At 42.4% G+C, this 288358-nt stretch overlaps 3 protein-coding genes, 2 long non-coding RNA genes and 1 pseudogene across 13 annotated transcripts in view; 3 read left to right on the top strand and 3 right to left on the bottom strand.

The window, feature by feature from the left end:
- ZSCAN30 (zinc finger and SCAN domain containing 30) overlaps positions 1-4675 on the top strand; it is a 32878-nt gene extending 28203 nt beyond the window's left edge. For 4 of the 7 annotated variants that reach the window (XM_070452844.1, XM_070452847.1, XM_070452846.1 and 1 more), the window contains exon 4: positions 1-1045. This exon is cut by the window's left edge and continues 2173 nt beyond it. The gene's annotated coding sequence lies outside the window, so the exon portion shown is untranslated. Of the gene's footprint in view, positions 1046-1562; positions 1680-3414 lie in introns of those variants that run through there. The other 3 variants (XR_011482762.1, XR_011482761.1, XR_011482760.1) reach the window with 3 other exon arrangements.
- ZNF397 (zinc finger protein 397) overlaps positions 1-11039 on the bottom strand; it is a 50580-nt gene extending 39541 nt beyond the window's left edge. The window contains exons 1-4 of the mRNA XM_070452842.1: positions 10969-11039; positions 9157-9651; positions 8747-8888; positions 5214-6244 (exon numbers count right to left, since the gene is read on the bottom strand). Of these exons, the coding sequence (XP_070308943.1) occupies positions 5214-6244; positions 8747-8888; positions 9157-9570 (1587 nt within the window). The 5' untranslated portion in view covers positions 9571-9651; positions 10969-11039. The remainder of the gene's footprint in view (positions 1-5213; positions 6245-8746; positions 8889-9156; positions 9652-10968) is intronic.
- A 3116-nt stretch (positions 11040-14155) lies between these two features.
- Positions 14156-81868, top strand: LOC139030394 (uncharacterized). The gene is made up of 2 exons (XR_011482764.1): positions 14156-14235; positions 80178-81868. It is a non-coding gene; the product is annotated as an uncharacterized lncRNA (long non-coding RNA).
- Positions 42198-52905, bottom strand: LOC110133244 (high mobility group protein B3 pseudogene; annotated as a pseudogene).
- Positions 81869-98338: 16470 nt separating the features above from the next.
- On the bottom strand, positions 98339-277908 carry MAPRE2 (microtubule associated protein RP/EB family member 2). 3 transcript variants are annotated; one of them, XM_020887039.2, is made up of 8 exons: positions 277806-277908; positions 247850-247911; positions 175623-175750; positions 143351-143496; positions 140425-140638; positions 114982-115121; positions 109401-109559; positions 98339-101339 (listed from the first exon to the last, which is right to left on the bottom strand). In XM_020887039.2, the coding sequence occupies exons 3-8, from the start codon at positions 175741-175743 to the stop codon at positions 101265-101267; spliced, it is 855 nt and encodes a 284-aa protein (XP_020742698.1). In that variant the 5' UTR covers positions 175744-175750; positions 247850-247911; positions 277806-277908; the 3' UTR covers positions 98339-101264. The 3 variants fall into 3 exon arrangements, with proteins under 3 accessions (XP_020742698.1, XP_020742696.1, XP_020742695.1); XM_020887037.2 differs by lacking the exon at positions 277806-277908 and adding an exon at positions 276283-276402; XM_020887036.2 differs by lacking the exons at positions 247850-247911; positions 277806-277908 and adding an exon at positions 210364-210642.
- Positions 275221-276597, top strand: LOC139030392 (uncharacterized). The gene is made up of 2 exons (XR_011482758.1): positions 275221-275528; positions 276314-276597. It is a non-coding gene; the product is annotated as an uncharacterized lncRNA (long non-coding RNA).
- Positions 277909-288358: the final 10450 nt, after the last annotated feature.

Genomic DNA, 288358 nt, shown 5'->3' with positions numbered 1-288358 from the left:
TACATCAAGGAAGGAGTACACATTGGATGCTAGAGGGACAGTGTGGACTGGAGTGTTTGTGTCCCACGGCCCTGGGGCTCAGAGACGATAAGCTGAGAGGAACACGGGAGTAGGAGGTCTTCCCAGGCTCCACTCTGTCTCATTCGCTGCTTGCCCTCCTCTTCATCAGACTCACCGATGTAAGATACTGGAGGGCAATGACTGTTTGTTGAATTACCCTCTCAGATTCCTCAAAACTCTACTTCGCTAATTTTTGTCAGTTTTAGTTAACTCACCAGTAATTGTTGAGGGCAGTTAATCCCTAAGAGAAAGTCTGAGTCCTCTTCTAGGATACCCCAATTTCCCTTCCTGATGCTGTCACTTCTGAAGACATGGTGATCAAAGCTGTTGTGGGTAACAGGGGAGGTGGGACTGGGGGGACAGCCTTTGTGTCCAGAGGCCATAGGATCACTAGTGAGGTCAGTCAGATATTGAAAAAGATTTTTCAGATGGACAGAGCTGCCTTTTCCTGTAGATGACAATCAAATGATTTCATGTTTTTAATACCATTGCATATTTTTTCCTGATTGTGAAGTGTAAATCTTGATGGTACAGAAAATGAGAGAGTATAAATCACCCAGGATCCCATCATCCATAGAAACATTGTTAACATTTTAGAGTACTTTCTTTTTTTTTAACCCACCAACCCTAATATATATAATATACACACATATATGTTTTTTCTTGGTAATAATCTTGTCTGGTGAATCATTCTTAGTAACTGATTTTTAACATTTATACTTTTGAATATACACTTCAACTGTTCATTAAAAATTTTTGGTAGTTGATTTACAATATTGTTAATTTCTGCTCTATGGCAGTGATTCAGTTATATATCTACATATTCTTTAAAATACTCATTTCCATTATGATTTATCTCAGGATATTGAATATAGTTCCCTGTACTATACAGTAGGACCTTGTTGTTATACTTCAACTATTTAGTATAAGAATGTAATGCAAGATGTCTTGTAATAAAATTTGAGTTTTAAGTTTTGCTTTGAAATTGATCACTCAGTAATAAGCACAATAAGACAAGTGGAAACATGTTGGGGGAACAGGGGAAGGAGCTGTGGAAGGCTGGGAGCTGGTGATACTCAGCTTTGACTCCATGGCCAAAACGTGTCTGAGACGCTAGCTACTCCCTGGGGATGCAGTTCACCAGGTGAAGCCACAAAATTGAGGGGACATCTGGGGCTGCACTGTGGTTGAAAGAACATGGGAATCAGAGCAAGTCCCGTCTGTGAATACACATGCCCTGCATCCACCAGAATCAGGACACTTCCCCACCCCTCTTAGGAGCAAGAGTCTGGGAGAATGCCACAGCTTTCCCCCCTCCTCTCAGCAGGTCCTTAATAGAATCACGTGAAGGAAAACCCCATGACCCTCTAGATCTGCCATCGTTTGCGCCTGCCAAGGAGACAGCTGTGAATGATAAAGTTACTGAGCAGCAGCGTCTGGTTCTGGCCGGTCAGAAAGCAGGGGGTGGGTCTGTCTACTCACCCTGCCTCTTGACTTTGCAGAAATGCTCTCCAGATGAGTTCCTTCTGCACGGAAATGACTGGCAAGTCTCCCTGCTCTGAGGATTCACTTCAAGGGGCAAAAGAAGCAAAGCTGTTCACAGGGGAGCTAAGACCAAGGTCAGACGTGTTTAAATTTCTAATTCTCTCATCTAGACAGTGTTAACTAGCCAGTGGACGTGAGGGAGACGTAGAAAACTGGTATTAAGCACTGTGCCTACATTCCACATCTTTTAAAATCCAAGAATTTGTGCAGGATCTGTTTAGGGTAAACAGTGGACTGCCTCTCCACCCCAAGAAATGAGGGTTCTGAGCAGAAAATAAACAGATGGGTTACTTTTCCTCCAGCAACTCTGGTGAAGGGAAAAACAATTACCTTTGACATCTACCTTATTTGGTGCCCATCCCCCCACCCCCCATTTCATAAACATAAGACTGTTGAAGCTTTAACTATTAAAGAGATCTCCTACTTCAGCTCCTTTGGACTGAGGGTCCAGAGTTATGAGGTGACTTGCTTGTGGTGCAGAATTCATGGAAAAGCACCAATGACAACAGACGTCTTCATGTCAAGGCTACTGTTCTTCACAGAAATTTGTAATTTGCAGACTTTTGTGTACACTAGTGAGGTGAATACATCTGCCATTGCCATTTAGCAGTGAGGAAGTCACAGTTAAGGAGTTAACTAACCTCCTGGGACTCAGAAGGCACAAAGATGCTATAGAAAGCACGTGCTTTTCTCGGCATTTTTCAACTATCCTGGGCTTCCGTTCCCTTTTAAACCTTTTTTTTCCTCTAACTTTAGAAGTTTGAAATATTTATTGTAGGCAACGTTGGAAGGCACAAGCACAAGAAAAAAATTAAATCACCTACAATCTTATTACTCAGATATAACCAGTATGGCAAACCAATTTATATATATTTCCACTGTTTTTAATGCATAAATATATTTTTTAACTGAATCATATTGTACACAGTCTTGTGCTTTTACTTAAGATATGCTTTGTCGTTTATTAATCAGCATCACTTTTTTAAACAACTTTGTGTACATTCATGATGGTTTCTGAAGCATACATTTCCAGGTAGAATTTTAACAAAAGGCAGTGTTTAAGGCTTCTGGTGTTGATTGCCAGACAGCGTCTATTCACACCTCACCAGCAGCATCAGAGTCCCAATTTCCCTGAATCTTTGTTGAGTTTTACGAGGGGGAAAAACGTGCCACCTCAACTCTTGCTTTAATATACATTTTTAATTCTAGCAAGGCTAACATTTATTGTCCGTTGGCATTTATACTTCTGTGACTCGCCTATTTAAGTACTATTTTTTCTATTGGGACCTTTTCATGTGGAGATGGTATGGAGAAGTGGCTCCATGGACACGTTCTGTATTCCTACTGCCTAAGTTTCCAGTCTGACCTCACCACTCTGTAGCTACATGATCGTGAGTAAGCCATGACCCTAAGCCTTCATTCATCTCCACACCTGTAAAATACAGGGCTGTCTGAGAAATAACACAACTATACAAAGCCTATGCATGTACCTATTATGTTTCTTACTAGTATACGTTAAGAACTCTATGAAGAGTATCTGCCTTTCCTAATATATGCTGTAGCAATTCCTACTTAGCATTTGTTCTGCCCGTTTCAGTTTGATTGGGTCTGCCTCTGTGGAAGAGGAACAGGAGTTGAATCACTTTACCATGCTATTCTGTTACATGTAACTGATCCTTTACATTCTCTTTCCAAGCCTGGGCTGTAGCCCTCCCACCATTCTTATTGGTTAGTACAAGCTCATGCCCCAGCAGGAGCATTGCTTCTCTATTTATCCTCATGAAAAACCCTTCTTTTTCCTACGTACAGGACACGAGACTCCAAAAGGTTTGTATTTTTCGTTAAGGTGTGTGATGTGGTGTCACATCAGTTGTGCCCCACTCTGTGGCCCTATGGACTGTGGCCCACCAGGCTCCTCTGTCCATGGGATGCTCCAGGCAAGAATACTGGAGTGGGTTGTCATGCTGTCTTCCAGAGTCTTCCCTGACCCAGGGACTGAATCTGCATCTCCTGTCTCCTGCCCCAGCAGGCAGGTTCTCTGCCACCAGTGCCACCTGGGAAGGCGTGTTACACCTCCAACCTGTTAGAAGTTTTAGACATGTCTTCCTGCTGCTGACTGAACTGTATACCCTTCTGCATTGCACTGAGAAGCACCTGTCTGAGGAGACATCTCCTGCTGGGTCCCTCAAACGAGGGCAGTCTCAGGATGGACCATGACTGGCACTGCTACTTCCCTTTAGAGGTCTCTGACAAACTTCCCGACTCTGAGATACTTCAGATAAAAAGACAGAACTGAACACATGTGAGGTGCTTGGAGAAGACAGAGACCCAGCAACAAATATTTTTTAGCACCTGAATCGGGTGCGTGCACCGTTGTGGGGGCACAGCCCGGGACAGATAACAGGGCAGCGTAGCGGTTCTGACCCAGAGCCTTGGGAGTTAGAAGCTGAGGTCTGATCAAAGAAGCAAAGGAGTCCTTAGGCCTGCAAGGGAGAGATCTGAAACTCCAGGACTCTTCCAGACTGGGCTCTTTCTGGCCCCGCTGCCCTCCCCCACATGGAAGGTCTAGCCTCCAGGATGGACAAGGAAACTATCTATTTACCCTTACCCTGAGATCACACAAACCAAGACAAAGCTCCTTACCACCCTGTGTTCCAAAGACTCCAGGTTTTTTATTGACAAACTTTTCCACTGGTTCATGTTTTAACTACAGGCACTGTAGTAAACAAGATTCTGGCTACATCCACGTTTCTTTTATAGTCAGGAATCTACTTCAGAAGGAACTCAACAGCCATGCTCTACGTAACACAGCCTTTTCCTTTTCTCAGATGTGCCAGACTTTCTTCCTGTTGGCCTACCTCCCTGGCTAACTCCCACTTATCCTTCAGGTAATTTTTCTCAGAGGCCTTCCCTGATCCAAGGTTGGGTCAGGTACTCAATGTCACATAAGCACTGATGGAACCAGGATCACTGTCTGTCTGCCTTGTCCATGAAACTGCAGAGATGGGCTTACTGTCCACTGTACCCCTTATGCCTGATAGCAGCCACTCAAAAACTAACTGCTGGGTAACTTAATTTGTATTTTCTCTTCACTGTCTCACTTCTGGCCTGCCCTGGGCTCAATAAGTCACTGATGAAACTGTTTCCCATGTCTTGCTGCCCTGCCACTGGTCAGTAAAACCTTTTGCATTCCTGAGAAAATGTCCCTCATACTCTCCATGCCACCCCCCAAATCTGGCCCATGGATCATCAGATGCATTGACAAGAGTCTGGGTTGCTGTGCCCTCTTTGTGACATTCTCATGGAAAATGAGATTTCAATGTTATAATCCCATCTTCAGCATCTCCTGAGGATTCCTAATGGTAAGAGAAAAGCTGGAAGCAACAATTCTTCCGCCTGCTCTTCTGGTTAGTCACAGGAAAAGCTTTCAGGAGACAATATGCATGAGCACTGGGGAGTGCTGTATAGATGACTTGAGACCTGGTACTTTATAACCACCTCTATGGAGTTTTACTCCAAAGCAAATGAAACCCTTCTGACAAAGATAGAAGCCTGACTGAAATATTTACAGTATTCAATGTATTCACAAGTCACTTTACAGTGTGGACTCTCTGATGGCGCATGAGGACTGATCTATGCCTGAAGGCCTTGCCGCACTCACTACATATGTAAGCCTCTTCCCCGGAATGGATTCTCTGATGCTGCACAAGGGCTGAGCTCCTTTTGAAGGTTTTGCCGCATTCGTTACACTGATAAGGTTCCTCTCCACTGTGAATTCTTTGATGTCTGATGAGGTTTGAGCTCAGGCTGAAGGCTTTTCCACACTCATTACACTCATAGGGTTTCTCTCCACTATGTATTCTCTGATGGGTTATCAGCTCTGAGCTCTGCCTGAAAGCTTTTCCACACTCGTTACATTCATAAGGTCTTTCTCCTGTATGAATTCGCTGGTGTCTGATAAGCTTTGAGCTTTGGCTAAAGGTTTTCCCACACTCATTACACTCATAGGGTTTCTCACCAGTGTGAATTCTTTGATGGATAATGAGGTAGGAACTCTGACTGAATGCTTTGCCACACTCATTACATTTACAAGCTTTCTCACCGGTGTGGATTTTCCGATGTCTAATGAGGGCTGAGCTCTGGTTGAAGGCCTTCCCGCATTCACTACATTCATAGGCTTTCTCGCCGCTATGGATTCTCTGATGAATAATAAGATAGGACCTCAAACTAAAGGCCTTCCCACACTGGTTACATTTGTAGGGCTTTTCTCCAGTATGGATTCTCTGGTGTTGTGTTAGAGAAGAATGCTGTTTGAAGCTGTGCCCGCAGATGTCACACCTGTAAGGTCTTTCTTCTGTAGGAACTTTCTGATACGTTACAGAGTTTGTGCTTAGAATCACGTTTCTCTGGGGCTCGGGATGGTCTCTGTTTCCTAGCGATTTGTGTGTGAAGATTACTGGACTAAAACTGCCCCCCTGGGAAGGGGATCTTCTCAGTGTCTCCCCTGGAGCACTCCCTTGCTGCCACTCTAAACTGCTTTTGTGTTCACTGAATTCTCCAAATGAAGGCTCCCGGGAAAGTGTCTGTGATTTCTCTCCTGAAATGTCCTTCTTTGTTGCCGATTCATTATTCTCACAACCTGAAATGGTAATAACAAAAAATAATGTTTTATCTCTCCAGTCCCTTTCAATACTCCCTTTCTAGGTTAGAGAAAATAGATGCTCCTGCCCACAAAGATATAGCTGTCTGCATGTACCTTTTCTTTAACTGGCCAAAATAGGGTCCCTCCTCTGTTCTAACACTAAGGCCTACATCCACAGTTTGAAATTTATCCTTTCCTGCATCCTCTGAGACTTCAGTAGGCCAATTATCCACCATTCTGCTCCTACTGTTTTGGTCTCTTTCTCCGCTGACTCCTGTTCATCAGCACTTAAATAAATTCAAGTCTCTCTCATCTTTTAAAATCAAGCTCCTTGCCTATACATCTCCCTCATGCAACCTCACTCCCACTCAGAGTAAAGCTTCTTCAAACAGCAGTCTGTACTGGTCCCCATTCTCTAATCTGGTGTCTGCCTTACCTGTGCACCCTCCACCCTGCCCTCATCAACATCACCAACTTCATAGCTGCTAAATCCAATGGTTACTTTCTGGATCTTTCTTAGCTGGCCTCTCTGTAGCACTGACACTGCGGACCACACCTTCCTTCCAGAGACACTCTCTTCCAAACACATCAGCCTGAGTCCTATGGCTGTTCCTTCTCAGATTCAAGGTCAGTCATGAGGAACACAGGTTCCTCAGAGTTCTGTTCTGAGCTCTCACATGTCCTGAGTCCACCAACTACCTCCTCAGCATCAGTCACTACTTAGGTTATATATTAATGTCTCCCCAGATCCCCAATTCTAACCCAGTTCTCTTAAGCTCCAGACACTCATATCCAATGTTAGTTGGCCATGTTACTTATAAATATTTGACAAACACCAAAATGTCCCGAACTAAACTAAATCATCAGATGTATTTTTTCAGCTGTGATCCTCCCCATCTCTCACCTCATCCTGATTTATTCCCTGTGGCCACTTGGATACAACTGTCTCTAACCAGACTCTGCATTGCCTTCCTCAAATCCATTCTCCCCTCTGGAACTGAGTCCTAAAACCTAAAACCTGCAACTGAGTCCCTCATCTAAAACCCTTCAGCTGTACCCCACTGCACTGTACAAACCCGTTAGGATGACAGACACATTTTCACAACCTGTGTGCCAACTGCCCCTCTAGTTTCTCTCTCTTCCCTAGGAATTCTCTCTTCAAGTTAAATCGAATTACCTGCAATTCCCAGAATGGGTTGTCTTCTCTCATCTTTAGGACTTTGTGGTCCTTGCTTGTGTGACACTGTAATGTGGGAAATATATATTTGGCCTCACCCTCAGTTCCTGGCACAGAGCTTTTAAAACCCTGCAGTTTCATCTGTGGTGGAAAGGAGAGGATACTGGAGTTTATGCTAATGAGTTGACTCTTGGCAGGCAAGGAGGGCTGGTTCCCAAAGGTTCTCTAGTTTGACTGGAGGGTTAGAACTTTCAGCCCCACCCTGAATGTTAGAGACAGGGACTGGAGATTGAGTTAATTAATCACCAATGGCCAATGATGTAATTAATCATGCCTAAAAAAACCTCCATAACATATTAAATAAAGGGGTTCAGAGAGCTTCAGGGAAAAGTGGCACATCCTGAACCCCAGAAAGAGAAGCTCCTGTGCTCAGGCCCCTTTTGGACCTTGCCCTGTGGGCCTCTTCATCTGGCTGGTCACCAGTATCCTTACAATGAACAGGAAATGGTGAAGAAGGTGTTTCCTGAGTTCTGGGAGCCCTTACAGCAAATTATGAAACCTCAGGATGCCGCTGTGGAACCTCCAATCTGCAACCAAACTGGACAGAAGTGTGGGTAATCTGGGGACTCGCTACACGTGAGACTAGTATCTGATGGAGGGCAGGGGACGGGGCAGTTTCTTGGGACTGAAACCTTAACCTGTGGGGTCTGCACTGGCTCCGGGTAGTTAGTGTCAGAAGAGCTTAACAGGGGGTAAGACCCCACATGTCCAGTGTCAGAAGTGTTGTGAGCAAAGAAACAGTTTTTCCCTTTAGCGTGGAAGCTTCTCTTCCCACTTACTTACTTAGCTTACCTCTACTCACAGTTCATGTCTTAGCTGAGATGTCTCTCCTTCCAGGAAGTACTCCTTGAGCCTCTAAAGCTGACTTGGGTGCCTTTATATGTAGTAGGACCCATTATCTACTTCTAGTCTATAATTTACTCCCTGGCACTGTACTATAGTTGCCTTTGTGCTTGCCAACCACCCCATCTAGGCCCAAAAATTCCTTGAAGATAGAGCACCACTGCCCACCACAGAACATGTATTAGCACCTTATTAAGTTATGTAAAGAAGGAGGAAGTGAATAAAGGACAGGCAAACTGACACAAGGAGGGCTAACTGCAATTCACCAGGACCACTGAATACAAAGCTGCAAAAGTGAGCATCTCCTTTCTAGAATAATAAAGGTGAGGTTCACCTGGAGTGGGCTGTAAAATGTAGCTAATTCCCTATCCTCAAGACCAGAGGCCTGATAAGTTTCCAGATGAGTTTCTATTTCTTACCACTCCTGGGGGAAAGGCAAGGTTCCCACGGTTTCAGCTGTTTCTTTAAAGGCTGGCGTTGAATATGTGTAAACTCCTGGGCTGCTCCAAGACAGGTCAAATCCTTCCAAGGCATTGCTGTTCCCTGTGGACCAGCTGGGACCTGAAATCAGTAAAATATGGTTAGCTCTGTGAGAAAACCCCTAGGGAAAATGCTTAGTAAAAATCTCTTAGAGGTTAACAAAGACATCTCCCGGGATGAGGGACAGGGACACAAGAACTATGAAGGACAGAGATGGGTATAGCCCTAGTAGTCACTTCAGGGTTATGGTTCAGTGGAGATAAATTCTCATCCCATTCTTATGATGATGCCACATGCTCCAGTCTGTACATTCCTTTCCCCACAACGTATCACATCTCCCTGTTCCCACCTGCTGCCCGGGATCATCGAATTCCCTCTCCAGATCCTCCAACAGAGTCACGGCTTCCTCGCCACTCTTTGGACTATGCTGCTGAACCCAGATCTGCAGCTCCTCCGGCAGGATACTCAGGAACTGCTCCAGCACCAGCAGCTCCAGGATCTGCTCCTTCGTGTGCAACTCTGGCCTGAGCCACTGATAGCACAGTTCCTGGAGTCGGCCCAGCGCCTCCCGCGGCCCCGGTGTCTCCTGGTAGCAGAACTTTCTGAACTGCAGACGAAACAATTCTTGGCAGGATCGGGTGCTCCCATTCTGCTTCAGTTTCTGACCCCAAGAACGGCTTTCTTCTACTTTCACCAGTATCAGCTCTTGTTCCTGAGAATTCTGAGGTCCTGGGGTTGAAACTGCTCTGGATTCCACAGCCATTCTGGGCTGAAAGAGCTCAGCGTGAAGCTCACTAAAACTGGGTCCTGTACTTCAGAGCTTCTCTGGGTAATCTCTTCTTTCCTGAAGGATATAAAAGCACTGTTAACTTACAGCGATGAAAAGAAACCTCTAAGAACTTGTAATAACAAAGATCAGTCACTGGAGTAACATATGGAATGGGATCAGGGTGGAGACCGTAACTAACAAACAAGCGACAAAACTAAAAATCACTCACCTCATTCAATGTCTCTCATTCTGTAGAATTCCTACCACATTTATACTAAGAGGAATTATTTTAGAGGCAAAAGAAAGCATTAACTTGAATCACATATTGGGAAATTTCCTCTTCAATTCTCTTTCAATCCTGATTGCATCAGGGAGAACAGCCTGTCTTTAACATCATCTGTAAAACTTGCGAAATTCTCTTTAAAATATAGGCCTCAGATTTCCATGGGTAACCGTATCTAGCTAGGATTTGATATGTTTTATAAAAGTTTATTTTTAGTTACCTTTTACTTAAGGCAAATTATGGTGCTTTTCATCTAAGGTAGGAATAAAAATTCATATTAAATTTTAAAAATTTTTTCATATTTAAAAAAAAATTTTTAAATTCATATTAAACATGAGTTGATTTTAATGAAAACATCGTTGGACATTTGCCATTTGATCAAATTTAGTATCTGATGCACTTCCTCAACAAACACTGAGGCACTTATTATGGTCTCTTGTCCTGAGCCAGGTATTGGGTACTGGGTATTGGGTACTCGCCTGAATAAGAGTCTACCCAGGAATTAACCAAAAGTATTTGTTAAATGCTTACCATATGCCCCCAAACACGTCAGATATTATGAGACATAAAAGCAAAAACGTTAATCTAAACTCTCAAAATGCTTAGAACTCACAGGGAAGTAAACATTTTAAAAAGTGAAATATGGCAACTAATAATTTATGTTTTAAATTTCATAATGTAGATCGACCATGATCTGATTTTTGAATGGGAGAATTTCGATGGAAGGGTATGCCCTTCAATTAGGACAGATCAGTACAATTTAACCCTAACCTAACCTACTAAAGTTAACTTTAGAGAACAGACTATTTAGCCTACAAATCTGTAGTTTATTTACCAGCCCCGTCGTACTAGCCTTTCTATTTTTATACCTCGCTTAAATCGCAGCATCTTAAAAGTCACAGTGGAGGGAGAATAATTGCCCTTTCTGCCGGAAAGCAGGGGCTTAGATTGCTGGCCTCCCCTACGTCCCCAGGACACTCGGAGATGCCGCCCCGACAAGGCGCACAGGGATGCGCAGGCGGAGCAGCGGGGACCCTCCACACCGCGCCCGCCGCCCGGGCCAAGCGCCCTCCCCGCCCTCTCTCTGCCTCGGGTCCCACGTCCCTCACCGCGAAGCCCAAGAGCGACCAGAGCGCGAGCCGCAGACATGCAGTAGAGAGCCACAAAGACCGGAAGTACCCGCCCGCCGCCTTCCGCTCGCGCGTCCTCCCGAACCTCCGTCCGCCCCGCCCCGTGTTCACAGACAGCCAATCAGTGCGTGGATCTGGTCCTCTCTTCGCCTTCTTGGTGGCCTCGGGACCCGAGGATCGTCGACGCTGGGTCAAGGATGCTCTAGGGGTGGGGGTCTCCGTCTGAAGTAGCCGCTGCCCCAGGGCACCGCTCACGGCCTCAGTCACCTCCGTCCTTGATGTCTTGTCACTCCCGAATCATCTCACCTCCAGTTTTTCAGAAAATGATTCGAATTTTCCTGTAATTCCTGTGCATTTCCAGTACTACCGACAGAAGTGAACGTGTGAATGAACTGGGCTGGACAAAAAATAATAACTATTTATAGTACTCTTATCGTCTGAGCCTCACAACTGCTTAGTGCAGTAGCTGTTTATGCCCACATTACAGTCGTAGACTCTGCCCTAAGTCAGGTAACTGGTGGCCAGAGACGCCGAAGTCGCCATATTTCAAGGACAGGGGTCCCAGACTTGGAGTCTCTAGTAAGGATTTTTTTTCCATTTTTCACTGGCTTTAGGTCTTAGTGTTTAAGTTTTCCTTTGGCCATTCAGGAGATTAAAAAATGAAGCCTCCTTGTTGATTTTGGTAGAAACCAGCACAACACAGTAGTGCAATTACCCTTCAATTAAAAATAAATTTTAAAAAAGATACCTCATGTTGTTTTCATTTGCATTTCTTTTAAATTAGTGAGCTTGAGTTAATGTATTTTCCTCATATGTGTACTGACCATTTATGGTTCTTCAAAGAAACGGCTTTTCCATTTTTAAAACTGAGGTGTTACTATTTTTCTTTTGTATTTGTGAGAGGAGGATATCAACTCATTTGTCACAAATATTTCCCCTTTTATTTGTATTTAATTGTTTTGTAAATGTTAGTACAAGGTGATACATGGAGAGAAACAACTCTTGTGAGCTAAGACGAAACACATATTTGAAGAAAAAATACTCATTAGCTTTCAGAGTGGCTCGCTAAAGAATTCCTAATCATAGTGCACAGACTAGAACAATTTTACAAAGCAAGAGAACAAATAATACAACGTTATGCTTCAGCTGTTGCTGCCTAACAAACCACTCCAATACTTAGTGACTGAAATAGGTGTTTTATTGCTCATAATTCTGTGGTCGGGACTTCAGACAGGGCTTAGCGGAGTTGCTTTATGAGGTGTCAGCCCATGTAGCTTAATAGGGACTGAAAGGCCCAGGATGATGTCACTCGCCTTGTCGTGGTCTTGGTGTTGTCTTTTGGCTGGAGTCCATTGATTCTCCTCCATAAAGTTTCCTCGCAGTGGCCGGTCATCTGGGAGTTAGCCTAGACTTTCTTACCTGGTTGTAGGGAAAGAGCAAATTAGCCAAGATGGCAGTGATCAGGCTCTCTCGCCCCACGTTTTGTGATTAATAACTTTGCATGTTTATGTAACAGCTGAAATTGTTTGTAGCACTGCACACACGCATCATGCCTATATAAGCACCACCTGAAAAGCCCTTGGCGTGCGTTACGGCTGTGTCCGCTGGGTCAACCATGAGCGAATGCAACATGTCTGCTGCTGCCTTGCTGCTGCCATGCCCGTCAGGACAGAATAAACCTGTCTGCAGTTCCTACGACTCCTCGAATCTTCTTCCAGTTTCCCCGCTCATGCCTTGCCTACTGTGTGTTCAGCAAACAGCAAGACAGGGGTCCTGGTTTCCAACAGTGAGAAGGAAGAAGGTAAGATGCTTGCTCTCTTAAGACCTAGGTCTGGAACTGACATTATATTACTTATGTATTCTGTTGGCAGACTAGACTCATGGGAAGGCTCTTGAAATAGACTCTGCATTTTAAGAGGAAGAGTACCTTGAACCTAGGAGGAAATATAGGCAGTTATCATTGCATTGTTATGCATATCTGAGAAGCCTACTATTTAGGAGGACAACTATTGAGAGAGAAGAAATACTCTTAGTTGCAGTGATAGAAAACTGTACTAAATGTCCTTAATGTTTAAGCCTTTTTATTACCTAACATAGCTAGGTAAGTGGAGGTCAGGTCATCCACAGGGTTGGTTAATTCAATGGCTTGACAGTATTGTCAGGGACCCAGGTCCCTTTCTTCTTTTTGCTGCTCCATGTTTAAGTGTGTTGGCATGCTCTCCAGGCTGGCTTCCCTTATGGTCCTAAAGTGGTCTCTGTTCCAGACTACAGATGACATCCAGGGGCAGGAAAAGGGGTCACCTTTATATTTTCTATTTTTAAGACTAAGGAGAACCTTCCCCCCACCAGCAGATTTTCACTCATGTTACATTAGTTAAAATTGCTTCACCTGTCTATGCCTGTCCCTAACAAGGGAGGCTTCCAACGTGAGTGTATACATGCTAAGTTGCGAAGTCGTATGTCCAACTCTTTGTGACCTGATGGACTGTGGCCCGCCAGGCTCCTCTGTCCATGGGATTCTCCAGGCTAGAATAGTGGGGTGGGTTGCTCTGCCCTCCTCCAGGGGATCTTCCTGACCCAGGGATCAAACCCATGTCCTTTATGTCTCCTGCATTGGCAGGTGGGTTCTTAACCACCAGCAACACCTGAAGCTTGAGTCCTCCAAAATAGGCTTGGCCGATTGAGATTCATGTCCTAGAGCTGAGGAGAGGCCAGCCTGTATCTCCTGTATCTCCTGAGAGATACAGTCTGGGGAAGGTGAGTGAGATTAGATTTATGTTAAAAAACAGAAAAAGGGGACAGATAGATGAGTGATGAGTGCAAGAACAAGAACATCTACTTCAGTAGATAATCTTTTGATAAGTAATGAACCTTTATTGGTAAGAAAGTGAGACCCTAGGAAAAAAATTCAAATCCCTATCATTCCTTACAAGATGGCACAGACATTTAAAATAAAAACCAATGCCTTAGTTGCAAGAGATGTAGGCTAAAGGTTTATAAAATATTCCCAGGACTTGTTTTAAATGCTCAGTGGGATGGCAGCTGATCATTTTAAGAGCTTTGGTCGACAGTCTCCATTTACATGGTGTCTTAGTCCATCTTGCTGTAACAAAAATACCATCGACTCAGTGGCTTATAAGCAACAAAAATGTACTTCTTACAGTTCTGGACGTTGAAAAGTTATGGCCGCAGCATCAGCAGATTCAGTGTCCTGTGAAGACCCACTTGTTCATAAACTGGTGGTTGGTGAGTAAAGCTATTCATTCAGTAGAGTCCAACTGCTTGAATTATGTGTCACTTAACAGTGCTATACTTTGTGGTCTTCATCAAGTGAGATTAAACTTAACTGTAAACCACTCTTCAGTCATAAAGATGGAGAAAATGGTTTCTGATGCTTAAAGGAAAACAGATAATTCTTTCATTTAGCAAATAGTTATTGAATATTATTATATGTGAAACACTGGTAAGAAAAGCGAGATATTCAAATGAAATAAAAGACAAGCTTCCTCACTTCACTTATAACTGTAACTATTAGAGTATAAACTCAGTGAGGGCAGGGATTTTGTTTTTCCATTGTTGTCTCATCAGTAATGACTAGTATAGAAATATGCAAGCGAGAATATTGGTGCTGGTTAAAGTAATTAAACAGGGATTTTAAAACTTGATCAGGTGGTGTTTGGTTCAGGTGGCTCTGATGCCTTGGCAGCCTATATAAGCAAACCAAAACCTAAGCCAGAGTTTATTTTTGTAAATGCCTCAAGATTAAGAACCTAACTTAACAACTAATCACAGCCAGCCAACTAGGCTTTCTCAAATGAGGCCATCACTTAAGCTTAAGCATCAGTTTCCACGAGTTGCTTCCACATCTGCTCTGAAGCTCCCAGCCATTTTCAGTTTGGTGCTGCCTGATTTGCTTCGATGTTTGCACAAAGAAGGGCTCCGCTGATAGCTCAGTTGGTAAAGAATCCGCTTGCAATGCAGGAGACCCTGATTCGATTCCTGGGTCAGGAAGATCCCCTGGAGAAAGGATGGGCTCCCCACTCCAGTATTCTTGGGCTTCTCTCGTGGCTCAGCTGGTAAAGAATCTGCCTGAAATGCGGGAGAACTGGGTTCAATTGCTGGGTTGGGAAGATCCCTTAGGGAAGGGAAAGGCTACCCTACTCCAGTATTCTGGCCTGGAGAAGTCTACGGACTATATAGTCCATGGGGTCGCAAAGCGTCAGACATGACTGAGCGACTTTCACTTCACTTGCTCAATGAAACTCTTCAAAATTTTCATGAACCTCACTCAGTTTACCTTTTAACAATACCACAACTAGTGATAGTAATGGAAGGATTCAAAGACATAAACTATTCAGAGAGGGACATTTTGAATAATGTACTTGGGCGATTTTAATCCAAGATTTATTTTAATCAAGTTTTGACAGACACACAGACAGCAACCATTGAAAGAAGAGTTTACTGCTCAGATTCCCAGAGAATGGGAGGCATTGTATCCCACAGAGGCCCCATGGGGTCACTTATAGGGAGAAGTAGAGAGAGCTGGGACTAATCCTTGTTATAGTGCTGAGAAGCAGCCAGCTAGGTGGGGATGTCTCCTATTGAAAGTGGGAGTGGGAAACAAAACACACAGTTGATGCTTGTGATTGCAAGATTTGTGATAGATTGCCAAGTGCCTAATGGTGGAGGTGTTTGTTAAAACTTTGGGTTATTAGCGTGGCTCCATGACTCCAAGACGCCAAATCATTAATACAGAATATCCAGAATAATTGTTACACTATTAAATTCTATTACTGTCACTATTATATCATCAACTTAGCATTGCATTCAGTGTTTTTTAGAGACAGATGGATTAACAGAACAAGACAGTGCTTATTTGTAGCACCCAAGACAGTAAACAAAAGCCTTATTTACTGAGTTGTTTCTCTTTGCCTCGATGTCAAAGGTTGCACATTCTTGCATTTACCATGCCCAGAACAGAGTTAAAGCCGTAGACAGGCTCTTACTATTGTTTTACGTTTGCTTCCCTTTATGAATTATCCACAAAGACAAATCTCATCCTAGCTCTTAATCCTGCCAGCCACTTCAAAAGGATCTTCCACCAGAATTCTGTTCTGCCTTAGGGGTGACTCAGCAAAGCAAGATACATTCTAAGATTAGGAAAGAAAAAGCGCAATGACTTTATAAATGAATGGATTCAGTTCAGTTCAGTCGCTCAGTTGTGTCTGACTCTTTGTGACTGACATGGACTGCAGCAGGCCAGGCCTCCCTGTTTGTCACCAACTCCCAGAGTTTACTCAAACTCCTGTCCACTGAGTCAGTGATGCCATCCAACCAGCTCATCCTCTGTCGTCCCCTTCTCCCACCTTCAGTCTTTCCCAGCATCAGGGTCTTTTCAAATGAGTCAGTTCTTCACATCAGGTGTCCAAAGTATTGGAATTTCAGCTTCAGCATCAGTCCTTCCAATCAGTATTCAAAACTGATTTCCTTTAGGATGGACTGGCTGGATCTCCTTGCTGTCCAAAGGACTCTCAAGAGTCTTCAACACCACAGTTCAAAAGCATCAATTCTTCAGTGCTCAGCTTTCTTTGTAGTCCACCTCTCGCATCCATACATGACTACTGGGAAAATCATAGCTATGACTAGATGGACCTTTGTTGACAAAATAATGTCTGGTATTCCCATCTCTTTAAGAATTTTCCACAGTTTGCTGTGATTTTGGAGTCAAAGGCTTTGGCATAGTCAATAAAGCAGAAGTAGATGTTTTTCTGGAACTCTCTTGCTTTTTCAGTGATCCAGCGGATGTTGGCAGTTTGATCTCTGGTTCCTCTACCTCTTCTAAATCCAGCTTGACCATCTGGAAGTTTAGGGAGTAATTGAAAGGACAGTTCTGCTAAAGAAGCTGAATGTAATATTTTCTAATGGTTTTGTGGATAGGAAACTTTAGAGTGAAGGGGAAGCTTTTCTTTTTTAAAGCTGTGGGACTTGGGTGTTAAAAGGCATTCATGTCATTTCGTTATAACCATTATCTGTGTTAAAATGGATGTGTTTAAAAATCTAATTTGGTTGTCTTGAACTTGTATTATTTGCCTAAATTCTCTTGTTGTTGTAATAATCATTATTAGAAATAAATTGAGGGTTTAATTGAATTTGTTTTACAGAACAGTGAACTTATTGAATATTCATTTTTGTGGCAACATATAATGATAACTTCATTTCTTTTAATCTTGTTAGGCAGCATGATGGGAAATGACTGATTTATATACTACCTCTGTGGATGCTTCCCAAGTGGTTCAGTGATAAAGAATATATCTCTAATGCAGGAGACGCAGAGGTGAGGGTTCAATCCCTGGGTCAGGAAGTTCTCCTGGAGCAGGAAATGGCAACAATACTCCAATATTCTTGCCTGTAAAATCCCATGGACAGAGGAGCCTGGCAGCTCATGGGGTCACAAAGAGTTGAACACAACTGAGAGCATGCGTGCGCGCACACACACATTACCTCCAGGCTTTCTGAATGCTAAAATACACTTTTATGTTTAAAACATTTTCAGGATGTGCAATTCAATTTGCTTATTTCTGGATTTGTCATGGTTTTACAAATTCATTATTTTATATTGTGTTTTTGTGGCTGGGATTGTACCACTTAAGATAACAACACTTTCCTTATAAATGGCTGTTTCTTTTGATTATACTAAAAAAGCCAGTTGAGTGCCTTTTGGTGGAATTATCTTTATTTTTATAATCTATCAGTTTGAGGTTTGTGGTGCAATGATAAAGAACCTGCCTGCCAAGGCAGGAGATGCAGGAGACCTGGGTTTTATCCCTGGGTTGGAAAGATCCCCTGGAGGAGAGCTTGGCAACTCACTCCAATATTTTTGCCTGGAGAATCCCATGGGTGGAGGAGCCTGGCAGGTTGCAGTCCACGAGACTGCAAAGAGTAGGACATGACTGAAGTGATTGAGCCCACGCATGTACAGAGGCTACAAGATGACTTTCATCTCCAGATGTGGAAGTGTTACCCAAAGGAAACCAGCATTTTGGCGAGGCTGGGACAAGCGGGTATGTGCAGAATAATGCAATGGTTGTGAATTCAGCTTCCAGAGTAAGACTGGGTTCAAATCCCTGCTCTCTCAGTGATTGACTCTGTGACCTTGTACAAGCTTCTTAAATTTTCTATGCCTCCATTTCCTTTTCTGAAAAATAGGTGTAGTTAAATTACCTACCTCATAAGGCTGTTGGAATACATTTAGAACAGTGCTCAATGAATGTGTATTGTTGGTATTTGGGGAAGGAGAGATTGACTTGATAAGCAGTGTGGAAGTTGGCAGAAGAAACATTTCTGGGGGTCTGGATTTGCCTGTTTTATGTTTTGGTTTTTTTGACCATGAGGCATGATGGATCTTAGCTCCCCGACCAGGGATCAAGCCTGAACCCCCTGCTTTGAAGGCAAAGTCTTAATCATTGGATTGCCAGGGCAGTCCCTAGATATGCCCACTGGCAGAAACATTATTTTGCCAACAAAGGCCCGTCTGGTCAAGGCTATGGTTTTTCCAGTGGTCATGTATGGATGTGAGAGTTGGACTGTGAAGAAAGCTGAGTGCTGAAAAATTGATGCTTTTGAACTATGGTGTTGGAGAAGACTCTTGAGAGTCCCTTGGACTGCAAGGAGGTCCAACCAGTCCATCCTAAAGGAGATCAGTCCTGGGTGTTCACTGGAAGGACTGATGCTGAAGCTGAAACTCTAGTACTTTGGCCACCTCATGTGAAGAGTTGACTCGTTGGAAAAGACCCTGATGCTGGGAGGGATTGGGGACAGGAGGAGAAGGGGATGACAGAGGATGAGATGGTTGGATGGCATCACTGACTTGATGGACATGGGTTTGAGTAAACTCTGGGAGTTGGTGATGGACAGGGAGGCCTGGTATGCTGTGATTCATGGGGTCGCAAAGAGTCGGACATGACTGAGCAACTGAACTGAACTGAATAATTATTTAGGGTCTTTGTTAAAAATATATATTACTAGGCCTTCGATTAGAATACCTCGGGATGATTCAGGGTGTTAAAACTTGTTTGGATTCCCAGGTAGCTCAGTGGTAAAGAATATGCCTGCTAATGCAGGAGATGCAGGAGACATAGGTTCGATCCCAGGGGCAAGATCTCCTGGAGGAGGAGATGGCAACCCACTCCAGTGGGTTGGAAAATCCCATGGACAGGGGAACCTGGTGAGCTGCAGTCCATGGGGTCACAAAAGAGTTGGACATGACTTAGCGACTCAGCACACATGCATAGGGATGATTCAATGAATTTATATTTTTGACAAATATGCCAAATGATTCTAATTATCAAATTAGGTTGGGAAATTGTGACGTGGCAGATAAGAGTGTAGACTTCAGAGTCAGACAGATGTGGATTCTGATCTGTTAAGTAAACTGTGTCCAGATTTCCACCAGGAGCTATTTTAGTTTCTGCGTGTATAGCAGAGGCTAAAACCAATGAAAATCTCTCTGATTTTTGTTGTCTTAGATCCTAGAGTCTATTGGGATTCCTACTGTAAAATGTCAACTGGAGGCCTGGCTGAGTAACTTGAATGAACAATTTAAACAATAAAAGCTTTTCTATCCCTTGTCGCAAAAGCATTATCAGTTCATTAAGGGAAAAATAAATCGGAAATTATAAACTGTAGTCCAGTGAACTCATGTTGGAGAGGGATTCCTTAGCTGTGCAGGGGCCTGATGTTCATATTAAGTAAAAGAATTTACAATAGAAAAAAACAAAAGTGGTGGTGGTGGTGGTTTGGTGGTGGTGAAGATGTCTGAGTGGTCTTACCTTTAAATGGGAAATTGAGCCACTTAACCACAGAAAAGCAATTATGACCAGATTGAGTTTCCTTTGGTTTGGGGCTTCTGTATGGATTGTCTGGTTGGTTAGATGCCAAGCCTAATAGGTTGACAGAAGTGAAGTAAAGTGAAGTTGCTCAGTCGTGTCTGACTCTTTGAGACCCCATGGACTGTAGCCTACCAGGATCCTCAGTCCATGGGATTTTCCAGGCAAGAATATAGGAGTGGGCTGCCAGTCCGTTCAAAATTGCCCTTTGAAAGGGAAATTATGGCAGCTGAATCTGAGTTTTCTCTTTCTCTGGGAATGTATGGTCAAGGCCAGGAATATATTCTCTTTGTTGATGGCTTTCTTGTAAGAGGACATATTTATCCTTGAAAATAGTTCTGTTCTCATGTCAGGGGATACCAAAAAGTACTTGTCAGTGGTTTGAGCTGGAGCTCGATTTAACACAGCTGGTGGCCTGTCTCCCTTTAGGGTCAGGGAAGAGGCAGGGACTGTATTTTGTTTAGTTTGTTTTTCAGTAATATTAAAGAAAACTAGGGTTATAACTCATGTAAAAATGCTATTTACTTCTCTTAAAAAAAGCCATATTAAAGGTGAAGTATTGCTTTCTTTGAATCTCTTGAGTATCTCTGCTTTTATCCCTTGGTTTTCAGGTTCTGCATTTATCCTACACTGGACTAAGTGACTTACTACTCTTTCTACTTTTTGTATTTATGCTTTATGTACAGTACAAAAAACAAAGACTGAAAGCAAAACTATGTTTTCGACATTACTGTTGGGGCAATGGGGGCATTCTTTCCAGTGACATTTAAGACAGCTAATGCTTACCTCTTCAAGAGCCGAAGTTATCACATTTTTACACATCCTAAATATGTTGCACGTTACCATAACCATGAAAAGAGGGCATACTGAAGAATTTTAAAGCTGTGATTTACTTTTATATTTAAAATATTGATATTTAAATACAATTTGGAGGAATTGTGGGAGCATGGAGATAAGGATACATACTTCTTATTTATCGATCCAGTTTTCTCTTACCATTCCCATGAAGTTGAATCTTAGAAGATAGTGATCTTATAATCACTGAATTCAATGACTTCTCAATCCTTATCCTTCCTGAACTCTAGTATTTTTGTCACTGCCAGCCTATCGTTTTTAATTTCATTTTATTTTGTTTGTTTCTAAGACACTATTTTTTCTCTCCTGCTCCAGCCACACTGTGCCTGGGTGGTTCCTCTTCACTGCCTGCTCCCTGCCTCAGGCTTCTGCTGAGCTCATCTTCATCACTTTCCTTGTATATCCCCTCTGTTGGGGGGCTGATTTCATTCTTCTCGTACATAAATGATTCCCCAGTTTGTATCTTCATTCCTGTCTTGTTTACTAAAGAAAAACTGTTTCTCCATTCATGACACTTTCAACAGCAAATGTGTGGGTTTCCCACACCAAGCAGTTCTCCAGTTTTCTGCAAAAGTAAGTTATTAACAGCCAAAGAATGCTCAAACTACCGCACAATTGCACCCATCTCACACGCTAGTAAAGTAATGCTTGAAATTCTCCAAGCCAGGTGTCACTTATACGTGAACCGTGAATTTCCAGATGTTCAAGCTGGTTTTAGAAAAGGCAGAGGAACCAGAGATCAAATTGCCAACATCTGCTGGATCACCGAAAAAGCAAGAGAGTTCCAGAAAAACATCTGCTTCATAGACTATGCCAAAGCCTTTGACTGTGTGGATCACAACAAACTGTGGAAAATTCTTAAAGAGATGGGAATACCAGACCACCTGACCTGCCTCCTGAGAAACCTGTATGCAGGTCAGGAAGCAACAGTTAGAACTGGGCATGGAACAACAGACTGGTTCCAGATAGGAAAAGGAGTACATCAAGGCTGTATATTGTCACCCTACTTATTTAACTTGTATGCAGAGTATGTCTTGAGAAACACTGGGCTAGAGGAAGCACAAGCTGGAATCAAGATGGCCAGGAGAAATATCAATAACCTGAGAAATGCAGATGACACCACCCTTATGGCAGAAAGTGAGGAAGAACTAAAGAGCCTCTTGATGAAAGTGAAAGAGGAAAGTGAAAAAGTTGGCCTAAAGCTCAACGTTCAGAAAACTAAGATCATGGCATCTGGTCCCATCACTTCATGGCAAATAGGTGGGGAAACAGTGTCTGACTTTATTTGGGGGGGCTCCAAAATCACTGCAGATGGTGATTGCAGCCATGAAGTTAAAAGCCACTTACTCCTTGGAAGGAAAGTTATGACCAACCTAGACAGCATATTAAAAAGCAGAGACATTACTTTGTCAACAAAGGTCTGTCTAGTCAAGGCTATGGTTTTTCCAGTGATCATGTATGGATGTGAGAGTAGGACTATACAGAAAGCTGAGTGCAGAAGAATTGGTGATTTTGAACTGTGGTGTTGGAGAAGACTCTTGAGGGTCCCTTGGACTGCCAGGAGATCCAACCAGTCCATCCTAAAGGAGATCAGTCCTGGGTGTTCATTGGAAGGACTGATGCTGAAGCTGAAACTCCAATACTTTGGCCACCTGATGTGAAGAGCTGATTCATTGGAAAAGATCCTGATGCTGGGAGGGATTGGGGGCAGAAGGAGAAGGGGTCAACAGAGGATGAGATGGTTGGATGGCATCACTGAATCGATGGACATGGGTTTGGGTGGACTCTGGGAGCTGGTGATGGACAGGGAGGCCTGGTGTGCTGCGATTCATGGGGTCGCAAAGAGTCGAACACGACTGAGTGACTGAACTGAACTGAATAAAATCTAATTCAGTTCTGACCCTGACTATCCAGTTGGCACAGACCCCACAGGTTAAAGGTTGAGTCCCACAAGACTGCCCCCAACTTGAGACAACAATGTTAAGTAGTGGGTTCCAGCTTATCCACATTTCTGTCTGACTTGGCTATAAAATTGAGGTTTGCACAGCTGCCCCTCAGGTTTAATAATTTGCTCTAAAGGCTCACAGAACTCGGGGAAATACTGGTTTATTATAAAGAATACAAGTGAACAACCAGATGAAGAGGTATTTAAAACGAAGTCAGGAAGGGTCTTGAGTGTGAGAGCTTCTGTCCCCATAGAGTTTGGGTTGTGTCACCTTGCCAGTAGCTCTCTGAACCCATCATTTAGGGTGTTTATGGAGCTTCTGTTACATCAGTCAGTTCAGTCTCTCAGTCATGTCTGACTCTCTGCGACCCCACAGACTGCAGCACGCCAGGCTTCCCTGTCCATCACCAGTTCCTGGAACTTGCTCAAACTTGTGTCCATCGAGTTGGTGATGCCATCCAATCCTCTCATCCTCTGTGCCCCCTTCTCCTCCTGCCTTCACTCTTTCCCAGCATCAGAGTCTTTTCCAATGAGTCAGTTCTTCGCATCAGGTGGCCAAAGTATTGGAGCTTCTGTTAATAGGCACAACTGATTAAGTTATTGACCACTGACAGTTATTAATAACTTAATCCCTAGTTTCTCTCCTCTCCCTGGAGGTCACTGGGTGAAGCTAAAAATTCCAATCCTCTGATCATGTGGTTGGAATTAGCATAAACTGAGGTATAGTTGAAAGGGCTTATTATGTAACAAAAGGCACTCCTCTCCCCCCACCACTTGGGAAATTCCAGGGGATTTAGGCATTCTGTGTCAGAAACTGGGGATGAAGACCAAACATGTATTTCTTATTATATCGCAAAATTATATCTGTGCTGTGCTTAGTCACTCAATCATGTCCGACTCTTTAAAACCCCATGGACTGTAGCCCGCCAGGCTCCTTTGTCCATGGGATTCTCAAGGCCAGAATACTGGAGTGGGTTGCCATGTCTTCCTCCAGGGGATCTTCCCAACCCAGTGATCAAACCCAGGTCTCATGAATTGCAGGCAGATTCTTTAACGATCTGAGCCATCAGGGTAGCCCCAATATTGTATCTACCAAGCCCCAAATCTTTTTTTTTTTTTAATATTTATTTACTTGGCTACATCGGGTCTTACTGGTGGCACACAGGATCTCTCTTACCTGCATAGTGTGAACTCTTAGTTGTTTCATGTGGGATCTAGTTCTTTGACCAGGAATTAAACCTGTGCTCCCCTGCATGGGGAGCACAGAGTCTTAACCACTGGACTACCAGGAAAGTCCCAAGCCCCAAATCTTAATTTCCAACCTGTGAGGTGTAAGGACATCTGTCGTGGACAGTTCACCAATGCTTCTACATTCATACAGCCAAATCAAATTGGACTACCTTCCTCCATTTTTACTCTTATTAAAATTAATTATTATGTCATTTTTATAGTAGGATAATTACTTCTTGCATTTTTTACCCTCACATGTCATGAGTAAGTAGAAATTTTAGGGTCAGTGGAAGGGACTGGGAAAAGTCGGTCATTTAAAAACTTTGGCCATATCGACTCATCATTTGAAATAGCTCAGATTTGTCATCTTTTCCTTTTTACTGTTTTAATTTAAGCCTTTATTATCTTTCTAGTAATAGCTTCTTAATTGATCTCCTTGACTCACATCTGCCCTCCTATTCCCATGCATCTTGCAGGTTGCTGCCAGACTTAACATGAATCTGATGATGTAATCATCTTCTTAATTTCTTTTTAAAATCAAAAGTCCTTATTTTTAGAAATGATCTTTAAAAGGAAGTTTTTATTACCCTTTATTTTTATTTTATTTTAAAAGGTAAATTTCCTTTTTTTTTTTTTTTAGCAAGCTAAACTAACATCATCACTATGGTCATCATCACTTTGACAAACATGTAACATGTCTAGACTGCTTGCACACAGGGTGCAGGAAGATTTAACGATTGGTCCTGCACTCACTGACTCAGGCAGCTGTATAGTAGCCCTGGAGTGATGTTGTGTGATTGTACTTCTTTCAGTTCTCAGCTACCATACAGTCCCCGGTGAGTCTAAGCTGGAACTGCAAACAAGAAGGTAATGTGCCACAGAAATCTCCAAGTTTCAGATGAAGCTCAGGTTCTAACCTGCCTCACACTTGACACATTTCTAAGCTTAGTGGTACCCCCTTATATAATTTTAAACAGGTCTCAAGTCAATTTTGCAGTTAAACAAATATAGTCAGTTTAGCTTTGTGTTTAAATAGCAACAGATTTCTTAGTCTCCTAGGAAACTGGGTGGTAACTAGGAACTCAAATAATAACCCTTTAAATAGAGAGCATGTCAGGATCTCTTAAATCTTTAAAAGCAAGGACACTTAATTAACAGCTTATGTAGGTAAGCATGATGATGACATGGCAGAATGAAATAAGTCTGCTGATGACTGAATCTAACCACATCAAACCAAACAAACCCAAACAAGTAATTGTTTATCCTTATTATCTAACTTGCCCAATATTTTATTATAATTTTATTATTCTATAAAAGAGTTATATGCTAGTAACATCCTACAGGTATAATAAAATACATGAAAATGTTGAATGTCAAACAGTACTTATGCTATGGGATAAATTCTCCTGTTTTTACCAAATCATACAGTTGTACAAAAAATGAGTAGTACATCAATCGACCTTAAAACCCTCACGAGTTGTTTGCAGTTGTTTGATCATATTATTATTATTAGTCTCTGTGTTAACAATATGGTTATATAAAAAGGGTTAGTATCATAAACTGTAAAAATTTATCACATGTTAGTCATGTTTATTATTACAGGCTGAAAAGTCATCACAAGTGTTTATAAGAGGTGTTCCAGATTACTCAAGCATTTTTTTATTTCTTTTATTTCAATTTCTTTCCCAAGCTCCCTTGTTCTTTACCTCTTTCCTCTCTGGCTTGGCAGGGACCTTGCTAGTTTATGTTGTGTTACACCTATTGTGAATTAACAAGCAGGTGATAATTAGCAACAGTGGTGGCACTGGATCTAGCTGTAAGATGGTTGAAACTATCCAATGACCTCTACCATTTTGGGCATCCAGTTCGTTGGAACTAATAAAGTAGCTAAATCTTTGTTTACTCTATCTCCCTTAAAGTTCTTCAGTTAGTCATTCAGTTCAGTTACTCAGTCAGGTCCGACTCTTTGTGACCCCATGGACTGCAGCATGCCAGGCCTCCCTGTCCATCACCAACTTCCAGAGTTTACTCAAACTCACGTTCATTGAGTCGGTGATGCCATCCAACCATCTCATCCTCTGTCATCCTCTTCTCTTCCCACCTTCAGTCTTTCACAGCATTAGGATCTTTTCAAATGAGTCAGTTCCTCGCATCAGGTGGCCAAAGTATTGGAGTTTCAGCTTCAGGTCAGTCATTCCAGTCACTATTCAGGACTGATTTCCTTTAGAATGGAATCTCCTTGCTATCCAAGGGACTGTCAAAGAGTCTTCTCCAACACCACAGTTCAAAAGCATCAATTCTTCGGCGCTCAGCTTTCTTTATAGTCCAACTCTCAAATCCATACATGACTACTGGAAAAACCATAGCTTTGACTAGATGGAACTTTGTTGGCAAAGGAATGTCTGTGCTTCTTAATATGCTGTCTAGGTTGGTCATAGCTTTTCTTCCAAGGAGCAAGTGTCTTTTAATTTCATGTCACCATCTGCAGTGATTTTGGAGTAAAAAAAAAAAAAAAGTCTGTCACTGTTTCTCCATCTATTTGCCATGAAGTGACGGGACCAGATGTCATGATCTTAGTTTTCTGAATGTTGTGTTTTGAGCCAACTTTTTCACTCTCCTCTTTCACTTTCATCTAGAGGCTCTTTAGTTCTTTGCTTTCTACCATGAGGGTGTTGTCATCTGCATATCTGAGGTTATTGATATTTCTCCTGGCCATCTTGATTCCAGCTTGTGCTTCCTCCAGCCCAGAATTTTTCATGAAGTACTCTGCATTTAAGTTAAATAAATAGGGTGACAATATACACCCTTGATGTACTCCTTTTCCTATTTGTAACCAGTCTGTTGTTCCATGTCCAGTTCTAACTGTTGCTTCCTGACCTGCATACAGGTTTCTCAGGAGGCAGGTCAGGTGGTCTGGTATTCCCATCTCTTTAAGAATTTTCCACAGTTTGCTGTGATTTTGGAGTCAAAGGCTTTGGCATAGTCAATAAAGCAGAAGTAGATGTTTTCTTGGAACTCTCTTGCTTTTTCGAGGATCCAACAGATGTTGGCAATTTGATGTCTGGTTCCTCTGCCTTTTTGAAGTCCAGCTTGAACATCTGGAAGTTCACATTTCATGTATTGCTGAAGCCTGGCTTGGAGAATTTTGAGCATTACTTGGCTAGTGTGTGAGGTGAGTGCAGTTGTGCGGTATTTTGAGCATTCTTTGGCATTGCCTTTCTTTGGGATTGGAATGAAAACTGACCTTTACTAGTCCTGTGGCCACTGCTGAGTTTTCCAAATTTGCTGGCATATTGAGTGCAGCACTTTCACAGCATCATCTTTTAGGATTTGAAATAGCTCAACTGGAATTCCATCACCTCCACTAGCTTTGTTCGTAGTGATGCCTCCTAAGGCCCACTTGACTTCTCATTCCAGGATGTCTGGCTCTAGATGAGTGATCACACCATCGTGATGATCTGGGTCATGGAGATCTTTTTTGTATAGTTCTTCTGTGTATTCTTGCCACCTCTTCTTAATATCTTCTGCTTCTTTTAGGTCCATACCATTTCTGTCATTTATTGAGCCCATCTTTGCGTGAAATGTTTCCTTGGTACCTCTAATGTTCTTGAAGAGATCTCTAGTTTTTCCCATTCTATTGTTTTCCTCTATTTCTTTGCACTGATCGCTGAGGAAGGCTTTCTTATCTCTCCTTGCTATTCTTTGGAACTCTGCATTCAAATGGATATATCTTTCCTTTTCTCCTTTGCCTTTTGCATCTCTTCTTTTCACAGATATTTGTAAAGTTCTTTGGTGGTTCTAAATGCTCAGGAGAAATAAGCACAGGAGTTTTGAGATACTGTCCTGTTACATGCTGCCACCTCTCGGCCAGATAAAGCAGGACAGCTTTGTAGGATCGCAGAGGAGTCTGCCATGAACGTGAAATTCCTCATTCCCACTAACATTTAATATTTTCTAAACACAGTAATTTGGATTTTTAACATCTAGAGGATTCGTCAAATATTTAAATTACAAAGAAAAATCTTATAACATCCAAAGGAACCAAGTAATCTGAAATGCTTTCCATGGAGTTATATAAGGATGCTGTAAAAGAGTAAACCCTGAGTTACATGAACAGAAAGAGAATTAGCCTTGGAGAATTTTACAGTGAAACTCTTAAGCTTCAATTTGTCTTAGGCTTATTCAGTCTTATAGGTTTTTCATCTCATCTTTTTAAGAGTCATGGATACATAAACCAAGATAACCTTGGCCTAAATGAAAAAGTGGGCTGTTACAACATCATTAATGTAGTGAATATGTGCTACAACACCTAATTTTTTTGATATTTAATTAACAATGTTTATTAATCATCAGCAAACCAAGCACTTTACTAGATTCTGTGTAATTACTATAATGAATAGAAGACAGGGTCCTGCCTCCTGGAAACCTGTCTAGAGACTGATGTGGAGACATCAACTGAATTCTAGAACACAGTAAGGTGCAGTAAACATAAAGTATTTTGGGAGCAAGGAGGAGGAACTCTAAATCCCAACTTGGATTATGGGATATAACAGATAAAGCAGATTAATGTAAATTAATCTGTAAATTAAAATGTATTCTTTTATCATTGTGCTAGTTTGCAGCTGACAAATGCAGGCTTCAATTTATGTCTCCATAATAAAAGTGGTTTAACCCCCGGTTTTAATGCGTTATCAGATTTCTATCCAAAGTTTATGTTACTCATTTTCCTTCATTTTCTTGTCTCAAGGGAAATATTTCAATTTGGAAAAATTGTGTACTCTTTCCATAGCTAAGATGTAAGTCATTTAATAACACTTAGCCAGAAATGACTAGAGGCTATGAGAGTGCTGTACTTCTAATCTCTCTGTTGTTTTAGTCACTCAGTTGTGCCCGACTCTGCAACCCCATGGACTGGAGTCCGCCAGGCTCCTCTGTCTGGGATTTCCCAGGCAAGAATACTGGTGTAGTTTGCCATTTCCTTCTCCAAGGGACTTTCCTGACTTAGGGATCACACCCGAGTCTCCTGCATTGCAGGCAGACTCTTTACTGCTGAGCCGCCAGGGAAGCCCTATACTCTCTCTTGCTTTAATATTTAGTGTTTTAGGAATGATCACTTTCTTATGATCACTTACCAATACTGTAATCATGCTGCCCTCCCATTTTATTATTTAGGTTACTGTTCTGTAAAAAAAAACCTGCTTTAAATTGATTTTTAGCTCTACGGGTCTTTGAGAATATCATGCCTTTCAGCCTTTCTATTTATGTGGCTGCCTCATGCAGCTTGCAGGATCTTGGTTCTCCGACCAGGGATTGAACCTGGGCCCTCAGCAGTGAAAGCAAGGAGTCCTAACCACAGGACTGCCAGGGAATTCCCTCCCTTCAGCTTTTAAATTTATTTTCTTTAGAATGAAAGGACAAGTTTTGCCAGTTCAGAATGAATGGACAAATGAATGACTAAATGAATGACTAAATAAGTAAATGAATAAATAGATAAATAATCCCACACAATACATATGTATATAGACAAAAAGTTGTTGGAATATTTCTCTCAAGTTTGAGTTTGCTGCTGTAATGAACTGTAACTCTTTGGTATTTCTCACTCCTTATCTTTCTATTGCAAAAGCTGCTTCCCTCCTCTGCCAATTGCCTATCTTCCTTGTTGTCTTTTTTTAAAAAATTTGTCTCTTTAAATAGTGTGGTGTTTCTAGACTTCAGAATTTTATAAAATTCAGTTGTTCGTGTCTTTAAAATTTGCTACCTTTATTATTGCCCTATTTTAAAGTAAATTTAATTTCCTAGACTGAGTGGGAAATGAGTGTGATGTCATCTTTTGGCACTTTGATCCAGGGGCTCTTGGTAGTATCTTAAGACTCCCAATCTCTGATTAGGTGTTTATCAGAATATTTTCAGTCTGTATGAGTTGCTCAGGATGCTTTTTAATGGAGGCTAAAATGAATAAAACAATCCTTTCTGAGTCTGCTTAAGAGTTGCTTTTAATCCAATATTTTGAGCAGATAAATTTTTGAGTGATTCAAAACAGTAGCAAAAAGTATAAAATGAAAAATTTTCCTTATCTACTTAGTTCTCACCTACCTGCCTACCTTCTGGATAGCCAACATAAGTGGTTTGTTATATGGTCCTGGGAAATATTGAAGGTGGGAGGAGAAGTGGACAACAGAGGCTGAGATGGTTGGATGGCATCACTGACTCAATGGACATGAGTTTGAGCAAACTCTGGGAGATGGTGAAGGACAGGGAAGCCTGGCGTACTGCAGTCCATGGGGTCACAAAGAGTCAGACATGACTGAGCAACTGAAAAACAACAACAGTATCTCATTACAGAGTTTCTTCATGCATATAAGCAATATATTTCTTATTTTACCCCTTTTACTCAAAAGGAAACATACTGTATATTCTGTTTTCACTTTGCTTTTTTTTAAAAAAATTAATACTAGTTTTAATAATAGAGATTTTTCTGTATTATTTAGCTAAAGAATTTTTCCTTTTTCACAACTGCATAATATTCTGTCATGTAAAAATGTACTGAACAACTTAATCAGCTTTCTACTGATGGACATTTAGGTTGTTCCCAATTTTTTTGCTATTACAAACTGTGCTATAGGAATAACCAGATATATTTTTAAATATGATTTTTGATCTTACTGTTTTCTGTGAATATTTTTCCTCATTTACTCTTTCCTTTTTTTTATTTTGTTTTTGCCATGCAGAACTTTTTGATTTTATATAGTCAACTTTGTCAGTTGTTTCTTCTGTGGCTTCTTTGGCATCATGGTAAGGAAAGCCTTCCACACTTCAAGGTTAAAAAGAAGTTTCTATTTTCTTCTAGTATTCTCATTGTTTTATTTTCATATAGTACTCTCATTGCTTTATTTTCATATCTAAGTCTTTTATCCATTTAGAATTTTCCTGCTATAAAGTGTGAATGTAGCCTTTTATTTCCAAGTGGCTGTCCAATAGCTATAGCACAATTTATTGAATTGTCCATCTTTCCCTGACCAATTTCAGATAACATCCTGTTCATATACTAAATTTTCATGTGTATTTGATTTATTTCTTGACTCTCTGTTCTGTTCCTCTGGCTTTATCAGGCTATATATGTGTCAGGTTTTCTAATTGGCTTTTGATTAATTAAACAGTATGTTTTTTCCTTTTATTCAGTGAATAATGTGCCATGCTGTTGTGTTCAGTCGCTCAGTTGTGTCCAGTTCCTTGCAGCCCCATGGAGTGTAGCCTGCCAGGCTCCTCTGTCCATGGGTTTTTCCAGGCAAGAATACTGGAGTGGGTTAGCATTTTCTTCTCCAGAGGATCTTCCCGACCCAGGGATCGGACCTGCGTCTCTTGCACCAGCAGGTGGATTCTTTACCACTAGTGCCACCTGAAATAAGATTTTTTTCTTTTGTTCAGTGAATAATATGGACAGTAAACATCTTGTGCTTTGGGAGGTATATTTTGATTCTCCAGGTAGACCGTGAATAAAGTCAGAGGGTAGATCTGTCCATGCCTACCTTTGATATGCTTAGAGTCCAGTCCTTTTGCTTTCATCCTGTAGGCCAATGTTTTCTTAAATGTGTTGATAAGATGCTTAAAACATTTATTAGTCATACAAGCTTCTTAATAATAGCTGTATGATTTGGATATGAAATAGATCATGTAAATAATCAAAGATAAAAAGAGGACTTTATCTTGCCTAGCTCTACAACAAAGGAAAAATCAGAAATATGGGAATAATCACTTAGTACTCATACAGTAATTTTTCTTATAATGTATTGTTTCAGTTATTTCTTGCCGTAACTTGGTAGATACTGTTGTTGCATTTTATGGATGAGCAAACCCAAGGCACAGATTAGTCAGATCAGCTCAGATTCATAGAGGGAGTGGTGGAGCCTGGATTTGAACTTAGGTAGAGCTTTTTCTTTGTTTTACTTTTGAGATAACTAGATTCACAGGAAACTGCAAAATCTACAGAGAGGACCTGTGTACCTTTTACCCAGTTCTCTCCAATGATTACATAAGATGTAACCTAACCACTGGGGAAACTAGATACATATATTATGTTTTACATATATATATATTCTTGAAACAAATTGAAGGTTTGTGGCAACCTTGAATTTAGCAGGTCTATTGGCACCATTTTCCCAACAACATTTGCTCACTTGGTGTCTCTGCATCACATTTTGGTAATTCTTGCAATACTTCAAACTTTTTCAGTATTACTGTATTTGTTGTGGTGATCTGTGATCAGTGATCTTGATGTTACTATGGCAAAAAAAAGTTACAACTTATTGAATGTTCAGATGATGTTTAGCATTATTAAGCAATAAAGTGTTTTTTAAATTGAAGTATAGTTAATTTACAGTGTGTTAGTTTCTGGTGTACAGCAAAGTGATTCAGTTATACATGTATACACATATTCTTTTTCATATTCTTTTCTATTATGGTTTATTACAGAATGTTGAATATAGTTCCCTGTGCTATACTATAGTACCTTGTTGTTTATGTATTTTATATATAATACTTTATATCTGCTAATCCCAAACTCCTAATTTATGCCCACCTCAGCCTCCTTCCCCTTTGGTAACCCTAAGCTTGCTTTCTATGCCTGTGAGTCTGTTTCTGTTTCATAAATAAGTTCATTTGTGTCATATTTTAGATTCTATACATGTGACATCATATGGTATTTGTCTTTCTCTGTCTGACTTCCTTCACTTGGTATGATAATCTCTAGGAATATCCATGTTGCTGCAAGTGGCGTTATTTCATTCCTTTTTTTGGCCAAGTAATAGTCCATTGTACATATGTACCACATGTTTGTCCATTCGTCTGTTGATGGATATTTAGATTATCTCCATCTCTTAGCTATTGTAAATAGTGCTCCTAAGAATGTTGGAGTGATGCATCTTTTTGAATTATAATTGTCTTTGGATATATACCCAGGAGTAGATTTGCTGGATCATATGGAAACTTTTATTTTCAGTTTTTTAAGGAAGCTCCATACAGGCTATACCAGTTTACATTCCCACCAACAGTGTTGGAGGATTCCTTTTTTCCATGCCCTCTCCAGCATTTGTTATTTGTAACTTTTTAATGATGGCCACTCTGAAAGGTGTGAGGTGGTACCTGTTTGTCATTTTGATAAGCATTTCTCTAATAATTAGCAAAGTTGAGCATTTTTTGTATGCTTTTTGGCCATCTGTCTTCTTTGGAGAAATGTCTGCTTAGGTTTTCTGCCCATTTTAGGATGGGTTGTTTGGTTTTTTATTATTGAGTTGTATAAGCTGTTTGTATATTTTGGAAATTAAGCAAGCCCTTGTCAGTATCATTGGTTGAAAATATTCTCCCCTAGTTTATAGGTTGTTTTGTGTTTTGTTTATGGTTTCCTTTGTTGTGCAAAAGCTTATGTTTGATTAGGTACCATTGTTTATTTTTGCTTTTAGTTCTATTACCTTGAGAGACTGGCCTAAAAAAACAACATTGGTTTGATTTATGTCAAAGAATGTTTTGCCTGTATTCTCATCTAGGAGTTGTGCAGTGTCATGTCTCATATGTAAGTCTTTAGGCCATTTTGAGTTTATTTATGTGAATGGTGTGAGGGTGTGTTCTGAATTCATTGATTTGCGTGTGACTGTCCAGCTTTTTCAACATTAGTTGCTGAAGAGATTGTGTTTTCTTCATTGTATAGTCTTGCCTCCTTTGTTGAAGATTAATTGACCATAAATGTGTGGATTTATTTCTGAGCTATCTATTCTACTCCATTGATCCATATTTCTGTTTTTGTAAACAAATAAAATATTTTTAAATTAAGGTGTACATTAGAAGGTAATGCTATTGCACACTTAATAGACAACAGTATGGTGTAAACATACTGTTTACACGTTTATATGTACTGAGAAACTTAAAAATTTTGTGACTGTCTTTGTTGCCAGTATTTTATTGCAGTGATCTGAACTGAAGCAGCATTCTCTCTGAAGTATGCCTATGAAAGGATTGTGTAACCGTGGTGGTGGTTTAGTCGCTAAGCCATATCTGACTCTTGTGACCCCATGGACTACAGCCTGCCAGGCTCCTCTGTCCATGGGATTCTCCAGGCAAGAATACTGGAGTGGGTTGCCATTTCCTTCTCCAGAGGATCTTTCCAACCCAGGGATCGAACCCGGGTCTCCGGCATTGCAGACAGATTCTTTGCCAACTTAGCTATGAAGAAAGCCTCAAAAGCTAAGATTGATTGGAAGTGGCAGAAACTACTGGTGGTTTTATGTAACCATAATACAGAGTCGGACACGACTGAGCGACTGAACTGAATACGGTATTAAAACTAGAAAACTGACAATGGTACAGTGTGTGTGTACAGTTCTATACCATTCTATAACAGGTATAGATTTGCGTAACCAGCACTACAGTTAAGATCCAGAACTATTACTTTGCCATAAAGACTTCCCCCATACTGTCCCTTTACAGGGAAGATCCCCTGGAGAAGGAAATGGCAACCCACTGCAGTATTCTTGTCTGGAAAATCCCATGGACAGAGGAGCCTGGCGGGCTCAGTTTATGGGGTAGCATCCCTTTAGAATCACACCCACCCCAACACTAACCCTGGTAACTGCTACTCTGTTCTCCATATTTTTAATTTCGTCATTTTGAGAGTGTTATATAAGTGGAAAGATATAGTATGTGGACTTCTGAGGACCTTTTTTCACCAAACATCATGATCTAGAGTGCCATCCAAATTGTATGCAGTTTTGGTCATGGCTTTTATCCACTCTGCCAATCTCTCTTTAAGTGATGAATTTAGACTGTTTTCATTAATGTAATTGTTGATATGTTAGAGCTTAAGCATTTCATTTACTTTTCATTTTCTGTTTGTTCTCTGTTTCTCTTTTGCTTTCCTGTGGGTTACTAAAACATTGTTTGGAATTCCATTTTAATTTATCGGTGGTATTTTGAGTGTATGTGTTATAATGTATAGCTTTTGAGTGCTTGCTCTAGGCTTTATATTACACATACATAACCTGTCATGGTCTGCTCTTCCTGGCCTTTGTAGTTTGGAATCTTCCCTCCTCTGTTATAATGTAATTGTCAAGTATTTCCTCTACTTACATTAAGAACCACATCAAATACTGTTACAATCTTTTTGCTTCAACCATTAAACACAATTTAGAAATCTCAAGAGGTGAAGGAACATCTCTTGTATTTACCTAAATTTTTATTCTTTTTTTGTTCTTCCTTTCTGATGGTCCAAGTTTCCTTCTTTTATCGTTTCCTCTCTGATTTAAGAACTTCTTTTAGCTATTCTTTAGGGTAGGCCTGCTGGCAACAAATTATCTTACTTTTCTTTCATCTGAGAATGTCTGATTTTCCCTTTATCCTTGAAGGATATTTTCATGGATATAGAATTCTTTTCTTTCACTACTTCAAAAATATTTATCATCTCTTTATGTGTTTTTTAATATATAACAACCCAGGATTTTAGCAGTGCTTAGTAGAAAGAATAGGGAGAGGTACATTTATGCCATCTTGTCCACAACCAGAAACCCATGGGACAGTTTTTAGTATTTAATATTGTTTGTATTTGAATTTGGAAAATGAAGAGTCCAGGAGTTACCCAACATGTAGTTGATTTTTTTTAAGTATTCTAGAATTATTGTCAGTGATCCTAAAGCTGTATCTCCTGAAGCCACCAGAAAATGATGTCGAGAACAAAGCTTAAGATATTGGATGCAAACTCTGGATGCATTTCTAGGAAGTGTAACATAATTTATTTAACAACAGAAAAAGACACTAGAGTACAAATAAAAATGCCAGCTGAATATGTCCATAGTTTGTCATTTATTCTCTTTTGGACTGAGTACTTTCTGGGAGCTTAATGAAATAGCCCTTTGTGAAAGGAAGGGACTCCTTTCCAAAATTACACGTGCAGGGTTTTAGTGAGACACACAGTCATTAGTGTTGATTGCAGTTATGTAACTCATATTACCCAGGGTATTTAGCTTGCTTTGTTAGTGTCTAATCTAGTGCCAGACTCCCCAAAGTCCCTGAATTTGGCAAGGCCACAGTAAGATGAAATGCATAGCTGTTTCTTAAAAAAAAAAAAAAAAGAAAATGCAGTCCAAGCTGTTCTCTAAGTTTTAAGCTTAGATTTAATCAAGTCCAGCCAAAATTATTCCACCCAGGAGCTATTATCACATTCTTCCTTTTGAAAGCATCTGAAACCACGGAATTGTTGGCAGTTGCAGCCAATCCTTTAGAAACAAAAAATTCTTATAGCCTCCCAATTCGTAACTCCAACTTCCTTTTCCTGTTTAACGTCTTTATGGAGTTATTTAGGAAAAAAATGAAAAGATTTAAGTTTTAATTTGTAAGCCTTCAATTTAATGCAAAGTAACTTTCTGCTAATGAAAAGGATACTAAATCCACAAGATATAGTAATTGGAAAACTGATTTATAAAGGATTAATACAGATTTCTCTCTCTAATTCCTCTGTCTCTTTAGTTAGAAAAAGAAAACATAAGAATGAAACCCCAAGACATAATAGCAGCAACCTCAGACTGACTTTAAGAACTATGAATTTTTATATATTTAAATGTTTTTTTTGAGTTGAAAAAACTCAAAGTTGGACTAAGCCATAACCCCCTTCCCCCATCCACATCTGTTTCTTCACTTTTTTAGAAATATATGTTTACATGAAAAAGGAAACACTTAAAGATGTATATGTTCTACTTAAACCTTGTTGGAACTATACCTGGTGGTGTTTGAGACCTCTTTCTGTTTTATAGCCACCTGCAGCCTAGTAAGTAGATACTTTTTACTTGGTTGGACAGTTCCTGTTAGGGAAGACCTTTTAGAGCTGGTCATGAGTGGTACAGGATGTGCTTATACTAAACAAATTTGAGAAATACATAGAAACATACTTTTGGCTCCATCTTATATCAGTACCATTTCTCTTTCCTGGGTCCACCATTTCTACCTGTCCTGAGGCCTGGTTCTGCTTTCACATGGCAGTCAACAGAGTTTTGCTAATGTTGGCTTAAGGCATATATACAAAATGATTTAAGTAGGATATGATTCCTCCCAATCTTTTTTGCTTTTTAAACAGGCTCTTTGGAAGATAAAAAGATGCTTTTCCTCTTTGCCTGCCCGAGGCTGATGGAAAGAGTTAGTTAGCATGCCATGTTGAAGGAGTGTGGACTCCTGGTTTGTGCTTGTTCGATATACACATTAGACATTTTATGAATTATGGAAGCAATCCTGGAGGAGAAGGGCTCTGACCTGAACAAATCACTGGAGTGCAGCCATCCAGGGCCCTCAAGGGAAGAGCTTAAGCTAAAGGCCTTCCCTAGCTGGGCCATCAATCCAAATCAAGCCATAAATTGCAGGTGGCCATCTGCTTGCTTAATCATGGGCTTCTTTTTTCCTTTGGGTTGGTTATCATTGTCTGGTCTGACCACTTTTACTAATTAGCTGAAGCTTGATCATTAGGTGAATCACAGGTTCATTTTATCCTGAATGGAATATGTATTTAATTATTCTTCCATTTGGAAGAATTTGGTTATTCTTCCATTTGGTTTAATCATTTGAGGGAAAATGTTAAAAAACTGTTGTTATTCTAAAGTTTACAAAGACCGGTTATTTACAATCTGGGTTGATAGTTCACTTTTGTTGAGTCCATTTGAATACTCCCAAGTGAATTGCTTTATTCCTTTTCTCAGCTTTGCAGTAAAATGGTCATGTTTACATTTACTGTTTTTTTAGAGCTAGATTGTATTCTTTGATGTTTATTAAGTTTATTAAATAATGCATGTATATCACAAAGGATCTAGTTATATGGTATAAAGGCAAAGTTTAGATAACTGGTGGTAAGAGTGTGGTTTTCACCCTTTTACTATGTTTATACAAATATGAGTATGAGATGAACTCAGAATTTAAATGTAACAGATAAAGCTCTAGGTGAATATTTCTATAATGTGTTGGGATGGAATATGGGAGTGAACAAGGGGAGCTTCAAAGGCAAGGTGGAAAACCTGGAAGCTTAAAGTCAGATTTGAAGTACATTAAAAGTTGAAATTTCTGACAATGATAACCAGTTTGGGAAACTGTTTATAGTTTTCAAACAATTGAAGGTTAACTTCACTAAGCATAGAGTTTTCAAGGTCCATCCATATTATAGTATATGTTATGCCATTTAGGAAAGGAATTCTAGGGTAATGGGGACCTGGGATTATTCTAGAATGAGGATGCCTTGTGTGAAGATAAGTGGAGAGGAGGACCAGAGTGGGGGCTCAGGGCATGAAACGGTGCATCAGGAAGGGCCTTGTATTACTTACTGAAGCAAGTGATTAGAAATGTTGAACTGCCTAACAATACAGGCAAGGTTGAGTGTCTCCCCCTAATAAGAAGCCATAAACCACTGAAAAGTTTAATCATGGAGGCTATACAGCAACATGGAAAATGTTTATTGTGTATAAAATCCAATGTGATGTGTTCAGGCTGTAAAATTGAATGGACACTATGACTTGAACTACATAAAACATCAACTCAAGAATATCCATTCTAGGAATTTATCTCATCAATATACTTTCATATCTACATAAAGTTGATACCAAAATGTTTGTTGTGGCAGTTTGTAGTAACAAAAAAAAATGCAAACAAGTGACTTGATATTTTATAGGGACTGGGTAAGTAAATTATGCTACATCCACATGCTGAAGTAACATGCAGTCACTGAAAAGAATGAGACAGCTTTAAATACCAATATGAATGCATCTCCAAGAAATATTTTAGGTGAAAAAAAAATCAAGGTGTCAGGGTTTTGTGTGATGATTTTTCTTCATTTTTCCGAACATTCTTTTGTGCTTTTTTGTTTTGTTTTGTTTCATTTATTTTTTTTTCCATTTATTTTTATTAGTTGGAGGCTAATTACTTTACAGTATTGTAGTGGTTTTTGTCATACATTGACATGAATCAGCCATGGATTTACAAGTATTCCCCATCCCGATCCCTCCTCCCACCTCCTTCTCCACCTGATTCCTCTGAGTCTTCCCAGTGCACCAGGCTGGAGCACTTGTCTCATGCATCCAGCCTGGACTGGTGATCTGTTTCACCCTAGATAATATACATGTTTTGGCTTTTGTGCTTTTTTAACTTAAAAAGCAAGACTGAGGAAAAATGAATGCCTAAGCAGCCCTGGGAGGGAGGTTTCATAAGCTCTAACCACCTCTTCTTATGTTGTTGAATTCTGGCACTCCTTAAATTTCAGCACACTTGTTCATATCACAAGAGTTCATTGTCCCTGTTATGTTCAGAGGCAGAGTGCTATGATTTGGCTTCTATGAGTACAGTCATTTAAACATTGACCATGTCTGTACATTATCAAATGATGAAAAATATGGTTTCTGAACCTCATTATTGGATTGTGATATAGCTAGACTCAAGAGAGAAGACTGAATTGTAGTGAAATCTCTGGCTTTGGCTAAGATTTCCCAAATGATTCATTTCTGTTAATGATTTCTGGCACAGTCTTATAAAAAAAAATAAGGCACCTGGATGCTTTTTTTTTTTTTTTTTTTTGGCTTTTCTGACTGAGCCTTAGCCTGCAAGCAGTGTTTTACCTATAGATATTATACTCCCTTTTATACCAATCTTTCTGACTCTTGATGACTATTTGGTCCTAATAGAAAAATTAAGGCAGATGATTCCTAAAACAAAAGGATCTGGGATTATTTTGAAAAGCCTGGGATATTGAGGTGATAAAATCAATTGAATCTTCTGAGTTTCTTCATTCTCTGTGTTCTGCAAGATTCAGCAGACTCATAAATACCTGTCATTGGTCTGCTGGACTATAGAGGGCGTTTCAAGGGCTAAGCTGGTACCATTTCTTATTAGTAGCACCTATGGAAGTACCAAATTATTAGTCCATGTTAGAGATCCAGTTTGAATTTCTCCTAGTTCTTGCATTTCAGTGTTTTTTATTTTTTCCAAATTCTTGATAATAATTACATAAATTACTTTTTCTGCACAGATGAAAAGGAAATGATCCTAGATTGATTAAATTTTATTCCAGGCACAGGCAAATTGTTTATGATTATAGCTTCCTTAATTGGCACATAAACTAACCTTTAACTGTGGCTTATCTCCTAAAAGATATGATTCATTAAAATTGGAGAAATTCCCTTGATTTATGCATCCAGGTTTCATGTGCTTTTTGCCGATGCTTCATTCAAATTAGCAAGTAATCAAATTGCTAATTAGTTTGGGATGGCAGCTCCTTCATATGAACCCAGATAATAAGCTGGAAAAAGGGTGTTATATTTTTTAATTGAATTGTTGTCTCAGACCAGAATTCTGTTGCATTTTTTACCTTCTATTTTTTGAATTTGAAATCTTTCTATTCTAGAAACTGTACATTCTGTATATTTATTCTGCAACCTTTGCCATTTTTCCCCTCCAGGAAGTTGTCTGATTGATAATGGAGAGAGTAAGACAATCTTATAAGCAGAATTCCTGACTGGTTTGAAAATTATGCCTTTTCCCTTGTAAAATTTGGCAGGCAGCAGAGTATGGTGAAAAAAACAACGGGGGTTTGAAGTTAAGCCAAGGTTGGAATGCTAATGTACTAATTACTAGTTACTTTCACACAAGTTACTAGATGTGTACATTGGCAAATTAAAGCTTCCTAACACACAATTGCTTCAAATATAGAGTAGGCTTATAATCTTTGTCATGCTAGGAAATTTTGAGACATAATAAGAGAATACATGAAACTCTGACATCTGTGATTTTCAGGTTGGCCTTCATTCAATAAATACAAACTACATTCTCAATATCTCTTAAAAATAAATCTTCTTGATGACTTCTTATTAATTTATTTTTTACTGCTCCACTGCTGCATGCAAGATCTTATTTCCCCACCCAGGGATCAAACCCATGCCCCCTGCAGTGGAAGTGAAGGGATTCTAAACACTGAACTGCCAGGGAATTCTGCTTGATGACTTCTTAATAAAAGGCTGCATCACAGAATAATTGATATTTTATCATCTAAAACCCTCTCTTATTCTGTATTTCTGCATATCTATTATATAATAATGATGATTAATGGTTATTTGTATAACCCTGAGTCTGGAGGATCCTCCCAAATTATTAAAAATAGGGACTTAACACATGATTGCCTCTTTAAGCATTTTCACTATGTTCCAGTTCTTTAAAAATAAGTAATACAGTTGATTGGGTTTCCTTTTGGTTTCAGGCAAAAATTCCGTGGTTTAGTACTGCATATTTCAACAGTGATAAATACATATTTGAAAACTATCTGTTGATTAGAATATAAACTTCCGTAATTGTGCCAGATAACCAGTTTATTGAAAAATACTAAGAATAATATAGTAATACCACCCATTATCCAGTACTTACTATAAGCCAAAGTCTTGCATGTTTGTTTCTTTTTTTAATGTAATATTGTTTATTTAACTTCAAAAACATTTCAACATTCTAAACATACCAAAAAAAAAAAAAAATAACAGAACGTTGCAGATCATGTTTAGTACAGAAGGTTCTTGAACTTTCACTGGTGCAGTGGCTCTTGGCTTTGCTGACAATGAAGAGTTCTACAGTTTGTTTTAAAAAAAAAAAACCAGTTTAAAACTACCGCACTTCAACTAAAAAGGATCCAAAACACTTCTCATGCCAGCTGACCCCATCCCCCTTTTCCACAGCTAAGAATGGCAGCGGATGCTATGTCACTATATACAAAAACAAGACAACCCGAAGCTAAATGGATGCCCACTGCAGTGTCCACAGGTCCAGCCCCGCAGTGCGCGCCCTGAGCATGCCCCTCCAGAAGGCATCACTCCCACAAGCCTCCACACCAAGCAAGGAGCATCAAGAGCGTGTCTCAGTTGCTTTGTTCTTTTTGCAAACCATAGATATGTACAGTTGAGAACTTGGGATTTCTAGCCAATGACCATAGAATTAACACATCACCTTACAAATTAAAAAAATAAAAAATGCCAAAGACATCTTTAAATGCCTTGTCATACCAACAGCAAAGTGCACAGAGTGAGGAGAACATGAGACCCTTTTCTTTTTTAAAATGTTTGGAAGTATGTACAGCTTTGATACAGTTTCCGGGTGCTCCAAACACCCATGGTCACTTCCTGTAAACCACTGACAATTGCTGGAGTGCTTTGAGAGACTACGATATGATCATGATCCAACTGGGTGATTAAACCTAATGAGGGCAACAGACACGTCTCGGGTGAGAGGTGTGTCAATCACAGTGCTCCCTACCTTAAGGTATTCACAAGGAGACAGATCAACAGTTTTTTTATTTCCTCCTCCTCCTCCTCTTCTTCCTCATCCTCTTCATCTTCCTCTTCCACCTTTTTCCCGGCAACTTTAGCAGGACCCTTGGCACCAGCAAACTTCCCTCTAGACTTACAGTCTGAGACATCCTTCTCATACTTCTTCAGCTTCGCTGCTTTGTTGATGTATGGCTGCTTCTCACTGTAACTTAAGTTATTCCACATCTCGCCCAGCTTCTTTGCCACATCTCTGCTGGAGACACCAGGGTTTGTAGACTTGATCTTGGGGTGGAATTCGGAGCAGAATAGGAGAAATCCAGACAGTGGTCTCCTGGGGGCCTTAGGGTCCTCCTTCTTGCCTCCCTTAGCTGGTCTGTAATCCTTCATTTCCCGATCATAGAGCACTTTATCCACTTTTGCCATTTCATTGAATTTAGACTTCTCTTTCCCGGACATGGTCTTCCACCTCTTGGAGCATTTCTTGGAAAATTCAGCAAAATTGACAAGGACCTCCGGGTTTTTCTTCTTATGTTCCTCTCTGCACACCTGCACAAAAAAGACATAAGCACACATCTTGCCTTTCGGCTTCTCGGGATCACCGTTAGCCACGTTGACTGCATTGTTCACTGGTCTGGGCAGTGCGAGGCCCGACGCGCGGCTCCGCGCTCCATAGCCTTGTGCTACTTGCCTCCATGAGAGCCCAGAGTCTGCATTTTTCTTAACCTGATCTCAGCATCTAATCTTGGCATTAACTTGGACCACAGGAGATGTGTAGTATTAGACAATTTCACAGATTAAGAAAGGCAGAGAGGTTAAACAAATTTTTTAAGGTCACATAGGAAGTGAGTGGCAGAACAGACTTGAACCTACAGTTGTCTTAATTAGCTGCCTTACTCCAAAGCTTGGGCTCTTAACCTCCATGGAACTCCAGACTGCCTTTTATAACTGGCTTCTCCACAGTCTTTTTCTTATGCCTTGTGGTCAAGCCCCATTCTCTGAATGATTCTGCATAGGAAAATGAATTGTGGCTTATTATTATGTGAAAGACTCTGATGCTGGGAAAGATTAAAGGCAGGAGGAGAAGGGGATGACAGAGGATGAGATGGTTGGATGGCATCACCAAGTATGATGAAATGGTTGGATGGTAGGAGTTTGAGTGAACTCTGGGAGTTGGTGATGGACAGGGAAGCCTGGCATGCTGCTGTCCGTGGAGCTGCAAAGAGTCAGACATGACTGAGCTGATTATGTGTTTTCATATGCAAGTCATAAAAGACTATTTCAGCAGGAGGGAAAATGTACTGGCAAGGAGCCAAACAGTGCCACATCTCTGAGCTGATGGGTACAAAGGCCACTCCATCTTTAACATCAATGTTGAAGACAAAGGTACTCAACAGTGTGGCAAGTCCGCTGTGAGTCATTTCCCTTTGTCAAGGCCAGAATGTAGTAATGAAAAGTTTACCTTTCACACTCAGTAGAAAGTAAAATCAAAGAATGGGAAGACTTGCTGGTAATAACTGCAGAGAGATGACCTGGCAATATGAGCCTGTGATGGAGAAGGATTCTAATCTCTCAGTGGAGACACATTTAAAGTTGACAGCCATCTAGACTGTTGTACATGTGGTATGTGCTTTTTTCCTGGGCAAAGGGTCCAGCAGCATTGTCAAATTCTCTAGGCTATTCATAATCAAAATACTGTTAAGAGTTAGCTCATCTAAATTTAGCCTTACAAAAGTGATTTTTAAAAAGATATAAAGATGGAGTTGAGCATACTTTCTGGGGATGTAATTATGTATGGTTTTATATTCACCACTCCAGATAAACAGCTAAATTAGGCAGTATTGCCTAATGTTTAAGAGCAGTAAGTTTGGGAAATCAGTGAGTGGGTTTGAATCATTATCACTGTCCTAGCCATTTTTAACTTCTTAGGCTCAACTTCCTCATCTGTAAAGTGGGAATAGTAATATATATATTTAAAAGTGATATGTATATATATCATATATATATATATGTGAGTTGTTATTGGTGTTGCATGAGGAAATTTGGATTATCTATGCAAAGAAAAGTATAAATTATCTAAATAGAGCAAACAGGTTCTATACAGGTTCGCAGATATTCAGTAAATGATTATAGTCAGAGCCCCACAGCTTTTATTTTAAAACATAAAACGGTTTAGCGAATCTAGCCAGTGTCCAGAACACAGAAAACATAACAATAGAAGTAACTTAGTTTAAGTCAAGGGAAGTGAGTCTTCAGCAAAATTGAGGCAGGAGGTGTGAGAGAAGGCAGCGGGTTTGCTGTGCTTGAAGCAAATCTCCAGGTTACAATGGGAAGGCTGGGTGGAGGATTTAGGAATCATCTGAGTAGTTGCTGGAAATACGTGATGCAGCTTTGCAGTTACTTCAGATACAAGAGTGGGTCGCACACCACATTAACCATGTTCAGATGCTTCAGGGTTTAATTATATAAACAACTTCTCGAGGGGATATCCCAACTGCTTGCAAAGCCATGCCTCATTTATTATAGTCATGAACACACACGAGTCCTCATGTTGAAAAATATATTAGTTTATAATTGGGAGGTGGGGTGGGAGATGGAAACGAAGACCTTGGTAACTGAAAATGCTCCAGAGGTTCCATTGCTCTTACAACAGTTATAAGACAGGCAGGCACAATCATTTGCAGGTCAGTTTTCCTCAGCCTGCTTTTAAAAGAAGGTGTTAGTGTAAAAGAAAAGTGCCTGCACAATAAAATTAAAAATTTCCCAACAGAAATTGAAATAAGAGAAAATATTTTTAATGATAATTCAATTCAGATCAGTCGCTCAGTCGTGTCCGACTCTTTGCAGCCCCACGAACTGCAGCACGCCAGGCCTCCCTGTCCATCACCAGCTCCCGGAGTCCACCCAAACCCATGTCCATCGAGTTGGTGATGTCATCCAACCATCTCATCCTCTGTCGTCCCCTTTCCCTCATGCCCTCAATCGTTCCCAGCATCAGGGTCTTTTCAAATGAGTCAGCTCCTTGCATGAGGTGGCCAAAGTATTGGAGTTTCAGCGTCAGCATCAGTCCTTCCAATGAACACCCAGGACTGATCTCCTTTAGGATGGACTGGTTGGATCTCCTTGTAGTCCAAGGGACTCTCAAGAGTCTTCTCCAACACCACAGTTCAAAAGTATCAATTCTTTGGCACTCAGCTTTCTTCACAGTCCAGCTCTCACATCCATACATGACTACTGGAAAAACCATAGCCTTGACTAGACGGACCTTTGTTGGCAAAGTAATGTCTCTGCTTTTTAATATGCTGTCTAGGTTGGTCATATTAGCAACCTGCAAAACTTAAAGATGATAACTAAGATTTTTCTTCCCCCGTGACTCAGCAGTAAAGAACCCGCCTGCAAAGCAGGAGAGCGGCAGGAGCTATGGGTTTTATTCCTAGGTTGGGAAGATCCTCTGGAGAAGGAAATGGCAACTCATTCCAGTATTCTTGTCTGGAGAATCCCATGAACAGAGGAGCCTGGTGGGCTGCAGACCACAGGGTTGCAAAAGAGTCGGATATGATTTAGCAACAAAGCAGCAATTAATATTTTAAATTAGTTATTTCCTTGATGTAGTAATTTATATTAAACTTCCTAGCATGGAGCTTGGTATATAGTAGGCTTCACATGTTTTTCTTCTCCTCTGCCTTTTCATATCTTTCCTGTTCAATGAAAACTTCAAAGCTGTCAAGGACTTCAGTCACAATACCACAGTGGTGTTTTATGTGATAAAATATCTTTTTTTTAAGCTCACAAATATATCCTGCCTAAGATTTGTGTGTCCTCTTCAGAGCTAAACATTTTTTGTTTTCCCAGGGTATGAAATCTTTTAACAAATAGAAATAGAATTTTTTTCCTCTGCAGTAAAGGCCATAGAAAAGTTTATGGACTTGTCCTTGGCTTTTATGAATGGGATGTGAAAATACCCACTTCCTTTCCCAGAGGCCGTTTCAGAGAAAACCTCTTTTCTCATTCTACAATACTTACATTCTAAATCCTTACACAAAGCTATTAATTTATATTTGCTGATTTGACTGAATGTATACTCTCAGTCTTAAAGCATTTCAAGTTCTTTTTGGCAACCACAGGAAGTTTCCATGTTCTGAAAGGGAATGTTCAGTTTACTTTCTTCTTTAATTATGTGGTTTTAACCCTATCAAAAGAGGTAAGTTTTGATTGAAAGGAAATCTAGAAAATATGATGGGAGGGTGAGGGAGAAGCAAATCCTGAGGACTTTTTGGCAAGCAGCAAGTTAAACTTGCCCTCCCATCCTTAGTGGTATCAGAACCCCAACAGCCAGGATGTGTTTACTTCATTCAGATTTAAAGAGGTAAATTCCAAACCTCATAGTAGTATCCTGTTACTTATAGTGACAAACATCATCACTTTTCATCCAGTGAACCTGTAATTTTGTGTTCTAAGAGAACTTTGGGGTAAATTTTTATTTCTGTAGTCATTAATTTTATATGCAATATGATAATTTTCTAGTGTTTTCTCTTGTTTTTTTAAACAGCAAATTTTAGTAGCACAGTATTGTCGCCAATTATCCCTTAGGGGACACAGTAACTTCTAGGCTTATAGCAAATTGGGAAAAGATGCTGGATAAATATCCAGAAGACTTCATAAGGTGTCTGGGAAGATCCAATGCCAACCTGGAGTTGGGACCCTCAGTGTCTCCCTGTGTTTCCCTTGTTAGAAGTCTCACATAGGACTAGAATGGACCTAGGGTCCACTTGGATGAAGACTAGCAAAAATAATCTGCTCCGGGTACCAGTCAGACTTGCGGAGCTTCAGGAGTCCCTGGAAGGGTGGATGGATTTTTTTTTTTTAAGAGTTCTTAGTACAGTTAAAACCTCACAGGAGTGGGTGGCAAGCTGTGGTCTCTGTGGTCAGACTGCCTGGGTTCAAGTTCTAGTTCTCTGGTTGTACAACCCTGGGAAAGTTGCTCAACATCTCTGTGCCTTAGTTTCCTCATCTATAAAATGTGTGTGTGTGTGCTCAGTTCTGTCTGATTCTTTGTGACCCCATGGACTGTAACCCTCCAGGATGCTCTGTCCGTGGAATTTTCTGAGCCAAGAATACTGGAGTGGGTTGCCATTTCCTACTCCAGGGGATCTTCCTGACCCAGGGATTGAACCCACATCTCTTATGTCTTCTGCATTGGCAGGCAGATTCTTTATCACTGTGCCACCTGGTAAGCCTATCTATAAAATGGGAAGGTGATTATAGCAGATTTGTTTCCAGGATTAAATAAAATAATTTTTAGATAGTCGAATAGGACCTGGGACATAGTAATGGTGCATGTTTAGAAAAGAAAATACCAGAGAAGGGGAAGATTAATGTAGTCTAGAGCAAGAGGTGGTAAATTATGACCCATAGGCCAAATCTGGCCTGTCTACCTTTTTTGGTCAATAAAGTTTTATTGGAACACTGCTACAGCTGTTTATTTTTGTGTTCTCTATGGCGGTTTTCATGATACAACAGCAGAGCTTAGAAGTTGTGACAGAGACTTAATGGTCTGCAAAATCTAAAATATTTACTATTTGTCTCTTCACAGAGAAAGTTTGTGGGCTCTGAACTACGGCCTTCATTCTTTCACATTCGTGCATTTCCCTTATTCAATAGTAAATGCTTTTGCCACAGATCCAGCAAAAGTGCTTCCAGCCACTCTTCCCGTCTCCAGATGCATGAGAGTCTGTAGGTCATGAAACTCCCACGAAGCAGCACATTATACCAGGCCGCCAGGCCGCCCATGTCACAGAATGAATTGTGACTGGCTCTTTTGTGGTGGTACTGTGGACCATTGAGACTAATATGACAATTACCTTCTGAGTATTTATGTGAGATAATTTAATTTTAGAGCTCATAAACAAGATCAGAGTTATGTGGTTTAACAAAAGGTCTCCTTATGTGTACGTACTCTTGCCAAAAACATGATGAAATCCTGAAACATGGCAAACTTAATGTGCACTTTTAGATTTACATGTGGCAAACAGAATTGAGTAGTATATCTGTTCATAAATATTCCTGCTGCTATTGGGAGGCACTTGGGAAACCTGGATAGTTCTATTCAATATGAACACGATTTCCTCCCTCCCTGGGAGTCCCCCTCCCCATAAATACACTCATACCAAAACCCTGCAGGCAATTTTTCTGTTTAAAATTTTTATGTTCCATAGCAAGTAAACTAGTCTTTTCTCAGCATCTTGCCTATTCATTTGTACCTGATCTTACTTATGCTGTCTGCTCATTCTTTTTTTTTTTTTTTTCTGTCTGCTCATTCTGATAGGAAATCCTGTCTTCTTTTTGTTGTTGTTGTTAATTAATTAATTTTTGGTTGCAGCAGGTCTTCGTTGCTGTGCGCGGGCTTTTCCGTAGTTGTGGGCAGCAGGGGTCCCTCTTTGTTGCGGTGCATGGGCTTCTCATTAGAGTGGCTTCTCTTGTCGTGGAGCATGGGCTCTAGGGAGCACAGGCTTTAGTCGTTGCTGCATATGGGCCTAGTAGTTGCCACTCACGGATTTAGTTGCACCAGGGCATGTGGAATCTTCCTGGACCAGGGATTGAACCTGTGTCCCTTGGAGTGGCAGGTGGATTCCCAACCACTGGACCACCAGGGAAGTCCTGAACTTGAGGCTGCCCTGGTGCTGTGTCTTCCAGAGGCTCCCGAAGCACAGCAATATACAAGAAAATTTAAGTTTGTACTGGTACTGCGTTAAAAATTAGATTCAGTTTATTTACCAAGATTTTCAGGTAACGTTCAAATTAAAAACAACCTTTTTTTCCTTTCAATCCAGTTTGAAAACACCAGGCTCAGTCATGCCTATTTGTCAAAGGGAAAAGAACCAGTAGAGGAAAATGTGTTTGAATTAATTCAAAGTTACTGAGAGATGTACCATCACTCAGCAATGCACTGGTGATTAGGAGCTAGGTTCATTTTGTTTTTTTTAAAGGGGCTGGATTTATTACCTTTGCTGATATACAGCAAACTCCACCAGTGATCAGTCTCATTCAGCAAGTACTTGTGTAGAACAGATTCTATGCAAAGCTTGTAGGGCCATACTTCTTTTTAAAGATATCTTATTATTTATTTATTTATTTTTGGCTGCAGTGGGTCTTGGTTGTGGCATGCTGGATCCTTCCTTGTGGTGAGGGGCTTCTCTCTAGTTGTGGCCTGGGTTCCAGAGCTCACAGACTCAGTAGCTTCAGTGTGCGGGCTTGGTTGTCCCATGACACGTGGAATCTTCCCAGACCAGGGATTGAACGCGTGTTCTCTGCATTGGAAGGTGGACTCTTAACCACTGGATCACCACGGAAGTCCCATACTTCTTTAAATCAGTTATATTGGAACCAGTGTTTCAATTACCTCACTATAGATTTGAATAAAGACATTTTAACAACTTTGATTTTAAAATTATATATATATAAGCACTTAATCACTGTAAATGTAATAGCATGTGTGAAACAAGGATGGTAGTCATCTTATGAAAAATGAATACTGTATAAAAATTCACTTATAATTAAAAGAAGCAGACCAAAATAAGAAATCACTTTTTACTGACAGTTTGGCAAAGATGAAAAAAGTTTGATCACATCTCATGTGACTACTCATACACACTGCTGGTGGGAGTTTAAATTTGACAGACTTTCTTGGAGGGCAGTTTGGCAACAGGTACAAAAATTGATTCCTTTGACCCAGCAGTTCTGCTTCTAGGTGTTTATTCTACAGATATACCTACATGTTCAAAAATATGGGCAATGATATTCACTCCAGCATTATTATAATAGTAAAAAGCTGAAAGCAATAAAGTTTATGGTGTGTCTCTTCTGGGCTGAATTATGATCCCCCCTGCCAAATTCCTGTGTTGAAGTTCTAACCCCCAGTATCTTAGAATGTGACTCTCTTTGGAAAAAGGGCCTTTAAAGAACCGATTAAGTTGAAATGAGATTAGAAATTGTTGTTGTTCAGTCGCTAAGTTATATCTGACTTTTCATGACCCCATGAACTACAGCACGCCAGGCTTCCCTGTCCTTCACTCTCTCCTGGATTTTGTTCAACTTTGTGTCCATTGAGTTGGTGATGCTATCTAACCATCTCGTCTTCTGCCACCCCCTTCTCATTTTGCCTTCAGTCTTTCTCAGCTTCTGGGTCTTTTCCAATAATTTGGCTCTTCACATCTAGTGGCCAGAGTGTTGGACCTTCAGCATCAGCATCAGGCCTTCCAATGAATATTCGGGGTTGATTTCCTTTAGGATTGACTGGTTTGATTTCCTTCAGTCCAAGAGACTCTCAAGAATCTTCTCCAGCACCAGTTTGAAGGCATCAATTCTTCGATGCGCAGCCTTCTTTATGGTCCAACTTTCACATCTGTACATGGCTATTGGAAGAACTATAGCTTTGACTAGATGGACCTTTGTCAGCAAAGTGATGTCTTTGCTTTTTAATATTTGGTCTATGTTTGTCATAACTTTCCTTCCAAGGAGCAAGCACCTTTTAATTTTGTGGCTGCAGTCACCATCCACAGTGATTTTGGAGCCCAAGAAAGTAAAATCTTTCAGTTTCCAATTTTTCCCCATCTATTTGCCATGAAGCGATGGAATCAGATGCCATGATCTTAGTTTTTTTAATATTGAGTTTCAAGCCAGCTTTTTCACTTTGCTCTTTCACCTTCATCAGGAGGCTCTTTAGTTCCTCTTTACTTTCTGCCATTGGAGTGGTATATCAGCTGCATATCTGAGTTTGTTGATATTTTTCCCAGCTATCTTGATCCCAGCTTGTGATTCATCCAGCATTTCACATGATGTACTCTGCATATATTAAAGTTATATTAATAAGTTAAATAAGCAGGGTGACAATATATAGACTTGTACTTTCCCAATTTGGAACTAGTCTGTTGTTCCATGTCCAGTTCTAACCATTGCTTCTTGACCCACATATAGGTTTCTCAGGAGACAAGTAAGGTGGTCTGGTATTCCCATCTCTTTAAGAATTTTCCACAGTTTGTTGTGATCCACACAATCTGTGGCTTTAGCATAGTCAATGAAGCAGAAGTAGGTGTTTTTCTGGAATTCCCTTGCTTTCTCTATGATCCAATGAATGTTGGCAGTTTGGTCTCTGGTTCTTCTGCCTTTTCTAAATTTGTACATTTAGAAGTTCACATACTGCTGAAGCCTAACTTGAAGGATTTTGAGCTTAACCTTACTGGTATGTGAAATGAATGCAATTGTACAGTAGTTTAAATATTCTTTGACATCATCCTTGTTTGGGATTGGAAAGAAAACTGACCTTTTCCAGTCCTGTGGCCACTGCTGAGTTTTCCAATTTTGTGACATATTGAATACAGTCCCTTAACAGATCATATGGGTGGGGGAGCCCTAATTCAATATGTCTGATGTCCTTGGAAGATGAGAAAGGCCAGGGGGCACGCACAGAGAGGAAGGGCCGTGTGAGGACACAGTTAGAAGGCAGCTGTCTGCTAGGTAAGGAGAGAAGCCTCAGAAGAAACCAGACTTGCTGGCACCTTGATCTTGGACTTTAGCCTCCAGAACTGTGAGGAAATAAATTTCTGTTGTTTTAAGCCACCTAGCCAGTGTTATTTTTTTATGGCAGTTCTTGCAAATGAATGCAGCATCCGTCTAACGAAGTACTATGCAGTTTCAACATAAAGCATATCACCCTCCCATTTATTGGATTCAAACTTTTTTTTAAAGATATACTATGGTATGCTTGTCTGGAGAAGGGAGTGGCAACCCACTCCAGTATTCTCTGGAGAATTCCATGGCCAGAGGAGCCTGGGCAGCTACAGTCCACGGGGTTGCAGAGAATCTGAGATGACTGAGTAACTAACATACACACACACTAATACGCTTGTGTATCCATAAGCATTTTGTAGTTGTTTTGGGGGAACGGCCTCCTAGTGTGGCTTGGTGAGAGAGGCTTTTAGCTTTCATTATATACCATTTTCAACTGTTTGAATATTTTTATAGGAGCTTATAGGTTTTATAATAATAAAGCATCTGGTGAAAAGCAAAACAGCATTCTGTCCAGAATATGAATATTATCTGACAAATGAGGGATGGAGTACAAACCTTCCACCAACGTACATAATTACGGAATAGTGTTTATCTTAATCTTGTATTTTTCCCATTGAAGTTCGGCATCAAGGCATTTATCCTATGGGAATGACCAGAGATAGGCAAAATGATGGCTGTCCTAAGGTGTCCACTGTAGTTTTGTTTATGAGAATGAAATACTGGGAATTTAAGCAGCAGGGTGTGGTGTAAGACCTAGGGTTAGGGCTCAAGAATATGTGCTGCCTTGACATCTGAAACTGGATGTGGGGAGGGGCTTGAATGGCTTAATTGCATTCTTTCAATTAATTGTCCCCTCCTTCACAAATTCTGTTCCCTGGGATAGGATACACTGGCCCAAGCCCCTCCTTATCACGGGGCCAGGCACAGTGCTGCTTATCCCTGAATAGTGGGCCTCTTCAGTTCCCTGCCAGTGTGCAGAGTTGTTCAGACAAGTCAGTGACACCCCCGGTAGAAGCCAGGGGTCACCTCACCCTCTTGTTTCTATGGAGTCTGCTTCCCGCAGACCCTGCGTGTTCACTCTGTTTCTGGGGGCAGCCCCCGGGCAGTTCTGCGTGGTGTGCACCATGTTCCCTTAGGCCGTGAGTCTATGGGGCTGTGAACCTGCTGTCCATCTCATCTGTCCAGGGCCAGGCGTCATGTATCCGGCCATCCCTGTCACCCTAGGGCAGGAATCCCTCCCTCGTCAGTGGAGCGAAGAAGAGACGAATTAAACAGAGGACTGATGAAAGAAAGGACACTACACCCCAAAACCAAAAGGCTATACAGTCATTAAAAATTTTGTAAAATACTTGAAAGTGAAAGTCGCTCAGTCGTGTCTGACTCTTTGCGACCCCATGGACTATACAGTCCATGGGATTCTCCAGACCAGAATACTGGAGTGGGTAGCCTTTCCCTTCTTCAGGGGATCTTCCCAACCCAGGGATCGAACCCAGGTCTCCCGCATTGCAGGCAGATTTTTTACCGTCTGACCCACCAGGGAAGCCAAAGACTACTGGAGCCCAGTATTCAGTATTCCATGAGCTATCAGGGAAGCCCTACTTAATAATATGTAAAATTGCTTGTAGTATACTGGGCTCCCCTGGTGGCTCAGACGGTAAAGAATCTGCCTGCAATGCAGGAGACCCGCGTTGGATCCCTGGGTTGGAAAGATCCCCTGGAGAAGGGAAAGGCAGCCCGCTCCAGTATTCTTGCACAGAGAATTCCATGGACAGAGGGGTCTGGCCAGCTATAGTCCACGGGGTCGCAAAAAGCTGAGCACAGCTTAACGACTAACACACACACAACACTGTTTATAATATAGTAGGCTTAATAAGTAAACACTCTGAGATATTGTGTCATTGCTAATATCTTGCTGGTTTTGCAAACTAAGTGGACAGAGGAGGCAGTTGCTGGAGGAACAAGAGAAAGCCCCCAGCACTCCGAGAGTTTGATGAATGGAATCAGACTCTTGAACTGGAAATCCACGAAGGTCACTTCTTGCTCTGATGCATTGACTTATCTGAAAAATGAAGGGGTTGGAACTCTTCCTTTTTTATCTCTAGGGTCTCTAGTAGCTGCAACATTGTGGTTCTTTAGGATTATTTTCGAGGAGAACTGCATTCCAAGCTGCAGTGTTAGAGGCACGATGCAGTCCCTTGAGTGTAGTGACTGTACTTCTTGCATTGGCACAGGGACCAGGGCCTCTTTTAGGACTGCTTGTGATGTAAACACACACACACGGACACATGCACAGGATCTTTTCTCTTCTCTCTTGGTCTCGGAGAATATAAGTACCTGCACACTAACATGCCTAGTCAAAAATTGGCTCCTGGGTCTCAAGAAACCCCAGGACCATCATTATACGTGTCAGAGCATTCCACAGTATTGATTGGGAAATGATACTCTAGGAATAGGGCTTCGGAAATAAGCCCCAGCTTGAGGTGACTCCACAGGGAGGAAGCCCAGCAAATAAGCAGCACAGCCTTCGCCTCTTTCCTCCCCTCGACCTCCTGCCTTGGCTCCATGGCCGAAACAACTACCATCCAGAAGGCAGGGAAACCCACTGATGCAGCTCGTAGAGGTCAACCACCTGGGTGTAAAATTGGCACAGTTTATAAAATTGGTGCAGAGATTAGGGTGGAAAGACGACCTGTAGGTGCAGATGAAGTGGTCCCGCACACAGACCCATCTGAGTTTGGGTGGAGGCCTTGCTGTTTCTGAGCTGTGTACCTTTGGGCAAGTTATTCAGTCAACATAAACAACGCACTCCAGTATTCTCGCCAGGAGATTCCCAGAGACGGGAGCCTGGTGGGCCGCCGTCTATGGGGTCGCACAGAGTCGGACACGACTGACGTGACTTAGCAGCAGCAGCATGTGTAAATAAGCTATCCGGGAGTTGTTGTCGGGTTTAAATGAGCTAATTTACATAATGCTCTTTGAGTGATGCTTGACTTGTAGGAACGAACAATAAATGCCAGCTATTTCGTTGTCATCACCTTGTCATCATCGTCTTCCTTCTCCAAGGAGCAAGTTTTTGATGCATGACTGCCCTGGATTTGATTTCAAGGATGTATTGACTGACACAAGGATCCCTTAGGAACGGCTCTGATCTCTTGCAGAGGGAAAGCAGCGTCTTGTGCCGTCACCTGGCCTATCATTGTCCCAGTCAGCTAGATTTGGGAACCCAAATTTGATTTCTATCAGGAATCTATCACAACGATCCTATCACAAAATGATATTGCTCACATGTCTTTTTTTTTTTTTTTTTTAATAATTAGAGAACCAGGATTTCTAAGACTCTCAGCAGAGTACATAAAAGCCTTTCACGAAGAGATTTTTATTTCCTCTCAAGCCAGGGCAACAGATTTATTGTCAAAATGATCTGATGTTTTAGATATAAAAAGTTAATTTTTTTCTTGTGACGAGAACCTTTAAGATCTATTCTCTTAGCAACTTTTAAATATGCAATGTGGTGTTAGCTATAGTTGTCCTGCTGTACATTACAAGTCACGCCCAGGACTTGTTTATTTTATAACTGGAAATTTATATCTCTTGACTCCCTTAACTCCTCTTTTTTTTTTTTAATTTTTCTTACACAAATACATAATGTTTCAGAGTGTGATAATGTCTACTGTCTGGTAATAAATTTGGTTAAGTCCATCGGATGCAAAATGTCCCCATAGTTGGGAAAAGGACTATCACTTTAACACATTAACTACCACAGTTCTTGGAATAGTTTCTGAAAAACTGTGTGTGAACTTTTTTTGTGGAGCCTGTTGTACAAGTCACTTTATTTTTGTTTAAAAGTGTGATTTTTAAACTTGTCTTTAGAGAAGGTGTCTGTGCATCTCACAATGAAGTGTGAAGTGAATGGAACATGTACATTTTATCTAATGGGAAAACATTATCTTCTTGACAGTGAGTAGAGCTTAACTCACCATAGAAGGAAGGTGTGTGAGAGAATTTTTTAGAGTAATGTATCTTCATAATTATGATTTCTTGAATTGTGGTTGCTTTTATCATAATAACCATATATTGAAACCTCAGTCTTGGACCATGTGAGATGAGCCAGTGAAAAATCAGGTTTCTGAGCCTCCAACTGAGCTGTCCTCCATTCAGAGGTTGGCAACTAAAGTTCTTGTTACATAACCCCAAGCTTCTGTAGTAGCAGCATCCCATGATGTCTCCATGTTCCCTCATAGCATCAGGAGTTTACTATAACATGTTGTATCTGGAGGCCCGGGGGTAATATGTGTCCAAGACTTCCCTGCTTTAGGAAGGTCAATTGACAAGAAAGTCTTTTCATTTCATTTCATTTTTTTAATTTGAGAGAGTACTAGTTATCGCACTGCCTTTGTTAGAACTTCAGAGGGATACACTGCCCTTTCCTTTTTCACTTTAGACAGTTAATGGCATAATGATATAAGGAAGAAAGTAAAAGTGAAAAATGAAAGTGTATGTCAATATTACATATTTCTTCTTCTAAGAATTCAAAATGCTTTTCATAATATATAATAATTCCATATAATATCAGATTTAAAGTGAAATCCAGATTAGTCCCCTTCCCTCACACACACACACACACACACACACACGCATAAATACATATAGCTCACGTACCAAAAGGAAAACCAGACCAGTCATTGTCCTTAGAAATAGGGGTGGTTTGGTTAACTAAAAACCCACGCACGTCTCAGGTCTCAAGTACATTCAGTGACAAAACTGAAATGCTGTGGAAAATCAACTCCAGGAGAGCATGGGAGATCCCTAACTTCACCAAAGGGTTTTTTTTTTTTTTTTTTTGTAATGGAAATCTATAGTAGTGATTCATACAGTCTCCAAATTACAAATTGATTTTGTTCCAAACGTTCACTTGTAAGGCAGTTGTCATTGCTCAGAACTCATTTTTCCATATAAGCAATGTTATCCTGTTAGTTCCGTTCCCAGGCTGATTCCTGAAAGCTTATCCAATACGTGTGCAGTTAAACAGTGCAACTCTAGACTCCCAGATTATCAGTACCTGAAGGGTCTTCAGAGATCGTCAAGTTGAGTAAAAACATGAACTCATACAAAGGGTGGGAGGAGGAAAGTGACTTGTTTGGGTTTATCCCAGAGTCAGGACTGGATCCACGTCTGACTTCCAAGCTGTGACCTTTCCAGTATCCTGTAATTTATAAAATTAGGCCACTACTTACTGCCATATAGCTCTAAACAGGTTGCTTCTGAATAAATATATATCACTAGAGCACTTAGAAAGCGCTCTCCCTCATAGTAGGCTCACAGCGTCTTCACCACAATCCTGTGAAGATGGTAGAGGAGATCGTTTTCCCATTTTAAGGGTAAAGATATGGAAGCTCAAAGAGGTGAAATAAATTTTCTTTTGAGACACAATTAGCAAGTAGAGAACTCGGCACTCAAGGTTTTCTGAGTCTGAGGCCAGTGTCTGCTCTTCCATTCATGTTGTGGCAGGAGTTTGGCCAGGGTTTGCTTGTTCAAAAGGTGTCCTGATGTACAGAACAGAATTTTGGGCTCTGTGGGAGAAGGTGAGGGTGGGATATTTCGAGAGAACAGCATCGAAACATGTATATTATCTAGGGTGAAACAGATCACCAGCCCAGGTTGGATGCATGAGACAAGTGCTCAGGCTTGGTGCACTGGGAAGACCCAGAGGGATCAGGTGGAGAGGGAGGTGGGAGGGGGGATCGGGATGGGGAATACATGTAAATCCATGGCTGATCCATGTCAATGTGTGACAAAAACCACTACAATATTGTAAAGTAATTAGCCTCCAACTAATAAAAATAAATGAAAAAAAAAAAAGGTGTCCTGAGCAGGGAATGTCCTGGAGCTGGTGCCAAGGGAGGCTGCAGGGTTGATACGGCAGCAGAGAGGAGGAAAGGGAATGGGAGGGGAGGCCAAGGGCTCTGGTGGTTTTATCAGTTCAGTTCAGTTGCTCAGTTGTGTCTGACTCTTTGAAACCCCATGGACTGCAGCACACCAGGCTTCCCTGTCCATCACCACTCTCGGAGCTTGCTCAAACTCATATCCATCAAGTCGGTGATGCCATTCAACCATCTCATCCTCTGTCATCCCCTTCTCCTCCCACCTTCAATCTTTCCCAGCATCAGGGTCTTTTCATTGAGTCAGTTCTTCATATCAGGTGGCCAAAGTGTTGGAGTTTCAGTTTCAGCATCAGTTCTTCCAATGAATATTCAACTGATTTCCTTTAGGATGGACTGGTTGGATCTCCTTGCAGTCCAAGGGACTCTCAAGAGTCTTCTCTAGCACCACAGTTCAAAAGCATCAATTCTTCGGTGCTCAGCTTTCCTTATGGTCCAGCCCTCACATCTATGCGTGACCACGTGTGGTAGTTGTGTAGCTCAGGGTGGTTCCGTTCCCAGTGCCATGGTGGAACGTAGGTGGTCCTTGGTGGCTCGAGGTTGAAATGAGTGGCTGAGTTGTGCTTGTTGATCTGCTTGCTTTCCCTTAGGAACTGCCTGTATATAAAGATGACCATTGATATGTATACGTGTGTGCTAGGTCACTTCAGTCGTGCCCGACTTTGTGTGACCCTATGGACTGTAGCCTGCCAGGCTCCTCTGTCCATGGGGATTCTCCAGGCCAGAACACTGGCTTGGGTTTCCATGCCCTCCTCCAGGGGATTATCCTGACCCAGGGATTGAACTCAACGCCTCTTCTATCTCCTGCATTGGCAGGTGGGTTCTTTACCACTAGTGCCACCTGGGAAGAGCCCGACCTTTGATATATCATCCAGCATATGGCTGACAGTTTAATGTTTTCAGGTTGTGTGGATTAGGGCATAGGACCTTCATATAAGTAGACACTTGTTAAGGGTTTAATGTAAATACTTACTGAATTAACCTAACTGGAATTAACATAAAACTTGTTTATAAGCAGATGAAATGGCTATAAAGTGCTTTAAAAAAAAGAAAAAAAAAGACACCAAAAAATAGTCCCCCTTTAAAGAACAAGTGCTTATTTGGGCAATATAAACTAATACGTTTACTAAGTCTCCCTTGCAGCTTTATGGATTTTTAGCCTCTACCTTTTTAGAAAGAAATATTTACCTATGAAAACAAACCTGATGAACCTGGAAGAAAATTGATTGCAGCTACAGGTTTTTTAAAACTCTGACATTTTTTGCACATTGTGGATGTAATTTTTTAAGTTCCATGAAAGGGGGAGAGAGAGAGAAAAAAAACATTCAGAAGAGTGTGTGTTTCCCCTGGTGTGTGTTATGGCTACATGCCACTCACCCTTCAACCTGCTGGATAAATAAAGGTGTTGGCAGGTGTGGGTGTGGTTGGGGGTATGTTTGTGAAGCTTCATCCTGCTTGTTTAGTAGTAAAAATGGCGTCAGATTCCAGTCTACAGTGGTGGACTAGGGTGGGGGGAGAAATAAAATCTGTACCAGCAGCCTGTGGTCTGGAGGCTTGCTGCAGACCTGGAAGTGGTTCCAGAACAACATCGTGTTTCAGTGCATTTCTGAGTATTATGTCATGTCGGAATTTAATCTGCATTCCTCAGTGCTTAATTTTCGTTGCGAGGGTCTGTTTGCTCACTGATGCTTTCAATTTATCACCCTCCTCTTGCAAAATGTAGCACTCAGACTTGCTGATCCTGTTAATGTCAGGAAAGGGAGGGGGAAACCCACATGGCAGGACGTGGAACTAATTTATGAACTGATGGAGGGCTGCCTCTACCTTCTCCTTAATGTCATTCATTTTATACCCCCTGCTTCTCTGTCCCACTGTTTTCCTCTAATTTTTTATTTTTTCCTGTTCTATTTTCCTTTTACTTTCTCTCTCTTACCTTTCTCTGTCTTCAGGCTTTACCTCATCTCCTAGTTCTCTTTATGCCTCCTTTATATATAATCCTTCCTCTCCCACTCTCTCCTCTTCTTATTCTTTAAACCTCAGGATTCTTTGCCATTCCTTCTTCAGAACTCACTCACAGTTAGCCCCGCTCACCTACTATCTTTGGTTTACTCCTTTTCCTTTCTTTGTCCATAGTAGTGCTCCTTAATTTTTTTTTCCATTTATTTTTATTAGTTGGAGGCTAACTACTTTACAATATTGTAGTGGTTTTTGCCATACATTGACATGAATCAGCCATGGATTTATATGTGTTCCCCATCCCCATCCCCCCTCCCACCTCCCTCCTCATCCCATCCCTCTGGGTCTTCCCAGTGCACCAGCCCCAAGCACTTGTCTCATGCATCCAACCTGGGTGATCTATTTCACCATATGGTGATCTGTTTCACCATAGATAATATACATGTTTTGATGCTGTTCTCTCGAAACATCCCACCCTTGCCTTCTCCCACAGAGTCCAAAAGTCTGTTCTGTACATCTGTGTCTCTTTTTCTGTTTTGCATATAGGGTTATCGTTACCATCTTTCTAAATTCCATATATGTGCGCTAGTATACTGTATTGGTCTTTATCTTTCTGGCTGGCTTCACTCTGTATGATGGGCTCCAGTTTATCCATCTCATTAGAACTGATTCAAATGAATTCTTTTTAATGGCTGAGTAATATTCCATGGTGTATATGTACCACAGCTTCCTCATCCATTCGTCTGCTGATGGGCATCTAGGTTGCTTCCATGTCCTGGCTATTATAAACAGTGCTGCGATGAACGTTGGGGTGCACGTGTCTCTTTCAGATCTGGTTTCCTCGGTGTGTATGCCCAGAAGTGGGATTGCTGGGTCATATGGCAGTTTATAATAGTGCTCCTTATTTTTAATTATGTCTTGTACTCTAAGAAAGAGATGCTGCTTCTAGCTTGTGGGTTCTATCCTAAGAGGCCATTTGAGATCAGGGGATAATTTTCACAATCTCTTGGTCTAGGATTACTAAACCATCTCAAAGACAGTAGAAAAAAGGTGGTATGCATCCAATGTACTTGCCACACTTGTATTATAATTTCTGGTAATAATAACTATGTAATGATGAGTTACACTTACTTTCAGTCTTCCAACTTGGGTGTATACTAGTTCAAGCAAATGTCAGAGTTTCTATTTTGGAGAGGCAAGGCAGCACAATATTATGGGAAAAGCATGGACTTCAGAGTTAGATGTGAATTTAAATTTTGGTTCTGTCCTTAATTAGCACTGTAACATGGGCGAATTATTACCAGCATTATTGTTTTTTTTAATTATGAAGTATTTGAAGTTCAGAAAGCTGTGTATACAATAACATGTTTAGCCACTACTGTAACTTTATCAGATCTTATCATTGTGCCATACGGTATTAATTTCCCTTCCTTTCTGTTAGGAAATAAAATGTTATAGCAATTACATAGTTGCTCTGATTTGGGGTTTCTTTTACTCTGAAATGAGTCTAATTATATTTCTGTCCCAGACTTGTGAGAATTAAACAGCATGACATACCTAAAGTGTTTGCCATATTTTATGTGCTTGAAAACATTAGCGTTCTTATGTTGACAATCATAAATAAATCACTTTAGTGGCTTTTTAGAAATTTAAAGACAACATAATTTTGCTAATTCTATGCAGTCCCTAGGGCTTCACTTGTTGCTCAGTGGTAAAGAATCTGCCTGCCCAATATAGGAGACTTCGGTTCAATCCCTGGGTTGGGAAGATACCCCAGAGAAGGAAATGGCAACCTACTCTAGTATTCTTGCCAGGAAAATCCCATAGACAGAGGAGCCTGGTGGGCTACAGTCCAGGGGGGTTGCAAAAAGAGTCAGACTTAGTGACTAAACAACAACAGTAACAGGTAGTCCCTAACTTTGATTTTGTTACTATATAAATAAAGCTGATTTTCTCTATCACTGGTTTAGAAAAATAATCCCTAATTTAGTATTTCCTGAGTCTAAGTTTTTTTTTATTGTTAAAATTTCACAAGTATTTACAATTTAAAATACAAACTAGTTCCTCATTAAATGCATTTTTAAAACTAATACTTTATGGTCACTTGGCTACTTTGTAAAGAGTGACAAAGTGATTTTTCCTGGCACATGAGGGTTGAAAGTCTTTCTCAGTGAGTTCTCCAGATGTTGGAATGAGAAGTGTTTCCTTTGGTAGCTGGTTGTTCTGCAGCAACTGCTGCCCTAAAATAAGGGCAGGCAGATGAGGAAAGAATGCCCCAGAGCAGGAGAGGATGGCACATCAGTGAGGCATGATTGCCAGGGACCCTGGAGGATCCCTGCTGAGAAAATGCCCAGGCTGTGTGAACCCAGCTAGGCAGTGGAAGCCTGTCATCCATTTGTGTTCATTAAGTGTTTACTGAATGACGGGTGCTCTTCTATGAACTAACAGTGAAAAATTCCTTTGTCATGGAGGTTACACTCAGAGGGTGTGTGGAGATGAAGAGATCATGAGTAAAAGAAACAAGTAAATGTATTGCAACAGTATAGCAATATGAGGCAATAGGTGTTATGGAGGGCAAAAAGAAAGGAGGGAAGAGGTTAGGAAATGCTGGGTGGGGGCATTGTTTACAACGGCTATGGCTTTATTTGTTTGTTCATTTATTCAGTAAACATCTGTTGAACAACCAAGTCATCTGGGCCATCGGGGTAGGAGGTTACTGATCAGTGTAACCACTGATCCTGTAGTTCAGGATCTGAAGTTACTTAAGGCATTTCAACTTTTTAGGGCTGGGGGGATTTCTTGGAGAGGAGACTGTTTTGCTGTGGGTTTTTTTTTTTTTTTTCTTTTTTGTTTTAAATTGAAGTATAGTTGATTTACAGTGATTCAAGTGTGCAGCAAAGTGATTTAGTTGTATATTCATTTTCGGATTCTTTTCCATTATAAGTTATTGCCGTTGTTTTTGTTAGTCACTTAGTCGTGTCTGACTCTGTGATGCCATGGACTGTAGCCCGCCAGGTTCCTCTGTCCATGGGATTCTCCAGGCAAAAATCCTGGAGTGGGTTGCCATGCCCTTCTCCACTATAAGTTATTACAAGGTGTTAAATACAGATCCCTGTGCCATACAATAGGTCCTTGTTGGCTATCTAGTTTATGTATAGGAGCATGTACCTGTTAATCCGAAATTCCCAATATAGCCCTCTCTTCTTTCCCTTTTGGTAACCATAAGTTTGTTTTCTATGTCTGTGCATCTATTTCCATTTTATATATAAATTCATTTGCATCATTTTTTTAGATTTCACATATAAGTGATATCACATAATATTTGTCTTTGTCTACTTCACTGAGCAGGCTTCCCTGATAGCTTCATTGGTTAAGAATCTCCCTGCAATGCAGGAGACCCCAGTTTGATTCCCAGGTCAGAAAGATCCGCTGGCGGAGGGATAGGCTACCCACTCCAGTGTTCTTGGGGTTCCCTTGTGGCTCAGCTGGTAAAGAATCCGCCTGCAATGTGGGAGACCTGGGTTCAATCCCTGGGTTGGGAAGATGCCCTGGAGAAGGGAAAGGCTACCCACTCCAGTATTCTGGCCTGGACAATTCTGTGGGGTTGCAAAGAGTTGGACACGACTGAGTGACTTTCACTTCACCTCACTAAGTATGATAATTTCTAGTTCTATCCATGTTGTTGCAAATGGCATGATTTCATCCTTTTTTTTTTAAATGGCTGAGTAATATTTCATTATATATATATATTTATATATATGCGTGCATGCTTAGTTGCTTCAGTCGCGTCCCACTCTTTGTGACACTATGGACTGTAACCCATCAGGCTGCTCTGTCCGTGGGATTCTCCAGGCAAGAATACTGAAGGGGATTGTCACGCCGCCCTCATACACACACACACACACACACACACACACACACACACACACCACATCTTCTTTATTCAGTCATCTGTTGATGAACATTTAGGCTGTCTCCATGTCTTGATTATTATAAATAGTGCTGCTCTGAACATTGAAGGGTGTGTATCTTTTTGAATTAGAATTTTTGCCCTTTAGAGATATATGCCTAGGATTTGGATTCCAGGATCATATAATGATTCTGTTGTTAATTTTTGAAGGAACTTCCATACTGTTCTCCATAGCGGCTACACCAACTTACATTTACACCAACAGGAGGGTTCCCTCTTCTCCACATCCTCTTCAGCATTTATTAATTTGTTGACTTTTGGTGATGGCCATTCTGACTGGTGTGGGGTGGTACCTCACTGTAGTTTTGATCTGTATTTTGAGGAGTCAGGATTGAGTGATAATAAAGAGTTGAAATTGATAGGACATAATTGCAAGTTGGGGATGACTGAGGCGAGGTGATCAGGACAAGGCCCCATTCCAGCGTGGCCAGCTGGGTGGTGGTGGTTCTGTCCTGTGGAGTCAGGGAATGCAGGAGGAACATTGAGGTCTGGGCCTGGTGATGAGCTTTGTTTGATGCCTGTGGGAATCTGGGGCAGTCGGATAGATGAGCTCACAGCAGAGAAGTCTGGCCTGGAGAAGCCACGTGGTGCAGTGGGGTATTCCTGGCGTGTTGCCCGGAATGCAGCATCTCATAGGCACAGCTCCTTTCCGTGCAGGTTGACTTAGAAGCAGAAAGGGGTCTCACAGGCTTCCTGGTACACTCTTTATGTGGGCCACAGATCTTTCTGTTCCTGCCACTTGTTCTCTTTCTGTGATCTTACACCCATGCTTTAGGATTAATCTCTGGGGGGAAATGAAGGAACCTTTGTTTAAGAGCTCAGGCAGTTCAGCCTCGTAGCCAGTTATACTCAGAACCTCAGCACAGATCATCTGCCTAGGACCTCCACCACTATACAGTTTAATAACTGAGCCTTGATTTTCCTGGATTCTAAATCCTGTCCTGATATCCAGCCTTAGACTCCTACTCCCGTAAGATAGTCTCCCTCCTTTGACCTTGATAGTCCAGTTCCATTTATTCCTGACCACTTGCTAAGTATCAGGCTCCAAAGGAATCATGCAAGGTGCTGAGATTCAAAAATGAATTAAGCAGATAACAGCAAAAAAACAAAACAAACAAAAAAGAAAAAGAGACTTCCCTGGCAGTCCAGGGGTTATGACTCAGAACTTCTAATGCAAAGGGTGTGGGTTCGATCCCTGGTGGGGAAACTAAGATCCCGCATGCCTGCTGCATGCTGTGGCACCCCCTCCACAATTAAACATGTTGCCTGCCCTGATGGGGCATGTTAGTCTGGTAGGACAGCTGGTCATATGAACCTGCAATGAGGATTCTGTATGATTTGGTACAATAATAGCAGACTGTTTGCTGTCTAGAAAAAGCACAGTTCTGCCCAGGAACAAGGGTTCAATTCAATTCAGTCCCTCAGTTGTGTCTGACTCTTTGCAATCCCATGGACTGCAGCATGCCAGGCCTCCCTGTCCATCACCAGCTCCCAGAGTTTATCCGAATTCATGTCCATTGAGGTGGTGGTGCCATCCAACCATCTCATCCTCCGTCATCCCCTTCTTCTTCTCCCTTCAATCTTTACCAGCATCAGGGTCTTTTCAAATGAGTCAGCTCTTTGCATCAGATGGCCAAAGTATTGGAGTTTCAGCTTCAACATCAGTCCTTCCAATGAACACCCAGGACTGATCTCTTTTAGGATGGACTGGTTGGATCTCCTTGCAGTCCAAGGGACTCATGAGAGACTTCACACCACAATTCAAAAGCATCAATTCTTCAGCACTCTGCTTTCTTCATAGTCCAACTCTCACATCCATACATGACGACTGGAAAAACCATAGCTTTGACTAGGCAGACCTTTGTTGGCAAAGTAATGTCTCTGCTTTTTAATATGCTGTCTAGGCTGGTCATAACTTTCCTTCCAAGGAGCAAGTGTCTTTTAATTTCATGGCTGCAGTCACCATCTGCAGTGATTTTGGAGCCCAAGAAAATAAAGTCTGCCACTATTTCCACTGTTTCCCCATCTATTTGCCATGAAGTGATGGGACCGGATGCCATGAACAGGGGTACCAAAACCCATTTCTGGACTCAAAACCACCTGTACCTGCTACAAGATTTCTCCCTTGAGCTGCTGGCCTGCCCACCACTATTCTTCACTCTGCTTCTACAGGACTGACCCATCAGTGGCCCTAAATATTCTTTTGGGAGTCTGGCTGCTGTGTTTTGTCTGGTGCCGTCACTGCCTTTCTCTGCTGAGGATTTAAACTGTGCCGCCTGCATCCCTTCGCTCTGTGCCCCCTCATCTCACTCTGACCTCATCTGTACAGTACTTCTAGTCCCCATTCCCACATGGAAGATTAGCCCATGTAAGAACTAAGGCTGTGGTCTTCCCAGTGGTCATGTACGGTTGTGAGAGCTGGACCATAAAGAAGGCACAACACCAAGGAATTGATGTCTTCAAACTCTGGTGCTGGAGCGGACTCCTGAAAGTCCCGTGGACAGCAAGGAGACCAAACCAGTCAATCTGAAAGGAAATCAACCCTGAATACTTATTGGAAGGACTAATGCTAAAGCTGAAGCTACAATAGTTTGGTCGTCTGATGCAAGCAGCTGACTCTTTGGAAAAGTCCTTGATGCAGGGGAAGATGGAGGGCAGAAGGAGAAGAGGGTGACAGAGGACGAGATGGCTGGATAGACATCAACTTGGGAAAACTTCGAGAGATAGTGAGGGGCAGGGAGGCCTGGCATGCTGCAGTCCATGGGGCCACAGAGTTGGACACAGCTGGGCAACTGAACAAAAACAGCGGCAACAGCAAAGAGTCTCAGGTCTCTATCAGGATTTGCATCCAGTGTCCTGGAGTCCCTGCATAAGAGCTCCTTCCATGAAAGCTCCTGGCCACATATTCGAAAGGATGATGAGGAATCTGCATTTTTAATAAACACAGTATGGTGATTTAAAAAAAAAATCTGCAAATTCTTTGACATTCATCCCATTGAAAGATGGACTCTAATCCCCTGCCATTTCTCATTTGATTTTAGAGAACAGAGTGTGATAGAGTGGCAGTGTGACTTAAAAGCCTAGGTTAGAAGAGGTGACATAGCTTCTCACTGGCTCTCTCTTGGGATGTTGGTGTGTAGGACCCAGATGCCATGTTGTGAGGAAGCCCAGGCCACACAGAGAGAGCCTGTGTGGCTGTAGCCCAACTAAGGTCCCAGCTGACAGCTAACTTCAGCCACTGGACTTGTGATCAATGAGCCTTCAAATGCTTGCAGCTCTCAGCCTTTGTGCCATCTGAGAAGGCTCTGAGTGAAGCAGAAATGAGCTGTTCCTGTTGAGTTCTGATCAAATTGTATTTAAGACACTAGCTTTTGCAGTGGTTTTTGATGTACCAGTAGATCATCAGGGGACTTCCCTGGTGGCCTGGTGGTTAAGAATCCACCTGCTAATGCAGGGAACACAGGTTTGATCACTGGTCCAGGAGCTTAGGTCCCACATGCCGCAGGGCAACTAAGTCCACGAGCTGCAACTACTGAACTCCTGTGCCCCACGCTCTGGAACCATCCTCCACAAGAGAAGCCGCCACAATGAGAAGTCTGTGCACTGCGACTACAGAATAGCCCCGATTTGCTGCAATTAGAGAAAGCCCACACTTGGCAATGAAGAGCCTGCATGCAGCGGCAAAGAACCAGCACTGTTAAAAATAAAAATAGATAAAAATAAACTCCTAAAATGTAGATTATCAAAACACGTAATAAACAAAATTACTAACCATGTTAAGTTATTTGTAAGATATCTGAAACTTTCATTTTGTGTTAAGAAGGCAAAGAAAGCAAAACTGTTGCTTCTTGGACTAGAATTGGTTGATCATCTATGAATGACACACATTTATGACATTCCTTGCTTTGTTTTTATTGTTTAAATTTTTATGTATTTTATTATTATTTACTTAACATTTTTTGCTTTCTTTAAAAATTTATTTTTAATTGAAGGAAAATTGTTTTACAGTGTTGCATTGGCTTATGCCATACAACAATGTGAATCGGCCGTAAGTATACCTGTGTCCCCTTCCTCCTGAACCTTGCTCCCAACCCCTCCCCACCCCTCTAGGTTGTCACGGAGCACCAGGTTGAGCTCCCTGTATTATATAGCAGCTTCCCCCAGCAATCCATTTTATATGTGATAATGTGTATGTTTCAATACTACTCTCTCAATTTGTATAACATTCTTTTGAAGAACCAAACCCTCTCAACTTTTATATCGAACTGACTTTGCAGCATAAGGAGTCTTTAGTTTCTTACATGTTTTGTGTTTATTTTTAATAGCTTTTTGAGGTATAATTGACATTCAACAAACTGTACATGTTTAAAGTACTACATGTGCAGGTAGTATCGATACATTTTGACATATGTGCACACTGGTGAAATCATCATTACAATCAAGATAATGAACATATTCGTCACCTCCCAAAAGTTTCCTTAGGACCTTTATTAGTCTCTCCCTCCTGAGAGATGAGGCAGCCATATTGATCTGCTTTCTGTCCCTGTAGTTTAGTTTGCATCTTCTAGCATTTCACATAAATGGAATCACATATATTGTCTCTTTTCATTTAACATAATTAAGATTCCCCCTTTTGTTGTGTGTATCATTGCTTCATTCTTTTTTATTGCTCAGAAATATTCCATTGTATGGATATGTCACAATTTGTTTGATCATTCACCTGTGAGTGGGCATCTGTGTTCTTTCTAGTTTTTGTTTATTACACAGTAGAACTGCTATGAACATTTGTGCACCATCTTTTTTTTTTTTTTTAGCCATGCCCCGAGGCTCATGGGATCTTAGTTCCCTGACCAGGGATTGAACCCTGGACTTTGGCAGTGAAAGTGTGGAGTCCTAACCACTGGACTATCAGGGAATTCCCCACACCATCTTTTTTACTGTAGCTTTATTTATTTATTTATTGACTTTTTTTTTTTTTTACTGTAGCTTTAGAACTCTTAAAATCAAGTAGTATTAGTCCTCTAACTTTGCTGTTTTAAAACACTTTTTCTATTGCTATTCTAGGTTCTTTTTGGTTCCATATGAATTTTAGAATCATCCTGTCCTTGTCGGCAGAAATCCAGCTGGGATTTTGATAGGAATTGTGCTGAATCTATACATCAATTTGGGGAGAACTGCCTTCTGAATAATTGATTCTTTTGACCTGTAAACAATGAGCAGACCTCCAATCGTTTAAGCAGTCTTTAAATTTTTCCAGCAATGTTTTATAGTTTCAGTGTACATATCTTGCCCATCTTTTTCTAGATTTTTTTTCATATTTTTGATGCTCTGTAAATTATATTTTATTTTGACTTTCAGTGATTCATCAGTAGTCTATAGGTACATAGAAATACAACTGATTTTATGTATCACTTATATCCTTCATATTGTTAAATTCACTTATTAATTCTAGTAGCTTTAAAAAATTTTTCTAGAATTTTGTACATGGAAAATTCTATCATATGCAAATGAAGACACTTCTACTCTTTCCTTGTTAAGCCAGATGCCATATTAACCTGACCAGAATCCCCTGGGGTATCCCATAGATGGCCTCTCCTTTTGTTCCTCTTGTGCCATGGTCTAGGATTTCCCTCAAGTCAGTAAGTGAGGTAAATAACAGGGCTCACCTCAGTCGTTTCCTGTTTGTCAGGAATCACTGTCCTCCAACTCTCTGATATCCAGATCTTGAAAACCATTTTCTCATGTATTCTGTCTGTTTTTTGCTTTTATTTTTGAACCTTTCAGATGGAAGGGTAAATCCAATCCCTGTTACTCCATGATGACTTGATATAGATGTTCTCATATGTAAAAAATTCATTTTCAGGGCTTTCCTTCTGGCCCAGTGGTAAGGAATCCACCTGCCAATGTAGGAGACACAGGTTCAATCCCTGATCCAGCAAGATACCACACGCCGCAGGGCAGCTAAGCCCGGGTGCCAAAACTATTGAGACTGTGCTCTCGAGCCTGTACTCCACAACAAAAGAAGCTACCACAATGAGAAGCCCATGCACTGCAACTAGAGAGTAGGAGGGTAGTCCCCACTTGCTCAGCTAGAGAAAGCCCAGCAGCAATGAAGACCCAGCACAACCAAAAATAACCAAAAATAAAATTATAAAAAATTCATGTTCAGACCTTTGATTGTGGACTTCAGTATTCAGTTTACTTATCCTAAAATTTATCTTCTCTTTCCCCCTTCAGACACCAGACCTGACATTGCTTTCACTAAGATAGTGGAGTGTTGTAGTTAAGAACTCAGATATTCTTTCTTTTCATGGGACTTAGCCACCTTCTGATATACTATATAATTTGTATTTATTTTATTTGTTCTGTCCTTCCCCCTCCCAACAAGTGCTGTAAAGGAAAGGAGTTTTGTCTGGTTTCTACGGAGAGTCAGATTCTTGCTTTGCCACTTTTACCAGCTGGACAATGTACTTAGCCTTTCTCTACTTCACATTCATAAAAAAATGAGAAAAATAGTGCCCAGCTCCCTGTGTTGTTCAGAGGATTAAATGTGTTATGTATGGCGTTTAGAACAGTGCACGGAATGTAGTCAGTCATTGTTCTTAGAGTCGTCATGGAATAGCCCTCACTAGAGATTGGACAGGTAGCAGGAAATGGTAAATGCAAGCTCAGCTGTCTAGGTCAACCACGAGCCAGTACATCGGGTGTGCACTGGAATGATCCACTTAAATACACAATTAGATTACACGCAGATGTAATAGCTATCCTTTTCTAAATTAAAAAAAATTGAGCATTGACTATTAAATTAGTAAAGGAGCTCTGATGACCTAAAGGAAGTATGCAATAAAATTGTGTCCTTTGTGACTCTTGGTTTCTTATCAGAAAACTGGAGATATCTGAAATTCTGGTGTCCAGGTATGTTTTAGAATTCAGTTATTTTTAGATTTTAGAAAGAAAAAAGGTGCATATATCTTTTATAACACATAGTATTTTACATCCCAGTGGAGCCTGGGGTCGTGCCCTCAAAGCAAACACATTAATTTATTTTGCAGCAGAATGTATGAATGCTCACATCAAGTGGACAAATAAAGATTGTGGAAAAAAAAAAAAAAAACCCTAAAAACCCAGTTTGGGTTCAGATTAAGTTCTGCCACCAAAAGAGTTTCCTGTAAACTTAGGAAAATGCATTTTGGTTTTCAGAACTTTATAATTTTAGAATTGTGGACCTTTCATCTTAAAATTTGGGGGAGGGTTAAATATATAAAGCACCTGAAACAGGAACTCAATCTGTGTCCAACTCAGCGACCCTATGGACTGTAGCCCTCCAGGCTCCTTTGTCCATGGGATTCTCCTAGGTAATAATACTTGAGTGGGTTGCCATTTCCTTATCCAGGGGATCTTCCCAACCCAGGATTGGATCCCAGGTCTCTTGCATTGCAGGCAGATTCTTTACCATCTGAGCCACCAGGGAAGCCCCCAATTATTATCACCATTGATATTCATTGTATCAATATTATTAGTCGGATAATGTTGCAGCAGGATAGTAGTAGTAATTATTTCAAGACTGTAAAAGTCAAGGCCTGTTAGAAATATTATCCAGTTTCCCTGATACCTCAGGCTTGATTGAAACTGTGGATGATGTTTTAGGGATGGTTTAAATAGAAACAAAGGGACTGGGAGGCCCATTTGAGATCTTTCATACGTTCACTGGGGTTGAAACAGAGAGGCTGGTGATAAGTGTGAGAAGTCGAGCGCTAGGTAGCATTGGTTCCACAAATACTGGAAACTGTCTTTTTCCTCCTCGTCCTTCCCTTCCCCCTTCTCCTTCATTGACTCAGTCTTGTGACTGTCATCTCATAGACAAAGGAAGTTGCTTCAACTGTGCACTGGAGGTTGAGGGTCATAGGTGAGGGGTGGAAGCCTTGAACCAGAGGGTTTTTGATCCGCTGAGTAAAGAGAGCATTCATTTAGAGCCTGTACTGGGAAGGTGAGACAAACTGCTTCAGCATGTTGATGCTAACACAGCTTTCCAGTTACATTGCAGTCATTTATTGATTTGGAAGCACTTTGTTTTACTTTTCTTTCCTAGGATTAGGTAATGAACAACTGACCAACATGGGGGTTGCTAAGTTAAGGTAGGTTCCTAAGGAAACCAGTAGATTTGCTATTATTCTAGGAGTCATCTTGCCTTGATTGAGGGCAAGATGGTTTCTGAAATCTTTCCCCTGCTGCTCAGTGCCTCAGAAATGTCATAGACTTTGGAGTGTTTTGAATCCTGTCTCCTCATTTGTAAGTATGGGCAAGTCATTTAACCTCTCTTAGCCTCAGTTTCATGAGACATAAAGATGAAAAGAACAACAGGGCTTCCCTGCTGGTCCAGTGGCTACAAGTCCATGTTCCCAATGCTGATTCCTGGTCAGGGAACTCGATCCCACACGCTGCAACTAAAGAACCTGCCTGCCACATTGAAGATCTGCAACTAAGACCTGGTGAGACTAAGTAATTAAAAATTAATTTAAAAAAAAACAAACCAGCTTCCTTAGAGTTGTGAGGGTTAATTGTCCAAGAATGTACCTAGTATATTCTCCACTGCATAGCATAGGCCCCATAAAAAGGAGCTATATTATCTGTATACTTTCTTTTTTTAAGAAAATTTTTATTTATTAAAATTATTTTTTTACTGTGCTAGGTCTTCATTGCTGCACCTGGGCTTTCTATAGTTGCAGCAAGCAGGGACTAATCTCTAGTTGCGTTGCATAGACTTCTCACTGTAGTGGCTTCTCTTGTTGCAGAGCATCAGCTCTAGGTGGGTGGGCCTGATAAGAACATGCTAATAGAATGATCATTTGAAGATCCTTATAGGTTAAAAATGATGGTGAATTGTAACAAATATATTGCTCTGGTGGAGGATTTTGATAATAGGGGAGGCTATGAATGTGTGGGGAGAGAGGGTATAAGGGAAATCTATACTTTCTGCTCAATTTTGCTGTGAACCTAAAACTGCTCTGAAAAAACGAAAGTCTATAAAAAAGTAAGAAGAAAATTTTGATGATGTGGTAACTGCAATAGCAGCTATAGAGATAGTCAGCCTTGTATGGTAAAACAGATTATTTCTCAAATAATTTAGAACATGATGCTGCTGCGGAAAGAGCCTGAGACTCAGCAACAGAATACCTGGCTTCCAGCCTGAGTTTTACTAGTTGTACGATCTTGAATAAGTCACTTAATCAGATTTATTTTTATTGTCAGTAAAATGAGGATTATGATGCAGACTTTGTCTACCTCCCAGGACTGGTATGAAGAGCAAATGAGGGAATCTATGTGGAAGCATTTTGTAGCACTCTTAATATGTCGCAGAAGTGACATGGTTTTGTAAACTGATTCTTCTCTTTGTCTTTTTGGCAAAGAGACCCGGGGCTTTGATCCAAGGGAAAAGAGTTAATCACAGGGTAATAGCCTGCATTCCATAGGAGACTCCTTCTCCTCATCCTATCAAAGCAACTTTTTGGTTAGAGGCAAGGGAATACTCTCACTGGAAGCAGTGGGGAGATGATAGGCAGGGAGGGGCCTTTAAAAAAGAAGTAAAATGAATAAAACACACAGAAATTCCCTATTTTCCCCTTTCTCATTTAAGACCTAGCTTATTCCTTGCAGAGCATACCTACTTCCCTCACCTGCTGGGGATTTCATTTTTTTTTTTTTTTTTCCATTTATTTTTATTAGTTGGAGGCTAATTACTTTACATCATTGCAGTGGTTTTTGTCATACATTGAAATGAATTAGCCATGGATTTACATGTATTCCCTATCCCGGTCCCCCCTCCCACCTCCCTCTCACCCAATCCCTCTGGGATTTCATTTATGTAAATTTTAAAATTTCCGTTTCAGTTCAGTCACTCAGTCATGTCCAACTCTTTGTGACCCCATGGACGCCAGGCCTCTCTGTCCATCACCAACTCCCGGAGTTTACTCAAACTCATGTCCATCAAGTCAGTGATGCCATCCAACCATCTCATCCTCTGTCATCTCCTTCTCCTCCAGCCTTCAGTCTTTCCTAGCATCAGGGTCTTTTCCAATGAGTCAGTTCTTCTCATCAGGTGGCCAAAGTGTTGGAATTTCAGCTTCAGCATCAGTCCTTCCAATGAATATTCAGGACTGATTTCCTAAATTTCCATTTATATAAATCAAATTAAGAGTGTCCTTGTTTGGAAAATATAGAATGCTTGTTGCTCTGTGCACTGACTGAGCAAATTTGGCTATTGTAAGCCCAGACCATAGTTTTTTCTTCCTGTACTATGTTGTCAAAGTATTTTTTTCCAAGGACTCTTCTTGTTATATAAGCCCTTGGAAAGGTAGCTTAGAGTTTCATTGACACTGTGCATGCTAAGTCTCTTCAGTCGTGTCCAACTCTTTGCAACCCTATGGAGTCTAGCCCGCCAGGCTTCTCCATCCATGGGATGCTCCAGACTGGAATACTGGAGTGGGTTGCCATGCCCCCCTCCCACGAATCTTCTTGACCCAGGGATGAAACCTTAATGTCTTATGTCTCCTGTACTGGCAGGCAGGTTCTTTGCCACTAGCACCACCTAGGAAGCCCAATTTGACTTAATTACTGAAAGGATCTGAGAAAGGTGACCTGGTGTTGACTTATATAAAAAAATGCACAATGTGAGTGCTTCAAGCTAAGTTTTATTTGGGGCAAAATGAGGACTGCAGACCAGGAGACAGCACCTCAGATAGCTGAGAAACGGCTCCAAAGAGGCAGGAGGGAAAGGTTAGTAAGTATGTGATTTTGGTGAAGGGAGAATACATGCAATCAAGCACATGCTTTTCCAGAAGTTTTCTGCTAGTCTAGTGAAGCTTTCTGCTAGTCATGAGCAATAGTTGTCCACATGAAGGATTTTAGTGTTTTTCTCGATATGAAGAGAAACAAGAATTGGGCTCATAAAATCAGCTCATGAAAATACCTAACTAGCTGAAGACTTACTCTGCTAGTTTCTCCCTGAGCACCGAGTGCCTCATTTCTGCTCTCCACCCTGAACACCTTTCAGGTCAGCAGCTGAAACAGCACATGATTTAATCCTTATAGAGGTAGATGGCAAGGGCCAGTCGCAAATGCCAATTTGTAGCGGACACTGGCGCAGCCGCAGGAGCACGAGTGTGGAGTCATCAGACCTGGCTTTGAATCCTGGCTCTGCCCCTTGATAGCTTTGTGACATGAAAAGTCAAGTGACCTGTCTGAACCTCACCCTCCTCACTTGGGAAGTAAGGATAATGTCCTTCTGCTTTTTAGGGTGGTTCATAATGGGTATGAATAGCTTAGGACAGTACTCATTACAGGAATGTTATTTTATTATTATTATTATTATTAAGAGGAAAAGCTTTGGAATTTGAATCCAGCTGTGGGCTAGTGGGAAAGTCATTTAACCTTCCTGAGTAACCAGTCCACTCAGATGTGACAAGGGGATCCCAGCAATTCCTTCTACCAGGGTTATTCTGAAAATTATAGATAATGGAATTAAAGTTCTGGGAAGTGATGGGAACTGGCTTTGTAATGCTACTAGTTCAGTGGCTGAGTTTGCAGCCAGAAGAACCTGGGTTTAAACTTTAATTCTGCCACTTAGCCCATGTGAACTATATTTTCCTCTTAGAGAAATGGAAATAACATCTTCCCAGCATAGCTTTTGTGACGATTAGAGATAATGTACAGAAAACTCCTGGCACTTTGGTAAATTGCTCAGTAGATGCTAGGATTATTACTGTAATATGCAGTATAAGGAAATCACTAAGGTCTGGTTTGCTAATTGGGATTCTTCCTTTGCTGGAAAATATCCAGTAGCTGACAAGGAAGTCTAAACTTTAACTCTTCTCTTTCTGGACCTGTGAGCACTGCAGCAATGGAAAAAGTGAGTTCTTAACATTTAGCTCAAGGAGGCCAGTCAGATGGCCTCTGATCTGGGGTGCAGTGGGGGGAAAATAACTCAAAGGTTTTCAGGCTCACGTGACAGTAGGCTCTGTCCTCACCCTCACACCTAAGAAAGGTCCAATAACCTACAGGGAATTAAGTTGAGTTTATATTCGAAGTATGGGGCTTCCCAGGTGGCACTAGTGGTAAAGAACCCGCCTACCAGTACAGGAGACTTAAGAGATGAGGTTTGATCCCTGGATCAGGAAGATCTCCTAGAAAAGGAAATGGCAGCCTACTCCAGTATTCTTTGCTGGGAAATCCCATGGACAGAGGCGCCTGGCAGGCTATGATTCATAGGGTCGCGAAGAGTCGGAGACAACTTAAGTGAGTTAGGACAGATATCTGAAGTATAAGCTTTAGAAGAGTGGCTCTTATTTTTTTCCCTTTTAGAATATGGTTCGGGGGAATTCCCTGCCAGTCCAGTGGTTAGGACTCTGTACTTTCACTGCTGAGGGCTTGGGTTTGATCCCTGGTTGGGGAACTAAGATCCCAAAAGCTATGTGGCATGGCTTAAAAAAAAGGAAAAGATTAATTGTGTATTGAGCCAGAAAGCTAGACAGTTGCTCCAGGTAACTCAAACCAGACATTTGTCTGAAATCTGAGCCAATAAGATTGAATTTAGTCATATAATTTTAATGGTTTTCCAAACTGTTTTTCTCCCTGTAGAGGTCCAATTCAAACATATGATTGCCAGTTAACAGTGCAGAATGTTTTCTGACTTTCAGCTTCGTAGGCCAGTTTGCCTGTGGAAATTATTCAATATAAGGCCACTGTGTGACCCTCCCTTGTACTCATAACAGAGGCTCTTTCTGATACCTGAGTAGAAAGACAGTTCTCTTGTCCCCAACTGACTGTCTTATCAGTGAGATGATTGTAAAGTGATAATTACAAAGTTCCTCTGGAATCAAGACAATCAGTTAAAAACTCTAAGTTTCAGGATACATTGTTGCAACCTGAATTATTTGAACATGTGAAATTTAACAAGACCTCAGCTCAATTTACTGCACCCAAGTAATGGGTCATTTGTTTCTTAGGGTTGTTGTCACAACATACCATAAACCGGGTGGCTTAAAATAACAGAGACTTCAGTTCAGTTGCTCAGTCATGTCCAGCTCTTTGCGACCCCATGGACTACAGCATGCCAAGCTTCCCTGTCCATCACCAACTCCTGGAGCTTGCTCAAACTCATGTCCGTCGAGCTGGTGATGCCATTCAACCATCTCATCCTCTGTCGTCCCCTTCTCCTGCCTTCAATCTTTTCCAGCATCAGGGTCTGGAAAAATGAGTCAGTTCTTCGCATCAGGTGGCCAAAGTATTAGAGCTTCAGCATCAGTCCTTCCAATGAATATTTAAGACTGACTTCCTTTAGGATGGACTGGTTTGATCTCCTTGCTGTCCAAGGGACTCTCAAGAGTCTTCAAGACCACAGTTCAAAAGCCTGCATTCAAAAACAGAGACTTACTGCCTCACAGTCCAGGAGGACACAAAGTGTTGGTGGAATCCTGTTCTGTCTGAAGGCCCTGGGGAAGGAGTTGTTCAAGGCCTGTCTCTTCCCTTCTTGCAGCCTCAGGCATCCGTTGGCTCCCAGATCATCACTCCAGTCCTCTGTCCTCATGTGGTTTTTACCCTGTGTGTCTTCACAGCATTTCCCTCTGTGTATGTTTGTTTCTGTGTCCAAATTTCCCCTTTATATAATGATGCCATTCATGTTGGATTAGGGCCCACCCTAATGCCTTTGTTTTCAATTGATTAACCCTGGAAAGACCCTATTTCTGGCAGGGGCGGGAAGCCACATTTTGAGATACTGAGGGTTAAGACTCTGACATCTCTTTTTTGGGCGACACAGTTCAACCCTTAACAATAGGCTTGGGCTTCTTACCAAAGAAAGCTCATGAACTTTTCGCTGTTTACCCTGTGACTGAGAGGCTCTCTAATAATCTCTCCCTCTTCATCAGATGCATCTTTTGAAGGCATGAAACACACACAAATTCCACAGGCTATGGTTCTTGCAGAATTTTTTGTAAGATAACAGAGAGTTTAGTTGTATGCATGCATATATGACTTAAAATTTGGGCTTCCCCGATGGCTCAGCAGTAAAGAATCCTCCTGCCAACACAAGAAACGTGGGTTCGATCCCTGGGTTGAGAAGATCCCTTAGAGGGAGGGCATGGCAACCCACTCTAGTATTCTTGCCTGGAGAATCCAACGGACAGAGACTGCTCCTGCTGCTGCTGCTAAGTTGCTTCAGTTGTGTCCAACTCTGTGTGACCCCATAGACGGCAGCCCACCAGGCTCCCCTATCCCTGGGATTCTCCAGGCAAGAACACTGGAGTGGGTTGCCACTTCCTTCTCCAATGCATGAAAGTGAAAAGTGAAAGTGAAGTCGCTCAGTCGTGACCCACTCTTAGCAACCCCATGGACTGCAACCTACCAGGCTCCTCCGTCCATGGGATGTTCCAGGCAAGAGTATTGAGGTGGGTTGCCATTGCCTTCTCTGGGACAGAGACTGGCAGGCTACAATCCAAGGGGTTGCAAAGAGTCACACAACTGAAGTGAGTGAGCATGCATGCATGACTTAAAATTTACTAAGTTGGCAAATGTGAAGATGCTAATGCAAATTATTTTGTTGACTAGTTCATAAAAATCCATGGTCAATAGAGCAGAGCTAATGTAGAAAAGATTTAAGAGGAGGAGGATTTAAATTGGAGCTTGACGTGAGGAAAAGAGGTATTTACATTGTTAGAGAGATTGGGGAAAGTCAGTCTAAAAACGGGAAACAGGTAGTGGATTTTAGTCAGTAAGTATTTGCTCTTTGTGTGTATAATCTAGGCACTTAGAATATCTCAGTGAATAACATACAAAAATCACTGCCCTCATGCAGTTTATATTCTTGGGTGGGTGTTTGTGTGTGCATGTGTGTGTTGTGGGAGGACACAAAATAAACAATTGAGTAATTATTAGAAGGTGATAAGTACTTTAGAGAAAGAAAAACAATGCATGAAAGGGGAAAGTGGACGGGAAATGTGGGGAGGAGGTGGCTGCAATTTTAAGCAGGCATTCAGGCCTCACTGAGAAGGGAACTGTTGAGCAAAGACTTGAAGCAGATAAGGGAACTCTGTGGCTCTCTGAGGGAGGAACCTTCTAGAAAGAGAGAAGCACCGGTGCTAAGGATCTCGGGGAGGAATGTGCCCGAGATGTTTAAGGAACAGCCAGGTGGCCACTGTGATTGGAGCAGGTTGTGTAAAGCGGGAGGAGGAAACCAGTCCATTGTGAGGGCTTCTGTTTTTATCTGAGTGACACGGGAAGTCTGGGTAGTCCTCCCAGAGTTAAAGTGGAGGAATGAAATGATGTGACTGATGTTTATGGAGGATCTCCTTGGCCCTCCAGGAGGCAAGGTTAGGAGCAGAGAGAGAATTTAGGAGGCCATTAGGTAACCCAGGTGAGAAATAATGGAGCCTGGATCAGTAGCTCTAAAGTGATGAGGAGACAGACTGGTCTCTGGATATGCTGTTTCTTGATGGCTTTCTCACAGCCAATAGGATTTTCTGACAGATTGAATGTGGCGAGTGAGAGGCAAGTGTGACATTGAGACTTGTGTTGAGCAACTGGGAGGATGGAGTTGTCATTAGCTGAGAACGGGAAGCCTTGTAGGGGCAGGATGTTTGTGGGGGTGGGGTAGGGAGAAACTGGGGCTTCCATCTGGGACACAGAAGCTTGAGATGTCTATTCGGCATCCAAATGGAGATATCAAATAGACAGTGGTGTATAGAAGTCTGGAGTTCAGCAGAGAAGGCGGAGCTGCAGATAATAAATTCAAGAGTCCCTGGAATATACAGATTGGATGAGCTCCCCAAGGATGTGAGCAATGATGAAAAGGACATCCAAGGACTCAGTCCTGGGACCTTCCAAAGTTAAAGAGAGAAAGCAGAAAAAGAGGCTGAGGACAAGCAACCAGTGAGGTAGGAGGAACAGCAATAGGATTTGTTTGACTATCTGAGGGTTAGTAAATAATCTGTGGAGACAGGACAATGGATAAAGTGATAAAAGGTGTTGAAGACCAAGCACAGAACCTGGATTTTTTTAAGATGCTGAAACTGAGGCATAACTTTATAAAAGATTTGTCTAAAATGACTTCATGGTAAATATCTCCTTCTAATCCCAGTCCCTTGATTCAATCGGAATCTTCATGGTTGAGAAAAAGTTCATAACGTGTAAAGTTTAGAGAGATGCATCTCACTCTACCATGGAATCTGATAGGAGAGGGCGTTCCATCCTGAGTTGTTCAGAATAACAGATTCTTCATATATTCTGTGTGTGTGTGTTTCTGATCAATGGCATTTTAGAAAAGCTTCCACAGAGTCACCAAAGCTAACAGGTCAGTGTTACTTTCTTCAAACATAGTTTTACTCATCAGCTTGATAAAGGAATGGCTGCAGGCTTGAAAGCCAGACTTAAGGAGAGAATTCCCTGAATACTGTTCCTGATCTCATGCTTTTTGTTTTTTGTTGAGATTCTTTGTGGTGTTTGTTGACCTTTGACTCAGGACTTTGGGTTTTCTTTTTGCAGTATGAAATTAAAGGCCAGTAGAATCCAAAGGAGACTGAAATATCTTCGGAAATTCAAGTGTGATGTGATAGAGGAAGACATGGAAATTCAACAACATCCCTCAGGAGAGATGAAGACTCAGAGGTGGTGGTTTGGCACCTCCTTTGGCACACAGATCTCAGGTGGGTTATCCCGAACTTGGAAAAAGACCTGAGCCTGGAGTAGAACTTTTACTGATTTTTGTTTGTGGCTCTTGGATAGTTTGGAGAAGGAAATGGCAACCCACACCAGAATTCTTGCCTGTAGAATCCCATGGATAGATGAGCCTGGCGAGCCCCAGTCCATGGGGTCGCAAAGAGTCAGACACAACTAAGAGACTAACGCTTCACTTGGGTAATTGCTGACTACATTGGTGCATCAAAGAAGTAACTAAATGTTGGCATTTAATAGCCTTTGAAACTTGTTTTTAGATATTTTTTGGTCCTGCTTCTCCATTGCTTTTTTGATCTAAACTCTCAAACTCTTTCAGAACTGAAGCAGGAAATTTAGATTTAACCTCAAGAGGCAATGTTTTGTCTTGTGTCTCCTCTAATATAATACAGATGTGAGGATGGCTGCATTTTACTTGAACACTTATTGAATTTCTGCCTTACTCCTTTCTCTTTCTAATGGGAAACAGTCTAACTCCAGCCCTCATTAAACTCAGAGAATCCAAGTTGTAATCTTGAGAATGTACATGGAGAGAAGCTACATTTAGGTTATTTACTTAGATTATAAAGCCTTAAGCTGCCTCACTATTTGAGGAAAAAATCTCCCATCCAACAAAAAGACACTGAGAAACAAAAATGTTAAAGGCTGAAAAAGTATTCGTTTAAGAAGTGAAAAAGTGGCCCTCCAAACTATTCTTCTTTGGCTTGAATGAGTGTCAGTTCAGTACCTGGACAGTCTGTCATGTGATGAGATGCCTTTTTGAACACTCTACATTCCAGGGTGACAATGCCTGTATTTTTTATCTACAAAGTTAGTTCTCCCAAATTGTGCTGTTCTGGAAAATTGCACAGACTATCCGAATATTTCAGCAACTTTGAGGTCGCCATCTCAGCTCTCTGCAGCATATGCCCTCTGTAAGTCAGCTGGGCAAGTAAGAGCCAAACATATCCAGTGACTGTGATATGGACATGAAACTCTGTTCCTTTGGCCATAGTACTACACTTATCTATAGTACTGATCCAACAAGCTGAATTTTTTTTTCGGGTTGGTGGCAAACATATTTAAGAGGGAAAAATTACTTCATTGTTTAGTTGTTTAGTTGCTAAGTCCTGTCCAACTCTTTTGTGATGCCATGGATTGTAGCCCACCAGGCTCCTCTGTCCGTGAATTTCCCAGCCAAGAATACTGGAATGGATTGCCATTTCCTTCTCCAGAGGGGTCTTCCTGACCCAGGGATCAAACCTGCATCTCCTGCATTGGCAGGTGGGTTTTTGGCGGTAAATGTACTTAAGAAGAAAAAAAAAAAAAACTTCATAGCGTAGATGTGTAATGTGAGCTCATTTATATGGTTTAGGAATGATTTCTTCAGTGGCCCAGTGACCTGAGCTGCCTCATCTAGTCTAAACATGTGTCACAATTATGCTTGTACCCAATTTGGATGTACTCAATTACAGGCTTTCTTATTGACTTGTGTTACGGAGGAAAATAAACATGTATCCACATCCTCAGACCAATTGCTGGTTTATTACTCTGACAGTTACAATGAATCATGAAACAGAGCTGTCCAAAGGCAGAATGGTGGTCTCTCCTGGATATAGTGAGCTCTTGGTTGGTATAGCCTGGTGACTTTGGCATGCAGCCAGGTGACTTAACAGCAGAGGTCTTAAAAAGAGACTCATGACTGAAAGAGCAGTTGGTCTAGATGACTTCTCTGTTCCCTCTCACTCTCAGATGCTTTGACCAGTGTATTTGATTCAGTCCTTTCAGGATTGACAGTATCTGGTTATTAAATGAACACTTTGGGGTCATGTTTATATCTGGTCCATTAGGAGCCAGTGAACCAGCTAATAATTACATGTGTGCACTTGGCCATGGTGTGCAGAATCATGGTGTGTAGAATATTCTGTGGGAGGAATATTTAAAATCACTTTTTGGTTTGGCATTGACATTTTCTTTGAAATTTAAATTTTCTATCATGTGCTCATTAGAAATGCCAGGCATCTGGTTTAGAAAAATCCCAAAACAACCTGTGTTAGCTGGCACTTCTAAAGTAATAGAAATTTATAAATATTGGGTTAGCCAAAAAGTTCATTCGGGGTTTTCTTTCTTTTAAAAAGTATTTATTTGACCACACCAGGTCTTGGTTGCAGGGTATAGGATCTTAGTTGCTGCATGTGGGATCTAGTTCCCTGACTAGGGATCCAACCTGGGCCCCCTGCATTGGAGCTCCGAGTCTTAACCACTGGACCACAAGGGAAGTAACCATTTAGGGTTTTCCATAAGATGTTATGGAAACAAACAAACAAACCTGAGTGGACTTTTTGGCCAACCCAATATATGACTACAATAATAAAACCAATGGTCATGTCAGGAGTACCACTACTGTGGCAGAATGCAGTTTGGTGTATCTGGTCAAGAACTACATTATCTTCTAACAAGACAATACAATGTTTTTATTATTGTCACTATGGTATAGCTTATCATTGTGGAATTATATCTTTATATTTTCCCTCCTCCTGATCCTGCCATATGTTCCTTGCTTTTCATAGACTTTGCATAACATTTATATGTAAATTTAAGCCTAAAAAGGGGAATTAGAAGGCACTAGAGAAAAGAGTACAGGACTGTTGATTCAGATTGTTCTGAGTTTGAAACTCTGCTGTGACACTCATCAGCTATGTACATAGTTTCCATTTTTTTCTTAGATTCTTTAGGAAAAAGACTCTGGGCTTTGTGAGATTTTGCTTGATGTACGTCCAGAGAGACATCTTTCATGAGAGGGACTGATGTTCCCAGCAGGGACTGGGTATCATTAGCGAGAACAAGGCGCAACAAAATGTTTGAGAGGCCACACATCCTGTGGCATCTGTGTTATTGTCTCGTCCCTTGTTCAGTGTTTGGTAAGAGATCAAAGGTGGAAGAGAAACCAGGGTGTGCTCAACAACACAGATCCTGACATTCTTGAAAGATAGTATTTAGCTCAAATACTTCTGTGTGGCAAAGATGAAAGCATATTAGAGTTCTGAGAATTTTTGTGATGACCAGAAAGTTTTCTCATAGATACTTGCTTGCTTTTCTTTATATCTCAAGAAAACCCCTAAGAAAGATGGTTTTTTTTTTTTTTTTTTTTTTTTAAGCTTTGCTCCTTTGGGTGTCTCCTGCCTTGTTTTCTTCCTTACTCCAAGGGCAGCCTTACTCCGTGTGACATTTAGACCAGGCCGCCCAGACTCCTTACATTCACATCTGGTGTTGCCTTCTCCATTGTGTCTGTAGCATCTCAAGGCCTCACTAGTGTGTTTCCCTGCAAGGGCTCTTCCAAGGTGGAGGTGTGAGTTCTTGAACCAAGGTTGCTCTGACCAAGTCAGTTATACATATTCTGCACATTTAGTAACTGCCCGTCTTTCGAAAAAATAACTTCAGGCTTCAGGTGTTGGGAATGGCCAAAGTTTTTTTAGGATGCCCTTCCCATATTTGATAATCCTGTATTAAGACTTGGAGTTTCTATGGATTTGTATATAGAAACGAAAGCTCCTGAATGCAAGGAGCTTGATTCATGTGGCTTGTATGTTTTGACATTCATGCCTACTAATGATCACAAATTGTTGTGTAAGTTTACTTATGGAGGACCTAGAAAAATATACTCTGAATCATGTGATGTTGCTTTTCTAATTTATAATTAGTTTATCATGGTATAATATGAAAGTGTTAGTTGCTCAGTTGTGTCTGACTCTTTGCAACCCCACGGACTAGCCTGCCAGGCTTCTCTGTCCATGGAGATTCTCCAGGCAAGAATCCTGGAGTGGGTTGCCATGCCCTCCTCCAGGGGATCTTCCCAACCCAGTTATCGAACTCAGGTCGTCCACATTGCAGGCAGATTCTTTACCATCTGAGCCACCAAGGAAGCCCATAAGTCATACAATTCACTAGCTGCATCAGAAGGACCCTTATGTATGGGGTTGTTTTTTGTCAGACACACCGAGCTAGTGAATTCTTTGGTGACACAGTGGGAAGCTGAGTGCTGTTGGAGAAGGTCTGTGGTTAAAACTGGTCTGTATTCAAACCATTCCACTCGATGGGCAAGTGGCTCAGAGTTGCAAAGGCTCCCAGGGGCCCCGGGGTCTGGTGGTGGATTCAGAGGAAGGGCAGGGCTGGCCTGGCCCTTGGGCTGAAGTGCACAGAGCCTAAGGAGATTGAATGACAGCATCTAGACCAGAGTTCAGGTGGGGCGCCAGACTAGGTGAAGGAGCAAACCAGAGGAGAGAGAGGAAAACTGGGCATGAGGTTACAGCAAGGTATCTACCTGAGGCCACTGAACAAAGCAAGTGGGGATACAAGGCAGGCAGGAGGCAGAGCACGGATCACAAAGGCCCTGGTCAGGTCTGACAACCTAGCTAATTGGACAGCTGTGTGTAGCCAGCTTACCCCCTTGACAATGAACATGTCTTAAGGCAAATGCCAGAGAATTGATGCTTTCGAATTATGATAGAGAAAACTCTTGAGACAGTAAGGAGATCAAACCAGTCAATCCTAAAGAAAATCAACCCTGAATATTCATTGGAAGGACTGATGCTGAAGCTCCAATTCTTTGGACACCTGATGCAAAGAGCCAACTCATTGGAAAAGACCCTAATGCTGGGAAAGATTGAGGGCAAGAGGAGAAGGGGACGACAGAGAATGAGATGGTTGGATGGTATCACTGACCCAATGGACATGAGCTTGAGCAAACTCTGGGAGACAGTGAAGGACAGGGAAGCCTGGCGTGCTGCAGTCCATGGGTTCGTGGGGAGTTGGACACGACTTAGCGACTTAGTTGGACACGACCTAACAACAAGGCAAATGCACTGTGCAGAAGGTCAAATCACTGGGTACCCTAACCTTGAATCCTTGGGACCCCTGGGCTCCAGATCTGACTCTTCTGATTTTCGGAGAATGAGCCCTGAAAAGTGATAAGCCCTGGCTTAGCCCCAAAGAAGCTGGGAAAATCTGACCCTTGACTCTATCTTCCCTCACCACCCAAATAAATAGCATACCTCATAGCTGGTCTCAGGGATTGTCATGGTTAATGGAAAATGCTGGAAAAGATATAGGAAACTTTGGTCCTTTACAACTGGTTTGAAGCTTTACAATCTGGCAGCTAAAGAAGCATTGAGTCTACATTCCCTGTTATCTGCTTTTACTATTTGGCCTGCAATATAATGCATTTAATGCATGTCTACTCTTGAATTTTGGTGAGGGCCTCTAAATTTAATTAGAAGTTAACAGTGAAGAGGACAGGGGCATTTTAGTGGAATAAGTCACTAGGTGGTCTTGGTTTCCAGTCTCATTTCATTAAATAATGGTCTGCTCATTTTAATTTATAATACAAAGGAACTATTGAAGCAGAGGAATGTTTTCATGTTCTCATATCAGAGCCAAATGAGCAAAACATTAAAGAATACCACTAGTTCAAATGGTTTCCTAATCAGAAAAAGTCATAATTCTCTATAATTTTCTCATTTTGATTCCTATTTATATTTTCTGTGAAGGCCGATTTGTGGTTGTCACAGCAATTCCTTTTTTCTATATGAAACTGACATGATTTTTATTATTTGTACCTCATAGCAAGTCAAGATCTATAGCAATGTAATCTAAACATTTTCTTTTAAATAATCAGATAAATCTTTTAACCTTCACATCATTATCCTTAATGTCTTTTGACCTCTGAATTATAGGATTTCTTAGGATTCTCTTTTGATGGAGCAAAAAATAGTCCCATGGATAGGGTGCTTTGAAGACAATGAAAGGCTGTGAGTCATGGTACCCACCATTCTTCCCTTTCCTTTTAGCATCTTCAGCGGCTCTGAAGCCGTTGGGTATTCTGATCATGGCTGTACACAGGTGGTCCTGGTTAAATACCAAAAATATTTGTGGGATTTTGTTCCCTGTTCTTTCTCCCATTGTTTTTATTTCCTTCCTTATGCTTTCAGATTTTTTCCCATTCAGTTTTCATGTATTGTTTTGATTCCACTAAGATTTTTCTATTAGAAAATCTTGTTTGAAACAGGCAATGACCCAATTCTTATCTAATCCATTAGCTTCTCAGAATTTACTATATATATCTGTTCTGTTGCTGTGATAATGTTGACCAGCCCGTCCTTCTTGAAGCTGTCCCCTCTGTTTTCTTTTTTTTTTTTCTTACTCTTTTTTGTCCTTCCATTTTCCCATGCATCGAATACCTATGTCATGCCCAGATATTATGCAGGGTTGTGCATTGTTCTGATATGTGGTTGGGTCTTTCCCAACATCTCCTAGGCTCTCCTTTAGTTCCTGCTCCAAAAAGGAGCCCCTCATCCCAGGGTCTGCCTTGAACAGCTCCAAGTTCCATATTCACTTCTTGGGTGAACAGTTCTCGATGCCACATTCACTTCCTGGGTGAACAGCTCCAGGTGTCACATTCACTTCCTGGGTGGGCTTATTCACCCTCTGGGTGCCACCTGTTACTAGAGAGGGCTAACCCTCAAATCCATATCACTGGTTTGGACCGCTCACCTCCACTGCAGTTCTGTTTCCAGAGAGCAATGGAGACGTTGCAAGACTCCTCCACTTTCAGGACCTGCCGTCTCACACTGGGTTCATACCTTCTCCCCCAGTTCCAACATGGCTATTCTCGACTACCAGGGGCACTACTCTCCTGCCAGTTGCCAAGCCTAAAGCCTTTAAATCTTTAGTCTTTTTCATTTCCTATATTCAGTTTCATATGAATGGCCACTACTTAATAATACGTTTCTGATCCCAGCTTCTATTTTTACTGTCACCTTCTAATATTAGAGGTGAGGCCATGGAGCTTAGAGTACTTGTCCTCTTCATCAGTTACCACATAGAAAAGCTGAGACCTGATTTTCTGATTCAAATGCAAATCCCTGGTTGAAAACCAAGGGTCTAGAGCAGTGGTCCTCACACTTAATGGTTTCAGACCCTCACTAGACTCAAAAATATTGAAGACTCCAAAAAACTTTTATTTATATGGGTTATAGTGATCGATATTTATTGTATTAGAAACTTAAAATTGGGAAGTTAAAAATCCCAATTCTTTTTAAAAAGCAATAATAAATATTACATATGAATGTAGAATATTTTATGAAAAAACACCTATTTTTTCCAAAACAAAACCAGTGGGAAAAGTGGTATTTTACACCTCTTTTCAAATCTTCTTAAGATCTGACTTAGTAGAAGACAACTGGACTGTTAAACCTGCTTCTCCTATGACACCATACATTCTATAATACCCTGCTCGCTGTATACTGACTGGTGAAAGGATGGGAGTGAGAAAGGCACATAATGTCTTAATCTCATGATGGAAATGATTTTGATCTCAAGGACTCCCTGAAATGGTCTTGGGGATCTCCAAGTGTCTCAAGACCACATTTTGAGAATCACTGGCCTAGAGGGATGCTAAGTCTTTTTCTGACTCAACATTTTCTTGTTCTTTTCATGACATTTCCATTTTGGTCTTGAGGTTTATATAAAAAAAATTCGAAGTCAAACACAATCACGTAACTAGCATCCAATATATATTGAGAAAGTCAATCTCTAAAAGCTTGAAAACACATTATATTATGAAGTGGTAGTTTTTTTAAAACTCATGATGTTAAATTTCCATGCTCATGACCAAGAAGTCACATTGTCTTCTTCAATTCTGTGTTCTCATCTCTCTAGTCCTTATGACCACCTGGATTGTAATTTTAATATAAAGCTAAATTTTTGTTGTTTGTGTTAATGGAGATCAAAATGGATATATAGGAAATGACTCTAAACTGTACTACTACACCTTTCCCTTTCTTTATTTAGTAACCAACCATGCCTTGAATTTTGCTCTGTGCTCAGACTGTTAGATGCTGGGATATTAAATTTATAGACACAATGGTCCCATCCCTGAATTCATATGATATGAACACAAGCTTAAACACCAGTGATCACAGTGTCATGTATTAAAAGAAAAGACCTAACTCCTTCGAGAGAAACCTGTGGGGACACAGAGCAAGGTCTTTCTCTCTTTTAAGAGAGGTGGGCATTGCTCATCATTGCTAGATGAGCAAAGATCTCCAGTCCCTTTTCTGTCAAAAAAGACCATTTGTGACACATAGATCCAAAGGTTTCTAGTGTTTAGTGTTGAGCAGAAAGCCTATCAGCTGTCCGTTGACTATGGAAATGTCTATTCTTCTGGAGGCTGAACATAAGCCAGAACAGTATATAGTTTCGGGTGGATTGTGGAGGAAGAAGAAGGAATTTAGAACTAGAAACAAAAATGGTGATGAAGAGGAGCTGAAAAAAAAAAAAAGCAGTAGTGTAGGCACTGTCTCTTGATGACTGCCTCCTTCTCAGAACAGAGAATTTTTCACACCACAATTCAGGCATGGATTGAGAGAAATACCACTGCCACCACGGCTGTTACTTCTACAAATTGCAGCAGTCAACAATGTTCTGAGTGCAGGCATACCTTATACATATCTTGGATTTGCTTCCAGACCATCACAATAAAGTAGCTACAGCAATAAGGTGAGTCACACACATTTTTTTCTCAGTGTATGTAAAAGTTAAGTTTATACTACCCTGTAGTCTATTAAGTGTGCAATAGCAATATGTCTAAGTAATGTACATGCTTTAATTAAAAATATTTTATTGCTAAAAAATGCTCATCACCATCTGAAAAGGTTGCCACAAACCTTCAATTTGTTAAAAACTCAATTATCTGCAAAGTGCAATAAATTGAAGCACAATAAAATGAGGTATGCCTGTACCGATTATGTGCCAGGCACAATGTTAAGCTATTTGCATGCATTATTTTATTGATTGATTGAAGTGTAGTTTACATACAATGTCATATTAATTTCTGCTCTACAGCAAAGTGATTCAGTTATATGTATGTATTATACTGTTATATTTTTTCTATTATGATTTATCACAGAACGCTGAACATAGTTTCCTGTGCTATACAGTAGGACCTTGTCACTTATCCATTCTATGTATAACAGTTTGTATCTGCTAATCTATAACTCCCAATCTATCCCTCCCCTACACCTTTTCCCCCTTGGCAACCACAAGTCTGATATCTGTGTCTGTGAGTCTGTTTCTGTTTTATAGCTAGGTTCATTATTGTCATATTTTAGATCCCACATATACATGATATTATAGTTTTTGTCTTTCTCTTTCTGACTTCACTTAGTATGATAGTCTCTGGATCCATCCTTGTTGCTGTAAATGGAATTATTTCATTCTTTTTCATGGCTGAGTAATGTTCCACTGTATATGTGTATACATATATATGTATATCCCACTGTGTATATCTACTTTATCCATTCATCTGTCAGTGGACATTTAGGTCATTTCCATGACTTCATAATTGTGAGTAGTGCTGCTATGAACACAGAGATACATGTATTTTTCTGAATTATATTTTTGTCCAGATACATGCCCAGGAATGGGATTGCTGGATCATATTTTTAGTTTTTTGAGGAATCTCAATGCTATTTTCCACAGTGGCTGCACCAACTTACATTCCCACCGACAGTGTAGGAGGGTTCCCTTTTTTCTGTACCCTCTCCAGTATTTGTTATCTGTAGACTTTTTAATGATGGCCATCCTGACTGGTGTGAGGTGATACCTCATTGTCAGGCATTATTTTGTTAAATCTTTATAACAACCCTCTGTAGAGGCAATTTTCACTCATCAATAAGTGTATTATATACCTTCTATGTATCAGTTCAGGGGCTAGATGCTAGGGCTGAAATGTTGAGTCATACAGATGTAAGTCTATATGGTCCTGGTACATGGAGTTTAGTAGTGACAAGGTTATAAATTAGTCAAATAATTTCACTGATAAATATGCAGAGGTGGTTATACACTGTGCTGAATGCTTACATATGTAACTATTATTTATTGAGCACCTATGGTGTGCTATGCTGTGGGCATACAACAGGGCTATCATCATTACCCCTGTTCTCGATGAGCAAACTGAGATGGTTCAGTTCAGTCACTCAGTCGTGTCCAACTCTGCGAGCACATGGACCGCAGCATGCTAGGCTTCCCTTTCTATCACCAACTCCCGGAACTTGCTCAAACTCATGTCCATGGAGTCGGGGATACCATCCAACCATCTATCCTCTGTTGCCCCCTTCTCCTCCTACCTTCTATCTTTCCCAGCATCAGGGTCTTTTCCAATGAGTCACTGGAAAAGACCCTGAGCAAACTGAGTAAGTTTCAGTAAATATTAATAGCTGGAGAACCTACCAGACTTCAAAGATGGGTTCTTGCACACTGCACTGGTAGCTGCGGCCCTGAGCGCATGTGGGGTGTCATGGAATGGACCACCTGTGGAGTCCCCATCTTTGCCTCGGTGTCATCAGGGGGGCTAAGGCAGAATGTGCTGGTGGGTCTCCCCAGGCAGTTGGGAGCTAAAATCCTGAGGGACGTGGCAAGACTAGAGTTTCTCCTTGAACATTCAGAAGTTGGGAACATGGAGAAAGGTAGATAGTATGATTTCTATGTTGAAAGGCAAGAGCAAGTCCAGTGAGATATGTTTTTAAAATGATCTCTGAGCTATTTTTAAAACTGTATCCGAAGCATTTCCCATAAATCTTCCTTTGGAAATAGCCCAGGTTTTCTCAGTGTAAGGAAGGCAGTTTCAGGAAAAGGAAGTTTGGGGGAGAGAGCAGCGCAGGAAGAATAGGAAACTTTTAGAGATAACGGTGACTTCTAACAGCTGCCTGCCTGCTTACCTGGACACATGCTCATTTGTTAATTTCAATGGTGGAGAGTGACCCTCACGTCACTGTGGTGGTGCGTCTTTCTCTGGCTCTGTGTCTCCTGACCCCATGGTCCTCTGTGCATTACAGGGCTTCCGGAAAGCCCATAGGAATTGACACTTGTCCTGTTCACGATGTCAGAAACTGTCATGGGACTTCCATGGGGGTCCAGGGCTAAGACTCTGCACTCCCAACACAGAGGGCCTGGGTTTGATCCCTAGTCAGGGAACTGGATCCCACATGCTACAACTAAGGGTTTGCATGCTACAACTAAAGATTCCACATGCCACAACTAAGATCAAAGATCCTGAGTGCCTCAGCTGAGAGCAGGCACAGCCAAATAAATAAATACATATTAAACAAGCAAAAAGTGGTGAATATGTCCACTGCAGAAGGTGGGGGTGAGTATCTGATCATTTCTCTCTTATTAGGAGTGAAAAGAGGTGCCAGTAGTGAGGTGGAGGTGGTGAGGCCATGCCATTACTATTGAGAGGCGGTTTTTATGAAAGTTGGGTGTTGTATGTAAAGGGGACATCCCCATGGCCTCTACTTGCTCACTTTCCCTGGGAGGGAGACCCTGAGTGGTGGCAGGGTGGGTAGACATGCCCATTGGCTAGAAAACTAATAAAGGAGAGTGCAGGGAGAAAACGGAGATCATTGTTTAACTTGTGTTGAAAATTCACTTTGAACCTGTATGCATTTTGTTGTTGTTCAGTTGCTAAGTCATGTCCAACTCCTGAAATCCCATGGACTGCAGCACACCAGGTTTCCCTGTCCTTTACTATCTCCCGGAGCTTGCTTGAACTCATGTCCATTGAGTCAGTGATGCCATCCAGCCATCTCATCCTCTATCACCTCCTTCTCCTCCTGCCCTCAATCTTTCCCAGCAACAGGGTCTTTTCTAATGAGTTAGTTCTTTGCATCAGGTGGCCAAAGTATTGGAGTTTCAGTTTCAGCATCAGTCCTTCCAATGAATATTTAGGACTGATTTCCTTTAGGATTGACTAGTTTGATCTTGCAGTTCAAGGCACTCTCAAGAGTCTTCTCTAGCACCACAGTTCAAAAGCATCAATTCTTCAGTGCTCAGCCTTCTTTATGGTTCAACTCTCACATCCATAAATGGCTACTGAAAAAACCATAGCTTTGACTATATGAACCTTTGTCAGCAAAGTGATGTCTCTGCTTTTTAATATGCTCTATTAAAGCATTGACTCTTTACTCTTCCTTATGTCATTGCTTAGGAAGTGACCTCCAAGCAAATAAGCAAGTGAGAAAAAAGCAAATTAAGTCTGAATATGCATGAAAGTGACATTTCAATGCCAACAATATATTTTGGACACTGACTAGCAGTCGAGGGTAGCAGCCTCTAAAAGTAGAGTTTTATTTCACATTTGACTTTTCTCCACTTGCCTCCAAGGTAAGGAAAGATATACCTAGCTCTGGGAACTATCCCTTCAGGGACATGGGTTTTTGCTTATTTTTGGGGAACCAGAATTTTTTAAAAATATTCATTATCTTATTTATTTGACTGTGCCCGGTCTTAGTTGCATTGTGCAGGATCTTTAATTCGGGCATGTGAACTCTTAGTTATGGCATGTGGGATCTAGTTCCTTGACCAGGGATTGAACCCAGGCCCCCTGCATTGGGAGTCTGAGTCACTGGACCACCAGGGGAGTCCCGGGAATCAGAATTTTTAAGAACCAGATTGGTCTAGCTCATAGTCAGGCCATGTGGTCACTGGCAACCATAGGCTGACTGCCCCTGGGTTAGCTGTCTTCTGTGAACCCTCAGCTGAGGTTGGGAGGGGGCGGGATTCTGTGGTCTAACATACAGCTGCTGGGGTTGCCTCTGCAGGGGTGATGGGAGCAGTGAGCAGTAGTGAAATGTCTAGTACCAGAGCAGTGGTGCTACAGGGTCTATGTTACCTCCCTCACAGGACTATCAAAGCCAAAACCAGTAACACTATCGATTAACTCTCTACTATGTATTTAAAAGCAGAGACATTACTTTGCCAACAAAGGTCCATCTAGCCAAGGCTATGGTTTTTCCAGTAGTCATGTATGGATGTGAGAGTTGGATGGTGAAGAAAGCTGAGCACCAAAGAATTGATGCTTTTGAACTGTGGTGTTGGAGAAGACTCTTGGGAGTCCCTTGGACAGCAAGGAGATCTGACCAGTCCATCCTAAAGGAGATCAGTCCTGGGTGTTCATTGAAGGACTGATGTTGAAGCTGAAATTCCAATACTTTGGCCACCTCATGCGAAGAGTTGACTCATTGGAAAAGACCCTAATGCTGGGAAGGATTGGGGGCAGGAGGAGAAGGGGACGACAGAGGATGAGATGGTTGGATGGCATCACTGACTCGATGGACATGGGTTTGGGTGGACTCTGGGAGTTGGTGATGGACAGGGAGGCCTGGCGTGCTGCGATTCATGGGGTCACAAAGAGTCGGACATGACTGAATAACTGAACTGAACGTGTAAGGTATTTTATACATGGCTCCAGGTCAGAGCATTTTCAAAACTTGTTTTCTTTCTCCTCTACATGGTTATTTGTGAAACTATTTTGCAACCTGTGAAAGGTTTTATAGATCCAGTTAAGATTTTTATTAAAATGTTATCCCCCTTTTCCCTGCAGACTTATGTTTGGACTTAGTCCACAGACAGATGGTATGTTTCCTGTCTCCAGGATCATTCTGAGGGTTATGTGAGTGTGGGACAGCCAACCGTTTCATATTTGCAATCTACACTGAGAACTGCCCTGTCAGTAATTTGTCAAGGATAATTGAGAAACTCACGTGTCAGATCTCACAGTGCTCCTGGGGGAAACCGTGAAACCCAAGTGTGCTGTTAGGGAAGGGACTGGGTCCTGATAGAGTGTTCACCTGTCTAGTGCTGGTCAGTCACACAAGGTCATGCTCTCTGCCCTGCAGTGTCTGCCTCAACCTCCGTGGCAAAGAGTTGAACCTGTAGCCTTACACCCGCAACCTGTTCCTCTGGGTACTCTGCATCCTGGGATGAAGCCACAAATTCCAGGAGCTATTTCCACACAAAGACAGTAAACCAGTTTTTGGTCCTTGGCAAGCTAGTTTTTGCTGAACCGAGTCTTAGCTTTATGCCTTTAGGGATAGTCCTGATGACTAACAGGGACAGACCAGTAAGACCATTACTGTACTGGCTGGGAGATGCTGTGATCAGGTTACCTGCATCGTTAATTTCTTAGGAGGAGGAGCTATGGGGAAATTTCTCTCAGGCCTACGTAGCTGTCCTTCTAAGCAACTGATTTGTTTTCAGCTTATGGACACTCCTTTTTTTAATTGGAGGGTAATTGCATTACCATATTGGATTAGTTTCTGTTGCACAACAAGCTGAGTCACATATATCCCCTCCTTCCCGCCCTGCTAGGCCATCACAGAGCACCGAGCTGAGCTCCTTGTGCTATGAAAGCAGCTTCCTGTTCTGTTTTTCACAGGGTAGTGTGTACATGTCAATGCTCCTCTCTCGGTTCATCCCACCTGCTCCTTTCCCCGCAGTGATGTGGATACTTCTGAGTAACGATTACTTCCTCTCTGTGTTGGCAAGTAGGAAGATCAGAGGTATTTTACCCCCTTGGCCCTAGTAAAGTCTAGAAGACCTTGCAGCATGTGTGAGGCTACTGACATACTTCTGGCTTGCTTCTTTGTTCTCTCCTTCCCCCTGATGTCTTCCTTAGGTGTGATATACTGCTTTTAAAAATATGTAAATGGCTTCAGTTTATTGTTTATGGACTGAGGCCGGTGTGGATTCAGAAAGCCTCTTCAGAGTTAACTGAGGGATGGTGACCCGATATTGTGGTAAAAAGTCACGACCGACTGCTGCATTTTGCCCACGGTTAGTGCTCCGTTTTTTCCAACGATTAAATTGGAGGAGAAAAACGAAAAACTCTTCCCTCCCCACTGTCTTCTTTTGGCTTTAAATGTTCTTTTGGGTAGTTCTGAGGTGGAACTAGAAGCTTTGTGGGATTTATGTTTTACATTTGGAGAGACGCTGTGTTTGGTAAATGCTGCTTCCCCTGAGGAGACAGCTGAGTGAGTCTTTGAACATATACATCTTTCCATTTAAAAAATGGGACCAGGAATAAACAACTTTTCTGTGCAACAGCAGCCACTTCCTTCTCTGGTTTCCAGGGCATGGTTTCTCCATAGGACCAACATTAGTAGGTCAAATGACCAAAGCCTTTTTGACGGTGTCTGTGTCTACAGTACGGGAAGGTCCCTGAACCTGTCTTTAAGAGAGCTTAGCCGAGAAGAGACAAAACTGAAACTCATTTTCTGTGGTCTTTCTCGGACATAACTTTCATGCTGGTGAAAAAACTGTTCCATTGGTAGGAGGTCACATTTCATCCACATAATATATATGGATCAGATTGGAAGAGAGTGTCCTAGTAGTAAGCTGTGAACTTGGATTAGGCGAAAATTCTGAATACATGGTATGGAAACTTTTCACCACTTCTGTAATTTCTCTAAAGTCTCATTTAAATGATCAGATCTGACCCAAAACATTTAGTGAATAACATAAACGTATCTTACAAAATTATTTAAAAAGTTGTAACGTACAGGTAACCTTTAAGACTGAAAGGAATACCATAGTGTAAAAACATGAAGGACTCTTGCTACATGGAAAGAAATGTCTACTTTTTTATCTTCTGAAGAATACATTTAGCTACAGGGCTAGTTTCTAATGAATAGCATAAATTCAAAGGTACATTAATAATGCTGTGTGTACATGTGTGTGCTCTGTCATGTCTGACTCTTTGCGACCCCAAGGACTACAGCCTGCCAGGCTCCTCGGTCCATCGGATTTTCCAGGCAAGATACTGGACTGGGTTGCCACTTCCTCCTCCAGGAGATCTTCCCGACCCAGGGATCAAACCCTGCACTGGCAGGTGGGTTTTTCTTACTGCTGCGCCACCTGGGAAACACACATTAACATGCTATTGCCCTTTAAGGTCAATTTACACCCGATCTTGATAAAATAGTTCCAAAATACAAAGAGAAACCTGTTTAAGAAATTTAAAATGTGGCAAGCTAGAAAAGGTTCAACATTTTCTGCCAGTGGAAAGAGAGAAAAAGGCATTCAACTAATTGGCTCCAGCTGAGCCTTCCATTTTTGTTCCAATCATAAGCCCAACACAGGTGACAAGGCCTTGGCAAAAGCACCTTCGGTGTGAACACCGCTGATCACTGTGGGGTCCAGGTCACAGCTTGGGGGAGGGGTCTGCCCTTGAGCAGTCTCGTGCCCGGAAGCCTTGGTGCCATCTGAGGGCCCCCAGGGGTTCAGTGGACTTTACACTTTGCCATGTTAGGCAGTGAAGCCAGAGCTCTTCCAGTGAATGAAGAATAGGCTCTTATGAGTTCCTAGTTTAGCCAGACAGGAGCTGTTAGACATCCAGGGAGAAGGTGCTCTTACACTTGGTGCTGTTTGGGGACACTATCAGTGCTGAGAAGGTGGGTCAGTGAATATTTACTTGTAATAGCAGCCTCAGCGGTCATGGTGGCTCTGTTCTAGCCATTCAGAGAAGAGTGAGAAAGGCCAGACATGAGGGTACGTTTTAGAGAACAAGCATCTTGTAACTCGAACTTAGTGGAGTGCATTAACTTTTTTCCCTTCCCTCTGGACTCACGCGCTTACGAATCATACCAAGTAGGAACACCTCAAATTTTTATCTGTGAGCTCAGATTTATAAAATGGAGCAAATATGTTACCTCACCACTTTTGAACTGTTTAGGGGCTTCCCTGGTGGCTCAGCTGGTAAAGAATCTGCCTGCAGTGTGGGAGACCTGGGTTTGATCCCTGGGTTGGGAAGATCCCCTGGAGAAGAGAAAGGCTACCCACTCCAGTATTCTGGCCTGGAGAATTCCATGGACTGTATAGTCCACGGGGTCGCAGAGTTGGACACGACTGAGTGACTTTCACTTTTCACATGTGCTCTAAGCATGTGCTTGACTCTGTGGGTAAAGAAGCCACTTGCAAGGCAGGAGACACGGGTTCAATCCCTGGGGTCAGGAAGATCCCCTGGAGGAGGAAATGGCAACCCATTCCAGTATTCTTGCCTGGAGAATCCCATGGACAGAGGAGCCTGGCAGATTACTTGTCCATAGTATTAGACACAGCTGAGTGACTGAACATAAACAAACAAACAAAAAAAAATTTCCCAACCCAGGTCACTGTGGCTCAGACTTCCATCACGAAAGTACCCTGTGGAGTAATGTGTGAATGGAGAGCAGTGGTGATAGCTCTGTGATCTTCCTGCTTCAAGGGCCTAAAGGCAAATGAATGGGAAAGAGTTGCCAAGGGCAGTACAGACACAAAACTGGCCTCTAGGTGGTGCTTGAAAGCAGGTTCAGGAAGGCTGGCATCCTGCGGGATGAACTCCAGTAACCTGCAAGCTCCTGGGCTAAGTCTTCTGCAGACTGGAACCTGTTCTACTGGGTGTCCAGGGGGGCACTGGGCCAGTTTGAATACATTTCTTCAGTTATTCCTGCAAGGTATGTATTCCATCTATGTTTGTCAGCTATCACTGTTAAAGTCAGCAAACTGGAGAAAATACACTTAACCAAAGAGCTTTTGCCAATTGCAGGTCATTTTGCCACAAAGCTTTACTTCAAAACATCTACCTGCTTTTGCCCAGCCCCTGTGTTGTCCAGATGGGAGCGAAGACTTCGTTGGCTTGCAAGTGGAATGTCTCCTAAAGGGGGATTCTTGGTGAAAGTCGCTCAGTCGTGTCCGACTCTTTGCGACCCCATGGACTGTAGCCTGCCAGGCTCCTCTGTCCATGGGGATTCTCCAGGCAAGAAAACTGGAGTGGGTTTCCATGCTCTCCTCCAGGGGATCTTCCCAACCCAGGGATTGAACCCAGGTCTCCCACATTGCAGGCAGATTCTTCACCATCTAAGCCACCAGAAAAGCCTGTTTTTTTTTTAAAAAAAAAAAAATTGTAGAATTTTTAAACAGTGGTATAGCTGCTACATTTGATTTAAATATTAACCTGTAATTCCTGCTAAAACATTTGCCATCAATGAAAAGAAGCCACCCCCTCCCCATGTAAAACCATGTGGACTTTGTGTGAAATTTACATAAAGAATGTTAGTATAAACATGCTCACTCAAAAGGACCCCTGTAGCATAAAAATTTAAGACTCTATAGAACCAGGCTGATTTTAACATATACTTTTTTTTATTAAATATGTAAAAAGATAAACGCAAGTCAAGTTATTCACATAATCAGAGACAAAAAACTAATCTACCATGCGACAATAGATGGGTAATGTAAAATGAATGTGATACATCTGAATAAGACCTTTTCATCTATTATGTCATTACTTATCTATATTTATAATTAACAATACATATGTTTACATTCCTTTCAGTTTACATTTAATATATAACAAAAGCTTTATGGTGTACTATTTAGTAAAAGGAATCTGAATGCATATTAAACCTTAACGGAATAATGGAAATACTCACCAGGGGAGGGAGGAGTTCCTGGTTCCCTTCTGGAGTTTACTTCTCTCGAGTCAACGGGGTGTCTCTTTTTTCTGCTGTTTTCTCTTTACCCCCTGCTTCAATCACTTCCTACCTGATGTGAGCAGTGGACATACTATAATCAGCTGTGGCGGGTGTGAAGGGGACACTAAGACCCAAGTCGAGTGGATGCTTCTCAGCCCAGCATGAGGATGGGTGACGAGGGCGGGGGACTGGCTGCCGAGACGATGATGGGGTAGTCATCAGGGAGAAAGGAGCAGTCCTGCGAAATAAGAGGTGAGCTGCACTACAGGCTGGGGTGCAGACAAAGAGGACTGAGAAACTTAGCTGTCAAAGATTCCCCGAGGCACCAGTGATGTCCCGTGTGGTGGAAGACGCCCTAGGTGGAGGCAGAAAGGGAAGTATATAGCTCCTCTCTAAATAAACCAAGAGTCTGCCCCAAGACACTGGGAAGGAAGCGGGAATAGGATGACTGGCGAAGGTTATCTTTGGCCAGTATGTTAATAGGCAAGAAAGCTGGGGATCTAGGGAGGAACGGAGTGGCTGAGTGTCACTGGGGAGGCTTGTGCACACTACCCAGTAATCACCCTCATGATGGGCACGTGGGTCCTGCCCTACCTGGCACTGGGTGTTACTGACGTGTCCGGGGCAAGCAAAGAACCGCCCGGGAACCACTGAAGTGTCACCTGCAGGGAACTACTTATTGTGCCTCTTCACCAGAGCTGTTTAAAAAGAAGGAAACTCAGTGAGTGTGCCAGGCTTGGGAGGGGACACGCCGTGAAGCACGATGCTGCGTATAGCACGACCACGCCCTGCAACCAGGTGTGGGAGGACGTCACCGCAGAGAGCCAGGCTGGATTCCAGCCTGAGAGAAATGAGTTGTCGCCGAGGCGCAGAGCAAGCAGGAGAGAGAAGAAAGGGAAACCAAGCTCCATGGAACAGCTGTCCACTTCTGCACAGTGTCCTGTAACAACCTCAAAAATACAAGCAATCCTTTTCACGTGTTAACTCGATAAATACCACTCTGCCGCTAAAGATCTGAGAAGACTCCTTTTGGTGGAAAGCTTCAAGGCTAGAATTTAGAATTTGTATTTCATCAGTTAATAAAGAAATGTCAAAGCTTTATGAGACATGATTCAGAAATTTATTTGAAGCTTTTTCAGTTAAGAGGAAAGTGGAGGGGCACACTTGTTTTTTGTTGCACCTGCTAAGTCAAATAACAAGTGAAAGAAAATCTAAAGTTAGAAACCAAGTGAAATGAATGATCCAGGGAGGGAAACCATCTTTCAGAGGAGTGGTTGGGGGGGGGGGGGGGGCAAAGATTTGGAAAGATACTAAGAAAATGTGCAAATATTAGTTTAAAAAAAATAAGGAATGCTTTTAATTCATTCATGTTTCCGCTATTTATGAATTGCCACGGTCTAGCGAAGGTCAATGACAAGGAGGGCCATCGTACTGAAGAGGGGGAATTCCTTATTCCAGAAGGCATTGGGAGTCAGATTTTTCTGTGCTGTCTTCCAGTGTCAACACCAGACTTCAGAAGCAGGGTTCTCCCTTGGGCTTACACTCCTATCATAAGGTCGTCACTCCAGGCCTTCCAGCAAGTGTGTGGCATGCCCAGGGCTGCAGACCCTGAAGTCATTCTTTAGGAGGAACCCCCTAGTGTGGATGACAGGGCTGGGGCTAAAACCCACACGAAGAGGCAGGAAGGACCTGTGCCCATGCAGACCCCCTCTGACTGCAGACACCCGATGACAGCTTTTAGGGAGAGTGGCTGCCCACCAAAGAGGACCCTGAGAAAGAAAACAGCGTGAGAACCTGGGGGGTGGGGGGGGGGCGGGGCGGGGGCGGAAGCAGTTGGAGGGCCAAGTCGAGATGGTGTTCTCCTTGAGTGAAGTCTTTCCAAACTAACAACATACTGTGTGGTTGTCTAACGTGCTGATGGATGAACACTGCTAGGCCCTGAAGTCCTAGTTTTGATGCCCTTTTTTCTTCCCTTTTGTTTATGAGTGGAGGGAGAAACTGACTCTGTGTGTTTCCCCATGAAACAAGTCACTGTCATATGGCTTTCATATCAAGTTATCTCTTTCCCTTTGTTCCAATTTATTATTTGACCAAATTTATGTTCACAGAGGTTAGACTTGCAAACATCAAAGCACCACAAATGTGTGTGACATCTAGTGACACTGGGTTGAGAAATGCCAATATAAATACCATATATCAAATTACCATTGTTTCACACCAGGATAAAAAGGGAACGGTGGTGGTGGTGGTGGTGGTGGTGGTGGTGGTAGGGTTGGGGAGAAGTTGTTCTGGAAAGAAATGCAAAGAGCAGAACCAATCTCAAGCAGCCAAGTTGGGAAGTTGAAGGTGTGTGACCCCCGGGATGTCTCGGGCAGGCCGCCCATGGCCGCCGCTAGTGTGTCTTGGCAAAGGAAATGGGACCCGAGCGCGGTGCTGGCGTGGGCGCTGGCGCGATGATGTAACAGCAGACTGGGAACGACTGGTTTCTGATGAGCTTGAGGCCACACGTGTTCCAATTCTCCGGAAGAGAAGTTCCCACCAAAACGGAAGTGTGGAGAGCTGCCGGGACGGTTCAGTACTCTTCCTGCTGCTGGGGCTGCTGCTCGTGGACTTGCTCCTCTGCTTCCGGCTCCTCCGGGTGGCCCTCCTGCGGGGGCGAGAGGGGCCGGGGGCGAGGTTTCAACTGATAGAGCTCACGGCCGGCGGCCCCGCCGTTACTGCGCGGCACGGCGTCTCCATGGCGCGAGCCACGCGGAGCCCCCCTGCTCCCAGAAGCCAAGGCACACAGACGGACGCCTTCCCGTCCCCCGCCCCTTCAAAGTTCGGATCCTTCTAGAACACAGCCAGCAGGCTTTGTGCACCGCATTTTCCTTCTGTCCACTTTGGAAGCACAGCCTCACAGACCGTATGACATACTTTCCCACCCTCCGGAAGACAGTAAAGCAAAGGACCCAGGAGTGTTGTGATGACCAGGGGTGAGCCTGCTGTGACAGGGTCCTGAGCCCCAGGACCCCAAGGCTGACCGAGGGCTCCATCTCCTGCCCTGCTCTTCCTCCTCACCTGGTAGCGTGTGTGCTTGAAGCAGACCCTTTGTTAGAACCCGTTATTCCTCTGATGTGGAGAAGCAGCTTGTCAAGAGTGGTCAGGTAAAGAAAAGGGTGACAGCTACGGTTCCGGGCTGCCCCCGGACAGGCGGTTTCCCCATCAAGGGAGCGCAGGAGTTGAGCTCCTTCCAGCCATCTATTTTGGGTACCTGAGGCACTTTTTGCTTACTTTTGATGGTTGAGGTGTTCCTCCACTTGGTTCCAAATGACCTACTTACTACTTGCCTTTAACCCAGGGAAATCACATTGTGAACACCAACTTGGGGGAATACCAACCTTGGTCAACCATACCTGCAAATCTTTTAATTTTCTGACCTCTCAAATAATAATCAGCTCTTTGTTACTCAAACAGAGGGAGTGCAGCTGATCAACAGGGTCGACTGCTGCCTCCAGAATGCACAACGCTTTGCAATGCAGTCGGGAGCACCCGCTGGGACACACAGACACACTCGTGTTCTCTCACACTTTGCACACCTCCTTCCTGTCTGGCCCTATTCCCTTTAGCCCAGGATGAATCTCTCAAAATCCAACTCAAACACAGCAGGATCATCTCCCCAGGCCCCAGAGACAGGATTCTCTTTCCTTCTTGCAACAGTTTGCTTATGCCTTGGCTGTAAAACTTTGATTTGTAATCTTGCTTGTCTTGAGCCTTGTGACCTCATCCAGTGGATCCTGAGGCTCCAGAAGTTGGGACAGGGCCTCAGCCATCTGTGTCAGACCGCACATATGTGTACAACTCTTGTGCACATGTGTCAGGAGGAGGACATCAGAGAGGGTGCCACAACAGAAACAGACTATCAGCCAAGATCACGTTATCACTTATCTTTTGAGAGGCAGCATTAATGTCAAGGTTATAAGCATGGAGTTTGTCTCCCAGATCCATTATTTACAAGCTGAGTGACTTCGGGTGACTTAACTGCTGTGTGCCTTGGTTTTCTCATCTGTAAAATGGGTGACAGACCAAAAGTGCCCATTTAACAGTTTTCAGTGAGTGTCACTGATCACTAAATCAATGGAGTCAATGAATTCAACAGAGGGCTCTGAGTTAACATAGGTAAAGTGCCTAAAAGAGTGTTTGGCACGTAAGTGTGAGCTGTGATTATTTTTTTCTTGGAAGGAGAAAACTCATTGGAATATATTTTAGAAAGAAGAATGATTTTTTTAAAAGTAATCTTTTCTACAACAGGAGGAGAAAATGACTCCATATTGAAGACTTAGGTTCAAATCTAGCACCATCCCTTGCTGGACAGGGGTCAAGATGCACATGAAATATTCGGTCTCCCTACAACTACACCTATCATTATACCCAACACGGCTCCACCTCTGAAGCATGAAGATCCCGCTCCTCCTCTGCCCACACCTGCTGTCCTTCGGGACCCCTCACTCCTTAATCCCTTAACCGCCATGTCCTTTGACCTCAGAGCCCTGAGCCCTCCTTTACTCCAGGCTCTGCCAGTTCTTCCCCAGGCCGGCCCGGCAGCATCCTCCTCATGGCTCTGTACCCCCCGCTCTGCACAGAGTTAGGGCCTCATGGACAGAGGCAGCCTCCCACCCTCCTGGGAGCAGAAGAGCACTTCCTGCTGGGATCGGACAGGGAGGGGGAGCCACTGGCCGCCTCCAGTCTGGGAGCAAAGAAGGGAAGTCCTGCTCCTGGGAGCTGACCACCAGGGGTGGTGGACCAGGGACCCCCGTGTCTGCTCTGCTGCATGCTCCTGTCCATGCCTCCCTCACTGCCTTCACCCCAGAATAGGCTGCTTCTCTGAGCTTTACGCTCATGCTTCCATCAGGGTGCACACTGTGTGTGTGTGCGTGTGTGCATGCGTGCCTCCGCTGTCTGGCTACAAGGTTGACTTGCAGACTCAAGCTTACTCTACTCGATGTCTCCAGCGGGACTCTGAGCCTCTGAGTCCCCCAGGCGTTAGAGATCTTGTTTGATTCATCACCCTAACTTTAAAGAGTTAGCTGCTTCCATATCACATCGCCCGGGCTTCAGCTGGTTTCAAGTGTGCTTTTCTTACACAACTGTTTTTGTGAGTGTTAGGCAGTTGGTGGGAAGATCGCAGAAATGAGGCTCTATTTGACAGTTTACAGGAAATCCTGTTTGCTCACACCAGGACTGGGAGTCAACTGTGGGATGATGGATTTAACCCCGGACTGGAAGTCGGAAGAGGTGGACTCAAGGAACCGTGGGCCTGTCACACCAGCGGCGGGCCGAGAAACCCACTCACTGGGTTAGGCCCCTCCCCAGGCCTGCTTTCCACACTTGCTGAGCAAGGGGGTGGGTGTGGTGTCCCGGCCTAGGCCTCAGGTCACCCCTCACTCACGGGGCACCCCTGTGAGGTCACACATCTCATCGGTAGGAGCCTCGGACCCCAGAGCACTCTTCTTACTGGGTAACGCGGGTGTGAAGGGCAAACGTCCTGTGCTACCAATGGATTGCTAACCCCTGGGGTGCAAATGAAGGTGCCCTGAAGGCCTGGCAGGACACACCCGTCACACGTCACCATGGGGAGCTCCCAGCCCGCTGTGCCATGGAGGCGCTCATGCTCAAAGATGATCTTTCTCTTCTGCCCCACTCAAGAGGGAGGAACTCAACTGCACAGGCGAGGAGGAGGCCAGGCAAAACCTAGGTCAAATACGTGACTCAAGCACTGGGACGCCACCTGCTTAATTAAATCTAACATCTGCATGTCAGTCCATCACCACTTCCTAAATGATTAGCTGTCAGCGGCTGCTTTGGAGTTCCTTATTCTTTCAATGATCAACAGAAGGAGAAGCGAGCTGCAAGTCAGCCCTGGAGGGGGCTCCAGGATACTGTGGCGCGGAGAGCGGGGGCGCCTCCCACCTTCCTAGATGGAGGCTCATCCGCCACTCCTACACCAGCTCATCCAGCTGTTCTTTTCTCTGCTTTGTTCGTGCTGTTTCCTCTGCAGAAAAAAACACTCCCTGTCCTGAGCTCTGTAACTGGTCACATTCCTCGTCATCTTTCAACATCCAACACAAATGTCATCTTCTCTGTGAAGTCCCAGCCTGTCCCTTCAGGCTGTCTTTATGTGCACCCCACACAAGTTTATTTATGTCTCCATTACTGCATTTATCACAGCCTGACATATCCCAGTCGGTGGTGTCCACATTCTGTCTCTCTCGCCAGGGCAGCAAGCTCTGCGAAGGCAGGGGCTGTGTCTGCCTTCTGAACATACCCAATGCTGCGTCCAGTGACAGAAACACAGGCTGAATCCAAAACACGTGGGTGGAGCTGGGGACGTAGCTTAAGCCATTCCACCCAAAGTGGCTTCTGGGACAGGACCGCAGGAAACATGTGCCTCTGTATTAGCAGGTGACCCTCTGCTGACAGAAGCACAGGGCAGCAGCTACCCAAGGACTAAGCCCAGACACCTGTGGCCCCAAGCCAAGTATTAAAGATGATGAGAATCATCAAGACAGGAACTGGACAGCAAGCTGGCCATCTGCTCTGGAAACTTCCATGAGGTTTCTACGACTGCAAAGTGAACTGCCTCTGTTTACTTCTATACTCCACGAACTCATCTGCATGTCTACATCTTCCAAACATGTTATTCTAGGATCAGCTGACTATAAGAATCAAAGACCAGCCAAGGTGAAATAAAGACTGAGGGAGGAGACCTCTCCACCTGCAGTGCCAGTGCAGGGTCCGTCTGTGGTTAACTGCCGAGCAGACCCTCAGCGCAGCCTGATTCCTCAGCACCTCTCCCACTTCCAGGAGGAAGGCAACCAGAAATCTCCGCCTCTCGGAGGTACAAAGAAGGCAGGCCAGCAGTGACAGGAGTAAAGTGCTGGCATTTTTTCCCAGACACCATATGCATCATGGCTGCATGTCCAGCCAGGACTGAAGTGTGTGAATGGCCTGAAAACAGGATGCAGTGTCAGGGTGAAGCACAGTGGGGGAGAAAGGAGGCTTCTGGTGCTTTCGGGGTGGGTGCAGTAGACTGTCACATTCTAAACAAGGACACCTGGCATATTCCAGCGGATCCTCTATAGAACACTCAGCATAGCCTGAAATGTTTCTTTAGGAGCTGTCCAGACCCAGAGTTGCATGAGAAGTTACCTTGGAATGAGAAAAATTAAGGCAGCAACTGCGTTTGAAGTTGCTGAGCCCATTGTTCCCCAACTGACACCTTTCCTAGGCAAGGGTGGAAGCTTTTTTTCAAAAAAAATTTTGTTTTTGGCTGCACTGGGACTTTGTTGCTGTGCGCAGGCTCTAGTTGAGGTGCACAGGTTGCTCCTAGCGGCGACTTCTCTTGCCGTGGAGCAGGGGCTCTAGAGCACAGGCTCAGTAGCTGTGGTGCACAGGCTTAGCTGCTCTGAGACATGTGGGGTCTTCCCAGATCAGGGATCAAACCCACGTCTCCTGCATCGACAGGTGGATTTCTCTACCACTGAGCCACCAGGAAAGCCCAAGTGTAAACTTTTTAAAGGCTTACTCCCTTAAAGGTAGAACCTGGATAAGCTGGGAGGCGGCCACAGAAACAGGATTCGTTATGCTCAGGGAGGGAGGCAAACCTCGATGAGTCTAGGGTGTCTAGGATGGTTCTGTGAACCTCTAGGAAGAAAAGCAGAGAGCAGAGCAGGATGAGCACTCCTGAGCCCCTCCCCGTCCACTGCTAAGAAGTGTCATGTGTACACGTGTGTGCAGTAAGGGAAATACCCTGCAGTGTCCTGGCACACAGCAGTCACTCCCATCTTTCTAGATAGAAACCAAAGTGTTTTTTTTTTTTTTTAAAAAGGGTCTTGTCACATTTTAAACAAGGACACCTGGCATATTCCAGCTGATCCTCTATGGAAAACTCAGCATAGCCTGAACTGTTTCTTTTGGAGCTGTCCAGACTCAGAGTTGCATGAGAAGTTATCCTGGAATGAGAAAAATTAAGGCAGCAACTGGGTTTGAAGGTTTTGCTCTGGTCACCCACACACGTAGTTTGTGTTGTCTATCTTCTAGATTCCAGAGGCCTGGTTATTTACTGCCTCTAAATCTCTTCCCGGACTTCAGATGCTCCTCAGCACACACCCGGCAGCAAGGCCACTGTCTGTCTCTCTCCTCCCGACCACGTTTCTCCCTCTCTGACGACATCAGCATCATCTCAGCCAGAACAACAAAGGTGGCTCTGATGATGCTGCCAGCCAGAAGAAAATGGACGTTCTCGGTGGATGCTGAATTAACAGGAAGCCTAGTGGCCAGAATGATACTTTTGAAGGTGCCAAACAACAAAATGAGATGAAGGGAGTCGTTTGAGAAAACCCAGGAAGGAATTTGACTAATTCCTTCTTCACGTACAGAACATGGGCAACTCAATACTGTCAATTAGACAAAGTCTATCCTGTAGTTCCCCTATGTGGTACTACCTTCACTTTTGCCTTCCCCCATAACATCCAATATACTGAGAAGAGGGAACACAGTCCTCAAGATTTTGGGGCTCTGAGTTAGTGAAATCTGGGTAGTGATGGAGTGTACTAAGGGTGGATCACTGGACAAGTAATTTTATCTGTGACGCAGAGATAAGTAATAGTACACAACGTAAAAGGATGTGGTGAGAAATGTATTTAGAACACGAATGTAGTATCTAGCACGTGCTAAATGTGCAATGTCAGCTATCACTACTGTTCCTATTTAAAAGGCATTCCTATTTAAAATATTCCCTGTTTAAAAGGTGGTTCAGGCTTGCAGAAGGGAGGGCATGAACTTAGCGCTGGAGTTCAAGAGCAAATTATGATGCTTATTTGCTTGGGAATGTTCTTTAATCTCTCTGCCGCCTTAGTTTCTCTCATCTGTAAAATGGGATAACACCCCTATCTACTTAATTCTCTGGAGAATTAGAGGAGCTGACACATGGAAAGCCCTTGGCTCCTCCCCCTCATCTCCCATGCTAGAGTTTTGGAAAGGCCCTGCTAATAAACCCATTAGCCTCCATGACTGATGATGTGTTGAAATATTACTTCTTTGTGGGGAGGCAGGGTGTGTGTTCATTGCTCATACTCTGCAGAATGGCTCGCTGAAGCCAGACCTCAGCAAGCTGGTGCTGGTGTGTATGCTGGGGGTGGGGGTGGGGAGTGGTGGTAGAAATGGTCCAACAGAAGCTGAGTATGTAGTCATGGAGGAAGACACCCCTGAACTCTCTCCCCAAGCCAAGAGCTCTTGCCCACGGCCAGCCCTCATGTCATCAGCCAGGAAGTGGGAGGCCCGGCTAACCCTTAATTTGGAGTTTGCTTGTTGGTGTTCCTACACAAGGACTCCTCCTTGGGACAAGATCTGGCTGGAGGATAGGAGCAGAAGGCTCTTCCTCCTGCTGGCAGCGTGGTGGGAAGGTTCCATCCTGCAAGATGCCCTGCTCCCGTGAGCAGGCACCACCCTGGATGGCCGCAGCACAGTTCACTCTGGCTCATGGAACCACACAGACATCAGGTTCTGCCTCAAACAAGCTTGTGAAGACAGTAACCACAACTCATCTAGTGCCTGACGGATGACAAAGCAGTCTGTATACACAGAACGTCATGGAAACGCCACTCGGGTGGTGCAGAGACACTGGCAGAAGGACGCCGGCCACCTGCCCGGCTCCCCTGCCGTCCACGCTGCCCCTGGGGGCCTGGCTCCCCTGCCGTCCACCACATCCAGGGGGCCCAGCTCCCCTGCCGTCCAGTGCACGGGAGTCCGGCTCCCCTGCCATCCACGCCGCCCCCGGGGGCCTGGCTCCCCTGCCGTCCACCACATCCAGGGGGCCCAGCTCCCCTGCCATCCACGCCGCCCCCGGGGGCCTGGCTCCCCTGCCGTCCACTATATCCAGGGGGCCCATCTCCCCTTTCCCCCCACAGCGGCCCCGGGGGGCCCGGCTCCCCTGCCGTCCGGAAGGCGAAGCCCCACTGGGCTCCCAGTCCCGCTGCAGGGGCTTCTCCCGCCCTGTCCAGGCGGGCGTGGGGTGACCCGCCCTGGGCTCTACCGTTCATCCTGCCCCCCCCCCGCCTTGTTCCCGAGACTCCCGCTCCTCCGCATGCCTGCTTCCCATCCCCGGATGGAGCCACCGCCCGGGTGCCCCCTCAGCACATTCACTCATGGGGAGCAACCCCGGGCCTCCCCGCGGAGGAGGCCTGCTGGAGTATCTTCCCACAGAAGGCCTTCTCACGATGCTACTCTGCGCTGACAGCCAGCCAGGAAGGAAAAACCAGACAGCCGTGGGGGCTGACGGGGACGGGAAGAGCATCGACATTAATGTTTCCTTTCACCACACCCTGCTCCGTCATGAAGAAAGAAGAATCTCTACACACACTCTTACTGCTCATTTGCTCGGGGAGCTGAAAACCACTTGAGGCTGCGCAAGCCTGTTTCTCTCAACCCAAGGCCCCTCGGCCCCGCCCCCCACGACTGGTGACGTCCACTCCTCTCTTCCGGGATTTAGGAATGCCAGTCCCCTCCACAGGGTGAGCGGGTGAGGGTCATGCCGAACCCTCTGGAAACACCGCATGCCCCGGCTGAGCTCACTGAGCCCCGGGGCGGGCTCTGAAGGTACAGCCATCACTGCGCCGTGACCAAGAGCATCGCTCTAGACCACGAGCATCCGCGTTCTGCTCACACTCACGTGTTCGTCCGAAGCGTAGAGGACTTCCATTAGTCGCTGCACGAGGTCGTCGTTTTCCTGCCCGTGTTCCTGGCAGAGGAGCTCAATCTCTCTCAACTTTCCGAAGTAGAAATCCCTTTCTTTTTCCACGCCTTCCAGGGCAAGTTTTAACGAATGTACCTGGCGAGGGTGGGGAAGGTGGAAAAGAAAACCCTCAAAAAATACAGCATTAAGAAATAAGTGACCAAGCATGCCTGCGTATAAGGATGCGAAGCATGAAAAGACAGATGTGCAAAAATGAGATGTGCAACAATAATGGATGGGCAGGTCCAGGGAGAGACAAGGGGCTGCTACTGGAGCCCGAGCCTGGGCCCGGGAACCCAACTGCAGCAGCACGTCTGTCACTCCTGTCAGCTGAGCGTTTATAATAACCTCAGGCCTGGGATCCTTCCTCAGGAGACAGTTCCACCTGGGCTCCGAGTCAGCCTTCCTTTCCCGCTGACATGGGCAGGGGCACACCTTCCCCCCAACTCGTGGGTCCTCTACAGGGAGGGGGGATGAGAGGGCAGGGGGACAGGGCAGGCTGCGGACCCTCCTTTTTTTCTTCACGTCACTTGCATGGAGAGCTGCCTTCAGCTTTGGAGCCCCAGTTCCCGACCCAAACTGGACAAATGCTTCTACGGGGAGCCAGGGGCTTGGCTGCACAGGGAAGACAGGGCGAGACTATCAGCAGGCTGAGTGGATCTGCCTCAATCCCTGCAGGTCTCGCTTCGACCTCATCACAGCAGAGGTGATAGTGTGGAAGCCCCATTCCCTCAGGAGAACAGTCCTCATTCCCTTTATTCTCCCTTGCGTATGAGGATGAGTCCGACAGAGCCATCACCTGGGCTGAAGAAACCCGGAAGGGCATGTAGACAGACCTGGTCTCAAATTCCAGGCTGCAGGCCCAGCAGCCCCACACAGGCCCAAACCATCACCCCCTCCTGCTCTCGGAAAATCCCTCAATTTTTTTGAACCCTTTGAGCAGTTATAAATTTATGCAAAGAACATCTTGAGGAGGTAAACTAGGTCTTTCACGGTCCTCCTCAGGTGTAACCTCTCTCTCAGTATATGAAAAATCACCCTTAACAGGTTTCAAAGACCATATTTGGAATGGAAAAGGTTTCTAGTAACTCCAGGCCTCTGTATGTGCTATTTATCTGCCTGGAGTTATTGATTCATTGAAAGAGATACTCGGCACATGCAGTGGCCCTCTCCTCATGCACCTGGCAAACCCGAATCCATCCAGCAAGACTCCAGGGTACGGGTCTTCCTCAGAGTTAACCCCACCGACGCCCTCACGCAGCTGCTCACAAGGCAGAGGAGGAGGGACTTCCCTGGTGGGTCCAGTGGCTAACACTCCGTGCTCCCAATGCAGGGGGCCAGAGATCGATCCCTGGTCAGGGAACTAGATCACACAGGCTACAACTAAGAGTTTAAATGCTGCAACTAAAAATCCTGCATGCGGCAACAAATACCCAGTGCAGCCAAACAAACAAATAACGAAAAACACAAGGGTGATGGAGGATCATCAGCTTCTGACTTTAACTCTTCTTTCTGATAATAATAAGGCATTGTGGCTAGTGCTCAGTCATGTCTGACTATTTGTGACCCCATGGACTGGAGCCCGCCAGGCTCCTCTGTCCACGGATGTTCGTAAAAACTGAAGGTAACCTAGTTGCCTGAATTCCAGGAAAAAAAAAAAACCCTCTTGACTCTGGCATCCTCCTCCCCAGACCTGACCACAGGTCCATCTCAAGCCTGCACTGGTGTCAGTGGACTGGTCTGTGGAGCTCAGGAATCTGCTGTCTGCCAGGGGCCCCTCCCTTGACCATGCAAGAAGGGTCTCTGGATGCCTCTACCCCATGGAAACCACAGGTTCGTCTGCCTCTTGACTGGTGTGGTCTGTGCAGTGAACAAAGAGCTGAGGCTCAGTAGAAACACCCAGCCCAGATCAGCTTTTGTGGCTATTCCAGGTGCATCAGGTAATACATGCAGCTATAAACATTCCCTGGTAAAAACAGGATCTAAATTATCAGTTGGAGAAGGGGACACCATTTTCACAGTCCCACTCTGACATGTCAGAGCAGGAGCCTGAATGGCAGAGGGCCAGGGATGCAGCCTGGAGGAGAGTCAAGTTCTTTTCTCCTGATTCTCCACCACCCAGGTGTCCACACACTGCAGATCTGCCCAGCCTTCCTGTCTGAGCCACAGACAGGGTCTGCGAGGGCTAGCCAGGCCCACGCTCCTCGGCCTGCGGTTCCCAAGCATGGCAGGGACCCACCCCGAGGCCCCTGATTATTTCAGTCATGTCTTTCCCTCCCCCGATTCATTTCTATCACTGACACTGTCCGGCACAGTGGTGCTTTCAGAGCATGTCACGGGAGACAGCCCGCATCAAGGCATGAGACCGAGTACGTGAGAATTCTTAAAGTCCATGGCACTTGTCACCCTGGCTGTTACCCCTGCTATCTGCTCTTTGGCCTGGGCCCCGTCACTCAGCCCTTCCTCGTCTTCATGTCCTCAGTTCTAACACAGGATGCCTGTGTGCGGCTCCCCACCAGCTTCAGGGGGGCACCTTGTAGGCTTTGGGGACAGAAAATGGAGGGAGCGCTAACACAGCCTTGGAAGCAACTGGCGGGGCTGCTCAATAAGCGGTGGGTGAAAGAAGGCTCACAATGTAGGAGGTATCCGACATTCCCTCCGGGGGACAGACAGAGGTACGGGGACAGATGGAGGTACGGGCACAATGCTTTTCCGTGTGTGGGCATTGGGGGCGGCCCGGGGGCGAGGCCTTTGCAGTAATGCAGGAATCACAGCCGGGGGAGGAATACCACTGGAACGCACTTCTCTCTGCTGTCTTCTTGAAAGTGGTGTTACCAATGGAAGGACAGTTTAGTTTCCCTGGTGGCTCAGTGGTAAACAATCTGCCTGCCAATGCAGGAGATGTGGGTTTGATCTCTGGGTCGGGAAGATCCCCTAGGGTAAGAAATGGCTACCCACTCCAGTATTCTTGCTTGGGAAATCCCATGGACAGAGGAGGCTGGGGGACTACAGTCTGTGGAGTTGCAAAAGAGCTAGACATGACTTACTGACTGAGCATGCACGGTTTCGCTGAAGCTTCGCAGAGGGCATGGGCCCTCAGGGCTCCGGGGCTCTGGGTGAGCTCTTGGGAGCCTAGAACCAGCCCCAGGAGAGGAAGTGGGGCTGGTAGGCCCAGAGGGGCAGGTGGGATCCAAGGTTCCCAGGCGGTTCTACTTTGAGTTACAAGGTTGGGAACCTGAATGTGGTAGAGGTAGATGATGAGGAAGCATGAGATAATAGAGCTATTAAGAGAATCTGAGTTCCTAAGGAGAAAGGGGTATAAATCTAAGGTATTACAGACCCATGCCTGACCCTCTTCGCATAGAGCCTCAGGCATGTGGCTCCAGGCTAATTAGCGCTGGCCTAACCACCTCCTATCCTGGAAGAACTCATTAGGGACATGGTATAAGGGCTCAAACTGAGAATCAGCAGGTAATTAGAACTTTCCACAGTTTCGAAACCAAAGTCCTACCCACCGGATGACTTAAGGTTTTACCTTTTTCATTAAAGTGTTCAGAATTGTAAAGAAACACCCTCGTTAGGCAACTGCTGGCTTTTAAACCAGATCCTTGTTTGCAAATATACAATTATCTCAAAAACTGTTTCCAGATTCTTGCTGGCTCATCAAGAATCAGATTAATCACCAGGATTGGGCCAGTGAGTGGCTGGGAACAGCCTGAGGACCTGGAATAAAGGCTCCTGTCCCAGCGGTGGGGGTGTGCTTATATGCTTAGTTGCTCAGTTGTGTGACCCCACGGACTGTAGCCCACCAGGCTTCTCTGTCCATGGGGATTCTCCAGGCTAGAATACTGGAGTGGGTAGTCTATCCCTTCTCCAGGGGATCTTCCTGACCCAGGAATCAAACCAGGGTCTCTGGCATTGCAGGCAGATTCTTTACCAGCTGAGCAACCAGGAAAGCCCAGGAGTGGGGGTGGCCAGGATAAAAGACTCTCCTCCCAACTCAGGGTGGGCGTTTTCTACACCGGGTCCTGAGCTCCCAGTTGTCATATTACATTTTTGTTTTGAAGTTTGCGATTAGAGTAAGCTATTTCTTTTTCTTTCTTTCTTTAAACTGGAGGATATACTTTACCACACTGTGATGATTTTTGTCCTATATCAACATGAATCAGCCACAGGCATACATGTGTTCCCACCCTCTCCCCACAACTTCCCTCCCAACTCCATCCCTCCAGACTACTAGAGAGCACTGGCTTTGGGTACCCTCAGTGGGAGTTTGATGTATGTCATAACTTTTTAAACTATGTATGCTGTGCTGTGCTAAGTCGCTTCAGTCATGTCCAACTATCTGTGACCCTATGGACTGAAGCCTGCCAGGCTCCTCGGTCCATGGGATTGTCCAGGCGAGAATACTGGAGTGGGTTGCCGTGCCCTCCTCCGGGGGATCTTTCTGACCCAGGGATGGAACCAGTGTCTCTCCTGCATTGGGAGGCAGGTTCTTTACCACTAGGCCCATCTGGAAAGCCCCTTAAGCTATGTATACACTTAGGCAAAGTTAGCTATTGTTGATTAGGAAGCATATGTAAGCTTTCATATTGAATATTTCAAAGACAGCAGAGATAGATTACTGCAATCCCAGGGATGGCAGATAAAAAAGAAAAGTTCTAATTCACTGTGGCCTTTCCGACCCCCCCACTCCCGGGTTCAGTGCTCCTGCGTACGTTCACTCTTGTGGGAAGGGCTCGGTGTTTGGCTTTTGCTGGTGAAACAGCTGGTGGTGTGTGTCTGTCTGTCTGTAAGTTCAGCGAGGGAAGGGAAGTTCTCTGTCTTGCTGCCACTTTATAATCAGCATCAAACAGACTGTCTGTCACATTGAACAGGCTTAACTGATGGTTGCTGAAAGAAAGGAGGAAGGGAGGGAGACTAACCCTTGATGCCTGTAACACAATCTAGACTGGGTCAAAGTGGCCGTGGTCTAGCCTGGAGCTCCTAACGGCACTGAGGTGTGTGTTTGTGGGGTGTGGCTGGCGGGGGGCGGGGGCGGTGGTTAGCCTGCCCGCTTGCATTTACTTGAGGCTGCCTCATCTGTCCTCCTGTCTCAGTGTATTTTTGTTGTTGGTAGTCGCTCAGTTGTGTCTGACTCTTTTCGACCCTATAGACTGTAGCCCGCCAGGTTCCTCGGTCCATAGCATTTCCCAAGCAAGAATACTGGAGTGGGTTGCCATTTCCTTCTCTAGGGGATCTTCCCAACCCAGGGATCGAACCCATATCCCCTGCTTGGCAGGCAGATTCTTTACCACTGAGCCACCTGGGAAGCTGTTCTCTCAATGTGCAGCTATGAGATTGGTAACTTTTATTGACAACGGGCCACTGATTTTATCCACCCCACTAGTTCCTTTCATTCTGACTCGGCTGAAGCCACTGGGTCCCTCCGCTCCCCATCCCAGGCCCAGAGGGTCTGCTCATCTCACCCTCATACCTATCACTGCTCCCACAGACTGGGCAGGAGATGCCGAGTTACCTGTTCATTAAGCTGTATGACCTGCGTTTCTAAGTCTTTATCAGATTTGGATGCTGAGCCACTGGATGAAGCCCTTTTGGCTGAAGAGGGACGAGAAGGTGTGGATCCTGGTTTAGATGCTGGACTTGATTTAGCCGCACCTGAAAGCAACCAGAATAAATTATGAGCACTGGCAACATGAGAAATGCTTTTTCGGTTGACAGCAAAACTATGATAACAAAAGGAATTTACTAAAACACATAAGAGATAACCGCCAGCTATCCCTTCCCAGCACAGTGTGTGGATACTAAGTCACACTGGTTGTGTCCAACTCTGCACGATCCTATGGACTGTAGCCCGCCAGGCTCCTCTGTCCATGGGATTTTTTAGGCAAGAATACTGGAGTGGATTGCCATTTCCTTCCCCAGGGGATCTTCCTGACCCAGGGATCGAACCTGAGACTCTTACATCTTCTGCGTTGGCAGGTGGGTTCTTTACCACTCATGCCACCTGGGAAATCCCTCCCAGAACAGAAGTAGCACAAACACACTTAGGAAGAGTGCACACAATAAAATGAGAGAGTCATCCTGGGCAACTTAACCCTTCTGAGCAGTTTTTCCCTCAAGTGACATGAGATTAATGCAGTTGTCCTTTCTCCCTCCAGAGAGATGAGAATAGCAGACACAAAGGGATTTTAAGTTGTTTATCTTTTTTCTTTTAAGAAGGAAAGGTTCTCTGATAAGCTCCAAGCATCATCCTAATTGAATTTCTAATACAGATCTTATAACAGTGTAACACTTTAGGAGAAATATCAATGCAAATGTCTATTTTTTCCTCTTTTAATGTATACCCTAGTTTCAGCCATTAAAAGACTCTAGGAGCCATTAAAAGACATCTCTGTAGCAATGGGCACTCCTGGTGCCCAAGTCCTGGTTTCTAAATGTTATTCTGCAATAAAAGGGCTTCTTGAGATAGAGCTGACTCCAGGGGTGGGCATGGAACATCTTATGTCAAAGAGCAAGGATGTGCTCAAGAATTTCGGTCAACGAGACAGGGGCCAGACTGAAGGGGCTCCCAACTAGCCACACTCAGACCATTTTGCAAACCAAAAAGAATAATGGCTGCAATTGTATTACAATGCACTGAATAAACAAAAATCTAGTCCATGATGAGGGGAGCAGAGAGGAAGGATATAAAGATCTTTACAGAACACTTGACAGCTAGGAAATTGCTAAAGAAATGCTACAGAAAAAAATCACCGTTTTGCAGTACACTTAACTGATCCAGGGAGGTTTCATCAACTGACTCTAAGACATTGAGAGGTTTTTGGAGAACCAAATAGCAACACATGTCAAGTCATTATCCTGTAAGTTGCTTATAATGGGAGAAAGACATGCCTTTACAACAGGGAAGCCTGGGAATTGACACAGTAACCAAGTTATTCAGCAGCATCACTAATAATGACAGAAACTGGCAAAAATAAAAGACCACTGATGTCCGGTAAGACCTCATCTACCTGAAGCTCAGCTTAAAACAGACTCTCCCTATCTAGAACTTGACACACATAGAAAATGGCTTCTGCAGCCAAAAGAGAAGGCACAAGGTATAAGCAGTGAAGTTTATACACTTCATGGGTTTAGAAATTCAGTCATTGCTGAGGCCCAGTCACGCCCTCTTCCTCTGAACAGCTCAGCCTGGTGCAGGAGCTCCCACTGGTCCAATTCCCCACCCCAGTCCCCCCGCCCCCTGGCTCATCAGTCTCTGCTCTGTGAGCTCTGTGCTTAGCACAGCACTTGGCAGAACATATACTTGGTGAAGGAACAACTGTTAAAATAAATACAGGAACAAGTAAATAGAACCTGGTTATATGGTTTCCAACTTCACATTTTATTTCCAACTTTACAGTTTATTGGGACCAAGAGGTGAGAAAAAGGCAAGGGGTTATACAGGCAAGCTAACAGCAACAAGTTTCAACCAATCTCCTAATTACAAAGTAGCAAACAGGGAAGACTATAAAATTCCTATCTGTCTGTCTTCCGGTGCCGGAAGTCATCAGTGAGAGGTGCCAAGTCATACATACCCTCAAGAGGCATTGACGGCAACATACCCTTTAATATACATGCCTGTTATAAAGGAGAAAAAAAGAATTTTCTTCTAGAAATACAGGGAAATGCCTAATATGCTGAAAATGAGAATGCTTAAATTAGATATGACTGAAGAAGTTTGAGTATGCACACCTTTAGTTACCTGGAAACCTCACTTATGCACCAGACCTTCCCAAGTGTAGATAGTAGATGGCCTGCTTTGTGATTCACCAAAGCTGCGAGGAGCCTTCATCTTTTTGGAAGCTCAGATAAAACACTCCTGGACATGGCTTCCGTGTCCCACTGACCAGGCTGTCTAACTCCAGGCCAAGCCAACAGGGTAAGGAACACAGCACAGAGAATAGCAGGGAAGGCAGGGTGAGGATGTGTGGACCTGGCAAAGAGCCTTCTCCAAGGGCGGCCACCAGCCAGCCTCGCTGGGGAAGTTGCTGTTGACAAATCAAGTTACTGCAGATCTTTTCATGAGCTGTGTGTCATATTTTAATATAAAGAAGGTCTAACAGAAAGCAACTCAAAGACTGTCCATGACCAACCCCTTTTATTACTAGATACAGACTTACTAAGTGCCTACCATGAGCCCTGTGCTTCCTGGACATCTCAGTGGGTGGAGAATTCACCTGCAATTCAGAAGACACAGGAGACCCGGGTTCGATCCCTGGATTGGGAAGATCCCTGGAGAAGGAAATGGAAACCCACTCCAGTGTTCCTGCCTGGAGAATCCCATGGACAGAGGAGCCTGGCGGGCTCCATGGGGTCGCAAAGAGTCAGACACAACTGAGCGACTGAACATGAGATTGATGAGCCCTGTATTGGCGGTCCCTGCTCTAGAGGAGTTTATGATCGCATGGGAGTGATCATTTAAGAATGCTCACAGACAGAAAGACAGTCTATGTCATCACTGACATGTGGAATCTAAAAAGTAAAGCAAATGAATGTATAAATATATTAAAAAAAAAAACAACTGCCCAGACATGGCCACTCTCAACATTCTCAGGAACAAGGCAGTATTCTAGACACGACCACAGAGCGTGATTGGGCTGCATTCCCTCACTGAAACTCCTCCCTCTTCTCCTTTGAGTGACTGAGTCTAACATCCTTCAGGTCTCAGCTTAAATGTGGCTGTGCAGGGAGGCGACAGGACCCAAACACCATCCACACAGCACCCATCAACTGGAGTGGTATGGAGTGATTTATTTAATGCCTGCTTCTCCAATTAGAGGGCTTCCCAGGTGGTGCTAGTAGTAAAGATATCTGCCTGCCGATGTAGGAGATCCCTGGGACGGGAAGATTCCCCTGGGATAGGAAGTGGTACCCCACTCTGGTACTCTTGCCTGGATAACTGCATGGACAGAGGAGCCCAGTCCATGGGGCTGCAAAGAGGCGGATATGACTCTAAGCGACTGAGCACTCCCATTAGACTTAAATTCCAATGAGGGAGGAGTTGTATCTGCTTTGTGTTCTCACGGCCAACCACAATGCCTGATCCAGAGGAGACACTTGATAGTTACACTTTTGTGACTCATGACAGAACTCCTGGGAGAGGCAGGTATCCAGGGGACAGGTCCCAGGGAAGCTCAAGGAGCTGATGGCAACTTCAAAATCACTGACAGCAAGAGCTAGCACTAACTGAAGGAAACCAAACAAAACCCACCAGCCTCCCAAAGAGAGAATCTCTGACTGGGTTTCAAGGTCACCTTCCATCATCACTTAGGCCCTTTAGAGATGGAATCAGGACAGCAGTTCACCTGGGTAAATTCAGTCAGTAAACAGTTAGCTCTGAGTAGGAAGGAGCAAGGTGGTTTGTGCTGGGCTGTCCAAATTCCAAATCTGCCATGTTCTCGTCCATGCCTCTCCTGAAGAGAACAGCCCTGTGGAAGGGGTTTCCCTGGAGAGCAAGTGACCACCCCCCATCCTCCCCCTGCCGGGCAGGTGTCCCTCAGCAGGTCAGCACCTGGAATGGGGCTGGTTGCAGGAGCTGAATGAGGTCCATCGGACACAAGTTCTTCTGCTCCACCTTACCCAGTCTCACGTAAATTTTTTAAAAGAAAAGCATGAAAGGAAGAGAAGCCGGTTGCTTGTAAAACAAGGTTGTGCATGCTTGCATGCTTAGTTGCTCAGTTGTGTCTGACTCTTTGCAACCCCAGCCAGGCTCCTCTGTCCATGGGATTTCCCAGCAAGAATATATTTTCAGGACATCATCAAATGCAGCTTACAAAAAAAAAAAAAAAAAAAAACCTGAAGTTTCTGATAAGAAGTTAAAGTAGAAGACGTCAGGGTAAGCCAGAGCCCCGTGGTAGACCAAGTTATCAGGGAAGAAAAACTAAAAATAAGCAGAGGGAGCAGGCTGGGAGGGAAATGGGGTCATGGGAGATGCGGGCGGCTCACGGCACAGACCAGAGCGGCTGCCGTCACTGGCACTGTCCCAGTTCCAGCTTTTTCCTGAGGAAACACATCCCTTGCTGCTGACAGAGTCCAACCCGACTGTGGTTCACAGGTCTTGGCACTCAAGTGCCAGCTGTGATTCACAGACCCTATAAACTGGCACAGTGCAAGCAGCCTGGAGGTCTCTGGGATGAGAAAGATGAAGGCAGTGAGAGTCAGACTTGGCATCCCCCTGCTGCTGGGCGGGGAGGGGACAGTGGAGAAGAGGGGGCTTTGTCCACACCCCACCCGCTATACTCCCTACACCGAGGATGGGAGCAAAGCTGCTGCCTCCACAGTCAGAATAAAGTAAAGAAGGGAAAACAAATTCGAAAAACGTAAAAAGCTCAATTAGGTAATTAGTACACGAAATTTAAAATTAGAGGGGTTTTGAATTCTGATTTAAGTTGTTTGGAAAGAAACTGATAATAGAAATAGACATCTGATGGATGAGGATACATCCATGAGGTCAGCATCAGTTAACTATACATTTCTACCTTCCAGTCAATAAAGGCAAAGACATGAAAGAACAGGAAGGACATAGGGAAGATCTTAGTATCTTCAGAGGTTAGAAGTTTTTTTTTGAAACCACACAATTAAAGCTCATTTTCAAAAGAATGTAAACTGAGCTCTTTAAATCCTCACAGGCTGCAATCTGATATGGACGTAACTGACCCCTCATGATCAACACACACCAAGAGACACTAAAGGCTAAAATACTAAAGTTTATAGAGATGAAAACCAAACCTTGTGTTCGCTGTATTTAATGCTTTCATGGTTTAACATTTTAGAATAATAGTAGACAATATCCTGTGTTATATCACGCTCATTAGACAGTTAAGAACTAGGTTTTTGTTTGTTTCAAAGTCTTGCTACCATCACCAGCCCAGGTTGGATGCATGAGACGGGTGCTCAGGGCTGGTGCACTGGGAAGACCCAGAGGGATGGGATGGAGAGGGAGGCGGGAGGGGGAATCGGGATGGGGAACACATGTAAATCCATGGCTGATTCATGTCAATGTATGGCAAAAACCACTATAATATTGTAAAGTAATTAGCCTCCAACGAATAAAAATAAATGGAAAAAAATAATAGTCTTGCTACCTTCTATTGTCTTCTGGGGTGTACCCAGCTTGTGGGATGACAGATATCCTTTCCTGGGCTGCAATAAGGATGTTACCAGAAAACTGTACTGCTATCACTGATACTAAATTTAACACTGATACAATTCTTTTATGTAAGCTAACATTTGTATTCCATTTTTGTGAAGTGACCCAAGGATGTCCTTGATAGCATCCAATCATGGCTTTAGACACAGGGGTTCTCAAATGCTACCTTCATGCTTCCTCAAATGCCCCCAAGTCCACTGCTGACTTCACTTCTGTGCCTTCCTATGCCTCTCTGCTCAGTGATGCTTACATGGAAAACATTTACATAATAGCTTGTAAAGAGAGTACAGCTACTTCGGCAAGAATACAGATAGATTTTTTTCCTTGCAGCTCTCAGACATTTCAATTTCTTTGTGAGGTTGCATTTGATGATGTCCTGAAAATATAATGAGCGGTAGCCTCGTCTTACAAGAGTCATTTTTCCCTCAAGTTTTTCTCTCTATCCCTAACCTCCCCCTTCAAAATAAAAAGGAGTTTCAGAAGTGGAGGAAACTAGACATAAATTCTATACAAGTCCCTATAATTCTCTGATTTGACCCATTGGATAGGGACATGATTTACAATGCTAGTCTTTGAGCAGTTGTGTCTTAATTAATGCCTTCAGGAGTTGGGGGTATAAATATGATTCTAAGACATTTTAAACCATAGTTGTAAAAAAACAAAGAGTGGCCTGATTCACTGTCTTAGTAAAGCCAGAACATTGCTGTGTCTAAATGTCAATAATTAGTAGCTTGCTTAATGTTTATGGAAAAATGCTCCACCATTTTAGGCCTATGAGGCCCAATGAATTCATAACCAAGAAGCAAATAAAAGCACTTTATCCTTCTTTATACTTGGCTTTATCCTCTGCGGCTGGGGCTCTGGTGAAATTTAGAAATTCTTCTCACATAATCTGCCATATTCTTTCTGCCAAAATCCTAAACAGAGGAGCTAAAAATATGACATTAATACTGTTGACAAGAGCCTCAGAGACAGTAAAGGAAGCAACCACTCTTCTTCCCTGCTTTGTGAGCACCCCCCAACACACACACACACACACACACACACACACACACACACACCCCGCTTCCTTCTCACTTAATTAAAAAGCCCATGGATGAGGGATGGGGATGCAATGGGTGCAGGGAGTCAAAAGGAACAAGCTTCCAGTTATAAAATAAATAAGTTCCCGGGATGTAATGTACAGCATTAACTATAGCTATTAATACTACAGTGAATAATACTGTATTGCATATTGGAAAGATGCTAAGGGAACCGAACTTAAAAGTTCTCATCACAAGAGGAAAACAACTTGCAGCTCTGCAGTGATGGCTGTTAGCCAGGCTTACTGTGATGACCATTTCACAATATACACAAACACTGAGTCATTAACACTGTACATGTGAAACTAATAACATGTTATCTGTCAAATAAACCACAATAAAAACAAACCCAAACCCCAGAGAACAACTGAAACGTGACCGAAGCGATCTCGTACCTACACTGATTAATCGTTTGTGGATGAACCTGACATCACTTCCTTATCCCCATTAACTCTGGCAAACAGGTGTTATTGTTTAACTGGGATAATGACCCTGGTTAAAATAAATGATTAGGCCACTGCTGGGGGAGATGGCCTGGGGTGGGACTGATTGAAAAGAGAAAATTCCCACAGGAAGAGTATCTCCCAAGTGACTAAACTGACACCAGAGCTGTCACACTGCGGAACGACTAACAAGCTCCCATGCAACCCTGCAAACACAAGATCTAACACTTTCCTTCGAAAATGCCTCTACACCTCCACTGTGTGTGTTCTGTAATCTGCTTGGCCCTAAGGGTGGGGAAAAAAAAAATCTCAGTGGCCAACGTTTTGTCCAAATGGAACCTTAATAGGGGTTCTGGGGTACCCTGATTCACGAGATCATTGACAGGTTGGTTCTTTTCCTCTCCAATGGGTAGCTCAGAGGCCTTACGGCTTCTGTCCCATCAGGGCAGCCAGTGGCAAAACTGGGCTTTTCCTTTTTGCCACTTTGGTGTTGGCTTCTAAAAGTTGGGTGGCTCCACCTCCAAGCAGCTCGGGGTGGGGCTCCACAGAGCCGAGCCTGAACCACGCCAGTCCTGCAGGGGGAAGAGCTGGTAGGAACACCGTGTCCTTCCTCTCGCCCCGGGAGGCGGTGGTGAGGAGCAGGGGCAGGCGCCCTGCAGCCTTCGGAAAGCTCACTGGCAGGACTTACGCTGCCACCTGGACTTCTTTCTGTCTTACACAGTCAGTAGCAGTCCCTTCTTCTCAGAGCTGCAGAGAGTACCTGGGTTAAGCCGTGGAAAGTTCCTACCCAGGAGCCTGGCACACAATAAATCAGCACACCCTGTTATTATTATTACTCAGCAAATGAGGCCTGATTCAACTAATTACGAGAAACCACACAGGCTTCTCACTTCCAGATGCCAGCAAGATAAAAACTAAACTGCTGAAATGATAAGGAAATGAGACTCATTTTTATCTAAAGGAAATCTTTATGAAAACGGGTTTAACACATAACCCACTGGTGGGCTCCCAGGCCTAGGTTCCTGTCTTGAGAATCAGTAGACCAGAGCCCAAGTCTGTGCTCCTTCTAAAACTACCCCGATTCATGCATTCCTGTCACAAATACTTACTGAACCCTGACTGTGTTTCTGGCAAGCTACAGGCACTTGGGATAAAACAGGGAATGAAACACAAAGATGCCGGTCCATGTGGAATTCACGTTCTAACAGGGGGAATTCGATAACAGACGATAATGTTAATAAATTAGTAAGTGACATGATAAACCAGAAAGTAAACGCACGGGAGAGGCAGGGCCAGGCAAGAGTAGGGAGTGCCGGGTGGGGCTGGGAGTGTGGCAGTTCTGAACAGAAACTTCAGAAGCCTGAAGTTCAGGATTATCCATCGTGTAGTCCCCTTCAGTCTCAAGCCCTTGCTCAGACCCAGAGGACCTCCCGGAGTCCCTCCAGAAGGACAGGGGTCACAACCCCGCTCCCCTGCCTGGCAGCCCAGTAGGGATGCCAGGAGGTGGGATCCACACTGGGCATGCATGGGGCTCACCCAGGCTCAAAACCTCCATCCTCACCTAAGCCGATGTGTGTTTGGAACAGCCCCTCGGTTCCAGCTTCCAGGATCCCTGAAAGGGACATGCCACTTGCAGGAGTCACCCTCACTTCTTCAAAGCCCCAGGGGGAAAGTGCAAGCTGAGCAAAGACCCAAGACAGGCAAAGGTGGCCTCCCGGACAGCTAGGAACAGAACATTCCAGGCGGAGGAAAGACCCGGCCTCACCTGTAATGGAGGGAGTTGGGGGTGCTGTGGGAGGAGGGAGCTCGAGAGGGACTGGAGGGCGGCTGCCACGGACCTCAGAGGTTACCGCCAGGAGGCCGGCTTTTGTTCTGACGGAGAAGGGCAGCCATGCAGGGTCCTGGGCGTGACGTGGGTTGCAGGCGGCTCTCTCTGCCTGCTGTGTGGACAACAGACTAGCGGGTCTGAGGGTGCAGAGGCCCAGCTGGGCGGCTACTGAGGCCACCCCTGGTGTGAGTGACAAGTGCCCAGGATGAGTGTGGGTTTGGGCAAGTGTTCACAATGCGACAGTTTAGAAAACCCTATGATACATCCTAAAGCACCAAGCATCTGGCCATTGATCACAACTTAGGTTTTCCATCATTCAGGTCAGTCACTCAGTCATGTCTGACTCTCTGCGACCCCATGGATCGCAGCATGCCAGGCCTCCCTGTCCATCACCAACTCCCAGAGTCTACTCAAACTCATGTCCATTGAGTCGGTGGTGCCATCCGACCATCTCGTCCCTTCTCCCGTCTTCATCGTTAACAACAACTAAAAGATCTTCTGGGATCAACAGCATCTGCGATTGGCTCCACAGAGAGGCAGAAGGACGAGGCGGTGGCGACAAGAGCCCTGAGTCAGCTGAGGTCCCTCCCGGCCCACTGCTTGGAGCCATCCGTGTGCCAACCGGCTCTGCCCTGGGAGAACGTGCCAGGGGACAATGCCGACAGGCCGGGCCCGAGCCCCAGTGCCCGAGGCCTCCCCGACCGGTGGTCACCGAGAGGGGAGAGCGGGCCTGACTCCGCTGGGCATGTTCAGCCAGCGTGAGCATTCACAAACTGAGTTACTTCTGCCCTGGTTACTGTCCCTGCTGGAGAGGATGTGCTTATTTTTAGCCATCATGTGATTCTCCAGTATTTTCCAGGCTAGGCTTGAGTCACTCCGGTTTCAGAGAAATTTTCAGAGCGGGGCGGGGGGGTGGGGGGTTGGGGAAGTATGCAGGAACGCCTCTTCTTGAAATGGCTTCAACAGTAGATTCTGACTTTATGTAGTTATTTGAGCCTGGTATATATTTCTTTTGATGAGCTGACTTTTCACATCCCTCACATCTTGGTAGAGAATTAAGTGTGCTTTGAAATGCATAAGGTGCCAACCAATTACTATCTTATTCTAACAAGTTCAAATTCTTGTTTTGAAATTGTTCTCAGAGCAATTTCTCTCCAGAAGTAGAGAAGCTCCCTCACCCCTGTGAAAGCAACATGCACCAGCATTCCGATAATAATTGAGGGGAACACTCCCTTGCTTGTTTACTGCAGCAAGAAGGAACGCTGGTGGCTGAACGAGCCCAGCAACCCAAATCAACCCACTGAGAGTAAAGACACATGGGCGTCACCATGGCTACATCAGTGTCACATGCACTCCTGGCATACAGCAATCATTCAAGCCAGAAGCTTACAGACTAAGATGGCCATTCTGGGGAACACAACTACTTACGTTCATCCTTTATGATGTTCAGTCAGAGACCTACTGGCTCCACTGACAAGACCAAATGTTTCACGTTGTCTTGATGATGGTGGTAAGTTCACTGTGCTCCATTAACACTGTGTTACTGGGACTCTCTTGCAGAGACAGAAACAGGCTGAAGCCACATAGCTGCAAGAGCCCTGGGAGGTGAGAACCAGAGCTGAGCCCCACTCTAATCACCTACTCTCTTCCATTCCAGTTGACTCCCACTCCAGGTCAGTCCTAAAGGAAATCACGCCTGAACTTTCATCGGAAGGGCTGATGCTGAAGCTGAAGCTTCAACACTTTGGCCACCTGATGTGAAGAGCCAACTCACTGGAAAAGACCCTGATGTTGGGAAGGATTGAGGGCAAGAGGATGAGATGGTTGGATGACATCACCGACTACATGGACATGAGTCTGAGCAAACTCCAAGAGACACTGAAAGACAAGGAAGCCTGGCGGGCTGCAGTCCATGGGGTCACAAAGAGTTGGACATGAATTAACAACAGCAACCAGGTTTCTGGCTTCCACCACCCAATGACCAAGCCAGAAACCTGTGCATCATTCATCCTTGGCTTCCCCTGTCCTTTACGTCTCATATCGCATTACTATCAAGTTCTGTTGATTAAACCTCCTTCAAGTCTCTATAACCCACATGGCTATGACTTCTGTTCAGGCCACCCTCCTCTCCTATATGGTTGGCTGCACCAGCTTCTTGGCTGTTGTACTTAAAACCTTTCAACGACTCCCCAGAATCCTCATAACAAACTGTAAACATCTGTGACTGCAGAACTTCAGGCGACTGCACCACTGTGCTCTTTATCTCCTGGCATACCCACTCTCCCCGAGAGCATGGGTGGGACCTGTGGCTTGCTTCCAATCAACACAATATGGGAAAGGTGATGGAATGCCACTCCCATCACATGGAATCCCACTGGATTCTCTCTCTGACTCTATTTTCTGACAGGCACACTAGAGACTCACCCTCCTGGCCTTGAAGAAGTCAACCTCCACCGCAAGCACCCATGCTGGAGAAGCCCCCAGGGTAAGGAACTGCAGGTGGCCTATGCGAACTAGGAGTAGCTGCCAGCAAGGAAGGGAAGCTTCAGTCCTGCAGCCTCAAGGAAGCTGCCAACAACACAAGGGAGTTTTCCCCAGTCGAGCCTATGATTAGACCACAGCCGCAGCAGATGCCTGTACTGCAGCCTGGTGAGAACCAAAGGCAGAGAACAAAGCGAAGCTGTGCCTGGACTTTAGAAGCTGTGACACAATACATGAGTGTTGTCTTAGGCTGCTAAGTTGGGAGCGGTTCTGCAGCAACAGGACATGAATACTGCCTCTTCACACGATACAAGGGCCCTGGCTCACCTGTGCAGCCAGCCTTACACCTCAATGTCCATATGGAATGACATGCACTCCACTGAATACTGCACGTTATTTCTTTAAAAATAAATTATTTATTATTTACTGTTGGCTGTGCTGTGTCTTTGGTACTGGCTGCCCGTGGGCTTTCTCTAGTTGCAATGAGCGTGGGCTCCAGTTCTCACTGCAGTAGCTTCTCTTGTTGGGAGGCTCTCGGGTGCACAGGCTCGGTAGCTCTGTTTCCTGGGCTCTAGAGTGCTGGCTCAGTAGTTGTGGCGTAGGGGCTTTAGCTGCCCTGCAGCTTGTAGGATCTTCCCGGATCCGTGACCGAACCCACGTCCCCTACACTGGCAGGCAGATTCTTAACCACTGAGCCAACAGGAAAGTCTGAGCATGCTCTCTTTCGATTGCAACATTCTATTCTATGTGCAAGGCTCTTTTCCATAGCCTTCACCTGGCTAACTCCTACTCATTCGCTAAGTCTTGGTCAAACCTCATGTCTTCCCAGAAGCTTTCCTAGAGTACACTAGCTCAGCTCACGTGCTCGTCTTCCTACACACCCTCACTGCACTTCCCTCGCTTTAATGCTGTTGTCTATTTAGTGCCAGACTTCCTCATAGGCTGTAACTTCCTGATTCCCTGTCTATTTCCAGAGCCTCTCACAGTGCCTTAAATAGCTGTTCAAAGACCTAATGAGAATTCAAGTAAAGCTTTCACAAAAGGGCAAGGAAGCCAACAAAAAGAAACTGTTGTTTAAGAGCTATTTTCTGAGCTCCTGTGCAGTGCGCTATGCCATTTTCTGAGCTACGGCGTCAGGGGCTGCTCAAGTGATGGAGATGATTGGTGAAAATGTCCGAACTGATAAGTGCTGGCGTAAATGCTGCATTCTCCTTGATCCACAGAGACACCGCAGTGATTCAGTTTAAATCAATTCAACAAATACTACGTGAGAACCTTCTATGTGTCAAGCAACGTGGAAACAATGATTGAACAAGACAGAACCAGTTGATAGTTTGGTTCACCCAATTCCAGGGGGATCAAGGGAATTCTTCAGGTCAAAACTGTCTTCAGTTCCCACCCAATGTACCAAGGGTCAAAGAAAGGCACCAGTGATGAAGAAAAATAGGCTCCCTGGTGACTCGTGATATTCTGCTCATGGAAACAAACAAATGCTAAGTCACTGCCTTTTGAGGTTTGACAAGCTTTCCTGTGAGACTGAGAAGCCAAGCGCCAAGTTGTTATACCCGAGGAGAGAAAAAGGACAATCCCTCACGGAAACGCGGGGGTCTGAGCTCCAGAACTGATGAATATTTCAGCACGTACAGAGGGCAGCTGTGTAAGAATGGCCCAATGCTGGTGATGAAAGGACCCAGTGCTGTTGAAAATGGGGCCAGGAGAGACCTCCCCGGTGGTCCAGTGGTTAAGACTTTGCGCCTCCACTGCAGGGAGGTATGGGTTTGATTCCTGGTCGGGGAACTAAGATCCCACATGCCGTGTTACACAGCTGAAAACAGAAAAGGGCCAGGATGATCTGTTTCCCAGGTGAAGATGGGGTGACAGTGGATGCCCTCACCTCTTCCTGCCAAGTCCCATGTAAGGGCACAGAGTGTGATGTGCTGAAATTCATGCCGGTTTTGTCCAAAGGGCTTACTCTTCACTTTGAAATCACCCAGATCATCTACTCAGAGAATGCTCTGAATTGAAGGATTAAGAAATCAGAGATTAGTAACCCCATGAACCTAGGGCTCGCTTTTCTGGACTTTATACACATTTCTGCTTTGGAGTTGACAGGAGGTCTGGAACAAGCAGCTGAATGTTTCGTGCATTTACAAACATATATAAAATATAGTGACTCTCACCCCAGAGCCTATTCCAAGGATACACAGGAATGTTTTTGAACTTTTAAAAATGATAGCTGTTTAAAAACATAAACGCCATTCAGATAGAACAGCATGTGCTCTGTTTCAAGCCTTTACAACACAGGAGGGCCTTTTATTTCCTCCACTAACTATGCAATTTCCGTTTGGTTTGTGAAATTTTACTGCAGTTCAGTTCGTGTGGGAAGAAGAGAAGAACATAAGACAAGACCATATCCGTGATATTTGAGTGTGCACGTGCTAAGTCACTTCAGTCACGTCCAACTCTTTGTGACTCCACGGACCATAGCCCGCCAAGCTCCTCTGTCCATGGGATTCTCCAGGCAAGAACACTGGATTGGGTTGCCATGCCCTTCTCCAGGGGATCTTCCTGACCCAGGGATTGAACTTACATCTCTTAAGTCTCCTACATTGTCGGGCAGGTTCTTTACCACTAGCGCCACCTGGGAAGCCACCAAGAGTATTGGAGTGGGTAGCCATTCCCTTCTTCAGGGGATCTTCCCAACCCAGGGACTGAATGCGGGTCTCCTACGCGGCAGGCAGATTCTGTACCATCTGAGCCCCAGAGAAGGATATTTGAGAGGCAATATAACAACAAAGTGATTAAAGAGCACTAGACTCTGGGACCACAGGGCTCGCAGTTTCCAGTGTGTGACGCTGACAAGTTATTGAACATCTCTGTGCCTCAGTTTTCTCAACTCTAAAACAGGGGTGGGATGGGGACTGTCTACTGTTTAGGATTGCTGTGACCCTCCACTGAGCTCATACAGGTTAAGTGTTTAGAACACTAGTGGGCAAATGCCCACTAGTATGTATTCAATACTTATTCCCTCTATATCTGATGTAAAGAGCTGATTCATTGGAAAACACTGATGCTGTGAAAGACTGAAGGCAAGAGGAAGAGGGGGAGGCAGAGGATGAGACGGTTAGATATCATGACTGACACAATGGACCTCAATTTGCGCAAACTCTGAGAGAGCGAGAAGGACAGGGAAGCCTGGTGCACTGCAGTCCATGGGTTCACAAAGAGTCAGACTTAGTGACCGAACAACAACAGTATTTTACACATTTTCCCTTTCCCTAACTTCCATTAAAAATTCATAGTAGATTTCAAAAAACCCAACTTGTGATATACTTTGATTCCAAGAAGCCAAAATAATTAAAACTTATAAAGTGAACTAGTAAGTCATCTGTCAAATATGCAATCTCCTGAAACAAACACATTAGGATAGACATGGAAGACGTACATCTCTTCCAAGGAAGAAGCCCCAGCCTCTTCCACAGATACTGCCAGAAGAGTCCTCTCTGAGGCTCCTGAATTCTTCACGACTCTCTGTTCCCCTCTGTGCCTAATATTCCAAACTCGCAGATATTCAGTAACCCACAAGGCAGAGTGTGCTTGTATTTTACGCTGTGGTTTTATCACCATTACAGATAGAGAAACACAGTTTTAACTATACTTCGAGGAGAAAAGTATCCTGACATCTATCTTATATATATTTCACATATGGTAGATGCATAACTGGAGGAGCAAAGCCACCATTACCCCCACTCTCCTTCCAAGGAGTAGGGAATGTCCTTTAAGAATCAAATTAATTGGACCACTATAATTTCCCCCCACATTTTTTCCAGGCCTGAATGTGGCTAAAGGAGCAGCCATTAATTGGTGTGCACCTTAGGGGACAATTTCCCAATGCAAACTGGCCAAGGGCGTGCCATGCTGATAGAGGGCAGGGACTGAGTAAAAGATACATTGTTCATATAATAGGGAGAAGTGCTAACACCCATTTTAAAAGACGTCTTGCTAATTACAGGACTGGTAAGAAAAATGCAATTCTTCCTTGTTATGAGTTGATATTGCATGATTTTTTAAAATTAACATTTGATCCTTGAAGTAGGTATGTGGATAGTAGAGTACGTGGTTAGTGACTGTGGTATGTGAGACAGCAGTATCAGGCAGATACACACTGGGAAGTTGGAAGAATAAACAGGCATGACTCCTTTTGATGGAGAGACTATGAAGAGACAAGAAAGGTGATGCTGCCTGTTTTTATGCTAATGGAGTTCTAGGGAGTAAATGCCATTATGGGCTGTTTTAGTCTAAAAAGAAGATACAAAAAATATGCATTTCTTGGAGTAAATGATGACTCTGGGGTTGAGACCAACATTTGTATTTAAAGAGTAGTGTTTCTCAAAAGGTAAATGAAGCCTTACATCGTGGCAATAATAAAGAAAAAGGTCTTGTATAAAAGTACAGCCCTGAGTCAAGGTTAGGACTCCTGAGTGGAATTTAGCTTCTTGAGTACTTTTTACTTGGACTCTTGAATTAAAGTCTGTTAAATAAGAAACATCAACACTCAACAGAGCAATAAAACAAAATCCAGAGTCTCTAGGACATAACATCACAATGTCTAGGGTACAGTCCAAAATTACTCAACATATGAAAAGTCAAGAAATGGTGGATATATCAGACAAAAACTTTAAAGCAGCTATCATGACCATGCCCATCAAATAAAGTATGCTTATAATAAATGAAAAATAAGCACTCTCAACAGGGAAATTTAAAAAAAATTAAAACTGAAAGAAACAGTTGATAGATAAAAAATGCTCAGCAGTAGATGGAGATGACAGAGAAAGAAGACGGTCAACCTGAAGATACATTAATAGAAACCATCTAAAGAATAGAGAGAATACTGGAAAAAAATGAACAGAGCCTCAGGGACCTGAGGGATAATAGCTAAAGCTCTAGTACATGGAAAAATGAAGTTCCAGAAATATAGGATACAGAGAATGAAGCTGAAAAAATACTCAAAAAAAAAAAAATGCTGAAAATCTCCCCAATATGGTAAAAGACATTCGCTTAGAGACTTAAGTAGTTTAATGAACTCCAAAATAAGATAAATTCAAAGAGAACTTTGATTAGGCACATCCCAGCCATGCTACTGAAACCCACAGACAAAGAAATCTTAACTGCATCCAGAGAAAACAGCCTGTCGCTAGAGGGGAAGGTGATCAGAGTGAGCACACATTTCTGGCCACAGAAAGTGGCACGACGTATTTAATAGGAGAGCGTGCACAGTCACTACAGTCGCGTCCGACTGTTTGTGACCCGATGAACCAGAGCCCGCCAGGCTCCTCTGTCCATGGGATTCTCCAAGCAAGAATACCAGAGTGGGTTGCCATGCCCTCCTCCAGGGGACCTTCCCCACCCAGGAACTGAACCCACGCCTCCTACATTGCAGGCAGATTCTTTACTGCCTGAGCCACTGGGGAAGCCCTAGTGGGAGACAGGGAGGAATAAAAGATGAGTTTGAATTCTTTATCTGGGAAATATCCTTCAAGAATGAGGGCGAAATAAAGCCATTCACAGAAAAAGGAAACCTAAAAGAATCTGATGTCGTTGCACCTGCTTTACAAGATATAACTTCTTTTTCTCTTTTCAAGTTATTGGGTCTGAAGAGAAATGAAATTAGTAGGGAACTCAGATGTTCAGGAATGAATGAAGAACACTGGAAATAGTAAAAATATGAAAAATAAATTTTTTCTCTTAATGTCTTTAAAATTCATATGACTGTTTAAAGCAGCCCTGCCTAGTAGGAGCCATGGAAGTAAACTGCTTCTAGTAGCCACATTAAAAAAATCTTGAAATTAACTTTTAACACATGTCAAATATACACAATATATGCAAATTATCATTTCTACCTGTAATCAATATAAAAATTATTAAGCTAGTTTTATATTTTTCCCATACCAAGTCTTCTAAATTCAGTATGCATTTTATACACACAGCACATTTCAATGCGGAATAAGCACACTGCAAGTGCTCAAAAGCCGCTGTATAATACAGCACTGATTTAAAACAAAGGTTATAACATTGTCTTGTGGTGTTTATAATGTACGTATGTTTATAGTACAATATGTATGATAAGCAAAACAAAGAAGACTGGAGGGAAGGGTTGTCAGGCTTCCACATTTTACATGAAATGGTATAAAGTACACTGTGAAAAGGCAAGAATATATATGGTAATCCTTAAAGCAACTACTGAAAGAAATTAATGCAAAGAGATACTGTTAAAAAGGCAATAGATAAAATAAGACGAAATACTAAAAAAATATTTTTAAATTCAGAAGACAACAGGGAAAGAGAAACATAAAAAAAAACAGAGGGGACAAGCAGAAAACAAATGATAATACGGTAGCTTTAACTCCAGCCAAATCAATAAGGACATTAACAATGGACTGGACACTCCAATGTCCACAGACTACCAGAACGAACAGAAAATGCAAGACCCAATTACATGCTGTTTTTAAGAAACATACTTTAAATATCAAGACAAAGATAGGTGGAAATTTACTGTATGGAGAAAGATACACCTGCAAACAGTAAGCATAGAAAAGTCGGAGTGGCTATATTATATCAGATAAAATAGACTTTAAAACAGAGATATCTTTTCAAAAGATAAAGAGTAGCACCTCATAAAATACAAAGCTCAATTCATCAGGATGACTCAACAATCAGAAATGTCTATGAACCTAACCACAGAGCCCTAAACACAGGAAACAAAAATTGCTAGAATTAAAGAGCTGCTGCTGTTTAGTAGCTAAGTTGTGTCTGACTGTAAACCCATGGACTGTAGCCCTCCAGGCTCCTCTGTCCACGGGATTTCCCAGGCAAGAACACTGGAGTGGCTTGCCGTTTCCTCTTGCAGGGGATCTTCCCAACCCAGGGATTGAGCCCACGTCTCCTGCATTGGTAGCTGAATTCTTTACCACTGAGCCACCTGGGAAGCCCAGAATTAAAAGGACACATGGATGATCCCATAATTAATGTTAATGCTCTCTGCAGCAATTGTGAGAGCTTGATAACTACTAAAAAGAAAAAGCAGTAAAAACATAGATGATCTGAATAACACCATCTACTATCTTGATATTGATATTTCCAAAACACCATACAACCAACAACTGCAGAATGCATATTCTTTTCAAGTGACAACGACCAAGAGAGACCACTTTCTGGGCCAGAAAATCAAGATCAGAACAAGGATTTTTAAAAACCTCTGTAAACTGTTACATTTCCCTGCTCCTCTTAAAACACATAAAACAAACTTTGTGGGAAAGTAAAGGCAACTCTTCTTTACCCAATGGTGATTGGTGATGCTTACTTAGATTACAGGTACTCAAAAAATATGCAAAGATAGTTATGTAAATAAACACAATCACTTGTTAAGGTTGTATCAACAGCCTTCAAGAACCCCAAATTAAAGATAACTGAGAGTGAGAATATTCAAATACTCAATACAGTTTCTGAAAAATGCTGTTCGGATTTATTTACATCTCCATTTAGGAACTTAATTATGATCATTCAAATGCTTTATTCTGTTCTATGTCTTAGGTTGCTTCCTTTTGGAAATCATTTTTCTAGTATTTCTGTTTAATCTTATTTTGAGGCTGGAATGCTAAAGTCCCTAAGGAAAAGAGAAAGCTCAGAATCAATTTCCATAGCAACTCTAAATCCATCACACTGTATTTGTATATGGGAGTTTGATTTAAGTACATTAATATATGTGGATTTGCAACATGTCTAAGCTGTGGTTGCTATAGGAACCGCAACTTCAAATTTCCTTTTAAGTTTAGTAAGTGCTCACACATAAAAACTGATCCCCCTGACAGATATCTCAAGTTGCAGATATGGCTCACAGCAATAAATTTATAAACATGACTCACGATGATATATGTACTTAATAGATATCTGTCATTAAGAAAATGTGCATTTTAATACATGCTCCTAGTTGGCAGATCAAAAGCAATTCAAGATGCAATTTCTCAGGATAGAGATAGAATAAGACTCTGCCAGGCAGCCATTCATCCTTAGCAAAAGCCTGTGCCATGCTGAAGCTTTCTATAGCCTAGCTAAGTCACCCAAACACACACAGACACCAACAAGCTCTACAGCTTCTCTGAATCCACAGAATATCCTGTTGTCTGTACTGAAATGGCAAAAAAAAAAAATCTGGCACATTCTCACAGAAACAGAATGTACGGAGCATCTGTAGTGCATCTATTCTGTACACAAGCAAATAACCTATGGTGCATGGCTGTATAAGTACTCTGTATGATGCAAAAACACAATTTTTTTCTTTCCATGTAGACAGTCCTTTCTTAATTATCAATGTGGATAATCCATCCCATGATCACTTTTCCAATTCTAACATGACCTCTCTGCCACGAGCCACACTGTGGTCCCCACATACTGCTCTTCATGTATGATAGTCAGGATCGGCACATTAGCTTTAATATTAGATTTGGCTCAGTTCAGTTCAGTTGCTCAGTCGTGTCCGACTCTTTGCGACCCCATGAACTGCAGCACACCAGGCCTCCTTGTCCATCACCAACTCCCGGGGTTTACTCAAATTCATGTCCATCGAGTCGGTGATGCCATCCAACCATCTCATCCTCTGTTGTCCCTTCTCCTCCTGCCCCCAATCCCTCCCAGCATCAGGGTCTTTTCCAATGAGTCAACTCTTTGCATGAGGTGGCCAAAGTATTGGAGTTTCAGCTTCAGCATCAGTCCTTCCAATGAAACACCCAGGACTGATCTCCTTTAGGATGGAAGTATTTAGAGAGAGAGAAAGCCACTGCAAAATGGACCAAATATTTCAAAACCAACGTGAAAAAAAAATAACTAAAGACCATCTCCTATTTTCAATTATACCAGATGTTGTTTGTTTTCACTAATGCAGATAATTAAGAAATGACTGAGGCTTAGAGGTGGAAACAAATTACTTCCGAGTGTTACTAACCTGGCATCACTGTGAAATAACTCATGTAGGTAGGTGAACTTCCCAGACAGCTGGGGGCCCTCACCTCATCAAGCAGTTTAATTTGTCTTAATTTTTTTTTTTCTTTTTGGTCACGCAGCACAGTGTGTGGGATCTCAGCTCCCTGATCAGGGACTGAACATGGGCCATGGTAGTGAAAGCCCAGAATCCCAACCACTAGGCCACCAGGGAACTCCTTGTCTTACATTTTGGATGGACAAAATCAGACTTACGCACGAGGATGGCTTTGAATGGTTTTAGACAAGAGGGAGAAAGGCCAGTTTAGAGACTGTAAACAGTTTATGGGAGAGATGATTATCAAGAGAAAATTAAAATCTTAAGAATTAGAAGGGAATTCTGAGTGTTATCAACCGGTACATGCCGGTATCGTGTGGATCCTGAGGACAACTAAGACACATGGCACTCTGTGATTCAGCAATAAATATCTCAGGCTACTGGACCACTGATGACATTTTGTTAAGTTTTTTTTTGTCTCTTCTTTTACCGATACTCATGCTTTCTATTGCTATTATTGTACCCCTTGCCCTAATAAGGTACAGTGAGGAAAGCTGAGCGCCAAAAAATTGATGCTTTTGAACTGTGGTGTTGGAGAAGACTCTTGAGAGTCCCTTGGGCTGCAAGGAGATCCAACCAGTCCATCCTAAAGGAGATCAGTCCTGGGTGTTCACTGGAAGGACTGATGCTGAAGCTGAAACTCCAATACTTTGGCTACCTTATGTGAGGAGTTGACTCATTGGAAAAGACCCTGATGCTGGGAGGGATTGGAGGCAGGAGGAGAAGGGGACGACAGAGGATGAGATGGCTGGATGGCATCACTGACTCAATGGGCATGAGTTTGAGTGAACTCTGGGAGTTGGTGATGGACGGGGAGGCCTGGTGTGCTGCAGTTCATGGGGTCGCAAAGAGTAGGACATGACTGAGCGACTGAACTGAACTGAATAAGGTACATGCTGAGAAACCATACCCCCATGTTTGTTATAATTCTATCCAAATTAAGAAAGAGCAAATAAAGTGGATCAAGAAATACAAATTTCCAGTTATAAAGTAAATAAGGCATGAGGTTATAAAACACAGCACAGGGAATATAGTCATGAATATTGTATTAACTTTGTATGGTTCAGATGGTAATTAGAATCCCTGTGGTCATCACTTTGCAGTGTATACAAATGACAAGTCTCTATATTACACATCTGAAACTAATATAGTACTGTATGTCAGTTAAAAAAAAAATCAAATAAATAAACGTAAAAGAAAGAGCAAATAGGCTCTGGATAAGTATTCTAGGAACTCTCCCTTTCTAAAGTATATGAATTTGATAGCACAGATTCTATACGTATTCTGACTTTTAGAATATTCTGGCTTACATTTTCTTGGCTGCTTTCCCAAGAGTTGGATACATGACCCCTAGGGGGGAAAAACACACTCTCACTGTATTTACAGGCATCTTTCTCCTATGATAGCTTTTAAAACAACGTTCTACCTGTCATGGTGATGTATACATGTGACGTATACCCAGGCTATCATTTTTTCAGTGTAGTTTTACTACCCCACCGTGTCCAAGAGTCAGGACACGGTTCATAAAAAAGGGGACGGCTGGTCTGACTCCTGGAAATATCCTTTCTCCTTGATTAGGACCAGAGAGGTGAATGCGGTCAAAGCATCAGGAACACAAGCCTGAGGAATACTGCCTTCCCAAATATGAGAAACCAAATTTATCATCTGTTTCCTGAGCTTTGTCACCCAAGAAGTTAAGCTCTGGAAACAATATTATTTCTCTTCCAGGTTCATGAACATTCTATCGAAATGGCACTAGGTTCTCTGTCGCTTTTGTGAAAAACAGATGAGGGAGTTCCTGGAAAGCAAGGTCAAGGCAGAACAAGGACAGTTCTTTTGTGGGGGGCAGGGGGGGAGGGGGTTGGTGCCAGTTTAAGGACACGTTATGACTGCAGAAGAAAAATGTTTTGAGGCCTGTCCAGGTCTACTGCTGAAAACTTTGAAAAAGTAGCAGCTGCCATTCAAGATGAATTGGTACGTCATTAGCAGTTGCAGAAAAAGGGCCAGAGGTCAGAGCTACCAGCAGCTCTTGGTTTTCACACCTCCCTGTCCCCCCAACTCCATCTGCCTGTGTCTCCCCGGCTCCGCAGGAGACATAGCACTCCCCTTCTCAATTCTGGTCCGAGAAGAATGACAGCCTCTGATCAAAGCTGAAGGCCAATTTAAACCGCCGTACATTTTGGTTCCCTGTGGCTTCATTTTTACCCAACCTCTTCTAGCAATTCTGTCCCCCCAAAAGGTAAACACATTCCCTTTCCTCTCCAAACCTCTTTCGATGGCCCTGACCCCCTTTTTTTCCCTCCAGCCTCAGAGTCACGCTCCACCCATTTCCCCTCTTGTGTCCTACTATTCCTTCTCACAGAATCTTTCTTCCATCTTACAAATCGGCTCCTTGTGCCTTGCCCGAAAAGCAAGCAAAATCAAATCCAGGACAATATCATTTTCCCCCTCAGTCTAACTTTCTAAAGCATCTGTCAGCTCTTCCCCATCAAAATGGGGGAACATACCATCACAATGTTTTTATTTTCCTCCACCTTTTTCCTGACCTTTTGGTGAAGGCAGAATCTCCTCTCCCCACATCACTTTCACAGCTGTGTATAACACCCTTGGTAAGCAGCTGCCATCGAGGTGGATGGACTCAGCATTTCAACAGACCAATTTTGCTCAAGGACAATTAATCACCTCCCAGGAGCCAGATTTCCTCAGCCTATTCTCAGGCTTCATCCTATTTGAGCTCTCTGCAATTTAACACTCAGTGCTGTTGGTGGTCCCTTTTGCTAGAAATGTCCTACCCTGATATTGAGCTGTTTTTCCCCCTGAGATTCCCCTTTTCTCAGTTTCCTCTGGTTTTCTTCTTGCCCGTAAGTGTATGTGTTCCCAAAGATCTGCGCTTTGTTTATTTGTTTACGGCTGCGTTGGGTCTTCGTTGGTGCGGTGAGCAAGGGCTTCGTTGTGGTGCTCGGGTTTCCCATTGCGTGCTCAGATGGTAAAGTGATTGCCTGCAATGAGGGAGACCTGGGTTTGATCTCTGGGTCAGGAAGATCCTCTGGAGAAGGCAATGGCAACCCACTCGGTTGGGTTGGGTGACAACCCACCCATTGCCACTGCCCACTCAGTAGTCTTGCCTGGAAAATCCCATGGATGGAGGAGCGTGGTAGGCTACAGTCCACGGGGTTGGAAAGAGTCGGACACGACTGAGCGACTTCACTTCCATGTTTCTCTTGTTGCAGAGCACAGGCCTTGGCCCACGGGTTCTGCAGCTGTGGTGCACAGGCTTAGGTGCTTGGAGGCATGTGGCATCTTCCTGGACTAGGGATTGAATCCATGTCTCCTGCCCTGGTAGGTGGATTCTTAACCACTGGACCACCAGGGAAGTCTCTCTCTTTTTTTTTTTAAGCTTATTTAATTCTATGGCTTCAAAGTTGGGATTTTTATGCTGTCTCAATTTCCTTCCTCCAATTCCTTTAACCCATTCCTGGACCCACCACTCCACTAAGAGACCCCCAAGCTGAAACCTCCAACGGACTCTCCCAGTCATCAGTGTACTTGACTCGACAGGTTTAGACACTGCTAACTGTTCTGCTCCCCTGACACGTTATTCCCTCATTTCTTTGCATCTTTCTGGCATCTTCCCTGCTCCCAGGTCAGTCCCTCCTTTTCTACCCAAACATTAGATGTTCAAGTTCCTCGGGGACTCCCCCTTTCTCACTCGGGAATAACTCCCAGCCTCAATTACCTGGATGTGGGAGACTCATCAGTGTTTATCTCTAGCTGACACTTCCTTGAGTTCCAGATACCAGTATGCGTTATTTACTACTGCATGCGCGCATGCTCAGTCGCTAAGTTGTATCCACCTCTTTGTGACTCCATGGCCCGCCAGGTTCCTCTGTCCATGTGATTTTCCAGGCAAGAATATTGGAGTGGGTTGCCATTTTCTTCTCTAGGAGATCTTCCCGACCCAGGGATTGAACCTGTGTCTCCTCCACCTCCTGAATTGGCGTGTGGATTCTTTACCACTCGGCCATCTGGGAAGTCTTTTTATAACCGTTTTTAATCATTCTGATTAGAGATTGGGCATAAATAAGGAATTTGTGTTCTGATAAAATGAAGGTTACTGAATTAACAAGTATAAATGCTGGTTTTCAAATGGAAGCACATGGTTTCTGAGGATTTCATTGTATAACTGTCCAGTACCACAGCTGGTGTTTATAATAATGACCCTTATTTAAAAGGAACACATTCTGCTTGGTAAAGTTTGCTTTTTTAAGGCAGGCATGTTTGTAACATATTTTAGAAAGATTTTTCTCTAGAAGAGTTAAAACATTTTTTTAAGTTCCAGGTATTAGTGACTTCACTTTTGGACAAAGTTGGCTAAGTGAAGTCTTGCTGAATGTGGTCCCATAAATACTGGCACTGTCCACACAGGAGACAGGATGGATTTTTCATGAATTTCCTCTGAAGGAATATAGATGATGATCCACATTTAAAAGTGTTAGCAAGTTCATATTCGAGACTCTACTGGCAGCAATTAAACAATAAAAATATGTCGAAATCTAATCAGATTACTTGAAATTTCTCAAAAAAAAAAAAAAAAGAAGGAAAATGCAACCTATATCTGAAGTTGTATAGCTTCAGTGACATCAAGTGAATAGCTCTGCCTTTTTAATAGTTTAAATCCTGACTGTTAGACTTATTACTAGGAAGATAAATGTGGTCAAACAGACACCAATAAAAATCATCCAGAGGTGTGCAAATACTGACTGCTGGGAAGAACCAGGAAAACACAGGAGGGCCTGAGGCATTTTCCAACACAAAAGTGACTCCAGAACGACACTGTTCCAGTACCTGCTGTGGGGGAGTTGGCATGGTGGGACTTCTTGGGCAGGTTGAAGATCTGTTCGCCGGGGTCGGGAGGAGGAATTGCGTCTTGCCCTTGTCGTGCCTCTACTGGGTCATACTCCTTCCCATCGTAGTTAGCATCGTAGAACTTCTTAAACCACTGGATAAAATCCAGGTTGTCCTGGAAACGCCCTTTCACTAGCTTCTCCACGGGAATTACCTGCAATATAAAAGCACTGGGTGAGTCACAATCCCCAGGCTGGTTTGTATTTAACACAACTAAGAGCTCCCGAAACAGAACTATTTCCCTCTGTGTCTGCAATTCACGTCTATTGACCTCTCCCCTAATATCTTAGCCAGTGGTATCCCAAAATTTATATAATTCTTCATTATATTAAAGAAAAATTAAAATGGTGTAGCTGATTCTCCTGGGATGTTTAATACATCTGAACAACCCATAAGGAAAATTAAAAGGTTGCAGCCAATTCTCCTGGAATATTTAACACATCTGAACAAACCTTCCAAAACAAGGAATACCCTGAGCTGTCAAGAAGGGTGGAGCCTCTTCGTAGAATGTTTATTGCCAGAGCATCTCCCCCTAAAAACATCTGCGTCTGGGATGTTGTGCTGTTCCAACACACACAGCTCGGTGGGTTTTCCTTATTTCTTTGTACCACTTGGTCCAGTTGTGTTGGAATGAGCTCTTAAACTGACTGTAACTATTACAGAGCACCAATGAATAGGAACTCAAGTCAATGAAAACACATACTAATCTAATGGTTCTTCTGAAACAAAATGAGCTTTCATGGAACTTATTCACAATGTAGAGACACAAGCATAAAATAAAAGCAACTAACCACAACACAGGGCACAGTAATTCATGGGCTACACAGGAGCACAGTTAACGTGCCATGGGTGGGTGGGGGTGCGGAGGAAAGAAGAAACAGATTCAGGTGAGGGGAGTCACAGAAGGCCTTCAGGAGGAGAGGACACTCAGCATTTATGTCAATTTCTGAGACGGAGCTAGCTTTTCATGGAGTACTTTCCTGTTGGTAACTCAAAAAGCCAATCAGTATTACCTTCAGAGGACTTTTCATTGTACTATTTAGAAATATTTTCTATTAAAAATATTGTACTATTAAAAATAAACATTGTACTATTTATAAATATTTTGTAACTTGTGTTTATGCTAATACTGTGATTATTTTAGAAAGAGCCTTCTTGGAGCATAAGGGCCTTTCATTAACATGCTACTGTATTTTGCTTTCTGCCAAACATGAACACGTATCAACAGTTTTAGATGCTGCTGCTGCATTAGCCAGTCAAAGCAGGCACTTAGTTCTGTTGACTTAATTTTGCATTTCCAATAAAAATTAAAGTCCTGAGGTCATAAGTCCAAAATCAGAGGTGACAAGCAAATATCTGTACAGGTACTTCGCCTGTGCTGTCACAAGCTAGGGCCAACACGGACAGGGACACTGTCTCTACACCAGGACCTTTGGGTAGAATCGTAGCATATTAAGCTGGAGAGGCCAATGAAGGTCATCAAGGTCACTGTCCCTCCAGTGACAGTACCAGAATTTTATCATCAATATTCTTTTCCTTTTAATCTTCAACATTCTTACCAATGGCTAACCTGCTCTCTGTGTGAACACTTCTACGTATATGAAGCCCCAATTTTGTTACATGGCAAGTTCCATCAATAAACCCATGAATGGGTGTCTCTTCTTTTCGATCTAGAAACACGTACACAGAAATGTACAGAGAAACGATGCTAATGAGGAAGGAGACCCTGCACAATTCTGTTTTTTTAACTTGCTATTTTATATTGAATTATAGTCGATTAACAAGGTTGTGATAGTTCTAGGTGCACTCTAAGCTCGAGTTTTGAATAAATACACAAGGAGCCAAGTTGCAAATTAACCACAGCAAAGGTAATAAACTTGAAAATGATTCAAAAGGTTGAAATGTGTAAGAGAATGTATGTTTTGCAATAAAAATAATGAGAAGCCAAAATTTTCTTAATATTTTGATAAGAATGCTTTGATTATACGCTTTGAAGACACTAACTGCATTAAATTAAAAATATATACAGTTCAGAAAACTTTTCTGTTTTCTTTTAACCTCTCTTATAACCCAATATTTAACTTTTTATTTTCATAGCCTATTTATTACTATGCAAACAAAAGTTTTCCATTTCTTCCTTGCTTTTCTCTTTTTCCTTATTTAAAATTCATTTTTTTCCAACTTATTCCTTGCAAGAGCTATATCCTAAATAAAGACTATAAATTTAATATGTATATGAACTGAATGGGCTTCAGCAATAGTCCTTATGAGAGGAAAAAGGACTCTAGCCTAACTTCACTTGTATCATGCCAGGACAAAATTTTAAAGTTCAAAGCGGGTAAAAGAACATTTTATGGGCAATGAGTGAGAATCTGAGTACAAACACAGGACACTTGGGACAGGTAGTCCCTCACTTTAACTTCATAACCACAGGGACCAGGGTTCCGATCCCACTTTACATATACTCAAAGAACTGAAATAACTTGCTCAAGTCATGGTGCTAAGATTCAAAGCCATGCCATTTCTACGGGATTTTGTGATTTCTTAAAAGAAACAAAACATATGAAGAGCCACAGTGGCATCTGGCAAACATGAAAATTTCTCACCTGCATTGCTAATACAGAATAACAACATGTTAGCATTCATAATTTCTATTAGAGTTTTTAGTTGAATGGCTACAAGTTTAGAAATCTCCTTAGATAAAAACCTCAACCAGGTATGAGAAGTGAGGGTTGTGTTCATGCTGTACATACAAAACTCAGCCTACTATCAAGATATAGCCCCTTGAAATGTTTTTGGATTTTTGCACAAAAAGAAGTTTAAGCAAAGACAATGCATTTTACGGAGGTACAAATCTGTCTCCTACCTTATCAACATTCATTCGCTTGAACGATGCTTGCAGAAGCTTGAAATTGTGAATGTACTCATGCTCCAACTTCGCTTGAAATTTTACTTTCTTCAAACTAATGCAGCCTGGGAAGAGCATGTCCATGAACTGGCAGTAGGCTGCTCCTGAAAAGAGACAAGGATAGGACAGGTGTGAGTCTGAAGGCGCCACGTATGACTGAGGGGCGCGGGGCAGGAGGGAGCCCCACGTCCTCAGCCCTCCTGACTGCGCCCACACCTCCTGGTCCAGCGGGGCTGGGTGCCGGAGGGCAGGGATGTGTCTAGATGCAGCTCCTCCACGTCCTCACCCCTAACCACTGGTACAGACGCTCTTCACGACGGCACCACCGGATTCCATCAACAATGAACAGAACTTCATTCTTTAACACGTAAGGAAATCAGGGTAAGAACAACACTTCTTAGCTTCTCTCAGAAAAAAAGGAGCATATTTTTTCCTTCCATCGAGCTGCTACCAGCTCCAAATCATTAACATATATAAGAGAAAAACAGCCGAAAATGTCTACATGAGCAAACTACAGGAAATATGGAGACTGGAAAAAGAATATGTATATGACGCCCAAGCTGTTTTACATCCATCCTGCAAAATGGCTGAAGTTAAACTGTTTAACTAAGCCATCTAATACCAAAAACAGTTGTGTACCGATTTAATTCCAGTCCAGAGCAATGGGGTTCCTATATTAACGTGAAGGATGGAGACATGGAGACTCTGAAACTTACAGAAGTTCAGAATCATACTGTTTATGACTGAGAAATGAAAATAATAAGACATGTCCGATGAGTCCCCTGAGAAAACAGTCATAGAAAAAAGGGTTCATTAGTAAGTCTTTCATATACATCTGTATGTACATTTTTATGAAGAACTCTTAGATCATGACAATTTCAACTAGAAAACTGCAGAAAGATCACAAATATTGATTCATATCTTCTTAACAGTAAAGGCTAAAAGCATTGAGTAAAAGAAATTCCAAGTCAGAAAGGTTATTTTTCTTTTACAAGTAGGAAAAGCAATTGAGCAGTGAGAATGGGAACAAATAGCCATTTATGAGTGCTCTTTGCTTCTGCACTTCTCCAGATCCTCAGTCTGTTTTTAACATGCCAGTAATATGCCTTTTTGAACATAAAGGGCTCCCCTCCATCCACTGGTATCAAGGTTTTATAAGAAGTCTTTTATTCTGTTTGAGAAACTCTCCCTTACATAGGAAGAGACCACTTGGTCTCTTATGTCAAACAGAGGCTGAGCATCCTTTACTGAGATAGGAATCCAAGAAAACAGGGAAGCAGAAAATGTTAGTCAATTAGTCGTGTCCAGCTCTTTGCGGTCCCATGGACTAGCCCACCAAGCTCCTCTGTCCATGGGATTTTCCAGGCTAGACACTGGAGTGGGTTGCCATTCCCTTCTCCAGGGGACCTTCCGGACCCAGGGATCGAACCCAGGTCTCCTGCATCACAGGCAGATTCTTTATCATCTGAGCCACCAAGGAAGCCCTATCAAGGATCTAGGGGCTGCTAAAGACAAAATGGTGAGGCAACTCATTATGTGTAGGTAAGACTATAAGGTGATAAAATAGAGACCACAATAAGTTATCACCTCCAGAATCTTTACATCTGTGATGCCTCCTTTAGACGCCAATACCCTGAGTACAAAACTGGGATTTTGTAGTCAAGCAGATGGGTTCTCTTAAAAACAAGACAACATAAAACAAACCCAAACAAAATACACTGGAAGAAATAAGCATCATGACCCTGGGGGGTGTTCTTACAGCTGTCATCCATTATCTGGGTCTTCCTTTCGATGTGCCACCAGATGGAGCCAATACCAATAGCCACTCAACCTGATTTTTATAGAAAAGGGGATGTCTAAACCCAAGTGTCTCATTACCTGCCATTTAAAGAGTTATTTTCACTTCTGTAGTGTTCAGCATAAAGTTTACTTATGGAGACACCAGTATCTATGCATTCTTACAAACCTACCGAGCAAATCACTCATTTTCCAAATTCGAAAAATAATAGCAGCTTTTGAGGAAAAAAAAACAACAACTTGCATATAGAGTGTGAAGCAAGGAATGAAAAATCACCTTCATCATTCAGAGAAAACCACTGTTAATACTCTGGCACAAATCATTCTTTTTTTTTTTTAATTTAACAGACCGTGATTCCTTTTCCAGATCATTAAATATTCTCTACTGACATTTTTAATGGCCTTCTGATTTTTATATCATGCTTAGCAACTTTCCCAAGCCAAGATTACATAAATATGCATGTGTATTTTCTTTAAGTACTTTTATGGTCTCAACTTTTACATTTACATTCTGAATCCATGTGGAATTTATTTCAGTCTATGATGTAAAGGATGGTTCTAATTTTAGTTATTCCAAATGTTAGTGAAAATGGCATTTTTGGCTCCCCAGCAATTGGACGCCTTCCCATCTGACTTGATGCAACAGGGCCCTGCCTCCCACCACAGCACCAAAGGTGGGCGGACAGTCCTTTCCCCACACCCAGCTTGTGACTTAGGCTCTGTCTTTGGATGCTCTTGCCTGGGTTTCTGAATCTTGAGGGGGTGAGTGAAACATGCAGGGACCATTAGAATTTGGTCATGGTGGCCGCGGTGGGATCTAGAAGAAGCTGGAGCAGCCCATCATCATCCTGACCATCCCAGGCCAGTGGCTTGAGCAAGGCTCTCTTTCTAGTTTCTTAGCATCTTTTGCTTGCTGTCATCTTCTGAGCTTGGTTCCCCAATGACTCTGAGTTGCCCAGTACCGTTTCTGTAAATCTGTCTCTGCTTCAACTTGCCACAATTATTTTCTGCTATTTTCCAACCCCAAATGCTAACTGATAAAGTTAGGGAGGCGTTGAACACCATCGTTTCATAAATAATCTATACTTTTCCCACTGAGGAATAACTGTTTTTACTCTGTATGACTTTTCTAATACATGCTCTTAAAGTCTTTTCTTAGTCTTTTTTTTTTTTTTTTTTTTGGGGGGGGGGGGGTCCTGTCCCTGTGATGGTTGCACACTCTTCCTGGTGGCTCAGTCCTGCCAATCTGCCTGCCAATGCAGGAGACCTGAGTTTGATCCTTGGGTCGGAAAGATCCCCTGGAGAAGGAAATTCCCAGTATTCATGTCTGGGAAATCCCATGGACAGAGCCAGGGGTTACAGTCCATGGGGTCACAAGAGAGTCAGACGTGATTTAGTGACTAAACAACACCAATCACAAGTATTACTACATGTAGAATAATTTCTCTTCTCCCTTTCCTCAAAAATTTCTCAAATTATGTTATGCATTTATTCTTTCTATAATATTTTTGAATTTGTCATTCACAGCACGAAGAAAATAGGTTTTCTTTTAAAAGCAGTCACTTACTATGTAATGACAGAGCTTTACTGAAATATAATTCATATACCATGAAGTTCAATCTTCTAAAGTTTATAATCCAGAGGTTTTTAACACAGTCACAGAATCATGCCTCTATCACCACTTTCTAATTCCAGAAGATTTTCAAGATTTTCACCCGCCAAAAAAACCCCAGTCATGTTAGCTGCCACTCTTGACTCTCTCCTCCCCCAAGGCCATGGTAATTAAGCACTAAATCAGTTTTCAGTTGCTTGCTTACTCTGGACATTTCATATAAATGGAATCACAAAGTATGTGGTCTTTGTATCTGGTTTCACTCACTTAGCAAAATCTTTCCCAGGTTCATCCAGGTTGTGGCATGTGTCAGAACGTCATGTTCTTTTTTTTATGGCTGAATAATACTCCATTGTATGAATACAACATATTTTATTGATTCAATCATCAGCTAATCAACATTTGAGTTGTTTTCACTTTGGGGTTATTATGGCTACAAACACTCATGTACAAGATTTTGCATGAACGTAAGTTTTCAATTCTCCTGAGATATACCTAGGAGTGGAAAATGGCACTTTTGTGTTTAACATTTTGAGACACAACCAGACTGTTTTCCAAAGCAGGTGCTCCATTTCACAATCCCACCAGCAATGTATGAGGGTTCCAGGTTCTCCAAATCTTCACCAACATTTACTGTCTTTTTGATTCTAGTCATCCTAGCATATGTATATTTTTGATTTCCCTAAAGACAAATGATGTTAAACATCTCTTCCACATGCTTTTTGATTATTTGTATATCTTCTTTGGAGAAATGTTTATGCAAATCCTTTGCAGGGGGCAGGGTTAGTTGCTCAGTCATGTCCAACTCTTTGAGACCCCATGGACTGTAGCCCGCTGGACTCCTCTGTCCATGGAATTTTCCATGCAAGAATACTGGAGTAGGTTGCCATTTCCTTCTCCAATGTCAATCCCAAGCTCATTTTAAAATGAGGTTAAATGTCTTCTTATTGGTGAATTGAAGAGTTTTGCTACATTTCAGAAACAAGTCTTTTATCAGATATTTGCTTTGCAAATATTTTTTCCTGTGAATTGTCTTTTTCTTCCTTTTTTAAGAAATATTTATTTATGCTGCACCAGGTCTTAGTTGTGGCACAAAGGATCCAGTGGGATCTTCGATCCTTGTTTTAACATGCAGGATCTTTAGTTGTGGTGTGGAGAATCTTTAGTTGCGGCATGTGGGATCTAGTTCCCTGATCAGGGGTTGAAACTGGGCCCCCTGCATTGGGACTGCAAAGTCTTAGTCACTGAACCATCAAGGGAAATCCCTGATTGTCTTTTTCGTGATGATATCCTTTGAAGCACAAAATTTTTTAACTTTGATGAAGCACAATTCATCCATTGTTTCTTTTGATAATTACTTGGCTTCTGTCATATCTAAAAAACCATTGCTTAATCCAAATGCATAATGATTTCACTTACTTTTCTTCTAAAGGTTGTATAGTTTTAGTTCTTACATTTAGGTCAATGATTCATTTTCAATTATTTCTTCTATACGCTGTGCAGTTTGGATCCAAATGTCATTATTTTGTACATGATCATTCAGCTGTCCCAGCACCATTTAATTATCTTGGCACTCTTGTTGAAATCAGTTAATTATATATATATATATATATATGTGTACACACACACACGGTTTATTCCTGAGCTTTCAACTATATTCCATCTATATACCTATCCTTGGGCCAGTAACACTGTCCTGACTACTACAGGTCTGTAATCAGTTTTCAAATCAAAAGTAGAGTCTTCAAACTTTGTTTTTCCTTTTCAAGATTCCTTCAGCTATTCTGGGTTCCATGAATTTACCTATCAATCTCAGAATCAGCTCAATTCCTGTAAAAAGGTAGTTGAGATTTTGACAGGGACTTAACTGAATCTAAAGATTAATTTGGGGAGCAATGCCATCTTAACAACATTAGGTTTTCCAATCCACAAACAGGAGATGTCTTTCCACTTAAGTTCCTTCAATGATGTTTCAAAGTTTTTAGTGTATGTCTTACAATTCTTTGTTAAATTTCTTCCTATTGTATTCTCTTTAATGCTATTTTACATGGAACTGTACTCTCAATTTTATTTTCAGATAACACTAATAAGGTTGATTTTGGGATACTCATCTTGTATCCTTCACTCCTGCTTATTCGTTTTAATATTTTTTCTTGGTTCCTTAGGATTTTCTATATACAAGATCATGACTCTACTTTTACTTCTTTCTTTCCAAGCTCAATACCTCATTTCTTTTTCTTTCCCAACTGGCCTGGCTGGAACCTCTAGAAAAATGTTGAATAAAAGTGCTAAGAGTGGACCTCCTGTCTTATTCTTGGTCTTTGTGGGGGAAGCAACTAGTTATTCACTCTAAGTATGATAATCTTTGCAACCCTATGGGCTGTAGCCTGCCAGTCTCCTCTGCCCAAGGGATTTCCCAGCAAGAATACTGGAGTGGGGTGCCATGCCCTCCTCCAGGGAATCTTCCTGACCCAGGGACTGAACTTTCATCTTTTATGTCTCCTGCATTGGCAGGAAGGTTCTTAACCACGAGCACCACCTGGGAAGCCCAAATATAATAACCATGGGTTTTTCATAGATGACATTATCAGATTGAGAAGTTCCTTTCTATTCCTAGTTTTAGTGATTTTAATCATAAAAGTGTATTAAATTTTTTCAAATTCCTTTTTTAATATTCACTGAGACTATCATGTGGCTTTTGTCCTTTATTAATACTGAGTACAACACTGCTTTTCATATGTTAAGACAACCTTGCATTAACCCCATTTGATCCTAGTATATAATCCTTTCTGTTTGTTGCTGGATTTATTCTGCCAGTATTTGTTGAGGATTTTTTGTGTCTATATTCGTAAGAGATACTGATCTGTAGTTTTTGTGTGATATCTTTTTTTTGGTTTTGGTATCAGGGTGATACTGACCTCAGAGAATGAATTGTAAAGCATTCCCTCTTTTATTTTTTGGAAGAGTTTTTAAAGGATTGGTGTTAGATTTTCTTTAAATGTTGGGAGAATTCAATGTTAAGTTATTTGGGTCTGGGTTTTTATTTGTGGAAATTATTTCTTTTTTAATTGCAAATGCAATCTCTTGTTACATAGGACTATCCACAATTTCTATTTTTTAAGTTTTAGTAGTTTATGTCTTTTTAGGTTATTTGTCCATTTTATCTAGATTGAAAATTACTGATTTTAAACATTTGCTTTTATTGCTATAGCTATTATTCATGAGTTCTAATAAATTTTCAGTTAGTTCTCTGGTTTTATCAGAAGAAATCAATGCATAAAATAATGCATTTGTTGTACCATGTATATATGTATATATACATAAAGTATACAAAAAATACATACCAACTACCTTTTCAGCTACCATGGAGATAACAAAAATGTTTTCCTCCTTTGATTAACATTAAATTTCTTCAGTCATCATTGATTTCCTAATGTTGAGTCAGCTTTGCATTCCTGAACTAAGTCCTACTTGGTGGTGTCCACAGTTTTCATTACAGTGCTGGCTTAGATTCACAAACTCTTAAATGAGATTGTGTACAACATTTTGTGTGTGGTTTTGTCTTCTTTTCTTATGGTCCTTTTAAGTTTAAAGAAATAACTTAAAACTATGGGAAATCGTCCACATTTCTGAGGGTCTAAAAGCTTGAGCACTAAAGTTAAAAAAAAAAGATCTGGTTAGAATCCTTATTGCACATCAGCTACTGGTACGTCCTGGGCTTTTCACACCTTCCCTACTCATTTCACATGAACAACAAAGAAGCTGACTAATTTCTTCAGTAAACAATGAATTAAGGGGTGGATTACATTAGCATTTGCAGTAAGTTCAAGTTATGTTATATGATCATTTAGGTATAACATTGTATGTCATTTTCTAGAGTCAAAGGAGGCTCTGAGAATTTTAAAAAAATATCTTACTGACTTTGAAAATGTTGCTAAAGGATTGTTGCTACTGCATCTGGGTATGTCCATTTGGATATTTTCAACTTCATTCCTCAAATCTCTAGTGCTTAAAAGAGACATCATGAAAAGGATACCTTGACATAAACTGTTGCTACTAAGATCAGCAGTTCTTGTAGGGCAGGTAACCATACTCAGGCATATCTTAAGGCTGTCATGTTCTGATTCCCATCAAACGGCACCCCTCCATCTGTGCTCTGGGTCCCATCTCCCCTCACCTTCTCATGGATGTCACTACTGCAACTTTCCTCACTCTCCTGCAATGTCAATTTCTCTCCATGTGGTCTTTGTTGTTGTTGTTGTTTTTTTTTTTATGTGGAACATTTTTAAGTCATGTCCAACTCTTGTGACCCCAAGGACAGTAGTCCACCAGGCTCCTCTGTCCATGGGATTCTCCAGGCAAGAATATTGGAGTAGGTTGCCATTCCCTCCAGTGCATCTTCCTGACCCAGGGGTCAAACCCGGGTCTCCTGCATTGGAGGCAGATTCTTTACCAATTGAGCTATGTCTTTATTGCATTTGTTACAAAATTGCTTCTGTTGTATGTGTTGACTTTTTGGTGCTGAGGCACCTGGGCTCTTGGCTCTCCAAGCAGGGACTGAATTCACACCCCCTTCACTGGAATGTGAAGCCCTGAGCACTGGAGCGCCAGCAAAGTCCCCTGACTTTTCTTAACGTGTGCAAACATGTTCTGCTTTCATATGATTTTGACAAAATAAGATTTTAAAAACCTCCTTAACTCCATATAATCTGTTAGTTTGTTGTTGTTTAGTCCCTAAGCTGTGTCCAACTCTTTTGCGATCCCAGGAACTGCAGCTTGCCAAGCTCCTCTGTCCATGGGATTTCCCAGGCAAGATACTGACATGCATTGCCATTTCCATCTCCATGGGATCTTCCCCACCCAGGGATCGAACCCGGGTTTCCTGCATTGCGGGCAGATTCTTTATCACTGAGCCACCAGGGAAGCCCCAATCTTTTAGCTACTACGCCATTTATTTCCTCCTATACGCGGCAAAACTTGACAACATGGTCTCTATTTTCAATGTTTACTCTACCACTCAAACCAATTCAATTGTCTTCCAATCTTACCATAGAGGTTACCAAGGTTATCAATAGTCTCCCTGTTACTGAGTCTAACAGTCACCTTTTTTTCTCCATCCAGCTCAACCTCTGAATAGTACTGGGCTCTGGTGACCAGTACCTCCATCCTGAAAGTCTGTATTTTGTTCCTTAATTAGACAAAACAGGTACCAACTAACCTGAAAACTGAGGAATGGCTGCCATTGCCCTAAAAGTCTAGCCAGCCACCATTTAGGATGCTGCTCACCTCACTGACAGGTGTAGAGATTTGGGGTCATTTCATTCATCCCACAATAATGTGGCCTACATTTCACACAGATCCCACTTTCATCAGACGATGCCAAGGCTGCCGTGACTCATGTGCCGCCCCTTGCTAAGGATACACCAGTGGTTCCTGTGAAACCATTACGAAATTCAAACTCCTTACCCGGCCTGCAGTGCCCTGTGACCAGGCCTCTGTCCACTGCTCCCGGGAAGCTCCTTCACACTGGCTTCCTTGTTACTCCACATTCCTGCTTTTCACAGCAAGGCTTAGAGGTCACCTCCTCAGAGGCCGTCCCTGACCACAGCAACTGAAGTGACCCCTGCGTTACTCGGCCACCTCGTTTAGTTTTATGTCTTGTATTTTATGGTTAACTCATACGTTGGTTTGTGGGATGCAGGTTTCAAGAGAGTCTGCACTTTAATCTGGCTGGGTCCGCTCTGTATCCAAGCCTTTAATGTGGTACCGTGCACAGTGTGAGCATCAGTAAACATCTGGTTAATGAATGAGGGTTTACAGGTTGTAGCAGCTGAACCACAACAAAGGCTGGTAAACAATACAATTCTAATGTTACCAAAGTCCCGGTTAAGAGGCATTACTGGAAGAGTGGCTATCTATTTTTTTAAGAATTGATGGGGTAGAAATACATTAAAGACAAAACAAAAACCTAACCAAAACAAGAGCTACTCTGGAAATCAGTCTTCAGAAAAGTGAAAAATAAGCTTTAAAAGGCTAAATACTAGCTATCACACCAAGGTAAAAGCAATACAAATTGTAGGATGTTGTGTTTACCAAGACATTAATTATGATGGGCTATGCTCTAAGCCCGTTGGCTCAAGGTGCTACTGCAGTTTTATGAAGGTCAGTGATATTCTGGAAATAATCAGGAAAAAAGCAGAAAAAAGGAAAATATTCTGCCTTTGTACAGTGCCATGCTATGCCTGCACTTATAGCCCTGAGGATAATTTCAGTTGCAATATATCAAAAGTGACATAATGGAGCTGAAAAATTGGGGGACAGGAATTCAAAATGAACAGCTGGGGCACGGTATGAAGGCAGAACTCAAGAATGAATATTCAGACTCAAAAGACTTGAGGATGTATGATTTAAGTCTATGAAATCATGAAAAGCATGAGAAGACAAATAATCTCATTTTCACCATATCCCATCCCAGCACCCCAGCAGAAGAATATCAGAGTAAACTGACGTTTTTTTTTAAAAGGAAAATTTCAGATAACAAAAGAGAAAGGAAATAGTACTCAATAAGTTTATGGGTTGTATTATGCCAAGAAATAGACAAAAGGAAAACACCTACATTTGTGTAAAATCTGTAAAGCATTCCTATCTATACAAAACCTTCTGAATCCCACGGACGTAAGTATTTTAAATTATCATCACCCTATTTTATAGACTTGGGAACAGGTTCAGAAAGTCATTCTGCTAACAAAAGTAACACAAGAGGAATTTACACTCTGTTCTGAACTCCAATTAAAAAGTTTTTTTCTTCCCCTTCTCTATGCTGCTTCCAAGATTTATAAAATTTAAAGGTTCAAAGAGAGCTTAGAAAACTTGCTAGATTATAATTTTATAAGGAGTCACAAAGTAAAGAGAACATACGAACCTTTCAGACTGATGGGAGCGGTGTCAGCTGTTTCCTCCTCATAGGAGGATCTTGGGCTGGACAGAGAGCTCATTAATCTGCCCCAAAATCATGATTTTATATTTTAGTATACATACTCCTAATAACTTTATTTTACATATATAGGGTATATATATGTGTATGTGTATATATATATACACACACAATATATTACTATTCACTTTTCTGCACACCTGTAACACAACACTGTAAGTCAACTATTCTACAACAAAAATTAAAATAAATAAATAAATTTCTATAGTCCTTGAAAAAAAAATACATTACTGCTGTCAAGATTTCACAGTACTTTCCCAGAAATGGGATAGAATCTGTGGAGAAGACATCAAGCTATGTTTGGTCTGGCCATGAACAGCTACTCAAATTGCCCATCTGATTTTCTCCCAGGCCAGGGAACCCTTCTACAGAAAAGCCTATGTCACTGAGGTATTCATTTATCACTTTTCATAATCTTACTTGGTACAGATAAAGGGTCAGAAGCAAAAAGATGACATCTATTTAATGGACACATCTGTGCAATTATACCTTTAATTACAGAAATCATACAACTTTTTAAAAAAGCTTATTTTCTCAAATTACTATCAGTGAAGACAGAGGAGGGGGTGGGAAGGATAGAAAACCAGACTATTGGTCCTTGGATCAAAGCCTCAATCATCCTGAATGGACTGTGACATGTCATCACACCCTTCTAAGTCAACAGTATTCCTAGCTGTAAAATGTCTGGTCTGGACAGATCTCTAAGCCCTAAAATGAGATGATTCTCTAATTCGCAGTCCATCACCAACTTGTCTTTTAAGGGACACTTGATATTTCTGCTAATTAGGAGACAACAATGTGTTTCATCCTCATATGACTAAGACTTTTGTCAGCGTGCCTGCTTGTAGCCATCGCCATCTTTTGCTCGGTTGCTATAGGAGACAGGAGTATGTAGCGGCATCTGCAGGATGCTCCCAGGAGCACCCACTCATGTCCTTCCCACCCAGGTACCCTTCTTTGAGCTCTTGATACTGATACACTCAGCAACATAATCACACTTTCTGTCATCTTCGGCAGCTGACTATTAAGTGTCTTTCCCATTAGAATACTGTTTTTATACAATAATCACAAAATCATTCCTGCTCTGTTTTTGCATTCAGCCCATCTCTCCTTGAACTGATCTCACCGCAGAACTGCATCGGTTACCAAAGCCCAAACCTCATGCTGGAGGCAGTATTCCCTTTGGGAAATCGGGGCTTCCTAATGAGCAAAGCAAGGCTGCAAAACACAGGGTTACAGATTTCCATCACATCAGCAGAAACCACGCGACCTACACAAACACAAGGCTTGAAGACTTTAATGGCAACTATGACACAATGCTTTGAAACGTGAACATTTTAAAGGAATTTAAAGTTCCCAATTTCAACTCCATTTTTCTAATCCAACAAAAATGTGCTGAAATTGGTAGCAGCCCCATGCTGTTTTCACAGGCATCTTTCGCATTCCTGGCATGAGCAGCAGCTTCATAGCTTCAGTTACACAGTATTATTAAACTTGGTGAAAGAGACCTTAGGACACTGTCTACTTCACCTGCCCGGAGTCACAGATTCACAAATAGAGATCTGGAATTGAGAAACTTGGTTTCAACTGAGTTCGAGCCCTGGAATTCTCAGGGTCCTCAACTGAGCTTCCTGCTTCTTCCTTCAGCTTGGAGTTATGTCAGAAACTTTTAATTCATATTTTAAATGAGTCTCAAAGACAGATAGCTTTCAAACCGATTCCTTGAAGAGGAAAAAGGAGTTGGAACCAGCAGGAAGACTTCAACTCCTGCAGACATAGATGGAGAAAGCTTCTGTGACTTATACTTGATACTAAAAGCACTCCATCTATGCCCTTCTCCCACTCAGGAAGCTGTCAAAGGATATTTTCATCTTTCTTTTATAGAAAAAGAAATAAGCTAGCAATCATTATGCCAACAGATGGATTTTTAAGAGTATCATCAGATATATTAAAAATCCTTGTCAAACCATGTCATTGGTCTTTCATCTGATACATGTCCTCAAGTTTTACTGATTCCTATGATATAAAACCTTTTTAAGAATCTTACAAGGCTGCAGCAAATTGCAGTTAAAGATACCAAAGCTCTCTGTTCACAACCTGCCTTCAAAAACCAGGAGTACTTTTTATAAAATAAGTGTTGTATTAGTCGCTCAGTCGTGTCCAACTCTTTGTGACCCCATGGATGGTAGCCCGCCAGGTTCCTCTGTCCATGGGATTCTCCAGGCAAGGACACTAGAGTGGGTAGCTATTCTCTTCTCCAGGGGATCTTCTCGACCCAGGGATCAAATCTGGGTCTCCTGTGCTGCAGGCAGATTCACTGTCTGAGCCACCAGGTAAGCCCCCCGAGATCAATGCAGTGAGTTGATTTAAAAGTGGTTGTTCATCAAAAAATCATGGAAGAATGAAGACTCTTTTCTTTCTACAGTAGGAAATTTCAATACAGTAAAAATCTACATTGAGTTTCCCAGGTGGCGCTAGTGGTCAAGAATCCCCCTGCCAATTCAGGAGACTCAAGTTCAATTCCTGGGTTGGGAAGAACCCCTGGAATAGGAAATGGTTACCCACTGCAGTATTCTTGTCCGGAAAATCCCACGGACAGAGGAGCCTGGCGGGTTATACTCCATGGGGTCCCAAAGAGTCGGCACAGCCCCTGAGCACAGCACAAAAATCTACACACCAAATAGCCCTTGATTAGGATTTAGGTACTAATATTTGTATTTAAAAGTATGTTTTAGAGAAATAATTAAATTATGACAGATAGAAACATGTAATACTCAGAACAGAGCTGGTATTTTAAGAGTGGTAAAATAAAATCATGAAAATAATTTTCACAGACATGAACTGTAACTCTGAGTTGCAAACTGGATGCAAAGAATGCTAAAGTCTAACTGGACCGTTTCCAGTTGTTTTGTTCAATGAAATCATAATTACCCTGCAACTTAGCATCTTGCAGTTGAATGCCTTAGGGAAAAACACAAAACTTCAAATCTACCTGCTGATGCAAACAAAGATTCAGTCACCTGACACAAGAAAGAAATGGCAGGTGAAGAATCATCGTATTGGTTTGAAAGGTTTCTTTTCACAATGACCCGGAGCTGGGTGCTTGGTTTCACTTCTTGTTTCTAACACCAGTGACTTCCTTTAGGGTAATGCACTCATCGAATTTTATCAAAACAAGCTGTCTGACATAAGCAGCTTCGTACCATAAGCTCTGGCCTCTACATGGGAGTCAGGATGCAGGAATGGGACAGGCACTCAGAGCGCAGGCAGGAATGGTGGCAGGACAAAATGTCACTGGCTCCCAGATGCTGAAACTGGCAGCATGACATCCCTAAGGCCGAAGTCCAAGAATAGAGCTGAAGTTAGAATCTGGCTTTCCAGACAGAGGAGGAGAGGCAGCAGGAAAAGCTTTTATTACAAATGAAAAACAACACAGAAAGATACATGGGAAACCCATTCTGAAGGGGTCACTTTTCTTACCAGGGTAATCAAAATAGAAAGTTTGGTAAAGCTGTAATAGCAGAGGATACAGTTTCTCTCTGACTGTGCACTCATGATTTTCATACATTTGTTTTATTACCTCCTCTGATGGACAAAAAGAAATTTTTTAAGTACTGAAATTACATGAGTGACTATGTAAAAGGGCAAGATTGGTATTTTTTTTAAACAGAATATTTTACTTATTTTGGGGGTTGTGCTGTGTCTTTCCCTAGCTGTGGAGGGCGGGGAGCTACTCTCTGGTTGCGGTGCACAGGCTTCTCGTTGCGGTGGCTTCTCTTGCAGAGCACATGCTCCAGAAGCAGGGGCGTCAGTAGCTGCAGCAACAGCTGCGGTGTGTGGGGGCTCCGTAGCTTCGGCACACGGGCTCTGGAACACGGGCTCAGTAGTTGTGATGCATGGGCTTGGGTGCTCCATGGCATATGGAATCTTTCTGGACCAGGGATTAAACCTGTCCATGTGCACTGGCAGGCAGATTCGTACCCACCAGAGAAGTCCAAAAGGCAAGATTTAAATTAAGAAAAGCTTTAGGAGGTAAGAATCTGAAAAGCTGGATTTCTCATCTAATTTCTGTGGTTATAAAGAAATGCCCATCTGGAAGGTGGTACAGACGGATGTCGCTTGGTTTCTTAATCAATGAAAAAAATCAATAAACCAACAAATACTTATTGAGGAAAATCATTTTACTCTTAAAGGACCAAGAAATTTAGTTTTGAGAGACCAGAGAAACATACATTGAAATTCTAGCAAAAGTACAAAACATCTCTAAGAGTTAAACTATATGGCAGAGACACAAGGATTAAAGGAGTTAGTTCAAAATTTCTATCCAACTGTTGTTGTTTAGTCACTGAGTTGTGTCCGACTCTTTGCAACCCCATGGACTGCAGCATGCTAGGCTTCCCTGTCCTTCACTATCTCCCAGAGCTGACTCAAACTCATGTCCATTGAGTTGGTGATGCCATCCAACCATCTTGTCCTCTGTCATCCCCTTCTCCTCCTGCCTTCAATCTTTCCCAGCATCAGGGTCTTTTCCAGTGAGTCAGTTCTTAGCATTAGGTGGCCAAAGTACTGGAGCTTCACCTTCAGCATCAGTCCCTCCAATGAATATTCAGGACTACTTTCCTTTAGCATGGACTGGTTTGATATCTCTGCAGTCCAAGGGACTCTCAAGAGCCTTCTCCAACACCACAGTTCAAAAGCGTCAATTCTTCAGTGCTCAGCCTTCTTGATGGTCCAACTCTCAAATCCATACATGACCACTGGAAAAACCATAGCTTTGATTATACAGACCTTTGAGGCAAAGAAATAATGTCTCTGCTGTCTAGGTTGGTCATAGCTCTTCTTCCAAGGAGCAAGTGTCTTCTAATTTCATGGCTGCAGTCACCATCTGCAGTGATTTTGGAGCCCAAGAAAATAAACTGCTCAATAAACTCCCCCCAAAGAGTAATCAATATTATCAAACAGATGAAGTCAAGTCCAACCTGCACAGTCATTTCTAGACCTCAAGGACCTTGACTTCCGGTGTTGAGGTTAATGGTACTCAGTGACCTTAAGACTTGAGGAGGGAACACACATTTTGCTGAATGAATAGGCTGGAAGGTAGCACTGGGGATGGTCCTCAGAGAGGCATTTCAAGCAAAAACAGGGAATTACAACAGCTGGTGAAAGCTGAGTTCGGGCAAATGCAGGCTACAGGGAGGGAAGTGAAGGGGGAAGATGCTAGGAAGATGGACTGCAGACAGACTATTCAAGGCTTTAAAAGCAGCAGCTTAAGTTAATTTGGTAGGTAGTGGGGGAACCAATATTTCTAGGCACAGGTTTCTTTAGAGAAGAGTCCCTTAAACTGTGCCATTTTTAAGCTCCAATTTTAAGAATGTATATATTTTAGAGGCAAATGAGATTAAGGATAAATAACCTAAAGCTGTCCATCGACAGATGAGTGGATAAAGAAAATGTAGTATATACAATATCTATACAATGAAATATTAACTGGCCATTAAAAAGAATGAGATTATCATAGTAAGTGACAAAAAGATAAATAGGATATCACTTATTGTGGAATCTAAAATATGACAGAAATGAACTAATTTATGAAACAGAAACAGACTCACAGACACAGAGAACAGACTTGTGGTTGCCAAGGGGAAGGGAGTGTGGGGCCTACTTTACAGCACAGAGAACTATATTCAATAGCCTGAGATAAGCCATAATGGAAAAGAATATGAAAAATAATATAGGTATGTATAATTGAATCACTTTGCTATATAGCAGAAATCAAGAGAATACCATAAACTAACTATACTTCAATAAATTTTTTTTAATCCCTGAAGCTTATAAACCATCCCAATTTCTAAGCAAATTTCTATTAGACTATTGCTCATATCGCTCTATCAACAGTACTATATGCAGGCCACTGTGTGACCTCCAGGTGTCATAGTTGATGAAGAGGCTTCTAGTAGGTGTGAACAGAGCACAAACCTGCAGTCCATTTCTACACTATGGACCACTCACTACGGATCAATGTTAGAAAGACTGCCTTCTTAACGGCTAAAGTCACTGTCCCTGGGACTGGGACCTGCAAGGTTCTTCCCAGATCAAAGCCATTTTACCTCCTCTCCAAGCCTTGCAGCTGAGGGTTCCTTCCCTACTGCCACCCATCCTCACATCCAGTCCACAAGCTCTCACCAATACCAAAACTATCATCAATACCAACACCATCCCCTCCTTTCCAGAGATGACAATCTTCCCCACAGCTCCTTGAGAAGAGGCCTGGAAGCCAGAGAGAGCCCAAAAGACCAAGGTGGCACCAAAGGAAGCCCCCAGCATTACAGAGGAACTACCATGTCACATTCATGTAGGCCGTCATACACAAGACAGTATTTTTCTATAATACACTGCTTTCTGCATATTTCCCAGGTTAATCCTTTTCTAGGCAGAGGAACCAGAGATCAAATTGCCAACATCCGCTGGATCACAGAAAATGCAAGAGTTCCAGAAAAACATCTACTTCTGCTTTATTGACTGTACCAAAGCCTTTGACTGTGTGGATCACAACAAACTGTGGAAAATTCTTCAAGAGATGGGAATATCAGACCACCTGACCTGCCTCCTGAGAAGTCTGTACACAGGTCAAGGAGGAACAGTTAGAACTGGACATGGAACAACAGACTGGTTCCAACTGGGAAAGGAGTACGTCAAGGCTGTATATTGTCACCCTGCTTGTTTAACTTATATGCAGAGTAGAATGCCAGGCAGGATGAAGCACAGGTGGGAATCAAGATTGCCGGGGGAAATATCAATCGCCTCAGATACACAGATGACATCACCCTTATGGCAGAAAGTGAAGAAAAACTAAAGAGCCTCTTGATGAAAGTGAAAGAGGAGAGTGAAGAAGTTGGCTTAAAACTCAACATTCAGAAAACTAAGATCATGGCTTCCAGTCCCATCACTTCATGGCAAATAGATGGAGAAACAATGGAAACAGTGACAGATTTTATTTTCTTGGGCTCCAAAATCACTGCAGATGGTGACTGCAGCCATGAAATTAAAAGATGCTTGATCCTTGAAAGAAAAGCATATTGAAAAGCAGAGACATTACTTTGCTGACAAAGGTCCATATAGTCAAAGCTATGGTTTTTCCAGTGGTCATGTATGGATGTTAGAGTTGGACTAAAAAGAAAAATGAGTGCCAAAGAATTGATGCTTTTGAACTGTGGTGTTGGAGAAGACTTGAGAGTCCCTTGGACTGCAAGGAGATCCAACCAGTCCATCCTAAAGGAAATCAGTCCTGAATGTTCACTGGAAGGACTGATGCTGAAACTGAAACTCCAATACTTTGGCCTCATGATGCAAAGAACTGACTCACTGGAAAAGACCCTGATGCTGGGAAAGTTTGAAGGCAGGAGGAGAAGGGGATGACAGAGGATGAGATGGTTGGATGGCATCAGTGACTCTATGAACATGAGTTTGAGCAAGCTCCGGGAGTTGGTGATGGACAGGGAAGCCTGGCATGCTACAGTCCATGGGGTTGCAAAGAGTCGGACACTACTGAATGACTGAACTGAACTGAACCCTTTTCTAAGCACAATTCTAGTATTACGAGGATCCCAAATTAGTATGAGGAATGTACAAGTATTTACTTCTGAGATTTAATCCTAGAAGAAACTGAAAGAATGAAATGTAATTTTAAAAAACAAAGAAAAGAAGGCAAGAAAAGTTTTCTTTAAAAACATTCAATTTTTTAATGTTATACTTAACTGTAATTAAGTGTAATTTTAAAGTTGACATACACTATGAATTGTCAAATAAATACATAATCTAAAAGAAATCAAAGTGGAGAAGTGATCTTCCTTTGGAGAGTGCTAGGAGAAACTGCGGGAAATTTTGTCATCACGAGTTTCGCATTTATATGCTTCTTACTGTCAAACTGGTCTAGGATAAGACCAAACTCTTGGATAAGAACAAACTCCTGACCCAATCTGTGGAGTGATGGTTATTTTAAGAGCTGCCAAGCAATTCTTCTGTTTTCAGGAATGTCATTCTAACATGCCCAACATGCCCAAACATTTGATGATGGCTTCTGACACTCCTTTTTTTTTTTCTTAGTATTTACATGGCTGATAAACTGTAAATTTAAAGACAATTCAGGGAAAAACTAGGTTAGAAAAAATATTTTCCTTTGAAGAACAGTAGAACTTGAAGATGCGTGGCTTGGTCATCTCAGCTGTGGAGAAACTGGATGGTCTACCTCTGCTCCAGATATCGAGAGCACAGACTGCCCATTCATGTTGTAAGGCCGTCCAATCGTGACAAGGGCTGGATGGCCACCACTTCTGTCTAGGGACCTTGCTTAACCTTTGCTTTGTACTCAGGAAAAGCTGAGAAAGAAAAGGAACTTAAATGCTCTGGATACAAATGTGTCAAGGAGAACTTTGGTAGTAAAGGAATGGGTCCTTACTAGGTATCATCTATATTGCCTTTTTTTTTTTTTTTTTTGGGTTGCATTGAGTTGTGTCATGTGGGATCTTTCACCGTGACACACAGACTCTCTAGTTGCGACACACAGGCTCAGAAGTTGTAGTGCATGGGCCTCAGTGCTCCTTAGCGTATGGGATCTTAGTTCTCAGACCAGGGATCAAACCCACCTCCCATCCCCGGCATTACAAGGCGGATTCTCAACCACTGGACCACTAGGGAAGGACATCCCTCTACTGCTTTTTGCATCCGGCTGTATCCCCAGATTCTAGCCTGCCTTCTGACACACTACAGGCGCTCAATATCTGGTGACTTTAGGAATACCTAAAGCGATACGTTAGAACATCAAAAAATAGCTAAATAGTCATTGCTCTTCAGTCGATTAGGCGTGTCCGACCCTTTGCGATCCCATGGACTGCAGCATGTCACACTTCCCTGTCCTTCACCATCTTCCAGAGCCTGCGGAAACGCCTGTCCATTAAGTCAGTGGACTTAATGTCGCCCCCTTCTCCTCCTGCCCTCAATCTTTCCCAGCATCAGGGTCTTCTCCAATGAGTTGACTCTTCACATCCAGTGGTCAAAGTATTGGAGCTTCAGTTTCAACATTAGCAATAGTACATTTACTCAAAACCCCCAACTTTCTCTTTTCAACCTGAACCTAGCTTAGAGAGCATTTCAATTAAACTTCATTTCAGAAACATTTATTAATTATCCACTAAATCCATATGGCTGTTTGGCCAAAGACTCAAGAAGCTTTTCTAGGCTGGCATACCCTGAATATTCACTGAAAGGACTGATGCTGATGCTGGGGCTCCAATACTCTGGCCACCTGATGTGCAGTGCCAACTCACTGGAAAAGACCCTGATGCTGGGAAAGACTGAGGGCAGGAGACAGGGACGTCAGACATTTTCTGCCTAAAATATCCTTTTGCCACCTTTTACAACTGAACAGAAATCCCTCTTTTGTTAAGTTTAGCCCAAGCATCGTCTTCTCTATGGAGTTTTTCTGTTCCCAGTACAGAATTAGCTGTTTCACTACAATGGCTATGAAAGCCAAGTAGTAAGCTGGACTTGCATTTTAATCAGCCATCTCTCTTAGCCGACTGCTGGGTAACTCTTTACCAGCTCTTTAACATGGGGGATGGGGTCCAATTCATCTTTCTACTGTGGTGCCAGAGGGTCCGCTGTGCCTGTAAACTGCCGGCAGCTCTAGAATTTCCTTTATAGAAGAGGTTGAGGGGCTGCAACCTGGCTGGAGCTGGGAAACAGATATGAAAAGAGGCTAAAACTGGGTGGAGACAGATGACTATTCTTTTTTTCTTTTTTAAATTTTTCTTGGAGTATAGTTGCTTCACAGTGTTTTGTTAGTTTCCACTGTACACCAAAGTGAATCACCTGTATGTTTTTATATATCTCCCCTTTTCTGGACTGCCTTCCCAACTAGGTCACCGCAGAGCACGGGGCAGAGTTCCCTGTGCAGGTTCTCATTAGTTATCTATTTTATACATATTAGTGTATATGTGTCCACCCCAATCTCCCAACTCATCTCACTGCTCCCTCCCATCCCCCTTGGTATCCATATGTCTGCTCTCTACATCTGCGTCTCTATTTCTGCTTTGTGAACAGGATGATCTGTTTTCCTAGATTCTGCATATATGCATTAATATATTTGCTTTTCTCTTGACTTATTTCACCCTGGATGACAGTCTCTAGGTCTATCTACATCTCGGCAAATGGCACAGTTTCAGACAACTATTTCTAAATGTTGCACCAGCATGTCCCTTTTGTACAGGGCTAAGCAGACAACAGCTTTTCATATGAAAGGAGCTGGAGAAGAACTGAAAGAGGCGCCCAGCACAGCTACAGAAGGAAATTTGAGCCAGGCGGCTGGAGCCACGGTGCAACCCCACGGCTGCCCTCGGGCAGCTCCAACCGATCCCTTATCGGCCAGGAGCTCCCCAACCCGGCGCAGATCAAATGCTGCTTTCAGAGCCAAACCGAGGCCTCCACCTAGGTGGAGGAGGGAATGATGATGTAGATACTCCTGCCTTCAATCAACTAAAGCCTGGACCCTTCATGAATATGAATGTACCCTTAGCTTAAACATCTACTTCTGCTTCATTGACTTCACTGAAGCCTTTGACTGTGTGCATCACAACAAACTGTGGAAAATTCTTCGAGAGATGGGAATATCAGACCACCTTATCTGCCTCCTGAGAAATCTATATGCAAGTGAAGAAGCAACAGTTAGAACAGGACATGGAAAAACGGACTGGTTCCAAATTGGGAAAGGAGTATGTCAAGGCTGTGTCTTTTCACCCTGCTTATTTAACATATATGCAGAGTAAATCATGAGAAATGCCAGGCTGGATGAAGCACAAGCTGGAATCAAGATTGCTGAAATATCAATAACCTTGGATATGCAGATGACATCACCCTTATGTCAGAAAGTGAAGAGGAACTAAAGGGCCTCTTGATGAAAATGAAAGAGGAGAGTGAAAAACCTGGCTTAAAGCCCAACATTCAAAAAGCTAAGATCATGGCATCTGGTCCCATCACTTCATGGCAAATAGATGGGGAAACAGTGGAAACAGTGACAGGCTTTATTTTCTTGGGCTCCAGAATCAGTGCAGATGGTGACTGCAGCCATGAAATTAAAAGACGCTTGCTCCTTGAAAGAAAAGCTATGACCAACCTAGATAGCATATTAAAAAGCAGAGACATTACTTTGCTGACAAAGGTCCATCTAGCCAAGGTTATGGTTTTTCCAGTAGTCATGTATGGATGTGAGAGCTGGACTATAAAGAAAGCTGAGCACTGAAGTATTGATGCTTTTGAACTGTGGTGTTGGAGAAGACTTTTGAGAGTCCCTTGGACTGCAAGGAGATCCAACCAGTCCATCCTAAAGGAAATCAGTCTTGAATATTCACTAGAAGGACTGAAGCTGAAGATGAAGCTCCAACACTTTGGCCACCTGATGGAAAGAGCTGATTCATTGGAAAAGATCCTGATGCTGGGAAAGATTGAAGGCAGGAGGAGAAGGGGAAGACAGAGGATGAGATGGTTGGATGGCATCACTGACTTAATGAACATGAGTTTGAACAAGCTCTGGGAGTTGGTGACGGACAGGGAAGCCTGACATGTTGCAATCCATGGGATTGCAAAGAGTCGGACATGACTGAGTGACTGAACTGAACTGAACTTAGCTTAAAACTTACCCAATTTTGCTGTTGGGAGACACTGCTTTGGGAAAAATCCCCAGTGTTCTCATTGTTTAAAAAAAAAAAAAAAAAAAAAGGAAGGAAATGCATGGGAAACAGTGATTCCTTGAGTCACACATCCTTTGGGGGACCCAGTATATACATAACAACTTTATTCTAGAAGATGTTCTTTTTCTCACTGAGGAACTGAGGATGTTATTAGGAAGTGTCCTTGCAGCTCCAAGTTTATTAAAACAAGCCTGGGTCCAACATAAGGGAAGGGCTACATGCCTGGGCTTCAAATGTGCATGTGTCTCTCTAAGGAGCCATGACTCTGGTTACTGCTCCACTGACCAGGGATTATCCCGAGAGACCTGAATCAGAGCAGGTGGCAACATGTCAGAGCCCTCTAGACTTGCTTAGAGGGCAAGAAAGTTTAGGAGAGAAGAAAGGAGGCCAGGTAGGGAAAAGGGGCACCTCATCCCCCATCCACTCTCAGCAAGCAGAGTAAAAAGGAATTTGAGGGACTTCCCTGGTGGTCCAGTGGCTAAGACTCTGCACTCCCAACGCAGGGAACTCAGGTTCACTCCCTGGGCAGGGAACTAGATCCCACATGCCACAACTAAGACCAGGTGCAGTCAAATACATAAATATTAACAACAGCAAAAAACCCAACCCATTTTTTAAAGATTCTAAGATTGAGAGCAAAAGCTCGTGTGTTTTCTACTAGCATCTCACTACCTTTGCTAAGAAAGTTCTTGATAATGATACCAGGTCACAGTGTACAACCCGCAGAATACCAGCTGTGTCTCATTTCCTCAATTAGTAACTGAAAGGGTGGGGATATGGACTTCTAACTACTCTGTTTCTAGAGCCGTTCAGTGGGCATCTGATAAATGGATATGTAAAAAAATCAGAAACATGCGTGCGCACACACACACACAGACACCCTCTCTCTACAGCAGCCGTACACATGAACAAAAAGAGAGCAAGCCAGTGATCCAGGGAGGTTCCAAACAGCATCCGCTATAAACACTTGGCTTCTTTGGGCTTTTATCCTCTTGTATAAAACAGGAACAAAAAAGTCCCATTGTTCTGCACACAGTTGTTACAAGAATTAAAACAGATAATACATATAAAAGCACAATAAAAATGCTGAAGAATGATACATAAAAGTTGAGGCCTTATGACATCATTTTGCCCCTAACGTATAAAACCATGCATTATGTGGCTGGTTAAAAATAATCGAAGCTATAAAAATGAATAGGATGGAATGGGGTTGTTTCAGCTATGAAATATGAATCTCCAAAATGCATGTTGTAGACTCAAAGGGCAAAGAACCAAAGAACAAAATGAGGTCCTTGGCCTCCTCCTAGCAAAGTAAGGAGATGAACACATTCCTAAGATCCTCAAGTTTATCTACCGAAAAACATTCAAGGGTTTCTCCAGTCCTTAAGTCTTTCCCCAGATAAACATATGAGGTGCTTAAGTAATCACAAATTCATTTATAAAAGGAAATGACTATTTTCCCCCAATTTTCTACTCTTCCTGTTAAAGTCTTTAGATGATTTAAACTGAAGAGGAGAAAAGGGAAAGAAAAAAAAGCAATATAAATATAAAATAATGTTTGATAAAGACTACATCCATCATATAAGTAATTACCATCTTTGGGAAAATATCAACATAACTTACAATATGAACATACACTTTTTTCCCTTAAGATACTTGTTTTATAGATCTTGGTGAATGATTTCAAAATAAACATATCATCATGCTGAGCATCTTATTGTAAAGCAAAGACAAAAATCAGAGAAGGGGCTCTGAAGGTTTCTGAAATCACAATTATGAATTACAAAACTCACCATCTCCTTGGGCTCTAGCGCTATGAGTCCCACAAATTTCACCAAGATTTCTGGGGACCCAATACTGAGGGCTCCAGACTAAAGCTAATGAAGTCAGTGCTGGGGATTTGGAGCTTCATTCCTCAGTTGAAGTACTCTCCTCTCATCGGTATCACCTTCATCACCTGACCCATCCTACACTTGTTTTGATGACCTGCTCACAGTACAACAATTCTCATCTCTAGACTCACACCTATGGACCCACTCATGGTTTCTGAGCAGGTGATACCTAGCAGAGTCTTAACTACAGTAGATTAAAGAAAAAGATCTGAACCCAAGTGAGACTGCATGATAAAGAGTTTGTGAATTAGTAATATACTTACTAAGAACCCAGAAGACTGTATTCATCTATAACATCTGGGAATTTTCTCAGATAAGGGAAAACAGTTAAGAGATGAAAATCTAGGATTTAATTAAGGGTACTGCTTTATACAAATTCCTACAATTATAAAATTTTGTGATGCAATTGAGAATTCTCAAAGGCGATCATTGGCTAAAATTTCTAACAACATGTCACCGATTTGCTTAGTTCCAGTTAAGGCACTACAGTAAGTTCACAGTGATTACACGTTCCTTGATTTTTTGGGTTAGTATATAAACTGCCAGCCTTCATCCCAGGTGACTTGTCTGCCCTGTTTTACCTTCCCTAGTTTATGGTGTTCATCTCTACCTAGGAGGGACTCCAGTAGAAAGGGATAAGAACCAAGAGGACACACGTGTACTTATAACCGTCTGGAAAATACTAATGGACTTGCCTGACACCTCTCGAGTTAAAGATCTGAGCAGTTATCACTGGCTTCCTGGAACTGAAAATATTTGTCGCATTTCTCCCAAAGAAATGAGCAATTCCACGGTTTCCTGAGAAAATCCCAGATGTATGCAGTTTCTTCAAAGAAATAGAGTAAAAACAACTTTCACATATTCATATGACATCATCAGGAAAAACTCTACATTCCTCTTAGAGAAACAACACCCTTCATGTATTTAAGGGCTGGACCTAATAAAACACACATTATGCTATGTCCTGGTCACTCCACGTGACTCAAGAGGGAGGGTTTCTGAGGTGTTTCCCAAACTTTGGCCATTCTAAGGCATGCAGGCAGCACCCACTTCCTCCCAAAGAACCTGAAGGAAGGTGCATCTCCACAGACTCACCATGTCCCACCTCTCCTTGGCAGGCTCAAAGCTCTTCCAGAACATGACCACTCTGTGTGCTCTCTAGTTTTTTTCAGGACAGTGCCCTGCTGTCCTGAGCTCTTAGCAGACCATGACTCTGTCTTATTAATCCAGGTCCCTGGGGCCTGGACCAAAGAAGGGCTTACAACGTGTGTGTCAAATAAAAGAACCTGGGTCATTTGTGGAGACACGAGTGGACCCAGAGAGTGTCATACAGAGAGAAGTAATTCAGAGAGAGAAAAACAAATTTTGTGTATTAACACATATGTGGAATCTAGAAAAATGGTACTGATGATCTTACTTGCAGAAATGGAGACAGATGTAAAGAACAAATGTAAGGATATCAAGGGGGAGCGGCGAGTGGAAGGAATTGGGAGACCGGGATTAACACACATACACTACTGCTACTATATATAAAAGTGAAAGTTTGTGATCCCATGGACTATACAGTTCAGGAAATTCTCCAGGCCAGAATACTGGAGTAGGGTAGCCTTTCCCTTCTCCAGGGGGTCTTCCCAACCCAGGGATTGAACCCAGGTCTCCTGCATTGCAGGCAGACTCTTTACCAGCTGAGCCCCAAGGGAAGACCAAGAATACTGGAGTGGGTAGCCTAGCCCTTCTCCAGGGGATCTTCCCAACCCAGGAATCGAACAGGTGTATCCTGCATTTCAGGCGGATTCTTTACCAACTGAGTTATTAGGGAAGCCCAATACTATATATAAAATAGGTAACTAATGAGGACTTCTCAGGTGGTGCAGTGGTAAAGAATCCATCTGCCAACCAACGCAGAAGAAACAAGAGATGCGAGTTCGATCCCTGGGTCGGGAAGATCCCCTGGAGTAAGAAATGGCAACCCACTCCAGGATTCTTGCCTGGAGCATTCCATGGATAGAGGAGCCCGGCGGGCTACAGTCCATGGGGTCACAAAGAGTCAGACATGACTGAGCAACTGCGTGCGTGCACACACGCACACAATGAAATCACACCATATAGCAAAGGGAACTCTGCTTAATGCAGTGTCGTGACCTGAATGGAAAGGGAGTCCGAAAGGGAGGAGATCCATGTATAAGCACAGCTGATTCATTCTGCTGTAGAAGAGAAACTCACACACTATATAGCAACCATAAAAAAAAGATGCTGGAAAAAAAATTAACTGTCAGGACTGAATACAGTAATGAGACAAAGAGATGGTTGACTGCTTTCAAGGTCAATACATATGTATGTGTATATGTATGTACACACATGAACACAAATATATCATCCATCTATGTATGGGGCAGCTGGATAAATGAAGATGAGTGCATACACACTTTTTCCCACCATGGTATTTAGCATTACAAAATGCAGTGAACAGAAAAGCCCAACAAAAACAGCAATTTATGTTTATTTTTGGTAACAAAGGATCAAATATATATATATAAACAAACACATTTAGAAGGAAAAAATACTATTTTCCATATTCTACTCAAAAAAATAAACTCCTTTCAAGTGGCACATTAGTGGAGACATGGGAGTGTATTACCCACTGCAGCAGCTCAACCCTACTGTGAATCTCCTTCCCCTGATTTTTCAACTCACTTTTCGCCCCCCTGCTCTCCAATTAGTTAGTTTACTGAGACCAAGTAAATAGGTTTTAAAAACCATCTTCAGCCAAATAAAATCAGAGAAAAACTATGGGCAAAACCCCTAAAACCCCACCTCTATGTAATACATCACAAATATGAATAATATTCCACTGTAATACAATGACATCTGCAACAACAGTAACACAATCCAAGATGACTTAACTTTCTGAAAGCAAGTAACAAGCAATGATATTTTATAAAGCTAAGTAAGCTCTGGAGCTACCAGACACCGGCAAAATATCCTTACTTGGTTTCAGTTCAACGAGAGGAGGTCTACTAAATTTAGACTCTGAGCTGATTTCATCAGCAACCTGTCCTCCTGACAGAGGTCTCTGCGGACAGGAGGGAGAAGTACCGGGGTGGGATCGACTTATTTCATAGGCACAGACTGCAGCCAAAAACGGTCACAAAGCGCACAGGTCCAGGGCATGGCTGACAACCACACCTCTAAATCCTGCAGTGTTGCTGTAAAGACGAGTCCTTTCTGGGAGCCATCAAGGACTCAGAATGGTCAGTGTGACTACGACACAGCCAGCTGGACTCGGGAGCTTTCCTGGAAGAAGTAAACACCAAACACTTGATCCAAGACAAAGCTTGAAACCATTTAGAGCGAGAACACGAAATGAAACTGAATCAAATCCTGATCATTTTTCTGTCTTTAAAAAAAAAAAATTGCTAGTCAAGAGAAAACCTAAAATTTTTTCATTCTAAAAAATGGTTTAATTCAAACTACACTTTACTCAAATACTAAAATGCTCAGGAAAACAACTGAGCTGTTATAACCAGCCTGGGGACAGGCATGGCATCTGAGCATCAGCAGTTTGCTCTTCCTGTCGGGGGAGTGGGGAGGAGACAGATGGGGGAGAAAGAGGACAGTCTGCAATAGCCTCTGGGGCAAGGGGGTGTCGCTGGTCAGCTGCTGGCTGGCCAGGCTCTGGCAGTGACTCAGTTGTGGATTGAGTGGACTGTGGACCCAATGGCTTGGCTGCCTGCATCCCAGTTGAGGGGACAGGACTGGGGCACAGAGAAATGGCTGTCAGAAAAAAGTCTCAAAGGAAATTCATGTATCAGAGCAGAGGATGGGGAGGGTGAAGAGGAAAAGGAAAGGTACATTCTTTTCACTCCCAACCACCTCACTGCCTCATTTCTCTTTGCTTTTCTGCTCCAGACAGTTCACTACCTCTTCTATCCTCTCCAAAATGGTATTTCTAGTCACTAAAGTGAATTTCATGGCTTCTTAAGCACCAGACTGTCCATCTTCCTTTTTTTTAAATAATTTTTTTTAAAATTTTCTGTCTTAAATATATGCCCATTCTCTCTCTTAAATCCCTTATAAAATTCTATCAAACTGGTTTGAGCTGGTACTAAAGTAAAACCAAAATGTGTCACTCTGCAAAAAGCCCTAGAAAATTTATAAAGCAGTTGAACTAAAACATAAAATATTTTTAAGCCAAACTAATCAGGTATTTCATGTGGTCCAATCCCCTATCCCAACATGGGAAATCCACAAATATTCATTTTCAAATCAAACGTAGATGAGCCATATACTGTCATATTATTAGGGCATATTCACACCCACTGACAGTCTGTCCTCCATTAATGTAGTCCAGCTTTTCACTTGAAACATAAAGGTTGCTGCTCACAAGACATGGAGGCAAACTAAAGATGCATATGACTATAACCCAGATTTCATGTTCAAAGTCGATTTCATATGGTTACATCCCTGGGTTAAAATAACAGGAAAAGAGCAAGTAATTTTCATCTTTTCGCAACTTACTACACTGTGTTTCAAAATGTTAAACCTCACACCATCTCTCCTGTATAAAGCTTTAAAAATGCTTAGATGGAAACAGATGATATAAAGATAGAAAATTCTGCAGAAAAAGATGCACACATGTGAAGCAGTATGTCAGCTATTCACGAGCTAAAAGAAAAGCTGATGTTAGTTTTAACATTAGCTGGAGGGAGAGCTCTTAGCTGGAAATAAAAAAAGAAATAGGAAATAATGCAAATGGAGAAACAATGCCAAAGGGGGACTGACAGTGCTGGAACATAAGTCTTTAGAAAAAAGAGTAAGGAACAATTTTCCAGAACAAGAAAAAAACATCAGTTAAATATGTGAAGGTATTTTGTGTATTTTTCCACAGCTTATGACTAAAATCAAATTATACACAGTAAACTAAAGGAATTAAAATGAAAGTAAAAGAAAAAGATACTATCCAAGCGATCAGACTACTCATAATAAGTGTGCTGAGGACAAATCACTAAGGTCACCAATATCTGGTTTTGTTCTTATCCTAATGACACTGTCCTCGCTGCCTGCACTGTCTTCTAGAACAAAGAAGGGTATAAATAAATAAGTTCATAAATAAATAAAACGATAGAATGTCTTGCCAAATGCCACTGTTGAAGACAAAGGTCAAAGACTAAATTATGAGTAAGGAAACTGTGCCAGGTAAATTCTGGATATTTTTACTGTTGGTGGTTTGGGGTTCCTCTAAAATGCAGAGCAAGCTCTTGGCTGCAGCCCAGAAGTACTTGGGGTGCTTGTTGGCTGGCACACTTTAGGCTTTGCACATCCAGAGATGCTGATTTAGAAAGTCAAGGATCCCAAAATCTGGCATTCTTAAGCAGCTTCTCAGAAGATTATAAATGCACTCAGTCCCAAGTTTACACTTTGATGAAACGACTGCCTAAAATAAAACACCCTTTTCTCTCCTATGGGGATTAACATGTTTGTTTGCTTTTTGAGGGAAAAAATACAACATATTTGGTAGCCATTGAGTTACCCTAATGAAAATTATCTGTTCTTGTGATCAAAATGTTTTCCACAGGTTTCATCAAACTACACCGGATGGCAACATAGCTACATATGATTGGAAAATGCAAACCAACACTTTCTTTAAGGTAATTGTTCAAGAATCCTTCACAAATGCTGCTAAAATTTTACTGAATTTGCCTTATGAGAAATTGAAAAAGTATGCAAAGAAATTATATATACATATACAAAGAACAGATACACACACACAGAGACACACACACAGAGACACACACACAGACACTCCAGCATTTACTACTACTGTATCTAAAAATTCTTAATTTGCTTCTCATTTCATTAGTCTGCAAAAACTTCCACAAATGTGTTAAACAGGAAGCTCCTCATGGGCCCCTTTGACACTTTAGACCCATGACTGGCAATTTTCTCTATGACTGTTTTTTCTTATCTCTTTCCTTCACTGGGTCTCTTTTTTTTCTGGATAACCAACCCCATGGCCCTTATCCACAGGTACACACAGCCACTTCATGGGAAAGATACACAGTTTTGTCTTTGCCCCACAGCAGTTTCAAACTGATTTGCGTTCATCCAAATAAGAGCACTTCTGAGGGAAGAATGTGTGTCAGGCCCCATGGAGAAAGAGACCCACAGTTACAATGTAAAGTGGTATTTGTTATTAATAGAAAAGGGATGGCTGATAACAGAAAACACTCTGGGTTTTTTTTTTTCCTCCAACAAATTAAAAATAAAATATTAAGCCTTCCCTGGTGGTACAGTAAATAGGAATCTGCCTGCCAATTCTGGGAACATGGGTTCGATTTCTGGTCTGGGAAGAGTCCACAGGTGGCCAGGCAACTAAGCCCCAGCGCCACAACTACTGAGCCCAAGTACTTAGAGACTGAGCTCTGCAACAGGAGAAGCCACCACAATGAATGAGAAGCCCACGCACCACGACAAACAGCAGACCCCTGCTCCCTGCAGCTAGAGAAAGCCCACGCACAGCAACAAAGACCCAGCGCAACCAAACACAAACATAAATACTTTCTTTTAGAAATAAAGCAAAATAGCAGGGCATTCCGAATGCAGAGCGAGAACAGCACCCGAAGACCTGATTGAGTGGAGATCTGCAGCTGAGCAGGATGCAACAGGGGCCATTTCTGACAGGCATCGCCAGAGTCATTATCATTTCTGGGTGTCATCATAGTCTAAGTCGGCTTTCTCTAGATCATACTAAAGGGTAAAGAACTGCTTGGTTTGCATCCATTACTGACCTCCCAAATCAGAGGACTGATGCCTGAAGCCTGGACACAGAGCAGGTGGGTCAGGCAAGGCGAGCTTCTGGATACCTGACTGTCTTGCTCATGAGAAAATGACGATGGGAAAAGGGGTGTAAGTAGAAGGGAAGTTTGTCCGCTAGTTGATTCTGATCCAGCCTAGATGCAGAGAAGTGAGAGTGTCCTCTTTGGTGGGCCTGGACTGGTGGGGGCTGACGGGCCTGCATGAAACCTGTCTACACATGACTCACAGGATGTCCTGCTGCGGCCCCAGCACCGCCGCACCAGCTGCACCTGAAGACGCTTCCGTTATCGATCATGTCTCATGGGATTTCACACGAATCCATCTCAGGAATATTTTCTAGTCTCGAATACCATTTTGGGTCAGAGGCAGAGAAGAAATCTCTCACCTATTAGTTCATAAGAAGAAAATACTTCCTATTCCAAAAGGAAGACTATGTCTCTGCTAAATACTCTAACCTAAGAATGAATTACTTCACTAGTGACATGTTCTTTAACAAGCCCCCACTTAATCACTGAAATCAAATATATTTTTTTTAAATTTAGCTCTATATGCACTCCTTACACACCTACTTCATAGTAGGCAGGGTGCCGACTCAGACACTTGACAAAGAATGAGACACAGTCCTGCCCTCAAGGGCTCCGGGTGCCTTCCGGGGAATAAGAACGGGGCCATCTAACACAGCGTGGTAGGTGTTACTCTGGAAGGGTGGCGGGCACAGTGCTCCAGGAACACCACGAAGCCTGGGAGGTCTGGGGAACCCTTCAGAGGGGATGACAATGGGGTTGGATTTTAAAGTGTGAATGAGATTTTACTGCAAATGAAGAGAAGGGGAAAGACCTTCTTGGCAATGGGAGCATGAAAAAAATCCATGCGATGCAAAAGGGAAGGAGTCTTTAGGGAACAAGAGAGTATCGTGGGGCAGAGGCGCAGGGCAGGGAGATGTGGACCATGAAACTGGGGAGATGGATAGCAGCCAGAGGGAAAGGACCTTATCAGTCACATAAACAGCGAATTTTATCCTGTAGGAAGGACAACATGGTACCCGGAACGGTTAATTTTGCAGGATCCAATCTGCAATTTTAGGAAGATATGTGTGGTGGCTTACTGGGGGGTGACAGAGAAAAGGCTGGGAGACCAGTTACAGAGCTTCGGCGAGATCACTCGTAACATGTTTTGGGGTGGCCCAATGCTCTTTGGTGAACATCATCATTTTCCCCCACATGTTCTTTAATTATACCTGAGGTTTTCTCCTTAAATTATCTATTGAAGCTGATATGTATATATATATATTCCAATTCCAAATACGTCATCTGTGGTTTATAAAATCACATTCCACATGAGTAAATGTTTAGGTAAATACTTAAAAGAATTCTCTTACCTGAACAAAGCTGTTCCACTTTCGTGTAGTTTAAAGATACTATGTCATTAACCCAAGCGATGATGTCATGTCTGCTCATAGTCTCTTGGGTTATCGAGGTAGAATACACATTGACTGCCATTCCCCAACTAGAAGAAACAAACAAACAACATTCATTTACCCACAAGGAAAAAAATGAACTCAGAAAGATGACAGACATCCATCCAACTCTGGCAGAATTCTAATATGGTTAAAACTCATATGTGGTTCATGCATCATCATTTTATATCTCCTTCAATTTGATTCAAATGTTGTTCAGGCTCTAAGATTCCTAATGTCTCATGTAATTTAGTGTCTCACTTAGAAGATGAGTTGGGAACAATTTTTTTTTTTAATCAGCTTTAGAGAAAAGGAAATTCCCTTCAGAAATAGGATACATACATGTTTCATTAGAAAAAAAAATCTTCACCAGTAGTCTCTATCCCTAAAAACTTTGGATAAAGCAAAAAAAAGAAAAAGAAAAAATTGTACAGAAAGTATTTGGAACTGACTGCATGAGTCCCCCCTTCATCTCTGACTTTAATATTCTCCTTCTGACCATTCCATGACACCTACTACTTCCCCCAACTTTTCTCTGGAGTGGCACACAGTGGCTGCAGAAAAAGTAACAGAGAAGGTTTGTTTTGCTTAAAATACTTTGATAGCTATAGTTTGGTAAGATTGGTTTCCTATTTTTTAATTAATAAACAATGTGTTTAGGGCAGCTTTAGATTCACAGCAAAACCGAGTGGAAAGTACAGAGTTTTCCCATATACCCCCTCATCTGACAATCTCCCTACCAGCTGGTAAGTTTGTTACAATCAGTGAACCTACACTGATGCGCTCTCATCACCCAAATTCTATAGTTTACATTAGGTTCCCTCTTGGTGTTGTATATTCTCTGGGCTGTGACATACAGTGACATGTATCCATCACTGCAGTATCACACAGAATCCTAAAAAAAAAACAATCCTCTCTGCTCTGTCGATTCATCCTTCCTGCCTACCATTTCTGGCAACCACTGATCCCTCTTACTGTCTCCATAGTTTAACCTTTCCCAGGTCATACAGTTGGAACCATACAGTACATAACCTTTTCAGACTGGCTTCTTTCACTAATGCACATTGAAGGTTCCTCTGTGTCTTTTCACGACTTGTGAGCTCACTTTTTTTTGCACTGAATAATACTGCACTGTCTGAATGTATAACACTGAAAGACATCTTGGTGGCCTCCAAGTTCTGGCAAATAGGAGTAAAGCTACTATAAATATTCACGTGCAAGTTTTTGTAAGTTTTGATTCATTAGGATAAATACCAAACAGCACGACTGATCTGGGTCATATGGTAAGAGTGTGTTCAGTTTTATAAGAAACTGCCAAACTGTCTCACAACATGGCTGTACCATCCTGCGTTCCCAACAGCAATGAATAAAACGTCCTATTGCCCCATGTCCTCACCAACTCTTGGTGGTGTCAGTATTTTGGATTTGGGCCATTCTAACAGGTGTATACTGGAGAAGGAAATGGCAAGCCACTCCAGTATTCCTGCCTGGGACCCATGGACAGAGTGGCCTGGCGGGCTGTGTAATCCATGGGGTCACAAAAGAGTCAAACATGACTTAGTAACTAAACACCACCACCAAAACCCAACTCTTTAGAGGCTTCAAAGTGATATTCTCTTATTCTTTTTTTAAATTCAAGTAGTTGATTTACAATATTGTGTACATTAAAGTGACTCAGATATACATATATATATTCTTTTTCAGATTCTTTTCCATTATAGGTTATTGCAAGGTATAGAATATAGTTTCCTGTGCTGTAAAATAGGTCCTTGTCTTTATTTATTTTCTATATTCTAGTGTGTATATATTAATCCCAGACTTCTGATTTATCTCTCCCCCAACTTTCTCCTTTGGTAACCAAAAATTTGTTTTCTATGTCTGTGAGTCTGTTTCTGTTTTGTAAATAAGTTCATTTGTATTTTTTTTTTTAAGATTCCACATGATATAATATTTGTCTTTATCTGTTTTGACTCACTTCACCTAGTGTGACAATCTTTAGGTTCATCCACGTTGCTGCAAATGGCAATATTTCATTTTTTATTAATGGCTGATAATGTCTACCACGCCTTCTTCACCCTTTCATCTGTCCATGGACACTTAAGTTGCTTCCATGTCTTGGCTATTGCAGGTAATGCTGCTATGAACAATGAGGAGCCTGTTACCTTTTTGAATTAGAGTTTTCATCTTTCCTGTATATACGCCCTGGAGTGGTATTGCTGGATCATATGGTAACTATAGTTTCAGTTGAGTTGCTTTTTTTTGGTTGTGTGACTTGTGAGACCTTAGTCCCCCAACCAGGGATCCAAATCTATGCCCCTTGCAGTGGAGGCAGGTCCTAACCACAGGACCACCAAGAACTCCTTATTTTGTTTTTTTTTTTTAAGGAACCTGCATACTGTTCTCCATAGTGACTATACCAATTTACATTCTCACCAACAGTATAGGAGAGTTAGTTCCCTTTTCTCTACAGCCTCTCCAGCATTTATTACATGTAGATTTTTTTGATGATGGCCATTCTGACTGGTATGAAGTGATATCTCATCATAGTTTTTACTTATATTTCTCTAATAATTAACGATGTGGAGTATTTTTTCATATGTCTACTGGTCAGCTATATATTTTTTTTGGAGAAATGTCTATTTAGATTTTCTGCCTATTTTTTGATTGGGCTGTTTATTTTTTTATATTGAGCTGTATGAACTGTCTGTATATTTAGGAAATTAAGCTCTTGTTGGCTGCATCATTTGCAAATCTTTTCTTCCATTCTGTAGGTTATATTGTTTATAGTTTCCTTTGCTATACAAAAGCTTGTAAGCTGAGTAGGTCCTGTTTATTTTAACTTGTATTTCTACTACCATGGGAGACTAACCTAAGTATTGCTGCAATATTATTTCAGAGAATGTTTTGCCTATGTCCTCTTCTAGGAATTTTAAAGTGTCACGTCTTATATTTAAGTCTTTGAGCCATTTTGAATTTGTTTTCGTGTACGGTGTAAGAGTGTTGTAATGTCATTGGTTCACATGTGGCTGTTTCAGTTTCCCAACACCACTCGCCGAAGAGACTGTCTTTCCCCATTGTGTCCTCCTGCCTCCTCTGTTGAACACTAGTTAGCCACAGGTGTGTGGTTTGTTTCTGGGCTCTCTCCTCTGTTCCACTGATCCACATGTCTGTTTTTATGCCAATGCCATGCTGTTTTGATTACTGTAGCTTTGCAGTATTGTCTGAAGTCTGAGAGGGTTATGCCTCCAGCTTTGCTCTTTCCCTTCAGGGTTGCTTTGGCAATTCTGGGTCTTCTCTGGTTCCACATAAGTTTTAGGATTATTTATTCCAGTTCTGTGAAAAATTTCATAGGTCATTTGACAGGGATAGCATTAAACCTGTGGATTGCTTTGAGTAGTATGGTCATTTTAACGATATCAATTTTTCTAATCCAAGAGCCTGTGATATCTTTCCATTTCTTTGAATCACCTTCCATTTCCTCTATCAATGTTTTATAGCTCTTAGCATGTAACTCTTTCACCTCCTATGTCAGGTGTATTCCTTAGTTTTTTCTTTGATGTGATTTTAAAAGGTTTTGTTTGTTTGTTTGTTTTTACTTTCCCCTTCTGATATTTTATTGTTAGTGTAAAAAATGCAGCAGATTTCTGTATGTTAATCTTGTACCTTGCTGAATTTGTTTATTGGTTCTAATAGTTTTTGTGTGGAGTCATTAGGGTTTTCTATAGAGAGTATCATGTCATCTGCACATAATGACAAGTTTACTGCTACCCTTCCAACCTGGATACCTTTTCTTTCTTTTTCTCATCCAATTGCTGTGGCTAGGGCTACCCATACTATGTTGAATAGAAGTGTGTCGACATCCTTGTTGTGTTCTAAAATTCAGTAGGAAAGGTTTCAGCTTTTCACTGTTGAGTATTATGTCGGCTGTGGGTTTCTGATAGCTTTTATTATACTGATACCTGTTCTCTTTATACTCATTTCAGTGAAAGTGTTTATCATGAATGGATGCTGAATTTTACCAAATACTTTTTCTGCATCTACTGAAAAGATTATTTGGTTTTCGTGTTTTCTTTGGTTGATGTGATATATCATATTGATTGCTTTGCATATGTTTACCATTATTGTGGCCCTGGGGCAAATCCAACTTGACCATAGTGTATGATCCTTTGTTGAGGACTTTTGCATCTGTATTCATCCACGATATTAGCCTGTAATTTTCCTTTCCGGTACTATCTTTGTCTGGTTTTGGTATCAGAGTGAAGGTGGCTTCACAGAATGGCTTTAGGGATGTTCCCTCCTCTTCAATCTCTTGGAAGAAGTTTGTCAAGGATTGGTGTAAGTTCTTCTTTGTATGTTTGGTAGAATTCCCCAGTGAAGACACCTAGTCCTGGACTTGTGTTTGCAGGGAGGTTGGTTTGTTTGTTTTGTAATTATAGATTTGATTTCACTTCAAGTGAATTCTATCTATTCAAATTATCTATTTCTTCTTGATTGAGTTTTGGTGAGCTGCATGTTTCTAGAAACTTGTTCATTTCCTCTAGTTTGTCCAATTTGTTGACATATAACTGTTCATAGTATTCTACTGTGACTTTTTATATTTCTGTGGTATTGGTTGTTATTTCTCCCTTTCATTTCTCATTTTGTTTATTTGGGTTCTCTCTTTTCTCCTATTTATTCTTGATTTATTAACTAGAATAATTCTACAAAGAGAAATTTCCTCTCTGAGATATTGATTATATAAGAAAGGCAAGATAGATGCCTGATTCTTTCCCTATATCTTCAGATTTTCACAACAAAGAGGTAAGTTTCCTAATAGTCTCCAAACATGACCAATGAGGTTTTTATTTCTGAAGTGTAATTATGAACTTACAGATTTAAAACATTTGATCCACAGTTTAAATCACTGACTTCTGAGTTTTTTCTGACAAGGTTCTAGTAGTCTTTGCTAACTTCCCTGCTTTCTGGTATGAGAAAAAGCTTCAGGCTTAACTTGTACATTTGCTGCCTTAGACCTAAAACCAGTCATTTCTCCGAGTTCCTTATTCCTTTGGTCACAAATACTAGAGATAATATTTTTAAGCACAACTATATACAATAGAAAAATATAGACATACAGATTTTACACAAAAATCTACATATTATTAAACAGTTGTATTTGAAATTCTTATTAACTCTAAAGCAACAAAAAATCAGCTTTCTACTTAAAGTGCTAAGTGACAATTTTATTTATTGGTAAGTATAAAAATAAACATCCATCCATCCTCAGAAGCACCCTCATCTCTAAATTTGCTTCCCCTGAAGATGTGAAAAAACTTAAGACACTGGCATCCCCACAAATGTGACCACAGTTACTGCCTTTCTACAACATTATTAAAAATGCTTTTAATTTTTTGCTTAATAACTTCCATTGTTTTCTTTATTATTTAGCATACAAACCATTTGCTTTTAATTACTAGTCAATTTTAAAAATTAACTATGTAAATTATATAAAATTTCAGTAGAAATTATTCAAAATTTAAAATGTTTTGGAGTGTCTGGTATAATTTTCATTTACCGGCATAATTTTTGGCAGTCCATGTATTTTTCTAATGGCTTTGCCTGCAGGCAGTAGGGAGAATCTTTTGCTTTAAGAGGCAATGTACTACTGGAGGATGAGGCACCAAGGCCCAGAATTGTGCCAGAGGGCAAAAAGCCAAGTTGGGATGAAATTTTTGCTCTAGATGATTTAAACACAAAATTAAATGCAAAGCAGGGAAGATACAATCAGATCTGTGTTTCAGAAAGATTATCCACAAGTAAGTGAGTAAAGATGGTCTGTGATTACGTAATAGATAGAAATGCATAACAAAAGAACAGGTTGAAGAATTATGATAGCTTTTAAAAAATCCATAAGAACGGAGAAGCAAGTCATTTGCTGCAGGTTCTGTTAATGAATCACACTCTTTTCTGCATCTTTATTGACAACATTCACCAAAGGACAACAATTCTTTTATACTGAGACATCTGGTGCAGAAGAGCAAGTAAAGCATTATCTGCCTTCAAGGAGCTCATTAAGATGACCAGGTAAGCAACAGAATAGCAGCTGATTTTTGCTTTAGTAAAACTTCAGTTAATTATTTACTAGACTCACACTCTAACCTCAACCACATCCCCATCTCCACCGGACACGACTGCAGCCCCCAGAAAGCCTGAAGAACATACATCTGTTGAGGGACCTGTGGGCGAACAGAGAGAGAGGACAGACAAGAGGAAGGGCGGAGCAGTGAGGGTTAGGAATGTTTTCTGACAGTTTCTAAAATAAAACAACAACAATGCATCACTTTGCCGACGAAGGTCCGTACGGTCAAAGCTATGGTTTTTCCAGTGGTCTTGTACGGATGTGAGAGCTAGACCATTAAGAAGGCTGAGCACCGAAGAATGGATGCTTTCAAACTGTGGTGCTGGAGAAAACTCTTGAGAGTCACTTGGACCGTAAGGAGATCAAACCAGTCAATTCTAAAGACAACCAACCCTGATCGTTCACTGGAAGGACTGATGCTGAAGCTGAGGCTCCAATACTTTGGTCACCTGATGCAAAGAGCTGACTCATTGGAAAAGACCCTGATGCTGGGAAAGACTGAGGGCAGGAAGAGGCAGGAGCGACAGAGGATGAGATGGTTAGATTGCATCATTAACTCAATGGACATGAGTTTGAGCAAACTCAGGGAGATAGTGAAGGACAGGAAAGGCTGGCATACTGCAGTCCATGGGGTTGCAGAGTCAGACCCGACTTAGCAACTGAACAACAACCATATACCTACTTCAAATTAATACCAGTGGAATCAACATAGTTCCTTTCTATTTACCCTGTGCTGATGAGAATACTCTTAGAATCTATCTTCCTCCATATTTTACCAAGATACTTCTAAATTCATTTCAGTTTGTGGTTATCTTTCACCTCCTCTATTAGTTCCCCATCCAAATGTGTGACACCTTTAGATTTTGCAGGGGAGAGCTTGAGGTCCAGATTTCCTCTGTGCAGGGAAGGCAGCTGAAGTAGAAAAAGAATTCTATTTCTGCTCTGCCAGTCCCTCTTTTCTCCCCCTAATTCCTTCAGAAAAAGAAAACTTTCTACAGGTGCAACTTCAATACATTTAAGCTGAAATTATTCATCTGACTCAACAATTCACAAATGAGAATTAATATATCTCCAAAGGTTAAACTGAAGGCCAGTGGAGTTAGCTCCTGTGTAAACATCCACTAAAATCTGAAGATATAATAATAATTTCTTAGATGCCAATCTATATTGCAATATAAAGGTGAAAGTACTGGTCTCTACTTATTCATCAGATATGTTATATAGATAATAAAGGAAAAAAAATTTAAAAAAAAAAAAGGAATTTTTCTATCATGTTATAGTTAAAGTGGTTCCCTGCTCCCATTTTGACTCTTGAAAAAAAAAAAAATCCTATGGGGGAGCAGGGCAGGAACCGTATTCTTTGCTGACAAATGTGGACTTCTAGTCTTTCTGAAGGACAATTCAAAATATTAATTTTTAAAATTTTACCGAGTAATTTGCAAAGACTCAGGCAAGCAAAGTAAATGGCTAAAAAGGTAAGATAACACTGAATGCTACAGAATAAAGAACCAATGGACTGTGCAGGGTTTATTCTGTTTGGCTCTTCAGCATGCCTGTTCCAGAGAAATTACTGTTTATTCTTCGATGACCTGACATCTGGTCTCTAGGACAAGCATTCCTCTCTGTGTCACCCTCGTAAAAAAGGAAGTCCAAGCCCTGTCCTCTAATTTGCGGCTTTCAGTTGGTGCTTTAACTAGATCACTATGTGTTTAAAACCTGGTAAGTACAACAGCACTGAAAGTAGTAAGTAAGAGACAATTTCCTAGCATGTCGGTCTCTGGGTCACACATTTTGATACGGCATTAAAATGTCATTTTAAAATGAACTTGCACAGCAGAAATTAAGACAACATTGTAAACCAATAATATTTCAATAAAACAAATTTTTAAAAAATGAATTTGCATCCACTGCTCCTTCTTGAAAATAAACCAATAATCACCACATAGTTTATACACAGTGTATAGTTTATATACTGTTTCTGGGAATGTCCAAATGCCTTTCTGGGAAACTGGCACTATATATATATATGTGTATATATATATAATCTATAATGTTATATGTTATAGCTAATATATTACATACATATAATATTGTGTACACACTATATTATATACATATTATATATGTGCATATACACACACACATATATATACATATATACATATATATATGTGTGTGTGTATATATATATATATATATATATATATATATATATATTTTGCAAGTGAGAGAAAGAAAAACACACAGAAAAATAAAAATCCCTTCCAGCAGGTGAAGTCACATTTCTGGCTTGTCCATGGACAGTGATCACTGACACATGTGACTTTGGAAAAAGGCCAGCCTCAGCCTGAGGGCCAGTGTGTTGATTTTGCCCCATTTCACCCTGTATGCGTGGGCTTCTCAGGTGGCACTAGTGGTAAAGAACCCGCCTGCCAATGCAGGAGACATAATGAGATGCGGGTTTGATCCCTAGGTCAGGAAGATCCCCTGCAGAAGGAAATGGCAACCCACTCCAGTATTCTTGATGGAGAATCCAATGGAGAGAGGAGCCTGGCGGGCTACAGTCCACAGGGTCACCAAGAGCGGGACACAGCTGAAGCGACTGAGCATGCATGCACTGTGTACACAGCACTTGGGGGTGGTGGCGGGACAAGTACACTAAGTTTATGCTCCGCAGCAGTCACTCAACCATACAAATCAGAGACTGCATTTCTGCTTACTGAAACAAAAGGAATTTTACATGACTAAGTGGGACTTGAGTTTGCCTACTGAACAAAGCCTGGATAAAGATTTGGCAAGCCCCGACCTATGGAAACCAAAACATGGATTCTACCCCCTCACCAGTCATCAGCTCCCAAACCAATGACAAAGTAGTTCACAGTTTTGTCCAAGAACAAACTGGGCAAGGTTTGTGAATTATTCCAGAGGAGGGCCTCTTCAAAATGTGACAAACATATAAAATGTCACAGCTAACGAAAACTGGAATTATTTCTTACATAACTCATTCTGTCTCTGCACCTCACACTTATAAACAGACCACTCGTGTACAGTTGGAGGAAAACGTGGTGTTTTTCCAGCAAGGCTCACAGTAGACCAGGTGTCTCAAGATTCTGGCTCTAGTGCTGCTGTGGGTGTGTGGCTGTAGGAAGAGGGGCTTGAGAAATTAATTTTGGGACTGAGGCATGTGGAACCTATTTTGATTTTTTTTTTTTCACAACTACCATCTGAGTATGCCAGCCTTCCCAAGTTTAGACACGACCATCTGCAGAAGAACTGCCTTCTTTAAGTGGTTGACTTCTGTCTGCTGCTCTGTAAGAAGGCCCAGTTTGGCTTGAAAGTGAAAGTCGCTCAGTCATATCCAACTCTTTGTGACCCCATGGACTATACAGTCCATGGAATTCTCCAGCCCAGAATATTGGAGTGGATATCCTTTCCCTTTTCTAGGGGATCTTCCCAACCCAAAAATCAAACCCAGGTCTCCTGCATTGCAGGTGGATTCTTTACCAGCTGAGCCACAAGGGAAGCCCAAGAATACTGGAGAGGGTAGCCTATCCCTTCACCAGCAGATCTTCCTGACCCAGGAACTGAACTGCGGTCTCCTGCATTGCAGGCAAATTCTTTACGAACTGAACCATCAGGGAAGCCCCGAGATTTATCCCAAATGCGTTTTGAAGCTGAACCTTTAAAAGCCACCCACCTCTCCCACCCTGACTTAAGTTATTTTCTTTATTTCATTCCCTAAGGGAATCTATACCCAACTGGAAACTTCGTGTTCAACATAACATGTTCTGTAAACTAAGCTCCCCGTTGCCATGGCAATATACTCCGTTCACACAATTTGCACTGAAAACTATACTCATATTTATGACCGTCTTTCTTCACTCTCTCATAACAATCTGTATTTTCAACATGCTTCTCCATCACTGGGGGAAGTAATCCACCTCCACCAGCCTAAGACCAACACACGCAATCCACCCTTCACCCACGGACAAAACAAAGGAAGTGAAAGTGATAAGCGCTCAGTTGTGTCTGACTCTTTGCGACGCCATGAACTGTAGCCCACCAGGCTTCTCTGTCCATGGGATTTTCCAGGCAAGAATACTAGAGCAGGTTGCCATTTCCTTCTCGAGGGGATCTTCCTGGCCCACAGATCAAACCTGGGTCTCCTGCATTGCAGGCACTCTTTACAGTCTGAGCCAGCAAGGAAGCCCGACAAAACAAAGAACAGATAGGAAAAGGTGAATGAAGAATAATGGTATTTTCCTTTCACCTGGGAAATATTTCTTTGATCTTGGGAACATAAGGATTTCTGAAGTCCATATAATAATCTACAACCCAAGTGTTTTCTTAAGTCATAAGGTACCAATGCTTCATAGGAAGCCAAGTCACGCTGACCAAAAACGGCTCTGAAGTCTCCATATATGTCACGGTGGGAAAAGTACCTGCGAGTCACAAGAACACTTCCTTTACTGGACTTAAGACCTTGGTCAAGGTCAAGATCTCACCCTGAATTCCCACCCCACAAGGTGTTCTCTAGTTAACATTTTTAGGATGGTCAAGGTTGGCCTAATCCGACATACCAGGTAAAGGGAGGTAGGTGCATTATCTCAAACACACTTATCAGTCATGGCTTTTTTCTAAGAATCTTCTCGGCATCATCCTAACAGAAACAGCCATTTTGCAAACACTTCTACGTACCCACAAGTAGATCGAGACAACTGCTGATATAAAATTGAGTATTTCCTTCCTTACAAGTGCCATATTTCTAAAATGCAGCAAGTTCCCAACATACACACCTTCAAGTTGCGAACTTTCAAAGATGCGAACACGTGTTCTCATGTCCGATCACCTAAGTCAGCTCTCGTGTGGCTTACATTGTCATGTGTGCACATCACTTTACAGTACAGTGTGGTATAGAGTACGGTGGTACAGTACCTTTGTTTCAAGCCCAGGATGTCCAGAAGCAAGTGTAAAAGCAGCAGTGATATAGAGGGTACAACTGCAATTTTCAAGGTACTGTAAGATTAAAAATGTTTTATTTTTTGTGTTGGTTTGCTTTTTATGTTATTATTTATGTGAGAAGTATTATAAACCTGTTATAGTACAGTACTGCATAGACAATTGCGTTAGTTGGGTACCTAAGCTAACTTTGTTGTCTACCTATTGTTTTGTTCGGTCGGTCGCCCAGTCGTGTCCGACTCTTTGTCAGCACACCAGGCTTCCCTGTTCTTCACCATCTCCCGGACCTTGCTCAAACTCATGACCATTGATTTGGTGAAGCCATCCAACCATCTCATCCTCTGTCGCCCCCTTCTTCTCCTGCCCTCAATCTTTCCCAGCTTCAGGGTCTTTTCCAATGAGTCAGCTCTTTGCATCAAGGTACCTGGGCCAACTCTTCTGGACTTTCAAATAAATTGGACTTACAAAGGGGCTCTCAGAATTCCTTTGTGTGTAGGGGACTTACTGTAGGCTGAAATCATACACGAAGAAAAGAAGTGCATATTTATATCCACTGATCAAATACTGAGACAAAGGAAGAAACTCCAAAAGCTGTTCATCAACCTCAGGGGGGCTGAAGAGCTTGGGTCCCAAAGCAGAAATTCACTTAAATGTATGTGTTTTGCCCTGAAAAGCCTTGTAACAGCAGACCTAGACTCTGCCTGAGTGCCTGCTTCCCGGCTCCCTCCTCACAAAAGGCTGATGTGGAATCCCTGGGCTGCCCCAGACAATGAACTGGGCATCCACTGGGAGTGACTTGCAAATGTGTCCCCTGAACCAGAAACTTCCCAGCCTTTGAGCTGCCCATAATTAATTCTCCAGATTCAATACCATCAGGGGGGAAGGATTTAAACGTTTCACCAAGGAAAGAGTATCTCCAGATAATTCTCGATTCATCACTTGCTCTTTCGTTGTGACCCAGAACACGGCGGCGGGGGGGCGGTTAGTGGGGGTAGGGGGGCAGTATTTGGCTGGGGAAGGAGAGCAGGCTGGAGGGAGGCTGGGGTCACAGAGGGTCTCTGAAAGACAAGCCTTGACAAGGCAAGAGGCATTCTGGAAACTGCACTGGGTTTCATTGAAGATTGGGTATTAAGGCTTTCATTTAATTTGTGGAATAATTGATGGCTGCGTGGATTCCAGGGCTGGGAGGGGAACTGAAGAGGTCGTGTATTGTCTTCTTATTTTGTTGTCTTCAGGTAATAATAACACGCTGATGCCACCATGGGTGGATGTAGATGTTTTATTTTTACAGGACTCTACGGGATAAGCAAAGAATGCAAAACTAACTCCCCCAGGCACCAGGCCTCCCTGGGAAGCTTGCTGGGGGAGAGGCCTGAGGGCAACGCTGACTTCAGACAAGGATGACGGAGAAACATCAAGGTATGCCCACAATTATGCGATGCATAGACTGGATTAAAACACAGATACTGAAATATATTGATTTTTCCTCAAAATTAGGCTATTCACAATTTAGAGCTTTTTTTTAAAAAAATTGTGAATAGCTTAATTTTGAGGAAAAACTGGTATATTTTAGTACAATTTAGAGCTAGTGAAGAAAACCACTGTAAAAGAATTTTAATACTAAGCTGCTTAGAGAAACACTGGCAAAAACATGAGTTTTATCAAAAGGTCCAAGAGCCTGCTCTTTATGTCAGGCTGTTAGACGCCCTACCACTGTGATCATTAACATGCCCTTCATTATCATTCACTGCTTGATGATGCTTTTCACCTGGCCACAAAGCTCCATGTCATCACACAATCGGAAGTCCTACTCCAGCTAATAACTGCCATCTCTCTCAGCAACAACAGAACAGAGAAGAATACTCTTTTTTCAGGGTGTCCATCCCATTTACCGCTAACTGTTTCTTTTTAAAACAGAGATTAAGCTCCTTCCTGCCATATCACCAAGTATTCCAAGGACAATTTTTAAAAACTAGGGTATGATTAAAACACACAGATTTCTCCAATCATCTGCAAAATGAGATTTTCTACTAGTCTTGAAAATCAACCTCAATTTTAAAAGCCTTGTCTTTACCTGGGTGAACCCCATCAGGTACTATTCAGTAAGAGGCTTGGCTACCCCCTAGTAATTGCAAAAAAAAGAAACAGAAATGCAACTTTCAAAATAGCATATACATATATGCATAACTGAAGCACTGTGCTGTGTATCTGAAACTAACACAACACTGTAAATCAACCATATTTCAATAACTAAAACAAAAACAACCCCAAACCCACTCCTCCTTAGCCCCTGAAGTCCAGGGTGACTATTTAGCTTGATGGAGACTTTGAGGTCAGGCTGAACGATGAAAGACAGAAAGCATTCCTGTTCATTTATTCAGTCAATGTGTGAAAACTTCATGCTAACTAAAATTTTTATTTTTTTAAAAAAAGCATATACATGTTTTGGGTTTTTTAATTCATAATTAAGAGTCAACAGCTATGGCCTTGAAATGACTTGTGGAACCTTGGCTCTGACCCAAGGAATGAAGAAATTTAGGAATTCTTAAAAAAGTTCTTCGTGGCATTCATAATGTTCACGGCCATGAGTGAAACGTAACTGCAAAAGTCTAAGGCCTTAAACACACACGGCATATATTTCTTCATATGGTCAGAAATGCAACTGATTATAAGGGATTACATTTGCCTAAATGTCCATCTGTTTCAAACAGTGGGTGGCTTGGTCCCTGCTCTGAAAATAACTTCCATGACCTGCAACTCATTCCCATGCCACAGGCTTGGCTGGCCTCCGCAGGGCACCAACTTGTGCCCAGACCCCCGCCTCCCCCTCAACTTGGCTCCCGGTACATCCACTAGGTCTTGACCATATGCCTTCTGTTTACTTTCCCAGCCCTACTTGGCCCTGTTCCCTCTCCCCCTGACCTTAGCTCTCGCCCATGATCCTAAGCATTTCTAGTCAGGTCCCCAGCCTGCCCACCCAGCACGACCCTGGGTCCACCTTTCAGAGTTGCTGCCACCACGGGGAGGGGCGGTCACGTTCATCTGTTAACACTTACCCCCACCCCACCCCCTGCAAAAAACTGGGTGCATAAGACATAGCAGAAGCAGAGTGAAGTCAGTCAGAAAGAAAAACACCAATACAGTATATTAACGCATATATATGAAATTTAGAAAGATGGTAACGATGACCCTACATGCGAGACAGCCAAAGAGTCAAAGATGTAAAGAACAGACTGTTGGACTCTGTGGGAGAAGGCGAGGGTGGGATGATTTGAGAGAATAGCACTGAAACATGTATATTACCATATGTGAAATAGATCACCAGTCCAGGTTCGATACATGAGACAGGGTGCTCAGGGCTGGTGCACTAGGATGACCCTGGGGGATGGGATGGGGAGGGAGGTGGGAGGGGGGTTCAGGATGGGGACACATGTACACCCATGGCTGATTCATGTCAATGTATGGCGAAAACCACTACAATATTGTAAAGTAATTAGCCTCCAATTAAAATTAATTAATAGTTTTTAAAAAAAGACATAGCAGAAGAATGTATGGTGACCACATGAACATGCCACCAACGCCAAGCAAAGTCGGGAGTGGGGCAAATTTTGTTAGAAGTGACCCCCACCTCCTGGTTCTGAACTATTTTGTGCTCTTGGTAGTACTAGCTCCTCCTCAGGTACTTATTCTCAGGCACCTGACTCCCCTAAACCTTCTTCCAATAAAAAAACAAATGAGGGACAACAGCTTCACGTCGTCCCTAATCCTTTGGGATAACTGCGCTCAAGGTCTTACTTGAAAGAAGAAGCCATTCCCAGCACGTGGCACGCTGGGCTGCATTGCGTGCTCAGGGTCAGCTCAAATACCCCCTCCTCAGCGATGCCTCCCTGGCCTCCCTCTGAAGAGGCCTCCTCCAGGGACCCCTCCACCACACTCTTCTTTCCTCCATCATACTAACACAATCTGCTGATTCTTTTGTTGGTTTACTGTCTCTCCACTACCTTGTGCCCCCATAAGGTTAGCTCTATGAAGGCAGGTTCTTTATAGAATCTTTTTTGTTACTGTGTGCCTTCTATGTCTAAATGAGTGCCCGGCACATGAGTGAAAAGTGAAAGTGAAAGCGTTTGTCACTCAGTCATGTCCAACTCTTTGTGACCCCATGGACCATAGCCTACCAGGCTCCTCTGTCCATTGGATTCTCTAGGCAAGAATGTTGAAGTAGGTTGCCAGTTCCTTCTCCAGGGGATCTTCCCGACCCAGGGATTGAACCCGCGTTCTCTCCTGCATTGTGGGCAGATTCTTAACCATCTGAGCACACATAGTGGGTACACAGGAAGTAAAACCTGAATGGATGCACATGAGGAGGATTTCATGGGGGAGGAGAAAGTTACAGGGTTCCTGAAATCATACCATTGTTCATACATGTCTCCAGTGCTGTGTGACATGGTCAGCAGAGGAGAAATCAGGGTTGAGTGGATTAAAGGACTCCGTTGTCTGATGTCTAAAAGAAAGAAGGCAGCAGAGAAACATGCCATTCTTCATGTCTCCAGTATGAAATACACACTCACTGTGTATACATGTTTCAGCTTCATGACAGCCCTGATCAGGGGCACTGGCTGCCAACCCCAGACCGAACCCGACCAGTTAGGTGAACTTGGGCACAGATGCCTCACTTCTTTGGCTCTCCTTTCCGTCCCAAGAGTCCACAGCTAACACTCACCTTCTCATTTAGTCTTCACAACAACGCTATGTGACAGGGACAGAGCTTGTGCCCAGACAGACCATGATGCGGAGAAGGTTCACAGACCGGGGGAGGGAGGGTTAGTCACTCCCCTGGTCACAGTTATCTAACGCAACAGCCGGGATCTGGGCCGAGGGTTGATTCTAGGATTCCTGCCCTCCACCAAGTCCCTTTCTGCTCTCGGGGTTTATCATGTCACGAGAGTTAAATGAGAAGACGACAGACCTCCAAATGAGAACACAACGGTGGTCTTTCTCCGCCGCCATTCCTGATTTTATTTATATTTTTAACTGGAGGTTAATTGCTTTACAATGTGGTGCTGGTTTCTGCTGACAACAACGTGAATCAGCTATAAGTATACACACATTCCCCCCCCGCCCCAGCCTCTCTCTCACCACTCCCCCATCCCCACCCTCTGGGGATCACAGGGCTCCGAGCTGAGCTCCCTGGGAGATACAGCAGCTTCCCCCCAGCTGTCTGTTTTAGAGGAGGCAGTGTCCATCCGTCAGCGCTACTCTCCCGGTTCATCCCACCCTTTCCTTCCCCTGCTGTGTCCACAAGCCCACTTTGCATCTCTATTCCGGCCCTGCGAATAGGTTCATCAGTACCATTTTCCCAGATACAATTGTGGCCTTGAATAAAACCATTTTTTTCCTTTTTTAGTGTTACCAAGGCCTCACTGTACATTTTCCCTTTAACCAAGATGATTTGTTAACGTAAGTTTCCCTGAAGAAGAGCTTGACATGGAGAGATTTGGTGACTAGCTTTACTCAGTTTAATGTTGGGAATGGTTTTTGGCTCAAAAGCCTACCAGCTGTAACATATAAGGCATGCTAATACTTTAGGAGTCGCCATCTTTTACATTTCTACTTACTGCACATCTTGGACTCAGGTCTCTCAATTTGCTTTCTGTGGTAGCTTAGGTAAAATGGGTAGAGGCCACATACATGATTGCTGCTTATAATTTTTGCAACTAATAAAAGACTTCAGATGGATGTCCTGACTAGTGTTTAGAAAAATCAGTCTCTTATAAACAAACAAAAATGACAAATCTCTTGGTATCTCACTTCTAGAGATTGGTGTCTATCCAAAGGTCTGTATTTACATTGTAGCAAAATTTGTTTTTAAACTCATGAGAACGTTCTGAAATGGGAAGTGAAGTACCAATAAAATTAAGCCTCAAAGAAGGAGGGAAGTACAGGCCACTGTTCGAATACATCCTGGTGAATTTCATTCTAAAATGGGTGATGGACACTCAGACACTCCCAGCCTTCTTCATGCCACCCACTCTTAATTCTTTCCTTAAGTTTCTTAAATACGACCTTTGCTTGACAAGGTATGATCAGCTTCTACCTCAAACCCACTCCACAACCCCAGAGAACATCCTGTGAATTACGTCCAAGACGGCTGCAGGTCATGAGCACAGGAAATGGAAATTTTGGTCCAAGATTAGTAAAGTTCAGCCAAACTGGTGTAGCAGTGGGGAAAATACCATCAAAACTAGGAACACTATTTCATCACCAGTTCCCCAAGCCATCATTCCCGAAACTCCCCTTCCCAGGTGAAATGATTCATTTAGGCCAGAGAATAGATTTCCCTCTTATTTGTTCACAATTCCACCCCAGAGTCAGAGTTCATCCTTCTTCCCCCTGCTCCAGTTTCCTGCTACTCTTGTCTGGGCAACCAGACACCAATCCTGTCTGCCTTGTATGGGAGTAGAAGAGGGTTTTTCTCTCTTTTTTCTTTTAAGGCAATAAAGTCATTTACCATTTATTTATGGGAATGAAGAAAGGGTTGATAGACTTGCATCAGAAGACCCAGAAGCCCCTGATAAAAATCAGTTCATACACACACACACACACACACACACACACACTTCATTTGCAATACCTCTTTGCTTTCCTGTCTGCTGTCTTGACCCAGGTCGAAGGTGAAAACATTGCCAGCATCAGTGTAAAAACACTGTAATTCTCAAAAGGAAGTACAAAACACTGAGCATGTGGGTCAAAAGTGGCTAAGAAGTGTGCCATGTTCAAACTGAATCAGGTACAGAAATACCAGAGGGACAGATATGGTCAGACCTCTGGGTCTGGGAGGAGAGGATGCATAGCAGTTTCTTGAACTGGAGCTTCCTTTTTTGATTCTGCAGTACTATGCTATGAGGACTCACAGGAGCAAAGGACAAAATTTAACGTACTGTTGTAGTTTAATAAATGTGTGGGATTACGGTCTCTGCTGAATTTGGAATGTTTTGTTAAACCTGGGATAAAAATGGAAAAGTAACAGCTGATTAATGAGCATTCAGAAATAATTAAGGAAAAGGAAATTACTTACAAGACCATATAAACTACTTGACGAAATAACCAGAGATGTTACTGGAGACAGGAAAGTCTAAACGCATTCGGTAAGTAGATGAAATTAGTGCCAGAGTGAATGTGTGTTAAAAGTTACCTGTATATGAGGCAATGTGAGATTTGCAAAGTGCCTCCCCATTCTGTCCCAAACCCTAGTTTCTAGGTTCCTAAGATTAATTTAACTTAGAGACTCTGAAACATATTTTAAAAATTAATCTGAATCAGCAATTGAGTATAATTATCACTTTTGCAGGGGGCAGGGGGCTCCCCGGGCAACTCAATGGTAAAGAAATCACCTGCAAAGGCAGGAGACACAGGTTCGATACTTGGGTCAGGAAGATCCCCTGGAGCAGGAAATGGCAACGCACTCCAGTATTCTTTCCTGGAAAATTCCATGGACAGAAGAGCCTGGTGGGCTACAGTCCATGGGGTCCCAAAGAGTCAGACACACCTGAGCACGGCAGAGGGCAGACTTAAACCAAAGACCTGATACTATACTGGTTGACCCAATATCTCCAAGACTGGTTTACTTTACATTACTTCAGTCTTAGCTATTGTTATAAAGTAACAAGCACAATAAACATAATTAATATCATAAAAATGTTGACTCCATATATTTCTGTGTGTATATACACTACAAAGGAATAATCCCTGTTTTAAATTATGATTTAGAAAATCATAATAGTTTGATGAAACAGAGAAAACAAATCCAAGGTAGCATGCTTATTAAAAAACACCTATTTTTTAAAAGTAGATGTCAAAGTGTTATTTTAAAAAATATTTTATATTGAACATCAGCACGTTTTTAGTAGAGAAAAAGTAGAAAATTAAGATTTTAACAACTAAAGATCTTTTATATGAGAGAAGTGAGTGCGTATTTTATACATGTACATTTATAAAAATGATTACACATGCACACGTGTGTGTGTGTATGCTCAGCAGTAAAGAATTCACCTGCAATGCATGAGACTCAGGTTTGATCCCTGGGTCAGGAAGATCCCCTGGAAGAGGAAATGGCAACCCACTCCAGTATTCTTGCTGGGAAATCCCATGGACAGAGGAGCCTGGCAGACTACAGTCCATAGACTTGCAAAGAGTTGGACATGACTGAGTGATTGAGCACACATATAAACACTAGATTGAATAGCATCACCCTCTCCCCTAGAAATCATGCCCACTCAAAACCTCAGAACGTGATCTTATTAGGAAATACACTTTGCAGACTTAATTAGCTGAGATAAGGTTAGAGTCTTAAATTCAATGACTTGCTTTTTTTTTTTTTTTGTGAGTTAAATTTTATCTGGGGCAAGATGAGGACTTCAGCCTAGGAGATAGCACCTTAGATAGCTCTGAGAAACTGCTCCAAAGAGGTGGGGGGGGGGGGGGAGGTTAATATATGTGACTTTGGTGAAGGGGGACTTCAGTGCAATCAAGCACTTATCTTACAAAAGATTTTCTGCCAGTCAAGAGGAGCTGATGTCACCATGAAGGGACTGAGTCCTTTTCTAGATATGAGGAGATGCGAGGATTGGGAACATGAAACCAATTCCTGAAAACATCTGACTTTCTGAAGACCTGTTCCACCAGTTTCCCTGGAGTTCAAAGTATGTCATTCTCGACCCCGAACTCCCTTCAAGGGCACGCAGCGACTTGTATTCTCATGAGAGCACCGTGTGGAGACGCAGAAAGGCACAGACACACACGGAAGGTCGTGTGATAACTGAGGCCACGCAGCGACAAGCCAAGGAACGCAGAAGGCAATGGCAGGAAGAGGCGAAGAAAGACTCCCCCTCAGGGCCTTCGGGAGGGAGCACAGCTCGGCCAGCACCTGCATGTCAGACTTCCAGCCTCCACAGCTGTGAGGGAAGGCATTTCAAGCCACCAGTGTGTGGCCATTTGATAGGGCAGCCCTAGGACATCAATACAACACTTACATACTTTTGTACTCATCAGCTTGTTTCTCTTAACACATTGTGAGCATTTTCCATGTCTCCTCTGTGTGTAGCATCCACACTTAGATGTACTATTCAGATATCTCATAATATACCTGATTTCAGATTTTCTGTTAACATGTTTAATTTCTTGAACTTCTAGTTTGGTCCTTTCCTCTCTTCTTCAGTTCATTATTATTTTAAGACAACAGAACTGATGGGCAGTTAAATGCTAACCATGATCAAACCATTTTTGGCTCATGTAAAAAGACCTGGAAGTTCTTCCATGTCCTAAAATTCTTCGGGTGATTTTGGAGTGAGCTTTAGCTATTTGCTAGTTATTGTTCTTAAAGCCGAATGGACAGCATCAGTTCTGGGTTACCTTGTTAACAGGAAAGGAAGCAAGCAATCATCTCTTTAAAAAAAAAAAAAAAAAGCCATGTCCTTGGCTATCGTAAACTAAGGGAATCACAGGATGTCCTGTCGAATGGTATTTGGCTTCCTTTCATGGAACAACCTCAATGAAAGCAAAAAAGAACACTCTCAACTCTCAACTGATACTCCAGTGGCTTGTAACTTGCTCAGTCCTAAACAGAACACAGAAAATAGTCATCTATGACCAAGAGAGCAAGAGATTACTGCCATTATGGAAGCTGTAACTCATCTGAAATCTGGCCTCATGGTTTTGCAATAACATGAGTAAGTGACAGATGAAAGATGTTGCACTCAGAATTTACTAGAAGACCTAGGGCATTTGTGAAATCATAAGTGACCTTTATTTCATAGTATATTTGGATTTTGAAACACATGTGGTTAAGAAATTTGATTTTTGGCTGCAAAGATTCGGGAAGCCAAGCATTCCCTTTTAAAAATCACAAGGGTCCTCAGCTGATCCTTTCCGGTAAATCGAGGACCTTACTGAGCTTACGGGGCTTAACTGGTGACTCCGATGGTGAAGAATCCACCTGCAATGAAAAAGACCCTGGTTCAATCCCTGAGTTGGGAAGATCCCCTGGAGAAGGGAATGGCTATCCATTCAAGTATTCTTACCTGGAGAATTCCATGGACAGAGAAAGCTGGTGGGCTATAGTCTATGGGGTCGAAAAGAATCAGGCATGACTGACTGATTTTACTGAGTTTTAGCTTCCTAGTTTCTAAATTCTATTGCTACTTGAGGCAACTTCTCCTTAAGGGTTTTAAGAAGTCAGGAGCCAGTCTGGGCAATAAGAACAAAAAATGTCAAATGAGCTAGAATGAGGAGTGAGCAAGAGTTGGGGGAATGTTAGCCTAAGAATTTTATTTATTTATTTTTTTTTATTTTTTCCATTTATTTTTATTAGTTGGAGGTTAATTACTTTACAACATTACAGTAGTTTTTGTCATACACTGAAATGAATTAGCCATGGATTTACATGTATTCCCCATCCCGGTCCCCCCTCCCACCTCCCTCTCCACCCGATCCCTCTGGGTCTTCCCAGTGCACCAGGCCCGAGCACTTGTCTCATGCATCCAACCTGGGCTGGTGATCTGTTTCACCCTAGATAATATACATGTTTTGATGCTGTTCTCTTGAAACATCCCACCCTCGCCTTCTCCCACAGAGTCCACAAGCCTGTTCTATACATCTGAGTCTCTTTTTCTGTTTTGCATATAGGGTTATCGTTACCATCTTTCTAAATTCCATATATGTGTTAGTATACTGTAATGGTCTTTATCTTTCTGGCTTACTTCGCTCTGTATAATGGGCTCCAGTTTCATCCATCTCATTAGAACTGATTCAAATGAATTCTTTTTAATGGCTGAGTAATATTCCATGGTGTATATGTACCACAGCTTCCTTATCCATTCGTCTGCTGATGGGCATCTAGGTTGCTTCCATGGCCTGGCTATTACAAACAGTGCTGCAATGAACATTGGGCTGCACGTGTCTCTTTCAGATCTGGTTTCCTCGGTGCGTATGCCCAGAAGTGGGATTGCTGGGTCATATTAGCCTAAGAATTTTAAAAAGGTGGCAAGGAATGGCATGTAATGCTTTGATTATCCTGGGCAAAATTTCTGAAATATGGAAATGGTTCCTTGCTACCTTTAAAGAGGAAGGCATTTCTACCCACATTTTCCTTTTAAATTCAATGGTGTAAAATCTGATACAGTGTTAAGTACAATGAAAAGACTATCTACAGAACTATAGTGTTCACAGAATTAAAAGAGTATCTCGTCTATGTCAAGACCTCAAAGAAAATATAGCTCCAAAATTTAACTCCTTCATATACACTTTTAAAGTGGCTTTAGTAGTTTTTCCCTGAGTTAAAAATAACAATCCAGTTATTATTTTGAAGTTTAATAAAATCATTTAGTATGTACTTACTGAGAACTGGACCTAATTTCCAGAAAAAGCATTGTGGATAAAGAATAGGTAGAAACACCGACTCCTTTTCTTAAGAGGTTTACATTCAGGTTAAGAACACAGGACTCAAACTCATTGAAATCTAAGTCAAGACCATATTATAGTAAAATAAACCACCTAATCTTTTTTATTAAAATAGGCAAAAGATCTGAACACACACTCCACTAAAGAATGTACATAAATGGCCAATAAACACATAAAAGACATTGAATATCATTAATAATCAAAATATAAATTAAAATCTCAGCAGGATACTTGTCCACATCTGTAAGGATGGCCAAGTTTAAAAGATTGACAATACCAAGTGTTGACAAGGATGTGGAGCAACTGGAACTCTCCTACACTTCTGGAAGGAATGTGAAATGGTACAACTTTGGACAACTATTCCTTAAGTCTCTTAAACAGCAATTATATTGCCTAACCATTCCACTCCTAGATATTTCTTTCAGAGAAATGAAAACATTTGTTCCACAAAGAGTTATACATGAATATTCACAGAAGTTGTATCCATAATTGCTAAGAACTGAAACTAACACAAATGTTCACAAGCTGGTAACTGATAAAATATGGTATAGCCATATTACTTTGCCTACAGAGGTCTATATAGTCAAACCTATGGTTTTTCCAGTAGTCATGTATGGATGTGAGAGTTGGACAATAAAAAAGGCTGAGTGCCGAAGAATTGATGCTTTCGAACTATGGTGCTAGAGAAGACTCTTAAGAGTCTCTTGGACAGCAAGGAGATCAAACCAGTCAATCCTAAAGGATATCAACCCTGAAAATTCATTGGAAGGACTGATGCTGAAGCTCCAATACTCTGGCCACCTGATGCAAAGAGCCAACTCGTTGGAAAAGACCCTGATGCTGGGAAAGACTGAAGTCAGGAGAAGGGGATGAAAGAAGATGAGATGGTTGGATGGTATCACTGATTAAATGGACAAGAGTTTGAGCAAACTCCGGGAGACAGTGAAAAACAGGGAAGCCTGGTATGAGGCAGTCCACAGGGTCGCAAACAGTCAGACACACCTGAGCAACTGAAGAACAACAAAGCCACAGAACAGAATACCACTCGGCCACAGATCAGGTGGCCAGAGTGCTGGAGCTTCAGCATCAGTCCTTCTAATGAATATTCAGGGTTGATATCCTTTGTGGCCGAGTTGTATTCATCCATGCTGGGTCAATCTCAAAATCATTATGCCAAGTAAAAGAAGTCAGACACTACAGAGTACAATCCGTATGATTCTATTTATACAAAATGTAATCTGATCTAGGGTGACAGAAAGCAAAGGAGTGGTTACCTGTGCTATGAACAGTGGAGCTATGAACTGCAAAGGACACTAGGAATCTTTTGGGAGTGATGGCTTCAAAGGCATACATACCACCAATACGCACTGAATCACTATACCTTAAACAGATACAGTTCACTGTATGTAAAATTAATTCTTAATCAAGTTGCTAAGGTGGGGAGATCACATATAATTTGTTTGAATTTTTTCCAGACTGAAGTAGGACTTTTAATGAACCTCTGCTGTGTATCAGGTATTGTAAGAGGTACTGTGGACACAAAGATCACAGTTTATTACAAAGCCAAGGTAAAAGAGTATGCTGAAATGACAAGCAACAATACCAGCTAATATTCTGAAAGGCATTTACTGTGCACCACTCAACTGCTTGGTATACTTTATATTCTGCATCTCATTTAAGTCTCCTCATTAAGAACTGTGAAGTCGATGCTATTATTATTTCCATTTGCCTATTAGGGAAATGAGGCTTAGGGAGGCTAAAAAATTTGCCCTAGATGACATAGTTTGAAAAGGGTGGAGCTGGGATAGAGAATAAGTCTGAGGCCAGAGCCCAAGCTTTGCCTGCTACCCATTCCTGCTTTTCTGAGCAGCAATCTGGGACTCTGAGTGCCCCAACTGGTCCTAATGGGAGGTAGGCCACGTTCTGAACGGGAGGTGAGGAGGCCGTGACTCTCATCACACAGGCTGGAAGTATGTTCAACTGTTACTCACACTGACATCTTACAGTTGGCGATCCAATCATGCTATCTGCCTGTGAGAAATTCCAGGGAGAGGGATACTGGCTTCCCAAACATCAAACTTGCTTTTCCATTTATTGCTGTGTTGCCAGCCCCGCTAAGGGATGTTGGAAAGGCTGACTCCTCCTATTCTCAGCCTCCTTGCCTGGGTGGCTGATGACACTCATCTCTCCTTCCTTCTCCCTGAAGAAGACGTGTCGACGGACAGATGTACTAGGTCCCCAGAAACAGAAAGAGCCAGGGGGCCAGGGGGGAGGGGGAGGGCCTGACACGCCGCCCCCCCCCACCCCCGCAAGAAGCCCTCAACCTGCGCTCCCCTCCCCCACCCACACAGCACCCACCAATCGCACCCTCTTCCGCTTCCTCCTTCTCTGGCAGAGCACAGGCTCCACAAGCTTTCTATTTCACGCTTACTGCCGGTGAGCAGCAGGTCCCATGGCTGGGAGAATGTATTCAAAGCTCTCCTTTTGTTTTATTCTTAATTGGTCAGTCTCCCTGCCATCCACTCAGCCTTCACCCAGACTGGAGGGGGAGAGGCAGGGGGCAGGGAGGGCTTGTGAATGCAGATAGCCTGCTTCCTGGCGGGCGTCTAGCACCATCACGGGTTGGAGAGTGGGGCGGACTTCAAGGCCAGATATCACTCAGACTTCAAGGCCAGATATAACTTCCATAAGGTGGGGAGTCAGACTCAGAAGTGGGGGCAGTGTGCAGAGGACAGCAGCAGAATGCCTTAAAAAAAAGGGCCAAAACCTGCAATCGCACACTCTAGGGCCCCTCCACAATACCTGAGACACACCAGGTGCTCAATAAATGAGAAGAAAAACATCCAAAGAGGATATTGACAATGATCTTCACAGAGGATTATTTTGCAGTCAGAGCAAGATTCATGGAGCATACTAAGCAGGCTGGCCGCATGACAAAAAACACCACCAAATGCAGCTCTGATGGACTCTGGAGAAAACGAAACAAAATATGGACTATGCATTCGCTCCGTGTGAAACCTCAAGAGGCGGATGCCACAGCCGTGTATAAGAATGGTACTTGGGTCAGGCAAATCTTTAACATCATCCATGTGATTTCAGCAAGGATATTTTGAGATGCTTCCCAACACCTTTCCGCATGTAAAACTCACTGTGAAAAATCAAAACTCATTTAATTTTCAAACTGCCACTAAGGGGTTAAGTGAAACACCACTGTTTGATTAGGGAGTGCATTTTACATAGTTTTCCGATTTCTTTTTCAAACACAGTAAGGCACCCAGGGACCCATCATCTGTCCAGTTCCACTGTGACATGTGTCCAGGTCCACATGTGTTAACATTCTTCCAGTTTCTTCATGCCCATTAAAGAAATATGAATGTATACATTTTCTTTACTTAAAAGTGAGTCTATTGCACTAATTTTAACACAGTGATGCTCAATAAAAAATACCATAAAAATTGCAGGATCAAAAGAGATAAGCATTTTATTTTTCCTCAAGTGACTTTCTGTAAGGGAGAACTAACCTTCCCACCACCACCACGTACGTCATTCAACAATGCTCAAACCTATGCCACGGGGCTGTGTTAAAACTCGTACACAGAGGTCATAGGAGGGAACACACACACTCAAACATGGTTTTTATCTACAGGTGCCATTACTGAAAGCTCCTGAAAACTGTGGTGATGCTTTAGTCACTAAGTCATGTCTGACTCTTTGAGACCCCATGAACTGCAGCCTGCCAGGCTCCTCTGTCCATGGGATTCTCCAGGCAAGAATACTAGAGTGGGTTGCCATTTCCTTCTCTAGAGGATCTTCCTGACCCAGGAATCGAACCCAGGTCTCCAGCACTACAGGCAGATTCTTTACCAAATGAGCTACAAGGGTAATTTTGCCCTTGCTAAGTTATCAGCAGAAGACTCACAGAATTACTTTCCTGGGGTCAGCGGAATTTCTCCACCTCAGATTCCTCCAGTCAAACAATGCCTTCCTGACTGTTATCCCCAAGACGTAGAGGCTTTTTAAGAAAGGGCTACTCATGATTTATATATATATATATATATATATATGTGTGTGTGTGTGTGTGTGTTTTTGGCTGCGCCATGTGGGATCCTAGTTCCCTGACCAGGGATTGAACCTGCACCCCCTTCAGTGGAAGCACAGAGTCCTGACCACTGGACCGCCGGGTAAGTCCCCTGTGTGACTTATTTTTGAATTCAAGTACCTAGCTCAAGAGTATGACATATAGAAGGAACTTGGTGAGTCTGCTCAAAGAACAGATTCTTAGATGACTGGAATTCTGGCTTAAATTTTAATAAAGCTGCAACTGTATCATTATTTACACAGTGGAAATTTAAAAGATTTTATTATCGGCAACCTGAAAACATGCTCTGGCTTTCTAAAATGACAAAAAGGAAGTAGACTGGGGAGGGGGAGAGGAGCCCATGTGAGTGCTTGCGCTGTCTCCTGATTTGAAAGTGAAAGTGTTAGTGGCTAAGTCATGTTGTGTCTGACTCTCTGCGACCCCATGGACTGTAGCCCATCAGGCTTCTCTGTCCAGGCAAGAATACTGGAGTGGGTCACCATTCCCTTCTCCAGGGGATCTTTCTGACCCGGGGTCTCCTGCACTGCAGGCAGATTCTTTACCGTCTGAGCTACCATATTCGAGCCTTGCAGGGCTCCTGGATGAGGGGATACTACTTACTGTTTGTAATCAGAGTAGAACTGTGACAGTAAAAACGCCTCACTGAGATGTTGCTGCCACTGTGATTTCAGACAAATCATCTCTCAGGGCTTTGCCAGGGCAGGCTGACTCTTAAGAACGAAAAACTAATGTTATGAAAGAAAATCAGACACGACTGCTAGGAAAAAATAAAACAGATCACAGAAACCTAAGGTGTGCCTCATAGGAAGAGCACTGTCATTTTAAGAATGACTTAACACCAAGCGCTGGCCATAAACCTCTGGACCAACCCTGTACGTGAGATCCCACATTTCACAGACTTCTGCCAATGTGCACTAAATATTTACAATGCGTACTCTTCATTTTCAAGCCTCTCCCCCTATTCCTCTTCTATTTCAAGTCATAGCACAAACCTGGCTCTTTGACACATTTACCTGCTCAAAGCAAATGAGGTCTCTAAATAACAGAAAGGCTGAGCTCTCATTACATTTCCTTTATGAGATAATTACTCAAAAGCATCTATCACAAAAAGCAGTCATTAGGTTGACCATCCTATGCAACTATAACCACCTTTGGATCCTTTAGAAAAAAAAAATAATGCTTTAAATAAGTGCGTCCTGGTTCAAGTGAATAAGATCCTAATTAGGCTGGGGAGATATGACACTGAAAATGTACAAGTATTTTTTTTTTTTCCACAGTAACCTACTAAGAAATTATTTCTTGGTGGCCTATAAAACCCTGTTTCATTTTTACTGCAGTGATGAGTTATTTCCATTAAAATAAGTTATCTTTGGAGATGCATCTAACAAAAACATGTTTAGGAGCCATGTCTCTGATATATGCTATAAGGTAAAAGCACATAATTTCAGTTTTTGCCTATGTGAACTGCAGGCTTCTATTTTGCATTCTCTCAACATAAAATAAATTCCAAAGGTCAAAAACTAGGAGATGAACAATCAGAATTTTAAAGTGAGCTATAAAATGAGGTTCCTGTGATACCAATGGGGGATGTATGGAGTGCTCCAAGACAAAAAGTTGCTGGAAGAGGGCTTAAGATACTAGATGAGAGACATAAACACTCCTGGGTATATATCAGGAAAAAACAAACACTAATTCAAAAAGGTACAGGCAACCTAGTGTACATAGCAGCATTATGTACAACTGCCAAGACTTGGAAACAACCTGTCCATTGACAGAGGAGTGGATAAAGAAGATGAGGCATACACATACAATGGAACACTATTCAGACATAAAAAGGAATGACATTTTGCCATCTGCAGCAACATGGATGGGCTTGGAGGGTATTATGCTAAGTGCAAAATACTGTATGATATCACTTATCTGTGCACTCTCAAAAAAAAACCAGTGAATATAAAAAAGAAGCAAATTAATAGATACCGAAAACAAACCAGTAGTTACCACTAGGGAGAGGGCAGGAGGAGGGGCAATATACGGTCAGGGGGCTGAGAGGCACAATCTTATTAGATACAAAACATGCTCAAGGATAGACTGTACAACACAGGGAATACAGCCAATGTTTTATAATGACTATACATGGAGTATAACCTTAAAAAATTGTGAATCACTATACCTGTAACATATATATTGTACAGCAAATATACTTCAATAAAAAAGGATACTAGATGAGTATGACACATCCACTGTAGAATTCTAGAGACTGGTATCTGAAAGATATCCCAAAGTCAGGAAGAATGGAATTATTTTCTAACATACATATCCTAACAAATTTCATTGGTGGAAAAGACACTGTTCACAGGAGAGCAGTAAATCAAGTCCTTTAAAGTGAAACTGACAAAATTCGAAAGTAAAGCAATCCACACCATCTGGGTTAAACTCAGTCCACACCAGAATCTGCCAGTGAAGGTGTCACTTTCCAGCTGTGAGAAAAATGGCACCGGAACCCTGAGGGGCAGACTGAGCCCTGTCATCAGCTGGCATTAAATGACTCCTGAGGATCCTTCACAGTGAAATACCAGACACTCTGCTTCTGAGTCTGGGAGGACTGAAAGTGTGTAAACTCTATGCAGCAGCTACCCTTTTGGCCTGCTACCTGTGAAGCTGGCATCTGTATATCAAGAAGCCAGCATCTGACCTAAGTACCAACGCTGTTATGGGAAGAAGCTGCACTGATCGCTTCTACTGAGGGAAAATGCGTTGAGCCAGGAACATCTAACTCCCTTGTCCTGAGCCCCACAACAGAGCCGGAGAGCTCTATTAGAGCAGATGAAGGTTCCCTAAGAATTCTGGACACTGTAGGGTGGGGCACTGGAGGATTCCATTTTCCCTTCAACTCTCACTGCAGAACAGAAGCTCGATTCCAGCATGCACTTCCGTTCTTATTATGCTGTCTTTCAACCAACATGCTTTCAATTTTCAAGTTCCGGTCACCCTGCCTGCCTTCCAATGCTCCTATCCCACGGGAAAATTCTATCCAATGAAAATTCTGATTCTACAGCCTCCACTCCTTTCACCCGAATAGCTGGTCTCCAACAGGGTCTTTTAGCTTCCTACAACATACTGGCCTTGAGGGTATCTTTTTCTACTTTGAGTCACTGTGGGCTCAGAAAGCGCAAACCACTTCTGCTATCAGACCAAGCCAAATATTCACAACAAAGTAAACCTGTTATAGAATGAGCAGCTCAGACATCTGACTTTGCTACAACTCAAGGTCTTTCGAGGGGCATCTGGCAGAGAGCGTGGCCAGAGTGAGATTCTCAAGCATTTGTCAAATTAATCCCCCAAGCCATACAGAATATTTAGATTAGTCCCACTATTTCCCCCTCCACTAATCTGAGGGATTATTCACTGCAGCTTCAAGAGGTCTCTGTATATACAGAAAGATACTGAATATGGAAATCAACCTCCTAAATTCAGAGGGCAATCTCAAACCATTGTTCTGCTAAGACGATGCTCCCATAAACAGATGAGACCAGTGGCACCCACTGCTGAGCAGGGGTGAGCCTCCGACCAGAGGCACCTGGAGGATCATCTCCTTTAACAGACTCTCCGACAAAGGACCCTAAAAAGAAGTTCAAAAAATGGGCGCCTAGGGCTTTCCTGGTGGCCCAGTGGTTAAGAATCCGCCTTGCAAGGGACACAAGTTTGATTCCTGGTCCGGGAAGATCCCACATGCCTCGGATCAACTAAGTCCATGCAGGCCACAAGCACTGAAGCCTGTGTGCCCTAGAGCCCGCGCTCCGCAATAAGCCAAGTCACCTCAAAGACAGCCCGAGCGCTGCAACTAGAGAGCAGCTCCCCCCACCCCCTCCTCCTGCAACTAGAGAAAGCACAAGCACAGCAACAAAGACTCAACACAGCCAAAAAGAAAATAAATACACCCGGCGCCTAACAATTAAGGTGGTTTCCCTGGTGGCTCAGTCAGTAAAGAATCTGCCTGCAAAGCAAGAGACTGCCTGCAATGCAGGAGACCTGAGTTCAATCCCTGCGTTGGGAAGACCCCTGGGGAAGGAAATGGCAAACCACTCCAGTATTCCTGCCTGGGAAATTCCATGGACAGAGCTGCCTGGTGGGCTAGAGTCAAGGTATCTAGTCACCCTTTAAAAATACTAAGAAAAACATAAGGACAAAAATCAATATTTTCAAAAACCTCCTAAGACAAGAGTAAACCCAGATGATGCTAACAAATACCTAATGGAGATGCATGAAGGAGACTTCTGCAGTCACTGTCTGGGGAATGTGATCTGAAATCTACATTCTAGTTAAAGTGAGGCATGTTACAATAGCTTCTATTGAACAGAACACGCTTTCGCAACTATCTTTTGCACACGTGTTTGTGGGCACATACACATATTTCTTTTTGTGTGCCCTACCACGAGCTCATTTTTCAAAGCTAGCAAAGTTGGATTTCAGCGTCAAGGTCTTAGGCTTAAGTTTTCGCTGTGTTTTTCTTTACAACCCATTGCCTCGGGTCGAGTAATTTTTTTTTTAAGAATTCAGAAACATATGCTACTGTAGTTGCATGTTCAAATACCCATGTGGAACTAGTCCTCTGGACTTATACATTCATTCTTAAAAGCCTGGAGTATGCAAACAAAGATGCTATGTGGTGGGCAGAGGGCCAGTTAATAAATCTCATCTATGAGCATCTGCATGAAACAGCGCTATAGGGAGTCGCCTCTCCAGGGAAGGCCGAGCACAACTATTCTCTCTGTGAATTAAACAGTGTCACCTCAGATAGCCCACACCACATTTATTTTTTAGGCCACTCTTAAAATATATGGATTTCTAGTGTTCATAAATGCAACGAGGAAGCTGCGGCTGAGAAGGCAATCACACAGGAGTGGTGGACATGAGCCACAGAACACATCCACACGGCTCTGCTGAGCCATCTTTGCACTTGCTCTTTTCAACTGAAATTGCTAATGGAAGGGTAATTTTCTAAAGGAAACTTGCTCTTCTAATCAAAGGGCACTCTGTTTCAATAATGATTTACCACTCCTTCTGGTCCAGGCTGTAAAAACAGGTTCTGTTTATACCAAGATCAAGATATCTGGATCGTGAACCACATTTGATCCTTATTTATAAACAATCTGGTGCAAACCTTATGACAATGTCTCCTGCTGGCAAGAGTGACCACTTGCCCCCAACGGTGCTAGAAAGAACGGCCTTGTTCTCTGGGCTCTTCTCTCACCTGTGCTCCCAGCCAGGTGAGAGGGTGTTCTTATCCTGGAGTGCCTGAAGAGGCCCCTTTCAGTAACAATAGCATTCTTCTTATAGTCACATACTTCTTTTAAGATGGTTTTGGTTTTAAATATTTCAGTTAGCCTTACAAAGCCTTTCGTGAGAAAGCAATGAAAGAGTCTATATGCAATGAGCAAATGCAGAAAATAAAACCAAAGCGGAAGGACCTGCTGGGACTACCTAGAAGTCAGTAAAGGAACCAGAAAGAGAATTCCCTGGAAATTCCCAGAAAGAGATCACCCCAGAGCTCTGGGCTTACCCAGGCCCTTCCATGGCACTCCAACAGAACTCTCTGACACATCTCATTCATGGGGACCAGACTTAATCTACAGCCAAAGTAAAACTTATGTGGTTGAATCTCTGAATCTCTGGCTTTCAAACTGCCTTCCAAGTTTCCTCAGCAATTAAATGGCAATATCACTCCAGCCTCAGGATGCCAAAATAATTATGGAACACTTACTGGATAGAAAAATGTGTCACATTTTTCCTTTCTTTCCTTTCCCCCCCAAAATAAGTGGCAGTTATGCTATGCTGGTCACCCACTTTGAAAGAAAAGCAGACCAAGGAAAACAAGTGTCTGTCTCCTTGTGCACCTTTTGTATCACACAATTCAAAAGCTATTTTGGAGTCTTCTTTCTTCATTTAACCTAAGGCATCTCTCACTATAGGGACCAATAATCCTATTATATAAAATACAAAGGCCACGATGCTCTTAGTGACTTAACATTTTGCTCCATCAGATCTTTATTCAAATTCAGTTTTGTTTCTTACATCATTTCGGGTACCAAACCGGGACTTGGACAGCAAACTGGAAATAGTTCAGGAAATGGAAAAAACAACTTGGACTGAATTTAAAAGGTGAATAAATTTTTACTGTAAAACAATAATTCATCAACAAAAGGTAGCATTTAACCTTTCCCCCCAAGTGATCTTTCCATTGCCATTGCAACTTAATTCACATGACTAATAAAACCCAACCAGGCAACTGCCTTCAGCTCATGTGGTAAAATTCGAACTCTGCTTAAAAGCAACTGCTACCTAAGTGGCAGAGATGAAATCACTGAAAAAAATAAATAAATAAGAGCTTAAAATGCATTACCTATAAGAGCAGTTTAAATAGTGAAGATTTAAAAGCAACTCCAGTTTTTGTTTTTAAGTTCTATTTTAAGCTTTGGAATGTTCACCAGAGAAAGGTGAAGGAGGAAGGGAGAGAAGGGACCTAATGTTCCAATCACATGGGTCTCCAAAAGCAGAGTCCCAGAGGTTGTGGACCAATTTTGGTTTATATTAAGAGAACAACAAGCACTTGGAATCTCTGAGGATGTCATGTCAACATATTACTTGGAACCATAGGCATGAGATTTTAGTGACCTCATGGGCACAGCCAAAATTAACTCCCAGTATTTATGTAACTGCCAGGGATGACAGGGCAAAGATCGCTTATAATTTTTTTTTTTTTTTGAGTCAATTAATAGTGTTTCTTTGGTCAAAGAGAGAGGAAGTGGGGGTACTTTTGGCTCTATTTTTTAAACATGCAACATTTATATACACAGACTACTGCCCATAACACCATCTGAATGTTTAGATGAAGGCATTAAAAAAAAAAAAGAAAAGAGTTATTTCCTGTTGCTCCCTGGCTGAAAGGATGCGTTTTAGGGGTATGTGTGCTCTGCCTCAGAGCGAAAGCATTGTTAGCGGTTATCAAGGTAGCATTTAAAAATAACTACCCCAGTACAAAAGAACTTCAGAGGAAATATGAGCGAAGCTATCAGTCTCCCTTCAAGTCTGGCCATGAGCTGCCTTAGATTTGAGCTGCAGTCTCCATTACATTGTTATCCTTATCAAACAATGCAAACAATTTTAATGAGCTTATCTCCTAGAACATATTGCCAGATATGCTAATGTAAAAACGATGCCAACCGTACAGGCCGACTCATTAATCAAAAAGCTCACAATACAATGACCAAGATCAGTCTCATCCTCACATGAGACCTCAGCAAAATACCAGGAATTACCTTCCTACTGTAAATAAGAAGGGCGGGCTCCCCCACCCATGCGGAGGCCATAAACTCCTAAGAAAACGCATCAGGGCACCTAGTTCCTTTCAGGTCCATTGCGGTCCAATCTCTTTCTAATAAACCTTGGGTTCTACGGAGAAAATTTCGGCGAATGTCTGACACCGTGACCTCTGCTGTCAGTCCTTGCACCAATCAGCGAGCAGAATTCTTACAAAGCTCCATCAATCTGGCGGTTCAACATCACAGACTGCAGCTTAATCTAGAGGATTCCATCTTTCCTGCACACACATACACACACACACACCAGGGCAAGCGCAAACCTTTTCCTCGCCCTCCTCCTGGTCTTTAGGCACAGCCTACCTCATGGTTCCTTTAAAAATCTAAAAAGGAAGGAGGAAAGGAAGTGCTCCGGCTTGTCTCCCTTTGGAGAGAAGGGGAAATTTTGCTTGCATTTTGAAATCAATGTGGAAGCAAAGAGATGGAGGGAGACCCCTTGCAGGCTGCAAACCTATTCACAAAATGCTTCCCATCTGCAATCGGGCAGCCTCCGTGCACACCCAACATGACACATGGAAACAGACAGCAAATAACCACAACCGCCTTTACAAACGGCCGTCTGCAGCCGGGGCCGGGGGCAGCGTCCGCTCCATTATATAACGGGCGGGTTTCCGCGCGCCCGCCCGCCAGCCGCCGCTCCCCGGCCAGCCCCATTACCTGTAGGAACGCTCGCCGCGCACTGTGTGTTTCCGGAAAGGAATGATGGTCCCGTTATCCTGGATGATGTCGTTGTTGTTCTCGCCATTTGGGGACAGGGTTTGGGTCGGCCCGGGCATTGGCGCACTCCCGAGGATGAGAACAAACCGCTGTGGGCTGGCTGGGGAGGAAGGTGGCTGTGTCTCGCCTTCCCGCTCGCCCGCTCCTCGCGCAGACCGCGCCTGCCGCCTGCTCGCCGCTCACAGCTCCCAGCTCGGCGCTCGGCTCCCGCCCCGCCCTCTCGCGGCCCGCCCTCCCGGCTGCTGACGTCAAAGCGCCGGCAGCAGCACCCTGGTCACGTGGTCCGGCCCGTCCCCATAGCAACCCGCTAACTCATCACCTCGCCTGGAATCGCGCTGGGCCGCTGCGCGACCATGCCGGCGGCTCCAGGCAGGCACCCGGGCCGGCCTACATCTGGCATGTAAAACCCCAGGCCACCCCTGGCCCCCCTCACTGACTCGCCTGGGTCTGAAAACCAGCTCTTCCTCTAACCATTTCCTTTCCAGCCCGAGCTCCCACTGCAGCTGTGTACACAAAAGAACGATTCAGGCTGAGGGGTGTGGGAGACCCTTTAACTCCTTCCATACCAAGTTCTTGTTCCATGAAAATTAAACTCAGTCTGGTTTCAGAAATACATAAGACGACCTGGTAGCCTGCTTCAAGAAAATTTATCAGACTAAGGTGTTAAAATTTCCAGGTTCCTCCCCCATTCTCCAAACAGCAGCAACCGCCTCCCCCAAAGCAACCCCAAACTTGAAAACCGAATAGGAAGCTCCATTTCCTTCTAATCAATATACCTTTACATTAATAATGAGAAAATCAAGAATTGCAAATGAAGATTTTCTGCACGAAAGAATCCCCAAAGGGAGTTGTTTTTTTTTTCAAAGAACCACCATTTTAGAACATCATGGTTACCCAAGACCTCTCAATTCAAATTCTTACACTGCCTCCTGATACAGATAATTAAATCCTTGTCATGTATTTTATTTTCTTTGAATTAAACAAGTGAACATCCAATTTAGTATCTGGATGGAAACTCTCAACATTCAAGCTGCTCTGCATCATTGCTATGCATCTTTCAAATACATTGGCTATGAGACAGGTCCTATCGTTATTATCATCCCTAATTTAGAGATGAGTATACTAGTGAGATGAAGTAACTGGTGCGGCGCTCAAGGTCACACAGTCAGGAAGCAGTGAGCTGGAACTTCAAGATGACATGCTTTTTATCAATGTGATTGGACAGTGGTGATGTGTGTTTAATGTGAACTCATAAATGTTATAGATCAAGGTAAGAATCAAGTACCTTACATACTGTCAACAGTGAAAGGACAACTGTGAATAGAATTGCTAGTGCAGTGCAAAGTCTATGGATTAGATTATAAATTCTGAACAGATTCCAGATGTGTCCAGTGCTTTCCTTCAGAGAAGAACAGTTTGCCTTCAACTCATCAGAAGTTGTTCTCTGCTTATCAGAAGTGGTCTCTGATGTTTCCTGGGGTGGGTAAAAGTCAGAATAAATATATGTAGCAGAAAGTATTAGGCTCATGCCTTCCATTGTACAGCTTACCAGCTTTATTATTTTGTGATACAGATATTAAAGCAAGTAAAAACGCTGTCATTCCTGACAATTCTCTAGCATATTTCCCTGGTAATAAGCTATTTCTGGCGTCAAGCTTCTAGAATTAGAATCAAATGGTTTACAACACAGATGGTAAGGATAATCTCAAATAAGGGGGGGGGGGCATTTTTTCCTATTCTATAGTCTCCTTTTGAACTATATTTTAATAATTTTATTTTCTACTTTTTCCAGTGAATTCACAGTGTAGAAGTTGATTCTTTCACCCATATCTCAGCTTACATGAGTATTTTTTATATATAATAAGGATCCAGTTCCGAGGTAAGTCTTAACAAGGTACATCAGATAAATATCTAAGTACAAGAGATACACAGCAAGCCTCACATTGCACAATGAACTAAAAGGGCATGAGAGTGTAGTTACTGCTACAAAGAGCAACATTTCCTCCTACTATTTCTGTTACTTGACCCATGGCTGTCGATTTCCCTACTAATTAATTCCCCTTTGCAAAATCTTCCCCTTTCTTTGGGGACAGTCTGAAGTTAAAAGGCAGAGTCTACAAATCAAATATTTAATGTTTTTAGCCGTCTCACTTGGGGCTCCTGAGGATAGCTTACTTTTCTATGATCCCATGTTTGAGTAACAAGTCACATAATTGGTATTATCACAGGGACTATGTTTGTCAGAATTTGAATGTAATATAGGTCATTACACCAGGTAATTTCATGGAGAGAACTCTCCCACTGTTTCGAGGTTGTTCTTGAAGGAGAGGACTATGACCAGGAATTTGGGGGGATGGGCTGAGGTAGTGAGGCAGGTGGAGGAGGTACCTAAGAACCCTTGTAAATCTTCCACCGGGGCAGTTCTGAACCACAGCACTACAAAGGGCCCCAGAGAGGCCCCAGAGATTTGTGATTACCCTCCAAGACGCAGGGGTAACAGGGGTAATAATTTGAAAATATTGAACAGATGTGTTTTCATTCCCCTCCCCATAAATCAGGTTACCTGGCAGACATTCTCTTGTTTAGCCCCAGGAAGAAGGGGAGGGCACATTCCACTTTGGGAGGGAGAATGCTAGGATACAGGGAAAGCACAGACTCGGCAGGAAGAGGGAGGGGAGAGTACCCCCACCCCGAGGCTGGAAAGAAGCAGGTGAAAGTGAGAAAAAGCAGCATCTCCCATTTTCAGCTCCCTGAAGGGAGCCATTAGAGAGCTTTTGGCTTTGTTCTCAGCCTAAGGGACTTTCTTGAGCCTAAAGAGGCAAATGTCCCATTTGGGATTTTGGGAAGAGATGGTTTTTAAAGAGTGTCTGCCCAACACCTTCCTTCCCAATCAAGCTGCAGCCTCATCACACTAGAAAAATCAGTGGTTTGGTATGGTGAGGTAGGGTGTAGGAAAGAGGAGGACATCTAAAAGACTGAATATCCACCCAAGAGATGGAGTGCTCCAAAGATGGACTGAATCAGAAGAGGCTATACTTTGAACTGGCAATTTTAAATAAAACCTTTCGTTTCCCGTCTCCCTCAGCAGGGAAAAGAGAATCATACAGATTATAGAAAAAAGTAAACTAAAATGTCTGTGTACATCTGACTGTGGTTGAGGTTATATCTTATGTACACAGGTGTACCAAAAATAAAATGTGTGCAGACCTAGATCTCCAGCTACCCCACGGAGAAATGGCTCCTCTTACCAAGCCCTGTGGATTGAAGTTGGGGCTCTGACAGACCTGGGTCCCCAGCTTGGTTTCACCACTTGCTGGCTATTTGACACTAACAAGTTACTACTCTGCATCTCTAAGATTTAGTTTCCTCATCTGTGAAGTAGGTGTAATAATACTGGCTTCACAGTGTCGCTCTGAAGGTTAAATTACATAATATATTATACTTAAAGCAAATGACACAGTGTCAGGCCTGTAACAAATGCTCTAGTGGTAGATGCTATTTTTAAACAGTAAGTTAAGCATACTCTAAAATGTGCAGTCACTTAACACTTATGACTGGATTTCTTGTGTACTGGAAGCTGGTAAAACAAAAAGAAAAGTCCCAGGCTCTGTACTCAGGGAACTCAGAGTTGTGGGTGAGCAAGATAAAATTAGTTGCAATTATGACACAACGTGATACCCTGATAATGGTATCAGACAGGCTGATATAGGGGCCACAGAAGATGAGGGAATGGAATTCAGAATGGAATTCCATTCCATTCAGAATGGAAACTGAAATAGGCCTGAAAAGTTTCCCCAAGGAGCTATTACCTAAGCCTTGGATGAGTAATAATTATGACCTTTTTTGTTCCCTTTCTCTGTGCTAGACAGAAGGCATATATGTGCTCAGTTCTGTCCAACTCTTTGCGACCCCAAGGACTGTAGCCTGCCAGACTCCTCTGTCCATGGGATTTCCCAGGCAAGAATACTGGAGTGGGTTGCCATTTCTTTCTCCAAAACAGAATATAAGATCCCTTAGGGAGGGTTCTTCAACTGTTCTGTTCACTACTATATCTTCAGTGCTTAGAATAAGGCCTAGCATGCAATAGACACTACATGAATACATAATTCATTTATTCAACAAACATCTGATTTGATTCTCACAATAACCCTAGAGATGAAGTCGAGACTCAAATAGTAAATGCAACTTATCCAGGATACCTTGGCCCCAAAGTTGACATGCTTCTCCACTAGGCTGTACTATTATGTAAAACAGGAATGGCAGGACTTCCCTGGTGGTCCAGTGGTTAAGAATCCACCTTCCAATGCGAGGGATGCAGGTTCGATCCCTGGTCAGGGAACTAAGATCCCGCATGCCTAGGGGCAACTAAACCCATGAGCTACGAGAAGAGCCCATGCACTGCAATGAAGACCCAACACAGCCAAAAAAACATTAAAAAAAATTTTTTTTTAATTAAAGGAGGAATGGCAGTGTAGAGGGGGAGACTAAGGGCTCCTCAAGCAGACACGCTTAGATTCACAGGTAGGAAAGGGTGTGATGTCCAGGGAGACAGCAAGTTGTTCAGTGGGGATGGAGAACAGAGTTTACAGTGGCAGGGGCCAGGGTGGGATGCAGGAGGGGCGGTGGCCAAGCTAAGAAGCTTGACCTTCACTTTGAAGATGTTTTGGAACCATGAAGTGCTTGAGGAAGGAACTCCACGGTGACGTTTGCATATCAAGAAAGTCTGATGTTACAGTGGTACAGAAGACGCGTTGGAAATTCAAATGCATCAAGCAGTGACCAAGGCCTAAACCTAGCAGCCAAGGGTCTGCAGAAGCAAGCCCAGATTTGAGATTTTCAGAGGGAATAACTGCCATGATTTGCCAGACCAACTGATTGCGGGCATGGATGTTGATGAGAATTAAGGGTGGGCTGTGAAGGAGAAAGATATTTCAAGTGAATCCTAACCTTATGGCTTAGGTGACCAAGTGGATAACCGTTATCGTTCACTAAGACAGGAAATAACAGATTGAATTGCCTTCTGGAAGAAAGAGTTTCCTAATGTGTTTTGGACTTAGAGAAGTGCCAACAGGACATCTGAGTGGTGACAGTGAGGGGTCCCCAGGCTTCAGACACAGCGGGTGTTCACTATGTATTCTTTTTTTTTTTTAATTTATTTTTTTATTGAAGGATAATTGCTTTACAGAATTTTGTTGTTTTCTGTCAAACCTCAACATGAATCAGCCATAGGTGTACATGTATCCCCTCCCTTTTGAATCTCCCTCTCATCTCCCTCCCCACCCCACCCCTCTAGGCTGATACAGAGCCCCTCTTTGAGTTTCCTGAGCCACACAGCAAACTCCCGTTGGCTATCTGTTTTACATATGGTAATGTAAGTTTCCATGTCACTCTTTCCATACATCTCACCCTCTCCTCCCCTCTCCCCATAAGTCTATTCTCTATGTCTGTTTCTCCATTGCTGCCCTGTAAATAAATTCTTCAGAACCGTTTTTCTAGATTCCATATGTGTGCATTAGAATACAATATTTATCTTTCTCTTTCTGACTCACTTCACTCTGTATAATAGGTTCTAGGTTCATCCGCCTATCAGAACTGACTCAAATGTGTTCCTTTTTATGGCTGAGAAATATTCTATTGTGTATATGTACCACAGCTGCTTTATCCATTCATCTGTCGATGGGCATCTAGGTTGCTTCCATGTTCTAGCTATTGTAAATAGTGCTGCAATGAACAAAGGGATACATGTGTCTTTTTCAACCCGGGTTTCCTCAGGGTACACTACATATTCTTGAATAAGGGAACATGTGGGCCTTTGATGTATATGTTTGACTTGGAGATACAGATGATCTGCAGGAAATGATCTTACGGGTGATCACTGAAGCCGAAGATGTGGATGCCCTTCACTCAGGGAGAGAGACAAGGCCTCGGATGGCACTCTGTGAAAGCTGAGTGATGAACAAGAAGCCTGCAAAGAGATGGGAAAGGGTTTTGCCTGATGGGGCCAATCCCAAGAAGGAGTGGTTTCACTGAGCCCAGGGGAGAAGTGGGTATCAGAGAGAAAGGAGGTGACTCTAGGGCCAAACATTACAGGAAGTTTGAATCAGATAAGGGCAGAGAAGTGTTGACTGGATCTGATAAGACATTCTCAAAGGTATTTTTTTTAAGAGGTTGTATTTCAGATCAGACCCATCAAGGATTACTGAAGAAAATAAGGAAATCTTCAACAAGTAGGGAAACCTTAATTGTTAGCAAGATCGATAATGAGGTGATATTAAATTAGGATCATGTATTTAACATCAGCAACTAACTAGCGTTAGCAAGTATTCGCACTAAAAAGCTCTCATCAATATTAGAGGGGCCGATGTGTTCATTAATGAGCACTTGTTAGGCACCAGATGAACTGATCCTGCCTCAACCCACCCTCCCCTCCAAAAGGCAAACAAATATTTCAGATGTGTGTTTGGAGAGCAGGATTACTAAGGCGGACCCAGCAGACACAGAGCCAGAGCAATGAGCAAAAAAGGAAACCAGCCGCTGTCCCCGTCCACAGGCCCAATCAAGGAAGATGGAGCTGGGCACCAACCCAGATTTTAATTTTCCAAGCTCCTGGGTTATAGCACAGCCCCGTTTCTCTTGAGAGTTAGGCCAGCAAGCACCGATAATTGCATCTTGGCAGAAATCATTGTCTCTCTACTTCTCCAACATGTGAGATTCATCTAAAACAGGGACTTTGTATTGCCTTGGTTTTGAGAAATCCAACAGGAGAGAAGATATGAAATCATTAACCAGGAATCCCAATTCCATCCCCACAGTACCTACTCATCACAAATGCCTTTTCTAAGTTAAAATGTGTTCACTGAAGCTGATAATCACTGCTGTCAAAGGCATTCACAGCTGTCACACCACCTTCGATGGGGGTGCTTCCTTAGATTGTTATCACCCCTGAATACAGACAGAAGATTCCACTTAGCAGTCACCACTGCTGCCCTGGGACAAGTAATTTCTCCCATGTGTATGTCTTGGGATTTTCCAGTAGGGAATGGCAGGGACAGGTTATCAATCGGAGCTTAAAATATATTCCACACCCAAACGAGAGCAGTGAATAAATCCATGATTGGCTAGCCAGTGGTGCTGGCCCTGAAATTACACTGGTGGCATAGAGGTATACTTGAGAGTGGTTCTTGTTTGTTACTTTAACCTTGAAACATAGAAGATTTTATTCATTCTTCCTTTAGATCTGATGAGAATTCTATAATATGCCTATGCCTCCTGACTTTTAGTGATAGCATTTTATTTAAGAAAATTTGGTAACTATTTTTCCCCCAGATGAAGAAAGTCCTCCTTCAAAACCAACCTGAACAGGTGGGCTCCTCCAGGACTGACTTTGGAAGTTACATGTCTTTGCAGATTATTTATCAGTCACACTGATAGCTATGCCGATATACTCACAAGGCAGAATTTTGCAAGTCTCTTTCCTCTTTGCTAGTAAAATAGTGACTTTTCTGTAATGTCAAAACACAGAAGGTGCCACTGCTTAAGATAAGATTTCTCTGTGTGTTGGAATTGCTTTCTAATTTGCTTTTCCTTGGATTTTCTCAAGGTTGGACTTAAATTTTTATGGAATAACTCATAAAACATGATGGGAACTCAATTTACAAACTTGCAGAACATTATGATTTCTGTAATCAATCAATCAAATCTGTGCAATGTGAGGTTTCATTCTATTAAATAAAAATGTGCTTTTGAATTATACCATCTGGTTAAATTTAAGAGCTTTAAATATGTTTTCTATAAAAATACAATGTGAGAAATGTTATAATTGAAGAATGTATTAAGTATCACCAGAATATAGAAAAGAAAGCAACCTTGCCTGGAGAGACAGGGCAAGCTTCACCAAGGTAGTGATATTAGTATTGGGGCTCAAACAGTCAACACATTTATTGAGGAGCTATTATGCGCTAGGAACGACAGGTGCTTAAGAGACAGAAATTGACAAAAGTTAGCAAAATTCTCTGCCCTTGTGAATCTTACACTTGAGTGCTTTTTATGGGGTGGGAGGGTAGTTGTAGGAGATGAGGTCAGAAAGATCACAGAGGGAGAAGAATGCACAGAGCTTTGAACAGCCATTGTGAAGACTTTGGCTTAAAAACCAAAGTTAGAAGCATTACTTAGTAGTAAGGTTCACAATGTCTATTGACACAGACCTGGAATTCTCTCCAATGACAATCACAGCAAAAACAGCAATTCCTAATGTTTATTGGGTACTTTTTAAGGACCAAGTGCTATGTTTTAATTGGGTGGGTGTTTTAATCCTCACAGAAACTTATGAAGAAGGGGCAATTTTACATCTCATTTGTCAAAGGAGGCAGCCAGTTAAATAACTTATCCAGATCATCAGCTAGGAAGTGGCAAAGCTGGACGTGGACCCATCTGCCAGGTGTCCAAGCCAGCATTCTTATTCACGAAGTCAGGCTGCCTTCCACTAGGGTCTGATAAAATCTGGGTTCAAAAATGCAGAATCTAGGGATGAGGCAGCAGAAGGATGTAGAAGCAAGAGAAGGTAGATAGCTGCCCTCAAGGCAGCTCAGTCTAGGGAGCAAGGAGATAATGGTGGAAAAGTGCAGAGGCAGAGAAAACAGCACAGGGGTGGGGGCGGGATGAGAGAGCAGCATTCACGGGAGAAAGGGATGAAAGACGTAGAAGGATAGGAGTTGTAAATTATGGTTAAGGAAAAGGAAGATGGAGGGGGAGGGAGAGAGACCCGAAGATTAGGGGTTAACAGTGTATGTGATTAATAGGGGAGATGAAGTTTCTTCCCTTTTTTAATAGCAACTAACTTTTTTTTTCTGAGTAAGCCCCAGCTATCAATATACACTTTTCTCATATCTTTGGGTAGGCATTTTTTGCTTTTGTTTCCAAAGCTAAAATCTGTTTTCATTTTCACTAGGCTAATACTGTGATAATTCAATGATCCAGCTTTAGACAAGCCTCTTTGAATGTTCTCACTGAAATGTGTCCATGCTCAAGTTCATGCAATTCCTTTATTTCCTTCCCCTATTTTATTTCCACATTTGAACAAAACACATCTTGTTGAACTGATTGGGTAGCACAACTGAAAAAGGATAAAAGTCTTCTCGAGCTCAGCTGAGTGGCAAAGGAAAGGCAGAGACGCTAAGTACCATTTAGCAAGTAAATTATCTTCCAGAAGGCTCACGAGCTTTCAAGAGATGATTTGCTTAGGGCTCTCAAAAGTCAATCAACCTACAGAGCTTTATTTCTGACTTTGATATTAACAAGCAGCAATAGAATAAAGAGACTCCTTAATATAAATACAAAGCCAAGTTGGAGGGATGGGAAGACAGGAGTTCAAACCATTGGCCTCCAGAGTTTCAGACGTACTCGGGACCCAGGCCACCAATGACAGGGGCATGGGGAGGGAGGGTCTTCCTGAGTCTGGGGCTTCTCTGTCAAGGCGGGTGCACACGGGGGCGGAACGACAGCTTACGGGTGGCTCCTCAACAGCGTGTCAAGGGAACATGAGGCCAACAGCTGGGAAGCAGTGTGAGTAATGGAAGAGAAATTCCCCCATTTCTGACCTCATTCAAATAAAATTTTTAAAAAGAAAATTAAAGAAGCTTGCTTCATTAAAAGAGAGAGAGAGAGAATGCAACTGGAAATCATGACATAAGATTTAAGTTTCCATCAGAAATGTTTTAATTAGCACTTATGTTCTGTTTACTCCAGAGCTCATAATGCCAAGTATCTTCATATCCTCAGTTCACGCTCACTATCGGATGTGAACATGAGGGGTCCAATGACAGAGGATAGTACATGAAAGCATAAAGGATCGCCTTCAAGTAGAGTCTATTTAATTTCTATGTGAAGGACCCAGACCCTTAGCAAAACCAAACCTGTCCTACTCTTAACATACAGGGAGCCACAATGAGTTAACAGTCAGCTGAGAGAGCTAGATCGATTCTTGCGATTAACTGCTCACATAGCCTACTTTTCACACCCTCCCCCAAAGCCTCATCTCCAGTCTCTTCAGTGAGGATGGTATCAGCCTTCAAAGAGGCGGCAATAGAATCAATGTGAATGAGACATAATGGCACACTGTGCAAAAAGCATGTCTAGTGCATTTTTATTATTTCTGTCTTCCCCTCCTTCTTCTGGGAACTACCCCTCAAACCTTGTGATTCTAGTAGAGCTTGCCAATTATAATATTCTAACCTCCTGAACCTAAAGATTGGTTCAGAGTTAGGTCTGTGACCCAAGCCAGGTCATTGAATAGATCTCTAGGATTTAAAAAAAGTTACAGCTGCAGTGAGTATGTGTTTGAGGAGGGGTTGGGGAGATGGTATCTTCCTTACTGAAGAGAGCACTTGAGAATTAATACAGTATATTGTTAGGCAATAAAAATAACAGGCATCCAAATCAGAAGGGAAGAAGTAAAATTGTCACTATTTGCAGATAGCATGATATTGTTATCTGCATGACAGCATGATATTCGACTCCACCAAAAAACTGTTAGAACTAATAAATTCAGTAAAGTTGCAGGATGCAAAATCAATATACAAAAGCCTGTTGCATTTCTATACATTAATAACAAACTGTTTAAAAATACAATCCTACTATAATTGCATCAAAAATAATAAATAAAGGAATACATTTAGTCAAGGAGGTGAAAGATGTGTACATTGAAAAGTATGATAAAAGAAATGGAAAGAATTAAAGAATACACAAGTAAATGTAAAGATATTCCAGGCTCATGGATTGGAAAAATATTGTTAAAATGTCCATACTACCCAAAGCAATCTGCAGAGGCAATGCAATCCCTGTCAAAATTCCAGTGACATATTTTACAGAAATAAACAATCCTAAAATTTGTATGAAACCACAAAAGATCCAAAATAACCAAAGCAATCTTGAGAAAGAAGAACAAAGCTGGAGACATGCTTCCCAATTTCAAATAACATCCCAAAGCTATAGTAATCATAGCATGCTACAGTCCATGGGGTTGCAAAGAGTCAGACACAACTTAGAGACTGAACAACAACAAATAGTAATCAAGACAGTACAGTATTGGTATAAAAAGATTCAAAGATCAGTGGAAGGGAACATATAGCCCAGAAATAAACACAAACATATATGGTCAATTAACTTACACAAAGGAGGCAAAAATATACAATAGGGAAAGACAGACTGTCTTAAATGGACAGTCTTGGGGAAACTGAGTAACCATATGCAAGAGAATGGAACTACATCATTATCTTATGCTATAAATTAAAATTAACTTAAAATGGATTAAAGACTTGAACCTAAGGCCTAAAACTATAAAACTCTTAGAAGAAAACATAGGCAGTAAGCTCCTTGACATTATTCTTGGTGGTGATTTTTTGAATTTGACTCCAAAAACAATGGCAACAAAAGTACAAGTAAGTGGGACTGCATCAACCTAAAAGGCTTCTACACGAGAGAGGAAACATCAACAAAATGGAAAGGCAACCTACCAAATGGGACAAAATACTTATAGATCAATATCCAAAATGTATACAGAACTCACACAACTCAACAGGAAAAAACTAGTAATATGGGTTTAAAAAATGGGCAGAGGATCTGAAAAGACATTTTTCCAAAGAAGACATACAGATGACCAAGAGGTACATGACACAATGCTTACCATCACTAATCACTCAGTTCAGTTCAGTAGCTCAGTCGTGTCCGACTCTTTGCGACCCCATGAATCGCAGCACGCCAGGCCTCCCTGTCCATCACCAACTCCCGGAGTTTACTCAAACACATGTCCATCGAGTTGGTGATGCCATCCAGCCATCTCATCCTCTGTCATCCCCTTCTCCTCCTGCCCCCGATCCTTCCCAGCATCAGGGTCTTTTCCATTATTAGGGAGTGCAAATCAAAACCACAATAAGATATCACCTCACTCTTGTTAGAATGGCTATCATAAAAATAAGAAAGTGTTGGTGAGAATTTGGAGAAATGGGAACCCATGTGCACTATTGGGGGAAAAGTAAAAATTTGTGCAGCCACTATTATAAACAGTATGGAGTTTCCTCAAAAAATTAAAAATAGAACCACCATGTTTCACACATGCTAAGTCGCTTCAGTTGTGTCCTACTCTTTGTGACCCCTTGGACCGTAGCCCACCAGGATCCTCTGTCCATGGGGTTCTCCAGGCAAGAATACTGGAGTGGTTTGCCATGCCCTCCTCCAGGGGATCTTCCTGAACCAGGGATCGAACCCATATCTCTTTCCCCTCCTGCCTCGCAGACAGATTCTTTACTGCTGAACCACTGGTAAAGCCCCAGAATCACCATGTGATCTAGCAATTACACTCGGGGTATTTATCTGAAGGAAAAAAAAACACTAACTCAAAAAGATATGTGTATCTCCATGTTTACTGCAGCATTATTTACAGTTGCCAAAATATGGAAGTAGCCTAAGTATTCATCAACAGGTGAAAGGATAAAGAAAACTGATACACACACACACACACACACACATACACCCCAGCCATAAAGAAGAAGGAAACTTTGCCATTTACAACAACATGGATAGACTTTATGGGCATTATGCTAAGTGAAATAAGTCAAGCAGAAAAAGACAAATGCCATTTAATCTCAATTATCTGTGGAATCAAAAAGTAACAACCACAAATCCAAACTCATAGACACAAAGAACAGATTAGTGGTTGCCAGAGGTGGAGGGTAAGAGGTCTGTAAAATGGGTGTAGGGTGTCAAAAGGTACAAACTTTCAGTTGCAAAATAAATAAGTCCTGAGGATGTAATATAGGACTTATTTTATGTATAATAACGACGCACATAGTAACACTGCATTGTATATTTGAAAGTTGCTAAGAGAGTAGATCTTAAAAGTTCTCATCACACGAAAAAAATTTGCAATGGTGTGGTGATGAATGTTAACTAAATCATGTCATAATATGTACAAATATTGAACTGCTATGTTGTACACTTGAAACTAGTATGTTATGTCAACTATATCTCAATTTAAAAACAAAGTGTAGCATAAATTGTACATTTACTAGATGTTGCACAGAAGTGAAAAGTGGTCATGGTTTGGATTAATATAGACTTGGATTTGAAATCAGATCAGGTTGATCCAGTTACAAGTTGAGTAGCCTTGGACAATCACTTTCCCCAGCCTCAGCTTCTTCATCCATAAATTGGGGTACTAAGATTTACAAAGCAATATTCTGAAGGTTCCCACTTTGTCCACTGGGACCATAATTTTTGACACTCTTCCCTTCCAGAGGTTGGATCTATTTCTTTTCCCCTTGAATCTGGACAGGCCCTGTGGCAGCTTTGAGCAATAGATTTTGGTAAAAATTCTGCCAACCAGTTCATAGTCTGGACCTTATAATGACAGGCAGCTGCTGTCTTGGACTCTTGGAAGCCACATGCCCTGTAGGAAGGAAGTTCGGCTACCCTGGGACTACCATGCTGCGGGAAGGACAAGCCCTGTGAAGAGGCCCCAGAGGAGGAGACGATGGGGAGGAGGGGGAGGGGAATGACAGTGACCCTGCAGAGTTCCATGCCTCCAAACACGTGGCTGAAGACACCTCCCTCAGATCCAGCCACCACAGCTAAAGGAGACCTACTATGTGGAGCAGAGGTAAGTTGCCCAGCCAAGACCTTCCTTAACTCCTGATTCATAAAACCATGAGCTGTAACAAAGATGGTTCAGTTAATGAGTTTGGGGGTAGTCTGTTACAAAGTAATAGATAATGCCATCCTGTTGAATCTCTATTTCTGTATAAGGAGTCACCCCAAAACTCAGCTGGTTAAAACAACAGCAATCATTTCACTATCTTCTGTTACTCTGGAGGCTGTCTGGGCTCAGCTGGGTGGTTTTCAGTCTCTCTCAAACAGCTGTAATTAGAAGTGGCTGACTACTGAAGTCATCTTAGTACTTCCTCGGTCTCACAATTGTAGGTTGATGTTTCACTTGAGACCTCAGCTGGAGTTCTGGCTGAATACCCACACCGTCTTTTCATGTGGGCTGGGCTCCCTCACAACACAGCAGCGAGACAGAAGTTAATGGCAGATTTTAGTCTTCTCACAGACCATAACTTGGTCCTACTTCTCCGGTCAAGGCAACCAGTTAAGTCCATCAAGATTCAAGAGGAAGGGATATTGACTTCACTGATACACTCAACGGGAGAAATGTCAATATCACACCCTAGGAAAATACATGGATGTGGAGTGGCAGCCAGCTTTGGGAAAGGCATTCAGCCACACATACCCTGTTTCATCTTCTCAGCCCGTTTCCTCAGTATGGGGTTGCTATAGAAGGAATTCCAGGGAAGAAAAGAATCAGGGCTCAAGTACTCAAGTTTCAAAATAGACTTTTAATCCTATGGCAGACAGGATAACCTGATGAAGTTTGTGAACCTCAGAAGTCTGATTTTCAATGATCAAAATTTCAAGACCCTGGAATAACTCAGAGCCTAAAGTTCATGCCATCAGCCATCAGACCTGTGACTAGTTGGAAACATCTGGGGTGGAGGCTGCTGAGCATCCCTGAGAGGAATCCTGTCCTCTCTCCTTTCCCCAGCCATACCCCAAGCCAGGCTGGGAATTTACAAATAGAGGGAAATTGTCCCTTCTCTTAAAAAAAAAATTTTTTTTATATTAAAAAAATTTTGGCTACACCACAAGGCATGTGGTATCTTAGTTCCTGATCAGGGATCAAACACATGCCCCTTGCATCAGGCATGAGGAGTCTTAACCACTGTACTTCCAGGGAAGTTTCCAGACTGTCCTTTTTCATACCTGGAGGCTTGAGGGATGGCAAAGCCACAGAGAAGTTCCTGACTCACTACAACACAGGGACAGGAGGGGACAGATGCTGGTGAAGGGTTTGGGGTGATACCAATATTTCTGCAAAGCTGCCAAATATTTCTGGGGAGGGAGGGAGAACATATCTGACCCCATGCGGGTAGGGACAGAAAGATCAGCAGAAAAGAACCGGCCTGTGTACTGACCAGCCAGTTTTCCTGAGGACAGCTGCCATGAGAGCAACTCAAAAAACATCAAATCTCCCCTCAGGTTTCCAGAAGTACCTCGTAAAACTGCGGTGTGGTGTCTGTAGTCCTCACCGCATTCTCTCACTTACTCCAGAAGGCAGAAGCAGAAATTAGGTTGGTGCCATTGGTTTGGACAATTGACAGCGCGTTTAACCAGGAAGATTCCCCCCTACTGTGCTCCCTCTGTCTCCACATCTTCTGCTTGAACCGGACCCACATCTAGCACTGAGTTTTGAGTCCTCAGCATCTGCCCACCTTCTTGCCCCATCTCTCTGATGCAGTCACTAACCTGTTCATTTCACAACGCATCACGTGTGGCCCCCCCCTCCTCTCCCACTCCTGACACCCCACTGCTGACATCACGCCTGGCTCGAGAGACTCTGTAGGCGTTTTCTTGCTTCCTGACGATCCTCTCAGTGCTGCTGACAAACCGCCATGAGATCTATCTTTCCGCCTTCTTTTTCAAAAACCTTCAGTGGCTCCTTATCGCTTTCAGGATGAAAATTCCACATTTCACTTTTGTCACTTTAGGCTCTGACTATTACCCTGGGAAATATGTCCACCACCACATATGGTGAGAATGGAATTTAACCTGGTTAACTTTAACTGGAGATGCTAGTTCTGCCTTCTGGTATCAGCAGAAAAAAGACTTCCTCTGCATGAAATTAGCAGAGAAGCATGTAAATGTTCTGATGGTGAATCCTTTACAAATGTTCCTATAGAAACAGATTTTTCCATCTGATTATCGTATAGGACTAGGTTCAGTGTGACTGTGAGACCTTGAAGCTACCACTTTAAAACAACTCAGCTTGCTTCCTCATGGAGCTCAGAAGAGGAGAGCAGCTCGGTCAGATGAATTATGATGTCAATGTAACCATATCTGAGCTGTCCCTGCAGAGTCCCTATCCATCCAAGACAAGGAGAGAGAGCCAGGAACATTCAGCTACCGCATCTCACCCTCACAACTGCTCTGACTATTCAGATTACATCACTAACATCCAAATCATGGCTTTCAGCAAATCAAAATATCAGCTTAAAAATTCATGAGGCCATTATTGCTGAGAAGAAATAAAGAATCGTAGCATTGCTGTTTCCTACCGCTGGTGAGAACAGTTTCGGTTCCTCGGAGGATAAGTTCTGAGGCTGGATGACAGGTCCAAAAAAAGTCTCTCTGGCTGGTCACTTACATTTGGACACAACCTGTTGAATAGCAGCCTCATATTCTGCACGCAAAACACTCAACTCGGAGCGAAGTAAATCCTTCCACAAATGGCCTCCTCCCACATTTGCAGTACTTGGGGAGAGTTCCTGAAGTTTGGACACAGAGTTGTGGAGCAGAGCCAGTAAACTTCACAGTGGTTATGAAACAGCTGCAAATCCATGCTTATGTCATGCATTGTACAAATACTACATTAAGGACACTCAGATCAAGAGAAGAAATATGGCTTTGCTAGTGTTAAAGCAAGATGCTTGATTTTGACTCAGAAGGCTTTTAAGAATACATAGTGAGTTGTAGTAGGAAAAATGAAAAGTAATCTAATGTCTAACAATTAAAATTGATCAAATAAAACATAGTACAACCCAAGAGTAGAATATTTTTGCAGCTATTAATAAAAAAAAAATAATAACCTCCAGTGTTTCCTAATTATGTGGTTCTAAGATGTATTATTAATCTGGATTACTTTTATTTTCTCCATTTCCCCACCTCCAAGCCAAAGAATCACTTCCTTCCATCCTTTAATTCATCACCCTAGCCATTTACAAGATGGAGGGAAAAAACCCAACTGCAACACAAAACAAAAAGAAGCTGTCCAAACTCTCAGAGCTTCTTCACACTTATTTTACCTGGAAAAAGACAGTGCCTGATAGTGATGAGTGATGCTGCTGTCCATAATATTGCCTGTGGTATAAAGCAATATACCACCTTGGCCTTCCCAGGTAACTCAGTGGTAAAGAATCTGCCTGCAATGCAAGAGATGAGGGTTGGATCCCTGGGTCAAGAAGATCCCCTGGAGAAGGAAATGGCAACCCACTCCAGTACTCTTTTTTTTTTTTTTTTCCACTCCAGTATTCTCACCTGAGAAAACCCATGGACAGAGGAGCCTGACGGACTATAGTCCATGGGGTTGCAAGAGTCGGACATGACTTAGCAACTAACAACAACATAAAGAAAGATACGAAATTTACTGAAGAGACCTTTTCCTGATTCCTTTCGAGTGTCAATCAGGCAAATGTAAGAGCCAGATTTTCTGCATGATTTTGCACATGATTATAATTCTCTCCAAAACGGGAAATGGAGGTCAAGTGAACTTTTGGATCCTGTCTCACAGATCTTACTTAGTAAATTTCATTAATCTCGAGATTCTTGTTTCCATTTGCTAAAGAAAAGCAAGTTATGTGGTTATCGGTAAAACTGAAGTATGTTATTTATATAAAATGCTTTGTTCTACTGCAGTCTGAAAAATGTGGCAATTATAGTCAAAAGCTTTCAGTAAATACCTGCAGTGGATACTCCACAACTGTGGTGAGGTCAGAATGTGAATGAAGAAAGAGAGACCTGGAGAGTTCATAATTGACAAAGTGGTTTGAGAAGATCTCTGTCCTTCCCAGCTTCATGTTAAGTAAGGGTTTAAAAACCTTTAGTTAATAGGACCAAGCCCAGGCAGATGCTAAAATCCCAGTTTAGAACAGGATTAGAAATTAGGTAGCAGAACAGGATTAGAAACTTGTCGAAAACTGAACAAATATTCTGAGTCCTGGGACTTTGAGAGCTTCTAATGTAACGAAATGTGAGCACTTTCTTTCTGCCACAAATCAAATCACTGAAAGAAATATGATAGAGCCAGTACACACACTTCACCTGACGCATCAATTCTTGGTTGTCCATAGGAAAGTTTTGACCCCAAAGTGATGTTATTATTCATTACTGCAGCCTACATTGGCTCTTTAGTATAATATATTTGACATTTATGATTAAATAAAAATATTTGAGTTATATTCTTATGATAAATATTTCACCATATTATAAATATCACCAGATAAAATGCTACATTTTCACTTTTCAGCTAGCCTGGAGACATAACTGGGTAAGAGACAGCAAGGTAACAGTAAGTTTAAAATAAGTATATTATCCTGGGTACAATTTTGTCAGTAGTTTCAGTATATATTACCTTGTGAAGTATGAAAATATTACATATATTTGCTTCACTCCTTTTTAAAAACCTGTCCTGTTCAAATAACTACCCAACCATCAAATCCTATCAATTCTTCTCAGATTGCCTCAACTTTTTGTTTGTTTGCTTGGGTTTTTTTTTTTTTTTGTTTCCACCAAATTCATATCACCTGAGAGGTAGAGAAATGTAATAGCTTCTGGGAGTCTTCCTGGCTAAGCACTTTCTTTCCAATCCATTCTCTCTTTTTCTCTTTCTCTCTCTCTCTCTATGTGTGTGTGTGTGTGTGTGTGTGTGTGTATAGGTAATTGTAGTTTATAAAAATAGTATATACATGTTTAGAATCTGAGGACTACAGAATATATAATATTAAATGTGCAGTTAATTTTTTTAAAAACTATGCTTAATTCTTATAAGGTCACAATTATATCAACATAGTATCTATTTTCTACTATAAAAGAAATTCAACATACTTCTATTAATTTTCTCCTCTCAATTGCTGTTAATATTTAGTTATTCCAGTGGTTACCTTTATAACTTCAAGCCGTAGTCTTAAAATTTCTTGACTCACTCTAAGGAATTTAACTCTTCACTTTATGTTTCTTCTCAACTTTCCTCTTTTAATTTGCATAGTTTTACCATTATGTCTCCTTTATCCTTTATATTTGCATTATGTTCTATGACTGTAGTTAAGACTTCCTTGTTTTGACTATAGATTGCTTTTAAATTTGAAATCTAGGTAATGGCATTTATGATTATATAATTTCTTATTCTCTCCAAACTCAAGTGGTATTACCTTTCATAGAGAAATAAATATGTCATTATATCTTGCAATCACAATAATAATATAATATCAAGATCAAATGAGTCTTTTTTTTTCTACAGGCTATTAATTATTCCAAAATATGCCTCATTTTAAGAGTGAACTTGAATTTTTATCAGATAAGTTAAATATGTAGATATGTTCTCTATACCTCTATATTTCTATACCTATATAGTTGTTTTTCCTAGAGATTTTAACTATTTTGGGGGGGAAGAAGAAACATACATCATCTTAAGATAAAAAAAAAATACTCAGATTCTAAGCCTAAATACATATCATAGAATGACCTTTTTTTTCTGCAAGACATTCATCATAGAATCCACTATCTAATTTGGACCAATTGCTTTGATATTACTGCTGGCATCTTGATATTTCTTGTAACTGGACTCTTTCAATATTAATTCCATAGTTTTTTGACTGTTAATGTATCTTTATTTTATTCTTGTTTATTTTCCTAGACTACATCTTCAAGTTGTTTTGTTGAGAGGCTTAGAGAAGTTTTAGAGTAAGAAAATGTCTATTTGTTTTCATACTTTATTCATAGCTGGGCTGAGTACAGAACCATAGTTTCAAACTCAATCCCCTCTGAACATTGAATACACGGGTCCACCATCTCCCAACCTGTAGTATCATGTACCAAAGTTCATGCCATATAGGCAATCATTCTTCTGTGGGTAATCCTCTCAATGTCTGACATTCCACCTCAGGCGCTCTAAGTCTCTTTTATCCTGAAATTTCACCAATGTGGGTTTGGGATTTTTATTTTACTCAACAGTCAGTGGCCTCTCCTAATCGGAATTGTTGTCTTTCTTCCTCTCCAGTCTTTATTTTTCCTTCAGGGACTCTTTTTAACAATGGTAGAACTTTAGGATCATCTTTCCATATCACCAATACTTTTTTTTACCTTTTCTATCTTCTCACATCTGGCTCTATGCTCTGAAATAGTCTTTAGCTACATTCAGGAAGTCTTTCTCTTGACTTTCAGTTTGTAGGAACTCATGTTTTCTAACGGCTTTGTGTCCACAGCTACTCTTCTTTTGAAAAGAGGGTAGTGAAGTTTAACGGATGCAATACTTTTCATACTGTCTAAGGAGAGTAATTAGATTTTTCATTGTTTTCTTCTATTCTCAGAATTATTTTATTTGTATTATAATTCTCTGAATCATTTCATCTGTTCTTTTTTCATTTTTATTTAGATTAAAAAATTAGCAAGCAATATAATCCTATTTCTTTCCATCTTGTAGATGTTTGTCAATTTCTGGTCCTCATTCATGTGTCCAGAATGGGCATGACTTTATTCTTTTAAAATTTTATTCAGTTAGCCAAAAATTTGTTCGGGTTGTTATATAAGATGGTACAGAACAACCCAAACAAACTTTTTTTGCCTCCTTAATATTTCAGTTGAAGATGGGGACAGAGGAGACACAGCTGTAGAAACTACCATCTTAAAAACTCACTTTCCTGTGGAGCATTTGCACTATGTTCAGTATTTCCTACTGTCTCAAATGTAAAGCTTAAATAACTTAGTCTGGTATTTGGGCCTGGATGCAGTTAGATCTCAGCTTGTCTTTCTTCTTAATCCTCCATTTATTATATTCAAGAATCAGTCACCCCCCTGCCCCACTGACAGGGCTGATGCTCTGTTCCCTGCACCTTCTGACTTGTACCTGTAATGTCCTTTTTCTCCTTTTATTACCTACTCACATTTTACAAAGGTAGGTTGGACTCAAAGTCATCTTTCTGAAGTCTTTATGAGCATCCTAAGATGGCCAAAAATCTGCATTACTTAAAAACATTTGAGTTCTGTATAAATGATTGTTTTCTGAACCAACAATGTCAGTTTTTTCAACCAAAATTTTATCTACTATATTTATTCTGAAACTAAAAATAATTTTACCTAAGTGAATCTGCCTGCAATGCAGGAGATCCTGGTTCAATTCCTGGGTCAGGAAGATCTGCTAGAGAAGGGATAGGCTACCTACTCCAGTATTCTTGGGCTTATCCTTGTGGCTCAGCTGGTAAAGAATCTGCCTACAATGTGGGAGACCTGGGTTTGATCTCTGGGTTGGGAAGATTCCCTGGAGAAGGGAAAGGCTACCCACCAAGTATTCTGGCCTGGAGAATTCCATGGACTGTATAGTCCATAGGGTTACAAAGAGTTGGACACGACTGAGCGACTTTCACTTTCACGTTCACTTTCAAGTGGGATAAACTTTTAAAGGCAAATGTTTCATGTTTTGATATCTTACTAAACAATACACGCTAAGCTGCTTCAGTTGTGTCCTATTCTGCAACCCTATGGACCATAGCCTGTCAGGCTCCTCTGTCCACGGGATTCTCCAAGCAAGAATACCAGAGTAGTCTCCATAGTCTCCTGCCCTGGGAGGCAGATTCTTTACCACTAGTGCCACCTGGGAAGCCCCACTAAACAATAAACATATCAAAGTGTTGATGAGATGTAGCTTAAAAAAAATAGTCTGCCTGAGTTAGGTAATTTTCATTATAGGTTGTTTTCTTGATCAGGACACAAGAGTGGTTAGACATTCTTATTTCAAGAAAGCTGCATAGAATTGTTATGCTTGGATGGAGGCAACAATATCATTATACAATATTCCAAGCACTCAATTCATATTTTTTGACAGACCAAGCAAAGAATCTAAGCCGGGCACTGAAAAAAGATGTGCTTATGGCTCAGTCCAACTTAGAAGCCAAAGTAATGTTGCGTGAGTGGCATGACCTCACACAGATCTGAAAGATCTCTCTCCCCAAGAGCAAAAATAAAGTTAGCAACCAGAATCCCATGAGAGAAACTCTACCAGGCAGATATTCTATAGCCTAGTCATTGCCTTGAGAAATAACAGAATGACACATCAGTATTTGGAAACGTCATGGTCCAGTTAAGGCTTGACACCATATCCCAAAGCAGACGTATGAAGTATTGGAAAATAAAATATCCTCATGTCCAAAGGTTAAGTCCTTTAGGCAGGCACTCTGAGGCTTATTCCTACATTGGCTGTTCATGTTCCCTAATATGGTTGACATCAACCTGATAATCTGTGATTCATTTGAATGGCTTTCTTGAAGACTCAAACATGACTAACTTTAGAACAGAGACAAACATGTCAGTGCATGCATTTTAAGCAGAATGACATTTGAAGTAAGAGATGCTGAAAATCTGTCATCTACAAGTCACTGGGCAACCTGATCCCAGGCCAGTTTTATAGTCTGTACAGAATTCAAGAAGCATATGTGTGCATGCTAAGTCGTTTCAGTCATATCCAACTCCTTGTGACCCTATGGACTGTAACCCGCAAGGTTCCTCCGTCCATGGGATTCTCCAGGCAAGAATACTGGAGTGGGTAGCCTTTCCCTTCTCCAGGGGATCGTCCCAAACCAGGGATCAAACCCAGGTCTCCCACACTGCAGGCGGATTCTTTGCCAGCTGAGCCACAAGGGAGGACCATACATAAAACATTTATTTAAAATCTAAGATACTATCCAATCAGAAATTCCATAGTATTGTAACTATTCACAAAGGATGTGGAAACACAGAAGAATGAGACTTCCAGTTAGGGGTATCAACCAACCAGTTATGACCTACAAGGTTAAAACCTTCTAAAGTTAGTTTTCAAACAGACTCCACACATCAAACAACGGGAGTGTTGGAATAATAATGGTAAGCTGACCCTAAAGACTTGCATAGGTATTAATACTGCAATCATGAGGATGTGTGGCAGCATGAAAACCGTTCACGACAAAGTGAAATAAAAGGCAGCATCCTAAAGTATGCATAGGGGCTCCCCGATAGCTCAGCCGTCAAGAATCCACCTGACCAATGCAGGAGATGCGGGTTCAGTCCCTGGATCAGGAATATTCCCTGGAGAAGGATATGGCAACCCAGTCCAGTATTCTTGTCTGGAGAATCCCATGGACAGAGGAGCCTGGGCGGGCTACAGTCCATGGATCTCAAAAGAGTTGGGCATGATTTAGCGACTAAACAAAAACAAAAGTACTGCACAAGGAATGCTTACAACTTGTCAAATTACATGAAGGAGGGCATCTGTAGGATGGGTGGGATTATAGGCGTTGGCTTTTTATGATTTCCACTATTATTGTTATTTTCAATAGTGGAAATTTTAGAAATGCTATAGAAGAAAATATACAAATAAGAGACAGGGTAGCAGGCAGGCAGCATTTGAACTCCAGGAAATGTTTGATTAGATGATAGCAAGTGATCTAACATACCTCTCATAAAACATATCGTGAAAGAAAGTGAAAGTTGCTCAGTTGTGTCTGACTCTTTGCAACACCAATGACTGTAGCCTGCCAGGCTCTTCTGTCCATGGAATTCTCCAGGCCAGAATACTGGAGTGGGTTGCCATTTCCTTCTCCAGGGGATCTTCCCAACCCAGGGATTGAACCCAGGTCTCCCACATTGCAGGTGGCTTCTTTACCATCTGAGCCACCAGGGAAGCCCAGGATACATCTGAAGTTAGGCAAGTATCAGGAAGTTTGAGACTTTGCCATGATGGTGACCAAGATGCTGGGACCTGTCTTTATTTCTTGTCATTTTTACCCAAATGATAGTACATCTATGACACTAATAGTTGTATTTCCATGACGAGGTACCTACAATCAACACAACTGAAGTGGCAGGGTGCAAGGCGGGCAAGAGAGGTGGGATACAGGTACAACTTCTGAGATAATCAGATTAGACATACACAGTTAAAGTCATTTGCCTCCTATCGCCTCCACTGTACTTCCAATCCCACCCTGAGGTGTTCTGCTGCTGGAATAGTTCTAAGCGTGAGCATCCGGCCGTGAGTACTGCTTGTGGAAATGACTCTGGATTCACACCTGCCAGGATTCTCATCTTGCCTCTACCACTGACCAGCTCTGTGCCTTGAACAAGCTAGTTATCACTTTGAAACTCCATTTCCTCCTTTCTAAAAAAGCATAAGCAAGTTTCATAGCAGGACATCTAAAGATGAACAAGATGGTAATGAGTGTGAAGCTGCTGGCAGAGTATTTGTACCCACTTGGCATTAAGTTTGTTCTCTCCCCCACATTTTCCTTGGTACACAGGACTCTGGTGTTCAGGTATCAGAGGCAAAATTCAGGCAGAAATGAAGGTGACTCCCCCTTAGCAGTAGGTTGTTTGCAGAGCTTGCTCCCTCCCCCATGCTCCCCCTCCCATGCGTTAGCATCCCTAGACTATAACCAACTTGATGGCAGGATGAGATCAGGCCAGACTTGTTTGGACATTAAAGATCAGATCAGAGTGAATTTCCTGGGTTGGCTCTATTTGTAAGCTGTATTTAAAACTTTGGTCCTGTCTAAGCTGGCTTTTATTTATTTATTTGTTTTGCCATGAGGCATGTGGGATCTTAGTTTCCTGGCCAGGGATAGAACCCACACCCTCTGTGTTGGCTTCTCTGTGTTGGAAGCACACAGTCTTAACCATTGGGCCACCAGGAAAGTCCCTAATCTGCCTTTTAGAACTGGCTGTCCAATACAGTAGCCACTGGCTGCATGTGGCTACTTACACTGAATTAAAATGAAATAAAGTTTAAAATGCATAAAAATGTTTCCCCATCACATACCTCAAATAATCAATGGGCACATATGGCTAGTGGCTACCAAATTATCTGGCATAGACAGAACATTTTGATCACTGCAGAACAATTATAACTCCACTCTGGGTTCTGGAGGTATCAATGGGAATAAGAAATGTCACAGGCTTGTATATTTTGGAAATGAATCCTTAGTCAGTTGTTTCATTTGCTACTATCTTCTCCCATTCTGAGGGTTGTTTTTTCACCTTGTTTTTTAATGACGTTCAGCCCAAAAAGATAAACTCAGATAGTGAAGCAGGGTAGAAGACAAACACATTTCTTGATTAGGGGGGCCCAATATACACAAGCATTCTAGGCACCAGCCCACAAGAGACATCAATAGCATTCTCTCTACATACCACAAGCCACTTGCAAAAAAACTGTGATAAGATACATCCACTTCAGTAATTTAAGTGACATTTTTGCTAGCAAAAATGAGCACTTCTTAACCAGACCCTGGTAGTCTGTGCATAAGGCAGAAATCCGTAGGGATATACAATTTGTTCAAGGCTTGTCAAGCAGTTCGGCAGTTTTATTTCTTCACACGAAGGCAACACTTGCCTCCAGCACCACAAGTACCTGTGACAGGCAACACAAGTTTGGAAATGGGAGATGCGACACCAAACAGCTTGGTACACTGTCCAAAGTTTCATTCTGAATCAATCGCTAATTAAGGGTGGTCCCCAATAACCTATTCCGTCAACAGGGGGCCCTCGTGAGTTAGTTACAAGCCCTGTACTGTCCCAATCTGTCAAACTCATAAACCAAACAGCATCTGCAGCTCTTAACCCAGTCACTGGGCGCCTGCAACATTTTCAAAAGAATACAGCATTTGCCCCCTTTAACGTAACCCTGTTGTCCTTGAGATCAATTTCATGTTTCCCTCAAAAGGAGCCTTTATGAAGTTTTCATCTACCCAGGTACATACGCCTCGTTAGAACTTCTGAAGCCTTTTGGGGGTGCGGGGGCAAAAGGCGCCCTGCCCAGAAGATGAGCACAACTGTAAGCTCATGGCCTCCAAATGCCAGTGGGTATAAGTGCTTCCAGGGCGCCCTCTGCTTCCTAGTTAGCGGTCTGTCATTATTCGTGAACCAGTCATTTCAATACTTTGTCAGTTTCTTCAGATCTCTGACCCTTCCACCTTTCCTCCCTCAGCAGATGGTCTTGTCTGGGACTTCAGAGGGTAATTGAAGCCATGATACCAGCATTTAACTTCCTGCCCCCAAACCTACACATTTATCTGCAAGGCAGCCATCTTATTCTGTTTCTTCTTGTTTGTTGCAATGAAGAGGCATGTCCTGACTAGTTGCCTTCTGCTCTGTAACCTTCTACCAGACCCTTCCTTACACACCACTTCTACTGGCTCCTTCCCAGCGGATTTGAAGTGGTCAAGTCTCTTCCATTCACTCTCAATTAACCCTTCTTCCCTATAGGTCCCTCTTTCTCTCCTCATCCTTAGAGCCAAATATCTCAAGGCTTATCTAAAGCTGCCCCTTCCATGACCCCCTCATGCCTCAACTTCCATGCTGGATCCCACTTCCACCATGAGATGGAAATCATCATCATCAAGATTAGTAACAACCTTTTTGTTGCTGAATCAGTAGGCACTTTTTAGTCATCTCCCTTAACCTCTGTGAAGCATCTGGATTTATAAATCCTTTGCTTTTTGCTCAGTCTCCCATCCAAGTGCTAACCAAACCTGATCCTGCTTAGCTTCCGAGATCAGACAAGACCACGCGCATTCAGGGTAGGGTAGCTGTAGAGTTGTTCAGTCTCAAATGTTACTTTCCTCTGGCTTCCATGAGAACATACACAGCTGGTCTTTCTCCCATGTTTCTGGTTAATCACTATCAATCTCTCTCTCTCATTGTAATGAAACACACAGAGAACTTATTTTAACCATTTAAGTCAGCAGTACATTCACACTGCGGTGCAGCCGTCATCAGCATCCTTCTCTAGAACTCTTTCCCTCTCACAAAACCAGAATGCTATACCCATTAAACAATAACTTGAAAAACAAATATAGTAATATTGCTTATATGTGGAATCTAGAAAAATTATACAGATGAACTTATTTACAAAGCAGAAATAGATACACAGATGTAGAGAACAAACTTATGGTACCAAGGAGGAAAGAGCAGGTGGAATGAATTGGGAGATGGTGATTGACAAGTATATACTGCTGCTGCTGCTACTGCTAAGTCACTTCAGTCGTGTCCGACTCTGGGCGACCCCATCCCACGGATTCTCCAGGCAAGAACACTGGAGTGGGTTGCCATTTCCTTCTCCAACGCATAAAAGTGAAAAGTGAAAGTAAGTCACTCAGTCGTGTCCGACTCTTCATGACCCCATGGACTGCAGCCCACCAGGCTCCTCCGTCCATGGGATTTTCCAGGCAAGAGTACTGGAGTGGGGTGCCATTGCCTTCTCTGAAGTATACACTACTATGTATAAAATTGGAGAAGGAAATGGCACCCCACTCCAGTGTTCTTGCCTAGAGAATCCTGTGGACAGAGGAGCCTGGTGGGCTGCCGTCTATGGGGTCACACAGAGTCAGACACGACGGAAGTGACCAGCAGCAGCATGTATAAAATAGATAACTAATGAGAACCTACTGGATAGCACAGGGAGCTCTACTCAATGCTCTGTGGTGACCTCAATCGGAAGGAAATCTATAAAAGAGGGGATATATGTATATATGTTGCTAGTGTTTAGTTGCTAAGTTGTGTTCAACTCCTTTGTGACCCCATGAACTGTAGCCTTCCAGGCTCCTCTGTCCATGGGATTCTCAGGCAAGAATATTGGAGCGGGTTGCCATGCCCTCCTCCAGGGGATCTTCCTAACCCAGGGACTGAACTCACATCTCCCATACTGGCAGGCTGAGTCTTCACCACTGAGTCACCAGGGAAGCCCATATATATGTACATCTGATTCACTTTGCTGTCCAGCAGAAGCTAGCACAACACTGTAAAGCCACTATACTCCAGTAAAAATTCAAAAAACAAAAGAACAATAACTCTCAGTTTCTCCCCCTCCCCAGACCTTGACAAGCACGATGCTTGTTTCTGCTTTATGACTTTGGCTGTTCTAGGTATCTCATGTAAGTGGAATTGTATTCTCATGTAAAAGTGGAGCTTTTCTGTGACAGATATTTCACTTAACATCCTCCAGGTTCATCTATGCTGTAGCATGTAATAGAATTACCTTCCTTATTTAAGGCTGAATAACATTCCATTGTATGTATACACCATATTTTGTTTATCCATTCATCTGTTGATGGGCACTTTGGTTGCCTTTGGGTATTGTGAATACTACTACTATAAACATGCGTGTACTCTTTTTTTTTTTTCCTTAATCTACCTGTTAAATACTGGTGATCTTCAAGGTTGTATCCTCCTTGGGCAGTTTTACCTGTATTCATGGCTTATTGTTTACATGCTAGTGACTTCCAAAACTATACCATGGTTCAGTTTTTCTGTTTTGGGATTCAGATCCCTAACAGGAACATATGTCCTCTTGGATGACTACTTTTTACCTAGGCATCCCTGAAGGGGGTCACCAAGAACCAGTTTGTGCTCCCGCAGAAGATGCTGCTCCGTTAATCCCCTCTTGATACACCTTGTATTCCCTATATCCCTTACCCGACTTTTTCTTCTCAAAAACTGAAATAGGGTTACCACCTGGCAAGCACTCAATAGATGTGCTGAATGAATGAATTAGACCTTGGCCTCTCACTTACCCAACCCTGTCTATTTCTCTTTCTAAACTGTGCTCACACTTCTCTCTACCCTCTGTGTGCTAAGTCGCTTCAGTGGTGTCTGATTCTAACTTCCAGGCTCCTCTGTCCATGGGGATTCTCCAGGCGAGAATACTGGAGTGGGTTGTCATGCCCTCTGCTAGGGGATCTTCCTGACCTGGGGATCGAACCCACAGCTCTTGTGTCTCCTGAATTGGCGTGTGGGTTCTTTACCACTAGAGCCACCTGGGAACCCCTGCTATCACCATCACCTAATCCAGGTGCTCGTCAACATCTTTCACTTCGCAGTTCCTCCTTCTCATCTCATCCACTGCTGATCACTTTCCATACAGAGTGACCATCGTTAGATAAAAATGATTGAAGTTTTACTTCTCTCCTTAAACACCTCAACCATCCCTTTGAGGATACAACCCAAAGTTCACCATTGGCCTCCCCAGGCCCTTCCTGACCTGCTTGTCCATCCAGCCCTCCCTCTCACTATCACTCTGATGCTGCAGCTCATTACCGAACTTCTTTCAATTTCGCTAACACACCATATGCTTCTCATATTTTCTTTCCAGGTCTTTGAAGATGCTACTCTTCCTGCCCACACAATCCCTCGTTCTCTGCAACCCCACTCTGATCAACACCTGCTAGCTCCTCCTTTTCCTTCAGGTCTTAGATGAGATGTCACTGCCTCTTGGAAGTCTCATCCAACCTCCCTGTTCCAGTCATGGCTTTGCTGGCACTGCTAGGGGGGTCACAGGATGCCATGGGAGCCCCTACCATAGTACTCAGCACCCTGAAGAAGCAGCTACCCGTTTTATTTGCGTCCCCCATGGTGAGCCATAGCTCCATCAGGGCTGAGACGCTTTCTTACCCAACATACCCTCTGTACCTTGCACAGAGATGGGGCCACAGTAGGAGCTTAATATTTAACATGCAACCCTCCAAAAATAATTCATCCTGGGACATTTCAAGCATCCAAGAAAGCAGAAAAAAATTATAAACTTTTTATAATAAAAGTTATAACATTTGTAAAAGTTACAAAATTATAACAGCAATAACATACACCATACTCACAAGCTATATTTTGTAGTTAATGTTTAGCCACATTTTCTTCATCTAATCATCTTAATCTATTTGAAAAATCATTTTAAAGCAAATCATAGAGAAAATGAATGAATTCTTAAATCGTACCAACATGTCCACCGACCATATAAAATAAACTACGGAAGAAGAGGATAAAGAAATAGGAATAGAAACCTTTAAATCTCTACCTAACTGCAGTTAAGTGAAATTCAGAAATGAGAATGCTAAGCTGTGCACCAGATACTTTTATAAATGTACTCTCACTCCATCATTTAATTCTCATGAGTCTTACAAGGTCACCTCATTAATAAATAAAAGGAACTCTGTCAAGAACCTGTAGCTCTAGGAGGGATGGAGAAAGAAAATAAACATTTGCTGAGCGCCCATGATGTATCCAACACTTACGTTACTGCCAATTACTCTCACAACAAACTCAAGATGTAAAAACTCAGTGAGGTCAAGTTATTGGCCCAGAACCTAAGGGAGGAAAATGGCAGATGTAGGAATTTGTTCCAGGTTTTCCTCTCTCTCCACCACTATTCATTACTATTTAAATTACAATTTAGAATATATAAAATAATTTTTTTTTTTTTTTTTTTTTTTTTTTTGCTGTGGTCCAAGATGACTTTCCTGGTGGCTCAGAGGGTAAAGCGTCTGCCTGCAAGGCAGGAGACCTCAGTTTGATCCCTGGGTTGGGAAGATCCCCTGGAGAAGGAAATGGCAACCCACTCCAGTATTCTTGTCTGGAGAATCCCATGGACAGAGGAGCCTGGTAGGCTACAGCCCACGGGGTCACAAAGAGTCGGACACACCTGAGCAACTTCACCTTCACTTTTAAGATGACTAAAACACCTATTATTGCTTCTACAGGCACAAGGAATGCCTAGGCTAACTTTTTAGTTCTTTCTAGCTCTGTGGTATAGTGGGCTTCCCAGGTGGCTCAGTGGTAAAGAATCTGCCTGCCCATACAGGAGACATAGGAGACACAGGTTTGATCCCTGGGTCAGGAAGATCCCCTGGAGGAGGAAATGGCAACCTACTCCAGTATTCTTGCCTGGAAAATCCCATGGACAGAGGAGCCTGGCGGGCTACCATTTATGGGGTTGCAAAGAGTTGGATGTGACGAAGCACACACAGACACACCCCTTCGTGGTACAGATGAGGCAGAGAAAATTACAACAGAGAGCACAGAACGAGCAGCACGTGAGGTCAGAAGCCAGGGACCTGGTGCCCTGGCTTTGTCACCAAATGTCTGACACTAGGCTGGTCACCCAACAATGTTCACCTATCAAACGTTGGTGCTGGATGATGACTGAGGTTCCTTCCAGCTGCTACAAAACAAAACACACGGGAACCCTGTGCTTCTTAGTGCTTTGCCTCGGTCATCAGCTGGTGAGGGGTGGGATGGAGGTCTTACTGATCCCAGCCCTAGGTTTTGTGCACTTAGTGAATGTGCTCCTGGCGCAACGAACCGTAAACGGAAGCTGGTGTTGACTGGAATGTTGGTTAGTGCAGGCAGGATAACCTTCAGACTTCCAGAAGCATGTCTCCCACAGATTCTAACATGATAACTGATGATGAAGACAGTGCCAGAAGAGGAGCCGGGGAAAAGCCCCTGCTCCAAGAAAACTCTAGTCTCAGCTCTACCACCTTGTAGCCTCTGCTAGATGAGCCATCCCACTGATCACACTTTTAATGTTTTTTTTGATACAGAAAATGTTATGTATTTTTTATTCATTTTTATTGAAGTATACTGGCTTTACAATGTTATGTTAGTTTCTGCTGTATAGCAAAGTGAATTGGCTACATGCTTACATATATGCCCTCTTTTTAGGATTTCCTTCTCATTTAGGTCACCACAGAGCAATGAGTACAGTTTCCTGTGCTATACAGTGGGTTATCCTTAGGGATCTATTATATATATATATATTGCTGCTGCTAAGTCGCTTCAGTCATGTCCAACTCTGCGAGACCGCATAGACGGCAGCCCACCAGGCTCCTCTGTCCATGGGATTCTCCAGGCAAGAACACTGGAGTGGGTTGCCATTTCCTTCTCTCTCTCTCTCTCTCTCTCTCTCTATATATATATATATATATAGTAAACTTCTGTACAGCAGAAACTAACACACACACACATATATATAGCATCAATATTGTATATATGTCAACTCCATCTCCTAATTATCCCACCCCTCCATGCCCCCTGAGCATACAACTTTTTTTTTTAAAGGCTGTTTACCCCACTAGAGAGCAAACTTTAAGAGCTCTGTCTATTCTTCTTTGTATTCCTAGCTTGTAGCTGGAGACTTGGCACGTAGTTGGCAATTAAGACATGCTTATGGAATGAAGGACAAATCTTACCACCTCCAAGCATCTCAATGAAATTTACATTCAAAGTTCAGCTCAGACAGCATTTCTACTTTCCCTCATCCCTCCCAAATGCCCATCATTATTGTCGCTGTGTTTCTTCCATGATGTGTCTCATCCTCTAAATTTTATTACAGTTATTTATGCGTGTATCTTAACTCCCTAGTAAGATCAAATTCACACAGAAGCTATCCTCTGCTCACCATTAAAACCCTATGATACATACTTCATACTTTCTGTTCTTCAGTTGTCTAGTTATGTCTGACTCTTAGCGACCCCATGGACTGCCGCATGCCAGGCCTCCCTGTCCCTCCCCATCTCCTGGAGTTTGCCTAATTTCATGTCCATTGCATCAGTGATGCCATCCAGCTGCCTTCAGTCTTTCCCAGTGATAGTTCATAGTAGGCATTCAATAAATATTTGTGGAAGTAGAATGTCATATATATATACATACATTCACATACACAAAGTAACTGTCCCAGTTCTTTAAATATAGAAGACATTAATTATTATTAAATTAAGTACTATTTCTTATAAAGTTGTGGTGAGGCTAATACTCTCAAATTGCAAACACTTGTAGAATACTCCAAATCTTTTAAGAAAAGATATGGTAAACTAGACTAAAAAAAGTCATAAAACTGGTCACATCCTTGGATAACATTACTTCTGGGATATTGTCCTAAGGGAAAAAACAAACCAAACCAACCAAAACAATAACAAAATGTACCAAAAAAATGTTAGGACAGCATTTTTTAGTGAAAAATTAGCAACTATTATGGGACATTGATGGAATAGAATACTATTTTGTCCTGACGACCTTTATGATTACTCATGAAAGATTCTTGTGACTAATGCTAAATAAGACACAGAGTTCACATGCACTGTTAACCACCCTAGAAAAACAGAAATACTTATGGGAATAGCAAATATGCACAAAAAAGAAAAATAATTATTTCAGAATGGTATTGGTAGATATATTTTTTCCTCAAAGTTTCCTTTAAATTTATTGTTTTTATAATAAAAAAATTTGATAGAGTCAACATTAACCTTTCTCTAATGTGGCTATATTTCCCATAGACAGCTATTTAGTGAGGGTCAAAGTGGCAAGCCACTCCAGCATTATTGCCTGGAGAATTCCATGCACAGAGGAGACTGGCGGGCTACAGTCCGTGGGGTCTCAAGGACCAGAACATGACTGAGCAACTGAGCAGACATCATCAGAGCATAAATTAAAACGTCTGCTAATAGCTATCACTCCAGTATTTAACTCTAGCACTCAAGTGGGACTGAGTAGGGATGCTAGTCTGTGTCACGAATACAAAGCATAGGCATGGTGTGCAGATACAGAAACACATTTGGATGAGAAGCAAGAAATTAGACCCGGCAAGGGAATCTCAGGACCACACAAATGAGGATGAGCTCACTCACTCAAGGAAACTATTCATACTGGTTTCTCAGGGGGTTGAATGAGGAGGCTGCCACCCAGCAGGGGTATGAAAGGAAGGGAGAGGAGTGAAGGATGGCTGCCTTCTTGAATCGCCACCATCTCCTGTCCCGTGACCATGTGTTATCTCACATTAAATCTGTGAACCTGCCAGTCTAACACCACTGGCTGCCTGTACTTGCCAATAAAGTTTTATTGGAACCCAACCAGGTCCATTCACTTACATTCATTATGTTTTCATTATACAAGTTGAATACTTGTGACAGAGAATGTATGATCGACCCACAAAGCAGGAAAGTATTTACAGTGTAACTCTTTACAGAAAAAGAATTTGTTATATAAGCTATATAAGGAGATGCAATACACAGATGCCCAGTTTAGGGTCATCTTTTTCAATTTTTTTTCTTCATACATGCCAGCTTAGAAGATAAATTATATGATCATCTTATTAACAAAGCAGAATTTTGAGGGTGAAAGGGAGTGCTAAGTGGATACTCTTCCAGGACAACAGAAGTTACCTAGGACAGTCCTGGACACCAGATCTATGGGCACCCTCCTGGGGCATAAGTATATATGTCTGCCTAGTTGCTTAGTCATCTTTGACTCTTTTGTGACACTTGGGACCATAGCCTGCCAGGTTCCTCTGTCCATTGGATTTTTCTGGCAAAATACTGGAGTGAGCTGCCATTTTCTTCCTCCAGGGAACTTTCCTGATGCAGGGGTTGAACTGAAGTCTCCATGTCTCCTGCATTGCAGCCAGATTTTCTACCCATTGAGCCAAGAGCAGGTTTCAAAGAGTATTCAATGCCTGTCCAGAGACTACTTTTCTTTTTTTTTGAGTGAAGTATAGCCAGAGGACATTACCTGCCTCCTAAGAAATCTGTATACAGGTCAAGAAACAACAGTTAGAACTGGGCATGGAACAACAGACTGGTTCTGCATTGAGAAAGAAGTACATCAAGGTTGTATACTGTCACCCTGCTTATTTAACTTACATGTGGAGTACTTCATGCGCAATGCCACGGATGAAACGCAAGCTGGAATCAAGATTGCCGGGAGAAATATCAATAACCTCAGATATGCAGATGACATCACCCTTATGGCAGAAAGTGAAGAGGAACTGAAGAGCCTCTTGATGAAAGTGAAAGAGGAGAGTGAAAAAGCTGGCTTAAAACTCAACATTCAGAAAACTAAGATCATGGCATCCAGTCCCATCCCTTCATGGCAAATAGATGGGGACACCTTGGCAAAAGTGACAGACTTTATTTTGGGGGGCTCCAAAATCACTGCAGATGGTGACTGCAGCCACGAAATTCAAACATGCTTGCTCCTTGGAAGAAAAGCTATGACCAACCTAGACAGCATATTGAAAAGCAGAGACACTTACTTTGCCAACAAAGGTCCATCTAGTCAAAGCTATGGTTTTTCCAGTGGTCATGTATGGATATGAGAGTTGGACCATAAAGAAAGCTGAGTGCCGATGAAATGATGCTTTTGAACTGTGGTGTTGGAGAAGACTCTTGAGAGTCCCTTGGACTGCAAGGAGATCCAACCAGTCCATCCTAAAGGAGATCAGTCCTGAAATATTCATTGGAGGGACTGATGTTGAAGCTGAAACTCCAATACTTTGGCCAACTGATGGGAAGAACTGACTCCTTGGAAATGAACCTGATGCTGGGAAAGAATGAAGCAGGTGGAGAAGGGGACAACAGAGAATGAGATGGTTGGTATCAATGATTCAATGAACATGAGTTTGAGCAAGCTCTGGGAGTTGGCGATGGACAGGGAAGCCTGGTGTGCTGCAGTCCATGGGGTCGCAAAGAGTTAGGCATGACTGAGTGACTGAATTAAACTGATCGTTGATTTATAATGCTGTACATTCTAAAGGAGATCAGTCCTGGGTGTTCATTGGAAGGACTGATGTTGAAGCTGAAACTCCAATACTTTGGCCACCTGATGCGAAGAGCTGACTCATTGGAAAAGACCCTGATGCTGGGAAAGATTGAGGGCAGGAGGAGAAGGGGACGATAGAGGATGAGATGGTTGGATGGCATCACTGACTCGATGGATACGGGTTTGGGTGAACTCCGAGAGTTGGTGATAGATAGGGAGGCCTGGCGTGCTTCAGTTCATGGGGTCACAAAGAGTCGGACACGACTGAGCGACTGAACTGAACAGCAAAGTGATCCAGTTTTCCACCTATCTATACATTCTTTTTAAAAAAATATTCTTTTCTATTATGGCTTATCATAGGATATTGAATACACTCCCTTGTGCTATATGGTAGGACCTTGTTTATTCATTCTATATATAATAGCTTATATCAACCTCTCATTCCAGTCCTCCTCAACTGCCTCCTCCTTGGTATCCACAAGTCTGCTCTCTATATCCATGAGCTTGTTTCTGTTTCACAGATAGGTTCACTTGCATCATATTTTATATTCCACATGTAAGTAATATCATATAGTATATATCTTTCTCTTTATGACTTATTTCACTTAGTTCGGTAATCTCTAGTTGCATCCATGTTAACTGCAAATGGCATTATTTCATCCTTTTCTTGGCTGAGTATTATTCCATTGTATGCCCCATCATCTTTATCCATGCCTCTGCTGATTGTCACTTAGGTTGCTTCCATGTCTTGGCTATTGTCAGCAGTGCTGCTATGAACATAGGGGTGCATGTATCTTTTTGAATTATAGTTTTGTCTGGACATATGCCAAAAATGGAATTGCTGGATTATATGGTAATTCTATTTTTAGTTTCCTGAGGAACCTTCATACTGTTTTCCATAGTGTAGTCACTTACATTCCTACCAACAGTATAGAAGGGTCATGTTAGGGGCTGCCTTTACGTGCATCCAGAAAGCTCAGGCGGCTCCTCTTAGTGGTTCTTCTATTTCAATTGCTCTCAGATGCCTTTCTACTTCCTTCCCTGTGTCTCAGCTCTGTCCTAGGTTCATCTCTGGTTCTTGAAGAGTCTAGCTGTTTGGGCACCACTCAGGGTACACACAGCATCTCTACATTCATTAGAGTAAAAGGGGCAAATTTATTCATCCTATTTAAATAAACCTTAATCATTTCAAATCATTACAAATAAGAATTTTGTATCTGTAAATTTCACTTGGTTTAATATCTAGGTAACTCCTTAAAATTCTACTCTTAAGAATTTTTCGTTTCTCTTATCAAATAATTTATTTAAAAATGACCAACAACCATAGCATTTTATCCCAAAGATCCCAAGACAAAAACGGTATATTACCCACTGATTTGAACTTTTAATACTCACCAATACTGTTTGGAAAATTATTGAAGAATTAAGTTTCTAATTTTATCCTTTCAGAATGATACAAAATAAAACAACACATACTCCACCCCTCCCACCCTGAAACACACACATCTATCCCCCACCCCCTGTAAAAGTTTCAGTGCTATGGGCAAAAAAATAAAAGATCTTTAGAGCACCCTGAATGAAATCTAGGATGTTACACTTTGTGAGACTCTTCCCTATGTGAACAAAAATAGCTCACAGCTTTGAAATCTCTCAGGATGGCTTTCCAAATATTGCCATCTGCTGGAATTTCAGTTAATTGTTTCTTTGTTCTAGTGAGCTCCTGGAATATTAGATAGAGCACCAGTGGGAAATAACAGAAGGTCAAATGATTGTGTCTCAAACACAAATCCCAAACTGAAAAAAATAATTATGCTTTCTGAGCTTTCATCTCCTTTAAGACACCCATCTCTATTTTAAAGTCAATGGAGCAGTGGCCTGGATTTTTAACAAATAATCCCTTCTTCATAATTAGAAATATCTTGAGGTATCTTGGTATTTTCTCACTTCACTTCTCACCAGGAAAATCTCCAAAATTAAACTTCAACTGGCTTGAGTATTTTTAGAGGAATTGCTGATAACAGCTAATTAGCTCTTGGTACCCATGGGAAATGGAATGTTGTTTGAAAAATAATGTTCGAATGAAGCATATTTACTGTAATACTCCCTTTAACTGTATAATGGAATTTTGAAAATAAATTTGTTACAAAGGCATCAATAATACACACTCCAATTTAATCTGTAAACAGGGAGTCATGCAACATAATTTATGCTTAAACCTTACCTTGAGCATCCAGGCTCTCTCCCTGGCTGTCGAGATGAAATGTTCCTCTGAGAAACGGGATACTGGCGTAGAACAGCAGCAGCAACAACAACAACAACAAAAAAAAAACACAGAAAAAAGCATTTAATGTGATGAAAAATAGGAGCAGAGAGTTATTTAGTTCATTGGCTGTGGCCAGCAATGGAAGAGAAAATCAAAAAGTACACAAAATATCCACATTCAATCGATTGTATCATATGAGAGAAAGTCAGCCAAACACTAGGTTTCTCAGCTACATTATTATATCAATCCTGGGGTTGATTGATTATAGTTGGAGAGTATTTATATAACAACCATCCTATAAAGGGAATTTTTTTACCTCCCCCCACCCTTATAGCCTGGTGTGATGGGAATCGTCTGTTAGCATATAATCTGAGAAACCAGGGCCCCCAGTGAGATATCAAATGCCAACATCAATTAAAGTATTGACTTTCCCAAAGTTGGGTTAATTTGCAGATTTTATATCTAGTATAAACACAGGCTTATTCTTCTAGTTAAGAGATGTGTTTAATTTTAACAGGATAAGCATTATAAACAATGCTAGGATCAAACTTGTATGTAAACATATACATATGTATATATATACACACACACACATAGATATACACACCACCAAGGAATTACTTTCTTTTTTATGAATTTGCTATTTATATTCAAATCATGCTTTGACTAAATGATAAAGTAAATTGATGAAGGATAGATCTGATTCCAGAGGCTGAGAAATGCTTGTGAGCTCTGGGTTTTGGGGGTCCCAGGTTGGGGGTGAATGGGAACTGGGGAGGCTGCTTGTGGCTTAAGCAGATGCTACTAAAAAGGACCCAAGATGCAGATGCGTGGGAGCTGCAGGGGTCTTCCCGCACCCCTAATTAGAAATCACCCCCTCCACCTGCCACCTAAGACTTCGCTCCGCACATTGCTTGCCTATGTTTTCTGTATGTGGCTATTTCGGAAAAGCCTTTGGTGCTTGTTTAGTTTCAAATCAACTGTACAAAAATAAAATATTTGTGACAGATCCAACACAATGTGATTAATCCCAGACATAGTTCTGCAGATGTCCCTGGGAGAAAGATTTTAAGCAAGAGAAAAGAGGGACTTCCCTGGTGGTCCAGTGGTTGGGCATGTGCCTGCCAATGCAAGGGACATGGGTTCGATCCCTGGTCCAGGAAGATTCCACATGCTGCGGAGCAACTAAGCCTGGGCACCACAACTACTGAGCCCATGAGCCACAGATCCTGAGGCCTGTGCACCTTAGAGCCTGAGCTCTACAGAGAGAGAGGCCACCATCCCGAGAAGCCCGCACACTGGAATCAGAGAGTAGCCCACACTCACCGTAACTAGAGAGAGTCCGTCTGTAGCAATGGAGACCCAGCACAGCCAAAAATAATCAATTTTTTTTTTTAAAAGAGAGGCATTTGGCATTTTACATTTTTTTTTTAATAAGGGAAAGAGGAGATGGTGAAAAGGAAAAAAAATGCAAAAAAACAAAATGGTAGGTGCTGAGATGACAAGAAATGGCAACTGTTGAATTTTCAGTGTTATACCATTCAATAAGAGAGTTCAAAAGTCATTTATATAATTTGGCTTGTATAAAAATCAGAAAATTTAATGTGGATGGTTTCAAGAACTGACCTCAGGTAAGCTAGTTTTTTTCCCCTTAGAAATTCCTCACATATTTCATAGAATTTAATTTTATGAGTATTTCATATCTTTCCCATAATTTAACAGGAGTTAATAAAACTAAAAAAGTCTGGTTTAAAAAAATCTGTTCCCATCCACATCAGTTCCGTTTCCTAAGTCCTTCCATCTTTGAGATATTTTAACTGAATCAGAAAAAATTTTTTCAGTTGCCGTCTTTATTTAGCTAGCACCAGTAGCTATGTTACTAGGCAAAATGCAGGCTATGAAGTTAGGAAGCAAGAGTGTAAGATTCCTAGTTTTTCTATAAACCAGATAATTAGCCCTTAGAAAAGTCAAGGTCAGCTGTACACAATTGGCCTTTTTCTGTTCGGACTACAACAGCCCATTGCGAATTTTTCAACAGCTGCAATGGATCAGTTTGGGGAAGAATGAGACCATTGATTGAATATCCCTGCACAAGTCATTTGACATATTTTATCTAATTCAAACCTCAAATCCATCTTATTAAAATGAAAAGACTGAGGCTAGGAGCAGCGGAGCAGTCCCTCAGTATGACGCAACTAGAGTAACAAGTCCTAATTGAGTCTGACAGATGCTGCTGTTACGTCCACGTGGCATCATTGTAAAAGCCAGGCCTTCGCCATTGATTCGAAACTCCTGGAGAGCGCCTGGTACACTCCTGGGATATAGGAGATGCTCAATAACGTATGGCCTTGTGAGGGTGGAGAGCTAAGTGGGCATCGCTGGTCAGGTGAACATTTTTCTCTGGGCTGTCTGGCACATGTAGAGAAGATATTGTCTATAAATTTCACACTTTTAAAAAAGATGATCTCAAAATAGATCACTGTGTAAATGTGAAATGCAGAACTATCAAACTTTCACACAAACTCTGAAATAAGAGAAAGGCTTTGGGATCTAGGGCCGGACGAAGAGCTTTATGTTTTTGACAACAGAAAACATGATCCACACAAGGGGAAAATGGACAAATCGGACTTCACCAAAATTAAGAACTGTTGTTCACGTGAAGCAGATACAAACATAAGGTACAAACTAGGAGAACATATTTGCAGACCACACATCTGACAGAGGACATGTATCCAGAATAAGAACTCTCAAAACTCAGTTAGAAAATCATTAGGAAAAGAGCAAAAGACACTGACAGACATTTCACTGAGGAGGATATACAGATGAGCACGTGAAATGACAGTCAACATTATTAGCCACTAGGTTGGTGAAAAAAATAAAACTGTAATGAGATATCACTAGACACTTATCAGAATGACCAGAATAAGAAATGGTAACAATCTGAAATTCTGGTACTGTTCATGGGGTTCTCAAGGCAAGAATATTGAAGTGGTTTGCCTTTGACTTCAGTCTTTCCCAGATTGAAAGCAGGGAAAGATTGAAGGCAGGAGGAGAAGGGGACAACAGAGGATGAGATGGTTGGACGGCATCACTGACTCGATGGACATGAGTTTGAGCGAGATCTAGGAGTTTGTGATGGATCGGGAAGCCTGGTGTGCTTCAGTCCACGGGGTTGCAAAGAGTCGGACACGACTGAGCGACTTGAGCTGAACTCAACTTGCCTTGGACTGCAAGATCAAACCAGTCAATTCCAAAGGAAATCAGTCCTGAATATTCATTAGAAGGACTGATGCTGAAGCTCCAATACTTTGGCCACCTGACGTGAAGAACTGACTCACTGGAAAAGACCCTGATGCTGGCAAAGATTGAAGGCAGGAGCAGAAGGGGATAACAGAGGATGAGATGGTTGATGGCATCACCAACTCGATGGACATGAGTTTGAGCAAACTGCGGGAGTTGGTGATGGATAGAGAAACCTGGTGTGCTGCAGTCCACGGGGTCACAAAGAGACATGAATGAGTGACTGAACTGACTGAAATTCTGATGAAGGTGAGAAGAAACTAGATCATTCATATACTGCCTGTGAGAATGTAAAATGGCTCAGCTACTCTAGAAAATATTTGACTGTCATAAGAAATGAAACCAAACCAAAAATGAAACATGCAGCTACCACACAACCCACCCAAGGTACTCCTGGCATTTTTCCAGGAAAGTTAAAACTTTTTATTAGTGGATTTACTCTTAGTAGCCAAAATCAAGACAACTCAGATGTCCTTTGACAGGTTAACAGTTAAACAAACTGATTAAAACTTTTTATTAGTGGATTTACTCATAGTAGCCAAAATCAAGACAACCCAGATGTCCTTTGACAGGTTAACAGTCAAACAAACTGATATATCCATTCCATGGAATACTATACATCAAGAGAGAAAAAAAGACTACTGCAAAACCTGGTTGGCTCTACAGAGAATTATGCTGAGTGAAAGAAGTCAATTCGTAAGTCAGATACTGGATGGCTCCATTATCTAACATTTTTAAAATTAGAAGACAACAAAAAGAAAGCACAGGTTAGCGGTTGCCAGGGGTTGAAAAGGTGAGGGCTGGAGGGAAGAGGGCATGATTATAAAAGGGCAAAACTAGGTACCTTTGTGGGAACGGAAACATTATGTACCTTAAACATGTTTCAGTGTTGTGGGATTGGAAACATTATGTACCTTAAACATGTTTCAGTGTTGTGGGATCGGAAACATCATGTACCTTAAACATGTTTCAATGTCGTGGGATCGGAAACATTATGTACCTTAAACATGTACCAGTATCCATAACCTGGTTGTAGCCTTGTACCACTGAGCCGCAAGATGATACCCCTGATGGGGAAGCTGAGCAGATCTCTCTATATTGTTTCTTACAGCTACATGTTAATGTACAATTGCCTCGAAATAAAGTTTAACTTAAAATCAGGAGATTGGACAGCAACTAGAATTGAGCAAGATACCTCTTCTTCTTTTTTTACCCCCCACCTTTTCAGGGAAGAACAAAAGCCCCGAGGCAGCGGGCCAGATGGGTCAGGAATTTGCTCTATGTTGCGCAGATCCAAGAAAAATAATCTTCACCCACGGTTTTAGCATTCAGAACCCACTGCCAAGCATTCGCTGTCCAATCTTGCCTGTCTTGGAATTTTCTCTGCTGTTATCTCCTCTTTCTTTTACATTTACCTTCCCAGACAAAATGCTGACACAAATACACACACCACAAACCGGAAATGACTTCTTAAAAATGTATTTTTAATTGGAGGATAATTGCTTTATGATGTGCTGACTTCTGCCGTACAACTAACTACATGAATCAACCATAAGTTTACGTATGCCCCCTCCCTCTTGAACCTCCCTCCCACCCTCCACCCCAGGCCACTCCTCTAGGTCACAGAGCACTGGGTTGAGCTCCCTGTGTTGGGAGGAATTGAGAGAGTAGCATTGAAACATCATACATTACTATATGTAAAATAGATAGCTAACGGGAAGTTGATGCATAAAACAAATGACTTCTAAATGGCAGTGTGATACACTCTGCATTTTAGAAATGATCTCTCATACTTTTGAGTTCATGCTTTCCATAAAGTTCCAAAATTCCCACGTCTTATTTGCACAGGAATAGAATTTCATGGTTTGTGGTTTGTTGATGACAAGGCAGGTGTTCTGTATTCTAACCTGTGCCACACACTAAATAAGGATCTAACTGTAATCACCCCAGGCTTCCCAGGTGGCACCAGTGGTAAAGAGCCTGCCTGTCAATGCAGGAGACATAAGAGATGCCGGTTTGATCCCTGGGTTGGGAAGATCCCCTGGAGGAGGGCATGGTAACCCACTCCAGGGTTCTTGCCTGGAGAATCCCAGGGACAGAGGACCCTGGCAGGCTACAGTCCACAGGGCTGCAAACAGCAGGACACGACCGAAGCGACTTAGCACACACACATGTAATCACCCCACAAAGAGGAGCTGGTGGGCTTTCCCTCACCTTAGGGGAGACCCTGTTGACTCTTCTCATTTTGAGCACCCCAGAAATGCCACCCCAGAAATGAGTGGCCATAAACCAGTTACTTTCTCCTGGCCTGTCTGTTGGATTTGTTTTACTTGAAAAGACCAAATGTCTTTGTTCAGAAGAGAGTCACGACACGGTCAAACTCTTAACAAAGCACATTTTGTTTTCTCCCAACCTCTGGAAATTTCAAATCCTCTTTCTTTGAACAAACTCAGAATTCTGGCATCTCATGGGTGGGGCACAGCACAACTTCCATCCTTGTTCCAAATCCCCCCAAAACACTACTTCCTTGTCTAGCCATAAAACCACAGGTACATAAGCGATATGTCAGAATGGAGAAAGGGTTGTAAAAATATTGCCACTTGTGCCATATTGAAAGGAAGAATTCTTTTTTTTTCTCACTACTATTGGGTTGGGCAAAAACTTTAAGTTTTTCATAAGATGTTATGGGAAAACCCCAATGAACTTTTTGGCTAACCCAATATACCTGTGGCTTCTCAGGTGGTGCTAGTGGTAAAGAACCTGTGTACCAATGCAGGAGACATAGAGATATGGGTTTGATCTCTGAGTTGGGAAAATCCCTGGAGAAGGGAATGGCTACCCATGCCAGTGGGGGCTTTCCTGGTGGCTCAGCAGTAAAGAACCCACCTGCCAATGCAGGGGACGTAAGTGAGTTGGGTTCGAACCCTGGGTCGGGAAGATCCCTTGGGGGAGGGCATGGCAACCCACTCCAGTATTCTTGCCTGGAGAATCCCATGGACAGAGGAGCCTGGCGGGCTACAGTCCATAGAGTCGGACACGACTGAAGTGACTACATACACAATACATATCTAGCCACCGAGGTTTCTGCTCAAGGTAAAGTTAAAGCAGCCTCCTCCTACAAAGAGGCAGTTATTCCTGCCTCCCCAGCTGCGCCCAGCTTTTTCGAGAAGAGAACACTGCTGGGACCTGAACCTAGGTTTTCTTCCCAGGACTTGACTCGGCTATCTGTGCATGTTTTGAACGAGCTGTATCCTGAATTCCAAATTCCCTGTAGCTGCTTGAAGATACTAAATCACTCCAGTTGTAAATTACATTCTTTAGTGTGGGAGGCCCATGGCTTTCTAGGAATCATGCAGTTTGTAAGCATGAGCGAAAGGTCACAGATCCTCAGAGCCTCCGTGATGTCAGCCTTCCTGAGCACCGTGCCTCCACTGAGCACTGCCTCAGTTAGTGGCCTCCGGCTGGGCTCAGGGCCCTTCCAGGCAGCAGAAGGAAGCCCAGAGACTGCCCAGTTCAGCTCTCTCAAGGGACCAGAGGCATGACTGCCAGGAAGCAGAGAGCTGAGCTCGCACCAGGGAAACCAAACCCAAATGAGGTTATCTGGCAAGAAAGGGTCAAATTATACTGAATTTTTGGTATTGAGTATGGTACAATGCATTCTTCTCCTTAAGAAAAGCAGACCGCAAATATCCCATATTACATATTAAAAGGCTTTTAAAAAATTGTAGCTGGTTGATAAACGGATTTGAGTGGGAGGGATTAAGCGTGGTAATGATGCTATAAACTTCTTATGGTCGTGTGATCTGGGCTTCTGTAAAAGATAATCCAAAGAGACCAGGACTTGACTCAGCTATCTGTGCTTATAATTAAATTAAAAATTCAGTTCTTTTCACACAAACTGAGGCTAACCCCCTCTTCTAGAATCCTCCTTTATCCATCTGCTACTAGCCATAGAAGTAGACAGATTGACCTTTTTATTCTAGAATATTCATGTGCCAATATATAAAAGGGGGCTTCCCTTGTAGCTCAGTCTGTGAAGAATCTGCCTATAATGCAGGAGACTCAGGTTTAATTCCTGGGTTGGGAAGATCCCCTGGAGGAGGGATAGGCTACCCACTCTAGTATTCTTGCCCGGGAAATCCCATGGACAGAGGATCCTGGTGGGCTACAGTCTAAGGGGTCACAAGAGTTGGATATGACTTAGCGACTAAACCACTAATGTATACAAGAAATCTGTAAAAATGATGAGACAGACTAAGTATGAGAAATACCACATTCACTGTATTTCTGTGAAATATTCTTGATAATTATTTTTCACTCATCCTTTTATCCATTTTAAATAGAGGGGTTGGAATAGAACAGCTTCTTTACTCAAAAGTGTGATTGATAAGGAAATGTAGCAGAATGTTTACAAAGCAGAAAAGCAGCACAGAAAACAGTGTCAGGTTCACTTACAGTCCAGGGTTCAAGTTTATTGCTCAGATCATAGTGAAAACTAGAACCCTGCTTTACATGTATCTTATCTATACTTGTCATTCCTTCGACCACCCAAAAAAGGAACCCACTAACATATTAACAGTGTAAGAAAGATAATGTGAAATCTAAGACTTTGGCAATAGCAAGAGAGTTGCTATGATCTCTCTCAAAAGATGAATAACCATTGTCCAACTTGCGCTGTGTGGAAATCTTTTCAAACTCTGACATTTCCAGCAGAGTCTGTTAGAAGTGTTGGTAAGTGGACAGAACTTTTTTAAATGTGCAGGTATGGACAGGGAGGTCTGGCGTGCTGCAGTCCATGGGGTTGCAAAGAGTCGGACACGACTGAGCAACTGAACCGAACCAGCCAATAGATTAAGCACCTTATAAGCATTATCTTCAGTTTTACAACGATCCAGTTTCGTTATCCACCCCCTACCCCACATTTTACAAGTGAGATAACAGACAATTGGTAACACTGTTACTCTGAGTCACATAGTTAATAAGTAAGGGAGGTAGGATTTGAATGTAGTTCTCTTTGACTCCAAACCCCATGCGTTCAGTTCAGTTCAGTTGCTCAGTCGTGTCTGACTCTTTGTGACCCCATGAATTGCAGCACACCAGGCCTCCCTGTCCATCACAAACTCCCGGAGTTTACTCAAACCCATGCCCATCGAGTCGGTGATGCCATCCAGGCATCTCATCCCCTGTCATCCCCTTCTCCTCCTGCCCCCAATCCCTCCCAGCATCAGGGTCTTTTCCAATGAGTCAACTCTTCACATGAGGTGGTCAAAGTATTGGAGTTTCAGCTTCAGCATCAGTCCTTCCAATGAACACCCAGGACTTATCTCCTTTAGGATGGACTGGTTGGATCTCCTTGCAGTCCAAGGGACTCTCAAGAGTCTTCTCCAACACCACACTTCAAACCCCATGTGTACTTCTTCTTAAATCACTGCACTGCTTTTGATGTAAAAGGAATATTTCTGAAAGAGGTGGGGGAAATAAACTAGACGGGGAAAAAAAAAAGTGCAGGTATGTTTGTATGGCCTCTGCCTGTAAGTTTTCTGTTGGGGTCATGTGGACCCTAGAATGTGATGTGGCACCAACCAACACCGCTCATGGGGTTTGATTTACCAAGGAGTCTACTTACAAAAAGTTCCGGGGTTGTATTAGTAAAGAGATTCCTTTATGGAGAAATTCATGCTGAACTCCACTCACCTGGAAAATAACCTGGTGAAATTCTAGAGAAGAAGCTAATTTTCTTCATAATTGTTTCCCCCCGCCCCAGTCAATCTATTATGGGAAATAAATCCAGGTAAAATATCCAGCTTGAAAATATTTGCCACACAGTTACAGGACCATCCATGGATACAAAAAAATTCACAGGTGCTCAAGTCCCTTATATAAAATGGCACAGTCAGCCTTCTGTATCATAGAGTTTGGCATTCACAGATCCAACGATCTGCAGAATGAATTTGATCTAGAGGACTGTTCCTTAGAGTCTTTTCTTTCCATAGTTATATGTCTACAGCTCTTAATTTTCAATGTTCTTTCACATATGACATCACACCTAGATCTAGAAATCATAGTTCTCTTACAACTAGAGGGTCACTCTGCTTGCTTTTTGGCTAAGTGCTTTTCTCTCCTTTATATCTTCCCTGGTACTCCCACCTGGTACTGAGCCACAGAGCCAAACTTCTAACTCAGAGTTTTTTCATTGCCACCTCCCTCCCTTAACACCTGCTCACAGGGAGCTTTTAAAGACGTTTTCTACCCCCAAGAAACTAAATACTTCTTCTTGTTGATCAGTCCCTAGGTTGTGTTGGACTCTTCGCAACCCTATGGACCACAGCACACCAGGCTTCCCTGTCCTTCACTCTTTCCCAGAGTTTGCTCAGACTCATGTCCATTGATGATGCCATCCAACCATCTCATCCTCTGTCACCCCCTTCTCCTTCTGCACTCAATCTTTCCCAGGATCAGGGTCTTTTCCAATGAGTCGGCTCTTTGAATCAGGTGACCAAAGTTTTGGAGCTTTAGCATCACTCCTTCCAATGAATATTCAGGGTTGATTTCCTTTAGGATTGACTGGTTTGATCTCCTTGTAGTCCAGGGGACTCTCAAGAGTCTTCATAGCACCACAATTCAATAGCAGCAATTCTTCGGCGCTCAGTCTTCTTTATGGTCCTGCTCTCACAACCGTACATGACTACTGGAAAAACCATTGCTTTGACTATATAGACCTTTGTTGGCGAAATGATGTGAAATGAAATACTAAGAAACAGGATTTTGTTAGGGTTGTGTTTTGGAGGGCCACAGACCATTCTAACATCCAGTTTTCATCCTGTTGACATGGCACACTCCAATTCAACTGAGGAAACATCCATTATGGAGCATCTCCTAGGTGCCAGGTCTGTGCTGAGAGGTGGGGATACTCTGTCAGTTACAAAACCTTCTTTCTTCTTTCAGGACTTGAGAAAAAAAGAGGATCATTGATCCCATGCTTCAGGTGAAGAAACTGAGGCTTAGGAGCTTGTGTGTTATAGGTGATCACACAGCTCGCAAAGGACAGAGCTGGTATCCAAACTCTGGTCTCCTGATTCTGAATTGTATGCTCTCCTGTGGATCCATTATGACCCATCCTACCTTTTTCTTCTGTCAGGCTTCCTCTGCACATTATTTTAAAATTCAATTTCATATATTTGGAGCAATAGGGCACCAAGTTTTGACATTTGCAAAAGTTTTTTTTAAAGTTTCTATTCTTTTATTTGCTCAACATTTATAGAACACCTAACATCTACCACTTACATGCAGCTAAAGGCATGCTCTTCTAGGCATCAGGTGCTGGGCCACGTTTATTACATGCATCAGGTCATTTACTCCCAATAACCCTATGAGGAGGGCTATTTTTATTCTTATAGGTACATGAACTGAGGTTTGGGCAGGGCTGGAGTTCAAACTCAGATGTCTGGACTTCAAAGCTGGACCTCTTGAGTGCCACTGTACATCTATTTAATCCCAGGCATCAAGGGGGCTCTAATACACAGCACAGCCCCCTACTTACAGACACACAAATTAATTATATCATAGGGCTGCGAATGCAAAAGGGAAAATCTTATGATTGCTGTCCTCTTGGATACTATGTAGAATTTGAAAGAGTTTTTCAGGAGTTACCTGGGAATCTTGTTAAAATTCAGACTATGCTTTGATAGTTCTTGGGTAAGGTCTGAGAGTCTATTTTTCTAAAACTTCTAGGTGGTCCTCCCAGGTGGTTCAGTGGATAAGAGTCCTGCCAATGCAGGGTTTGATCCCGGGTCCAGTAAGAGACCACATGTCGGGGAGCAACTAAGCCCATGTGCCACATGCTGCGACTACTAAAGCCCGGGCACCCTAGAGGCCATGCTCCACAACAAGAGAACCCACTTGCAATGAGAAGCCCGGCGCTGCAACAAAGAACAGCCTGCACTCACTGCAACTAGAGCAATACCACGTGCAGCAACGAAGACCCAGTGCAACCAAAATAAATAAATAAATACTAGGCGATGCTGCTGCTGCCAATCCGGGGACCATATTTTGAGTTGCAAGGCAGGTGGTCTCTCCACTTCTGAGCTTGAGGTTTTCCTGGTAGAGTGACTTTGGGCATGCCATTTAAACTCTGGGCCCTAATTTTATGGTTTTCTGTAAACTGCAGCTACTTAGAGTGTGACTGCTATGTGTAAAATCTCTTTACCAACTGTAAATTTCTAGGTAAATGGAAAATGCTTGTGTTTATCATTATCACTATTAAATAGCTGAATTTGAACACATATCCCTCATCAACTAGGTCTGAGTATTAATTAGATAGCCAGGAAATATAAAAATAAAATCAACTCTAGGGAGACTCAATAGCTTAAATGGAACGGAGGAGAATGACTGAAAGAGATCTTGTCGATGTGGCCTCCATGAAAGGGATGCGAAGGAATCCTTTGAGCAGGACACTTACTGGCCCTTCTGAAACCTATCTCACTTTCTTTTGGGGGAGGGGCTGTAGTCTTTGATCTCAACAAACCTCACATTTTGACCACCACCTAAAGTTGGCAGCCAAGGGGAACAACACAAAAAATAATCTTTTGACCACAAGTGGAAGTTTTCCTGTTAGCTAGAGTAGAATCCTCACATGTCATAGGACCTGCTGGAGGGATTTCAGGCTTTGTAGATATCACTTCATTTAATGCAGTGTTTAACAGTCTGAAGTCTTTCAAGTCTTTTGGATCTTGAGATGCTTATTTTTCTGCCTTATTGTTCCTCCCCGTCCCACAAAGCCCTTCCTTTCTGCTCAAGGGGACAGCCAAGGTTGAGCTGTCAGTTGAGCACACAGGAGCACCATGTGCTTGAAAACCAGGAGGTTGCTTAGATGACCCAACAAGCACTGCCAAATGCAAACAACAAGCTGAAAAAAAAACTCTTAGGACTCTAAAATTACTAAGTTTTTAGTAGGAAAAGTTCCCAGGCCTCAGTTTTTCATCTAGAAAAATGAGATTCAGTGAGATGACCTCCAAAGCTACATGCAGCTCTAAAAATAGTTGACCCTTGAACAAAGTGGGGGTTAATCCAAGTATAATTTACAGTTGGCCCTCCACATCCAAGGTTTTTCTGCATTCAAGGATTCAACCAGGGTCCATGCAGTACTGTAGTATTTACTATTCAAAAATCTGTAAGTGCAAGTGGACCCATGCAGTTCACACCTACATTGATCGAGGATCAGTTGCACTATGATACTACTTGACATAAAGAAAAGCATACAGTGAGTTAGGCACTGATTTTGTGAGATGATCTCTAATAGAACATACTGATGATGCTAGACTGAAAGATGTGTAGAACACACTTGCCTGTGTTTGCTCCCACCAGGAGCGGGAAGGCATTCCAGGGCCATGTCTCCAGAGTCCAGAAGCAGTGACACTATGGCCCAGTCAGGGGAAGGCTCTGTTCATCATAAGCCCCTCCGCAAGCACCATCTGGCATTAACGATGGTACCAGGGCCACACGACAAAAACAGCAGTGATTCTTACCCTGGTCACAAGTGTTGATGTTTGGCCTTTTCACGCTTTCTAGCACTTGGCTAGTCTTGTAAAAGGGAATGCCCTTTGCACCATGGGATGCAGGCTTTCTTGTCTTGCCTGTATTGTATGTGTGGGCAGCACAGTACAACTCACTGCTGGACCGGGTCAGAGGTTCTGCTTTTCCCATGTTTTCACTTCTGTCTAACAGGATTCAGTATATGACATCTCTGCATCTCAGCCCAAGCTGATTGGTGGAGAGAGGACTCAGTGCCAACCACAGGCACAGGGGAAAGTGAGCAGAGAAGGGTTTCTGAGTGCATCCTTTATAAAATGCATCTGCCCTGCTAGAGGTCCCTCTGCTTTCCTATTCTGACCAGCTGCAACGGCATTCTCCACATATTAACTCGAAGTGTGAATCTTATCACCGCTTCTGTCCATTACAATCTGACTCAATTAATTTTATGTGCTAGTGGGTTATCAAAACTATATATTTTCCTCATGTTTTAAAGAATGTGTGAATTCTCCAGAGGAGAAGAAATATAGTTCTCAGTGCATTTTCTATTGTACTTTATTCTGAGAAAAAAAGCTGGATTAACAACCACTTTTCGGCACACTAGGATGTCTTGTGGGAAAAGAATAAGTTAAAAATAAAAATCCCTTCCTCACTGATGAGTAGGGGCCACAGGTGAGCAGAACTGTTTCAATCGCTCTTTGAGCAGAACTGGGATGAGAACCGGCTCCCTGGATCATGTTTCACATGACTGATCATTGGGACTTCTCTGGTGGTCCATTAGTTGGGTGTCTGCCTGCCAAGTGCAGGGGACACAGGTTCGATTTCTGATTTGGGAGGATGCCACAGGGCAACTGAGCCCGGGAGCCACAGTAACTGAAGCCCATGTGCCGAGAGCCCGTGCTCCGCAACAAGGGAAGCCTGAGCGCTGCAACTAGAGAGTAACTCCTGCTCGCTGAAACTAGAGGAAGCCTGCACGCAGCAAGGAAGACCCAATGCTTGCCCTCAAGTAGATCAATAAATAAAAGTTTAAGATAAATTAAATGACTTATTAATAAAAGCAATAAGGATGAAGTTATGCCTAACTTGCAAAGTTTTAAGAGAAGATCCTTATTTGAATAGGAGGCTAATTAGAGACAACCATTTTTTTTTTCTGGTGGCTTAGATGGTAAAGACTCTGCCTGCAGTGTAGGAGACCCGGCTTTGAACCCTGGGTCAGGAAGATCCCCTGGAGAAGGGAATGGCTACCCACTCCAGTGTCCTTACCTGGAGAATCCCATGGACAGAGGAGCCTGGTGGGGTACCGTCCATGGGGTCGCAAAGAGTCGGACATGACTGAGCAACTAACACTTTCACTTTCTTTTGTCTTAACTCATTTACTTTTTTTTCCCCATTTATTTTTACTAGTTGGAGGCTAATTACAATATTGTAGTGGTTTTTGCCATACAGTGACATGAATCAGCTATGGATTTACATGTGCTCCCCATCCCGATCCCCCCTCCCACCTCCCTCCCCACCCCATCCCTCTGGGTCTTCCCAGTGCATCAGCCCTGAGCATTTGTCTCATGCATCCAGCCTGGGCTGGTGATCTGTTTCACCCTTGATAATATACATGTTTCGATGCTGTTCTCTCGAAACATCCCACCCTCGCCTTCTACCCACAGAGTCCAAAAGCCTGTTCTGTACATCTGTGTGTTCTGGGAGATGTTGCTGAAGACTCTATCATCTCTCCTACTGTTCACATCTGGAATAATTTTAACTGACTCTTAACGTTTTCATCTCTAGAACCTCTACTCATGAGCATTAGTAACAAACATCTGTATAGTTTTTCCAGATGGAGAAATCAAGGTGTAAAACTCAACCAAAGTCCTACAAAATTATTAATATAGTAGAAAAATAAATGTTCAAGGTTAGTAACAAGATTTTTTTTTTAAACAAACACCCCAAATGTGAAAAACAAACCACCAAAATGCTTTCAAATTCTAAGAGCAACCCTTAGAACACCACTAAGCCTCCCAAGAATATATTGTTAAAAATCTCTCTTCACTGGGATGGGCCACAACCCCCATGGGAAAGTATGACTCAAATGAACTTAAGCTTGATGTCACAGCATGTAGAACACACAATTGTTCTAGTCATCCTGCATGGCTCACCTGCGTCAGGTTGCTCAACAGGGTACACTCTGAAGGCGTCAAATGACTTGCAAACTCCACCCAAGGTCCAAAGTCTGGGCAAACTACCATGAATCGTATCACAGACACTCAGATAAGCAGTTTAGGACAGAGAGACAACCTTGTATATGCTTCCCCAAGGGAAAGACCTGACTTCGACTTAGGATTCCTCTGGAGTTGGTGTCCATGGTGACGGGGAAGTATAGCAGTAGACTCCCGGGGGCCGGAGGACGGGGAGCCACACGCTCTTGCATATAATTATACTCTTGTGATCTGTGTAGCTAATTGTAAGAGCTGTTGGTAAGCAGTACCAGGAGCCTCTTGTTCTTTTCAGATATGAGGAACAATAACCCTGCAGGACAGATGTTTCTTGTTTCTGGGTACAATCTGATTCCAAAGCCTTGATCAGTCTCCCACGACTTCAAAACAGCAGCCTTCAGGGCTCAGCCTCCCTCTAGCAGACTGTCCGTCCCCGAGTTTACAAAACACTCCTTCCACAGTGAAAAGACTTGGTGGTTCATGAATCTAGTGAAAGCTCCCCTTGGTTCAGGTGTTGCTTAGTTTTAAGGTGAGTTTAAAAACACCAGTATCAATGCACCTGCACTTTGCCTACAACTTAAAAACACACATTTGAAAAGAAAAGTCAGTAGCAGGCAGATGAAATTTGTCACAGAGAGATGCAGGATGGAGGAGAAAAGTCCATCCTGAGTTTGTTTTGGCCACACCTTGCAGTATGTGTAACTAGTTCCCTGACCAGGGATAGAACCCCCACCACTGCACTAGAAATGCAGAGTCTTAACCATTGGGCCACCAGGGAAGTCCCATCCTGAGATTCTTACAGATGCAAAAAATGTGAATGTTTTTTAAATGGAAAAATGACCAGTGGTATGAATCAAGATAAAACTATTGTAACACCAGTCAGAATCAGAAGCAGCTTTGCAGCATTTCACTATTTGTCTTTCCTATCACCTACTGTGGGCTTCCCAGATGGCGCTAGTGGTAAAGAACATGCTTGCCAACGCAGGAGACATAAGAGACATGGGTTCGATCCCAGGGTTGGGAAGGTCCCCTGGAGAAGGAAATGGCAACCCACTTTAGTATTCTTGCTCGAAAATCCCATGGACAGAGGAGCCTGGCGGGCTATGGTGAACAGGGTTGCAGAGAGTCAAGCACGACTGAAGTGACTTAGCTCTCACACACACAGCACATCACCTAAAAGTGTTGTGTATCTCCTTCCAGCGGATAATCACTATTTCTGTCTCTCACTAAACCTTGACCCAAACCTGCCGGCTGCTCCACCTTCACACCAAGTGTAAAGCACGATTCCTCTCAGAGATGTTGGTGTTTAAAAGATACCAACATTTTAGGCAAAAGAAATAAAGTTCCAGCAGTAGACTTTTAGAAAGTACTTGCAGAGAAGCATCACCCGCCCCATGAGTTTTCTGTCATAAAAACTTGCAACAGAAACAAACAAACAAAAAAAACTGAACAGGATGGGAACCCCCGAACTGCAGGCCAATGTCCAAGAGAGTCCTACCTGAGCACCCCGTTTCCCAGCAGGAAGAAAACTTGTCTTCTGCATTTCCTCATCTATGAGAGCAGGGGGGCTAGAAAATGATGAAAATTCCAAATAGCAAGCTCTTACGTATCAAGAGCTACTCGAGGACCCAGGGACTGACAATAACTGCAAGTCCACCACCATCTTCAACCAGAGACGGGGGTGGGGTGTGGGGGGAATGAAAACGCAATCACAAGGGTCCACCTATCCTAGCCTATCCTGGATGGGTGGGCCAGTGGGAGGTGGTGGGAAGGGGTGGTTAGGAGATTAAGAAAGGCCGTCCTGAACAATGCTCACTCATAACAACCGACACCTGTGGATCTCATTAAAGGACAGATTCTGATGGAGAAAGTCCGGGGTGGAGCCTGAGCTTGGGCACTTATAAGATGTTTCACTGGTCAGTGGAGCACACTTGGAGGGGTGGGGCCCTAAAAGGATTAACAGCTGAGCTAAGACAAAGGTTAAGCATAAATAACTATCATCCTAGGCAGAGGGCAGGGCAAAGATACTGAAGCTAGAAGCACTGTTGAATATGGGAAATGGCATTCAACAAGCTAAGGGAAATTTTTAGGTGCAATATTGTTAAATGTAAATGCAGACAGTAAGAGCTCCACGCAAACATACAAATAGACTTGCGAGAGTTGCATGAAGGTGGTTAGATGAGGAGTGTTTCCCCTCGCGCCCCTCCCTTATCTTTTTCAGATTCTCAGTAATGAATTTATTAAAGCAACAAAAAAACTGAGTTTCTCCTCCATGGGCTGGATAGAGGGGAGAACTCTGCCCTGGGGTGTCTTAACAAACTGACCATGAAGCTTCTTTCTATCTGGGATTATGTGATTGTTTCAGATACAAAGCTACTTAATAACCGATAACCACAATTATAGAATGAATGTGCTAATGGTGACATAAAAACATGTTTTTGAAGGAATAATATTTTCTTTAAAAAGCTAATTAAAAATATTAAAGCATGCTTTTTATAACCCGTTAATAAATTTTTCCTGGGAAAAAGTGCAAGAGGATTGTGTAGAATGCAGGCAGAAAAAGCCTTGTATCATTTGATTTCACAGAGCCTTGAGTGGTAACCTGATGAGGAATTCATTGTTTGCTGCCCCCAGGACACATTGCTGACCCCAACCAGGAGGAGAACTTTCAGTTTCTGAGGTGCAGAGGGGAGAATTATGGTTGCCGAGGTCACAGAGCCTCAGGTTGCATGTCTATGAGGTGTGTGTACAATGGCTCCGTAGACCGGACTGTTAAAATTACCATCTCTGTTCCAAATCAAATGGGCTTCCCTTGGGGCTCAGTCGGTAAATCCACCTGCAGTATGGAAGACCTGGGTTCGATCCCTAGGTTGGGAAGATCCCCTGGAGAAGAGAACGACTACCCACTCCAGTATTCTGGCCTGGAAAATTCCACGGACTGCATAGTCCATGGGGTCGCAAAGAGTCGGACACGACTGAGCGACTTTCACTTTATTCCCAATCAGGCATGTTGTGGGAAACCACATCATGTAACCTTCAGTCAACTACCAGCCCTAGCTGAAGCAGGACACAAAACAAATCTTAAGACCACATCGCCGTACACAACACAGTCATCACAAAGACCCTCTCCCCACATTTTATCTGGGGTAAACATACATCCCAGGTGATGCTAATGCTGCAGGTCTTGGCCCTCACTTGACCAACAAGGCATCACTGGGGCCACCTGAGATTGAACTGCGATCATCAGTGTCCCGTGGGCATGGTTGATGGGTTTCTCCCGTTACTATACTTGAGCTGACAATTCACCTGTTAAAGCATCTATTTTATTGAAAGGTCTGTGAAAGAATAGAAAGTACCTTAAGATATCTCACAAATAAGATACCTTTCAAGATTCTTATAAGAATCTTGTGAGACAGTTTCAGACTCCACCCTTATCTGACAGCTGAGAAAACTCAATTTGAGGGATGGTGATGAAGGATGTTAAAGTCTCCTGAATCACCTAGTCAGTCAGCCACAGAACTGGTTGTACGCATCAGGCCTTCTGATGTTCTCATGCCAATTCCAGAATTCCTTCTAGCATACAACCCTGTAACTTCTAAAAAACAAGCAGGCAACTATAAAGGGAGGTTTTTGAACTCCAGAGGCATTAAGATCTACAAAACCTTTTAAATTACTTTTTAAAACTTAGATTTTCATAAGAGTAGTTCGGAATTTGCCATAGGCCCAAACTGCATGTTCTTTGTTCAGTTTTAGAGGAACCTAGGAATACTATAAATGCATGGTGTTGGCATATAATTATTCTTAAATTTTTTTTAATTGGAGTATAATTGTTTTATACTGTTGTGTTAGTTTTGCTGTACAATGAAGTGAATCAGCAATATGTATACATATATCCTCTCCTCCTTGAACCTACCTCTCACCTTATCCCCATCTCACCCCCCAGCTCATCACAGAGCACCAAACTGAACTGAAATATTCTTATGTAAGTTGTAGTATATGAAGTAAAAAGGCACAAAAAGATTTGCTGGTGATTTGTAGGTTCTTAAGGGCAACCTATGGAGAAGGCAACAGCACCCAACTCCAGCACTCTTGCCTGGAAAATCCCATGGACGGAGGAGCCTGGTAGGCTGTGGTCCATGGGGTCGCTAAGAGTTGGACACGACTGAGCGACTTCACTTTCACTTTTCACTTTCATGCATTGGAGAAGGAAATGGCAGCTCACTCCAGTGTTCTTGCCTGGAGAATCCCAGGGACGGGGGAGCCTGGTGGGCTGCCGTCTATGGGGTCGCACAGAGTCGGACACGACTGAAGTGACTTAGCAGCAGCAAGACAACCCAGAATGTTATAATAGGTTGTTGAATTAGTTTTAGTGAGAGATTTTTTTAAACTTACATTTATCTTATTTTGTTACATATGCTCATTATAAAACAATATTAGAAATGGTCATTTAGGATTTTCATATGAATAAAATAGAAATACAGTAGTTCCCTATTTTGAAGATAGTGGATCAAAGGAAACTATTCCTAATGTGTTAAAAGAGACAGTTTGTTAGGATTACTGCAACATGACATTAAATATAAAGACCAATTTATGGTGAAAAAGTGGATCCTTCAGTTCAGGACTTCTCAAACTTTAATATGTATATGGATCACTTACGGCTGTTGTTAAAGTGAAGATTCTGATTGAGAAGGTCTGAGGTGAAGCCCAAAACTCTGCCTTTCAAGATATCCCAGGTGATGCTGATACTATAGGACCTGGGACCTCGCTTTAGCAAGGCATCACTGGAATCACCTGAGGGTGAACTTCTATCGGTAGTGTCCTGTGGACGTGGTTGATGGGTTTTTTCACGTTACTCCATGTACCTATTAAAGTATCTATTAAGAGGTTTGCAAAAGAATAGAAAGTACCTTAAGATATCTTATAAATAAAAAATGTTGCTGACTTCCCTGGTGGCAAAGTGAACAGGAGTTTACCTACTAATGCCAGGGACACTGGTTGGATTCCTGGCTTGGGAAGATCCCACAAGCCAAGGAGCAACGAAGCCCAGGAGCCACAACTACTGAGCCTGTGTTCTAGCCCGCATCCTGCAACCACTGAAGCCCAAGGACTGACAGCTGTTGTTCTGCAGCAAGACGCCACCACAAGGAGAAGCCTGGGCACTGCAGTGAAGATCCAGCACAGCCAGAAATTAAATAAACGAAAAAAATTATTAAAAGGTTGCTAATTTTCTAGATCTGGTTTTACTTTTTATTTCCCTTAATATAAAAGGTGCACAAAACCTGACAGTGGCTTGATTTTTCTCTTTAGTAAGTAAAGGAAACTCAGATATTTTATTATCCTCAGAAATACAGTTGCAGATCACATATTTTATAGACCAGGAAAGCTAGTCATATTGAGATTATGGGATAAAAGTAGGATTGTAAGATTTAGGGAAAAAAAAAAGAAAATAAATAAAACAAAACTTCAATCAACCACCATCAAAAAGATGGGATCCCCAGTTAAATCTGAATTTTACATAGAAGATTAATCTTTTCCGTATGAGTATATCTCAAGCAATATATGGCATATACTTAGACTAAAAACAAAAAAACAACCTTGTTAATCTGAAAATCAGACCTAACTGTGGTTCGTGTATTGTATCTGGCAACCACTGCTTAAAAAAATACCCTAGATTCTAACTTACATGTAAGTGCTAGGAGAGCAGATGCTGGGGTGGAGAATTAACAGACCCACTGACAGCATTGTTTAAACATCCCAGCTGCACAGGGAATTGTTTTCTGGACTTGCCAGTACCACATGGAGCATTTGGCTATTACTGCCTTGATTTCTAGGCACTTCTTTTGGGAGATTTGTGCCCTGAAGACCACCCTTTAAAAAAAAATTATGATATATGATAAGTTGGAAGTAAAGCTAACAGGAGTCTTGTATCAAAAGCTTCCTTTCTGGAGAAGAACGAGGTGGCAAAAAGCAGGAAGGTTTTTCTTCTAGCTCCCTGTCTTTTCTTCTTCTGATGTTCAGTGGGAAAGTGAAAATAGTGGTTCCTTAGACTCATGAGGGGTGATTCTTAATACACCACATTTTGGCAGGTTGACTGGATTTAAGATTATCTTTGAGGGAAGGAGGTACAAGGTGGTTGCAGGCACTCTCACCACTCTTGCTTATTGGTTGCTGAAAGCTGACTTGACTAACTTTTAAAGAGGGTAATTTAGTCTTCTGATTTCACTTTTATGTATGAGAGCCAATAAAAAGTCTCAAAACTTTTAGCAAAAAATCCAGGAACTGCCTCATTTTCCAGTTGCTTTTTCTTGCTTATTTTCCCTTCTACTGACTTCAAATACCAACAGTCATTCCTGCCATGATGTTTATAATCAACTCTAAGTCAGAACCAAGGTCTGCCCATCACCGGACTGTTTTTGAGTGTTTTGATGCTGAAAGCTCAGCTTCTCTGTACACTGGTGCCAAATCGAATCATGGAGATAGTTTTCAGTGAGGTAGAGAAGAATAGCTCTATTGCTTTGTCATGCAAAGGGGGCCACAGCGAGCTAATGCCTTCAAAACTATGTGTTCCAACTTGGGGAAGATAGTGGGAGGTTTTATAGCAATTGCTCAAAGAGGGTGTGACCAGCTTGTAGACATTCTTCTAACGGGTTGGTGGTGAGGTAAGTTGGCAACCTTCAGGTCCAACTGGTCTGGGGTCTACATGTTTGTGGGCAGCATACAATTGTAAATTGTTAACTTCTCCACCTGGAGGGGTTTCAGTATATGCAAAACAGCTCAAACGTATTGTGTGTACCCACTGACGGGGAAACAGGATCTTGCCCCAAGGCTGCCCTTGACTATTTCTCCTTGGTCTCAGATCCCCTCCCTTCCCTAATTAACAACTACTTGAATTCACCCATTGAACTCAGGGAAGGTTAAGGAAGCTGAACGAAAGTTGCTTCCTATAATCAAAGAGATGGGGGACACAGAAAGGCCTTGGGCTCAGGAGCCCCACAGGGCCCTGGCAAGGTATCAGTTTTGTCCCTGCTTAAGCATTTGACAATTATGAATTCCCTATTCTGGTAAAAATACAACAAATCCAATTAATTCCTAATTTTAGGAATTACTCTGGAGAGAACTACTAGTGATACATGTATGCATGCTAAGTTGCTTCAGTCGTAACCAACTCTGTGTGACGCTATGGACTGCAGTCTGCCAGACTCCTCTATCATGGGATTCTCCAGGCAAGAACACTGGAGTGAATTGCTGGGCAGTCCTCCTGGGGATCTTCCCAACCCAGAGATCGAACCTGAGTCTCCAATGTCTCCTGCAAGGGCAGGTGGGTTCTTTACCGCTAGCACCACCTGGGAATCGTGTGTGTGTGTGTGTGTGTGTGTGTGTGTGTGTGTGTGTGTGTGTGTGTGTGTGTGTGAGATAAGGTAGGAAAGCTAATTTCACTTGAACTAGCACCACCTGGGAATCCTGTGTGTGTGTGTGTGTGTGTGTGTGTGTGTGTGTGTGATAAGGTAGGAAAGCTAATTTCACTTGAACTAGCACCACCTGGGAATCCTGTGTGTGTGTGTGTGTGTGTGTGTGTGTGTGTGTGTGTGTGATAAGGTAGGAAAGCTAATTTCACTTGAACTAGCACCACCTGGGAATCCTGTGTGTGTGTGTGTGTGTGTGTGTGTGATAAGGTAGGAAAGCTAATTTCACTTGAACTAGCACCACCTGGGAATCCCGTGTGTGTGTGTGTGTGTGTGTGTGTGTGTGTGTGTGTGTGATAAGGTAGGAAAGCTAATTTCACTTGAACTAGCACCACCTGGGAATCCCGTGTGTGTGTGTGTGTGTGTGTGTGTGTGTGTGTGATAAGGTAGGAAAGCTAATTTCACTTGAACTAGCACCACCTGGGAATCCCGTGTGTGTGTGTGTGTGTGTGTGTGTGTGTGTGTGAGATAAGGTAGGAAAGCTAATTTCGCTTGAACTAGCTCCTCACACAGTCAGCATAGGAGTTATACAATCTATTAATATCTCCCATTGTCCCCTCCTCCTCTTCTCCAATTACTCCATCAGGAACACTACTGGGTTATGTTACCTTGGAAGTTAGTTATCAACAAGCCATTACTACCCATAGTCCTAGGACGGGATTAAATACATTTACAATTTGTTTTCATTTTTAGGAATGATTTAGCTGAATTTCAGATACTTCAAAACACACATTATAGTGCAGTGTTTGATTTTTTATCTCTAAATTTCAGGGGTACTGATTGTGGAAGAGATGAAGAGGACAAGAGTTATTATACATAACCTTTAAAGTTGCTCTAGTAATCTAAGTGAAACTCACTTGGAAATGGTCTGTGGCATGAACAAGTCATCAGGAAGAGGAAGTTCTCTTAACTGAAGGAAATTTTATGAGCAGCAACATTTACAGTAAAAAATTACAACAAGTTCCTATCAATGTAGTTGTCCTTTCAAATATTTCTTCTGGACTCGGGAGTAACCTAGTCAACTTTGAGAAGAAGGCATATAATTTGAATTTCTGGATCCTAATCTGATCTATTTTTCAATTTGGAAATTTCAAACTAAATTGTTCACAGCATACTGTCAGTCTTTAGTGATATAAGTGATTATATGTATGAAGTGGAAGTGAAGTGTTAGTCCCTCAGTCATGTCCAACTCTTTGCAACCCCATGGATTGTAGCCCGCCAGGCTTCTCTGTCCATGGTATTCTCCAAGCTAGAGCACTGGAGAGGGTAGCCTTCTCTTCTCTAGGGGATCTTCCTGACCCACGGATCGAACTTGCATCTCCTGCATTGCTGGCAGATTCTTTACTGTCTGAGCCACAGGGAAGCCTGATTATATGTATATTTGCTTATTATCTAATGACCATTGCCTTGGTAAGTAGCAAGCAATTTATTAATATCTTAAATGTATACTTTGGAAGAGAAGTGCAATTTCCCAAAGAAGCAAGTTTCCGCATCAAGCTTTAAGTGTATGACATGACAGCCAATGAAAAATGTCAAAATCTGAATAGATCCTCAAATTATACATTCATATACTAAAACAAGGAAGACTGGAAATGCCCTCATAGGGTGGCATAACAAAGGTTCTATGGCTAAAGAGCTGAAGCAAGTGTGACTGTGGACTTGCGGTCAAGGGTGTATGTTTGCATTTTCTAGACCTCTGGAAATGGTGACAGCTCAATCTAAGTATTTCACTGTTGGGCTGTTTAGGTTCAGAAGTTTTATGGTTTACCACATCACTAAAATTCCTTTTTAAAAATGTTTCCTGCTTCTGAAAATATCCTCAATCGGGGAATTGTTCATTGGTCAGTTGATAAGTCATGTCTGACTCTTTGTGATCCCATGGATGGGATCCTTTGTCCTCTAGCCTCCTCTGTCCTCCATTATCTCCCAGAGTTTGCTCAAATTCACGTCCATTGAGTTGGTGATGCTATCTAGTCATCTCATCTTTTCCCACCCTCTTCTCCTTTTGCCTTCAATCTTTCCCAGCATCAGGCTCCTTTCTAATGAGAGGGCTCTTCAAGTCAGGTGGTTAAAGTATTGGAGCTGGAGCTTCAGCTTCAGCAAAAGTCCGTCCAACGAATATTCAGGGTTGATTTCCTTTAGGATTGACTGGTTTGATCTCCTGGCAGTCCAAGAAGCTCTCAAGAGTCTTCTCCAGCATCACCATTCAAAAGCATCAGTTCTTCGGCACTCAGACTTTTTTATGGTCTAGCTCTCACATCTATACATGACTACTGGAAAAATCATAGTTTTGACTACATGAACCTTTGTCAGCAAAGTGATGTCTCTGCTTTTCAATATGCTGTCTAGGCTTGTCATAACTTTCCTTCCAAGGAGCAAGTGTCCTTTAATTTCATGGCTGTTGTCACCACGCACAGTGATTTTGGAGCCACTGGACCACCAGGGAAGTCCCAATGCATTTAACATTTGCTGAGTGATGTGACTAATATTTAAGGGCCCTTATACAAGTTAAATGGAGAGGGAAATGGCAACCTACTCCATATCTTGCCTGGAAAATCCCATGAGCAAGGGAGCCTGGCAGATTACAGTCCACGGGTTTGCAAAGAGTTGGGCACTATTTAGCAACTAAACCACTACCACCACCATACAAGTTAAAAATTCTTACTGTGCTTATCTGGATAAGAAGCCAATGATGGCTCCAACTGTTTCAGGTTGGCCTAGGCCAAAGGTGGATAATTCGAGAATAAATGAGAGCATGATATATGTGAAGACTTTCTCTTTTTTCTAGGAGGAAAGAGACAATTAGAATTGAGCTTGGCTACCCAGAACCTCCAGGCAAGATTACATCAAAATCTAGTCAAGGGACTTCCCGGTGGTCCAGTGGAAGACTCTGTGCTTCCAATGCAGGGTGGCTGGGTTCAATCCCTGGTCAGGGAACTAGATCCCACAGGCCTCAACTAAGAGTTTGCAAGCCACAACTAAAGATCCTGTGTGCTGCAACTAAGACCTGGTACAGCCAAATAAATAAATATTAAAACAAAACAAAAAACCCTAGTGAAGAAACAGCAGGGTGATAGAATATACCCTCGGAAAGAAGTCAGGATTCCAGGTTTCTCCCCACTTTGCCAGATCATTTAACAACCTGTGCTATTTGGCACATGGAAAAACTATCTACCCAATTGTGTTTAGGTTAATAAGATCAATGGGCTGCATATATTTAAGATAATAAGACTGGGTAGTTCTCAAAAACTTCAGAGCTTCTAAAGTTGTGTTGACACCCTTTCTTTGCACCTCACCCTCTTTGGCCTACTTGTGACTATCACAGAGCTAGGTTTTTAGCATCCTCTGATGAACAGTTTCTAATTAATCTGGATTAGTTTCATTTTTCTAGATTGTATTTCAGCCTTTCAGTATCTTACAACTTCCCCCAAAGGAGTTGAAATAACAGAAGTGTATTCTCAGTGACTTTTCTCCGCTACACTGAAATGAGAATGGGTGCATTTATGTCATCTGACCTTCGGAAATTCTTATTAATATTTATTTTGTTGGCATCCACCAAGGAATACACCCAAATTTCCACATTTAAATATTCTGGCTATATAGATGTTTTTGTGCTATTTAATGTAGGTGGAAGTCTAGAAGGTTTTATTAAAGCTATCTAACTATTAACCTACCATTTATCCTACTCTGAAATAACTTTCCTAAATTAATTAGTTCCTTTTGGCATCCACATGGTTAAATGTGTGTGTGTGTGTATGTGTGCGTGTTTCTGATAATAAGTGGTAGAGAGTGAAATTTTTGTGAAGTGAATCTTTGATCCATGAGAGTATAGTTAAGTAACAGGACAATTATTAGTTATACTCAGGAAGCTAATTTTATTTTCAGTTTTTGGCCACACCATGGGGCATGAGGGATCTTAGTTCCTTGACCAGGGATCAAACTCACGCCCCCTGTAGTGGAAGCACAATCTTAACCACTGGATCACTAGGGAAGTCCTGATGTGAAATTGATTTATGTAAAGATGTAAGTGAACAAAGCGCTACCATCTTACAGTTCTTAAGAACTGTAACAGAACTTTGGCTCCTACATATCCAGAATATCTGTCTTGGAAAAAAAAAATGAATGTACTCAGGATGCTTTGCTTAAAAATATCTTCTGCACCTTCTGATAATGTTCAGTATGAATATTTACAAAAGGTTGTTCTGTGCTATAGGAGTTGTAGACATTAAAAGCCCCTTCCAGTTAATAGAATACCAAGCAGGGTACATAGGGTCAAAAAAAGTTCAATAGCTGATGATATTGAATACTTGCTACATTCTAGGCATGGTTGTTCCCCCATAAAGAAACTGAGAATGGGGAAGAAAGCATTTAGGCAAGAGAGTTATGATTATATGATGTAAAGAATAATAAGGAAAAGAGAGGCATAAAAATAGAAGTTAATAGTAATAAAAATAAGTATTTCATAAACTGTGTACATCTTTAAATAGGCTATCTTACTACAGTCATGCCTTGAGGATGATTTTTTTAAAACAAGAAACTTTTGGACAGTAACATAAAATCTAACATAATCTAACATGACATAAAATGTTAGATGTAATCATTTCTATTTAAACAGACCCTGTAATTTATCTCTGAATGTGTCATCAGTTATTTGATTTTTTTTTTGTATTCAAAATGTATGTACTGCAAATTCATCCTCTCTGTTTTGCATAATTGAAATAACCCAAACCACCTTGCCAACATTTTTTTTTAATGCCTCCCACCAAGGAAATTACAAGACGTCTATCTAGTTGGCTATATATTTCCTCTTCTAACAGAAGACAGTATTATAGGAAGCAGGTGGAATAAGCTGGTGGAAAAGCGAGAGCCTGGTACAAGCAGACAGATCCTGATCAGACATTCAAATGAGCTTTCCAAGGAGTGGAATAGTGCGTGTCAATAAGCTACTGGATGTAACTATTTTCTACTCTGGGCTCGGCCTTGGAGTGCAGCCTGCTGACTCACGAAGCTGCTCCGAGTTAGTTTCTGCTGGGTTTCCCCACTGCCTGCTACACGTGAATCACGCTGGAATGAAGTTTCTACCGTATCCTTAACAACCCTGCACAAACCAGGCACGGACAGTAAACTTCAATCTTTCCAGTAAGAACCAGACTCTGGGCTAAGGGGGTGAAAAATGATGTGGCAGGTACCACCGCTAGCCAAGCTGCCAGATGACAGACCGCCCCCTCCTTGTCAGTAGCCCCCCAGTTTCAGCTTGGTTTCTCCCACCCTCCCAGGTAGTTAAACTGGTATCTTGTCTGGCAGCTGCCAGGAGCCGTCACTGAACTCTGCTCTTGCCTCAATGGTTCTCAGGTTTGGCTGCACAATGGAATCACTTGGAGATAAACACATGTGGGGACGGACACACACACACACACACACACACACACACACACACACACACACACACACACACACACACACACACACACACACACACACACACACACACACACACACACACACCAACAAAACCCCCAAACCAATGCCTTGCTGTCATCTCCAAACTGCCTAATTTAAATGGGTTAGGATGAGATACTTACATGAGGATTTTTCAGAGCTCCTCAAGAGCAAAATTTGGGAGCACTGCTCTTCCTATGCAAGTGAAACCTGCCAGTTACGCTTACCTAACGACCACCGGCTGGGCTCCCCAAACCTCCTATCTTGGTGATCTACTAACAGCGCCTAACCGGCATCTCAATTTGGCAGCAAAGAAGGCTGGCAAACCAAGGAGCATTTCCAGAAGGGACGCTGGCTAGACAAGGTCCCCCTCCCCGCTCCTTTCCTTGCTAAAAACTTAGCTAAATTTGGCGCTTCCCCGAAGTATCTCAAACGCTGTTATTCTTTCTGTTACCTTTTGATCTCTGTTCTGTTTCATTCCACAGTGTCTTGCTCGGCAAAGCTGGAAGGCTCGGGTCTTTCGGATTAGAAGCTGGTACTGCTGAGTCAAACCTCAATCGAGACGCGACTGCAGGCTTCACCTCGCCGGGACCGAGCGGCCGCCTAGCAGCGCGGCCTCAGGGCAGATACTATGCTAATCAAGAAAGTTCTTCCGTCTCCTCGCGGGCGGGAGGGTGCAGGTTTGAACACTTAACCCTTGGTCTTACGTGACTGCGCTATAGGGCGTTTAGTGACCGCCTCTTGCCTGGCGGGTCTGGACCACGTTCCATGTTTTTGGAAAAGGAGAAGACGTGCGCAAGTGATGGAGAAAGCCCGCAGGGAGGGGACAGCAGCGTTGGCTGGCGCCCGGGTGAAGGGACGGCTAATGCTCGGAATATTAATTACTCTACGCGCTGCTGACCCGGCGAGGACTAGCAGAAGGGGACCGGGGGTTAAGACAAAGACTCCTCCTGATCAAACGGCTGCAGCTCCCCTGCCTCCGAGGTTACAGCTCTGCTTTTTCTCTGCACTGGGCGGCTCTTACGGGACTGGCAAAGTGACTCGGGGGGTGACCGAGTCCACTGGCCCTTTCGGGGTCTGAAAGTCTGTGTGACCGAGCGCTCCGGCTTCAGAGGGAAGGATCTTTCTCTGCCACTCCACCCCGCCCGCCCTTTGTGGGATTTCTGGTCACGGCCCAGCCCTTCGAAGAGAGGACTGAAGAATTTCTTAAGCAAACAGTGCGGAGTCGCTGAGTAGCCCCCGCCTTGCGCTCAGGGTGCTCCTTGCAGAAAACCTCTTGGGATCATCATAATAACCCGCTCTCTTTTGCATCCATCCAGTTCCCGCATCCTGGGGGCCGGGAACCCCAGCGGGAGCAGGAATGGGAGTGGAGAGAGATGGGGCTGGTCTCCGCGGGAGGAGAAGCTCTGGCGGGGGGTTGGGGGGCGGGCGGCAGCTGGCCCGGGGGTCCAGTGTTTGGTCCCCAGCGGGCAGGACCCCGCGCGCTCCACTTCCTGGTCTGTCCCGTAGCGCGCAGTCCCTACCAGCGCCCCTAGTTCTCGGTCCCTGCTCCCTAACTCTGGCGCTTGGAGGTCCGCGCGCTCCGGGCGCGCATTCCCAAGACCCCCTCCTTCTCCAGCGCCAAGTGTCCCTGTCCTAGCCAGCCCGGCCCTCAGCCCCGAGCCGGTCCACTTTGCCTCTGCCAGCGTGGCAGCCCTGATTCACCCCCCTTTCCCGGGGTGCGCGGCTCTGGGGCCCCGAAGGAGGGATGTGGCCCGCGGGAGAGCGGCGGGTGCACACCTAGGGGGCGCGACGCCGACCCCGGCACAACTTCTTGCTGGGCTCAGAGACCCCGGGTCCCGCACGCTGCGCGACGGGTAGACTGCAGCCCCCCGGCGGGAGGATGCGCGGCCAGCGCCCGGCCTGGGAGGGACTGAGCCAGGACTGGGGGTGTCGGGGTGCGCCGTGGCGGTACCGCTTTAAATGCACTTGACTCACCTGCTCCGGCGCCGTCGCCTCCTTCCTCTACTGACAGCTGGGGGCTTTGTTTTCTCCACCCACTCGGGCGGCCGCGCTCCGCCCCCACCGCCACACGTGACTCGCCGTCTGCCACTGCGGCCGCCCGCGGGGCCACCCGGGGCACCCCGGCCTGGGCCACCCCTTCCCGGGGTGCGGGGTGCAGTTGGGGACCGCCGCCCCCCAGAGGCCCCGGGCAGGTCGGAGGCCACCCGCCGGCTTGTCAGTTGGAAGGTGGCACGCTGGTTAGGGCTCTAGGAAGCTAGGGTGAGTGGGTGACAAGGAATAAAGTCACAGCGGGTGAAAGGCGCAGAGCTTTGGGCCGCACCCAAGAGGGCGGAGGCCGGCGCGGCTCCGAAGGGCGGCTTAAGAGGCGACGCCGCACCCCGAAGTCTGTGCCTGTAACTGGGGGCCTGCCGCATCTACTTCTTAACGCCAAAGGGCCAAAGGTTTATACTCCTACCTGGCGAACAATGGCTACTGCGGAGCAAACTAGTTTTCTCCTGGACGTTATTAATTAAACTAGGCAACTCTAAGCTGAACCATATGATAAACAGTGTAATCAATAATAGCAAGTTCTACGGAGGTTTCAAATCTGCTGCTTGTTGGTGCCGCTTGATATTTGGATTCTATTTGGAAAATGGAATCCGGGCTGCGGACGCAAACTCCAGATTATTGATGTGGGCGCGCGTCCATTTGGAACAGCACCAAGTTTTAATGAAATGAATTGAGAAAATGTTCTGGCCTCAAGACCCAGCTGGGTCTCTCCCGCTTTTGGAAGTGCCCCCCTCCCCCAACTCTTGCTGATGACCAGTGCTTGAAACTGCAGGAACCTGTTGTCTGAATCCTTCCTTTTGCTCTTGGGGGACACACACATACCTTTGTTCTCCCCAAACTGCAACTCATGGGAAATCCTGTCCCCAAGTCCCCAGCATCCAATAAAGTGAACTCTGCATAGACTTTGCACTGTGCTTCCCAAAGTGATGTGCAGAGGGATCACCACCCAGCCTTGTTAAAACCAAATTCTGAATCCGTGTGTCTGAAGTTTGAACTGGGTTCATGTATTTTTGCAAACTCTTAAGTAACATCAAGGGCTTACCTGGCGGTTCCAGTGGTAAAGAACCTGTCTGCTAATGCAGGAGACATAAGAGATGTGGGTTCAATCCTTGGGTCAGGAAGATCCCCTGGAGAAGGGCATGGCAACCCACTCCAGTATTCTTGCCTGGGAAATCCCATGGACAGAGGAGCCTGGTGGGCTACAGTCCATAGGGTCGCAAAGAGTCGGACATGAGTGAGCGACTTAGCATGTGTAGGCAGATAACATCTGGGCTGCTGGTGTAAGGGCCACACTTTGAGTAGCAAGGCTCAGAGCATCCTTTTGGCCTTGACCAGCCTATTTTCAGTCCTAACTGCCCCAATTCATCGCTTTGTGAGTTTAGGCACGTTTCTTAATGTACTTAAGCCCCCACATTTGTAAAAGAGCCATGATCCAACTCAATCTTGAAGATTAAATGAGAAAACCCATTTAAAGTACCTAGTATAGCCCTGCCACACGAACCTGTACGCGCATGCTCAGTCGTGTCCGACTCTTTGGGACCCCACGGACTGGAGCCCTCCAGGCTCCCCTGTCCATGGGATTCTCCAGGCAAGAATACTGGAGTGGGTGGCCATGTCATCCTCCAGGGGATCTTCCTGACCCAGGGATCAAACCTGCATCTCCTGCGTGTGCAGGTGGATTCTCTACCGCTGAGCCACCAGGGAAGCCCCACACACAAACCTAGGGTTTAACAAATGTTAGCTAATTTGCTCTGGGGGTGATCCTTGCAGGAGCAAAGTTGGCACAAAATCCAGTGTACCAACAAGGGGAGCAGTGTGTGCCACGGGGTCAGGATGAGGCACCCTGCCTGAAAGTCTGTGCTCTGGACCCAGCGCACCTAGCATGGTCCAGATGTGCAGAATAGGTCGTTAAACAAATGAATGACTATAATGCACAGCAAATCATACATTTAAAGCATTTTAAAGTTCTGTTTCTTCTGCAGAACTTTAAATCTTGATAAATGAGTCCTGGGATATTGAATTAAAAAATCATTTTGCTTTTTATTACAGATAATGTCCAGTTGCCTGTCGGATGGGTAATCTATTTTAATATCCGAGAGAGTAAATGGATTGTTAAAAAGTAGTACATTTTTAATCCTCGTTAAAAACCTTGAAATTTAGATGGAAATGAATTTATTAATGAAGGTATGTATTCTTGGCTCTTAAAATGAATGGGTATTGTCATCATAGTTCTCATATTTCCCTTCTCTCCTCTCTCTGCCACCCCTCCCGATATTATTGTTTCCTGAGACTCTTTTCTTGGTTTTTTATTTTCCTCACTTTCTGCCATTTCCCTTGGAATTTTATTCCTATCTTATGTTCCACTTCCAAATGTGTGGAGATTACTTCTGAATCTATGCCCACATTCTTGACCGGTTTCCAAGTTCCATTTCTGGATTACCAATTATTTGCTAGGCATTTCCACTAAATTTCCCACTAGCCTAGAAGTTTCAGTGTATTCTAAAGTGAACTCCTCTTTCCTCTTATAAAGCTGATACCTCCTTGGTAATAAATCAAGATGATTATTTGTGTTGGAAAGCCCTCAGTGCTAATTCAGGGACGTGGCTGGGGTGTGGTTCACACAGCATGATTGTTCCAGCTACCTTCTGGCTGCTCCCAGACGTTTCTGTGAGACTTTCCTTCAACAAGGACTGGGGCCAACTCATGGCTAAACACAATTGACTGATATGACTCTTGAGACTCTTGAGAGTCCCTTGGACTACTGCAAGGAGATCAAACCAGTCAATCCTAAAGGAAATCAACCCTGAATATTCATTGGAAGGACCAATGCTGAAGCTCCGATACTTTGACCACCTGATGCAAAGAGCTGACTCATTGGAAAAGACCCTGATGCTGGGAAAGACTGAAGGCAAAAGGAGAAGGGGACAGCAGAGGATGAGATGGTTAGATAGCATCACCAACTCAATGGACATGAATTTGAGCAAGGTCTGAGAGATAGTGAAGGACAGGGAAGACTGGCGTGCTGCAGTCCATGGGATCACAAAGAGTCAGACATAACTAAGTGACTGAGCAATAACTGGTACGACAGCCACATAGGCAGCTGTGGGCTGCTATGTAAATGGTGATCAGGGTGGATTGAGAGGCTCAGAGGCTGCATCTGTTAGGATGGGCTAGATTATGCTGCTGTGATAAACATCACTAAAGTCTCAGTGGCTTCCTACAACAAAAATTAGTTCCCTGCTCAATGCAAAGTGTCCAGGGCAGCTCTCATGATGACTCATCATTCATGTGCTCATTCCTGTGACATCTTCATGAGCACAGTGACAAGGGAAGAGGATATGGAAAACTGTGCACCAAACCTTAAATGATCTCATGCAGTCAAAGGAAGTGACATGGTCTTTACCCAACTTTCAGGGAGTATGTGGGCTTCCCAGGTGCCTCAGTGGGTAAAGAATCTGCCTGCAATGCAGGAGATGCAGATTCAAATCCTGGGTTGGGAAGACCCCCCTGGAGGAGGGTGAGGCAACCCACTCCAGTATTCTTGCCTGGAGAATCCCATGGACAGAGGAGCCTGGGGTGGGGGCTACAGTCCCTAGGGTCACAAAGAGTCGGACACAACTGAAGCGACTGAGCACGAACCCTAGGGAGTATGTACTCAGAAGGAATGGGAAAGTAGAAATTTTGGTGTGCATGAATGACATCTACCTTAGGAGTCCTTTCTACATAGGCGGGTTAAGGATAAGATTAAACTGAAAAGTCTAGTTATAGTAGAGGGTGAGCATAGATTGCCAGTTTGAGACAGCTGTATGTGACGTCTTTGGAGAGACATCACTATTGCTGTTATGATACAGTAATATTATGTAGAGAAATTCTCTCTCTCTTCTGGCCAGGGTCACCTTATGATTTAGTCAAGGTCGTCTTTCCAGGCATTGATCATCCAAACTGTTCTGTCACACAAGAGCCGGGAAATATCTCGCATCTTAATTATACACTGGAGAACAGACCAGCCATTAAAAGTAAGGTTACATTGACACAAGCAAATTTGCCAATTGTGTTGACTTTGATGGTTATTCTCTACTTGAGGAATGAATATGTATCTCAAGGCAACATTTTAGCAGTTTCAAATTGTCTCTTGTTTCTCCTATGACTGACTCAATTAAGACCTTGACAAAGAATGCTTTTATCTTCAAGGGAATGTTGAAACAATAGCCCTGATGGTAAAAATCAGTCCATATGCAAGGGGAAAAAAATCACTCATCAATGTGAAAAAATAAAATCATAGCTTTCAATAAGCTTTCGGGCTTCTTTCTCTAAAGAGCAGAAATTCTGTCAACTAAACCTACCTCCTACATCTCCCAACACGTCATGTGCTTAAAAAAGATAAAGCATTGACGAATGTTGTAGGATCTAAAATGTAATACAGACATAGGATATTGTAATATGTTGTTGGGCACTGAATCACAACAATTTTATATTGTCTCTGTCTACATCCATCAGTAATATCCCTTTTTAAACCTCTCATAAAGCTGTTCCCAAATAAATATTTTTATATAACACTGGTATCTTTCTAAAGCTATATTCTGAAAGCTTCAATCACACATTTCCACAAATATCTAAAGTGGGAGATTAAAATGGACAGAGTTTATCAATTAATATTTTAAATTGTTTTCCCAAATTCTTTTCATTTTATCTTATTTATTTTTAGCTCTGAGTCCTCGCTAAGCTGTATACTGCTTTAAGTATATATCATAACTTCAAGAGATATGCTGCAGTAAACTAGTTATAAATGTTTCAGTGACGGCATGTAAAATGGAGATGGATATGTTCATTACCAAGATATAATAGCATTTACCAAGATGAGCAGTAAAGGTGGCACAAGATGGCCCCAGGGATCACTGCCTTGTGATGACTCTAGTGTCTAGATACAGGGTAAATGTTGAAATAAAAAACAACATTACCTTCAAAGCATTGTTTGAGCTCTTATGAGTAAATATTTGTGAGTTAGCTAAAAAGTATCATTATTTATATATGTAAGTAAAGAACTTAAATGACTAACCCAAGTCCTATTTTCTAGCTATGTCTGCTAGCAAAAGCTGCTGCCTCCTTAAGATAATACAGAATGGCAGAGAGAAAAATATGCTTATTACATAACATATATAGTTGTTTACATCATAATCTATTTTTTTTCTTAAATTTTTATTTATTTATTCATTTAGTTTTGGCTTCACCATGCAACAACGTAGGGTCTTAGGTTCCCAACCAGGGATCGAACCCATGCCCCCTGCAGGGGAATCTCAGAGTCTTAACACCTGGACCACCAGGGAAGTCCCTAGACTAATGTTTAATGTACGTCAAAAGGAACAAAATATTACCTTGGCTCATGCAAAGCCATTGTGGAGTAGAGGTGTCTTTTTATGCCACATTGAAAAAACCTCATACACAAAGAAATAAGTTGGACATATAAATTTCTATATGCTGCTTAGAATAAATTAGAGCAGATATAGAACAACTGTAGAAGAATCAACTGTAATTAGTACTTTATCACAGCACAGTTTGGCAGCAGCAGATATAATTGCTCTCCTCATTACTGATGATCTCTTAGGGCTTCCCAGGGGGCGCTAGAGGTAAAGAATCCGCCTGCCAATGCAGGAGACGCAAGAGATGTGGGTTCTGTCCCTAGGTGGTGAAGATCCCCTGGAGGAGGAAATGGCAACTCACTCCAACATTTTTCTGTGGCGTATCCCATGGACAGAAGAGCATGGTGGGCTATGGTCCATGGGGCTGCAGAGTCAGACACAACACAGCAACTGAGAGCGTGTGCGCATGCGTGCGCGTGCACACACACACACACACACACACACACACACAGACACACACACACACACACAGACACACACACACACACAGAGACACACACACACAATGATCTCTTAAAGGATAAAGTCTGAAGCCAAGAAATGAAATCTGTTTAATTTTCTATGAAAACTCTGTAGAACTTCTGGGGACCAGTGGAATCATCACTTTGGGATCCCTTGGATCCCAAGGGAAGACAATGTAGCCAATTTTTGTTGACTTGAAAGTTAGTTTTCATTTATTAAAGACTACCTTGCCGATTGTATTTTCGTTTTGATTCTCCCATGTCCTGTCTATGAGTTGGGCAAACAGCATGAGAATAATAGGCAACCGATTCCTTGTGTCTTCTCAGAATCTTCTTTCTATGGTTTTCGATTCTTCAAAAGAGATGTGCTCTTCTTTGGCTTTTCTAATTTTAAAATTGCTTAAATCTCGCTAAGTTGTAATTTATCCAACAAACAGTTTTGAGATGCCTTTTACTGGGCAGTCTTTGATTTAGGTGCCTGTGGCTACCCAAATGGTCTACTGTAAGTCTCAAGGGACTTGCAGCCTAGGGAAACGTGGAACATGCACAGTCTGGATTGAGGAGTATTAAACGTATGAGTAGAATGCTAAGAGAACGTGGACAGTGAGAAGGAACATCAGAGAAGGGTTTACATTTGGGTCGTGTCCTGAAGGATGAAGACGAGAGCACCACATGAGGATGCTTGGGGTTAAGGCAGAGTGTGTGGACAGAATATTGCAGAGATGGAATGTGAAAGCAAAGATCTGATCAGAGATCGATCAGAGAATGATGATAGCTTCAATAGTTCAATATGGCTGAAGGCCAGGGTGTGTGAAAGGGTGACGTTGGTGGGGTAGACTAGGAAAGGCCTGGGCTGCCCAGCTGAGATATCTGGATCAAAACTTCGGACACACTAGGGTTATGTGAGCTGATACACCTCAGTGTGGGAAGGAAGTATGAAAACTGTGTATCTATCTGAAAATACGAAAAAGGACTTAGTAACATATGGGTTAACATGGTGTCCTTGCATGTTTGTAATGTCAGACATACGGAGGGGCTTATCAGGTGCAAAGAATACTGAGTGAAGGGTTGAGAGCCACAGTTTTAAAAGGATGTCCCTACACTCCTTCCTAACTCTGAAAGCAACTGCAATTGATTAGCATTTTATGTGTGCTTGGTTAAGTGGATTTATGTATATTATCTAACTTAACTGATCTAGCGGGCTTCCCTGGTAGCTCAGCTGGTAAATAATCCACCTGCATGGAATGGATAAATGACTTTAAAAGATTGCAGATAACATGAGTAACACAAGCATTAGTGAATTCTCACCAAAGTCCTTGCAAATTGGTGGATGATGTTGAAAAATGAGTATCATAATCTCAGAAGCTCACCCAATGATACATTTCCTCCATTTATATATGGGGCTCTTTGTGAAAGGTATTTGGCAGCTCTGCCAGCCATCAAAGTAAATATTGAAATAAAGTGTACTTAGAACCAGATTTTAAGTTGCTTTATCACAAAATGATAAAACATTATAGAAATTACGAAACATATTCATCCACATTACCCTCACTAAATAACATCTTAGTGATACTGAATTATTTTATTTACTATTAATAAACAGACTATAAAATAATGTATATTTCATCTTTTGCCCTCTGAATTTCTAATTTTTATATTATATTTTCTTATGTGTATAATATGTTAATATAGTAGTTATATATCTATATTATTTACAAATGAATATGTACATGAATGGGCTTCCCTTGTGGCTCAGCTGGTAAAGAATCCTCCTGCAATGGGGAAGATCTGAATTCGATCCCTGGGTTGGAAAGATCCCCTGGAGGAGGGAAAGGCTACCCACTCCTGTATTCTGGCTTGGAGAATTCCATGGGGTCGCAAAGAGTAGGACACGACTTTCACTTTCATGTATATGAATGAATTGTTGTATATCTATATTACTTACAAATGAATATGTGTGATAAGAAACGTTTTACTTGTAAGAATGGGCAGGCAATAAAGGTTTTAGAGCAAAAGTTGCCTATGGGTACTTCCCTGGTTGCCCAGTGGTTAAGACTCCACACTTTCAATTTGTGTGTGTGTGGGGGGGTCGGGGTGTGGATTCAATCCCTGGACAGGGAACTAAGATCCCACATGATGTATGACATAGCCAAAAAAATCTAAAAAAAAAAAAAGGTGACTATGCTCAGGTTTGTTCTCAGGAAAATGACTTGAACAACAGCATGAAATGGTGAATCAGAGACCAGTGTTCAGAAGATCAACCAGAAAGCTAGTGTTGTGATCCAGAGGAAAACTGATGACTAGTGTTGTGATCCAGAGGAAAACTGATGATCAAGAAGAAAAATGATGATGATGATAGAGAGATCACCAAAGCATGTGGTATTTGGTAAAAGTGTGTGTGTGTGAGAGAGAGGGAGAGAGATATTCCCAAGTTTGTAGTTTGCTAGTCTGAGTGGATGGTGGAATTGTTACTTGAGATGAAGAAATGGGATATTGAACAAAATACAGAGTTCAGTTTAGGACATATTAAGTCAGAGGTGCCCAAGGGATTCCTGGAAGATGACAAGTGGGGATTTTAAATATAGTTCTGAAGCTCGGGAAAGTTTATATAGATTTTAGAGTACCTTTAATTTCTGAATCTATAGCCCTTGCTACTGCTGCTGGTCTTAAAAATATTCCTTCACTTACAGACAAAGTAACACAACAGCTTAACACATCATTATTTATAATGAATTGAAAATGATTAAGAATCAACATACCATTGCATATGGGTAAGATGTCATCACTGAACAGACAGTCTTAGAATTTAAATTTAACATTTAGGCTAGTTCTGCATTCTACTTAATCTCTTTAAAAGTATACTTCCTTTGCTGAATTTCTGTGTTTACTCTTTTTACTATTTTGTTACTTCTGAAGTGTTATTGAGGCTGTAGTTTATCGTAAGATAGGCACTCTCTCTTATACCCATTTTATTTTTGTGGCGGAACGTGAGCTCCAGCTTTCCTACTCCACCATCTTGATTACCCTTTAGTCTATACCAGATTCTGTCTTTTCACACCCAAAACCTTGTTGCTCAAGCCAGCTATTCTTTTCTTTTATTATACTGTAGAAATTGTGAATGTTATCCGATTCTACAGTGTATATGTCCTTTCTTCAGGAATCGTGAACATTGTGAAACTTTGACATGATGTTCTCTGTCATCTCCACGTCGTTGATCAAAGTGTCAAAGCATGTTCTTGCTAGGTTATGAGGATACCTTCCATACGATGCCATTTCCCCCAGTTCCTTACCTTATACTTACTAAGAATCTGCAGATAATTGACCACTTTAATTTTCAAATTTCATACAAATATATTTTCAAACTCATAAATAAGATTCTGTAATTAAATAATGGCAAATGAGCATTTGTTTAAAATGCAAAATTTCTTATATTGTGATTTTGTAGCATTTTCATTATTTAATATCTCGAGTGCTTATGCACTCTCTTCTTCATCAAACTGGAATTTATTTTAATCCAGGGACATGTCTCTCTTCACTAGAATGTAGGCCCCATGAGGGCAAGAATTTTTGTCTGTTTACTGTTCTATGTATGTCCAACATATTGAACTGTGTCTGGGATATAGTGGATGATAAATAAATATTTTTCAGTGAATGAATATATAAATAGAGGAACAGAATAGATTCATAGATATGTGTTGATTTGAATTATTTCCCTTCCTTAAAAAAAACTAAGTCTTCTTTATTGAACTGTACTACTTATCTGTAATGTAACCACTACACTTAATATTTATCTATTTTAAAAATATTTACTTATTTATTTTTGGCTGTGCTGGGTCTTTGTTGCTGTGCATGGGCTTTCTCTAGTTGTGGTGTGTGGGCTTATTGTGGCAGTGTCTTCTCTTGTGGGCCAAAGGCTCTAAAGCTCTCGGGCTTCAGTAGATGTGGGGCTGGGTTTTGTTGCTCTGTGGCATGTGGGATCTTCCTGGACCAGGAATTGAATTGGTGTTGCCTGTGTTGGCTGGTGGACTCTTAATCACTGGACCACCAGGGAAGCCCTCCATTTATATTTTTAAAACTCAGTTTAAGTTTATATTACTTTTGATAATACAACAATTTTAATCTTTCAGCATCTAGGAGAGTTTTCTTGAATCTTCTTTCAGCTGACAGATATACTAAAGATCTCACATTTTACATGAGTCTCCAAGCTCAGTATTTAGGTAGGAGGGTTAATTATAGTCTTAAAAGTAAAACCCAGCATACAAACGCAATAGTTATCTCCAGAATATGGCAAATAAGTAAATCAATTAGAAGGAAAATCATAAAATGTATTAAAATAATAGAACAGGGAGCTAGAAAGCAGTTTCTTAAAGAGACTCTATTAGCATACGCTACAGTTCAAAGCTTTGCTAAAACTGCACTTAACCACAGCCACAAATTAATTGTTGTCATTACTCTCACCATTTCACAAAATGGTTTTTTCCCCTGCATCTTAAGTCGGAGAAGAGTAATTGGGAAAAAATGCCACTTAACTGTTTCAGAGGAATCCAGCTGCTGGGAGCTGTATGTTGGCCCTGGGGACTTGGACCAGGCCCTCTGTCAA

Source organism: Odocoileus virginianus, chromosome 22 (genome assembly GCF_023699985.2).
Source record: "Odocoileus virginianus isolate 20LAN1187 ecotype Illinois chromosome 22, Ovbor_1.2, whole genome shotgun sequence".
Lineage (NCBI taxonomy): Eukaryota > Metazoa > Chordata > Mammalia > Artiodactyla > Cervidae > Odocoileus > Odocoileus virginianus.
This window is presented reverse-complemented; position numbering and strand designations above follow the sequence as displayed.

Coding starts and splice junctions, on each gene's coding strand:
- MAPRE2 (XM_020887036.2), bottom strand. CDS start 210,482: ATGCCCGGGCCGACCCAAACCCTGTCCCCAAATGGCGAGAACAACAAC. Junction 143,497..175,622: donor AGTGGAACAGCTTTGTTCAG/GTAAGAGAATTC, acceptor GTCTCTTTTCAG/GAGCAGCCTACTGCCAGTTC. Junction 109,560..114,981: donor TCATACAGCTTAATGAACAG/GTAACTCGGCAT, acceptor CACCCTCGCCAG/GTACATTCGTTAAAACTTGC.